At 48.2% G+C, this 288,358-nt stretch overlaps 4 protein-coding genes and 1 non-coding gene across 5 annotated transcripts; 2 read left to right on the forward strand and 3 right to left on the reverse strand.

Moving 5' to 3' along the window:
* The first annotated feature begins 24,630 nt into the window (after positions 1-24,630).
* Positions 24,631-32,657, forward strand: IGFBP3 (insulin like growth factor binding protein 3). The gene is made up of 5 exons (XM_057733687.1): positions 24,631-25,167; positions 28,144-28,370; positions 28,856-28,975; positions 30,021-30,160; positions 31,221-32,657. Exons 1-4 carry the CDS (start codon positions 24,759-24,761, stop codon positions 30,147-30,149), a joined length of 885 nt encoding a protein of 294 aa, XP_057589670.1. The 5' UTR covers positions 24,631-24,758; the 3' UTR covers positions 30,150-30,160; positions 31,221-32,657.
* Positions 32,658-39,959: 7,302 nt separating this feature from the next.
* IGFBP1 (insulin like growth factor binding protein 1) lies at positions 39,960-44,876 on the reverse strand. The gene is made up of 4 exons (XM_057732016.1): positions 44,531-44,876; positions 42,921-43,093; positions 41,601-41,729; positions 39,960-40,681 (listed from the first exon to the last, which is right to left on the reverse strand). The coding sequence occupies exons 1-4, from the start codon at positions 44,874-44,876 to the stop codon at positions 40,550-40,552; spliced, it is 780 nt and encodes a 259-aa protein (XP_057587999.1). The 3' UTR covers positions 39,960-40,549.
* An 8,875-nt stretch (positions 44,877-53,751) lies between these two features.
* Positions 53,752-62,800, forward strand: CCDC201 (coiled-coil domain containing 201). Its single transcript, XM_057732582.1, has 4 exons — positions 53,752-53,849; positions 57,289-57,295; positions 59,479-59,937; positions 62,714-62,800. The coding sequence occupies exons 1-4, from the start codon at positions 53,752-53,754 to the stop codon at positions 62,798-62,800; spliced, it is 651 nt and encodes a 216-aa protein (XP_057588565.1).
* Positions 62,801-80,891: 18,091 nt separating this feature from the next.
* On the reverse strand, positions 80,892-198,729 carry ADCY1 (adenylate cyclase 1). Its single transcript, XM_057732897.1, has 20 exons — positions 198,085-198,729; positions 174,087-174,236; positions 159,467-159,585; positions 152,732-152,843; positions 138,663-138,790; positions 134,051-134,209; positions 131,076-131,217; positions 129,488-129,643; positions 113,718-113,912; positions 113,471-113,568; positions 112,448-112,532; positions 107,144-107,233; positions 106,349-106,605; positions 105,935-106,061; positions 95,082-95,198; positions 94,127-94,273; positions 93,436-93,534; positions 87,498-87,612; positions 85,578-85,702; positions 80,892-81,230 (listed from the first exon to the last, which is right to left on the reverse strand). The coding sequence occupies exons 1-20, from the start codon at positions 198,727-198,729 to the stop codon at positions 80,892-80,894; spliced, it is 3,405 nt and encodes a 1,134-aa protein (XP_057588880.1).
* A 55,579-nt stretch (positions 198,730-254,308) lies between these two features.
* LOC130852878 (small nucleolar RNA SNORA11) lies at positions 254,309-254,438 on the reverse strand. Its single transcript, XR_009053580.1, has one exon. It is a non-coding gene; the product is annotated as a small nucleolar RNA SNORA11 (small nucleolar RNA).
* Between the last annotated feature and the right edge of the window lie 33,920 nt (positions 254,439-288,358).

Raw genomic sequence — 288,358 nt, forward strand, 5'->3', positions numbered from 1 at the left:
TGACCTGGGAGAGCAGCAGGCATGCTGGACGAGAGGCAGGCTGGGCCAGGTGCCCCTAGGGGAAGGGGCAGGGAGCTGCCTGACACCCTCTGTGGGGCAAGGAGAAAGGGGGTTCCTGGTAGGATCTCCCTTGTGTGCACTTGACGGGCCAGGTGACGGGGCGTGGAGTGGAGCCTGACTGGGGATGAAATCAGGCTGTGCTCCCAACCTCTGGGAATTGGCAGGCACTCAGAGGGGCCGACTCCTCTCCCCAATATTGTTTTCGATAGCAAACGAGGGCACATGGGGAGAAGCTGGTCCAGGCCAGAGAATCAAGAGCTGCCCCGCACAGTCCCCCAACGGCAGCCAAATATAAGCTCACAGGTGAGCCATGCCTCGGTCACATGAAACCTCTCACCTGTATTGAGGATTAGACTTGCGTGCAAGGCCACCTGGTCAAGTTCAAGTCAGAGCCAAGTGCCCACAGGTCCACGTTGGAGGTAGCAAGTCGGTGGTGGGTGCCAGGGTGGCTGGCTTTTCCTGGAGCAAACCTTCATTCATCCTGAGGGGAAAGCTGCAGCTCAGCCAGCTATCCTGCGGGGAGGGATGACTTTGCACTGGCCTTTGGGAAGCTGGAGAGTTCAGTGTTCTTATAGGAACAGTAAGACCACAGTCCTGCAGGCTAAAGGCTCCTTTTCCCCTAAAAAATATGAATTTGGCATCCCCCATGCCAGAGAACAAAGTTCTGTTCTCTTGGTCCAAGTCCTTTCTCACTGAGGAATCCAGACAAGACACTTTGGGAGATGTGCCAGGCCGGTCCCTCCACCCTAGGCTTTAGGGGAGGCTGCAGGGAGCGCTGGAAAGAGAGTACCTGTTGGAGGGAACACGAAGAGTAAGAAAGATGGAATTTGAAAAGTAAACTTGTGTTTTTCTGATGACCCACTTCCTCAAGTGTGAGGAATTAACTTGGCAAATACCTCCTCTCAACGGGCTCAATGGATCCTTGTGTAGTAAAGAACCATATTTCAGTTGAAATTAAAAAAAAAAAATAAGGATGCAGGCAGAAGGCTAAAAGGAAGTCCAAAGGTGTGTCCTCTTTGTCTGTTGAAAACCACAGTGCACCCTCTTTTGGGTCATGGGAACCCTGAGCTTGAACATTCCCTAGGTGCTTGGGCTGCCTGGCATAACCACAGCCTCCGTTCCTGCCAACAGGTGTGCACAGAAGTAATTCACGCAGAAGTGAAACTGTGGCCTGGGGGAAATTCCAATACACTGAAAAGAACAATCCTAAATGATGCCTAAACCACAAACCAGAGGACCTGCCTCGGATGTCCCAGGGCCATCCTCTCACCCTGGACCACCAGCTATATTGGCCTACTGACTCAGCCACTGTATTAAGTCTCTTCCTCAGCCTGCAATCTAACTAAAGCACGTTCATCCTTCTAAAAGCTTCTATAATAAGAGGAGTAGTTATAAGAGTAATAAGACATGCCTTTTAGGACTTAGAAGAATAGAGTTAACAAGACTGACATATGCGGGAATGGGCTTCCATTCCACAAAGGCAAGATATTTATCAGATATTCTAGTGAGCCCAAATCTGTTAATACCTGAGGAAATCTCTGATCCCAGGAGCCAATTACCTTCTGGAAATATCTACTTTGATATAAAATGATTATGTATAATTGTACTTATTACCTTTTCCTAAATTTTCCCTAAAGCATTTTCATTTCTTTGAGGTGAACCTACGTAACTACACAGCACTTGGTATTTCCAAATAACTGAGTTTCCACATCTGCAGCAGGATCACAGGAAGGTAGTTATTTTTAAAAAAGAGTAGAAAAAGCCTCATTCTGTTATTTCTGCTCCATGTTTAAGCCTGTCCCAGCATCTGTACAGTCCTTCACAATTTTCATTCATGCTTCATTTCAAACTGGCAGCCATCGATGAAGATGGACAAAGAACTCCATTCATTCATCCAAAATTTTCAGATCCTCAAGTCACAACCAAACGTTTAACCAGCTTAGTTGGCCAGGCTGCACCAAGCAGACTCTACTTAGGATATTTCTGTGGCTTCATGCTTCAAAGGAAGCTGAAAATCCCCTTACAGTGGATTTTCTGGTGGGTTTCCACCCAATGCTAATAGCATTCCTTGAAAATAGTTGCTGCAGAAGATAAAGTCGTAGCCACTCACTGGGAATTTAGTGGTCTTTGGTCTGTGAGCAGAACTGCCTGTTTCCAAGATCCACGTTCAAGAGCCCTGTACGGAATCTAATATACAAAGGAGTCAGGGGCCAAAAAGTGTATCTCCAACCTCGGGGCAGAAAGAATATGCCAGGTTCACAACATGTTCTAAAACTGGTATAATAAGCAGTTTTTTCATGGATTTGGTTAATACATTACCATATCGTGCTATTGTATTTTATTATAAAATATATATATTTGGTCTTTATCCCCTTTCTGGCACAGAGTTACTAAAGTCCTTGGAATTTCGTGTGATGCAGGCTATAAAGGTACAACATCTCTTATTATGTTAATGAGGTGATTTTGAAAAGCACCTATGGATAGAGTCTGGCTGCCAGGAGAACAAACCACATGATTAGAGGGTTGGAAGTTTCCATCCCTGACCTCCAGGAAGAGAGATGGGCTGGAGGTAGAACCAATCACCAGTGTCCAATGATTTAATGAAATGTTCCTATGTAATGAAGCCTACATAAAAACCCAAAGGACAGGGCTTCCCTGGTGGCACAGTGGTTGGGAATCCGCCTGCCAATGCAGGGGACACGGGTTGGATCCCGGGGCCGGGAAGATCCCACATGCCATGGAGCAACTAAGCCCGTGCACCACAACTACTGAGCCTCCGCTCTAGAGCCTGCGACCCACAACTACTGAAGCCTGCATGCCTAGAGCCCATACTCTGTAGCAAGAGAAGCCACCACAATGTGAAGCCCATGCACTGCAATGAGGAGTAGCCGTGCTCTCCGCAACTACAGAAAGCCCAAGCGCATCAACGAAGACCCAATGCAGCCAATAAATAAAGTATATGTATTTTAAAAAATGTAAAAAAACAAACAAACCCACAGGACCGAGTTCAGAGGCTTCCTGGTTGGTGAACACACGGAGATTTGGGAGAACGGTTCTCCTGGACAGGACATGGACGCTCCGCCCCCTTTCCACATACCTAGCCCTATGCATCTCTTCCATCTGGCTGTGAAAGGAAATTCTCATTTTATGGCAAGACAAGAAAAATTTTCACAGAAACATTTTCTCTGCCCTTTGGCTTCCCCTCTCCCCGCACTGTGCATTGTGTATCTGCATTATGCATGGACCTAACTTCCCCATCAGCATTTATACCTGCTCAACCATAAACAGCAACGTTCTCCTAGCACCAACAAGACAACTTCTTAAAATACAACCTGCCTTCTTGATCTTGTAAGGGGTCATGACAGGATAGAACCAAACTTGGGTCTTGCCCACGCACAGTAAAGCCAATCTAGTGATACCCAGTTGCAGTGAAGGAAAGTGCAGCACGTACTGTAAGGTGACGTAGGAGGAGGACAGGTGGCTCACGCTCAAAAGCCCTGAACCCCCCAAGGGTTTCAGCAAAGCATTTTTAAAGGCCAGGTCAGGGGCAGGGAGGGGGGCATCCCAGGGTAAGAAATCAGCTCGTGCACACTTCTCTGATTGGCTGATGATGAGGGATCAGGGCGGTGTCACAGGGCTTAACATTATCAGTCCTTAGGCTCCAGCAAGCCTGGGGGCTACACACTCGGGGTTATCAAGTAGTTAACATCTTCCACTTGGTGGGGGTTTTAGCATCTGTAAAACAAATCAGGAAATGTGCATCAGATACTATTATCTAGGTACTTCAGAGAGGAGCAAGAGCCGAGGACATGGAGGGAGGGGTCTGTCCCTGGAAGGACCCATAGGGCCCTGCGGGATTACAACAATGACCCACCGCTCTGTACTTGCAGATGCGGATCGCGTGAACTGTCGGTGATACGTCTTTAACACACAGCCCTCTGCCTCAAAAAAACTTACATACCTGTGCTTTGACTTCTAACAGGCTGAACAGTTCTCGGAGCTTTCTGAGATGCCCTTCCAGGGTTACAATCCTCAGTTTGGCTCGAATAAAGCTTTCCATTTCTTCTTCCATCAACAATGCCCTTTCCCCATACCTTGCCATATGAATCTCTTCCATCTGGCTATTTCTGGATTATATGCTTTTATAATAAACCAGTGATCGAGTAAGTAAGATGTTTCTCTGAGTCCTGAAAGCCACTCTAACAAGTTAATTGAACCCACAGAGGGGATCATTGGAACCTCCCATCTATAGGCAGTTGGTCAGAAGCACAGGTGACAACCTGGAACTTGTTACTGTCGTCTGAAGTTGGGGGGGGAAGGGGTACAGTCTTGTGGAATTGAGTCCTTTACCTGTGGGATCTAATGCTACCTGAGGGTAGATAGTCGGAATTGAGCAATTGAGTTGTCGGACATCCAGCTGGTGTCGGAGAATTGCCTTGGTGTGGGAAAAACTCCCAACATGGGAATTGGTGATCAGAAGCGTAGCTGATGTCAGGATAATACATATCGATTAAACTTAATTTGTATTACTATACTAATTAACACACTAATGACTTTTTTGACTAAAAGCATTTCAACAACATACGTTACTAATTATAGGATAACTTTTCCTTAGAGCATTAATTTCTTCAAACAGGTTGGCTGGATGAGTAACTGGTAGGGTCACCATTGTGTCTTTTATGACATGATAACATGAGCTTGAACAGGTAGGAATCCCAAGGTTGTGAGTACCCTGGCTGACAAGGGCTCCTACCATCGGGACAGATCAGGGATGAGGTCTGTTTGAAGGATCAGCCTGTGAGACTAAACTTTCTTTTACGGGTTGTACAGACCCTGATAAGAAAGGGAGCCAGCCCCAGGGAAACAATCTCTTCAGGACTAATGTCCTAAAGGCTAGTGCTGGTTCACGGCTCCAGGGAAAAGTCTTTCTCAGGAAAGAAGTCACACCAGATATGACAGCATGAAAATGTTTGCTTAAAAAAATGCACAACCTAAAAACCGAGAATTATGTTTTATTCAAGGACCTCACTGAGTACTACAGCCCAGGAGACAGCCTCTTGGATAGCACTGAGGAAACTCTTCTGAAGAGGTAAGGGAGGAGCTAGGATATACAAATGAATTTTTGCAGGAAAAAAAAATGTAGTCAAAACATCAAAAGATTACTGCTAATCATGAAAAATAAAAACCAGAAATCTAAAGTTAATGATTTTAGTGCCTGTTTATGTATGGGTAGATGCAAGAGTCTGGGCTCACTGAAATATTTCCTTTGATGTGCATCTTAATGATCTAGGGCCTGTATCCCGTTTTTCTCCACCCTGAATCCCCTCAGGGCACACTTCTGGGGTGGGGGCAGCTGCAGGGGCTGGTAGTTTGATGGCCAGCAATATTTGTTGTTTACTGAACTGTCAGGCAACATTTTTTGTTCACCGAAACAAACACATGGATGGTGTGACCTTTCTTCAGTGAGCTCTACATGTCCATGAATGCAGCCAAGTGGAGAAGGCCATCATACTTGAGGCTCACACAGAAGCTGTGTGAGCTCAGCCACCCCAGGGGTGGGATGGGATCCCTCCAGCCAACCAGAGGCCAGCCACACAGGGCTTCCCATGGGGCCCAGAAACCAGACCCTGTACAGGCAGCCAGGCACAAAGTCCTCATGGCCTCCCAGACTCTGACCTATGACCCTGGGCCCACCCAACCTCACCCTGAAGGAGCAAGGCAAGCTGCTCCCACCAAGAAGCCCCCAAAGACTCCTATAGAGCTCTCTTGGCAAAGGCAGTCCCCATTAAAATGGTCACACCATCGTCACACTTTGTCACAATTATCTGAGGGTTATTCTTATTTTGAATACCCCTTGGGGAGGTACAGTGATTAGGGCCCCAAACCTGTTAATGTGTCTGGGTTGGGGGACTGCATCCCAGCAGACAGAGCCCCGAAACCCCAGCAGGGAAGTTCTATAAGGGGCAATCCCCCACCCCCTCCCTCCCAGGAGAGGCCACACTTGGGGTCTAACACAGCCATTTATTTTCAAGCACAACTTTGGTCTTCAAAGCACAGAGATTTGGATTTGCTGAACTACCTTTCCTTCGTCATGGACAGTAGAATCCAAGATGCTCTCAAGTTTGGGATTTCGACAAGGTTTGGGGGCTTCTCCAAAGCCCTGTCACTTTACTCTGGCCAGGCAACATTCTGTAAATGTCACACAGGAAGTAGGCTGCCCTATTTGGGGGTTCACTTTTATCTGGCCTGCCTCTGTGGGGCTGGAAATTTGCTTATTTGTTTGCAGTTTGTTACAGAAGTTACTGGCTCTCACCCTTAATTTCTTTCATATATGTCAATGTGTTTCTTTGAGCGCTTAGAAGCTGATGAATTTGTGAAGCTTACCATGACGACGTTTTAAATAAATCTCATATTATAACAGGACTTGAGCAAAAAGTGGGGCAGGGAGGGCTAATCGGAAGTCTTTACACAGGTTTTTTTTTTTTTTTCAATTCCCTCAACCTAAAATTAATGAAAATTATTTACCACATTTCAACAGAATACAACCTATTTTGGCCATTAAAATTGTTTTCCACTTGATGCTTGTACTCTTGCCAATCTTGATAATTATTGCCTCATGGCATCAGCTAATACTTTGTTAAACTAAAAACAAGTGATAAAATCGGAAAATGTGGATCTGTATCCGCATCACACAGGCACAAACTCGCACAAACACACACACACACACTCACACAAACACACACACACACTCCCACTCCCACATACATCCACACGCTCACATGCGTGTGTGCACAAGCTCACATACACACACATATACAATCCTCAGGGAGGCTGTCTTACATGGAATGGGGAAAGTCTCTGAGATCAGAAACCTTTTCCATTGCCTCACTGAAAAATAGAATCTTGTCCAATGATGAATATTCCACCAGCTCTTTAAAAACAGCTTATGTGCCCATTTGACCAGGATGGCCTCCTCTTATTCTCCCAGGCTTTCTCTAAACTCCAGGTTCTGGGTTCAGCCCGGGACTTCACATGCAGGAGACAGTCTCCCCAGAACCCACTAGGGACTCCACCCTCCAACCACACATGGCTGCAACCCCCAATGCATTTGCCATGGCGCGTGTCGCTCTGCAGAAACTCTCTCATCATTCTGCATGTGTGCTTAGCTAAAAAGTACCTTCCAGATTAATACAAATTATTGAAATAATGATCAAGGTAAAACAAACGGATGACTTGCCACCGTGTCGGGCATTTGTACTTTTGCTATCACTGACCGACGGCTCCGAGGTCTGGAACTGCTGCATCTCAGCCACCCCTGTGCCCAGGCTGCAAGCAGGGACCGTAGGTGATTCCCACACAGAAAGTGCAGGCAAGGAGAGGCCTGCAGGGTGGCACACAGCGGTCTCAGGGGAGGACTCCTTCTCTTACTCAGGGTCAGCCTGGCAGCACAGGAGCCCCCATCTGCCCCGTCAGGGGCAGACTGTGCAATTAAGAAATATATCACTTTTTTGAAAGGGGGTACCAAAAGCAGAACATGCACCTTCCTAAATAATCCAGTGCAGTTGTACTGGTGGCATACCATGGCCTCAATCACTTGCCTTCTGAGACCTCACTGGGGTTCACCCTGGAAATAGCTGGCTTCTTTTTTTATCCTATGTCCTCAAACTCAAAAGGTAAGAGCAAATAGATAGTTAGTGGGACGTTGCTGTATAACAAAGGGAGATCAACTCAATGATGGGTGATGCCTTAGAGGGCCAGGACAGGGAGAACAGGAGGGAGTCAAGGGAGGGAGGGGATATCGGGATATATGTATAAATACAGCTGATTCACTTTGGTGTACCTCAAAAGCTGGTACACAAGTGTAAAGCAATTATATTCCAATAAAGAGTTTAAAAAAAAATCACACACAAAAAAGTAAGAGCACAGTTCATCTATTTGGTGACTAGCAGTGGCCTCTGCACTGAGAAGTCCTACTAGAAACTGCACTGGGAGTTTCGTAAATAAAGTCACAATCCTATGGCTGAGAATGGCACGCGCTTCAAGGTAGGAAAACAGAGGATGCACCCTCAGGGCACCACCACCCACTTTAATGGCCTCTTCGGAGGGGCTCCCTGGGTCTGATTCCTGGTCTGAAGAATTCTTACCAAATAATTGCTGCAGGGATTAAACATTCTAAACGGAGGTGCCTAGCACAGAGAATGCCACACGATCAGTGTCCAAGGAATGATTGGTCCTGCTTGTATTTCCCACATGTGCTCCCTCGCCCCATGATTCAGCTGCTTAGATGACCACAGTAGCAGTCCATCCTGATCCTGACCCCAAATCAAAGCCCCTGCCTCTCCTGTAGTTAGTTCAGCTTGTGACGTGAAGAGTAGGCCATTAAAAGGCACTGTGGCTCCTGCCTTGGCTGCTCTCTGTCTCCGATGACTTGATCTGGAGAAGCCAACTGCATGTCATGAGCAGCCTGATGACCCATGTGCTGAAGAACTGAAGCCTCTTCCCAACAGCCAGGTCACTAAGCCACCCCGGAAGTGGGCCCTCCATCCCCACGTGGCAGGTGAATGGGAAGCACCCAAAGCAGCATCACAAATGCTTTGAGAACTGAACTGATTTAGACCAGAGCCCACATCACAGAGTAACCCCTGTAGGACTCAGACCTGAGCAGACCCAAAGCAGCATCACACATCTTTAAAGCAGAACTGAGATTAGAAACACTGACCACAGACAGTGAAACAGAACTTGTGTTTGGACCTAACCAAGGTGATATCCTGCTAAGAACAAGAAACAAAGAAGCAAACCAAAGCATCAACATTCTCCATAAGATTGTAAGAGGACCCAGCACCTAGAATCTGAAGAGCACACATTCCTCGTGTGGGAGACACAGCGGAAAAGCCAGGGGCATATGAATAATTCTCAGGAGAAAAGACAGTCAAGAAGGCCAATCTCTAGACAGCCCAGCTGTAGAAATGATCAAAGACGCAAAGTAGCTACTAGAACCATGCTCCGTGAGGCCAAAGAAAACAAACTCCAAGTGAAAAAAAGATTGAAGTGTTCAACAGAGAAAGGAAATGTAAAAAATAACCCAATGAAAATTTTAGAAGAGAAAAATGTAGTATGTAAAATAAAAATTCACTGGATCAGCTCAGTAACAAAATGGAGATCATGAAGAAAACAGTTAATGAACTTGAAAATAGATTAATTGAAATTACCCAACCTAAATAATAGAAAAAAAGATCCCCCACAAAATGTGATGTGAACAGAGCACCAGAGATGTATACAACAATCTTAATGTAACACAGAAGACAATAGGAAAAGATTGGCACAGAAAAAAGAACTTGAAAAAATAATAGCTGAAAACTTCCCCAAATTGGTGAATAATGCAAATTTACAGATTCAAGAACTGAGAAAACTTAAAGAGGATAAACTCCAAAGAAATCCCACCCAAACACTTCATAATCAAACTGAGGAAAACAAAAGATAAAGAAAAAAATTAAAAGCCAGAGAATGTGACACATTACACAAAAGAGAACAGAGATGTTCTCTAAGGATTTTCCTTCAGAAGTAGGAAGCCATAAACAGGTAGGAAGATGCCACAGATTAAAAATTAAAGGGAGGTTTGTCAGGTAGCCAGGTGGTCGTGCAGATGTTCTCATGAAGACCTTCAGACCTGTAGACGGTCACTAATGGGGGAAAGTGGAATGTTAAGGTTCATCCTGCCCTGAATCTGAGCACGTGGACCTCGGATCGCCTCTGAAGTCTCCATCACAGCTGGGCAACAAGTGTCTAAACAGTGTTTGGAGAAGTTGCCATCTCCGCCTGATGACTCTGAATGGCCAGGGTAGGGATCTGCAGCCTAACGGATAACCACAGATAACCATGCCTGTCTTTTTCTCACGAGGCAGAGTCATTCCAGCAGAGCTTGTGCTCATATCACTTTGCACCTGCTTTCAAGAAAATCTGTTGAGTCTGTGGACAGCCCCAGTGAAGACAGTGAACTCTGTCTATAGTATAAATGTTTATACTGTGTTTCTAAGACATTCTTTGAGGCAAATTATTTGTATGTATGTAGGTTATCTTTTATAAAAATTCTTCAGCACAAATTGCATCATGTTATAAAATGGACACAAATATTCGTGACACTTTATCCTTCATACAGCACTGATAAATCTTTCGGTGAACACCTAGTGATGATTTTAAAAGTTTCATTGCTGATGGCAGAAAACTTCTTGAATGAATGAAGTATCTGGGATTAGTCCTTCAAAAACAGATATCCCCACACTTTTTAAAAAAGAATGACTTCATTGTCTAATTCTCAAATTCTTCTAAACAAAGAACTGTCTAATTCTTAAGTAAAGTGGGCCAATTAAAGACACAGAAGAATAGGAAAAGGTATAGCATGCAGACAATAATCAAAAGAAACTGGAGTGTCTAGATTAGCATCAAATAAGCAGATTTCAGAGGAAAGAACGTTAACAAGATGAGGGGAGGAACACTGCGTGATGATGAAGCATCAATTCACAGAAATTCTAAATGTCTATGCCGAACTCAAAACCTCAAAATGCACAAAGCCAAAGCTGATCAAATTGAAAGGAGAACTGATTTTTGAGCTTAAATTCTGTGGCCACTCATAGCCTGCCTGTCTCCATTCCTGGTCCGTCTCCCCTCAGCTCACCCTCCTGGGAAAACCACTCCCTGTTAAGTCCAACTGTCTGACAGCTCTTTGCACCTGTTGCTGAATAGAGCTGGAGAACAGGACACAGTCATGCTAATTAGTCTTATTTTAAATTCATGACATACCAGTAGGTCCTTAATGCTACCATTTTCCCAAGCCATTCCCCTTCCCGGGCTTTGAGGTCTCAATTTTCCCTCTTCTCCTCCCACCTGTGTTGGTTTTTCTTCTTTCCTCACTGATAACTCAGCCTTTTTTTTTTTCTTTTTTAGTTTCTCATGACCTCACTCACTACTTTGGTAATTTCATCCAATCTCATTGTTTCAAATACAGAATATATTCCTTTCTTAAGGCTGCCTAACAAATTACCACAAATGGGGTGGCTTAAAATGACAGAAATTTATTATCTCCGTGTTCTGGAGGCCAGAAGGTGCCAGCAGGGTCAGGCTTCCTCTAAGATGCTAGGTGGACTCCTTGCTCACCTCCCCTAGCATATGGTGGTGCAGGCAATCCTTGTGTTCCTTGGCTCATAGCTTCATCTCTCCAATTTCTGCCTCTCTTCACAAGGCATTCTCCCCTCCATCTGTGCCTGTGTCTCTCCTCTTACACGGACACCTGTCACCGGATTGAAGACCTAGTCTTATCCTGTATGAGTTCATCTTAACTAATTACAACTGCAAAGACATTTAAAAATAAGTTCACATTCCATGTGTATATGAATTTCAAGGTAGCACTATCCAACTCAGTATATTTTACCCTCTGCCCTCCAAAAATTGACATCTGTCCTGCGTACAAAATACATTCACCTCATCTTAGAATTATCCATTCCAGAGTTATCCAAAATCTCATCTAAATTGATCAATTCAAAAAGTTCCAAATCGCATCATCTGCTTACCTAAATGGCCCAGATGGGTGATACAGAGGGTATGACCCATCCTGGGGCAAAATTCCTCTCCATGTGTAGACCTTTTAAACTAGAAAACATGTTATCTGCTTCCGAAATGCAATGGTGGGACAGGCATAGGATAGGCATTCCCATTTTAAAAGGGAGAAATCAGAAAGAATAAAAGGCTCATGGGTCCCAAGAAAATCCAAAATCCAGCAGGGCAAATTCCACTAGGTTTCAAGACCTGACAATAAACCTCTGTTGTCTGATGCTCTACCCTCTGGGCCTGCAGAGAGAAAATCAAAACAAAACAAATCAAAAACTTCCTATAAAGAGAACTTCAGGCCCAGATAGTTTCACTGATAAATTCTACCAAATATATAAAGATGTAACATCAAGATTCTATACAAACTTTCCCAGAAATAAGATATTACAAGGAAAAAAACACAGATTAATATCCCTCATGAACACAGATGCAAAAATTCTAAAAAAAAATTTCAGCAAACCAAGTTCATCAATATATAAAATAATAATATATCATGAACAAGGGGCCAGGGGAAAAGGGGTGGGGGGAGTTCTATCCCAGGAATGCAAGGCTGCTTTAACATTTGAAAATAATTCTATGTAATTCACCAGATTAGTAACCTAAGAAGGAAAAGCTACATGATTCTTTTAATAGATTCAGTAAAGGCACTGGACAAAAGTCAACATCCATTCCTAATAAAATGCTCTCTATGCAAAATAGGAAGAGAGAGGAACTTAGTCATCCTGATCATTGTCACCAATGTAAAACCTACAGGTAATATCATACTTGATTATAGAAGTCTGAATGCTTTTCACCCAAGATCAAAAACAAAAAAGGATGTCCTCTTTTACCATTCCAATTAAGCATCATACCAGAAGTTCCAGCCAGTGAAACAAGGCAAGAAAAAGAAATTAAAAGGCATCCATATTTGAATAAAGAAGTAAAACTTCTTTATTCACAGGTGACATAATACACAGTAGAACTATTAGAACTACTAGAATTAATAAGTGAGTTTTGTATGTTTGCAGGATACAAAATCAACATACCAAAATCAGTAGAATACTTAGCCAAAAAAACCTTAAAAATTTAAACCTTAAAAATATACTATTTACAACAGCATCCAAAAATATGAAATATGTCTGACAAAACACATGCAAGACTTACATGCTGAAAATTACAAAGCATTGCTAAGATAAAATAAAAAATACCTAAATAAATGGTTATATACTCTGCGCTCATGAGTCCAAAGACCCAGTAATGTTGAGGTCAATTCTTCCCAAATTGATCTCTAGAATCAGAGAAGTCCTAGCAAAAATCCTGGTAGCCTTTCATATATATATATATTTTTTTTTATTTGGTTCAAAAATTCTGATTTAAAAGAGCCAAAACAATTTAAAAAAAAAAAAAGAACAAATTTGGAGGACTAGCACTACCTGACTTTAAGATTATTACAGAACTACAGTAATGAAAACAGTGTGAAACTGGCATAAAGATAGGTAAATATAGATGGCATAATACACAGATCAATGGAACAGAATAGAGAACCCCAAATATACCTGCATGTGTATAGACAATCGATTGTCAACAAAGACACAAAAATAATTTGGTAGAGGACAGTTTTCAGAAAATGATGCTGGACATAGGATGTCCATATAACTTCAATCCATACCTCACACCATATTTGAAAATTAACTCAAAATGGACCATAGGCCTAAACGGAAAAGCTAATATTATAAAACGTTTAGTAGAAAACAAAATAAACTCTCTGTGTGTGACCTTGGGTTGGACAAAGAGTTCTTAAATTCAAAACTAAAAGCATAACTTATAAAAGAAAAAAAAAAGATAAACTGCACTTAATCAAAATTTAAACCTTCACTCTCCAAAAGACCTTGTTAAAAACTTAAATGACCAGCCATAGATTGGGAGAAAACAGCTGCAAATTATATATCCAGTAAAGAAGGACTTGTATCCAAAATGTATAAAGAAATCTCAAAACTCAACAAGAAAACAAACAGTCCAAGTTTTTAAATGGGCAAAAATTTGAGCAGACACTTCGCAAGAGAAAAGATACACAGATGATAGATTAGCACAAGAAGAATGTTCAACATTCTTAGTCATTAAGGCAATGCAAATTAAAACCAAAATGAGATACCACTACTTAACTAACAGAATGGCTAAAATTCCAAAGACTGCCCATCCCAAATGTTTGGCAGCTGGGACTCTCATACATTGCTAGTGGGAATGTAAAATGATACAGCCAGTCTGGAAAACAGTTTGACAGTTTGTCCATTTCATTAAAAATCAAACACACACACACACACACTGTAAATTCTACAGCCAGAGCATGTGGATAATTTTTGACTCACCCTTGTGTGTGGTGTGTGTGTGTGTGTACACATATACATATATATGTGTAATCATATTCTACATATGAATATGCATATATATGAATGTCTGGACACACATGATATTGTATATACATATTAGATATAGATATATGACTATCACATAATCCAGACATTCCATGACTACTGAAAACTTGCATCCATACAAATATTTGTACATGAATGTTCACAGCAGTTTTGTGTTTAATTGCCAAAACATGAAAACAACTCAAATATACATCAACACACTAACAGAGTTAAAAAACCAGGGTTGTATCTACACAATGGGATTCAACTTAACAACAAAAAAAGTGAACTATTTATTCATCCCTGCCTCAACAGGGGTAAATCTTAAAATAATTATGCTGAGTAAAAGAAGCCAGATGAAAAAGAGTCCATACTGTATGATTCCATTCAGAAAAAATTCTAGAAAATGCAAACCAATCTAGAGTGACAGAAAGGAGATCACTGGTTGGGAGGTGACAGGATTGGTGTCGGTGCCAAACCAGCTGAATGGAAAATGCCCCCTAAATCTTCCTTACTCCGTACCTGCCAGGGAAAGACCCTATTATGCCCATGGCCAGTTTGACAGCTGCATACCACCCCCAAAGAGAGCAGCAACTGGAAGCGTGTTAACATTTGAACTAACAAGTCAGGCATCTAAGAAGTAGCAGGTACTCTGCGTTGGCATCCATTTGAGAATAAAATGTCTAACTTAAGGTTTGTTCAGGTGGCTCTGAGAATACAGGCGTAAACTGATTTCCCATATACTGGGCAATACATGTCCAAGAGCTAATCCTTCCATGGATGCCATGAGATACACAGCAGTGCCTTCCTGGTCCTGGAATCAAGGTTCAGAACCTGCTCCAGGTCAGAAGCTAGTAAGGGGAGGAGCAAGTCAACAGGTGGGCAAATGTCAGGTCTCCTGTGATCAAGGTCCCAATTTCCCTCTTTGTTCTGAAGTTCCAGCCTTGAACAAAAGCTGGATCTAAGACAGACTCAGGGGACTTCCCTGGTGGTGCAGTGGTTAAGAATCCGCCTGCCAATCATCAACAGAAAGACACTGGAACTCACCAAAAAAGACATCTGACATCCAGAGACAAAGGAGAAGCTGCAATGAGATGGTAGGAGGGGCACAATTGCATTAAAATCAAAACTCATAAATTTCACTTGGGTGACTCATAAGCTGGAGAACAGTTATACTGCAGAAGTCCACCCACTAAAGTGAGGGTTCTGAGCCCCATGTCAGGCTTCCCAACCTGGGGGTCCAGCAATGGGAGGAGGAATCCCCAGAGAATTAGACTTTGAAAGCCAGCAGGATTTGACTGCAGGACCTCCACAGGACTGGGGGAAACAGAGACTCCACTCTTGGAGGGCATACAAAAAAGTGTGCTCACCAGGACCCAGGGGGAAGGAGCAGTGACCCCATAGGAGACTGAACCAGACCTACCTGCTCATGTTGGAGGGTTGCCTGAAGAGCTGGGGGGCAGCTGTGGCTCACCAAGGAGACAGGGGCACTGGTGGCAGGGTTTCTGAGAAGCGCTCATTGGCGTGAGCCCTTCTAGAGTCCGCCATTAGCCCCACCAAAGAGCCTGTAAGCTCCAGTGCTGGGTAGCCTCAGGCCAAACAACCAACAAGGTGGGAACACAGCCCCACCCATTGGCAGACAAGCAGATTAAAGTTTTACTGAGCTCCGCCCACCCAGCCCAACCCACCATCAGTCCCTCCCATCAGAAAGGAGGCACAAGCCTCCTCAATAGCTTCCTCCACAAGAGGGCACACAGCAGTATCAAGCAGTATTGGCAGTATTTTGTCTTGTGGAACTGAAAACCACAGCCACAGAAAGATAGAGAAAATGAAAAGGCAAAAGACTTTGTACCAGATGAAGGGACGAGATAAAACCCCAGAAAAACAACTAAATGAAGAGGAGATAGGCACCCTTGCAGAAAAAGAATTCAGAATAATGATAGTGAAGATGACCCAGGACTTTGAAAAAAGACTGGATGCAAAGATCGAAAAGTTGCAAGAAAAGTTTACCAAAGACCTAAAAGAATTAAAGAACAAACAGAGATATGCAACACAATAACTGAAATGAAAGCTACACTAGAAGGAACCAATAGCAAATTAACTGAGGCAGAAGGGCAAATAAGTGACCTGCAAGACAGAATGGTGATAATCACCGATGCAGAAAAGAATAAAGAAAAAATAATGAAAAGAACTGAAGACAGCCTAAGAGACCTCTGGGACAATGTTAAATGAACCAACATTCACATTATAGGGGTCCCAGAAGGAGAAGAGAGAGAGAGAAAGGACCCAAGAAAATATTGGAAGAGATTATAGTCAAAAACTTCCCTAACATGGGAAAGGAAATAGCTACCCAAGTCCAGGAAGCGCAGAGAGTCCCAGGCAGGATAAACCCACAGAGAAACACACCAAGACACATAGTAGTCAAACTGACAAAAATTAAAGACAGAGAAAAGTTATTAAAAGCAACAAGGGAAAAACAACAAATAACATACAAGGGAACACCCATAAGGTTAACAGCTGATTTCTCAGCAGAAACTTTACAAGCCAGAAGGGACTGGAATGATATATTTAAAGTGATGAAAGGGAAGAACCTACAACCAAGAATACTCTACCCAGCAAGGATCTCATTCAGATTTGATGGAGAAATCACAAGCTTTACAGACAAGCAACAGCTAAGAGATTTCAACACCACCAAACCAGCCCTACAACAAATGCTAAAGGAACTTCTCTAAGTGGGAAACATAAGAGAAGAAAAGAACCTACAAAAACATAAACAAAACAATTAAGAAAATGGTAACAGGAACATACATATTGATAATTACCTTGAGTGTAAATGGACTAAATGCACCAACCAAAAGACACAGACTGGCTGAATGGATACAAAAACAAGACCCATATATATGCTGTCTACAAGAGACCCACTTCAGACCTAGGGACACATACAGACTGAAAGTGAGGGGATGGAAAAAGATATTCATGCAAATGGAAATCAAAAAAAAGCTGGAGCAGCGATACTCATATCAGATAAAATAGACTTTAAAATAAAAAATGTTACAAGAGACAAGAAAGGACACTACATTGATCGAGGGATCAATCCAAGAAGAAGAGATAACAATTATAAATATATATGCACCCAATATAGGAGCACCTCAATACAAAAGGCAAATGCTAACAATTATGAAAGAGGAAATCGACAGGAACACAACCATAGTGGGGGACTTTAACACCACACTGACACCAATGGACAGATCATCCACACAGAAAATTAATAAGGAAACAGAAGCTTTAAAAGACACAATAAATAAGCTTGATTTAATAGCTATCTATAGGACATTACATCCAAAAACAGCAGATTACACATTCTTCTCAAGTGCACATGGAACATTCTCCAGGATAGATCACATTTTGGGTCATAAATCAAGCCTTGGTAAATTCAAGAAAATTGAAATCGTATCAAGCATCTTTTCCAACCACAATGCTATGAGATTAGAAATCAATGACAGGAAAAAAACTGTAAAAAACACAAACATGTGGAGGCTAAACAATACACTACTAAATAACCAACAGATCACTGAAGAAATCAAAGAGGAAATCAAAAAATACCTAGAGACAAATGACAATGAAAACACAATGATCCAAAACCTATGGGATGCAGCAAAGGCAGTTCTAAGAGGGAAGTTTATAGCCATACAATCCTACCTCAAGAAACAAGAAAAATCCCAAATAAACAATCTAACCTTACACCTAAAGCAACTAGAGAAAGAAGGGCAAACAAAATTCAAAGAGAGTAGATGGAGAAAAATCATAAAGATCAGAGCAGAAATAAATGAAATAGAGACAAAGAAAACAATAGCAAAAATCAATAAAACTAAAAGCTGGTTCTTTGAGAAGATAAATAAAATTGATAAACCTCTAGCAAGACACATCAAGAAAAAGAGGGAGAGGACTCAAATCAATAAAATTAGAAATGAAACAGAAGTTACAACAGACACCGCAGAAATAAAAAGCACCATAAGAGACTACTACAAACAACTATATGCCAATAAAATGGACAACCAGGATGAAATGGACAGATTCTTAGAAAGGTATAACCTTCCAAGACTGAATCAGAAAGAAATAGAAAATGTGAACAGACCAATCACAAGGAATGAAATGGAAACTGTGATTAAAAATCTCCCAACAAACAAAAGTCCAGGACCAGATGGATTCACAGGTGAATTTTATCAAACATTTAGAGAAGAGCTAACAACCAGCCTTCTCAAACTCTTCCAAAAAATTACAGAGGAAGGAACACTCCCAAACTCATTCTATGAGGCCACTATCACCCTGATACTAGAACCAGACAAAGATACTACAAAAAAAGAAAATTACAGACCTATATCACTGATGAATTTAGATGCAAAAATCCTCAACAAAATACTAGCCAACAGAATCTAACAGCACATTAAAAGGATCATACACCATGAGCAAGTGGGGTTTATCTCTGGAATGCAAGGATTCTTCAATATACACAAATCAATCAATGTGATACACCATATTAACAAATTGAAGGATATAAAGCACATGATCACCTCAATAGATGCAGAAAAAGCTTTTGACAAAATTCAACACCCATTTATGATAAAAACTCTCCAGAAGGTGGGTATAGTGAGAACCTACCTCAACATAATAAAGGCCATATACAACAAACCCACAGCAAACATCCTTCTCAATGGTGAAAAACAGCAAGCATTCCCTCTAAGATCAGGAACAAGACAAGGATGTCCCCTCTCACCACTACTATTCAACATAGTTTTGGAAGTCCTTGCCACAGCAATCAGAGAAGAAAAAGAAACAAAAAGAATCCAAACTGGAAAAGAAGAAGTAAAACTGTCACTGTTTGCAGATGACATGATACTATACATAGAAAATCCTAAAGATGCCATCAGAAAACTACTCAAGCTAATCAATGAATTTGATAATGTTGCAGAATACAAAATTAACACAGAGAAATCTCTTGTATTTCTATACACTAACAATGAAAGATCAGAAAGAGAAATTAGGGAAACAATCCCATTCACCATTGCAACAAAAATAATAAAATACCTAGGAATAAACCTAACCAAGGAGGGAAAAGACCTGTACTCAGAAAACTATAAGACACTCATGAAAGGAATCAAAGACAACACAAACAGATGGAGGGACATACCATGTTCTTGGATTGGAAGAATCAACATTGTGAAAACGACTATACTACCCAAAGCAATTTACAGATTCAATGCAATCCGTATCAAATTACCAATGGCATTTTTCACAGAACTAGAACAAGAAATCTTATGATTTGTACAGAAATGCAAAAGACCCTGAATAGCCAAAGCAATCTTGAGAAGGAAAGACAAAGTTGGTGGAAGCAGGCTTCCTGACTTCAGGCTATACTACAAGGCTACAGTGATCAAGACAGTATGGTACTGGCACAAAAACAGAAATATAGATCAATGGAACAGGATAGAAAGCCCAGAGATAAACTATGGTCAACTAATCTATGACAAAGAAGGCGAGGATACACAATGGAGAAAAGGCAGCCTCTTCAATAAGTAGTGCTGGGAAAACTGGACAGTTACATGGAAAAGAATGAAATTAGAATACTCCTTAACACCATACACAACAATAAACTCAAAATGGATTAAAGACCTAAATGTAAGGCCAGACACTATAAAACTCCTAGAGGAAAACATAGGAAGAACACTCTTCGACATAAATCACAGCAAGATCTTTTTTGATCTACCCCCTAGAGTAATGGAAATAAAAAAAATAAATAAGTGGGACCTAATGAAACTTCAAAGCTTCTGCACAGCATAGGAAACTATAAGCAAGACAAAAAGGCAAGCCTCAGAATGGGAGAAAATATTTGCAAAACAATCAACAGGCAAAGGATTCATCTCCAAAATATATAAACAGTTTATCCAGCTCAATATCAAAAAAACAAACAAGCCAACCAAAAAATGGGCAGAAGACCTAAATAGGCATTTCTCCAGAGAAGACATACGGATGGCCAAGAGGCACATTAAAAGCTGCTCAACATCATTGATTATTAGAGAAGTGCAAATCAAAACTACAATGAGGTATCACCTCACATCGGTTAGAATTGGCATCATCAGAAAATCTACAAAGTGTAAGTGCTGGAGAGATTGTGGAGAAAAGGGAACGCTCTTGCACTGTTGGTGGGAATGTAAACTGATACAGCCACTATGGAGAACAGTATGGAAGTTCCTTGAAAAACTGAAAATAGAGTTACCATATGACCCAGCAATCCCACTGCTGGGCATATACCCAGAGAACACCATTATTCAAAAAGACACATGCACTCCAATGTTCATTGCAGCACTATTTACAATAGCCAGGACATGGAAGCAACCTAAATGTCCATCAACAGATGAATGGATAAAAAAGATGTGGTACATACATACAATGGAATATTCCTCAGCTGTAAAAAGTAATGAAACTGGGACATTTGTAGAGACATGGATGGACCCAGAGACTGTCATACAGAGTGAAGTGAGTCAGAAAGAGAAAAGCAAATATCGTATATTAACACATACATGCAGAATATAGAAAAATGGTACAAATCAACTGGTTTGCAAGGCAGAAATAGAGACACAGATGTAGAGAACAAACATATGGACACCAAGTGGGGAAAGCAGGGAGGGTTGGGGGGGAATGAATTGGGAGATTGGGATACCAAATAGTACACTCTAAATATATGCAATTTATTGTCTGTTAACTGTATCTCAATAAAAGTTCTTAAAAAAAAAGAATCCGCCTGTCAATGCAGGGGACACAGGTTCAATCCCCAGTCCGGGAAGATCCCACACACCGCAGAGCAACTAAGCTCATGCACCACAACTACTGATCCTGTGCTCTAGAGTCTGTGGTTCGCAACCAGAGAAGCCACTGCAATGAGAAGCCCACGCACCACAACAAAGAGTAGCCCCCGCTTGCTGCAACTAGAGAAAGTCCACACACAGCAATGAAGACCCAATGCAGGAAAGAAAGGGAGGGAGGGAGTATCAGGATCTGCCCCTGTGTAAATGACCAGAACAGAGAAATAGCCCTTGCCCTGTAAATGACTATGTGAGCACGGGTACTGGTGCCCATGGGGAGAGCAATGCTATTGTGAGAGAAGGCCATGGACAGGGAATCTCTGTGCTCAACAGAAACCTGCCTTTCCCCAGGTGGGGTCCCAGAAGGTTGTCTTCTGCTCAGAACATGCCCAAGCCCTTTCATCCATCTCCAGATTGTCAAAGTAAGCAGAATGGCACTAACTCTGAAGCCCCCAGCTCTAATGCCACAGGTGCCACCTTCCCAGTCCACTTTATCAAGCTTCCCTCTCTTCTCTTCCAAACCTCAGAATCCCACTTCCTCTGAAAGACACAGGCCAAAACACCCATGCTGTCCATGCCAAGGCCTCCCTCATCCCTCCAGGCACACAGAGCCACTGTCCTTGCATGTTCCTACCCCTCCTTCAGACTCAGCTGCAATGTCACCATCTCTCTGAAGCTCCTTCCGACCAAATGGGAGAGTCTTTACCCCCTCTCCTGGGTCACAAACACATTTGGTAAACTCTTCTGTTTTTCCCATGGTCTCACTGCCCACCACTGGTCTCCATCAGCCTCTCCAGACAGCCTGTGAGATCCTGGGGCCAGCACATGGAGGTGCTCAGTTTGTGGACAGATAAACTCTTAATGGTGTCATTTGTCGGTTATGGTCATTTCTAGTGTTTTTCTCAGCAGTAATGTCCTAATTCATTCCCAAACTCAGGAGGCTTACCTAGCAGGCCATCAGATGGAGGGGCAATTAGGCTCCCTTTCCCCACCCACACCTCCCCTAGTGGAAAATGATGATGCTTTAGGCAGAGTGGTACAGATCCCTGAAACTAGGTCCATAACATCACTCCCCTCTAGGAGTAAGGACATTTCTGTTCAGAGTCCACTGTGCTGGGTAAACCTGACAGCCACACCTCTGGGACATGGAAGAGAGGGCTTGCTGCTAGGGCAGGAGAAAGACCATAGGGTGGTATGTCCAGCTGGGGCAAAAGAGAAGCAAGAGAGGTGGATATCATATGGAGACAAGGTGCCTGTGAGCTGCAGCTGTGGGTTCCAAGAAATGAGCGGCTTCTGTCATGAGGTGAAGATAACCAGGATGACCTCAGCAATCACCAATCATAATCAGACCCAGGAGTCCCCAGCCCCCAGGCTGCAGACAGGTATTGGTCCCTGGCCTGTTAGGAACCGGGCTGCAGGCCGCACAGCAGAAGTTTTGCGCAGCAGGCAAGCAAGAGCGAAGCTTCATCTGCCACTCCCCATGGCTCCCCATCACTCCCCATGGCTCACATTACCACCTGAACCATCCTGCCCCCAACCCCAATGGACCCTGGAAAAACTGTCTTCCATGAAACTGATCTCTGGTGTCAAAAATGTTGGAGACTGCTGATCAGGCCAACTGAATTTTGTTAGTGAAAAGGGATCTATCCCATCCTGTCTCCTGTCCATTATGTCAATGGCTGTCTGCTACTTTATAATTATTCAGCAATTGTATGCCAAGTACCTTCACCAGGGGAAAAACCATCTTTCCTACTAACCACTCTAGTTTATGTTAATAACCACAAATGCCAGATTAATGGAAAGTTGGACAGAATTAACCAGTATGCCACAAAATTAAGTTTTATCCTACCCAAGTTCCCAAGTCTTCCCTGCAACAATTACATTCCATGGGGGGGGGGGGGGGGGGGGCGGGGAGGGGACTGTGGTTCCCTGCAGTTTTGTCAAGTAAAAATGACTAAAAATTGAAACACAATTCTCCCCACATCCCTGCCACAGATTTACTTCGCTGTTGCAAGATTTCACGAAAAAGGCCATGACAGTCTATAAAACGTTGCCGTGGAATGTTATTGAAAGTTAAATGTAACCTTTAGTTTTCTTGGTCTCTGGCTTGTTCAGGGACATCCTGGCGCTTAGGCGCCCCCTAGGGATTCCCGGCAGAACACTTGCCTTTTCTCCAACTTGCAAGGCCAGGGTGACTTAGACATTCTCCCTGGGCTTCTCTTGCCCACTACTCAGATAATAATGCTGGTAAAAAATGTCACACTGACCAAAGCCCAGCTCAGCCAGGGTATAACACTGTACTAAACAGAGGCGGACATGCCACCCCAAGAACCTTTTGATATAGAACCCGATGTTAACTTCATCCACGGCAGTGGTGAGCTCTGGCCAGGGTGGAGGAGGGAACGCAAGGAGGTCCTGATTTGCTCTTTCTGCTGCGAACTGCAAAAGGCTCCTCTTGGACACCTATCTTTCCTCCTAGGACAAGTATCCGTTTGCTGCAGCGTCCAGGAGAGACCGTTCCCGCGGTGGTCCCGCCAATTCCCGCTGCTGATCCACGCGCTTTGTAAGAGCCTTGAAAGTGTAATTCGCAATTCAATCCTGGACCACTGGCGTCCTCTGTTGGTCACCTAGGGAAGGGGCGCGCAGATACCGTTGAAAAGACCCGCACGGAGCTGGCCCACCGGATTCACGGAGACCTTGGGGCGCAATTGTGCCCTCGGACATCCCCCCTAGTATAAAGAGTTTAGATTGCACAGATGAGCGAGAACCCCAAAGTCTCCACATCAACGCACCGCTGGAAACAGTACAGGAATACAAAGTGGCCTGGAAAGATGATAGTGAAAATCACCAATTTTAAGGACTGTTCGGTTATTAACTACGCTTCAGCAGTGCTCGCTTTTTTATACTCTTTTGTTGGGAATGTAAGCTCTGTTTGAAAACATTATCAGGCAGAATACCTAAAACAAGAACAGGCGTGATGTCAAATCTCTGACAAGACCTGCTAAGGACCCATTCGCCGCCGGCCCACTTTGCTAACCAGGGACCTGCGGACAGACCGCAAGTGTGAGCCCTCACCGCGTTGGGAAATTTTACCTGGAAATGGCGAAGACCACGTATGCACCCGCATGTGCGCATTTGGCGAGGAGCGGGGGCGGGGTGGAGTGCTAATGATAAAACCTTGAGTGCTCGGCTCCTCGAGATCCCGATATGAATCGGGTATCCTCATTCAGAAACTCATCACCGGACCCGAGGAATTCAATTTTGCAAAGCTTTGCAAAGTACACAGGTGAGGAGCTGCGCTCACCAGTTTCCCTGACACCATATCACCGCGGAGCGACCTCAACCTGGAGCGCAAAGGGAGAAGGACGGCTGCAACTGGGTGGCCAAGGTCGGGGGCTCTGGGGTGGCCTGGGGCGCTGGAGATGCCGCGGCGGCAGAGGCTCCTGAGTGGCCGGGGTGGTGGGGCTGCCGGGTTCCCGGGGATCTGGGGTGGCGGGGGCGCCGGGCATGCGCGAGCGAAGCAGGTGCCCGGGCGGCTGCGCTCTACGAGCTCCCGCACTCCGCCAGGCCGCACAGGGCGAGGCGCGGGCTCGGGGAGCCGGGTCTGCGCCGGTCCGCCCCCGCCGCCCCCCTCCCCGCAGCCGGCGCGCCGTTCCGGGGCGTGTCCTCGGCCACCCGGCTTCTATATAGGGGCCAGCGCGCCGGGGCCTCCCAGATGCGAGCGCGGCAGCTCCGCGCTGAGGATTGGCCCTTGCCTTACCCCGCTCCCACAGCCTCGCGCCGCTCGCTGTCGCCCAGTCCCCGCATCCCCCCGCCGGCCGAGCATCGGGCCCCCACGGCGGGCGCCATGCTGCGGGCGCGCCCCGTGCTGTGGGCTGCGGCTCTGACCGCGCTGGCGTTGCTCCACGGGCCACCAGCGACAAGGGCCGTGGCGGGCGTGGTGGGCACCGGCCCCGTGGTGCGCTGCGAGCCGTGCGACGCGCGTGCCCTGGCCCAGTGCGCGCCGCCGCCCCCCGCGCCCCCGTGCGCCGAGCTGGTGCGCGAGCCGGGCTGTGGCTGCTGCCTGACGTGCGCGCTGCGCGAGGGTCAGCCTTGCGGCGTCTACACCGAGCGCTGCGGCTCCGGCCTCCGCTGCCAGCCGCCGCCCGGCGAGCCGCGCCCGCTACAGGCGCTGCTGGACGGCCGCGGGCTCTGCGCCAACGCCAGCGCCGCGGGCCGCCTGCGCGCCTACCTGCTGCCCGCGCCGCCCGCGCCAGGTGAGCTGCCCGCGCCAGGTGCGCCGCCGAAGCGCGCCCCTCGGCCAAGGCCAACGGTGGTTCCCCTGTGGAGACTTCGCTGCTCTTCCCGCCCCAAGGGTTGTACGTGCGAAAGCTGAAGCCTCGCAAGGCGAAGGCACTAGCCCGAGGGACCCTCTGCAAACTGGCACTCTACTCTCTCCGTTCTTTGAATGCAGAGTTCTAAATTGTAAAGCGTTGTCGGCAAAAATGGGTTATAGATTTCCTGGGGAGGGAGGGCGCGGATGCGGAGGTTCGCAGTCAATGGAGAGATCCTGAACAGAGGAGATTCTCCGGCGATTCAAGCAGGCGCCGCGCGGAAACGTGGGCGTGTACCTTGAGGCCCAATTCCGGAACGCGATTTCTGTTTCCCACGAGCTAAGAGCGATCGTGTCCATGCCGAGGATGCTTGCGCGGTCGGGGGCGCAGGGGATGGACCAGGGCGGATTTGGACGGGGAGGGTGGGCAGGCATGTTGTAGAAAATGGTACCTGGCTTTAAAAATACTGTGATTTGTGCAGACTTACGGTTTGCAAAGCAGTGTCACGTCCAGGGGTGTCCCAAAGCCAGCGAGGTGGGAACCGGTTATGGGTATCTTTTGCGGTCGGACAACCCGACGTTCAGAAAGAAGTGACTCTAGAGTTGGCAGGTGTTCCTCTAAATTTCAGGCAAGCTTAGCCAGCCTCACTCAGTTACGTTAGTGAAGTTCCCGCATCGCTGAAGGCTAGGAGATAAAAACCCCCACTTCCAACTACCAGCTGGACAGACCACAGTGGGTGGTCCCCATCTGAGGTTAGAAGGATCGAAGTCCCCTTATAATTTCCCTACCTGCAGATTTCCACTCCCAGGTGAGGCTATTTCCTTTCCAAGACTAATGGAAAGGTAAAATTACAACTGCATAAAACATATACTGGCTCTGGTAGACTGTTAGAATTTCTGGATGTATTTGTCTCTCAAGCCTTTTGGGCCATTTGCTGTGTGTGTACTTCATTGTTATCGTGCATTTTTGGATATTCAAAGAGTAATCTTAGAAGTTGTTATAGATATTGTTGTTTTGGGCTAGACTTTAGTGGGCATTATAATTACTGTCATAGTAGCTTCATAGTATAGGTTGATGTGATTTATTATAAAATTATAAAAAGATCTAAGTGACTTCTAAAATCCACTTGGGGGATAAATTTAAATAACAGTCAAAAGTTTAAGAAAATTATCTGTAGCTTAAATGGAACGGTTTTCTCTTCATGTTTGTCCTCAGACATTAGGAAGAAAACAAGGAAGTTTAAGAAATTACTCAGAGTTCTTGGAAAAGAAATGCAAATATATTTATTTGCATATTCTTAGCATCCCCTTTGCCCCAGTACCTGCCTGAAAAAGAGAAAATAAAAAACTAAGATTAAAGGAAATTGAAACCAAATTCTACAATTAAAAACTTATTCTGTCGGGTGCTGGGCTGGATGAATTTGTGCTTTCCCAAGCACCAGACCCCTTGGGAACTTTTCAACTTCTCAGGGAACTGTTTCTTTTTCTGGATGAAGAAATCGAAACCCAGAGAGAACGAGGACTTCCCCAAACACCACTGTGAGCGCACCTGCCCTAGGCTCCTCCAGGAGAGAGCAGGGATTCTGCAACAGAAGCAAAGTATTTTTCAGCCCTACTCAACCCTCCAGAAGTATTCGCCAAGATTGAGCTAGGCATTTGCTACTCAGAGCCTAGAGCCAGAAGCCTTGGCAGACTTACAGGTGGGCGGGCAAGGCTGCCACCTTGATGGGCGTGTTCTCGAGAGGGTAGAGAACAGGTCAGCTGGAGCAGTGCACTTGGCACCTCAAGTGTAGTAGATGTGGGATCAGATAATGAACTGAGCCCCACCGGAGAGGGAGGCATCAGGGTGCTGCTTGTCAGAGTGAAGCCATCCTATAACAGTTACCTGGCTGCGCAGACCCAGGCAAGAGGAAGGTGCTCCCCACTGGCCCTTCTTCCTTAGCTGACCCAAGTTCATCCAGGAAAAAGAACAGAGAGAGCATTGTGGCTCCACATCAGCTGCACATTTAGTCAGTGTGCTTAAAATCCCAGTGACATTGTGGACATTCCAATATCAGTAGCAAGTAGGTCTTCATGAGTTTGATTACAGTGAGGAATCTGCAGGAAGTGGCTTCCTTCTCAGAGGGAAGCTCTTTGGCACAAAGAATTGTAAGCCTTGAGAGGAGATGGTGATGTCCTCATCCCCTTTGCTCCTGTGCAAAGGAGGGAGGAAGGACTCACCCAGGACAATGCCCCCAGGACATGCAGAGTCTGTGCAGCTCTTGTGGGTGTTCCAGACCCTATGTGGACAGTGAGTGAGAGATGTGACAGCGAGATCTATAAAACACCACCAAACACGCCACATGAGTCCAGGGGACTGTAGCAAAGGAGCTTTGCAGAGAATTCAGTTTCCCCATCTGAGCCCCTTGCCTGGTGGCGCTTAGGTCAGGCTGGAATCACAATCCCGGGGGCTTGCTGACCCCCAGGTTGCTGCCATCACCCCAGCGCTTCTGATTCAGCAGGGCGGAGTGGGGCAGAGGATGTGCTTGTCCACAAGTCCTACCAGGAGCCGGCACTAGTACAGCCCTGCAGGATTTCTGAATGGGCCTCGGAGCCCTCCTTGGCTCAGGTCTGCCCCCTCCTGGTGGAGAATGAGAGGTACTTAAAAGCTGAGAGCCCGAAAAGCATTTTCTTCAGTTGCACTTTGTAAAAGCACAAGTCAGATAGCATTTTTAAAAGATGGCTTCTTGAGGCCAAGAGAGTACCACTCACCACTAGTATTATGGAAGAAGACTTTACCAAGGTGTTTTTCTAAACTTATTTGGAATTGTTGAATCACATTTCCATTTGGATCGGACTTAGTCAAAAGGGTGAGATTTTGAAAAGATTGCTGTTAAGTGCCAGTGACCCTCAAGTCTGTGTCTCCCTTGTGTCTTTCAAGGAAACAGTAGTGAGTCAGAGGAAGACCGCAGCGTGGGGAGCACGGAGAACCAGGCCCTGCCCAGCACACATCGGGTGCCCGACTCCAAATTCCACCCTGTCCACACCAAGATGGACGTCATCAAGAAAGGGCACGCCAAGGACAGCCAGCGCTACAAGGTCGACTACGAGTCTCAAAGCACGGACACCCAGAACTTCTCCTCCGAGTCCAAGCGCGAGACGGAATACGTGAGGGCTTTTCTCTTGCTGATGGAGGGTGGGGCTGCCCAGCCTGGGCATGTGGAGATCACAGGGTCACTCTTTACTCAAGAGCCCCAGCAGTCATTTTGGTGGTCCTGCTGATGCAGCCACGAGCCGCTCCTTCCAGAAGGGATATTGACCCTCCCCTACAGCAGAGAGCTCATGAGAGTCCGTGTAGTGCTCTCCAGGCCCCTGTGGGGCAGAGGGGTGTTCTCACAAAGCTGGCTTCTTTTTGTTCACTTGGCCTCTGAATGTCCTGGCCTGTGGGTCCCTGTCCCGGTTCTATGCCTTGCCCTGGGGAATCATGAGAGAGACAGGGAGCCGTGGTTGGCATCCACGTGGGAACGGAGACAACTAAACTGGGCAAAAGGTGTTCAAGGAGCACATGGCAGGTCCCACCCGTGCTGGTTCCCTGGGCATTATGGGGGTTTGTGAGACAGGTAGTTCCCGGGTAACCCGTGCCTCCTCCCTAGGGGCCCTGCCGCCGGGAAATGGAGGACACGCTGAACCACCTCAAGTTCCTCAACATGCTCAGCCCCAGGGGCATCCACATCCCCAACTGCGACAAGAAGGGCTTCTACAAGAAAAAGCAGGTGAGCCCTCTCTACGCAGCTCCTTTCTCTCCCACCATCCGCAGTTGCAGAGGAGAGACCAGCCTTCCACCCAAGTCCCCTGGCTGTAGCTGTAGCTCCCAGCCCCCACCCTGCCACACCTGAGACCTCTGAGGGGCTTCACCTACATCCTTACACCCTGGTGTCTTCCCACCATCCGCTTCTCTCTCCTGACCTGCAGAGTAATGCAAGGCCTCCCAGGAGCCCTTTACTAGCCATAAAGGGACCGAACACACAGCACTTCCGTTAGCACTGCACCCGTGGAAGGACGTTTTTATTAGCTATTGTAGAGAATTTCCAGAAAGCTTGACGTGAGGTCCTAGCAGAAAGCTTACTCTGAGGTCCCATGTTGGTCCCTGTCACACCCGTGCCTTCCTGATGGTGACCAGCTGTCAAGGATCAGACACATTGGAGATGTAGTTCTTTGAGGGCATAGTGAGTGCACCTCTGTAGCTTCCATTGTGGCAGCACCTCAGTCCACTTTCTAATTGAATGACTTCTACCATGGTATCTATAGAATTCGTCATAGAACAGCACAGTCATGTTCAAAGTGTTGGTGGTAGCAGCCTCAGTCAGAGGGCCCCGTCCTGTTTAGCAGCCACTGGTCTTTTTGGCCTTTCCTATATTTCTATCTGCCACTTACTCAGCAAACTCACCCTGAGAAGGTACCATATACATGGCTTGGGGTGTACCCTGAAAGACCCAGATGCGACAAGCACATGGCAGATGGGACATTATCATGCCCCCCACTCAGCAGACAGACCTGCAGGACCAGCAGGGTCCAGTGTCCACCCCAGCAAGACCCCGTAGAACACAAAACCACCAGGACCCCTGCTTTTCTGGGGCACTCACCCAACACACCCCCAGACACACGCTGTGCACACGAGGCCTTGATCAGTTGTGCTTTCTGAGCGGAGCAGAGGCCATGCTGGGAACCATCCTGGGTGCTGATCAGCTGCCTCTGTCGTCAGGACCCCCACGAAGGGGCCTCCCAGGGCTCACTGGGTCTTTTGTGCTCTGTCCACAGTGCCGCCCTTCCAAAGGCAGGAAGCGAGGCTTCTGCTGGTGTGTGGATAAGTACGGGCAGCCCCTCCCGGGCTTCGACATGAAGGGGAAAGGGGACGACGTGCACTGCTACAGCATGGAGAGCAAGTAGACAGCGACCATGTAAGCCCTGGGCGTGGGCGGGGCTCCGAGGGGGCCCAGGACCCCGGCTGGTGGGAGGAGGCATCTGTAGATCCCAGGGGCTGGGGACCGGGAAGCTGCCCTGGCCCTGAGGACAGACCCACACGTGAAACAGACCCCTCAACCCACCCAAACAGGAGCAAGAAAGAGAGTCTGTGGCCAGGTTGTCTTAGAGACACTTTGCCTCATTTTTTTTTAAACTTTTTATTTTATAGTGGAGTATAGTTGATGAACGTTGAGTTAATTTCAGTTGTACAACAAAGTGATTCAGTTATACGTGCACATGTATCTATGCTTTTTCAAATTCTTTTCCCAGTTAGGTCATTCCAGGATATTGAGCAGAGTTCCCTGTGCTGTACAGTAGGCCCTTGTTGGTTATCCATTTTAAATATAGCATCCCCTCATTTTAAAGAACTTCAAACCCTTAAACATTCATACACACACAATATAAGATTTCCAAAGTTAAGCTTTTCTCCCATGAGCCTGATGGTTTATCTTCACGTGTAAACTGTTTTCATCCAAAAGAACGTGTTGAAGGAGTGAGTTTCTGAAAGATGTGGGTGTTTTTTTTTCCCAGTAAAATACATTATGGCTGTTCTGAGAGTCTATGATGAATAGATATCATTTTACTAAAGTGTATTTAAATCTAATATGAAAATGAAATTTCAAACCATCCTGTGCAAGAATGAAATCATATTTAATATTCTTTTTTTTTTTTTTGTAAATGAGAGCCGTTGGGGTGAAAGAGATAAATATATTTCATCATCTCAAGGCACATTTAAGTAAACCGAAGAAAATGTCATTTGTAGTGATTAGTTCTGTTTCCTTGCACGTTGGAGAAAAAGAATTGTAATTTTAGGGTGACTACGTTCGTGAACACCATGGTCATCTCTTGGTGTTCTTTGCTTCTTTGAAAAGTGCAGGGTGAGCCCCCACCCTGCCCATTGCCTGGGTGTCATGGCCAATTATCCCAGGGTGGGCATTGAGCCCTTTTGATTTGGGGGGAGTTATTGCAAAACATTCCTTTTTCTTTCTGTTTTAGTTCATGTGGAGCTCAAATATGCCTTATTTTGCACAAAAGACTGCCAAGGACATGACCAGCAGCTGGCTACAGCCTCGATTTCTATTTCTTTTTGTGGTGAATTGAATTTTTTTTTTAAACCAAAGTTTAGAAAGAGATGTTTGAAATGCCTAGTTTTCTTCCACATGGTGAACTTGGCATCGTTCCACTTTCCAGTAGTCAGTGAAACGCAGTTTGATTCTTCTTGTTGCTTCCTATAAAAATACTTGTAAGCTCAAGCACGGCGCAGCCATAGTTCACGCCGCCCTGGAATCCTCTCCACATGTTCACCAACGCAGCCAACCCTCCACTTCATGCCTTAGCGACGGTGTTGCTTATGTAGATGCCCTGCTTCGTCCCCACTTGTAAGATGAGACCCAGCCTCATCAAGAAGAGAAACGCCCTGCCCTCTGATGCCTACACAGCAGGTCACACCCGTTGCACCTACCTGGAGCTACGTCTTTGAAGCCAGGGCTGGGGTCCCTGGACCGAGAAGATATTTTGTATCTTTAAGGGACCTGCACTGCTTGGAAATTCGTGGAGAGAAGAAGGTGGAATCTTGTTTAAAAAAAATACAAAAACAAACAAAAATGACCAAGAATGTTGTAGGGAACTCTGGGAACCTACAAAGGCGGGCATTTCTGTCAGACAGCTTCCTGAAGACACAGCCTTTGCTAAAGCCCCACGGGGCAGGGGGCAGGGTGGCAGCCAGAGGCATGACAGATAATAGCCTGGCTCTCCAGTGACTGCAGACAGTAGTGTTTTCCCACTCAACAATTCAAGAGCAAGTTTATTCTTGAGGATAAGCTCCTTAAAGGCAAAAGTGGTTATTTTCATCTCTCCCCTTTCGTCCTCCTTGGCACAATGTAAAAAGTAATAATTCTGTCTAACCTGGAAGATGAGTGGCTTGTTAGGGAGCCGGTCAAGGACACTGGGAGCACACAGAGAAATGCCCTTGCTTGCTGCACTTGGACTTCCTCCTTTTCTTTCTAAGTCACACTTACACGCAGAGAGAACACCCTCTTCATGCCTGTTCACAGTGTATACATCATCGTCCAAATATGATAGCACCTAGACTAGATAATCCTAGACGAATTGTAAGCAATGCTGTAGAATAGAAACACGGCCACGACCGAGGGAGGGGGCTCGTGCACCAGCACAGCTGCTCTCCCGGAGACCACCCTCCAGGTCCGGCAGGAGAGCGGGGAGGGGTCCCTGGCCACCCCACTGCGGCCTCTGGTTGGATGCACGCCGCACACAGCCCTCCTGGAGAACGCAAAGGGATCTCAAGATGTTCTGCCTACCTATTAGCTTTCCTTTATTTTTTTAATTAAGTTTTTGAGAAAAAAAAAAGGTATTTTTGAAAAGTTCGTCTTGCAGTGTATTTATAAATAGTAAATAAACTTTTTACCATAAAGACATCCCCTCCCCTTGTTAGTGACCAGTTCTGGGTTTCATGCTACTGACGAAATAAGCCAGAGGGCAATGATATTCTGACGAGAGTTGGAACTCTCCAACTTTCCCTGCTTTCATCTCTAGGAAAATAACCAAGGAGGAAGCCTGCAGCCTTGCTGGCACCCGTGGGGGTGCTGGGTCACGTCTGCAGTGAGCCTTCAGTTCTGGGAGGTCAGATTGTTGACCTTGGTGACCATCTGGCCTTTGTTGCCTTTAGGTTGTGTCCCCCGTTGCCCTGTCTGTCACCACTCAGGGCAGCCTTCACGGCTGAGTGGGACAAGGCACAGAACACTCTGGAGGTTGCAGCTGCATGTCCTTTCCTGCTGCCCTGTCAACACCCCCCCCCCCCCCGCCGCCCCCATGCTTTAGAGAAGGGAGTGGACCAGGCAGAAGGAGGAGGGAGACTCCAGGAGATACTGGGTGGAGTTCTGGGGTCTTCATCCCCTCTCTGCAGCCTTGGAGCAATTGGCCCATGTGAGAGCTGCTTCAGGCAAAGTTCTGAACCTGTGACTTCTGGGCATCAAAGGATGAATTGCACATCAAGGAACCTCCTGTTTAGAACAGGAGCTGACCCGTTAGTAAAACATCTAAGATTGGTCCCTTATCACAGAGCCATGTGGGCTAAGCAGAGCTCTATAGGTGTTCTGGGAACTGAGGGTGTGGGGGGTGATCCTGGGGACCCTGGGGAGCAGCCTGGCAGGCCCTTTGGAGCTGCTATGAGCCGTGAGCCACTCGTGATGCTGGCCCTGTAAGCCCACAGGGCTTGCCTTTCTGGAGGCCCCCAAATCCAATCCCATGTCCTTTCTTGTTCTCACTTTTCATTCACCTCCTTCCACACCTCTGGTCACCTTTTCCAAATGCTTTCCTGCCACGTCCAGTAAACACGTGAATTGCACTCATCTGGTTCTGCCCCGTACCTCCCCTTCCTCAGCCACCCAGCTACACCCTCAGAGCTCCTGCCCTCCCAGGCTTCAGCTTTCACCAGCCCTGAATACCATGAGTCCTCAGCCACCATCACCCAAGGGCACAAAGAAATGAGTGATCTGGGCTCTCCACTCACCAGGGCCAAGGCCCTGCTATTGCTATGGCAACCCCCTACCAAGGTTCAACTAGCAAATCAACACACTGGAAAATCATCAATCACTGATACTGATGAGGTGTCATGAAACAGGGCTTCTCTGGTGAGGCAATCTGTCCAGGGCCATTTTCGCATTCGGTCTAACTCCTTGAACCAAACATTCCTCTCTAGGAACATACGTGAAAGGCACAGTGGGGGATGTGCCCAGAGAGCATGAGGACATTAAACTGAAATACGTCCATAGAAAGGAATATTATGCTCCTATTAAAATGTTTCTGATATTAATAATACAGAAAAAATGCTCATGGTTGGATAAAGGAAGAGCAGAATGCAATTATGTTGTGTACACACACACACACACACACACACACAAAGCTAAATGGAAATACACCGAAACAGTAACCTGGTTACACTGCAAATGTAGATAATGTCCTTATTTTATTTCTATTTCATTACAATTTCAACAACTTCCGTGGTGAACGTGAATGCATTCCTTTTTATTTAGAAAAGTGTGCTGCTTGGGCGTGGCGGAGGGATGGCGTGCTGCCCAGGGAGGCACCTGCTTCCGAAATTGAGGTGGGGGGGGTCTGCTCCCATGGGCATCTCAGGCTCCCACTCCCACAGCCCATCTCCACAGCTCAGCCTTGACCCCAAACTTCGAGAATGGCCTGGCCTCCTCTACCAGCCCCACATTCCATCAGCTGTGTTGTCTACATTTTTGCTCCCAGGACAGTCTACACGCAGTGAACAAAACATGCAGGATCACTGCTCTTATACAGAAAGACAGTAAACGAGCAAGCAAGTGGGACATGTGGCCTGTAGAGGATGAGTGTGCAGGAAGACAAAGGGGGACGTGGGATGTCCAGTGGCGTCCTTGCTGCTGTTTTCCCGACCCTTTGTCACTGACCTGAGTCCTTGGACACTTTAATTAATAGAAATTGATAAGAGGCCAGATGGGAAATTCAGGCTGGAGCTCCTGCTGCAGCACGAGGGAGTGAGAACAAGTAACAGGTGCCCTCGCTCGCTCCCCAAGGCGCGGGTGAGCTGGCACCTTAAATGGGGTGAGGGTAGGGGCGGTGGCTGAGTCAGGCCGGAGGGGTGACTCAGGTGGTCTGCCCACCCCCTTGGAGGTGCTGCGTGCAGGGATCACAGGCAGTCCCCTGCTTTTGCTCCAGGCACCTCAGAAATGGCAGTTGGTTTGTGGCCTTTTTGTATCTTATTGTTCATAATTGACTCCACCTGCCCAGGTGTGCAGTTATTTTTAGCCCCTTACAATTTCTTTGTATTCTGTTGCTCAGTGAGACATTTGTCCAGGTGCAAGCACTCCAGTAAAGGGTCCTGGGTCCCAGGTCCAAGTCTGTCTCTCTTCTTTTTTAATGTACCTCAGAATTTTTTTAATGGACTCATGTCTATCTCAGGGTAGAATTTATCATAACCTGTTTACCATTTTCAGCATTGGACATACAGATTCTCCCTGTCCTCTTTTTAATATTTAAAAAGTCTACAGCATATGTTCTTCTGTTGTTATTGTTGTTTTGGGGGAGGCATATTTTTGGTTTCTTGTTTAATTTGGAAAAGCTGGTGAAGGAAGGCCTAGCTGAGAGGGGACTGGAGACAGTGAGGGAGCAGGCCCTCCAAGGTCTGAGCAGAGAGTCACCCAGCTTCTCTGTCAGAGGCAGGAGGAGGGGAGGGCGCCGGGGGTGTGGGGTGATAGAGCTGCAGCCAGAGACGGGGCAAGTTGGGACCCCAGGGCCCTGGCATTTATGCTGAGGAAATGTGGGGCTGGGAGGATGCAGGGGGAGAGACCTGATTAAGCTGTGACAGGCTGGTCCAGCGGCTCCATAGAAGCCAAGGCTGGCGCTGGGGGGCCTTGACCTGGAGACCGTGTGGATCAGAACAGCGCTGCCTGTGGGCGGCTGAGACGTGGCTGAGTCAGGGCGTATTTTGAAGATAAGGCGTGGGCTGGATGTGAGGGTGAGAAGATGGAGGCAGAATGTCAGGAAGGACAGCGAGTCTGAGCAACTAAAGCAGCATTTCCACTGAAGAAGCAAACAGGAGAAGGCAGTCTGGGAGGGACTCAGGCCCTCTGTACAAGTTCAGGTTGAGGCGCACATCAGAGGAGCCCCAGAGACACCACAAACACCTCCAGTAAGGTAGATGTGGATTCCTGAAGGAGAATTTCAAGGTCATTGGAAACAGCAAAGCCCCTGGGGAGACATATGGCAAGCGAAGATGATTTTAAGTAGGTGGGGCAGGAGGCAGCCAGCAGTGCTACAGCATGAACCCATAGGGATAGGCTACTGTGGCCCTGTCCCCAGTAGTGCCCTCGGTACCCGTCCTACACCTACACAGATACCTGGTCCAGGTGTCCTGAGGAGTGAAATCCAGGCAGGGCAGACACTGACAGATACCAGAGATAACCCACCAAGCTCAGATTATCCCTTCCAGGCCTCCCTCTCCACACTGGGAGGTGACTACCAGGAGTGTCCCCTCCCAGAGCTCCTCCCTGGCCAGGACTTCTGGTGCTGCATGCTGTCCACTTGGCTCACCCTTCGCCTGCACCCATGCTCTTGAACTTCGGATGTGGACACAGACCCCTACACATCGTCTGAGAGAGTGGCCAGTACCCTGGGGCATTATGAATTCACAAGTTATGAAACATGTGAAAAGCACAGTTGTAACAAAAAGTAAAAAAGTAGATTAGTTTCCTTGGAAAACAAAAATATAACAAGTAGATTTGAAGCGAAGAGGAAAGGTATTTTGTCACTTCAATAAAAGCACTGGCTGTTCTGGGACACTTGCGATTCGTTATGAATTTTAAAATCAGCTTGTCAGTTTCTACAAAGAAGTCACTGAGATTCTGAAAAGCGTTGTGCTTAATCTGTAGGTCAGTTTAGGGTGTATTGCCATGTTGACGATGTCAGTCTTCTGATGACATGAACACAGTATGTTTTCCATTTATTTAGATCTTCTTTAATTTCTTTGGAAAATATGTTTTAGTTTTCAGAATATAAATTTTGTATTTCTTTTGTTAAATATACTACTATTTTACTCTTGTTGACACTATTGTGAGTGAAATTTTCTTAATTTCATTTTTTTATTGTTTATTGCAAGCGTATAGAACTACAATTAATTTTTATATATTGACCTTGTATACTGCAATGTTGTTGTGCTCATTTATTAGTTCTAATAGTCTTTTATGGATTACTTAGAATTTTTTATGTATAAGATCATGTCATCTTCAAACAGATATCATTCTTCTTCTTCCTATATCTGAATGCCTTTTATTTCTTTTACTCGCTTAATTTCCCGGGCTAGCACCTCCAGTACAATGTCGAAGAGAAGTCATGAGAGCAGACATGCTTGTCTTGTTTATGATCTTAGGAGGAAAGCATATAGACTTTCAACATTAACTGTGATGTCAGCTGTGGTATTTTCCTAGATGCCTTTTGTCAGCTTGAAGAAGTTTCCATCTATTGCTAGTTTGTTGCATGTTTTTATCATGAAAGGGTGTTGGATATTATCAAACGCTTTTTCTGAGTCTATTGAGATGATTGTGTGATTATTGTTTTTCGATTAGTATGGTTTATTGCATTAATTGATTTTAGGGTGTTAAAACTACCTTGTATTCCTGAGATAAGTCCCACTTGGTTATGGTAAATGATTATTTAATATGTTACTGGACTTAGTTTGCTAGTATTTTGTTGAGGATTTTTGTGTCCACATTCTTAGGAGACTTTGGTATGTAGTTTTCTTGTGCTGTCTTTGGTATAGAATCAGGGTAAAACTTTTATGAATGTAGGTTCGTAAAATGAATTGGGAAGTGTTCTCTCATCTTCTAAATTTTGGAATAGTTTGTAAAGAATTGGTATTCTTTAACTATTTGGTAGAATTCATCAGTGAAGCCATCAGGGTCTGTGCTTTTATAAGTGCGTAGTTTTTTCTTTACTAATTCAATCATTTCACTTGTTATAGGTCTAATCAGATTGTCTAATTCTTCTTGTGTCAGTTTTGGCAGTTTGTGTGTTTCTAGAAATGTTTCCATTTCATCTCAGTAATCCAATTTGTTAGTGTACAATTGTTCATAGTATTCCTTTATAATCCTTTTTATTTCTGTAAAATCGATGGTAATGTCTCCTCTTTCATTTATGATTCTAGTTATTTGAGTCTTTTTTCTTGGTTAATATAGCTAAAGTTTTGTCAATTATGTTGATCTTTTCAAAGAACAAGCTTTTTGTTTTATTGTTTTTTCTCTATTGATTTTCTATTCTCTATTTCATGTATTTCCACTCTAGTCTTTATTATTTCCTCCCATCCACTTGATTTAGGTTTGGTTTGGCCTTCCTTTTCCAGTGTCATAAAGTTTTTTGAGATTTTTTTTTTCTTAATAAGGGCATTTACAGCTGTAAATTTCCCTTCTAAGCACTACTCTAGCTGCCTCAGATTTGAGAGTTTCCCAAGCTCAGAAGTAGGGAAGCACTGTCCCAATTTAGACCCACAGAGGCAAAAGCATGAAAATCAGGATGATTTTCATGGGAGGGGTTCCATTTTGAACCTTCTGCTTCTGCTTGCTGTCAGGACTAAGGGCAGCAACGCTCCGGGACTGACCCAACCACAGAAATCATCCTATTAATAATGCTATGGCCTGGTTCAGACGTGGAATAGATTCTAAACATGGCTGGAGCAAAGATCCTTTTGTCCCTCCAGGAGCTATCCCCAGAACCCATTTACTGCCAGACCTGTGTGTACTGATGAGACTTGCTGTTGTAACTACGTACTCGACATGTGGGTGCATGACTCTTACATGTGAACAGAAAGAGCTGTCCTGTCTATGAATAGAAGTGACCCAAGGGAGCTGCTGAGAAGTTGCTGGAGAATCAGGTGGACCCAAAAACAATAAAAGATGGGGGCACTAGAATCGTGAAGGACACTTGACTCAGATTGCCTCCCAAAAGCCCATCAACTCCTGATTCGTTTGAAAGAAACCAGAACTAGCAACATGAGACACTGTGGCCGGTCACGTCTGATCCATGAAAGCATGTCCATAAGCCCTGGAACTGGACGGGGCTGCCCCACCCCCACTCTAAGACCATATTGATAGTTGTGCAGTTTAATTGATACTTTAATGAACCACCCAGACATGCTTTGGTCAAGGTGCATAAAAGCCCCCAACTTTGATTGAGATAGGACCCTCTGTAGGTGCTGCTATGCTGATGCCTTCAAGTTTAGATTTGTGTCACTTTAATTTTGCCCAGAAGTCACCCCTGCACATCGTGGGGAGGGAAGTCCACCTGCCCCAGCTCCAGTCCTGGAGTGGCGTGCAGTCCAGACCCTCAGGCTGGGCCCTACATGGCCCTCGTGAGGGCTGAAGTGCTGAGAAACACTCCCATTGCCATCACAAGATAACGGTGACCGCGATGCTGTCCGTGCATCATTTTTAGCGGGGCGGGATGAGGCTGTGGTTGACCCACATCGGGGTTACTGATACATTTTAAACGACACATCTGAGGGCTGAGTTTGCAGTGAGTCCTGGGGGCTTGGCAGTGGAGGGATGGCAGCAGGGGTCGGAGGGTGAAGGGGGAGACCCAAGATAGGGAGCTGGAGCCCAGACCAGGGAGAGGTTGGGCTGGGATCTGCTGGGATGGATGAGATGCCCATCCAGGGGAGATGGGGAAGGAGCAGTCACCAGGGCAGGCAGGAATGGGGGTGGGGGCAGTGTCAGGAAAAGGGAGTGGGGAGCAGTTTTAAAAGAAGGAATCCATGGAGCAGAGGACACAGGCCATGGACTCAGGTCTAAGTCATGCAAACAGAGGGGAGGGCAGGGTGCTGCCCTGGAGGACACCCCTGGAGCCCTGAAGGAGACAGAGGCTGGGCAGAGTCAGAGAGGAGACTGTCCAGGGAGAAGTTAAGGAAGTGATTCTGTCTTGCATTTGAGATGGAAGAAACCCTGGCCTATTTACAAGAGGAAGGAGAGGAGCTAGTGGAGAGGTTAGGGCTCTCCGAGGGAGGGCCGCCCCAGGCAGTGGGAGCCCTGGGTGGGCAGGGCAGACCTGCCATCAGTAGGGACCAGGAGCCTGCAGACTCAAATCACCAGTGCTGTATGAGGAAGGGGAGGGTGACAGGACGGAGGGACTTCAGGAAGGAAGAAGACATTATGTTCAACAAATGTCCACAACAGTAACAATGTTCCAGTGTGAGATATTTATTCCAATGTGTTTACACTGTATTCCTGTTTGACAATCTCTCCAATGCATATTTTATCATTTAACACGTAGCAACATCACCACATGTAGCTTTGACTACATAATTAACATTTGTTTCCCTGCGAATTTATGAATTTATGCTAAACACAGATCGGTGAAATAAACAGAGTAAATCATTCTTAAGCACAGTTTAACCATCCTCCATCAAACTGCTTAAAAAAAATCACTGCTACACATTTGATTTTGCATTTTCTAGGTAGTATTTTCCTATGCTCTTTAAGACAAGCACGAACCTCTGAAGAGCTAAAATACAAGTATTTATATATAACATGATGGGAAGTGTTTCATGATATATAAATTAATATAACACAAGTTACTGTGTAGAAAAAAATAAACTTATGGTGAATAAATAAACTACAGCTTTATATATCAAGTAAGATGTGGAGTATAAAAAGTAATTCCTATATATATACATATACATCTATATATATAAAAGTGTGTGTGTATTCCAGAGTATAAATATACTATGTACTTAAATATTTCATGTGAAGGAATAGATCATATTGCATCTGTTTTCAGTTCTGTAAGTTAAAATACTGATGGCATTTGGGGTCCCCTCTGATTGCCACAGACCCCAGGATCTTCTTCCCATTCCAAGGGTAGACACACCAGCAGAGTCCAGGCTCTCCTTCCAGGGATGTCTCACACTGCAAAGAGAAGAAGCAAGGTCAAGAGCAGCCCCTGTGAAGCTGAGTGGGAGGGGGAACTCCATGCTGCCCAGCGCCACATGGAGGGCGTGGCAGCTGAGAGCCAGGCTGTGGGCGGCCCCAACCGGCCGTGACCATGACTGAGGGCAAATCCTACACCATCCTGGTTCTTCTCCTAAAATGGAAACTAAGGTCAAATGCCCAGTGCAATAAGGATGTCACGTGTGTGTTGAACTATACAGCATGTACACAACTGTCTGTTTCACAGCCCCTACAGAGCTGCTGAGCCTGGAGGGAACCCATCCATGCGTGGTTGACCTTGATGTTGATCTTAACGTCGACCTTGATGTCAGAAGCCCTGACAAATTCTTCGTCTGTTATAAAGCACTTCCTGGTCCTCATTTTCCCGTAGAAATAGCCATAGAACTTGGGCTTCAGTGAATCCTAAAGGGCTCCTCAAAATTAGGTCTTGGTTTGTTTAATCTCATTTATTAGCCAAAAAAAATGCTATCATATTTAATTATAAAGTTCATTTCCCTTTGTAGGGAGAAAACAAAGTAAGAGATGTTCAAACAGATACTCGCTTTCCTAAGTAGCGTTGTCCCCTTCCTCTCTACTACAGGTGAGAAACTGAGATCCAGAATGTGAGGGGCCTGTGAAGGTCCCCACCTGCTTAGACTTGCTAGGTGATGGAGTAACACTCAGCCCAGGGCCCCGAGTGCAATATTCCCCACTGGCCATGAGCATTGAGCTGGTCTTCAGGCTATGAGGAGGCTAGTGGCTCCTAGTCCCAGAGGGGTGGGTCTTACTTAATATGATCAGTTATGGGGCTTTACTTGGTGCTGGACACCCTGTTTGCTGAAAGGCCGGCTTGGCAGTGGTGTAGGTAGTAGGGGCTATCCCGCGAGGATGCACATACCTGCCTGCTGTGATAGAATCCATTCTTGTTGCAGTTTGGCAGATAAAATTTGTAAAGTTTGTCTCCTGCCTTCTGCTGCTCCTTGGCTAATCTATCCAGCACTTTGTAGAGTTCTCTCTGGCAGGGCTCCTGAAACAGTAATTTGACATTGGGGTAAATGACAAGAAACAGTGTATTATTAGCCTAAAGGGGAGTGTATTATTAGCCTAAAGGCGAAGTAGACATAAGAGCTTTTATGTGGGATCTGAAGACAGGCCTGGACCTGCCTTCCCTGGGCCTCACTCTCTCACCTGTAAAAGGAGGGTGGTGAGTCTCTGTCCTGAGTTGTTAAGATAAAGGATGGGAACCCCATGCCCTCCCTCAATGAACATTAATTAAACACCTACAGGAGAAAAGAGCATCACAACACCATGAGCTCTCTGACTCTCCTGCCCCGCCCCCCATGGGTAATTCTGGCACCAGTCATCTGGTTGAAAGAAGAATGGGCACAGCTCTGTGAATGGAGGACTTAGCAGCACAGATTTCTAAATTTTGAACAATGTTCCTCTGTAATCTACAAGGTTAGTTCACAAACCAAATTCATTGAGGATTACGGCATTCATCAATTTGAGATAAGGATGAACTTTTTTCTATTTGTCATCATTTCAAGATGAAATTCTGAAGTGTCTAGAAAATGGTTCGATCCTCCACTTTTCTGGGTATGCATGTTTGTAGAAGTGATTTTCTTTTTTTTTTCCACAAACGAACCAGTCACTCCAAGTTTGATTCTTTGTCGCCCTCAAGTGGTAGAACTAAAAACGGACATCAATTAGGATGCTACAGGGAGTTAAGTGTTTCGTGGGATAGAGTTTCAGTTTGGGAAGATGAGAAAGTTCTCAATATAGACGGCCGTGATAGTGGCAGAATAATGTGAATGTACTTAATGTCACTGAACTTTATACTTTAAAATGGTTAAAATGCTAACTTTTATGTTATGAATATTTTATCACAATCTCTTAAAAAGTAGGGGGAAGGTGTGACAGGGGAGGAGGATGTTAAGAATAGCTCAGTGTTCTTTAGACTCTGTCAGTCTGATACCCTTATTTTAGAGATGAGCTCAGAGATGTGAAGTAATGTATCTAAGGCTGCACAGCACAAACTGCATTTTCTTACCATCCAGAGGGCTCCTCTGCTGAAAGCGCTTGTGTTAAGAGCTCAGCAAAGCTAAGCCGAGAAATGTCTGTTAGGCTTTGGGAAGGAACGTCTTTATACCCAGGGCTCAGGATTGGACCTGCAGGGCCCAGTAGGTTCAAGCTAGAGGCTCCATCTGCTCCATCTCACCTTCCGCTTTTTCATATTGGTTGTCTCAAGGGTCCTCATGCTCTCGTAATTACTGATGGCATTCCAGAGGATGGGCAGGTCCTCACTGGACTCGGCCATCAGGTGGAAATTGTCCAGAAGCTGCTCCTGGGTCATCTCTGAGCTCTCAGGGGACATGTTCTCTGGGGAAGCATCTGAAGATGGAAAAACAAAAACCTATGGGCCCCCCACCGCCAAAGCATCTGCATCTGTGCTGCCCTGAAGATGCTTCCTTTCCCACAAAACCGGACTGGGACAGAAGAGTCATGCTGACCCAGGGTTTTGCCTACTCCCTCTTTAAATGAACTTCTGATGGTTTCTGGGTAGAGAGATGACCCAACAGCAATACCAATGGCAAGCGTGCCCAGTGTTTCTGCTTCTAAAGTAGCCAAATGCACATTTGTCAAAGCCCAGAAGAGCCCTGAGAAAGCCATGGATTTTACAATTCAATTCCTGACCCCATCCTCAGCTTTGCCATCCATAAAATGGGCATTTTAGTAATTCCCTATAAACAGGTAGTAGGGTTCATTTAGACGTGGGGTCTAGATTGCAACTCTACTCTCTTCTTTTCCAGGGGCTCTGCCTTCCCACAGACAAAGTGACTTCTTTGCAACCCTGGGAAGAGGAGGGAGGGTCACCAGATTTCTTGCAGATTTCCTAGGGTTTGGACTTGGTGCATGGACAGAATGATAGAGAACTGGCTCTCCTGAAGGACACCAGGGGGACTCCCTCTCCTTTGAGGAACACAGAGGTGACTCCATGTCATTGACTCTGAAGGCAGAGACCCAGAAGGAAAACTATGTCCCCTCCTTGGAAGGGTGACGCTCTCCAGCAGATCCCTATCAGGTCATAGAGCCACAAGACCCCTCCAAGAATCACAGAATCACTGGACACACAGCTGCCCGGACAGGGAGGTAGGGAGAGGGGGTAGAGGAGAGGGTATTTCCTCTGCTTCCCACTACAAATAAATCACTGCTACATTCAGGAAAGTTCTGATTGTCAAGTTCTGAGGAGGCAGCACACACATCAAACACTGTTTTTCTATGGCAATGAATCCACGTGACGCTTTCAGCCTAAACTTTCACATTATATTCTGTAAACATCTGGGAAGCACAGACTGTCTGCACAGGACGTATACTACAAAGGACATTCCAAACACTTCCCAGGAGGCCCACAGGACGGGCTCCCATTGCAGACCTTCGCGAAACTCAAGCACTAGCAGGGAGGAGAGCCAGGGGTGCCTGGGGTGGCACCGCACTGCCTGGGCACCCCCATCACCTCCCTCCTCTCTCATGTCTGTGTTTCTATAGATCAGTGGGCTTCGAGGTGGTCTGGGCTCCCTCCCTAAATCTCCCATCAAGTTGTGTGTGTCCTACATTATCCTGAGCTGCCCCTTCAGGACCACACAACGATGAGGTTTACCTGGGTGACTTAAAATTCTTTCCCCTTACAGGTTTTGGCTGCAAGCTCTGAGCCTGGCCACGTTCGCTCCCCACTGGCTGTGGACTTTGGTGAAGGCCCCGCCCCTGTCAGCCCCTGCCCCCCATCCCATCTGTCCCAGGGGAGGGACCCGGGTGGAGAGACGGTGGTACCTGTGGCCTCAGCGCTGGGCGCGAGCATGCAGGCGCCCTGGCCGCGGGTAAGGGCGTGCAGGGGCCTCGGTTCCCCGGGCAGGGCGCGGCAGCTGAGCCCCTGGGCGCAGCGCGCAGTGGCCACGCCGCATGCGGCGCCCAGAGGCAGGGCGCACGTCGGGCAGCAGCCGCAGCCTGCGGGCCGGGTGGGCTCTGGGCACGAGGCGGGCACTGGCGAGCAGAGCGCCAGCCTCTCGGCGGAGCAGGGCGCGCAGCGCCAGGGCTGGGGAGCGCCGGCGGCCGCACCGAGCTGCACGGCCAACGAGAGCAGAAGTGGCCAGGCGCGGATAGAGGGGACTTCGGGCATCGCTAGGCAGGGGTGGCGGACAGAGGCCGGTGCTCGCTGGACGGTGGTGGCGGCGGCGGCGCGGTGGCCGATGCTGGCTGAGTGTTTGCGGTGGCGGTGGCGCAGGAGCGGTGGCTGATGCTGCCCCGGCGCCGCGAGCGCCTTATGAAGGGCGCGGGCCGCGCCACCTGAACCAGCGGTTAATGATTGGCAGCTCCGCGTGCTCGCGGCAAGTGTTCAAAATAAGTTTGTTTTGCTTTTACGCGCACCGCCCTGCGCAAACCGTGGGTGGAAGGAGGGCAAACGGTCTAGGTTTCAGACTGTGTTTGCCCTGTTATTAGGGTTCAGACCTGGAGCCAAAGTGCAATTCCAGCCAGGAGCGCACAGCCAGGTGGAGGACGGCGCTTGCTTGTTTTGTTCAAGGGACATCTTCTGGCTGTTTGCCAGTGCTCCCCGGACGACCCAGGGAAAGCAGGAGAGATGAGCTGGGCAAGGCCAGCGCGCTGGCCAGTTTTCAAGTGGGGGAAATCAAGGTCTGGCAGGAAGAAGCAAGGATGGACTTAGAACTCAGGTCTTTGAAAGCCCTGGCATGTTCTCAGTGGTCAAGCCCAGAACTGCTTCTCCCTCTGCAGGACGAAGGCCAACAGGCTCCTTAACTGCTGTTTTGAGAGCCTTTCCCAGGAGGAAAGAAGGAAGGAAAGGGACAGTTCCTCCCAGAGCTGATGCCAAGCTTCCCAATCTCAGCACAGCCCCCAGAGACCCACCTTGTTACCTGAGCTTCCAGAGAGGAGAAGCTCTCAATGGCTCAGAGCCATTGAGAGAGCCAAGCCTGTGGAACCCCAGCCCAGACCCCAGCTTCCCCTGACTTTAAGCCTCAGACCAGAGCTTTATCGGAGTCGAAGACCAAAGCTTTCTCTTTAGTTAAAATTCCTGTTTCTGGATATCCTCTTGTGTGGAAAGAAAAATGTCATTGTACCTTCAATGACAGTGAGATACAGCCCTGCCTGTGCCCAGGTGCTACAGGCTCTCTCACTGGCCCTGGTCCCTGGAAACGATGCAGCTATTGTAAAGAACAAGGCAGCTCTATCCTTACTGAGAGAAAAGTCTCCAAGATTTGTAATGTTACGCAAGTTAAGGAAAGTTTCCAAGTGAACTGAAAATAAGGTGCAAAATATGCTATTGTTTGTGTATAAAAAAGAAATATGAACATGTATGTCACCGTGATTCTAAATGTATTCAATATTTTGAGAAGAATGTGTAAGAAACTGATACCACTGCCCCCCCTTGAAGGGGGAGGTATGAAATTAGGTGACTGGAGAAGAGGCTGGTTTTCCCTTCACAATCTTTTTTAATCTTTCTGGATTCACGTTATCTAGTAAATACTACATTTTTTTGTATTATCCAGTACTTACGTTATCAGTTATCTATCTCAAGAAGAAATTGAAATTAATTTACTAGCTTTTTTTTTCCTAGTTACTTCACTGGCTCTGTGGCCTTGGGAAAGTTACTTATGTTCTGCCACTATTATATCAACAAATTGTCACCCTCCCCCCCACCCCCCAGCATGTCCTCAGCAACAATCAAAATAAGGTTGGTGAAAACAGTTGCAGTTGGACATTCACGGTCATGTTGGTCATTATTTTTACAGAGCAAAGGTCAGTGTCTGTTTCAGAAGCTGACCAATGGCTTTGACTTTTTTAACATTCTTTTTGAGGTGAGTTCCTAAAGGATTTCATTTCCCCTAAAGAAATTGTGCTCTGAATTTTCTCTCTGATGTCCTCAATTTGGAATCAGTGTGCCCACTTGAAACATATTCTTCATAACACACATGAAAGAGAGAATCATCCGGTAAATATTTAGGACCTGCCTACTGTGTGCCAGGCACTTGCCAGCCCTGGACAGTTCACCCAGTTGTGCACTTGCCCGGTGAGGTCCCTCCCTCCCTCTCTGAGGTCTCACTCATCTGGCACATAGTGGAAATTCCTCTCCTGGCTGATCGATTTCCCAAATGTTTCCACGGCTTGCCTCATAGCAGCAGCAAACCAAGTGGCCACCAACCCAGAGAGAGCTATCCCTGCTTCCAACCCCATCAACACAAATGGACAGGGCCCTTCCTCAAGGCCTGTATGGGCCGTCCCGTGGTGGTGCGCTGCCCTCCCCCTGCAGGTCAAGAGGTAGCTGCTCCTATGCTCATTTCTGGGCGCATCCTGAATCCCAGGCCCCGCTGCCCACTGACCGGCCTCCACAGCCTGGTCTGGCCTTCTGTGCCCCCCATGGTCTGACCCCAAGCTCTGGCCACTATTAGCATGAGGGGGTGCTCCTGCTGGGGGCACTGAGCTGCAGGGTAGGCCGGAGAAGGAGCCCCTCCTTACATGTCATAACTCGGAGCCTCACCTGGCCCCTCCCCCAATCCCAGCCCTGCATACTCCCGCTCGTTTTCCTCCTCCCCAACTCCAAGAAAAAAAGTAAATCACTGTCATTCCTCTGTGACTTTCTTCTTGCTGTTCCCCATGATTGAATTTTCCTCAGTGTATCATCCGCCTCCCCCTGTCATCCGCATCTTCACGGCATTGGTCCTGCTCTTCCTGGCACCCAAAACTCCCTTCTGCCGCTTATCCATCCCTCAGGACCCACTTGAAGTTCCTCTCCCCTGAGAAGCCTTCCTGGCAGCTCCCAGGTAGAATGAGGTGCCCCCTCTGCGTTCCCAAAAAGAGTGACAGTGGGTTAGAGGCACACTGAAGAGCTACATAAACCCGCCTTTACCTGTGTGTCTCCTGACAGGCTGGGTGAGCAGCGGACAGGCTCACAGAGGCCCCTGCCCCATCCATGTCCGGAACACTATAAGGTGCTCCAACCCATCCTCCCAAGGACTGTAGAATCCAAGAGCCGGACACTCCTGGAGGCAGGGCATGGAGAGCAAGGGGTGGCAGGGGGATGGGGAGCCATGGTTTCCTACACGTGCACTGTATGTACCTGCCACCAGCTGTGCTCGCCAGAGTTGCCGGGGGGTCCTCCCCAGGAGCTCGAGAGGTAGGGCTTATCACACCAGCTGGGGGTGAAGCCCCCTTTACCGAAATCAAATCTGGTACTTTTCATGCCGAACCACATAGACACTTGATGTAAGGAAGGGCCGGTATCGTCTGTGCACACAAGGGCAATTGGGAGTATATTTGGGGGACAAGGGTGAAAAGTAGCTTTGGGGGTACACATGGGAAGTTTTCAGTGCAGCTACAGGCTCTGTATCTTATTAACTAGGCAAAACACAGAAGGTGCCTGGCACCACGCTTCCCCACCCCCCATTGTAAATTTTCTGCCTACAGAGGAAAGGAAATCACTGTTCCCATCGCAGAAAAACAGAGGAGCTGCATGTAATCCACACAGTCCCTCTGTGTGGCCCCACGAGACAAGACCTGAATGGGGCTGCACACAGCATCTTTGCCAATCATTTCATGACGCTTCACAGCACACCACCTCTGGTCACAGCTCCTAGAACTCAGCTCTGAGAGTTTCATCAGCCCCTAAAGGGCAGGCGTGGGAGCTCCCCAGAGAGACTGTCTGGGCTGGCACCTTGGATTCCCTGTCCTGCATATTATGTAACTTCTCTGGGCCTCAGTTTCCTTGTCTGTAAAATGGAAATAATGCAGAAGATGGCACCATCAGCCCTGAGTAAATGTGCAATGTCCCCGCCATCCCCAGCCACAGCGTGTGCTCACAGAGCAGAGGCTGGGTGCCCTCTGGGTGATGAAGCTGCGTGGGGCCTTCCATCACCCACTGTTTCCAGTTCTGTCTCCACACCACGTGCTCCTTACTCACTACCAGCCGGAAAATTGGGCAATCCCTGCTCTGAAAAACAATGCAAAGTTCAAGGGCAAAATCAGACTTTCAAAGGGAGAGAATGCTGCAATCCAGGGAACCCTCCAAGGGAAGCTGTTTTTAACCTGGGGGAGAAAACAAGAAGATGTTCTGCCGTGTTCCCTGATCGATGGACACAGCGAATGATGTAAATCTTGCAAAGGCCTGGTCTACTGCCCGGCTCCTGAGAGATGAAGGGCACCGCTCCACAAACTGAGGGCAAGTCTACTCCCCATGCTAATCAAAGTGGAAAAGTAAACCTCGTTTTTGTCACGTCAACACAGCCCAGATCCTAAACACAGGAGCTCAAACGGCGTTCCCCAGGCAGGGCCAGTGCCTGAGACCCCCGTGGAAAGACTAGGGTTTAATCTCTGCTTTGGCAGGCCACCCACCCTGCACTCCCATTTGGGGTGCCATTGGAGTTGGGATACAAGTGCCAGACACGTGGATGGTGCTCAAGGGTCATCACTCCCTTGCCCTCCTCCTGCACCAGGGGCCTCAGTCATGGTCTAGACCAGCCTCACATCACCTGGGCCTGGATAGAAATGCATATTCTCAGGTGTCACCCAGACCCTTGACTCAGAGCCTCTGTGGCGTGGGCTGGTCCTCTATTTTCACAAGCTCTCCAGAGGACCCTGATGCACTCTCAAGTTTGAGGGCACTGGTTTAGAAGACCCTCCCCAACCCATTCCCACTCAAAACCACCCCTTAAGAAGCTGGAGATGAAAAGCTCAGGGGAGGAGGCAATGGATAGAACGGTCATTGCTGCACTTGGGTGGGGTGGGCTGCATGGGGCGGTGGAGAGATCTCAGAAGGACCCAAGAGACCTGAGCCCTCCCGTGTCGATTCTGCTGCTCGCCGCAGACAAACTCTGTGCGTCATTTCCAGCAACACGTTGCTGCCCCATGTACGAAGAAAGAGTCTGCCCTGGGCCCCTGTGCGGGCTGTGGGAAATCAGGAGCCTCTCTGCTATGTCAGGCATAATGTTGTGTGGTTAAGCATTAATGATCATTTCTTGACCATGAGGTCTGTGGTTTCATAGATGGTTAAAAAGTGTCCATGACTTCGATGAGGAGAAAAGGCTGCTGCACCAGACTGGCTCTGTGACATCCCCCAGGAGGTCCACCTTCCTCAACTCTCTGTACAAAGACCTTAATATGTCTATGGGCACATCAGTCAACCTCAGACACCCAGAATCCCCCTCACCAAGCCCCATCCAACCCATCCACGGGCAGCAGGGTCTCTCCCACCCACAGAAATCGGCAACAATATAGTATTTTACTCATGCCCGCCAGGCATGGGGTTACACAACTCTGCTAATTCTCTGAGGTGGACAAAGGGCAGGGACCCTGGGCCGAAAAGTGCGGGACAGCCTCCTACATTACAACCTCTGGTCCATCACATAGGGTGCTGTCACCTACATCAAGTTGGCACATCATGGGGGGTGTCTCACCCACATCACAGTGTGAACACGCGTGGGTGCCATCACCAGGAGTGCACAGGTGTTCCTTTGGCTGCACAAACCCTTCATCGTCTGGTACTGTCAGTATTTGGATTTGGGTCATTCTAATAGTTGTGTGCTTGTCTCTGTTGTAATTTGCATTTTCCAGATGAAATATGAAGGGAAGCATTTTTTCGTGTGCGTTTTTCATGTTCCCATCCGTTTATCTTCTTTGGGGATGTGTCTCGTTAGGCCTTTGACCATTTATCAATCAAGTTGTTTATTTTCTTGCTTTTGAGCTTTGTGTTCTTTTCGCATTTTAGCTAACAGTCCTTTATCCAATTTGTCTTTTGCAAATATTTTCTCCTGGGCCATGGGTTTTCCTCTCATTCTCTTGACATTCTCCTTCACAGATCAGAAGGTTTTAATTTTATCGAAGTCTAGCTTATAAATTTTTGTTTTCACGTATCGTGTGTTTAGTGTTATATTTACCCAAGGTCATCTAGGTTTTCTCCTAGGTCATCTTCTGGGAATTTATGGTTTTGTTTTACATTTTGTTCTGTGGTCCATTCTGAGTTAATTTTTGTGAGGAATGTAAGTCTGTGTCTAGTTTTTTTTTTTTTTTTTTTTTTTTTTTGCTTATAGATGTGTAGTTATTCCAGCACCGTTTGCTGGAAAGACTACCTTACTGCATTGCATCACCCCATTCCTTTGTACAAGACCAGTTGACAATATTAATGGGGTTGTATTCTGGGGACTCCCTAAACTACTCCATTGCTCTGTCAATTAATTAATATCAGGCTCTATGCTATAGATTTATACATTTATATATTATAATCTATTTACTATAAATTTACAATAAATCTTGAAGTCAAGATTTATTGTGTTTACTGTAATGCCAGTCTTCCAACTTTGTTCAATATTGTGTTGGCTATTCTGGGTCTTTTCCCTCTCCATAGACAATTCAGAATCATTGTCGACATCAACGAAATAACTTAGTGATTTTGATTGGAATTGTCTTCAGTCCATAGTTTAAGTTGGGAAGAACTGACATCTTGACAATATTGAGTCTTCCTATCCATGATTAAATTCCATTATTAAACTTATTAAATTATTTATTAAATTCCACTTATTAAATTCTTTGATCTCTTTCATCTGAGTTTTGTAGTTTTCCTTATATAAATCTTGTACATATTTTTTTATATTGATGTTTATAAACAAGCATTTCATTTTGTGGGGGTGCTAATGTAAATGGTGCTGTGTTTTTAATTTCAAATTCCACTTAGTTATTGCTATTGTATTCAAAAGGGAATGCCTTTTGTATATTAACCTGTATCCTGCAACCTTGCTATAATGACTGATTGGCTCCAGGATTCCTTTTGTTGATTCTTCCAGATTCTTTCCCCTAGACTTCCATGTCATCTGCAAATAAACAGTTTTAATTCTTCCTTCCCAATCTGTATATTTTTATTACCTTTTCTTGTCTTGTTGCATTACCTAGGACTTCCAGTACAAAGCTGAAATGTAATGGTGAAAGAGGTCATCCTTGCCTTGTTCCTGATCCTATTGGGAAAGCTCGGAACTTCTCACCGCTGAGTGTGACTTAGCTATAGGTTTCTTGTGGATATTCTTTAACAGTTGACGAAGTTCCCTCTGTTTTTAGTCTACTGAGTTTTTATCATGAATGGGTGTTGGCTTTTGTCAAATGTTTTTTCTGTATCTATTGATATTGTAGTATGGTATTTCTTTAGCCTATGAGGTGATAGCTTAATTTACTTTTCAGTGTTGATCCAGCCTGTATACCTGGGGTAAATCCCATTTGGTCAAGGCATATGATTCTTTTTATACACTGTTGGATTCAATTTGCTAATATTTTGCTGAGGATTTTTGCTTCTATATTAATGAGAGATATTGATTGGTAGTTTTCTTTTCTTGTAATGTCTTCATCCAGTTTTGGTATTATGGTAATGCTGGTCTCATAGAATGGACTAGGAATTATTTCCTCCACTTCTATATTCTGGAAGAATATAGAGAATTAATTTCTTCCTTAAACGTTCAGTAGGATTCTATGTGGACCTGGTGCTTTCTGTTTTGTAGAGTATTTTGGCATTTTCTCTTTGCAAATTTGAATAATTTTAAAGCAGTACTTGTACTATGACATTTGCACTTATTTATTAATGAACTTTACAGATATTTTGCTCCTCAGTGGTGCTTTACAAAGGGTACCAACAATTAGCCTCTTGCTTATAACCTGGGGTCAAAAGCAACCTTGAGCATATTGGTTGTATAGAAACTGTGTTAAGAATTTGTGTGTTGTGTATGGGATTGTAAATTTGATGGGCCACAGGAGTAGATCTGAATAAGCCTTAGAAACAAAACATATATTTCATTCCCAGGTCCTGGACACAGGCAGCACAGCGTGCCATACAGGGCCACAGCAGGAGCACCAGAGTGGTCAGGAGGTACAGAACAGGAGCAAGAGGAGAGCCAAGGCCATGGGCTTTACTGGGGTCTCCTTGGGAAAGGCAGGGCAGGGCAAGGTGAACAGCTTAGGACTGGCTAGTTTGAATAATGCTGGTGGCTCTAAGCAATAGGGGTGGTGTCTGGTTGCCTGGTACCTGGTCCTGGGGTGATTAAGGCAGAAGCACAGCCCAGACAGAATAGGCCTGGCTCTAGACTGGTTGGTTCCCATATCAAAGACATGCTCTGGGATGAGCCCTGTTCTACCCAGGGAGGGCCAGTATCTCCCCACCCAGAAAGGTTTTTAAGATGCCCAAATATCATTCTATACAGAAAATAAAAATATATACAATATAGAAGCAACACATAATTCATTGCGCTGGAGTTCAGAAGAGGCACCAGTGTGGGGTGGAAATGGAAACCACTGGTGCAGGGTGACAGCTCTGACAGCGTGGGCAGCAGGTGTGCCGACAGAAGATGCTGCCAGGTGCTGAGCATTTACCATGTGCCAAGCATTGTACTGAGGATTTCCTTCACATGAGCAGAACACACAGTGGGATGACTCCCATTGTCCTGGGCCCACACCTTCAAAATGACCAGAGCCAGGCTCTGAACCAGCCCTTTTTACGCCAAGAGCATTATTTGTACCCGAAATGCAGGTTTCAGTGTAGCAGACTAGCAGGCATAAACATGTCTGCAACTTGGACTTGAATCACACTTGACTTCAGCCTCTCCAGGTCGTCGCCTGCACAGTGAGGGGAATTCGGGCTTCTGTACTGCTGAACCTCTGATGGTCAACACAAGGAATGTACCGGGCTCTGGGCAAAGATCAGGAGCTTGGAGGGTGTGGATCAGCTCCTGCCACGAGCCAAGCCTGGAGCCCCCAGAGGGCCCCTGAGCATGACCAGACCCCCACACGTCTCCCCAGAGGGCTGCCCAATGTCGTAGTGAAGGGCACTGCTGACAGGTGATGCTGTGTCAGACTAATGTGACTCGACACAAACTGCAGATTGCACAATGTTTTTATTCACAAACACAAACAGAAGAGGCTTACGTTACGCTCAAAACAGTGTGCCTAAGTGCCATGAGGTCAGCGGGACCCTGGGGGTGTATAGGTGCAGCAAGAAAACACTGGACAGTGGGATGGCGTCCAGGCAGCCCCCACCTTATTCACTCCAGGACTTTGAGCAAACTCCTCTCCTCTTCAGCCCTCAGTTTCCCCATATGGAAAATGATAGACTGTACCAGATGAGCTTTATTTTTTAATTATTATTTGTTAATTACATGTTCTTTTTAGAAAGATGTAAAATGGATTTAAGTGATGTTAAAATTTACCAATCATATTGCCAACTAGATATTACCAATGTTCCCATTTCCATGAATCTCTTTGTGGATGTGGATGTGCGTGTGTGTGTGTGTGTGTGTGTGTGTGTGTGTGAGAGAGAGAGATATGTATATGTGTATTTTTAAAAATGGGATCACTATACTGTCTGTTCTACAGCAATTTTTAATTTCATGTATTATGAACATTTTGTCTACAGTGTGTATTTACACACACAAGCATGCACGTGTTTACATACGTGCACGTGTACACACACATGTTGACACACAGATTATTGGCTGCAGAGCATTCCTGTCCTTAGATGTGTGTGCACTTCCATCTGGGCTCTTAAAGATAACATTCCACAGATGTAACAGGAAACAAGTGCCTACTTGGTCTGATTGTCTCCTGGTGCTCCTAGAAGTGGAACCGCCCCTTCAAATGTCCTGCATGCTCTCAAGCCTTGCACCTAACGCTGACCTGCGCTCCAGAAGGCTGTGCCCACCAAGAGCCCTAGCAATAGGGTGACAAGGGGTCCCTTCTACCGCCCACAAAGCACCTGAGCCCGGAGAGCTTCCCCAGTGTGATGGTCTGTGTATCGCCCTCAACACTCTTCTGCGTCTCCAGGATTCAGGGCTCTCCAAGCATTAGGATATCGAGTCAGATATTGCCTCAATTTACAGAGAAAGGAGAGAACGGTGACAAAATCCATCCACCCAAAATCACACCGCGACTTAGTGGCAAAGTTCAGATGGATAATACTTTTTTAAAATACCAGAAGAGTAGCGAGGGCAAGGAGTGCTGATTTTGGAGTCAGACAGTCCAGGGTTCTCATCTTTTTTTCATTTTAAAGTATTATTACTCACACCTGGGAGTGAATGAGTTCATCAGATCTTTGCTGAGAACAGGTTTCTCAGAGAAAGTTTAATGGTTCTGCCAGGCACCCCCAAATGACCTTGAGCAGCTCCTCACCTCTCTGGGCTCGTTGGTAATGAACATGCTGCCCTGGGTTCTGGCGAGGCGGAGGTCATGTCTCGGAACAAACACTCACCAGTGGCAGGTTCAGGTCCGCAACTGTCACGCGTCTCCGTTGCATCCTCCCTTTATCCCCACTCCCCCCAGATGCTTCAGGTGAGGTGGGAGGTTAGTGGGTTAAGTGACCAGTCCTCTGTGGTGGTGTTACCGTTCATTCACCCAGCATCACCTGGGAGTCGTTAGAAGTGCCACTTATGGGTCCCCATGCAGACCTACTCGCCACTGGACCCAGCTGGGGGCTCCAACAGGCCTGGAGTGGCTCCAATCAGCTCAAGTTTATGAAAGGCTGAATGAGGCTGGTATGGAGTTCTCACAGCAGAAGGAACTTCGGAGTCCGAATGCTGTGATCACCCTCGGCTATCCTACCTTCTGACCCCGCACCCTAATCGGGACAGAGCATGTCCCTCGTCTCAGATGCCTTGGGGACTAAGCTGGGCTGATGACCTCCACTCCTTTAGGATGTGGTGGGGATGTTGGCAAACTACCTGGCACACAGTGAGAGCCTCACGCCTGGCTCATTGTTGGGGGGTCCGCAGGCCCCCGTGGGCCCTGACTTCCGGACACTCAACCCAGGTGCACAGAGGAAGCGAGTCAGGTGGAGACCCTCAAGGCTTGGGGCCCTGCCTGGGGCCCCGCCCGGACGCAGCTCTGCGCCTGTGCCTGCGCCTGTGCCTGTGGGGTCATCAAAGGGAGATTGCGCACAGGTGGGCTCCTGCACACCTGCGTGGGCCTATCAGTGCGGACACCGCGGGTACTTCAGGGCCCAGGAGCTCGCTGTGCACTGCAGCTCACCAAGGCGTCTGGTCCCCGCTGGGAAGCAGGATGGAGCCCCGGGCACAGGTAGGCTAGGGCAGGATGGGGGACAGGATAGGGGGCAGGAAGGGGGAGGGGGAGGGCAAGTTGGCCGGGAGGGTGGCGGTGGGGCGGTGGAGAGGGAGGCTTCTGGGCGTGCCCAGGGCGCAGGTAGGCCAAGGCAGGATGCGGCTGGGGTTGGGGGTTGGGGGTTGGCAGGGCGCTGGGGACGCAGGTAGGAGGAGAGGGGCAGTCCCGGCGGCCGAGATAGGGGAGCCCTGACTCTTGCCGCCTCCGAGGCAGCAGCCTGATCCGCCTGAGCTCCAGGGTTGGTCAGACAGGCCCCCGAGCTGCATCGGGGGCATCCCGGTCCTCGCCCCGAGTCATTGCAGGACTCCCCTCGTCCTGAGCCCCAGGCCCACTTTTCTCCCCCTGCCTGTGACCTGTGCTCAGAGGCCCCGCCTGCCCGGGTGCCACATCCAATGTGCCGTCCCAGAGACATCAGAGGGGATTCCCGTGTTCTGCTGCCCCCCCCCCACTCCCCGCCCCTGCTCCCCACCCCACCCTTATCAAGGGAGGTCTCTGTCCTGGGTCTCGGCCTCTCTGGGGAACGCCCCGAGGCCAAGGGGAGCAGTGGGCGGCAGAGGGGAACCCACGCAAAGCCTTGCTCCAGAGGCGAAATGGAAAGCGCGGCTACAGAATTAGATAACAGGCCCCAGGTGAAGTTCAAAACCTGACCTTCATAACCCTGTATTTTGGCTCCAGTGGCATCAGCTGACTTGGGACCCCTCAACCACTTCCCCTGCAACAAGGGGATTGGAGGGGGAGGATTTCTGAGTCTTGGTTGCCTAGGTCCCTTCACCGGGCAAGTAGGGCTTTCTTTTTACTTTTTCATTTGTAAATAGGTAATACATGCCCAGGGTTTCAAAATAAGAAAGCATAAACAGGTACACAGTGACCCCGGCCACCCTCTGTCCAGCCTGCACCCTAAGTAAACATCAAGTTTTTAGCCTCTTCTAGAACTTTCTTTAGCTACTTTTTTTTCAGTTTGTACAAAAGGCCTCTAGCTAAAACAAAGATCTTTCCTTAAAAATCATTGTATATAAAACACTGTTAAGGGTCCTTGCACATTTATCCATTAGGTTGTCAGTTTTCTCCTAGATATGAGAAAATTAACCCCTTATTTATCTTTTCTAGAACCTGTGGTTTATCTTTTTTCATTTAGTGTATCATCTTTTTAAAAAAATTATATTTAGTTTAACCTATTCTTTTATGGCTTCTGTATTATGAGTTTTCATTAGAAAGCCTTACTTCTGACAATTTACAGAGGAATTCACCACTGTTATCTTCCAATGCTTATGTAGCTTTTTTGTTTTACATTTAAATACCAATTTGGAATTTATCATGGTGAATGATGTGACTAAGAATCCAACTTTGTTTTAGATTTTTAAAAACTATTCTGCTTTTTCCTAGTAAGCTATGAATTTTTAAAGAGTATAATATTCAGTCCCTTGTAATTTATTTTATGTAAGGTATGAGGTAGGAACATGATTTTACTATTGTTTTGTTTTTTGCCAAATGACCAGCCAGTCAGAACAACACGCAAAGAGAAAGAGAAAAACAAACTTTCCAACCTACTCCTTTGAAAGCCTATTTTTTCCCATGTGATATTCCCATATATATGTCAAGACCATCTTTTTGTAAAACAACACTAATTTTTTATCTCTAAGCTTTGTATATATATTTGCAAGACAAATCATTTTTTCTGTAAGCTTTCAATATATTACAATATCATTTTACTAAAAAACATATCAAATTTCCAAAATTGAATTATTGGTTCTTTCTTCACTTTCATAAATGGGTTAGTCAAAAATAGCTCCAGTTAATAAGAATATCTTCCCTTGAAGTTTCTTTTTTGTAAAAGCCCCAGCCTTCCCCCTTCATCCCACGTCTTTATTCTGAGATCTTGGTCTCTGTTTGAAATAGGGAGACTTAGTCTCCTTTGACAAGTGCTGATTATCTTCCAAGGGGTTTCGACCATTTCTTTTTCTGCTTGATCTACCAAGGGCTTAAAAAAAACAAGTGAAATATCCTTACTACTTTATTTCTGTTTCTCATTTCTCTTTGGATTTTGCTCTATGAATGTTGATGCTATACTACCTGGTGCAAAGATAATTATAACAGAAAAGCATTTGGGCTTTTATTTTTTATTACACTGTACTTTTGTCTTGTGGTCTTAATGCATCTTGCCATGAATTCAGCCTTTTCCAATATAAATAGTGAAATTCTTGCATTTTTTCACTTGTACTTCTCTGATTGTCTTTGCCGTCATGCTACTTCAAAACTTTCTGAGTACCTAGTCTTCAGTGCACCCTGCTGTACACAATGTGGAGTTGGATTTGCTTTCTAATCCAATCTGAGAGTCTTTTAATAGGTGAGTTTATTCTGTTTGCATTTGATGTGGCAGCTGTTTGAACTTTACTTCACCAAACAAGATAAATAGATGGTAAATAAATGAAAAGATGTTCAGTGTCATTAGACATTACAGAAATTCAAATGAAAACTACTATGCAAATAAGATACACTACTCACCTATTAGAAAAATGAAATTTAAAAGAAGTTAAAAGCCGACAATATCACATGCTGGTGAGGATGTGGAGGACCCAGGACTCTTCCATGCTCCTGGTGGGATGGAAGAACGGCACAGCCGCTTTGGAAGACAGTTTGGCAGTTTCTGATGCCAACTCATTCTCTGGAGTAAATCCTATCTTTCGGGTTTATTTAGAATTACATTAATCCATTTCTAAGGGTTTTGTGCGAAAGGAAACAATGTTCAAAAGGACCCCAAGGGCTACACAGAAGATGCTGTGTAAATGACGTTGATCAGCTTATCCTCCTAGGAGGAGGGGGCACTTCCTCCCTGTTTTCTGGCCCAACTTGAGGCATCTTGGTGCCTGAAACCAGACCTCCCCGGATGTGGGCTTCACCAGCTCTGGTCCACAGCTCATCCATGCTGCTTACCTGCTTCTGGTTACTCACCCCACCTGGGCTTGACTTTCCCCTCAGTTCCTGGCTGAGGATCACACCCACCTCATAAGAATACTGTGAGAAATCCAGGAGAACAGATTTTGAACATTGTAGCACACGCCATGGAATGAATGTTTCCATGGGAAACCCTCCCTAGACTGTATTTTCAGCACCTGTGATGGTTTAATCAAGGATGTATTTTGGAAGAAGAAAAAAGGCAGCCATGATGGAATCACTGCCATTCATCATCGGGTTTGGGGTTGGAATATTATCAAGCTTTTCAAAAACATCACATTCCACCCCACCCTCAGCACCCCCACTTGCTCAACACCATTCCACTTTGACATTTCAAACTATTTTTTCTCAAAAAATATTACCTAAAAGTCATCTGTTTTTCAATCTTATCCTTAAAAAAAAAAAAAAAAAAAAAAAAAAAAACTTTTTGATTGATGCTTAAGATTTTAACCCAAAATAAAAAAACAAAACTAGTGAAAAGACCGGCACAGCATGAGTGTGGTCTTGTCCTGTGCTGGGTTTCATCTTGGTGCTGGAGGCTTCCCTCGATGGGGCAGAACTGGAGGGTCCACCTCATGATGGTCTACCTCAGGAATGTGCCCAGGGGGCTGGGGGCTGGGCCCAAGGCTCCACCTGCTGTGACTTTCTGGGATGCTGACCTCGGTGCTTTGCTTTGACAGATTCCTGGGTTGAGCTCCCCTGAAGATGAGAGCCTTTCTTCCATGACCAAAAGGAGAAGGGTCCTAAATCACAGCACCTTACAGGGAGTCGCCATCAGCTGGCACTCGGGCGATGACCCCTCCCGCCAGGAAGAGTGCCCTGTAGGCGGGTCCCCGCTGCCTGCGCGCTCCCCCCGGGACCTCCCATCGTCCCCAGGAGGGCTCAGCCCCACAGCCCCCCTCAGAAAAAGGCGGCTTTCCACCATCCGGGCCTCTGAGGTGTCCAGTGGGCAGCTAGGATCCAATTCAGACCCCTTTGCTTTTGATGAACGTCCGCCCGTGCCAGCCCCGGTCACCCAGCAGCAGCAGCAGCAGGGCGAGTCCCCCCACGCACGGAGACCACCACCAAACTTGGGATTGCCCGGGATCCCAGACGCAGCCAGGAGGAGGCCTCGGGACCTGAAGAGGCTGGCTGCTGCGGTAGGACCTGACCCTGATCCATCCCCCAGAGCACTGGGTCCCTGCCCAAGGTCCCCTGGGAGACAGTCTGGTGACAATTGAGAGAGCAAATGCTGCCCTTTCCTCAGTGATGGGCGCTTGGCCTGGGCATCATGAGGTCACCAGGACTGGAGGAGATTGTCCAGCTCAGGGCCCTGCCTGTACCCCACTCTTGCCCGTGGCTCCGCAAGAAGGACCCTTGCTTGTGCCATGAAATGCATGCCTCCCAGAGTTCCCAAGTACTCCCCAAACTGCTTAGCCTAGTCTGTCCACCTTCCCGGTGCTCTAGAGATGCGGCAGCACAGGGCGGGGTTCCCCAGAAAGCTATTTGCTCTGTCCTCAACCCAGCTCCGAGCCCCTATGGCCTCGCCCCAGCTCCCCTGTTCTGGCTGACCTCTGGGTTCCAATGGGTGGAGGGTCTCCTGGCCCCTTCCTGCTGTGAGCTCTGCTTCCCCGCCCTTCAGCTGGTCCTTCTGGTGACCTCATGTTCTAGGAACTTCTTGGGAAGGGGCACTACTGTGGAAGCTGCCCATTTTTTAACTGGGTTGTTTGCTTTGGGGTTATTGAATTATATAGATTCCTTATTTTGGATATTAACCCCTTATCAGGTATGATATGACTTACAAATATTTTATTCCATTTCATAGATTGCTTTTTATTTTGTTGATGGTTTGCTTTGCTGAGCAGAAGCTTTTTAGTTTGGTATAGTCCCACTTTTGTTTGTTTTTACTTTTGTTGCCTTTGCTTTGGTGTCAAGTAAAAAAATCACTGCCAAGACCATTGTCAAGGAGCTTACTCCCATGTTTTCTTCTAGGAGTTTTATGGTTTTAGCTCTTACATTCAAGTCTTTAGTCCATTTTGAGTTGGTTTTTGTGTATGGTGTAAGATAGTGTCCCAGTTTCATTGTTTTCACATGTGGCTGTCCAGTTTTCCCAACACCATTTATTGAAGGACTGTCCTTTCCTCATTATGTATTCTTGGCTCTTTTGTCATAAATTGACCATATATACATGGGTTTATTTCTAGGCTCTCTATTCTGTTCATTTGGTCTATGTGTCTGTTTTTATGCCAATATGATACTGTATTACTACAGCTTTGTAACATAGTTTGAAATCAGGAAGCATGATACCTCCAGCTTTGTTCTTTCTCAAGATTGTTTTGGCTATTTGGGGTCTTTTGTGGTTCCATATGAATTTTAAGATTGTAATTTTAGGATCTATTTTTTTAATGCCATTGGAATTTTGATAGGGATTGCACTGAATCTGTAGATGGCTTTGGATAACATGGACATTTTAACAGTGTTAATTCTTCTAGCCCACGAGTGCAGAGTATCTTTTCACTTATTTGTGTCATCTTCATTGCCTAGTGGTTTCTTTTCTCTCTCCTGTCTTACTCTTTCACCATACTTCTTCGGAGCATCATGCGGTCCTACCTTCCAAAATTATCTAGCACAAGACAACTTGACTTTCCAGGAACTCCTTCCTTCCCATAAGTTCCTCTCATTGGTCTTTGCCCCCTCTGCTTGGCTTCACTAGCCTTTCTGGGGCGGTTGCTCGTAGAGTGGGTTTTTCTGAGGCCACCCTCCATACCTTGCTGAGTCCCAGGACCATGCCTGGTTGTAGTTAGGAGCAAGGATTTGCCAGCAGATCAGAAGCTCCGTGTGCATTTCTGGGTGGGACCTGTCCGCCGGAGGCTGCCCAGGGCCTTGGCTGCCTCTGCATTGCAGGACAGCTGCTTCCCCTCACTGGTCAGTTTCCCCACAAGCTAATGTTCCCACCTGCTGCCAGAAGAGGCATGAGCCTGGCTGGAACATTCTGGAGCTGAAGAAGAGAAGGGGCCTGCAGGGCTCACTGTTTTGGGTGAGCGGAGATTGCCACAAACCCTAGAAGCAGTGCAGCCCTTCCATACAGGCAGAAACCATCTTCCTCAGTCACTGGGACAGACACTGAATCCTCCACAGCGCCAGGCTCTACCATTCCTCTACCATTCCTCATTTTACCCCCGGGGGCTTGCTTCTGTTTTTACACTTTCAGGGTATTTGGAGGACACTGGCCCACAGCGGGCCTGCCATCAGTGGCAGGCAGACCCCAGCCTTCTCTCCTTCCACATCCACGCTTGTCCTCTGAGATCCAGCCCCCACACCACGCACCACCGGATCTGGCTAAGCCACCTGAGCCTTGCCCAACTCCAGTTTCTGCGTGCCTCTGCTTGTTCAGCAGCCCGAGTCATCCCATCCCCATCTTCCCCGCGCTGTCCTGGGGACCCTCCCTCCCCCACCTGCCCTGAGCAGCCCTGAAAGAGTCCCTTGAACACACAGCAGGAAAATGGCCTGTCCAGACAGCCTCACACAGACACTCATCGGCAGGTGCCTTGCCCCACCCTTCACGTTCCGGCCCACGCCTGGCCGCTCCCTCCTTGTTCCTGTCCCCTCCCCGGCGCCCTCTCTGTGCCCTTATCAGACCCAGATCCTGGGGTCCCAGCCCCATTTGCTCACATACCTGCCTGTCCCCACACTGGGATTTGGTCCTCTGGGTGGTTGCTGGCTCCATCGTGGGGTCACGGTGCCCGGCATGTAGAGGCAGAGCCATGGAGGCCGGCCAGGCTTGCTATCACTTGTGAGTCCTGGATAGTGCCCAAGAGTAGACCCGTGGGAGGGTCTGCAGCCCTGAGTAGGCACCTGCTTTTCCTATACAGCTTGTCTCTAGCGAAGGTTAGTGCTGCTGCAAGGTAGACCTGAGAGATGCCTTTCTTTTAACAGATAGAGCGAGTGAGGCAGTGGGAAATCCGTCTGCTTCAGAGCATCGAGGAAGCCACCCAGCACGAACTCACCATCGACTGCGAGTGAGCGCTCAGCCCTGGGACCAGGACGCAGCTGTGCTCAGGAGCTCCTACTGCAGCCTGACTCACTTGTCTCTCCTTCTGACCATCTGTCTGTCTGTCTGTCTGTCTATAAACCCAACACTTTCCTCAGGACTTGCTCTGAGTCTGACTTTGACCTCCATTGTGCTTCTGGTGGGTTGGGAGGAACTGGCTGATGATCTGGTTACTCAGATTCCAGACGTGGCTCTCAGAGGTGCCAACTGAGATGAGAGGATGGAGGGAGCAGGTGCAGACAAGTGGTGGATGCCCCAGGGCCACCCTGGGGGTAGCTGGAGACAAGATATAACCCCACGCACCCTGCCTTCTTCCCCAGAACAGTCAGGTGAGCCTGAGATGCTGGGATGACACAATGTAGGGAACAGGACCATGTTTTGCAGGTAAATACCAAGGAGCTAGGCAGCCCACCCAACTGGAGAGGAGGGGGTCTTAGAATGCCACTCCAGGAAAGGCCAAAACAGCAGCTCTCAACTGGAGGGCGTTCTGAGAATTTGTGGGTGCTGGTTTGTTTAGTATATTGGTAAAGGGGGGGTGAGGAATTTAGCCCCCTGCAGTAGCACGGGGTTGTCACCTGTCCCGTCCTTCTCTAGAGTTGAGCTCCCCACTTCACTGCTTAGGATAAGGATCCTACCAAAGGGCTGGAGGTATCCATGACCCTCATACAGTAAGAAAAAAAATGGGTGCCCGGGGCCCTTCAGTCCGCACAGCCCAGGATCAAGCTCCCAGGTCCAGACATCTCTGAGACACATCTGTTAGTGGACATGTGATTACAAATACAGAGCTAGATTTTTACCCTTGTAAATGTTTTCACCCCCCCACCACCACTTTAAAAGTGTTTATTTTTTTCCTTCTAAAAAATCAAAGAATGCTTACGTTTCTACTGCCATCCTATGCCGCCTCCACAGCTTCTCCTCCAGGGCAGCCATCAGTGACCTGGCTCTGCTCAGGGACTCAGATAAAGCCTATTGCCAGAGCAGACTCCAACAGGGCACCCTCAACAGAGCCTCAGGCTGGCCTGAAATGACAGGAGGTGGCAGATTCCAAGGGCAGGCAAGGTCAAGGGTGGTCTAAGAGAGAGGGGAGGGTCTTACTCTGGAGCTGCTGGGTGGGCAGAGGGCATTCCAGATCAGAATGGTGCTCCCTGGAAGATCCTGCATTTGTGTGGAGGTTTCGAATAAAGAAGGAATGATGGGATTCCTCACAAGGGATTAGATGCAGGCTAGGGGCTGCAATTATTTGGATAGTTGCTTCAGATTTCCTTTGTTGATGTTCTTATATATGTGGTAAGAACTTACTGTGTAGTGTGTTTAAATGTTTAAGTTTTATGACTTAGTTCCTCCTTTAGATGCTGACTATTCAACTTGTTCCTTTTTTATAACAATTATCAGATTATAAAAATAAGTTTATACTTTTGTGATTTATTTGAAAAATTAAGAAGCAGAAAAACTGCCTGTAATTGCATAACATGGAGATAAATACTTCAGTGTGATTCCTTCCCATCTTGTTATTAAAAATAAACCATTTTCACAAGAACCATTTCCAAAGTCTGTGTCTGATGCAGAGTGATTCAGATGTGTAACCAAGTGACTTCTATCTCTGTTTTCATCCTTTAAAAAATGAATCCAGGGAGGAAGAAAAATAATGTAGGGACTTTGGAAAAGCTTGTTCTTGAAAGGCTGGGAATTACAGGTACTCATGAGAAAATTTTACCCATGAGATAATTCCCTAGATATTTATGTTGAGTTTTCTCTTGTTGACTGAAAAAAAAAATGCACAACCTAAAAGTTGAGAATTGTTTTATTCAGCAGACTTACTGAGGATTTAGCCTCTTGGATAGCTCTGAGGGACTATTCTGAAGAGGTAAGGGAGGAGCCAGAATATATCAGAGTTTTTGAGGGAAAAAAAGGTAGTTGAACATCAGAAGATTACTGCTAATTAAAGAAACGGACATCTCAAATTAAAGTTTTTAGTGCTTTTCTACGTGGGAAGATGCAAGAGTCTGGGCTCATTGAAATTATTCCTTTTGCTGTGCACCTTAACTCTCCAGGGCCCGTATCCAGTTTTCCTCCCTCCTGAACCCCCTCAGGGTGCACCACTGGGGCAGCGGCAGTGGCTGAAGGCCTGATGGCGGGCCACATTCCCATTGTTTACCAGACTGGCAAGTGACATTCTTTGTTCACACTCTCGTGTGTATTAACAAAACAGATTCTTGTATTCATACAATTGGAGTATATGTAAGCATCCTAGGCCCTCTAAAGTGTTTCAAGTGCAATTTTCTGTGAATATTTCACAAATAAAACACAGAATGTGAGCACGTTCCATTCACAAGAGGATGCTGGCGGGAAGCAGACTGAGGAAGGAACAAGCCTGTGCAGGCCAGTCTGCTGCCCGGGGGTGGGAACCCGGGCCAGAGTGGAGTTCGTTTTACCCCCAGCAGCCACCTGTGTCCTCTGAGACCGACAGGCTGGGGAGAAGCTGGGAATGAACAGAAGGGTGTATTCTCAAGACCAGGTCAACGGGTGCTGCCCGCTCAAGTGGGACAGACAATGAGAAACTGCAAGATTTCCAAATGAATGGTTGTCTTTGGGCAAAACGACACATCTCTAAGGATAGCCCTTGGGAGTTACACTAACGATACTCATTTAGGGACCAGCATGGGTGTGACTTGTACCGCTATTTGGAACGAAAAGGATTTCCTTAACTCTTGTTACAAATGCAAACCTGTATGTTTTGCAGAAAATGCAGTTTTAAAACACATGAGGAAAGGAAATGCGTTTTCCTGGTGCAGTTTCTTTTGATATTTAACTTAAAATAAGTTACCTCAAATCTTTAAATAATAAATTTTCCCTAAAATACCATATTTATACACAATGTGTGTATTTTATGTCCACACAATGAGCATTCCCCCTTGTAACTAAGTGTGGTTCAGAAAACTGTTCTGCAGAGACTGCGTTTGTTACATGGACACCCTCACCTTGTGTGCTCCAGTTTGCCCCTTGCCAGACGTTTGGTTTCTGTGTTAGTATATCTTCATCTCTGTTGTGTTTTAGTTTCTATGGCTGCAGAGCAAATGACCACAAACATCGCGGCTCAAAGCAAGCCACCTGTTATCTCAGTTCTAGTGGCTCAGCTGGGTCTCTGTCTGGGATCTCTCCACGTGAGATCAAGGCAGGCTCTCACCTGAAGCACCCGGCCAGAATGGAAGAACCCAGTTCCCTGTGGCCATGGGACTCAGGGCCCTCTTTCCTCACTGGCTGTGGGTCAGGTGCTGCTGTCAGATCCCAAAGGCCACCCACAGTTATGTGGCTTCCTCCATCTTCAGCCAGCAACTGTGCAACGGGACCTGTTCATGCTTCAACTCCCTCTGCCTTTCTTTTCTGCCACCAGCTGGAGAAAGTTCCCTGCTTTTAAAAGCTTTTGTGAGGTCCAGTGTGCCAGGTAACATAACCAATCCCACAACTGGGGGTGGGGGTGATATCTCCTCCCTTTACAGGTTTGGAGATTTGGAGGTATGGACTCATTATGGGGACAGCTCTGTCTGCCAGTGTGTTCCTAAATTTTCATCATTATAAATAATGCTTTGTAACCATGTCTACCAATTTTGTTAGGTAGACTCCTAGGAGTTATGTTACTGAATTTAAGGATATTAAGTGAGATAGCTTCTCATTTTAAGTTAAATAGAAACTGCACCAGGAAAAAGTGCACTTCTTGTGGTCCTGTTTTGTGTTACCACATGAGGTACAAATTCCCAAGGGCAGTGCCCAAGTGGGAGCTCACTGTGGCTTTGCTAGTGTTAAAAAATCTTTTAAAATATTTACCAAATTGAAAGCTGATATGAAAATTTTTTAAATTTGCATTTCCTTCACTGATAGTTCCGTTGAACATATGTCCATACGTTTTCTAGTTAGTTGTATTTTTTCTCTGAGAATCCTGTAAATGCCCCCTTTTTCTTTCTTTTGGGATATTGTGCTTTTCATAATGATTTTCAAAATCTCTTTCCTAGGAGTTGATTTTATTTGAAGTTAAAGACTCTATCAGGTAAAAACTATGCATCACAAGTGATGGTTAATTTTATGTGTCAGCTTCCTGGGCTATGGCACCCAGTTGTTTAGTCAAACATCAATCTAGATGTCACTGCAAAGGTATCTTTTAGACAAAATTAATATTTAAATCAGTGGATTCTGAGTAAAGCAGATGACCCCCCATAATGTGGGTGGGCCTCATCCAATCAGTTGAAGGCCTTAAGAGAAAAGACTGGGGTCCCATGAGGAAGAAGGAATTCTGCCTCCAGACATCCTTCAGACTCAAGATGCAGCCTCAGCTCTTCCCTGGGTTTCCAGCCTGCTGACCTGCTCTGCAGAGTTTGGGCTTGTCAGCCTCTACATTTGTGTGAACCAGTTCCTCAAAATAAATCTCTCTTCATCTCTCCCTTTCCCCCTCTCTCCCCCTCCCTCTCTCTTCCTTTCCTTCTCCCCCTCCCCTCCCCTCCCTCCCTCCCTCCCTCTCTCTCTCTCTCTCTCTCACACACACACACACACACACATCTGTTAGTTCCATTTCTCTGGGAACCCTAAGACAACACACCAAGAAAAAACAATTTGATTGATGAAGATTTATTAACAGCAGTGATGGAAGGCATCCCTCACACCATCAACTAAACTTGGATGGGATAATATTTCAAATTTTTCAGGGAAAAAACTGTCAACCGATAGTTGTGTACACACTTTTTTATCTTTTAAGAAGGGAGATGAAATGAAGAGATTGACAGATGAAAGTAAAGTTAACTTATTGCTGAGTCTTGAGCCCAAGGATCTCCTAAAAGATGGAGTGAGAACAATTATTCCAGCAGGATAGTCTGAGATGCAAGAAAGACTGGGTGAAAATGAAATGGGGAGTATAAATTAATTTTTAAACTATTGAAATAAAATACAGGCGGGCATACCTCATTTGATTATTTTTCACTTTGTTTCACAGATAATGTGTTTTTTAGAAACTGAAGACTTGTGGCAATCCTGCATTAAAAGTCTATCAGTGGCATTTTCGCAATATTTGCTGATTTCATTTTGGTAATTCTCACAATATATCAAAACTTTTCATCATTATATTTGTTCTCGTGATCGATCTGTGATCGGTGATCTTTGTTACTGCTACAGCTCACTGAAGGCTCAGATGATGGTTAGCATTTCTTAGCAATGAAGTATTTTTTAATTAAGGTGTATACATTGTTTTTTAAACATGCTTTTGCACACTTAATAGGCTATAGTATAAACATAACTCTTATATGCACTGGGAAACCTAAACATTCATGTGACTTTACTGCAATATTCGCTCAACTGTGGTGGTCTGGAATGAAATCTGAATATCTCCAAGGTATGCCTATGTTAATACCTTTTTGTGAGCTTTTAAAAAGCACAGGACTAGTGGGGGGGACTCGAGGGTGGGGGGAGTCAAGGAAGGGAGGGAATACGGGGATATGTGTATAAAAACAGATGATTGAACTTGGTGTACCCCAAAAAAATAATAAAAAAAAAAGAAAAAAAGAAAAAAGAAATATTATTGGAGAATGAATAAAGATAAAATAAAAACTTAAAAAAAAAAGCACAGGACTAAAATAATGGATAAGAATAGCATGTAATCAGGGTAGGACAATGATAGCAGTTCAAGTGTTATTTATTATGAGTGGAGTATAATATAGTAATTAATGCTGTGAATAACGAAATTTTCTTTCCCCTCTGACTGTCTTAATATTCACAATAAAGTGAATCAATAAAAGTGCAAGAAAATGAATTAATAAAAGGGAAAAAACAGAAAAACAAGACAAAAAAATTAAAAAGCAAGATGGTTCAAGTTCAAATTTAGCATAACCAAAATAAATGGGTTAAATTCCTTGGTTAGAAGAGAGATTCTCACATTGTACTTTTTAACCTAGTTACGTAATATTTTTAAGATCGTTATGACCCTTGAGGAGGGTGGGAATACTCATGGGGGGTGTGTGAGGAGCTTTGAAGGTCTAGAATGTTCTAATTGTTGACGTGCGTGGTGGGTACAGGGTGATTTATGTACTGGACACTGAGAGTTTAGGTGTCTCCCTACAGTTTATGGCTGCAGCCAGGCCCACAGCCCCAGGAGGAGATGGGGCACCTCCCCAAAGAGAGATGTCGAGGCACACCTTTAACAGCCCACCCACATATGCAGAGTTTTTAGATGACAACACATGTTCAAATGAGAGAGAGAGAAAAAAATACACAAAAATACAGGAAACAGGTTATGAAGGTAGAAGAAAACATCAGAGAACCTGTAGTGTGTCTTCAGGGAATAATGATGAAATAGTAGGATGCCATACAAAGACAAACCAGGCAAATAAAAGATGCCTCAGAAATTTAAAATCTAACAGAAATAATTCCATAGCAGCATTGGACGATAAAACTAAGGAACTCTCCAATACAGAGTGCAAAAAGACAAACGGGGAAAAATAAGATTGAAGGAGCAATGTCACCCATCCAACATCCAAATGCTAGGAGGTTAGGAAAGTGAGGACAGAGAAACAGAAAGGAGTTTTACTTATCAATAAACTCATTCAAGAGTATTTCCCAGAATGGGAGGATGTGCATTTCCATATTAAAAGGCACGTGCTGCAGCACACAGTGTGTGAGCCTGACCCACCTGGGTGGCACAGGAAATTTTCAGCACACGGGACAGAGACTCGACCCAAGAAACCTCCCGAGAGAAAACTCTCCTACAGTTTTCTGCCGAGGGTCCTATGGGTCCTATTTCTCCAGGGCTTGCTGGGAACCAAAAGACAGCGACCCCTGTCCTCAGAATTCTCAGGAAACCAATGTCCAGTCTAGAATTCCAGCCCCCAGACCCAGAAGGAGGGCTGTTTTCTGCACAGACATCACCCAAATCTCTGATCTGGACCTACCAGATAAGTGAAAGGGGAACATGTGGTTTGGTTTTTTGAGTTCTGATTCATGTCGGTTTGCCTGTGCTTCTCTTGGGCTGTTTCTTTTCTGACCCATTTGTCTTTGCTCTTTCTGGGCTAGTGTTAGGACATGACGCTGTGTCTGTTGGGGCATAAATACTTTGGTTTTGTTGGTGGTGTTTTTCCAGAGTCTCCCTGGATCCTTTGCCTAACCCTCAGGTCCCTTTGTTCCTGCCCCTTGGTAACCCTCGGTCATGTCTCTTCCCCTGCTTCCCACTTGCCCCCAAATTCCTTCCCATTTCTCCCATACCCTCCCCTCCTCAGCTTATCTGACAGTTACACCAGCAGGGAATAGCACCGGCTGGGAGAGGTTAACTGCTGGAATCTGTGAACACCTGTAGGACATTCCTCCATCTCAGAGCCCAAGGGATTCTGGGCAGGGGTGTGTCAGCCCAGGGAAACAGGAGCTGCTCAGGGAAAAAACAACTCACTTGTATGTCCCTAAAGAGCACTGCCTCTTCAAAGGCATAAGGCATGCCCACATCAGAGCCTGTACTGTACATGGGTGCTCAGAGCTCTTCTCCTTCTCCTTCTCTCCTTCTTCTTCTGCTGGTGCTCCTCCTCCTCCACCTTCTCCTCCTCCTCCACCACCACCATCATCATCATCATCATCATCAATCACTGTCAGCATCACCATCATCATTCATGGGCCACTCAAGTTCTCTCTGCTCTGATCCTCATTCAACCCTAATGACCTCCCTAAAGACCTCATTTCCAAGCACAGCCACACTGGGAGTGAGGCTTCCACATATAAATTTGGGGGAGACAAAAATCAGTCCATAGCAGACCTTATTTGGAATAAGCATCTTTGCAGATATAATTAAGGTAAGGATCTGGAGATGAGATGATCTGCACTAAGGTGGGCCCTCAATCCAGTGACAGACAGTAAAGAAGACACGGACACAGAGGGAGAAGACCAGTGGCAGAGATTAGAGTGATGTGACCACAAGCCCAGGACACCTGGGGCCACCAGAAGCTGGAAGAGGTATGGGACAGAGTCTCCCTCAAGTCCCAGAAGGAACCAACCCTGTGACACCTTGATCTTAGACTTCCAGAGTCCAGAGCTATAAGAGAATAAATTTCTATTGTTATAAATGCCCCCTAGTTTTTGGTAATTTGTCACAGACTAATATGGCCACCTAAGTGGTCACCCTATTTATTCATTGATTCACTTGATACATTTCTATTGAGTAGATGAGTAAAAAGGACAGAATCCCTGCTCTCAGGAGTTTACCTTCCAACAAAGAGTCAGGAAGCAGCACAGACAAAACCTGCTCATTGTAGGCATATCCACAGGTGATGACAGTCAGGAGAAAGCAAAGTGGGGCAAGGGGTAGGGAGGCTAGTTTTAACCACAGAAATGAAGGGGCCCCTTAGGGAAGCTGACATCTGAGCAAAGACTTGGAGGAACAAGGGATCTGGTGGGGTCCAGGGAAGTGTGTCCTGCAGAGGGAGCCCTTTATCCCAGGGGGAGCACGTCTGGAGCATCTGTGGGCAGCCAGGAGCCCTATGGATGGAGGGGCCTCAAGGAGGGCCTCTTAGCTCCTGGGCAGACCCCCGCTCATTTATGTGAACTGGGGCCCCCGCAGTGTTTGAGTCGAGGAATCATGATCTGATTGGCATTTTAAGAGAACCACTGTGGCTGGCCTTTGAATACACATTGGGGGCAGATTCAGTGATCAGAATGCTTAGTGAGCTCTGCTGTAACTCAGGAAAGGGGGGACGGGCTGGACAGGATGGGACCAGTGAGGAGATGAAGCGAGATGCAGATGATCAATCAGGAAGACAGAGCCGACAGATTTCCTAACTGATTAGATTCCAAAAGCCGGGGCATCTCCAGTTTTCATCCTGACCACTCTGATCAGGCTCTTCTTCTCTGTTAGGCCCTGACCTTGACCTAACTTTGGCCTGCCAAGAGCCCAGTTTTAGCAAAGAATCCTGCTAAGTGCCTTGTGCAGGATCACCCACCCCTGATGTCCAAGTCCTTAGCTTCCCCTACAGCAAGAATCCCGGTCCTGGATATCTGACCAAGCTCCTCTTAGTAATTCTCTATCCACCGAGCCCCTCACTCTGCCTAGTGGCCAAGAATCCTCAGCTGTCTTTGCTGTATCCAGAGTGGAGTCCAATCTCTCTCCCCGTTCGTACTGGCCTTGAATAAACTCTTCCCTGCCATTTTAACAAGTGTCCAGTAAATAATTTCTCTTCACAGCAGCACCATGGAACTCCCAGCGTGGCCATTACAGCTCAAGCGTATCCAGGCTCATAGCCTCCATTACTAGGTGCCCCCACACACACCCGCATGACACAGAACCTGTCAGATGAACGGGTGCTTCTAGAGCCCCAAACCTGCACACCTCACCTCTCCTCCTGTCCCTTCTCCTGTGCCCATATCTGCCCACGGTTTCCCGGTGGTTCAGGCTCCTCATCAGGAGATTGCAGCTCTCCATGGTGACCATGCTCCTCTCTCGGCTGCTCTTCACACTGCCCCACAGGCTCGTCCAGCAGGAAGCTTTGGAAGGTCCAGAGCAGAGATACAACTTAACCTGCTCTCAAGGAGGGCCAGGGTATGGGCAGGGGTGTCCACTGACATTCTCTGAGGATGCCTAAGATTTAGAATCTGCTCCAATTAGGAACCACACTCCACTCAGGGCTGGGATGAATTTTTTTCCCTAAATCACGTGATGTCACTCACTCCACTAAATGCTGTCCCCAGCAGCCCTGGGCTGTGCTGTTTCACTGTAGCTTCTGCCCAGAAGTGGCCATTCCCACCCGCTCAAATGGCCCAGGACCCCAGAGCCCCTCCACTCACGAGGTCTGCAGGCATGCACAGCAGGTCAATAGCGAGACTGAACCCCAATTTTCGTATTTCATTTGAGGCAGGCAAGATTTTCCCCTTTCCCTCTCTGAGACAAGATTTTCCCCTTTCCCTCCCTGAGGCAAGATTATAATCTTTTATAAAAGATTAAAATATCAGGAGGACATTCGTTAGTCAGAAAGAGACTAGTCACAGGAAATGGCAAATAATACAAATGATCTTACCTGGATTCTCATGTTGAGGTGCAAAAATCAGAAAGAGCTGAAGTGTGGCCATCCACTGCTCCCACTTGCAGAATGTGCACCACGGTCTTTAAAACACCCACACAGCCGTTTCTCAGTTAAAGTGGCCACAGAGTTTAGTCAAGCAATTTTTTTCCTTTATTTTTGTTAAATAAGATTCCAGAAAGTATAGTGCAAACACTCAGTAGAAAAGTTGCAATTAAGAAATGTACATTCACATTTAGCATTTCAGTCCATTCACTGTTTTTCTTTATTAAATAAAAATAGGACAAATTATTCAATTACTTGTCTCAATTTAACAATCTTGGAAAAGACTGGAAGGTACTCTACAGTGTTCAGTGGACGTAAAAATAGACCCGTATTGATTATACAAATCTATCATGAGAAGTTACCCAGTGATATTGAGTTGTTGTCCATCTGGTACAGACATCTCATTTCCGTGTCTAAAGAAGCATCCTCTGTGAGCTCTACAGGTGGGAGAAAGTGTCACCCCGGCCCACTCTGCGCTCCCTGGAGGGACACAGGAGGGGCAAGGGGTTCACAAAATGCTTCTCAGTGAGTAAAAATCCAAGAGTGGGCTTTGGGTTTACCTTAAATGAGAGTGGAATCTGCTGCTAAGAGATGGTTGTAATCGGTACATTAGCTCTGCTTGTGCAAGGTGGGGTGCAATCAGTGTGAACGAGAGACAGGGGAGAGCATCTGGGCCGAGGGGAGACACTGCAGAAAGGGTGCGAGAGCTGCACAGGCTCAGGGTCCAGGATCCGCTGCGGCGGGACGCTCTGCGGCCAGCCGGCAGACGACCCATGGTGGCCTGGGCCTGTCCCTTTGCACATGCTGTGTGTTTTGGAATCCAAACTAAGTTTCGCAGGATGAGGAACGTCACGGCATGCGATGCTGAGTGCAAACGGCTCGCGCGGCCACAGTTTCAACAGGGATCAAGGCAAAAACCGCGTGCCTCTCTGGGGCTGATGTCCCGGGGAGGGCCAGCGCCCCTGGCCTGTACGAGAGGCCAAGGGGGCTTCCTCAGGGTTCCCGGAATGTGCAAACGGTCCCCTGAGACGTGTGCTTCGTGCTCGGGCCCGGGGTTGTGTGGGGGCTGCTGGTGGGAGGCAAGAAACAAGTTCTGGCTGCTGGTGGGCCCGCTGCCCACTGTGCGCGCCACGGGGAACCAGAGCCCCAGACACCACTCTCTGGATGGCTATTCCTGCAAGTGTTTATGAAGCCCAAGAGGTGGACGGATCTCTCAGGGTTAGTCTAGCAATTCCTCTCTGCTAACATATCAGTTCTCAATAAGCGACTGCCAGCTGTTGCGGAATCCAACTCATCTGAAGAAGAGCTGCCAGGAACCACGGGAGTCCGCGCCTGCGGAGGCGGGGATGCCTGTGCTCCAGTGGCTACAAAACTCTCACCATCCGTTGGGGTCCCTGTCTCACCTTCCGCACATTCTCAATAAAACCTGCTCTTGGATGTCCTCTAATCTCCAGGAAGGAACACTGACCACCTATACCGTGTCATAGCGTGACAAGGACACTGGAGGACTCTGACCAGGAGCTGGGGGCTGTGTTGGTGGCTCCTTGTAAGTGGAGACGCGTGTGCAGTTTGGGGACATCCGGGGGCCCCAATTATCCCCCTGGCCAATGTCAGAGAAGCCTTACAGAAAGAGACAGGACAACTGTCCTCCTCGCGGAGGGAGAGTCTGTGTTTTCTAAGACACGATGACAGGTGGTGCTGTAGGACATAGTTTTAGGATAGAAAGGACGTCTACACAAGGCAGGGATTCTTCAGGACCAACACTGTAAATCTTTGCTGGGGGTCAGCTGTTAAAGCAGAGGCAGGGCTTAGCGGAGAGGACAAGCATTTTTTTTTACTCTCCCAATGTGAGGCCCAGGTGAGGACGACTGTGTCCAGGTGAGGATGACACATCCAAGGCATGGGCTGTGGGGCAAACCCACTGCCTGGGGACCCTCCTGATTGTTCAGGACCAACCTGTCAGGCACCCCCACCAACTTGTGTGTGCACGAGCTAAGGGCTCCATCAAAACCAACACAACTTTGCCAGTTACACTGTTAGTTAAGAGGTGCTGAATAGAACAGAAAACCAGGGGCTTGGAATGGACGGGAACAGGATGAATCCTGGCCCTGCCACTCAGCACTGTGTGACTTTGTCCAAGTCTGTAACCTCTCTGAGCTCAGATTCCTCATCGACATTGTGGAGAGTGTAACCACGCCTCCCTCTGCAGACCATTTGGAGGTGAGGGGGCGGGAGAAGCACAGGAAAGGTGCTCTCTCAGCTGCTGAGCTAGATGTGGGTCTCAGTCCTGATTGTTTCCTTAGTTTGTGGTCACATGAAAAGTCCACCAGAGACGTAGTTTAACTACACAGGAGAGTGACCTGGCCTTTCCCTGGGGTTATCAGTGTAGAACATACTGAACATAGGGAAGTGCAGAAATTTCACAAAGGAAAGAAGAATTATATCTACAAGGACAGTCACCATCAAGGGCTGAAGAAACCGAGCTTGCTGTAATCATGGGAGACCAGGGGGCTGCCACTGGAGTTGGTTTTCTGATTCCCAAGGTGTTTTTCCAGCCCACTGTGACCCACACCCCAGAAGACCACCTGTCTGTTGTTTCCTCTTCCCACTGCACAGCCCAGAGACTGAAGCTGGGCCTCCAAGTGGCTCCCCAGGTAACTGGCTGGGGTGCCGCCAGCCCTTCCCTCCAGAATTCCTGCACCGACACCCACCCATGGCTCTCCCTGCAGCCTCCGTGTACACCAAAACCCCAAGGACGACAAAAGTAAAACCGCCGCACGTACTACAGGAAATGGGACCAGTTCAGTGCCTTGATGACCCTGGACTTCATACTGATACTATAGCGAGATTCTTTAAAAAAGTAAGAAGGAGAGAAAGAGAGGAAGGAAGGGTGGGAGGGAGGAACACTTTCTTACTCTCTAGTAGTTCTCTAGTAGTTGTTGGAGACGATGCCCAGGCACCATGTCGACCCCAGTGGGGGTCAAGGCTGCCTCTGTGTCTGGCCAGGAAGCTGCTGCCCCTGCCCTGCCTCCTCCTCTCAGGGTCAAGATTTCTAGAGGAAATAAAGTCGGGGCACTCAGGGACGGTTTCACCCAATGCCCTGGGGGGCAGTCATCTGTCTGTATTCCTAGTTAATTTGTCCCTTATATGAGTCACAGGAACAAATAATTGATTTTAATTTTGCTTATGCCATGCAAACACACACACACACACACACACACACACACACACACAGAGAGATTTGGATTAAATGTAGCCTCTAGCAGAAAAATTATTTTTTATCTTAGTGAACACATGTGTTATACTTTCAGGGAAATTAAGGAATATGAATGTCTGAGTCGTTACCATGAAGTCAGGCTGTTTAGGGAGGTCTAGCTCCAAATGGAGCTGAAATTGGGTTTGTTAATTTTATGAAATGGACGATGGAGAAGACAAATTTCCTCATGTCATCACAGGACCTGCCTCTAGTACGTGTGTGTGCAGATGGGAGCAAAGGAAAACTCCCCAAATCCTTCCCACAGCTGCCTGTGGCTTCTGGGAGGTGAGGGGGCCCCAGGAGCTCGCTCCGTGTGCCCGCTGTCTGGGATGCACCCGCATGGCTCCTGACCCAGGAGGGAAATCTAGGTCGGGTCCTAGCCGCTGGGGCTGGGCCCACGGTCCATGGCTGGTTTGACTGGCCACCCTGCTGGCCACGCCTGCCCTAGCCCCAGCCACTCGGGTGCCCCGTGCATCCTACTCTCCCGCCCACACTGTCTCCCCAGCACGGGGCCTGCCTGCGGCTCCTGGTGGTCAGTCTGCACAGAAGGATGCCTTCCCTGCTTTGGGGGACCAGGGGTGGGAAGACAATAGCCTAGTAGCACTCCTGGGGCAGCCACTCACGCAGGCCTTGGACAAGACCAGCCCCAAGCTCCTGAATCCATCCTGGAAAAAGTCACAACTCCACTCTCCCCATGGCCCACGTGGCCAACCCTTGGGCACCTGGCCTGGCCTTTGCTCACGACACACGTCATGGGACAATGGGTACTGTGTTAGTGGCGCTCCTTGGGTAAAACTATCTCTTTGTTGTCTCTCAAACTCAATGTGGAGGCCAAAGCCACCACGACTCTCCTCCCAACAGCCTCTGGTCCCACCTGCTGACCTCTGGGCCTGGCAGTGCAGCCCCCAAAAGACCCACCCCCAGACTAAGGTCCTGTGAAAGCAGATGCAAACCCAGGACGCTGTATGAAGAAACATCATGTCTTTCATCACCCACTACGGAACTGGGAGTATTGAATGAAAACGAGGAACGGCGAGTGCACACTTTCAACTTTCAAAGCAAACTGCAGCTGGGGGAGGGGGGCAGTGTCCGGCCCAGCTGACAGTCGCCCACAGCTCACCCCTCCTTTATTTCGCCAAAGCAAATATTTTGAAACCAATTGCCTCTATGGAATTTGGATTTTGGGGTTTTGTTTTGTTGTGTTCTTTTTGATTGAAATTACAAAACCAGAGGCAAGTCAGCTTCTGTGGGGCAAGTTATACACAACCAAAGAGGCTGCACACTTCAGAATGACAAGTGTGACCACAAGTCTATGACCCCCCCGTAGGAGAACTGCTCGATGCAGGGCACACATGTGAACCTGCACTTCCCGCGAGGCTGACACACACTTGGGCAATGCTTGCCTTACAAGTTGTGCATGTGTGTCCTGGGCAGGGCCTGCCACGTGGGGAGAGACCAGGAGGATCCCGAGACTCAGGGGATCATAGAACACACCATGCAGAAGGGTGGGCGCACCCTGGAAATGCGACGGATCCACCTGCCCAGGAGGAAACCTAGACATGGCCAACAGGCCAACCCAGCCCTTCCTTTGTGAGCAGCCTAGGTTAAAGCAAGGATTCAAATATTACATGTAGGTCATACTGGGACAGTGGTGCAGTGCTCCTATCAGGTGGACACAAAGCAAGGTGTCTCAGAAGGCTGGCCGCATCCTGTCCAAGCCAGCACATCGGCCAGGGCTTGGGGGTGTCAGCCCCCAACAGTGTCCTTCAATCTGGGGAAACGTACACATGACTGTCTCTGAATCACCAACCTGCTTTGGACCAGACCTGTCTCTACAGTTTAGAGTTAGAGTTATTGCTTCAGGTGACAGAAGGTATCGGAAGCCCTGGTGAAACTGGAGTCTGATAAGCACGGCGGCAGGCTTGGGGTGGCCGGGTCTGGTTGGGGGGTTGGCGCCCACCCTGCAGGACACAGACCCCAGAGTGCACCGGCCCAGGGTCGGGGGGCCGTGGAAGCTATTTGAAGTTCGGGGCTGCGTTCTAATCTACTGAGGTTGGGCACAAGAGGCATGCGAGGGTCTCGGAGGGACACACGGACGGGGTCATTCCAAAGGGCAGCAGCCTGGAGATGCATTAGAAACCTCGCGCATTGGCTGAGGGGTGCTGTTCACGTGGGGTGTCAGGCTTGCCTTCATTTCGGTCAGGAGGGAACAGGCAGCACCTATAACCGGTGCGCTATTTACAGAGCATCTTAAAAGAAATAATTTAGAAAGAATCCTACTCGGAAGGCTCTAACATGTGTACATGAATATTGTACAAGGTTAAAAATAAATAAGGCAATATCATACAGTCTTACCACAAATAAAAAGGAAGTCGTTGACCAAACCCCAAGAAACGCGATGGCTGAAGACGGCCCCTGTGCCCTCAGGAAGCAGGTAGGGTTTGGAACTGCTGATGGTGAAGGAGGTTCTGCTCATCGAGGGGGAGACCTCGCCGTTTCAGAACAGCCGAGGCCCCGATGGCGTCCCTCGGCTGCGGTGACAGCTGGCCACGTGTTCCGTGGCTTTGCCAGCGCACGTGGGGGGTCCCGCGGCTCTGTGGACCCGAGGTCCCGGCACGGCAAGGCTGGGCTCTCACCCCGGGGGCTCGGGGTCCATCTCGCTCAGGTCGATGTGAACTCTGCACCCGTGGCTGCGGGAGCGACGCCCACCTCCTCACTGGCTGACGGCGGGGGCGTCCTCACCTTCAACCAGCTGCACCCCCTCATTTTTAAACAGAAACCTTGTGCTCTGAATCTTCCCGACTACCTTGCTTGCCTCGTCCATTTCTAAGGGGCCGCGTGGTCACACCGAGCCAACACAGGTGGCCCAGGATCCACTTTCCAGCTTCTGCCCTGAGCCCTGACTTCCCTCTGCAAAGCCCCCTTGGCCAGGTGACAGAGCATACCTGCAGGGTCATGATCCATGATGCTGTCCACCCCCTCCCGCCCTGCCCCGGGGTGGAAGCTCGGCCGTGACGAGCAGGTGGACGGCAGGGCCCTGGCCAGGGTCTCAGCCCCGCAGCCGGGCACAGACGTGCACACCTGCACGGGCCACGTGCTCCCTGGGCTCCGGAGGTGACTCGGTCCATGCCCTGTCTGTAAGGAGGAAGGTGAGGAAATTCAGCCACTCATCCAGGGCGTATCTGAGGAAAGACTGTCCACCTGCCCTCCTCTGTCACTGGCCTGTCCACACACGGCTAAGTGGCCGACCCTGCTGGCTACCCCCACACAGCAACAAGTCACACGCCCACAACAGGGACAGCCCGGGGGACACCACGAGCCACTCCCATGGGGCTCAGTCCAGAGTGAGCCCCTGTTCCCATTCTGAAAAGTCAGGACCCCCAGGGAGGGGGTAGAGCCCTTTAAGAGCAGTGAGGAGTGGGACCCCCAGGCCTGCTGACTCTACATACCCGGACTCCCCTGCAACCCACAGAACCGTCCTGGCTGCTATCGGAGCTCTGGGTCTCCGGACGGCCATCCCCCTACTGACTCGCCTGCCCAGAATCTTCCCTCCAGTTTAAAGCTGCCCTCCTCCCTGCGCTCTAGAGTCAAGGTCTCCAAGTCCAGCTATTTCTGGCCAGTCCCTTCTCACTGGCCCTACCAGACCCCTGCTCCCTCGCCCCCAACAGCCCATGCCATGGCTGCATTCTTCATCTCCATGGCAACCACAGAGATGCATTGGTAGGAGATTCCCAGACTCGCACAGAATCACTTGCAGTCATTTCCCCTGCAAATTGGAGCAGGGACATCTTTACTGACAGCCAGAAGCGAACTCCAAAACTCCACGTCCAGGAGACTGGTTCTGCCAGAGAAATGTCTTCCAGCCAGGAAGCTTCCTCACGGTTGTGAGGTTCACTTGTTTTCAAAATCAATGAAGCCTCGCACTGTTGTTCAGCGTACAGGAACCCAAGACGCCACAGCAGAGAGGTAAGAAATGACACCGACCACCTTCTCTCCTTTGAACAAACACAGTGACGTGGGCAGAAAAGGGAATGTCCAGGTTTTACAGGAGCCAATACGCTCAGCGGGGCAGGTGGAGAACGCACAGGCGGAAAAGGAACTATGCTGGTCAGAGAGATGTGGCTGCAGGGCTCCCAAGAATTCCAGAAGACCTGCCTCTGGCTCTTAGCAAAAACCCAATCTTGAAGAAAGCCAGTGGCCACCACCATCCACGCAGTGGGAGAGGAGCTTCTCAATTCTTCCCAAACTGTCCGCCTAAGGCCCGTCCAGCTCTGGCCCTGCCTAGAGAGTCCTGACTCCCACTCCAGGCTCCGCAGGCCCCTGTCTGGGGCTAGTGCCGCCACCACGGGACCCACACAGCTGGGCTGGGGCCGATCCATCTCAGGGCGCACTCGAGCTGGGCACCCCGGTTGATCTGCTGGCTGGACCTCCAGGGCTCTCACTGTAGCCTGCGGTTGAAGGTCCCGACGCCTGAAGCTGACCCAGCCAACCTCCCTTGGCTACCGAGAAGAGGATGGAGCAAACACAGATGCCGCTAAAGCCTCGTGCAGTCAGAGTTCTCCCCTCACTCCAGTCACTACCCGAAGGTCATGCCTGAACAGTGCCCCTTCCCCAGCCTGGCCACTGGCTCCTGGCCCTGCTCTGCTGGCCAGGCTTGTCCCTGTGGGAGCCCCCAAGGCCCCTAGCGCCCCAAACATTTGTGCCCTGTGCCCCCAGCGGCCCGTGTGGGCTCCGCTAAGCCTCCTTCCCAGCTGCGCTGGGGGGCAGGTGTTTGCCTGTGGGGCCGGGGGTGAGCTCCGAGCTCTGCAGGGCCCCTGGCCCGGCTCTGACTGGGAGGCTGGCCGCAGGGGGCACCGGGGGATGGCCCATGGCCAGTCTGGTCTGAAGGCCAGCTCTCCCGTAAGGACACATTTTCCGCTCTGAGTTCATGGACCTGGTTTGGGAGCCATTTCCATCGGTCCTGCCTTCCAGGAAGTATGTCAGCATCTCGCCCTTGCCCTTGACACTGACTTTGCCTCGGCACACGAAGCGGTAGGAGCCCCGCCGCAGCAGCCGGTGAACCTCCTCCGTGACCTGCAGCGGAGAAAGGCAGGGGGTCATTCCTGCTCAGTGGGGAAGCCACAGGAGGACCCCTCCTCCACCTGCACTGCCCGCCCCGATCACCCGGCCTCTGGCCTCCCCAGCTCGGCCTGGAAGCTGGGTCCTCTGGCCCTCCTGTGGTCACTGTGGTTACTCTGTGAGAAGGATGTGATCCTGCAATGAGAGCAGGGGACTTGACTCAGCGGTGCCTTAACAGGGCCCTGGACAAGCAGAAGAGGACAGTGTCCACCATGAGGGGTGCCCAGAGTGGACAGGTGGGCTGGACAGGGCCCACATGGACCCAGCCCCAGGGGCTGGGGTGTGAGCTCCGTGGTCACCCCAAGCCCTAGCCAGCGGCCTGGACACCGCGCTCCAGCTGTGCACCAGCTCTCTGAGCCAGGGCCCTCGGCACCTGCAGTAACCCCAGATGTCTTCAAGGGTCCAAGACCGGCAGGCAGCAGCTCAGCTGGAAGGGGACAGCACCAGTCCCCAACCCCGCGGCTGGCACAGAACCCTCAGGGCCCAGGTGGGCGCACCCCTGCCAGGGACCCATGGGGCCTCCGTGGGCCTCGACATGGGGGCCACCAGCACAAGAGGGCAGAGGGCACGTTCCCCCAGTGACACCAGGGACGTGACTTAACTCCCGGCCAAGAGTTTAGCTGGAAGAATTCCTGCCTCACAAAGTTATAAAAAAGGTAAAGGATGAGAAAGCACTTTCTAATAAGGTTCTGTAAACAGAAGAGGACCCGATTGTTTGGTTTCTCCTCATTTACCCTGAAGGGGGAGACAACCTCCCTCCCCGTCTCCCAGCTGCTGGTCTGAAAAGCCCCCCACCCCTCCCTCATGTAGTCGCGCACCTCTGGCATCTTTATTTAAAACAACTCAGCCCACCGCAAGCCCAGGGTCTCACATCGCCAGGGTGTCAGTCCCCGGAAGAGCTGGGCAGAGGGACAGCTCTCTCCCCTGCTGGCTGCGCTGGAATCTCGCCTTTTCCCTGTCATGGCTCTCTCCCTCACCAACCTTCAGCCTGCTTCTTGCGTGAGAGCCATCGAAGTCCCTCTCTGGATAGTAAGTGACCCCACAAGGGCCTGGTCTGTCTGGCCACATCTTATCAGGGCTCCTGGTATTCATAAGTGCTCACTGAATGAAAGAATAAAGGAACCCATGGAAGGAAGGAAGCGAGGGAGGGAACCAAGGCCTGCCAGAGACCTGCCTAGGGAAGCTCAGAAAACCAAAATGACCACAGAGCATCAGAACCTGCACAGCTTCCGGGACAGTGAAATCCGCTGATGGATCTGGCAGTGCAGGGAAGGGGCCCCTCAGCTCCCCTCATGGGAAAAACAAACAAAACTGGCTGATCCAGTGTAGACAGGAGGGCATGGAACCGAGTATCCTCGACCCACAGAAAGAGGCCAAGGATGTTTCATTCCCCTTAATTAACTCCGCCAATTTCTGTGGCTGTTATCAGCAAGGCACCGGCTGGTGCTCGCACAGGGAGGCCAGGCTGCTTGGCGTTTCAAAGAAAGTTCTGCGGCTCCTTGCCAGGGCTGCCCCCGCCCACCCACCTGGATGGAGAAGGGCAGGCGGGTGCCTGGGGCCTGGACCCTTGCCAGGTCAGCTCCATCTCTCGGCCGTGGGAGCAGGTCAGGTGGTCCCTGCCAGACCGTATAAATGAGAATGCTGTCCACTTACAAGAAGAGCACCTTGGTCAGGTTGGTGACTATTATATTCACAAAGACTCGGATGGTCAAGAAAAAGCAGGGAGCGGTAAAACGCCCTAGGGTGTCTCCAAAGAGGCGAGCTGGGAATTCACCCTAGAGTGCTCTGCGACGCCGGGCCAGCACTGGGGGCCAGGGGGTGGGGGGAGGGTGACAGTGGAGGGGGACCCACCTTGGCAGCCACATCGTCAACCTCACTCTGCCTGAGAGAGAGTGCTGGGCCTCCACGGAGGCATTTCCCGAGAAGCACCTGCTTGGTCCCCAAGCGGATGGCCGAGGTGGAATCTGGGTATCTCACAGTCAACCTTCCCTTGACCGTGTTACTCCTTTAGTCTGCCCAGAACCCTCTTGTCTGCCTCTCTTGGGGCAGGAGGCATGAGGAGGAGGGGCTTCTTTTTTAGGAATTTTGACACAGAAGAAAGAAGGCTCCCAGCAGGGGACTGAGGAATGAGAATTCGGGCAGGCAATATCTGATTAGATATTATCCTCAGGAAAAAGACACCTCAATGCAAAGCTTTATTATTAATATCTGAGTCTCTTGTTCACTTCTTCAAAAGAACCAAAGGTTTACTCTGGGCTGGCAAAGGGAAGAGATGTCTCCTGGGCTGTGGCCAAGGACCCCTAAAAGAACTGTACACCAGTGGAGCATAAGTGTTTCTCCCTTTAAAGAGGGAAGAGGAGCACGATAGGCTGGAGGGGAAGAGCCTTCAGCCAAGGGGGTGGTCACACGGCCAGGCCAGGTCACATGGGCTGCCCGATGGAGGGACTGCTGGTCTCACCCAGACTGACAAATGTTCGCAGAGCCCTGCTTTTGTCCTGCCCTGTCCCAAGTGCCTGGGGTTCTGACATCCCAGCCAAATGGAGAGAAGCAAGGGGCCTGGTCTGCTAAGACCTCCCGTGATGCCGATCCTCCTGGAGGTCCGTGGTGGGGGACTCTGCCCTGTGGGGAGTCCAGACACAGACATCGCCGGGCAGCCCAACAGCCGGGAGAGGCTGGACGGCGTGAGGGAGTCTGGCCATGGCAAAGGGCCCTCACAGGAGGCCGGAGGGAACGGGGACAGTTCCGAGCAGAGGAGCGGCAGACTCAGATCTGATTTCAGAAACTTAGCAATGGGATACTGGCACTGAACAGTAGCCAGGCTAAAAACTGGAGGGGGCTCCTGCCAGGTCTCCCCTGGGGCATGACCAGCTCCTGGGGGAGGCTGATAGAAACATGGGTGAAAGATCCCATCAGAAAAGAAACATAGTGTCCTGGGATGCACAGGCAGTACAACAACATGAATACACTTACCCCTGAGCTGTGCACTTAAAAACAGCCAAGATGGGGACTTCCCTGGTAGCGCAGTGGTTAAAAATCCACCTGCCAATGCAGGGGACACAGGTTCGATCCCTGGCCCAGGAGGATCCCACATGCTGCAGAGCAACTAAGCCCGAGAGTCACAACTACTGAGCCCATGTGCTGCAGCTACTGAAGCCCGTGCACCTAGAGCCTGTGCTCCACAACACGAGAAGCCCACGCACTGCAACAAAGAGTAGCCCCTGCTCTCCACAACTAGAGAAACGAAAACCCAAAACAGCCAAACAAAACAAAACAAAACAAAAAACAGCCAAGATGGGCCACTTTACATTATGTATATTTTACCACCATAAGAGCAGTTTAAGCAAAAGAATGCTGAGGTGCAGAGATGCTGCATGGAGATCCCATCTGTGTCCTGAGCACGAGAGCTCCAGGAAGATTTTGGTGCCTGTCTTTTGAGCTGATAGATCTAAGGGACGCACCAAGCTACCTGCCCAAGGGTTAGTGCCCAATTAATGCAGGCGGGGCCGCGAGAACGAACTGAACAGGCAGGATGCAGGAGAGCCCCAGGCGAGCCACCTTCTCAACAGAACCACGTCCTGCAGGGGCCACATCCCAGTGCCTCTCTCAAAGCCTGGGTGAATACATGGGTTTCACAGAGGACCGAATGAGACTTTGTGATCAAGTTAAAGGACCAGCGCTAACTGCTGCAAGGTGGCGGCCACGAGGTGCACAGTCCTCAGACCAGGCCACAGCAGGAGGGCCGTGGCCCTACTCACCAGCACTGCCTTCTCCGTCCCAACCATCCAGGGCCCCAGAGGCCAGCCACAGCCACACACGGGGCACAGGCTCCTTCCCTCCATGTGACCCACACTTGCATGTTTGTTCCAAGGGAAATCTCAAGAGCAGAACCACACGCCCACATACCACAAAAAGCAGGGGCTTCTGTCTTCTAACCCGTCAGTGCCAACGGGTTCCACGGCACCGGGTTCTCATCCCAAGTGACCTGCCCCCAGTTTCCCAGGTCAGGTGGCCCCACAGCACCTGTGCTTCAAATGGCGAGAAAGCCCCTTCCCTTCTGGGGAGCCATCACTCACGGCGCCCAACCACCAACTCTGCGCCTGGCCACATAGCGGCCAACCCCCAAGGCCGCAGACATCCTGAGCCACACGGCTCGGTGTCCCCACTCAGCAGAGGCAGAGGGGGTCGGGAGGACGCAGGCTGCAGGTATGGGTGGCCGCCCCCACCTGACCCTTGCCACTTCCGCCTCAGTCTCTCGCCGGCACGATGGGCCCCTGGGCCTTGGGGACTGCTGAGTGAACTGACCTGGATTCTGCCCTGGACCCCGGTACTGTCCATCCGACTGGCCACGTTGACTGTGTTTCCCCAAATGTCGTACTGCGGCCTGCGAGCCCCGATCACTCCAGCCACCACGGGGCCAACGTTGATGCCTAGAAAACAGCCGCAGCATGGCGTCAGTGGGGAGGCTTCCGAGGGGGGAGTGGCCCCTTGTAAGGTCATGGATTCCTGGCGTCACCCAGCGCAACGCCCCTCCCCAAAGCAGGGACCCCACGGCATCACCACGTGGTAGCTCCCAGCCTCTGCTTACACACCACACCACCAGGAAGTGGTCCCGATCCCGGGAAAAAGGCCCATTTCCTGGAACGGCGATCCCATGCTGAGTCCTGCTGCGAAGAAGACTGACCTTCAGTCTGTAGGACCACAGTGTGTCCCCCAGCCCAGCTCCCTCTTCCAGAAAGGACAGTGACTCGACTCTTTCCCTGAATGGCTCTTGTGGGTGTGAGGCCCAGAACTGAGTATTTCAGGACACTCTGAAGGAGAATGGAGGTGCCCTTCTCTTTACATGGCTCAGGGTCCAACTGGCCTGGACAGTGACACAGGCCCGGGTGCCCCAAATCACCCCTGCAGCCGGGTCTGGGCTGACCCCACATCGTACCTTCCGACTCTGTACCCTGCATCGATTTTTCTGAGCTTACCATGCGTGTTAATGACATTTCAGACACTGGCCTAGTCAGTCCCTCAAAGCCTGGGCAGGGGCTGCAGGCATCTGCAGGAGGAGGTAGAGTGGGGGTGGGGAGTGGAACTGGATGGGGTGAACTGGGAGCCGCAGGCTAGGTGAATGTGGGGACCCAGGGAGGAGCAGCCCCAAAGAGGCCACTTCCAGACGGCTGGTGGGACCTGGGGAACCCCCCTCCACCACCCTAGATGCCCCAGTCCATGTGGACGTGACGGAGCCAGGACCCAGCCTCCTGTGTGACCAGCTATCTGGGCACAGAGGCGTGACTGGCCTATGCAGTCCTCAGTAGGAGCCTGAGAAACAGAGTTTCCCTGATGGACCCTTAGATCTGTGCCCTGTCACGTCAGTACCTCTATTGATCTGAGCCCACGGCCCCGGAGGGGAACTGAACGCTAGGGGTGAGGCGTGCAGGGCGCCCTGCCCCGCCTCCAGCAGGTCCCTTGGGCCAGGCACCAGGGCGACGTCAGCGCTTGTGTTTAAGCACGGCAGCACTCCACCCGCTCTGGTGGACACCGGCTACCACCCCTCACGCTCAAACCCCGCTCTAAGTTCTGTTCTTAAGGCCTTTGAATTGTAAAATAACCATAAATGTCCAGTTTAACTACACTGTGGACTAGCAGGGGGGAGAGAGGACAGGAGGAACAAAGAAGAAAGAAAGAAATCTCTAGTTTTACTACATCCAAGACTAATACACATTTTTCTGGTAAACCTATCTTCCCAGAAAAAAAGTGAATTTAAGACGAAAAAGAAGAAACCCTACAGTTCGATAAGAGCTGGAGAGGAGCTCAGACCCCAGATGGTTCCCCTCCTCATGCACAGTCGAGGGAAGGGAGCCCGGGAGGACAAAGGACCCCGCCTGAGCCTGCACCCTGGGCTTGTGCGCAGCCTCAGACCCAGTGTTTCGGGCCTGCTGATGAGACATGGGGCATCTTCCTCTAGCTAAGTGTGGACTCGGAGGTGTATCTGAGAGTCTCTAAGACAATCAAGATTTCTTCTGCATTTCCTAAGCTGCACAATGACTCTTCCAGGTCCTGAGTCACTGATACCCAGCTTTGCGGCCAACCCAGCTACTCCTGCCTCCTGTGAACTCCTGTGGGTGAGGAAAGGGAGCCTGGGCCAATGACCCCTGCTCCTGGGGGAGGGCTCAAGCCACCAGCTCCCAGAGCAGGTGCAAGAAGGGTCAGCTGGCCCAAGTGATGGCCACGTACCAACACGGAGCACGAACTCATTGTAAGACTGGTAGTTGATCTCATCCAGGACGTCAAACATCTCAATGGCAAAATCTGCCAACGTGCTGAGGTGGGTGGAGATGCACTTCTTAGCCTGGATGTGAGCAGACACAGGTTATTACGTTTGAGGGGTGCAAGGGCAGAGGGGGCAGGGACACTCAGCCAATGACCTGCGGGGGTGGGGTGACAGCCTGTATCCCTGATGGGATCAGGGACTTGATTCCCATGTCAACAATGCAGCAGCCCCACTGGCTGGGGCTGGGGGCTGGCTGGGTGGATTTCATCAGGGATTGGGTAGTACCCAACAGCTGCCCTAGGGTGCATTTATCATCCTGTTCTGCAGGTAGGAGACTGAAACAGAGGAGGAATATTATTGCCCAAGGTTCGCAGCTCCTGAGGGCAGAGACTGAGGCCATCTGAGCCTAGGCAGAGCCCTTCCTCAGGAACGGACCAGGAGGGGAGGGTGACCCTGCGGTGGGAGACCAGATGTCCCACTGCTCAGACAATCCTGCCACTGGCCCATTGTAAACAAGCAAAGCAAGGTGAGCACAGTGAATGAGTCAGTGCTGCCAAAGCAGAGAGCAATTCCAACCCTCCTTCCTCACGTTGAGACCATCTTTCATTGTGTTGTGGTGTTAAAAGATCCTCTCTTTTGTGAAAAAACAACTGCAAATTTTTTTCTTTTTTTAATGATATCAAGGTTTCTCACTTTTCTTTTTTGAGGTATATTTTCATAGTCCTCCAAGTTGGGGAGCTAATGCTTTAAAAAAAAATTAGCTGACAATTTTTTTAGAACGGTTTTAGGTTTATAGGTAAATTGAGCAGATAAGTATAGAGTTCCTATATACAACCCCCCTACCCCTCCAAACACACATATAGAGTTTCCCCTGTTATTAATTAACATTTTGCTTTAGGGTATGCTACATTTACCACTGATGAACCTACTTTAATTCATTATTATTAACTAAAGTCCACAGTTTACATTAGGCTTCAATCTATGTGCTGTATATTCTACGGATTTTAACAAATGCAGAATTTCATGTATCCGTAACTGCAGGAGAATACAGAATAGTTTCACTGTCCTCCAAATCTCCCACCTACTCCCTCAAACCCTGGAAACCATTATTTACTGTCTCCATAGTTTTGCCTTCTCCAGAATATCATACAGTTGGAATCACATAGTACGTAGCCTTTTCATATTGACTTCCTTCACTTAGTACTATGCACTTAAAGTTCCTCCATGTCTTTTCATGACTTGATAGCTCATTTCTTTTTAGAGCTGAGTAATATTCCATTGTCTGGATGTATTACAGTTTATTTTTTCATTCACCTGTTGAAGAACACCCTGGTTGCTTTCAAGTTTTGCAATTTGAAGTATGTGTGCTACAAACATGCTTGTGCAGATTTTTGTGTAAACATGAGTTTTCAACTCTTTTGGGAGCTGAAACAAGAAGAGTGATTGTTGCATCATATAGTAAGAGCATATATAGTTTTGTAAGAACTTAAAATGTCTTCCAAAGTGGCTGCACCATTTTGCAGTCCCTCCAGCAATGAGTGAGAGTTCCTGTGGCCCCACATCCTCAGTGTGTAGTGGTGTCCGTGTGCTAGGTTTTGGTAGTTCTAATAGGTGTGAAATGGTATCTCGATGTTTGAATTTGCATTTCCCTGATACATATGATATGCAGCATCTTGTCACAGGCTTATTTGCCACCTGTACATCCTCTTTGGTAAAGAGTCTGCTCAGATCATTTGACTGAACACTTTTTGATTTGGTTGTCTTCTTAATTTTAAGAATTCTTTGTATATTTTGGATACAAAGAATTCTTTATCAGATAGGTGGTTTGCAAAGATTTTCTCCAAATCTATGGGTTGTCTTTTCGTTACAGTATTTTCCACAGAGTAGAATTTTAACATTTTAATTAAGTCCAATCTAACGGTGTTTGCTTTCACGGATCATGCTTTTAGTACTGTATCTAAAAACTCATCTCCAAACCCAAGGTTACCTAGATTTTCTCCTGTGTTATCTTCTAGATGGTTTATAGTGCTGCATTTTACATTTAGGCCTATGATCCATTTTGAGTTAATTTTTGTGACGAGTATAAGTCTGTGTCTAGATTCATTAAAAGAATATAAATAAATAGATATCCAATTTTTCTAGCACCATTTGTTGAAGACTTTGCTCCATTTGCTAAAGATCAGTTGACTATACTTGTCTGGATCTATTTCCAGGCTCTCTATTCTGTTCCCCTGGTTTACTTCACTACCCTTTTGCCAAAACCATACTGTATTAATTATTGCCGCTCTACAGCAAGTCTTGATGTCTGGTAATGTCAGTCCTCTAACTTTGTCCTGCTTCTGCTCCGCTGTGTTGACTACCCTCAGTCTTTTGTCTTTCCATGTAAACTTAGGATCAGCTGGTCAATATCACAAAATAACCTGCTGCACTTTTGACCAAGATTGCATTAAATCTACAGATCAAGTGGGAATAACTGACATCTTAATGATATTGAGTCTTCCTAGGCAGAAACATTGACTATCTCTCGACTTACATATATCTTTGATTTCTTTCATCAGACCTTACAGTTTTCTTCATAGAGATACTGTACATATTTTTTAAAATTTCTACCTTATATTTAATTTGGGGGGTGGGTGCTAATATAAATGAGATTGTGTTTTTTATTTTAAATTCCACTTGTTCACTGCTGGTATATAAGAAAGCTATTGACTTTTGTATACTACAACCTTGTATCCTGCAACCTTGCTGTAATTGCTTATTGTAGTTATTCTGTTGATTCTTTTTTATTTTCTACATAAACAATAACGTTATTTATGAACAAAGACAGTTTTATTTCTTTCTTCCCTGTCTATATACTTTTTACTTCCAGTCCTTTTGTTACTGCGTTAGCGAGGACTTCCAGTATGAATGCCAAGTAGGAGTGGTGAGATGGGCATACTTGCCATGCTCTTCATCTTAAGGGGAAGACATTTATTTCTTATCATTAAGTATGGTGTTAAGCTACAGGGTTTTTGCAGATATTCTTTACCAAGTTGAGGAAGCTTCCTTCTATTCTGTTTGCTGAGAGTTTTTTTCCTTTTTTTTAAATGGGTGTTGGATGCTGTCAAATAATTTTTCTGCATCAACTGATATGATCATATGATTTCTCTTCTTTATCCTGTTGATATGGTAAATTTTACTAATTCATTTTGAAATGTTGAACAAACTTTGTATGTCTAGAATAAATCCAACAACTTGTTTGTGGCGTATAGTTCTTTTCATACATTGTTGGGTTCAATTGGTGAAAATTTGTTGAGGACTTTTGCATCTAAATTCATGAGAAATACAGGCCCATAATTTTCTTTTCTTGTAATTCTTTATCTGGTTTTGATATTATGGTAATATCAAATGAGTCAGGAAGTATATCCTCTACTTCTATATTATGGAAGAGATTTTAGGAAATTGGTATGATTTCTTCCCAAATATTTACTAGAATTCACCAGTAAACCCATCTGGGCCCAGTGTTTTCTGTTTTGGAAGGTTATTAATTACTGATTCATTTTTTTTAAATAGATATAGACCTACCAGATTACCTATTTTTCTTATGTGAATTTTAGCAGATTGTGTCTTTCAAAGAATTGGTCCATTTCACCTAAGTTATCAGATTTGTGGGCCTATAGTTATATTTTTACACTAGTTGGAAATAGTAACTTTTAAAATGTTTGATTTTCTAATTGTCTGTACTTAAGATACAGAGATAAAATAGAAATTTCTGTGTTGATTTTATATCTAGTGAGTTTGGTAAAGTCACTTAAAAATTCTATCAGTTTATATACAAACATTTTAGCACTGTATATTCTAATTTGCAAGCAATTTGAGAATGATGGTCTTGTTCCTACTTTTGCAATTCATAAATCTTCTATTTACTTTTCTTCCCTTATTGGACTGGCCAGGACCTCCAGTGTAGTATCATAGAGTTGTCCACAATATACTTCAGCATCTTTTAAATGTCCATTGGTTCAGTGGAAATGGCCCCTCTTTCATTTCTAATATTAGTAATTTGTGTCTTGTCCCTTTTCCTTCATTAGCATGGCTAGAGATTATCAATTTTATTGATGTTTTCAAAGAGCCAACTTTTGGTTTCATTGATTTTTTTTTTCTTGCCTTTGATTTCATTGATTTGTTCTCTGATTTTTATTACTTCTTTTCTTCTGTTGCTTTAAGTTTATATCGCTCTTCTTTCTCTACTTTTCTAAAGTGGAAGCTTATATTATTGATTTTGGATTGGTCTTCTTTTCCAATGTACGAATTCAATGACATAAATTTCTCTCTAAGCACTGCTTTTTCTGCATCCCACAAATTTTGGTAAGTTATATTTTCATTCTCATTTAGTACAAAATATTTCCCAACTTCTCATGAGATTTCTTATTTGTCCTTTGTGTCATTTAGAAATGTATTGCTTCATCTCCAAATATTCTGGAATTTTCTGATTATCTCCTAGCAATAGATTTCTACTTTAATTCCATTCTAGCCTGAGAATATAGTTTATATTGTTTCAATTCTTTTAAATTTGTTAAGCTGTGTTTCATGGCCCAGAATGTGGTCTATCTTGGTAAATGTCCCATGTGAGCTTCAAAAGAAGTATATCCTGCTGTTGTTGGAGGAAGTAGTCTATAGATGTCAATTACATCCAGGTGATTGATGATGCTGTGCAGTTAAGCTCCCTTTACAGATTTCCAGCCAACTGGATCTGCCAATTACTGACAGCGGGGTACTGACATCTCCAATTATAATAGTGGATTCATCTATTTCTCCTTGCAGTTCCATCAGTTTTTGCCTCTTGCTGTTAAGTGCATAAACATCAAAGATTATATATTCTTGAAGAATTAACTCCTTTATCACTTTGTAATGTACCTCTTCATCCCTGATAACTTTCCTTGATCTCAAATTTGGTTTATCTGAAATTAAGATAGCTACTTGAGCTTTTTAACAGTGCTAGCATGGTATGTCTTTCTACATCCTTTTATTTTTGATGTATCTGTGACTTTATATTTAAAGTGTGTTTCTTGCAGAAAACCTAGCTGGGTCTTGTTTTTTAGCCACTCTGTTAGTTTCTGGGTTGTTGGGGTTTTTTTTAATAAATTTATTTATTTATTTATTGGCTGCATTGGGTCTTTATTTCTGCGTGCGGCCTTTCTCTAGTTGCAGCAAGTGGGGGCTACTCTTCGTTGTGGTGTGATGGCTTCTCCGTGCGGTGGCTTCTCTTGCTGTGGAGCATGGGCTCTAGGCTCTCGGGCTTCAGTAGTTGCAGCACGTGGGCTCAGTAGCTGTGGCACATGGGCTTAGTTGCTCTGTGGCATGTGGGATCTTCCCCAACAAGGGATCAAACCCATGTTCCCTGCATTAGCAGGCAGATTCTTAACTACTACACCACCAGGGAAGTCCCAGTTTCTGTTTTTAAATTGATGTATTTAGACCATTCACATTTAATGTGATTACTGATATAGTTAGATTAGCATCTACCATATGTATACCTGCTTTCTATTCATGGCACTTTTTTTTTTTACATCTTCTCTTTTTCTGCATTTTTTATAGGGGCAACCTGAGGACTTTATTTACAACCCTGAATTGGGAAAGGGGAACACTCAATGGTGCCAGGCTGCCAGGATGGGGCCAGAGTGGTGGGGAGGGGGCAGAGCTGGAGGAAGTTCCTGTGCCTGGCCTCCCGTGTTGACTTTCCACAGAAGGTTGTGATTGTAGAGAACTGGCCACTGACAAGACAGACTGCTGGCTGCTGCCCTAATCCAATGCAGAGGGCAAACTGAGGCCCACAGCAGGGAGTCTGTCCACAGTCCCCAGGCAGCTGGGGGCAGAGCCGGGACCCAGTCCCTGAGCAGGGCACACATGTCAGCCCACACTCACCTTGGTCCCGGCTGTGGGCGCCAGCCCCACAGCAGCCATGTAGGTGCTCCCGATGGTCTTAATCTTCTCCAGGTCCTTGTAAAAGTCTTTTTCCATGAGCTTTGTTTGAAACACAAGACTGTTAAACGTTACATAACATCTTAGACAAGTCACGGCAGTGTACGGCCGCCGGGAGCAATCTCAGGCACATTCTAGAGAGCAATGTGTCTTCTTCATGTGGGCACGAGACAAGTTCTGGGGCTGAACTGAGAAATGCAGGCCTCAGGGCCTCCAGCAGAGGCATTTAAAAGAGGTGCCAAGGAGGGACCATGCAGAACGCAGTCCCATCCTGCAGCAGCTGAGCTCACAACCACCCAGGAGGCAGAGAGAAGCAGGACTTGCACAGAGAGGAGGCCAAGCTGTGGGGGGTGCAGAGATGCCTGCCTGCCCATCCTGCAGGCGAGGTCGCCACCTGAGCCCGGCATTCACAAGGCCGGGTGCCAGCATCAACCCTCTCCATCCTGAGGCCAAGCCCCTTCCTCAACTGTCACGGTCGGTTGGGATTCCCACGGAGACAAAATGTATGTGCTCCCTCCCCACGCGGTCAGCAGAGCACATGCTACATTGGTGGACACAATTCAGGACTCCGTTGGAGGAGGGGCACCAGGATGCCCCAGGCCCCAGGGGGTCAGGACTGTGGGGCGGTCCTTACCTCGTCAAAGTCAGCGATGATCTCATTCAGGAGACGCAGACACTCCACCCCCATGTTATTGCCGTCCAGCTCAATGTAGAAGTCGTTGAAGTTGGGGATGGAGGCGAACATGACCCCAACCTGCGAGTACGACTGGTAGTACAGGTCCTGGGGGGCAAAGGTTGGGTCAAGCACCGAAGAGGCAGCCAGAGAAGCATTCAGGGCTGATGCTGGGGCAGGCCCCATGGACCAGTCCTGAGGCGTGGCTGCCAGGACACACTGGGACCCCATGCCACACGAGCAGGGGGCTTGGAGGATCTAGGATGATGTGTGGTCATTCAGCTCACAGGTGGGTGAAGAGCCCCCTGCAAGGGGAGCAGGAGGCACCAGGGAAGGACGTGCTGTTCTGGGGAAATGAATGGCCCTGGACGCACCCAGGCCCAGCAGGATGAAAAAATGAGCCCCGGGGCTATCTCAGGCCAAAGCTAGTCAAGCTGAGCCTGGGCATTTGTGCCTTTAGGACCTAAAAACCCAGCCTGAGCCTCTTTTTTTTTTTTTTGAGTCAGCTTTTGTAAGCCCTGCTCTGTGCTGTCTGGGTGGTTCCAGAGCTTTACTGCAGCAGGTCGTGGCTATTAGGATGTTCTGACCAGCCCAGACAGCGATAAGCACAGAGAAAAGAGTGAACCACCACCCTGCGGGCAGGCCAGGCAGTGTCTGAGGGTGTGCAGCGGGACTCAGCCAGCAGGGGGCCACCGGGGATGTGCAGGCCTTGAAATAGCACTTTCCAACCAAGCTCCGGTGAGGTTTGCCGAAGCCTACTTTCCTTCCTTGTGGGGACAGTGGGTGCTATGCGCTCTCTCAGGATCAAAGGGGAAGACATGCTAATTCTGGGCACCTCTCACCCCCACATCCCAGGAGCCTCACATGGCCCAGCCCTTGGGGGTGGGCAGGGGGGCCGCTCCACCTCGGTGCTCACCATGTTGCGGGGGTTGGACATGAGGAAGTGCTGGGCGACGTGGGCCGGCAGGAGGTTGAAGAGAATCCTCTTGTTGTCCAGCTTCACCCTCTCCATGTCGTCCCGCTCTTCCTCTGCCTGGGGAGGGAGGGGTCTTCTGTTAGTCACTCGCCCCGGCATTCGTGCTTCCCTGCTCACTCGACAACCACCACGTGATAAGACTCTCTCCTGGACCAGGCTCTGAACCCTCTGCCCCACTGGGCCCTGATATTGGAGCATCCACGTTCATCTCTGCATTGTCCAGTTTTAGCAAGAACTCTGCTTAGTCGGTTAACCAGACACCCCATCCTTGACATCCGATCACCCCAGATATTGGATCGGGTTCCTCATCTCCAACTCTGCCCAGGTGATGTCGGATCACCTTGCCCTCCTCTAAGCATGAATCCTGTTAGGTAGGTCAGTTCAGCCAGAACCCCCCTTCACCCCGATGTCTCCTTTGGTAATTTTCCAACCGTCCCCCCACCCTGCTCCTTGGCTATACCCCCCCACTTGCCCACGGTGTATTTGGGGTTGAGCCTCATCTCTCTCCCCCACTGCAGTGGTCCCTACACCCAATGCAATGCTCCTGAATAACATCTGCCTTACCCTCTTTTAATGAGAGTTCTGAATCATTATGGCTTTAATACATGCTTCTTTCTAATCATCCAAGCTAAACACCAAGTGTGCCGAAGGTCTACCCCAGGCTCATCTCCACACTACCTCCCACCCCCTCCCCCAGGCAGTGACTAGATCAACGTTAGGGGCCCAGAGGAGCCATGAAATTCTGGACTCATCACCACCCGGATCAGCTGGAACTTTCAAAGGACAGACAATGAGAGGCCTAGCTCCCACTTCCCGGGTCTACCCCCAGCCACATTCTGGGGACCGGAGGCCCGAAGCAGCCCTTTGCGGGGCACAGGCCCACTCCCAGGGCACTCTGGCCGCCGGCAGCTTCCAGTGTGCCTCCAGTGCACTGCTGGGCTCACGCGGAATGCCCAAAGCCAGGCGGCAGACCCTCCCTAAACGCCTATGTTCTCTAGAATCTCTCCGCCTCCAGCAGGACTCACATCTCTGTGGGCACTGAGACAGGCTGAAAGCTGTGGAACCGTGGAGCGGGCAGGCCCAGTGCCAAAGGGGCTCAGCCAGGCGCTGACTGCCTGGAACAGAGGGTGGAAGCCAGCAGGTCCAACCAGGGGGACGCGGCAGAGCAGACGGCAGATGCAGCCCGCGTCCCAGCTGGCTGGCCTCTTAGCTCCAGGGCCTTGAGAGACTAATGCAACCAGCGGCGACGGCCCCACTCACTGGCCACTGTGAGGGCTCAAGAGGCGATGCTGGCAAAGTTTCGAGGGCAGCCTGAAGCCAGGTGCCAGCCATCAGAAAGGGAAGCCACCGGGATCACCATTGGTCACTGTCACCGACTTCCACATATAGCACCTGGCCTGAGCCGGGAAAGGAGCTCAGCTAAGAGGACATTCCTAAAGTTGCACCAGCATGACGGGGCCAACAAGCTCTTGAATGCAGTGACAATGTCACAGTGATGCCGTGTGGGGATGGCCTGCGGCCCTGCCATCAAAACCCGCACTGTGGAGGCCAGCCAGCACAGCCTGGTTCAAGTGGCTGGGTACCGAGCTCCAATTACTTTGTCATAAAATGGTATAAATACCCATAAAATACCCATTCATAGAGGCACCATCCCTACTTATCACGGGGTTAGGAGGGCACATGCTACCTCATAAGCCTTGAAGAGGGCCACCTATTTTTGGTGTTGTTATTACAACAACAGTTGAGGTGGTCAGCTACATGCTGGATTTCATGCTGTGATTCCACCAGTTAAGAGTGAGCATGTGACGGGACTTCCCTGGTGGTGCAGTGGTTAAGAATCTGCCTGCCAATGCAGGGGACACGGGTTCGATCCCTGGTCCAGGAAGATCCCATATGCCACAGAGCAACTAAGCCCGTGTACCACAACTTCTAAGCCTGCACGCTAGAGCCTGTGAGCCACAACTATTGAAGCCTGGGCGCCTAGAACCCGTGCTCCACAGCAAGAGAATCCACCACAGTAAGAAGCCCATGAACCGCAAGAAAGAGTAGCCCCCGCTCGCCTCAACTAGAGAAAGCCCACGTGCAGCAACAAAGATCCAACGCAGCCAATAAATAAATTAATTAATTAAAAAAAAAAAGAGTAAGCACGTGAGATCCCCAAAGGTGGACGTGAGGAGGCCTCAGGACACAGCCTCCAGGAGGAGAGGGCCCAACCAGGAACCCCGGGCCTCCTCCAGGGTGTTTTCTAGGAAAACAAGATGTGTAGTCCACGGAGCCGTTAGTTATCAAGGAAGCTGATGTACAATTGGTGTCATCCTGTTCCTTAAAGCGGGTAGAAAGGCTGCAGGTAAGGAAAGGAGAAGGTGCCCAGGAGCCACAGGATCCAGCTCAGATGAGTGCGGGCCCTGCAGATGGGGACGCAGCTGTGGACGGGGTCTGAGATTGGTATCAGCAGACACAGCCGTGTGGGGAAGAAAAGCCTCACATGGGAACTGGGAACCTCTCCTAAGACCCAATTAATTTCCTGTTAATACGTGTGCACTGACACACAAAAGAAAGTTTTTTGAAAGATGAGATAAAGTAAATAACATTATACCCAAAGAAAACCATAATCCCAAAAGAAACTTGTACCATCATGTTTATTGCAGCACTCTTTACAATAGCCAGGACATGGAAGCAACCTAAATGCCCATCAACAAATGAATGGATACAGAAGATGTGGCATATATATACAATGGAATATTACTCAGCTATAAAAAGGGATGAGATGGAGCTATATGTAATGAGGTGGATAGAACTACAATCTGTCATACATAGTGAAGTAAGTCAGAAAGAGAAGGACAAATATTGTATGCTAACTCACAAATACGGAATCTAAAAATGGTACTGATGAACTCAGGGACAAGAACAAGGAAGCAGATACAGAGAATGGACTGGAGAACTCGAGGTATGGGAGGGGGCGGGGGGTGAAGGGGAAACTGAGAAGAAGCGAGAGAGTAGCACAGACATATATATACTACCAACTGTAAAATAGTCAGTGGGAAGTTGTTGTATAACAAAGGGAGTCCAACTCGAGGATGGAAGATGCCTTAGAGGACTGGGGCAGGGAGGGTGGGGGGGACTCGAGGGGGGGGCGTCAAGGAAGGGAAGGAATATGGGGATATGTGTATAAAAACAGTTGATTGAACCTGGTGTACCCCCAAAAAAATAAAAAAAAAAAAAAAAAAAAAAAAGTAAATAACATTTTTTAAATAACAGGTTTTGAAAAACTTATTACCGGCACGAAAAAATTTGCTTTCTCCAAAATATTATTGTATTTTAATGAATGTAGTGTAAATGAATATATTTCAACTTTTTTAAAACATTTTTGTTGATCTCTTTGTGTGTTGAAAAGCTTCCATTCTAAGTTCAGTTTATTTCGATTTATTTGCAACTTATAAATTAACTTAGATTTATGGCCTGTCAGATTAGCTCTCTTTCTAAATAATCAACTATTTTTTAACCCACCCAAGGATGCAAAGGTTTTTGTTGAAATTTGACTGATAAATGTCTATCTTCTTACAAACTAAGCAGAAAAAGCTGGATTATTATATTTTTCACAAATAAGATGAAAATCCACTAAAGTTCTCCTTTTATAAGACTTTCCAACCAGCCAGGAAGTTATTGGTAAGAAAGGGCTCTGGGTGACGTGCACTATTCCCGTCAACAAAATCACACGACAGACACATCCAACATCCATTTTCAAAATGTTCTCTCTATGGCATAGTTTCCTTACTTATTAAAGGGGAAGGGGAGGAGGGATAAATTAGGAGTTTGGGATTAATATACACACACTACTATATATAAAATAGATAACCAACAAGGACCTACTGTATAGCACAGGGAACTCTACTCAATATTTTGTAATAACCTACAAGAGAGAAGAATCTGAAAAAGAATATATATACATATATATACATACACGTGTGTGTATTATAACTGAATCACTTTGCTGTAAACCTGAAACTAACACAACATTGTAAAGCAACTATACTTCAATAAGAAATTAAAAATTAAAAGACAAAATTAAAAAAAAAGCATTTCCCTTCTCATGTGTCAAAAACCTGACCTCTGACGCTAAGGGACAGTTTATGGAAACTTACCTTTCAGAAATTATTTACCGGGGCACATCTTACACACAATTACATGGCATCTCAGAAGGACTCCCAGCCCGGGAACACTGTCTTTTGGTAAACAGAACAGAGCAAAACAAAAAATAGTACAACCTGACAACTTCCTGCTATGCTGATGCAGATGACCCATGAGTGTTGTGCCTGTGACTCTAGCCGTGACCCCTACAAGGTGCTGCGAACCAGCCAAACCAGCCCACCCCGACCCAGCGGCTGGAGTCAAGGACAGCTCACTTAAAAATGAACAATTAAATGAGGGTGGCACCAGCCTCACTCTGCCTGGGCAGGGATGCCTCTGTCCTAGAAGTGACTTCTGGCCAGAGTCAGATCTCCCCAGCCAGCTTATTCTTCAATGAGGAAAGAGCGTTTCTTAATTTTCAGATTTGCTCGCTATAAACAGACTTTCTGATGTTGTTACAGTGTTCCCCAGAGAAACAGAACCAACAGGGCCGATAGAGACATATAGAAAGAGATTTATGATGAGGCAGTGGCTCACATGACTACACATGCTGAGAAGTCCCACCCTCTGCCGTCTACAAGCTGGAGGCCCAAGAGACCTGGTGGTGTAACTCCTGAAGGCCTGAGAACCAGGGGCACTGCGGGCGGAGATGATGTCCCAGGTCGTGCAGTTAGGTGGGAGGGGCCCCAATTCTCTCTTCCTCCACCTTTCTGTTCTATTCAGGCCTCCCACAATGGATTGGATGAGGCCCACCCACATTAGGAGGGGGAATCTGTTCCACTGAGTCCAGATTCAAATGCTAATCTTATCTAGAAATATCCTCCCAGACATGCCCAGAATAACACTTGGCCAAATAACTAGGCACCTTGTCATCCAGCCAAGTTGACACATAAACTAACCATCATGATGTCTTCTTCCAAAACCCCATTGTGCTGTCTCACTTGCCTTCTGGGGTGCACACCCCTCTTTGAGGCACCCAGGCTTTGAGAACCACCTCCTCTTGGGAAAGCACAGAGAGGGAAAGGACTTTTCCAAAGCACACAGAGCAGCAGAGACAGAGAGTCATCAGCCCCCAGGTGAGAAGAACTTCATCTCTAACTCTAGGACTGAATCATTCCTCGTTGCCTCCCTTTTAAAATTGTTTCATTTGAGGGCAAGGCCCTCTGCGAGACATCTGCATTGACATGCATCAGCTGGGCAGGTGATCAGTGATGGTGCCTGTCTCCACAGAGAGCATCTGCCCTGCAGAGGGGACAAGTGTGGAGATTCAGGGTGGACCAGGCTGGTCAGGCCACAATGGACATAGGTGTCCAGAGGAGCCCCCACCCCACTTTCAAGAGGGTGAAACGTGAGGAGCAGTGGGGTCAGAGAAAAGAGATAAAGATGACAGCAGACATCGTTAAAAGCAATGCCAGATAAAAGATGGTGGAACAACCTCTTTACCCTCCTGAAAATAAAAAAAGATCATCAACTCAGAATCCTATAGTCAGCAAAAGTATCTTTCAACCATGAAGGCAAAATGAAGAGTTTTTCAGACACACAAGAGCTGAAAGAATTCATCACCAACGGACTTGCAAGAAACATTAAAGCAGGTCCTTCAGGCAGAAAGAAGATAACACCAGACAGAAGCCTGGATCTGCAGAGAGGAATGAAAAGCACCAGAAATCACAACTATGTGCATAAAAAAAATACTCTTTCTCATTATAACATACCTTTAAAGTAGACTTTAATGTTTATGATGGAAATAATAACATATTTGGGGGCTTATAATATATGTACAAATAAAAGCTATGGTGATGTCAATGGCACAATCCCTAAGATGGAAGAAACCAATGTACAAAGGTTGTTAAGGTTCTTATACATTATGTGAGGTAGAATAATACCAGTTGAAGACAGACTATGATATGTATCCATTAAAATAATATAGCAAAGATTTAGAGCTAGTAAGAAAAAGATCAAGTAGAATAATAAAAATATTTAATTAACCTAAAATAGGCAGAAAAAGAGGAAAATAAAAACAAAGAACAGATGGGACAAATAGGAAACAGCATCATGGAAGATTAAAGGTAAAAGACTAAAATCCAACCACATCAATAATCACATTAATTGTAAATAGTGTGAACAGCTCAATTAAAAGGCAGAGATTCAGGAATTAGATTAAAAGTAAAATGATGGAAAAAGATATAACAAGAAAGCTGGATTACCTATATTAATATCAAAGCAGACTGCAGAGCCAAGCATATTACCAGGGAAAAGGAAGGTCTTTTTAAAAGCTATGTATTTAGAGGGTTTTTTTAATTTTAGCCCAAGAGTATATAAGAGGGTCTTTCTTTTTTTTTTTAATGAGAAGGGCAAAGGTTTCAATTTATCAAGAGGACATAATCCTAAACATTTATGCACCTAATAACAGATCATCAAAATACACAAAACAACAATTTATAGAACTGCAAGAAGTTCTATCCACAGCTGTAGCTGGAGATTCCAACACCATTCTCTCAAAATTTGATAGAATGACTAGAGAGAAAATCAGTAAGGATACAGAAGACCTGAAGAACACTATCAGCCAACCTGACTTAACTGATATTTATAAGACACCATCCAATAGCGACAGAACCTCTCCCTGGCTAACTCCTCCAAAATCTCCAAGACTCCATCAGGTGTTCTCTTTAGAGGCTGATGTTACCGACTCGGAGGCTAGGTCAGGCTGTGGACTGTTTTACAGTGGCACTTCTGTCACTGTTCTGGAATCATCTGGGACTGACACATTTACTTCTTTAACAACCTCTGGGCACTCAAGGCAGGGTGATACCCCACATGGGTGTCCCCACACAGGGCCTGGTGTAGACCAGGTGCTCAACAACCATCTGCTGAATGGAGCCAGGCAGGACACCAGGTGTGCAGGTGCAGAGAGATGACCACCCCAGGCTGCGCATGCACTTCCCAATAGGGTGAAAGGTCTGGTTTCCCTTGAGTGGGGGACATTCCTGGACGGGGGGCCCAAGATTCAGTACCAATGTTTGTTTCTGTGGGCATTTCCCTGGCACTGTGCTGCAGAACACAGCCGTGACAGACCCGGAACACTGTCCCCCCAGTGAGGGATGTTTGTAGAGATGCTCTCACCCCGTGTCCCAGAGGTGACACCAGGAGCCAGAATGGAGAACAGGATGGACAACACGCATGGCATTTTGGATGTGAAATCAGGGTCATGGACCGTGTGGCATGAACTTCCTACAACCCCAAGGACCATGTCGCTGTCACATGTGTGGAGAAAGGAGGCTTGGCAAGGGAGGTGACCGGAGGAGGAGATGCAGCAGGCCTCAGCTCAGCCCAACCACCAGGAACTTCACGTCTGAGCCCGCCCACTCTGAGTGCTGAGAACAGCAGTTACACAAACGGGAATTACTGTTGGAATAGGCATTCATTGTTTTATGATAATCAAAATTATGTGTCATCATGATTATCTAGAGTTAAAAAAAAAAATCACTGGAGCAAGAGCCTTCCAATAGCTACAGATTAAGAGGCTGAGGAAGCCATCAGGAAGGAAAAGCCCATCTGTTTATTCAGGTTTATAGAACCAGCAGGGTCTCAATAAATAATTAACCCACCGAGTCTTTGGTCTGGCAATTTTGCAACAGTTTGAGGCACTCTGATGCCTGCATGACATGCTTAAATATCCAGAGGGCAAACGGGCAAAGTCTAGAAATTTCCTTGTTTTGCTGTGTTTACAGGAAAGCCAGGCGTTTCTTGTTACTCATCCTTAGAAAAATATGTCAGTGTGTGCCACGTAGGCAACCCTTCCCCCACCACACAGAGGTTCTCTCTTGCAGCAACCTCCCTGGAAAGCTCTCTTTACCGTGGGGCCGGGTATGCAAGGGGTATTGCTGGTGGGGGACCCTAGAACAGGGTCAACCACTGGACTTAACATTTAAAGGGACACCAATGCCAATTCCACTGTCTGAGCAGGAGATACAGAGTGGGCACCTAGTCAACAAATGGGAAACCCTGTCTCCCACACCCCCAGGCCAGTCCAGCTCTTCCCAGCTCATCCTAAGTCAGTTTTTCTCTAGCTACTCATAACTGAAAGATCTTAAACCAGAGGGGCCAACTGACAGCAGGGTAGACACATCTCGGGGACTAGCCAGCCTGGTCACCCTGGACAGTCAGCCAGAGTAGGACAAGACCAAGTTCAGCAGCACAGCCCACCACAGAGAGGCTGGCCTCTGTTACCTGGCACGGCTTTGGCAAACTGCAGTGGCCAGATCGTCTTCCCAGGAACGGTGTGTGCTGGTCTCTTCCCCTGGCATCTGCGCTGACCCTGGCCCACCTGGAGGACTCTACCTACAGGCCCCCTCGCTGCCGGCTTCTGGTTGGCCTTGGCTGGTGGGAGCACCAGCAGGGGCTGGGACGGAGGGAGGAGAGCACGGCCGGGTGCCTCCCAGCGCGGTCACTGCGGGCTGGCCGTGTCCCTTGGCCAAAGGTTGTGAATCTTATCTGGTGGCCCGCCTTGTCCCAGGTTCTGGGGACCCCTTCCACTGTGGTCTAGGATGGGGACCCTCTACTGTGGTGCCCTGGGCACTGCACCAGCCTGAGGTTGTCCTACCCCTGTCTCACCTTCCCGATGGTCCAAGTGCCACCAGCTCTCTTGACCTCATTGGTCAGAACCATGCCCTCTCTCCACTGCCCAGACATGCCTGAGACCACTCCCACTTCTCACGGGGTCTGCCCCTACTGTGCGCCAGGCCCCCAGCCAAGCCCACTGGGAGGAGAGTTGTCATTACACCTCGCTGCAATGGCTAATGGTATGCGTCAAGTTGACTGGCCATGGGGCGCCCAGAGGGCTGGTGAGCATCCCTTCTGGGTGTGTCTGAAGGAGAGGTTAGTTCTCAGTGGCTGGACTGTAGGAAGAGGTCGCCCACTCCAATGTGGGTGGGTGGCATCCAATTCACTGGGGCCTCAGCAGAAGGAAAGGCAGACGAGGGACGACTGCACTCTCAGCCTGAGCTGGGGTGTCCATCCCTCTTCCCCGGACATCAGCGCTCCTGGTTTCTGACCTTTGGACTCAGACTGGACTACATACACCCCAGCACTTCTGTTCTCTCATGGCAGATGGTGGGACTTCTCGGCCTCCGTAACCTCACAGGCCAATCCCTGGAATAAACCTCTTCGATCTCTCTATATCTGACTGGCTGTGTCTCTGCAGAACTCAACAAACACACTCCCACATGGGATCAGGGTCCTCACCTCCCATTTTACTGCGGACCAGGGACCTTAAGTGGAATTGTGGGATTCAGGATGAAGACCACCTAACTCCCGGCCATCCCCCACCCACCCGACTCAATTGACCAGGGCCTCGGTCACTGCCCACCCACCTACTGCCTATTCCACTGCAGGACACGGACAAGCATCATCCACCTTCCTGAAGCAAGGATGAGGGCAGGCAGCACAGGAGGAGCCCGGGCCCCCCAGCAGGCGTGTCTGAGCCTGTCCCGCTGCAGGGAGAGTGCAGTGCACCCAGCCACCTGGCTCAGAGCCACACGGCTATGGGCTGGGCCCCTGGCTGCACATGGGGTCCCTGGTATGAGAATGCTCCCACCCACCTAGGACCTGCTGGGACCCCCCAGTCATTCCAGTCCTGGCCTTGGGCATGTTACACCCATGCCTGATCCCCACGTGTAGTCCCACCTCCTGGGCAAGGCTGCTGAGAGGACTGAACACAAGGAACTCCCTCAAGACAGCCAGAGGATGCTTCTTCGTGTGTCCAAGTGAGAAGCCTCTTCTGCAGCCTCTGTTCTACTGCTCACCCGCCTCCCCATTTTTAGATGAGAAAACCAAGGAGAAGCAATTTGTCCAGAGCCAAGAAGCGTGCAGGTTGCACTGATGGAGTTTGAACCCTGGACCAGAAAGCCAGAAGGCCTCAGTTCCCAGAGCCAGGGACACAGAGCGGGTGACAAGGGGACACAGAGCAGGTGATAAGAGGACATGGAATCAAGAGAAGCAGGTGAAAAGGGAACATGGAGCAGGTGACAAGCAGACAGAGTGGGTGACAAGGGGACAAGGAACAGGTGATGAGGGGGCTCAGAGATACACCACACCACGCGTGACCTGGCCTGGGCCCAGAAGTGGCCCTGGGTATGCCCTACAAGCCTGTGCTCTGGCTCCCAGGCAGGCGAGCAGGATGAACTCTGGGGGTCGTCGCCTGACATCGGGGCTCTGGGCCCAGGACAGCGCACAGGTCTGCTATTCTTCCATCTCCCTCAGGCCTCTCATGTCAGCGTGCACATAAAAAACATCAGTTCCTGGCCCCCAACCACAGTCCTAAATCTGGAGTAGGCCGTGCAAGATTCGGCATCGTCAAGAGTTTCCCAGGACCCCGATGAGACCTGCTGTCATGTCCAGCCAGCGGAGGCTGAGCCCCTGTGCACCGTCCCCTCTCTGCCAGATGTCTCTGCTCACTGCTGGCAAAGCAGCCAAACTCTGACGGTCACACAGCGTTCGGCCAGATTGCCCCCCTCCTGCCTTCCTGCTCCTCGGCCCCAGCACAGCTTCCTCCACCCCGACAGCACCACCCCCAGTGCTGATGGCATCCTGCCGGGAATCCCCACCTGACACCCCTCCCAAAGGGCTCCCTGACCACCCCCCCAAGGAAGCAGAGGGGCTCCTCTTGCCTGTGCGGCCCACAGGTAGTCCAGCCGCAGCTTGACGTCCACCTGCCGGGCGTGCAGGGCCAGCGTGCACGAGAACAGCAGGATGGCCATGATTGGCTCAAAGCTGCAGCCCGAGACACCGGCGCCCCTCGGGGAAGAGAAGGAAGGAAACCCACGTCAGTACCCAGAACGCGAGACCCGTCCCCAGGGGCCCCTCAGAGACAACACCCCCAGGAGCGCCCGGGATGGACCCAGGCTGAGCGTCACGTCCATGGGGAAACCCGAGGACTGGCTGCAATGTGGGCCTAGGAGAAGAAAGGGAGAAGCCCTGGCACCAACGAGCTTCTATTTAGCAAATCGGAACACAGGGCCCCATGCGTGGACACTGGCAACACCCCACCGTTGCATCGGCTCTGGCGGGAGCAGTGTACCTACCCCACGGCCTTTGTGTACCCACTGAGCTCCAGGACCAGGATGTAGGAGGCGGTGAGCACAGCAAGCAGGATCATTTTTGGCAAGGAGGAGACCCGCAGGAATATGGCCAGAGGGAGGGTGCCCACGAGGCCGCACAGCAGGGCGTGGGGCGCAGACTCGCAGGGCAGGGCAGGCAGCACGGGGTCCTGGCCCCCGGACGACAGGACCACCAGGGACCCATTGGGACTGGAGCTCCAGGCCCAAGGCAGGCAGCCCACCTGGAGGGGGATGGAGGGACCAGGAGTGTGGGCAGGGCGCCACTCAGGACACGTGCCAGCCCTCTTCCCAGCCCGCTATGGCCTCCCACTCCCACCCACTCCCCAAGTGCCACCAGCCGGGCCTCAGACACTCCTGCCTACTCATGGCCTTTCAAGGCTCCTTGCTACCCGAGAAGGAGCAGAAGCCCCAGGGCCTGGGCTGGGGGGCACGAGACCCCTACCATCCTCCCAAACCACCCAACTCCATCCTGTTCCAACCCCCACCATCTCCTTCCTCTTTCTCTGCCCCGGCTTCATCCCCTGCACACTACGAAGGGCAGGGTCTCTGTTACCAGGAAGAGATCACACTTCCTCCACCGGGTGATGTCCCCTTTCCCCCCGCTTCCTTGGGTACCCCCAGACTGGTCTGTGAGCACCCCCTTGTTTCTCTCCCCACTCCAGGGCCAGGCCCTCCAGGGTGGCCCCCGCAGAGGCTCCCACATCCTTGCACCTCTCGGCTCCTGCCATGCCCAGCCCTGCGACCGGCAGAGATGCTCACCACACAGCCTTGGGCCACGGAGTAGATTAAGACCACGATGAAGATACACAAGACGGTGCGGATCTGAATCGTCAGGCACCCTGGAAAACACTGAGCAGCCAAATACTATTTTAATAACTGCCTCTTATCACAAGGTGGATCATGTCCACAGTAAATAAGTCCCAATACAGAATGTCCGGAGCCATCTGAACACAGCTAGATTCTCACCCACGATTCATCCTCCACACACATTTCTTGGCTGTTTTCATATAATGAATCTCCCAGGTGAAAAAGTTGCCAAAACTGAAAAAACGAAAACTGTAGCGTTTCAATTAAAAAGATGCTATGACACTGACTGGCACTGAAAATCACTGACTAGATTAACTTGAGGTTGTCATAATATTGCATCTTCCTATCTCAGAAATGGTAAGCCTTTCCATTTATTTGTGTCTTCTTTTATAAGCTTTAACTAAGTTTTAGCATTTTCTTTACATGGGCTTTATAAAATTTTTGTCAAGTTTTAAGTCTATTTAAACACATTTTGCAATATTCAACAAATGATTTCACGGATAAAAGAAGTTCTTCTTCAGACTCACACTTCTGAAATTAGAAACAAAAACAAACATAGAGACCACAAGGAAATTATAGACCGACCGGCCGGGAAGCCCAGGGCCACCTGCATGGTTGTCCCTCTAATCCTCTCCACCATGAAGTCAGGATCATTAGCGACCCTGCTTGTCCAGGTGGGGAAATGCATCCCAGACTCACTCACTCTACAGCCCAGGACACAATGGGCTGCTCCAGCTCACACAGTGGTGAGTATGGATCTCAGTCCCAGTTCTAGGCTCCAATACTGTTGTATTTTCCTTGAAACACACGTCTCCTTTGAGCTCCTCCGAAAGAAGAGCTATTTAGCAGTGGTGCCAGGCCCCGCTGTCTTAGTAACCTGTGTCCCTCCCCTCTGGTCTTCTCTCCCACGGAGCCCTGGGCAAAACCCCGGATGCGCCGGGGACTCGCGCCCCCAGCCCGATGGAGCTCAAGCCGCTCACTTTCACTCAGCAGACCCTGGAGATGCTCCTTCTGGCCAGGTGGGCTTCAGGAGCCCCCAGGGCACCACTGGGAAGGGGGCCTGGCCCCTGGTGCTGCAGGAGAGGCGGAAACAGGACAAAAGTCTCTTGGGAGGTGATGAGTGGAGGGCCACTGGCCAAGGCCGGGCAAACCCTGCCCATGGTGTGTCCCCACTCGGGCCTGGTGGGTGGACGTGGACCTACAGCTGGGCCACTGATGCCTCTGGGCCACCCCGAGGAAGGGCAGCCTTGCGCTGAGCCGGCCCACAGGGGCGGTGAGAAGACCCAGAGGGAAACTGGTCTCGGGTAGCAGAGTGGAGTCACTGGATGAAACCAGCTCTGGGCCCACCCTCCTCCCCTCCTCCCCTCCTCCCCTCCCTCCCTCCCTTTCTCCCTCTCTCCCTCTGGAATTTCTGAATATGAGGGCCAGTAACGTCCCTTTATCATTTAAGACCATGTGAGCTGGCTATTCTGTTACCTGCAAAATAGCATTGTGTAAGGCCGCCCCTGGATTGCACAGTGGTGAGAAGCTGTGACTGCCAGCCTTGGGGTACTGAGACCCTCTCCACTCCATGCTAAATGCCCAGTCTTACAAATGTGTTTGATTAAATACACAAGAGTTAAAATACCTTTCTGGAAATAAATAATGACGATCACAAGGACCCACGTGGACTCGGGGCTTGTTTGCTGGAAGCAACTAGAGGGGCAGGATCACATGCAAGATAAGAAGGGCTGTCTGTTCAAGACTGATGGCCTCCTTTTTTACAGTTAATTTGGGTCAACTTATCAGTTCTTGAGCCAAAAAACAAATATACAGACAGTATCTCCACAGACAAAAAACAGCATGAAAAATAGTTTGTGATAATACAGGATAAAGGTAGCTGATCTGACATGAACAATGGAAACTTCCCCCAGAATGTGACCCACAATTAGTCAAACCACAGACGGCCCAGTGGGTTGTCTGTTGTTGGAACATCCTCAAAGCACGCTGTCACTGTCTCAGAAAGCGACTCAGCAGCAATGGCCAGGCTGAGCGCCTGGGACCCCACAGCCACAGGGGTATTCACAGCCAGAGCCAGACTTCACAAAGGCCCCCAACAGTGTGACAAGGCCACGAGGCAAGGGGGTGCAGAGCAAGACCCTGTGCTCTGCAGAGAAGAGAAGCCGTGGAGTGTGCTGTGACCAGGGCACGACACACGGAGGAAACAGCAGACACACCAGGTGGCCAGCGGGAGGAGGGGTGACCGCCTGGCACTGTGGATGGTCAGTCTCAATGCAGGTGACACTCTGTCGATGACCCCACTGTGCCTGAGTCGTGTGGCTGCAGAGACTAAACGACCTATGCAAATTCAACAACTACACAAGCACAGCCTTCTCCACTCAGCCCTCCCACCACGATCCTGGCTTCGTCTCTGCCCGATGTGTGTTAAGAGCCAGGAGAAGCACAGGGCCAGTGTAGCCTGGGTCCAGGGACCATGTGCTCCCCTGGAGGGGAGAGCGGGCGCTTCAGAGGCTTCTGACCAGCTGTCAAATTAAGAACCACGTTTCTACACTACAGTGCACAGGGACCAAAACTGAAACGAACTTCTTGGAAACCCTGACTAGGACTGATGCAGGATGACGTTTTCATTCATTCCTGTTCCGTTCCTTTTGCTCACACCTCACAAAAAATACAAAAAACAAAACAACAACAAAAAACTATTTCACAGTCCCCCAGGAAGTTGCAATTTGAAGTTTAAAAGCTATGACTTTCCATATGCTAAATAAATGAACTCAGACAGACGCACTGCGGGAGCCCCTGGGGCTGAGGTAGAAAATGATGGGTCACGGGGACCAGGACTGGGTGGGAAGCAGGCAGGGACAGTGGAGCACTTACAGGGGCTAATGAAACCCTCAAATTCGTCCCCAGAGGGTTGCTGTCCTCTGCTGAGGCTCCCTCTCCCTCCCCAAGGAGGGAAAATCTACAGGTTTTCGAACTTCCCAATTGCTGTGCATTCATCAAGGACGTCCAGTTTAAGCACAAACCTCATCACTGCTGCAAACGTCCTCCCTGACGTCACCCCACCCCCTTGCAGGCGGCTCGTGGGGCCTAGGGTGGACCGGGCAGGTGGCGGGGGGCACTCGTCCCCACCGGGAGGCCAGCCCTGCCAGAGCAGCAGGGAAGGGAAGACGTCGAAGGCAGGACCCCCACCCCCTGAGCGGTCCCCTCTGCCTTTGCTCAGGGGACCACGAAGGGGTAACTGGGACAGTGGATGGAAAAACAAGACTGAGATATGACCATCCGCACCACGCCTGGGCGGGAAGGACAAGGGGGGCCTGTCCAAGGCACACACGGGCCACCCTCCAGGCCACATCGCACAACCCTGGGAACCAGAGAGCCCTAGGCCTGGAGCCGGAGAGCCCACCGCACTCCAAGCTGCAGGGTGCACCTCTGCAGCCCCTCCTGACCACCCTTCCTCCCACCCAGACGGGCCAGCCTGCCCCCACGGGGTCCCATCCACGGCAAGTAATGCTGCAGGAACGCACTCAGCCGGCGGCCCAGCCTCAGCTGGGTCCTCACATCCCATCGGGCCAGTCCTCACCAGGGACTCCAGCCGCCAACTCCTCCACCCTCCACCCACAGCCCCACAGAGCTCGTCCTCAGGGTCCCGGCCTCATGGCCTCCAGAACCGACAAGATTGATCCCAGGCCTTTGCCTCACCAGCTTCTCCTCTTGTTTTAAGAATGTTCAGTTGAGCCTATTGTGTGCCAGGCCCTGCTCCCAGTATGTCATGAATATCAGCTCTGATCCCCATCCTCTTCACGGATGGATACACTGAGGCCTTAGCGTTGGCAGCCCCCAGCGATGGGGGAGCCAACTGGGTAGGTGAAAGGTCCCAGATGGTATCAGAGTTGCCACACCAGCCAGATGCCCTGGCTGTGGTCACGTCTATGTCACAGAGGAAGGCACTCTGCCTGGTTGACTCCCAGGCTTTCTCAGGGATGCCCAGATGCAATGGACCATCCCACCTGCGTGCACCGCACTCGCGTCTCCCCATCTCGGCACGTGCCGGCCTCTGTGGGACGACCCTGCCCCGCTGCCTGTTCCACCCTCCCCAGCCAGAGCCTGCCATCTGGCCCCTCCCATCTCCTGGCCCATAGTCTTCTGAGCAAGCCCCGTGGTGGACTCAGAGCCCAGCGCAGGGCCTGCGGAGGGGAGTGTGCGAGTGGTGTGGGCTGGCCCCTGAACGGGCGCCCGCTGGCCAGGTGACCTGCGGCTGCCTGCTCCCAGGACCACGCGCTGCTTCCTGACCATCACCCTGAGAGAACCCACGGCAGCGCTGGGTCGAAATCACACACACAGAAAAAATGCTCAGGCCCATGGGGGAGGGCAAGGAAAGGGGCTGGTGGAGCCAGGGCCACCTCTGCCAGGAGGACTGTTTGTCCATCAGGCACCCAGGTTCCCAACAGTGGGGAAGAATGAGACATGCTTAGAAATTAGCATCCACTTGCCATGCTTTCACTTGAAATTAGGTGAATAAAACAATCTTATTTGAAGTGGAAAATTTCAGTTTACCGAACCAGACACCACTCCACCTGTGAAATCAAAGAGCTGGGAATATGGTTTGAATAAACAGCATTTTTCTTAACTCAAGAAGTTACCTATGAATAACAAAGAATTTAAATAAATAAAGCTAGAGTCAATCTTCTCAAGAAGTAGCTGTTTCCAACAACTGTGCAAAAATGACCCTGGGTCTGTCAGACGTGACAATGGGAGTCTAGTGGGAACAGAGGACATTTGAAAATGGATGTGAGAAAGGTGTGCGGGACCAGGACAGAGCCCTCTCCCAGGAGCAACGGGCGACACAGGCCCACGAGCTCCAAAGCCAGGAAAGCATCCTGGAGAGTGCGGATGCCCCAGCTGAGGACAGGAACACACAGCAAACCACAGGACTCTGCATCCGCAAAGAACAGCGTCACACCTTGTGTTCATTTATTCAGTCACCATCAACTACCCACCCTCCCGGGCACCCTCCCGGAACTCAAAACAGCGCCCAGCACATGACAGGCTTAATGAGCTCCTGCTACATGAACAACTCTTTTCACCTGCCAGGAAGGCGAGCAGATGAACTGCCTCCACCTCCCCACCTGTCCTGCCAAGGGGGCAGGCAGAGGCCATGCACCTACCTGCCCAGGTGGCGTGCAGGTACAAGACATACATACACGGGTACCTGGACCAGGTAACGTGCGGGTACAGGACACACACGCACACATATACCTGGACTCGGGTGATGTGTAGGTACAGGACACAGGCCACCAGGAAGCAGATGCAGAACACCAGCAGGAGCAGGACGGCCACACTCCTAGGAGAGAAAACACATGGCCCCTGCAGGCTGGGCCAAGCAAGGTGTGCCCAAGTGATGCCTGGGAACCCACCCTTCCTCCCCTGCCCCACCCAGTCCCTGGCCCCCAGGAAGAAGCAGTGGTCTCTAGGAACTTGCTCATGCTGGTCCTCTCCTAGGGGAGGGCCCCAGGGTCTCTCTAGTCCTGGGAGTGCCTGGGAGATGCTTTCCTTGTGTAGGAAGGGCTAGGGTTGCATAGACTCGGCTGCTGGGCACTGCCCTCTTATTGGGCTTCATCTGGGAAGGGTTTTCTAGAAAAAGCTGGACGCCCAGATAGGGCCATCCAGGTGGCTACTGTGTGTCCACAGTGTCTTGGGGTGGGGGGTGGCTTCCATGTGTTTTCTGGAAACTGACAAGAGAATTGCTCTACTCAGGAGGTTTATTAAGAAAGTATGTCTGGAAGAAAAGTGGAGATTTTCTGGGGTCTTTCCTGCCGGAAAACAAAAACTGTCAAACTCACTTTGACTTATTATGATTAAAGAATATTAAAGTTAATACGTTTCTGTTCCTTTCCAGAGCCTACTTTTCCTCATTTTAATGTTTCTGAAAATGACAAGCACCTAGACACCAGGATGCCTACTGGATGCCCTGTTTGTTTCCTCCAGACGCTGTCATCAAGTCACTGGCGCATGTGATGCGGACAGAGACACTGAAAATACACGGTGTCTGAGAGTTAAGCACATTTCACATTAAAAACTGAGAGTGAGCAGTCCCACACATTTGCCACCAGGCGTGCTCAGCTAGTTCCTCCAGTAAATGGAGAACTGGTGTGCGGCTCAGGCCATCCCCAAAGGCTGGGGCACCACGGGAGAGTGGCCTCGCAAGTTGAACCTGAACTTGAAAAAAAAGGACTCCTGGTGACCTTCTCCTCTAACTGACGGACCCAAAGCAGCACTTACTGCGGGATTATTAGAAGGTAGACAAGGCCAAATAAGGCGGCCAGGATGAGGGCCAGAACGACGGCGCTGGTGAAATACTCGTCCTGAATCTGGTGGTACTAGAAGACACAGAAGTTGACCGTCAGCAGCCCAGCTGCCCAGAGACACCAAGGTCTTCCCAAGGGCATCACGGATGCCTAGAACCACCGCAGTGAGAAGGGCTACCCACGTTCACTCCCAGCCACCTCCCCAGCCCCCCAGCACTCACCTTTCTCTCTCGCTCAGCCTGCTTGTACTTCAGGGTGAAGAAGTTCAGGTCTGCCATCTCCAGCTCCATCTGGCGGGCTTCCAGGAGGCGGCCGATGTATCTGTTGACACGCGTCCCGGGGTTGGTGTGGACAACGTTCGTAGAGAAAGACGAGCGGTTTCTGAGTTTCTCGGAGGCTGTTCTCAACGCCCTCCGCTGCCCATTACAGAAAGAAACGACGGGATAGTGTCAATTTCTCCACTTACTGAAGAAAAGAGCTCTTACGCTCCCTTCTCCTGGGTCCTCACCCACTGCAGAGTCTGGGGGGCCTGGTTTGGGGATCCGAGGTGTAATCATGGCTCAACCACCTGCTGGCGGTGGGATCCCAGGTGAGTTCTCCCATCCTTGGTGTTGGGGGTCCCCTTGTCTGTAGGTGAGGTTACCTGGCACCTGTGCGGTAGCACCGTGTGGAGGGTACAGGACCCCATGAACGTGCAGTGGCCACTGCCCAGCACAGAGCAGTGGAACTGTCCTTTGAAAATACCAATAAAATCAACAGATCTCTAGCAGGCATGACAAAGAAAAAGAGAGAAATATACTGACAAATTCAGGGAAGAAATATAATTTTACTACAGACCATGTAGACATCAAGAGGATATTAAGGAAATACTGTGAACAATAGTTCACATATAACTTTGACAACTTAGATCAATTACCTACTCCTTGAAACACACAATCTATCACAACTCACCCAACAGGAAAGATAATTGGAAAAGCCCTACAATGGCTAAAGAAATTTAATTCATAATTTTAAAATTCATGAAAAAGTAATCTCCAGGCTTGAGATGGTTTCATCATGAATTCTACCAAACATTTAAATAAGAATTAACACCAATTCTATACAATCTCTTCCAGAAAATGGAAGTCAACACTTCCTAACTCACTTTATAAAGTCAGCATTATCCTGATACCAAAACCAGACTAAGACAGTATTAAAAAAAGGAAAACCACTTTTGAGGTCATAAATATTGATGTAAAAATCCTTAGCAAAAAGGATTCAGCAATATATAAATATAGGCCTACACCATGACCTTTTCTAGACATGTGAGGCTATTTATTAATATTTGAACAACCATGCAATCCATCATATTGACACCATATTAACCACCACATGGAAAACCTCATGGTCAAGTCAACTGACACAGAAAAATCCTTTGACAAACTTCAATATCCACTCAGGATAAAAATGATCAGAAAACTGGGAATGGAGGGGAACTTCCCCAACTTGATGAAGCACATCTATACAATACCTACATCTAACATCACACCCGCTGGTAAAAGATGGAATGCTTTCCCTCTACAATCTGCAGAAATGCAGAGATGTCCGCCTCACCCTCCTACTCAGTACAGCGCCCCCAACCGGCACAATAAGGCAAGAGAGGGAACCAGAAGGCAAATAGATCGGAAAGAAAGAAATGAAACGGTCACTATCTGCAGAGGACACGATAGTCTACATAGAAAATCCCAACAGGAGAAAAAACATCCTAGAACAAATAAATGCATTCCACAAGGTCACAGGATACAAGATAATCACAAAAAAGTCAATCATATTTCTTTATACTACCTATGAGCACGTGAAGACCAAAAATAAAATAGTGTACCGTTTATAATCACCGAGAAAACGAAACACTAGGTGTAAATCTAACAAAACGTACAAAGCTTGTATGCTGAAAACTATGCAATGCCAATGGAAGAAATCAAAGATCTCAACAAATGGACAGACATATCATGCTCGTGGAACAGAAAACTCTACATAGTGAAGATGTCGATTCCCCCCACGTTGAAATACACGTTTAAAATGATTCCTGTCAAATCCTAGCAGGACTTCTTTTTGTAGGTAGACAATCCTATTCTAAACATTACATTGGAATAGCAAAGGGATTAGAATAGCTCATTTTTCTTAAAAAGAATAAAGTGAAAGGAATCACTCTACTGATTTTAAGACTCACTGTATATAACTATATCAACCAAGACAACATGGTGCTGGCAGGGGGGCAGACACATAGATCAATGGAACAGAATAGACAGCCCAGAAATAGCCTCACACAAGTATGGTCAACTGATTTTTGACAAAAGTGCAAAAGCAATTCAAAGGAAGAAGCACAGCTTTTCAACAAATGGTGCTGAAGCCACTGGAGATCCATTAGCAAAAAAATGAATCTTGACTCAAGCCTCACACTTAATAAAAAGAATTAACTCAAAATGGATCATAGATTTAACCACAAAACATGAAAATATAAAATCCAATTAGAAAAGCAGACAATATGGGACTTCCCTGGTGGTGCAGTGGTTAAGAATCCGCCTGCCAATGCAGGGGACACGGGTTCAAACCCTGGTCTGGGAAGATCCCACATACCATGGAGCAACTAAGCCCGTGCACCACAATTACTGAAGTCCACGCGCCACAACTACTGAAGCCTACATGCCACAACTACTGAGCCCACATGTTGCAACTAGTAAGCCTAGAGCCCACAAGCCACAGCTACTGAGCCCGTGAGCCACAACTGCTAAAGCCCGCACGCCTAGAGCCCGTGCTCCACCAGCAAAAGAAGCCACCTCACTGAGAAGCCCTCACACCGCAACAAAGAGTAGCCCTGCTCGTCACAACTAGAGAAAGCCTGTGTGCAGCAGTGAAGACCCAACGCAGCCAAAAAGAGATTGAAAGAAAAGGAAGGAAGGAAGGAAAGAAGGGAGGGAGGGAGAGAGGAAGGGAAGGAGGAAGAGAGGGAGAAAGCAAGCAAGCAGACAACAGACACAAGGAGCATTTCACCAAAGAAGAGAACATATGAGGAGTTGCCTGGTGGCCTCATGGTTAGGATTCTGGGCTTTCATCGGGGAACTGAGATCCTGCAAGCTGGATGGTGCGGCCAAAAAAACACATGGATAGAAAATAGGCACTTGAAAAGATGTCTGGCATCATCAGCCATCAGGGAAAAACAAGGTAAAATCACAAGGAGATTATCACTGCACACTTATTATAACAGTAATATTGGAAAAACAAAAAAGCTGATGGGAATGTGAAATGGTGCAGTCATTCTGGAAAACAGTTTGGCCGTTTCTTAAAAAACAAAAAAACATAACCCATCAATGGCACACCTGGGCATTGATCCAAAAAAATGAAAATTTATGTCTACATCAAAATCTGTACCTGAATGTTTATAGTAGTTTTATTTGTAATAGTCAAAATTGGAAATGACCAAAATGTCCTTCAACAGGTTAAACAAAGATGGTCCACCCCAGCCCGCATACCAGCCAGCCACGGGAAGGAAGGAGCTATTGATCCCAACAACAACCTGGAAAGACGCAAGCAGAGCTGAGCATAAAAAACACCAAGTTCAAAGGCTCGCACACTGTGTGATTCCATTTATACAACCTTCTCAAGTGACAGTTAGAGAGATGGAGAACAGATTAGTGGGATCCAGGGTTAAGGATGGCTGCCAGGAGGGAGGAGGTGTGACCACGAGCAGGGAGAGCCCTCAGTGGTGATGGAGGTTGTGTATCACAGTGTGCAGATAGTTACACTAATCTACCACATGATGAAATGGCACAGAACTACATACACACACACACACACACACGGTGCTCCGATGCCCACTTCCTAGTTTGGGTATCATACTGTAGTTACCCATAATGAAACTGGGTGAGGAGGACCAGAACCTCCCTGTACAGGCTGCTTGATTCCACAGCTCACGTGTGTGCAATGGGTAGTATGTTAATTCTACCTCCAGAAAGCTGTAAAAATATTAAGTAAATAAACAAAACCCAAGTCACTCACAGCCTCTGCTTGGAAATAACTCTTTTGCAGTACATCCCTCTAACTTTTTGCCTAAGCAGATACCAGTCTGTGAAGGTGTGTTTTCCAATCAGAGGGTCACATTTCCAATCCAGCAGGCATGCCTGTCTCCCCGGGGCCTGAAACCAAGTGCAGGAAGGGCTGCAAACAGGAGTGAGAAGGAGCTGTGAGGTCTGCCTTGAGTTAATGTGAGAGTCTCCTCTGCTTCTGTGAATTCTTTCTCCCTCTGGGACCTGACACTTTTGTGAATGTAAAAAAAAAAAAAAAAAAAAAAAACCAGTTGATGTGTTGTGAGCCTGACAGCCGGCTCTCCTGCCACGAGGGCCCAGGAGGCTGTGTTGCTGGGGGCACATGCGGGCAGCTAATATCCTAGTCACTGGATTTCAGAGTTTTGTGCTTATTCTGTTTGGGCAGGACTAGCTTCTTGGGGGCTAATGTCGTCCTCAGCCCTCAGGGCGGCCGGACAGTGGGACAGGGAGAGGTGCTCCCTCACCAGGTGCTACGGGGCGCCTGGATGCAAAGACCACCTGCACTCAGTTCCCTCCCTGGAACATTTTTCTGATTATTAAACCACAGCTGCATCAATGGTACAGAATGTTAACTGTGGCCACCTCTTGGCAGCGGAATTACACATTTTTCCTTCTTGTTGTGCTTTCCTCTTCTTTCCCACAACAATCATAAGTGTCCTTTAAAAAAAAATCAAAATCAAGTTAAAGGAAAACATTGCTCATTTTGAAGTGGAAATTGGCTCTCTGAGCCTCTTTCTTCACCTGCCAAAGGGAAAGATAATGGCTTAAGTGCAGGGACTTGAGAAGCAGGGCTGTACACCCTTGAGTGGGCCGCTTAACCTCTCTGTGCCCCACTTCCTGGTCTGTAAAATGGGAGCAATAGTGGCCACCTCATTAGTTCTCATGAGATTCCAGAATGTTCATACTCCAAGGAAGGATGCCTGGCCCAGAGCGAGTCCTTGAGCTGGCCCTTACTGCCCTCAGTGGTGGCCTCGGGGGAGGCCGTGGAGTCAGAGGCAGCAGGAAAGGCCACAGGGAGCACAGTCTTCTGCCTCCAGAGCCCCAGTCCAGCACGGAGGCCCCAGTGAGGCAGACACTTCAGGAACTTCAGGCTCCTCATGGGAAACGGGGTGGGGCTACCGAGGGGGCTCCTGGGAAAATCTCAGCAGACGTCAGCTGTCAGCTCTGCCCGGCCTCTGGCAGGAGAGGTGACTACCGTTCTCGTTGCTGGTAGTGCTGAGCATGGGGATGTGGAGAAGCGGGGCTTGGAGCCTGACCCAGAGGCAGCGGGCATGGAGGGCGTGGGAGATGCAGTCTCTGCTTCTCCTCCCCCGACACTCTTCTTTCTCAGGCGCATCTTGCACCCCTGAGGTCGGGGTGTTCCAGACCCCTCTCCTCTCTGGGGGCCAGTCCTCTGAGCTGGAGTCCTTCATAGCTGCGGGTCTCCAGGGTGGTCTCCAGACACTGGGAACTGGTTTGGCGGGCACTCTGCTGCCACAGGCCCTCCAGGGTCCCTGATGCGGGTCTGAGATTAAGACGCACTGCTTTACTACTTTCCTGTTTTTAACAAACCAGGTAGGTCTCATCTACGAAGGCTGACTTAGGAGTTGAATTATACCTGCCACTGAGAAAGTCACTTGCTCTCAATCCACACCAGGACATTTCCCATGGATGCACCGATGCCAGAGTCTCAGGTGCAAGTTTGTGCCAGAGACTGCTGGCAGTCTCCCCAACATTCACACACCCTTGGTCATAGAACCTGAGTTCTATAAAGGCAGTGGTCTCAGCCAATGCCTGCCTTTCTCTCCATTCCCTTCAGCTAGATGCAGCCGTGTGCCTGAATTCTGGCCAATAAGCTATATGCAGAAGTGCTGCTAGGGAGCATCATTAAGAGGAGGGAGATATGCCTTTTGCCAGCTCTGCCTTCTTTCTGCTGGCTGGAATGCAGATGCAATGACTGGAGCCACAGCATTTATCTTGGGCCATGAAGTGGCACATCAGGCAAACCAGAATAACGAAATAGAAAGGGTCTGATCAAGATGCTTGTGAAGCCACCACATTAGCCTTGAACTGACTGCTCTGTGGACTTACTTTATTCATGAGAAAGCTAACCTCTATTTTGTTCAAGCCACCACAATTGGGGTTTTCTTCATATGCCATGAAACCCACTCCTGATTAGCACTACCCTTGAGAAGACACACCTCTGAAGTGGCTTTCCTGGATGCTACAGCCACTCTGCTCCTCGGGTCCCAAGCTGTCCTCTACCTGCCATGGGTGGTTATTATAAGAACGTGGGGCGGCAAACTGAGAGGCAGGGAAGATGGGGCATTCCTGCAGCATGGAGCTGAAACCCTGGCCTGCGGTAAACTAGGCAAGCAGGTACTTCCTGAGGCTGAGCTTGGGCACCCAACTTCCTGAAGTGGATGAGCAGCCGAGATCAGTAAAAGTGTCCCCAAGCCTGCAAAGCACAGAGCCGCATCTCGGGTCTCCTTTCATGCCTGACACCCCAGCAAGGCCGTGTTCTGAGAAACAGCCTCTGCCCAGCATTGGCTGCTCCACCCCAGGTCTTGCCCAGTCCCCCTCACGTATGCAGCTCCCCAAAGGGCCCACTGCTCAGCCCTGCCATCCACCCTCACCTGCTGAAAGGACAGGGACACCCAGGGGCTTGAGGGACACCCCAGGGCCTTGATGCTTTCACTTCACAGACTTTCTAGGAATGACTCATCAGCCTAAGAACTGGTGGCTTCTCTCCACCCTTTTCCACAAAGAAGCCCTTGTTTGAACCTCTCCTGGAGTGGAGGCGGGAGCCAGGTTCATGCCTCCCAAGGGGCGCCCTCGTCAGGGGGTATCCACCGCCTGTGCAAAGCAGCTGCAAAGTTCTCTCAATCCTCTTCTCTGCAAGAGCCTGTATATGAGGGGGCACTATTCCTCCTCCAGTGACCAGGGAACCCACCACCACCAGAGCCATTTGGGCTGGGAATTTCCTCCTGGGAAGCAATTTAGTAAGACTCAAGTTCCTAACAGACAAAGGAGTATTCACATTTCCACTTCTGCCTGGGTCTTTTTGCTCTTTTGAGTTTTACCAGAAACTTGTCCATTGCATCTAAACTGTGAAGTAGGCTGTAAATTGCACTCTCACCTTCAACTATGAATGTCTGGGACTTCCCTGGTGGCACAGTGGTTAAGAATCTGCCTGCCAATGCAGGGGACACGGGTTTGATCCCTGGTCCAGGAAGATCCCACATGCCGCGAAGCAACTAAGCCCATGAGCTGCAATTACTGAGCCTGTGCTCTAGATCCCATGAGCTACAACTATCGAGCCTGTGCACAACAACTGCTGAAGCCCATGTGCCTAGAGCCCGTGCTCCACAACAAGAGAAGCCACCACAATAAAAAGCCTGTGCACTGCAACAAAGAGTAGCCCCCACTCTCTGTAACTAGAGAAAGTCGGCATGCAGCAATGAAGACCCAATGCAGCCAATAAATTAATTAATTAATTAAAAAACAAAACAAAACGATGAACATCTTAGGATCTACACGATGTCCCCTTGTTCCCCCGGGAACAACGGTAACGGTGTGTTAGTCGAATTGTCCTGGCTGACAGCTCTGGATTTAATCCACTTCGAGGGCATGGGCTGTCGGGGAGCGAGGAGGCGCAGAATCTCTTACTGAAACACACTGGTGTCTGGCCAGACAAGGGTCAGCATGCGGGCTGAGCCAAAAACTGATCCGGAAGGGAGGGAGCAGCTGAGGCACAGCGCCCTGGAGCAGGGCCGTGAGGGACGGCTCAGTCCAGTGATCTCAGGTGGGAAACACGATGCACCCCTGGAAACGGTCCCGCAGCACAAAGTCCTTCCTGGGGCCTGAGATATGAGGATATCACACCCAGACCCAGCCCAGCAAGAATCTGCTCCGACCAGCAGCTTTCTGGAAGCCAGTGCAGGCTGTCCCCAGGTGGGCAGACCTGGCCTGGGTCTCGACTATGGTAAGGGAGCCTTCAGCTCAGAAGGTAAGTGGCCAATAGCAACTGTGCCCTGGTCTGGCTTGTCTGGGGCTGATGGATACAGCCTGTCATCTCAGGGGTCGCAGAGTCTCCTACGACAACTAAAAGCCAGTGACAAAAGAGTGGCACACACATCGCTGTGGTGACAGAAAGGGGAGCCATCACTGTCCCCTGCAGTGGTTATATCTGGGGCATCCTGACTCAGCAGGGACAGAAAGCAAGTAAAAAGCTACTAGAGGTCAAAGAAACCTTGGAGGAGCCTGTAATACCATTTACCCTGTAAGAGCCAGAGGAGAAAAACCACCAGATTCATCATTTCAATAGACACTGAATAGCATTTTCTAAAATTCAGTATCTACTTCTCATTTTTAAAAGTACAAACACTCACTCACATGGGCTACTCTCTTGAGACCATTAGGTACCTATTACAACTTCTTACCAAAAGCATCACAATTAACAAGAAAACTCTATTTGTTTTAACTAATTAAAGCTAGAATGAAAAAAGAATGCCATTCTTCATTATAATTTAATAAAGGATATAAAAGAAAAACAAAAATTATCACTATTTAAAAGTGATGCCACTGTACGTCAAGAAAACCCAAGGAAAGTAAGAAGTTATTATAATCAGTTTCAATACTCATGGACCCAACATAAGATGGAATTTTATTTTCATCAAATTCAAATAGAAATGGTGGAAACTATATTTTTAAAAAATTCCTAGTCATGTTTAAATCAAAGAGCCGGAAGAGCAGGGGAGGAGCTGCTGGCTATTCCTCCACCCACTTGGCCCTGGGAAGCCTGCTGAGCTCCTGGGAGGGTCCTCCACCTTCCAAGGGCCCCTCCCTCAGAATGGGAGAAAATATTCGTAAATGAAGCAACAGAAAAAGGATTAATCTCCAAAATGCACAAGCAGCTCATGCAGTTGAGTATCAAAAAAACAAACAACCCAATCCAAAAATGGGCGGAAGACCTAAATAGATATTTCTCCAAGGAAGACATACAGATTTGCCAACAAACACATGAAAAGATGCTCAACATCACTAATCATTAGAGAAATGCAAGTCAAAACCACAGTGAGGTATCACCTCACAATGGTCAGAACTGCCATCATCAAAAAGTCTAGAAACATCAAATGCTGGAGATGTGGAGAAAAGGGAAGCCTCCTGCACTGTTGGTGGGAATGTAAATTGACATAGCCACCATGGAGAACAGTACAGAGGTTCCTTAAAAAACTAAAAATAGGACTTCCTAGGTGGTGCAGTGGTTAAGAACTCGCCTGCCAATGCAGGAGACATGGGTTCAAGCTCTGCTCTGGGAAGATCCCACATGCCACAGAGCAACTAGGCCCGTGCGCCACAACTACCGAGCCTGTGCTCTAGAGCCCGTGAGCCACAGCTATTGAGCCCATGTGCCGCAACTACTGAAGCCCACGTGCCTAGAGCCTGTGCTCCACAACAAGAGAAGCCACTACAATGAGAAGCCTGTGCACCACAATGGAGAGTAGCCCCTGCTCGCAGCAACTAGAGAAAGCCCATGTGCAGCAACGAAGACCCAATGCAGCCAATAAATAAATTTATTAAAAAAAAAACAAAACTAAAAACTAAAAATAGAGTTACCATATGACCCAGCAATCCCACTACTAGGTATATACCCTGAGAAAACCATATTTCAAAAGGATAACATGTACCTCAATGTTCATTGCAGCACTATTTACAACAGCCAGGACATGGAAGCAACCTGAATGTCCATCAACAGATGAATGGATGAAGACGATGTGGCACATATATACAATAGGATATTACTCAGCCATAAAAAGGAACAAAATTGAGTTATTTGTAGTGAGGTGGATGGACCTAGAGTCTGTCATACAGAGTGAAGTAAATCAGAAGGAGAAAAACAAATACCGTATGCTAAAGCATACATATGGAATCCAGAAAAATGGTACTGATGAACCTAGTGGCAGGGCAGGAATGGAGAGGCAGATGTAGAGAATAGACTTGAGTACATAGGGCAGGGGAGGGGAAGCTGAGACATAGTGAGAGAGTGGCATTGACATATACACACTACCAAATGTAAAATAGATGGCTAGTGGGAAGCTGCTACCGAGCACAGGGAGATCAGCTTGATGCTTTGTGAAGACCTATAGGGGTGGGATAGGGAGGCTGGGAGGGAGGCTCAAGGGGGGGGGGGATATGGGGATATAGGTATACATATAATATAGCTGATTCACTTTGTTGTACAGCAGGAAACGAACACAATACTGTAAAGCAATTATACACCAACAAAGATGAAAAAAAATTTTTTTAAATAAACAAATTAAAAAATAAATAAATAAAAATAAATCAAAAAGCAGGAGACAGGGCAGGAAAGGCCCTCTGTGGACCTGAAACAGATTGAGAGAGAAGACACAGCATGGAGCAATGGACAATACTTAAAACTGTGCTGAGGCCAGGCTGGAGGCCAGCACTCAGGGAAGCCGCCACAGGACTAAGCGGGAAAACATGGAGAGAACAATTTGGCAACAGTGATCCAAAATTAAAATACATACACCATGTAACGCAGTGATTTCGCTACAAAGAAGTTACCCCAGGCTATCCTTGTAAAGTTCACTAAGAAGTATTTAAAAGGATGTTCTTGGGACTTCCCTGGTGACACAGTGGTTAAGAATCCGCCTGCCAATGCAAGGGACACGGGTCTGAGCTCTGCTCCAGGAAGATCCTACATGCCACGGAGCAACTAAACCTGTGCACCACAACTATAAAAAAATAAAATAAATAAAAAGGATGTTCTCTCACTATGTCCCAGCTTCCCCTCCCCCCAGTGTCCTCAAATCCGTTCTCTACATCTGTATCTCTATTCCTACCCTGCCACTAGGTTCATCAGTACCATTTTTCTAAATTTGTATATATGTAGCATCGACATATACACACTACCAAATGTAAAATAGATGGCTAGTGGGAAGCTACTACAGAGCACAGGGAGATCAGCTTGATGCTCTGTGAGGACCTAAAGGGGTGGGATAGGGAGGCTGGGAGGGAGGCTCAAGGGGGGGGGATATGGGGATATATGTATACATGTGGCTCTTTCACTTTGTTGTGCAGCAGAAACTGACACAATACTGTAAAGCAATTATACTCCAATAAAGATTAAAAAAAAATATTACCAATAAAATATTACCTAAACTGAAAAAAAAAAAAGAAAAAAAAAAGGATGTTCTCAGCACCAGTGGCCAGGAGAATAAATCTGGAAGTCACACTCCCCCGCACCAGCAAGGCACCGGGAACCAAGTCTGTGTCTGTAGGTGGGGGTACGGGCCTCTAGGATCTCCAAGGTCTATCACCGAGTGAAAAGACAGGGTGCTGGGGCAGTTAAGTTGGCAGTTAAGTAGGTGAAGTCCTATTTGCCTTAACCTTCTGGCACACAGCCAGATTTTTCTGGGGGAAAAAAACACAAAATGGTCAGCAGTTTGGGAGATTTGATTTTTTTGTATCATAGGTACGTTACCTTTATATTTTAAAATAAATATGCTTAGGTATTTTTAAATGTGAAAAGAAGGACAGAAGCAGCGTTTTTTAAAGGGAGAGAGAAATGGGAGACTCCTGGTGTACATTCTAGAAGGGGCAAATCTACTTGGCAGTATTAAAGGACTCGATAAAGCGTGTGTACCCACGCTGGCCAAGGCTGGGGAGACTCACCTCCCACCTGCTGCTACAGGCAAGGCTGCTGTTACAATCTCTAACCAGCTACACACCCACTCTCGCAGATGCTCAACTCAGAGAAATCCAGTTTACAAAATGATCAGAGATGCAAATGCACTTTCATGAGCAAAAATGCTGTGAATTATTTACCTTGATTTAATATACAAAAAAAAAAGCAGAAATGACCTAAATAACAGTGGACGTTGCATATGTAAATGGTCTCTCCTTAGGCTGGAGATCTACACAATGATTAAAGAATCGTATTTTTGAGGAATATTCGACAATATTAGGAAATTCTACAATACACTGACAATTGAAAACAAGTAGCAAAGTGATCATATATCCTCCCATCAATTTTATTAAAAAATTTATAAATATACACACACCTAAGAAGCTAGAAGGGCCAAAATGTTAATGATAGGTTGGTTGTGGGTAGTCAGACTATAGGTGAATGCTTTTCATTTTCTTCTTTGTGCATTTTTGTATTTTTCTATGTTTTCCACACTAAATTACTTTTACAATCAGAAAGGAATACTGAAGGAAGAAATAGAACAAGTGTGAGCACGTGGAGGTCAGGTTTCATTGCAGGTGCCTGTCCCTATGTATTAAGGGGAGCAGCCCCTTGGGCGTGGCCTGAAACTGGGGTGCAGTCAGGCCATGCTGGAATCTGAAACCAAACCCAGAAGCCGAGGCCGCCTGGCGGTGCCTGCACAGTATCGCCACCTAGCGGCCGGCCCACCATGGGCTCCCACACCTCTGACCCAGGAGAGGCCAGGAACACAGGAACCCAAGGCGAGCTGCGGTCTGAGGCTGACCACATACATCTGAGTCACTTCCCAGAACTTGGGATACGATTCTCACAAATGCAGCGCAAAGGCACAGACAGTGTGGAACCCACTGCCCTGATCCCGCCGGCTTCCCCGTCTCCATCTCCAAGGCCAGCTTGATCAGGTTGTTAGGCCTGGAGGTACGGATAAAGTAAATGGAAGACAGAAACAGCAACGATGAGGCAGACCTCATCCCAAAACAGATTTGGATCTGGGACCCGCAGGGGAGAATGACTGCAGGGTAGGGGCTGCTCTGCACGGGGTCACTTGAGGGGTCACTCAAGTTGTCCTCCCCAAATGCCACCACTAGTGGCCGGCCCCACCCGTGTGTGGCCTCTCCACCCCATCCTTCCAGGACCACCATGGACCCCCCACAGGCCACCTGCCTGTCACTGCCCTGTCTTCAGCCTCCGACACCTCTCCCACGGTGCCGACACTGCTACCCTCCCCATCCTGGACTCGTCTTCACCAAAGCAGGAGCGATGAAGGGGCACAGAGAAGAGCACCAGAGGTCCGGGCTGCCCGCGCGGCCCCCAGCCCGTGGCGCCTGCCCATGGTGGCTGCGCTGTCTCTCTGCCTCCTCAGCAGGGGAGCTGCCTGGGCCCAAGGAGGCGGCCCGTGGGGCAACGAGGCCAGAATCAGGGCGCCCTGGGGGTTAGGGGTCAGAGTCTGGAGGAGGTGGCGTGATGGAGAGAAAAGCAGGCGGGGAGCAGGAGGGTGCCTGAGAGCAGAGCACAGGCCTGGGCTGCGGGCTTCTCAGTCGGGCCAGCCAGGTAGTGGCTGAGCACCTGAGATGTCCGGGGTGTTGGAGTGGGGGCCTGGGGACCCTGAGCACACAGGGGAGGCCCGTGGGGACAGGGGGCCAAGGATGAAACCTGAGACACCAGCACCCATGCTCCCAGGGGAGGCGGGAGGGCTGCAAAGCCAGGGATGTGCCAGGCTTGGAGGATGAGGAGTCCAGGAATCTGAACGTGACTCCTGACGCTGGCATGAAAGGAGGGAGGGTAGGAGCCCTGCGCACAGCAGGTCTGCCTGGTGGGATGGGAGCGATGGAGCTGCAGGGCTTCCGTGGGTTCCTGGGCCTCCGGACCAGGAGAGGGGGCTGCAGACAGCGGCCAGAGAAAGTGGCCAGCGAGCCCAGTGCGATTCCTCCCCAACCTAAGGAGCCATGGTTGGGGGCGGGGGGGGGGTGTTGCTGGGACTCTGAGGCCTGAGTGGGGACAACGAGGGCGCTGCTTGGCCCCATTGAAAGAGCGACTGATGCTAACTGTGTGGGTTCATCAGACACAGTCTGAACCCAGGGGTCACAGTCTCCTTTCACAGATCAGCAGGCTCTGCCCAGGAAAAGCCTGGACCCCTCGACCTTATTAACCCCACCCCACAGGGCAATCACACAGGAATGATTCACTCCCGCCCCTCTCTTCACCCCAACTCCTCTGAGGAGTCCTGGGGACCCCTGGCCTCGGGATCCAGGACGAGGGTTCCACACTGCCCTGGCTTCATGTAAAATCTGATTTTTCATTCATTGTGGATTCTTTTGGATTACATTTGATTTTTTAAAATATTGCACTACCCCTCATCCTGATGCTGAGTTTTGGACACATAAATTGTGCACCTCAGTCCCCTTCCCCAGTCCCATCCCTGGAGGGTCAAGTTGAGTCAAGGGGGTTGGGGGCAGGGGCACTGCAGGAAGAAGACAGTGATTAAATCGGTGTTTCTACTCTGGCAACCTGGCAAACAGGAGACCCTGAAAGTGCTCCTGTTACAAATTCTGGGTGAATATATTAACACATACATACTTTGAAATGCGCAACTGAGCTGGCGAGAAAGTAAGGAAAATGACCTGAGGCCAGAAACCTCAGGGCAGCAGGGATCCAGGCCAGGGAATGGTGACCCCATGCTTTCACGGGGCTCACAGAAAACCTGGGGCCCGAGCAAGGCGGGCATCAAGGTCAAGGCTGAACCCCAGACCCCCAGAGGCTCCATTAGCAAATACTGACCAGGAGAGACCATGAAGCGTGGTCCGTGAAGAAGCTGGCATGTCTTAGACCCGGCTCTACACCGAGGGAGTGGCCATGCACACGCCTCGCCTCCTGGGGCCAGCATTCACAGCCTGGGACATCTAGAAACCACAAGCCAGGCATTCAGTTTAAAGCCTCCCTCGTTGGCCGACAGAGGAAAGGCCAATCTTCTTGAGGGAATTCACCATCAACAGAGCTCTTAAGGGAATTCCAGATAAAGTTTTTCCAAATAGGAGCTCATAATCAAAATCGCAAAAAATTCCCTCTTGAATGAGGCGCCACGAGTGAGAGCCAGCAGGATTTTGCTTCTCCCTGAAAAGCCACTAAAACTGAGGCGAGGGAATTCCTTTTCAAGGCACAAAGCCCAGAAGGCACAGAAAACGAGAGTGCAGAAGGCCACAACGCAATCTCAGGAAACAGGCAATGGGCCACTGACATGCAGACCCAAGAACATGGGCGACGGTGGAAGTGAGAACATTCAGAAGGCACAGCCGGCGGTGCAAGGGCGGGGGCTGGAGGGCCGGTGACGGGAGGCCGTGGGAAGGATGCTCAAGGCTGTTGACGAAAAGGTGGAGCACAGGCTTCACCCCAGGCTCCCGGGAAACGGTGCTCCTGCCCCAGGGGGCCGGGGTCTTCCCTGCAGGGGAAGGGATCAGGTCTCTGGCCCAGGGTTACAGACATGAGGCCCACGTAGTTGAAGCAGACACTGAGGACCACCCCCTACCCCAGCCACAGTGCTGCCCCCACTCACTCCAGGTTTTCAACCAGGCCCTGCCCCGCACAGAAGACTAAAGACAGTCAACCGGAAGGTGACTCTGACCAACCCAAGAAGAAAGATGGAAAATCCTGCACCCAGGTCACCCTGCAGGAAGCCTACAAAAGGAAACTCCGTCATGTGCTGGAGGCCACGTACCATCAACTAGAGGGACTTAACCCAGGAAGGTGGGGCCGCTGATATAAGAGCCAGAGAGGGAGGGAGGGGACGGCCAGGGATGCTCCCCACGGCTGTGAAGGGCAAGGCTGGGGTGCCACCACATTGAGGCTCTCGAGTGCAGATGCAGGAGGTCGGGGGCTCCAGAACCAGCGATAGAACATCTGACACGTGAATACCCTAAGGGCAGATTTAAATAACGGCTGGGGGATCTTCACTTGAATTTACTGATAAATCCATGGAATGCCAAGTTGCAAAAAAAAAAAAAAGACAAGATAATAAAAAGATTTTTTCAGGAAAGCAAAAGCAGCTGAGCTCTTACCAGCATTTGCAAGACTGTGAAAGGTGAAGGTCAAGGGCTGATGGAGCAGACTGCAGCAGGACTGCACTGGGAGGACAGATGGACAGGGACGGAGAGTGGGGCTGGCATGTGGCACGCGGGCCGCCTACCTTGTCATCATCCTCGCAGGTCATGACATTGGAGAAAGGGATCTCGGCCTTGAACATCTTCCGGCAGTGCATGAGCTGCACCAGCAGGTAGCACACGGTCTTGAACTTCATCCTTTTGGCTGGTTTTATGTCCGAGAGAATCAGCCCTGGAAATATCTGTGCAGATGTACAGCAAAGAGAAACACTGTGAGTAGACATACATGACCTGCTTCTCGGGCAGGGAGCACGAATTTGATGGGGCAGAGAGGTCACAGACCACTTGCTCAAGGCTTACTGCTCACCAGACACAGCAAGGAACAGAACCGGCAACCCAGTCCCAAAACACACAGCTCTCAACTATACCCAATGCCTCTGAAATCAGAGCGATGCCCAAATCCTGGGGCGGATGCGTGGACATCACCCAGCTGGGTCAGCACCATGCTGATAAGTGTCACCCACTGGCCCCTGGGGTTCCTCCTGCAGACCTCCCTTTCTGCCTTTCACCTTTTTCTCTCTCCTCCTCATCCCAAACTTCTCCAAAGGGGCTGCTCATTGTACAGACCTCATTATCCCGCAAACCCTCAAAACGCAGCCATGCCTGACGCTGTTATTTAATTCTGCATGACAGGTGGGGTGGCATCCACGCAGGGCACCAAGGCTCCCTCCTCTGACTCACAACCTCCCACATCCTGGCAGCAGCTCGCAGGCCTCCCTCCTCGGCCCCCGCCCTCGGCTCCCATGTTCCCAGGTTGACTCCAGCTGGTCACCCAAACCTCTCACACCTGCCCTTCTCCCGCACACTCACTCCCCTTCTCCAGGAGTCAGCTCACCCTGCCCTGCCTGTCCTGCCCTGAGCCTCATTTCTCTCCCCTGGCCAGTGCCACTCCCATCCATGGTCCCCATGTCACATGGGTGCCACTGCATCCCGGCCTGGAGAGCGCTGGCCCATGGATGCGCCAGGACAGCAAAACCCAAAGCTCTCCCTCGTATCCGACCTGCTCATGTCCTTTAGGAGTACTGCAGCCACCTGTGTCCTGCGCCCCTCACCTGAGCCCTGTGCCCCTCACCTGAGCCCTGAGCCCTGTGCCCCTCACCTGAGCCCTGTGGCCCTCACCTGAGCCCTGTGCCCCTCACCTGAGCCCTGAGCCCTGAGCCCCTCACCTGAGCCCTGGAAGTGGCTCAGTCACCCTGTCTTGTCTGGATCACTTTCCCAGGGTAGAGTGACCTTTGGCGCCCACACAGGATGTTCACAAGCCTTCCTGTGTGCACAGCACCCCTCAATGCAGAGTGCACCCCATCCCGGAGCTCCTGCAGAGAGTTCTCCAACCTGATCTGCAGGAGAGGCAGCAAAGGCCCAGGGGAGTGCAGGAGGACTCAGGATGGCCCAGCCCTTGAGGACCCCAGGGCCCCGACTCGAAGTTTGGTCCCCTCCCCTCCCCCACGGCCCTCCCCACACGTGCCACAGGCCAGGCCCAGGACACAAGGTCAGTAGGGACACCCTCCCGTGTGTGCAGAGCTCAAAGCCCGAGAAGCAGTGATCTGAGGAGAAGGAAGGCGCCGTCAGTCGTTGAGAAGGCTCCACACCTCCAGGACCCCTCTTGGAGCCTACCTTCCGTCGATGCGAGGGCACGATAAAAAAGGTCTCAATATTGTGAGCTTTCAGAAAACTGTTCCTCTCGTGTCCGTGTCCCGGCTCCACCTCATAGTCACCATTCAGGCACGCCAGGGTGGTCTTTGTGATGTGAACTTTCCTAGAGAAAAGGAGGCGGAGATTTGGACAGAGCCTCCACGGATGCCTCTGCTCAGAGTCAAGGCGGGGCCTCCCCCACGGGGCCACAGCTGGTTCTGGTCCGCATCCGGGAGATGCTCCGCGGGGTCCTGGCAGAGGTGTCCCCTCCCCATGGGCAAGCTCTGGCAGGATCGCTCAGGTTCCCGGGGGCATGCGCACAGGGGCACTGGCAGGTGGGACGGGGCAGGGAGGGACCCCAGGAGAGAGGGGGAAGCGTGCACAGGAGGAGGGCAGGCAGCGCTGCAGGTAGAGGGGATAAGGGCCAGAGGGAGACAAGGGGCACCGAAGGGGAGAAAGGAAGCAGGTGTCAGAGGACACAGAAGGGATGACGAGGGACGGAGAGGGCAGAGAGGTGAGGCGAGAAGCGAGGCCCACCCCCCAGGCTGCGGTGGGTCCCTGAAACTCCCAGGGCGGGAGGACCCTGGCCCGACGTCGGGCCCACGCTGCCTGCACACAAAGCAGGGCGGGCGGGAACAGAGCCGTGTGGGCGGCATTCACACCCACCCCAGTGAGTCTGCTGGTGAGAGAAGGAGGAATCCTCACGGTTAGTAGAGCCTGAGCGGAAACTGGCCCCCCGGAACCTGGACACACGGCTCGCGCTTCCGCCCCTGAGCAAGGCCCGAGCACTCGGGCCTAGGGAGAAAAGCCAGCCCCCCAGCGCAAGTGAAAAGCCACTCCCCACGAGAACGGAGTCCTCACGTCACCAAACAATCTCCTGAATTCCTTGTGGGAGGGGGAGACACACGGGGCGCGCGCGCAGGAGTGAGCATCCCCCGCTGCCGGCCCTCAGGGCCCCCGGACGCTGTCGCCCCGTCAGCCTGGCCCTGAACTGCGGACGGCATCCACAGTCTCTAGAAATCCAGGCATATCAGCTCATGCATTCACTGGTCCTTCCTTCCTCCCTCCTCCTTCCTCCCCTCTCTTCTTCCCTCCCGCCCTCCCCTCCCTCTTTCCTTCCTCGATTCCTTCCACAACAGAGAGGAACAGGCTGTGACCCCCCCGACCCCTGCCTGGCCCCTAACTGACCTCCGTGCCCGGGAGACCCAGACGGACAGGTGATAAAGCCCCCCCAGCCCCATGTCGTGCTCCCTCTTTTGCATTCCCCAGAGGGCTTCCTCTGGCCCCCCAAGAACGTGAACCCCACCAGGGCTCTGTCTTCACTGCCGACACCCCCCTCCTGGAATTTCCAGGTACCCTGAAGACACTATGCTCCTGGCGGGTGATCTTTTTTTGGTGGTGGGGGAGGGGTGTCTCACAAAGCAGGGGTGGAGGAGGGGGGCAAGAAAGAAGCAAAGTAGAGGGCGGGACAGGGAGGACGCGGCCCCTCCCTCGGGACCGGCCAGGGGACGGGGCCTGTGGAGGGCATCCCTAACAGCGGGCAGTCCCTGTGCTCGCCCTAAGCGTGGAGCTGCAGGGCCAGCGGAACACGTAGGACCTCGGGGGCAGAGGACGAGGGAGGTGGGTGGCGCCCGTCACCACGTGGCCGGCTGAGGGTCTGGACAGCGGGGCTGCGGCAGGGCTGTCCGCAGGGCTCACCCTGGCTGCCAGAGCGGGAAGGGCAGACACAGGGAGAAGGTGTTTCCAGCCACCCCCTGAGGCCCTGCTCTGAAGGATGGAGAACAGAAGCAGGAGTGGAGAAGGCTGCAAGGACGGGGTGTGGCAGGGAGGGGTCAGTGGCTGCGAGGGTCCCCCAGGGGGACGTTCAGAGGCAGCCACCATGCGGTGGTTTTTGAGTCCACTTAGAAATTCCGTGGCCACTCCCGTGGCAGGCTCAGTATGGCTCTGAGGAAGATTTTGAGCCCCCACCTCCCGTTTTTTGCTGTTGGATTCTAACCTCCAGGCTCGTTGCTTCCTCGAGTCCCTTAGGCCTTCCTTTCCCGAGACTTCAAAGCTGCTCTCCAGATCAAGCGGCTTCGGAGGCCGCTGTCCCTCGGCCAAGCTCAGGGCCTCAGCACACGGAAAGGTGCCGCCTGTTTCCACCACCTCCCCCGAGGTCAGGCCGGGAGGGGGGGGAAAGGTGTGGCCCAGAGGACGCCAGGCCTCTAGGGTGAGAACAGGACGCCCGGGGACAGGCAGCCAGGGTCAGAGGGGCCGGAGCGGAGGGCACAGAGCTTTGAGCTGAGGTTCACAGGACCGAGGCAGACATGCATGTGCGGGCGTCTAACACAGCTCCAGCTCCTGGGAACCACAGCCGGGCACGCAGCAGCTGCAAGCACGGCCTGCGAACCCCTCTAAGAGGAGGAAATCAGGAAGGTGGGACCACGAGAGTGTGCCTTAGAGCCCTCTTTCCTGCAATCATGTCATCCCCCTGCCGCCCACGGTTCATGGAGGGCGGGCAGTCCCCATTCAGTTCCCGGGTTAATGTTTTTATAGTACAGGATGCCTTGGCTCTGTGGAATGGTTTGAAGAAAATGAGACCAAAGGAGGCGACTGTAATTAGAAAGCATTAGAAGCACATGGACCAATGAGAACTGCATCCTCATTCTAGAAGATTATCTGTCACTTCCCTAGTGGGGCTCTAAAGTCACAGCACTTCCCCCTGCACGTCTGAGAAGAAAGCAAAATGAGAAGCTACGGTCAGCACTCGGGACAGCTCCGAGCCAGGAGGACCAGGGGGGAGGCATTCAGTCTCCCCGTCCAGGGCCGGCTCTCTTTGGGGGCCAGGAGGCTGAGCCAGCACAGCGAAGGCCGCTTCCATGTCGGTGGGGGGCTGGGACAGGCCGGGCTTCCCCGGGTCCCCAAGCAGAAGGCTGAATTAGAACCCTCCACCCCTGACCTCAGGGTCCCCGACTTACCCGGGCAGCCCAGCGGCTTCCATGACGTTGGCCAGAGTCACATCGTTGGACCACACATCGTACTGCCACTTGCGCAGGCCCAGGACCCCACAGAGGACCCTGCCAGTGTGCAGCCCCACACGCATGTTCAGGTCCACCTCAGTGGCCTCGGCCACCGACCTGCGGCAAACACAGACAGGACGTGGGGCTGGGGCCCTGGGGTCTGCTCCCTCAGGGCCACAAGCACAGGGGAGCAGGAGCGTGGGGGCCTCCTGACCTAGTCAGCATGACCCCCAAGAGCTGTGACCCCTGGTGGGCAGGGGTCGCTCCAGGCTGGCTCCCCCCTGCTCCTTGGCCATTGGCCATCTCACAAGGCATCCCACCTCCCCACCCCCTCCCCACCCAGGGCAGCCCCAGGAGGGAAATGAGCCCAGGACCCCAGTCCCAGGACCCCGATCCTGCTCTGTGTACCATGGACCTGGTCGGGGTGCTCGGGCCTGCTTGCTAGCCAGGGGCCAGCGTGAGCGCCACGGGGAACATCTAACAGGGTCCTAGGAGCCCTGGGAGCCGTCAAGGTTTGACCCCCAGTTCCCTGCCTGAGAGGGTGGGCCTCAGACCCAGCCTGTGGGGAGGCCCAAGGCTCCACAAACCTGCCCCAAATAACAGGAGGACCTTGTGGGATGTCAGCTCGTGGGAGGAAACAAGACAAAATGTGCGGACGCTGAAAGCAGCCTGCAGGGCCGGTGCGCACTCCACCTCCCCAAGTGCTGACTGGCCGACTGTGGGCAAGTCGCTCACGTCTCTGGGCTCCAGCCCCCGGCTAAGGAAAAAGATGGCGTGAAGCCCTGGGGCCCCAGGAGAGACCACCCCGGGGCGGGGGGCAGTGTCACAGGACACAGGAAACAGGAGGTGGTGTTCAAAGCTCCTGCTCTCACGGCAGTCATGTAGGTGGCTCGTGTTTAGAAGTCCCTGTGGGGGCCACGAGGCCGCTGCACTGTTTCCCTAGCCCCACGACGCCAAGGGCGAAGTGAGATGCAGCAGGCACACGACGTGCCTGTGACGGCACAGTCAGAGCGCAGGGGGTGCACGGGCGCCACCGGGAGGCCCTCGCATGCCACTTTCTGTAGTTTCCACTTTTCCCCAAAAGGCAGATTTTTTATTTTTTAAAAGTCTAAAAGCATGTTATTGAGGAAGCAATATGAGGCCTGGCCGGTGTGTTCCAAGGGACAGAACTGCAAGGAAGCCGTGAGGGCGGGGAGGGGCTCAGCCACAGCGCCCCCAGCCCTCCCCACCCTGGGTGAAGGTGGCCCTGAATAGTAGGTGTGTCAGGTGGGGCTCTGCGGCCACGGGAGATGTTCCGTAGCAAGAAGGGCAGGGAGGCCGAGCTGAGGCTCGGGGACACGGCGGCCCCATGATTAGGACATCGGCTGTGAGCGGGAAGGGAGACGAGGAGGCCGGGGCACACAGGGCCACACTGCCACCGCCCTCGGGCAGCCCGACACAGACCACCCGCCCTCTGTCCCCTCCCAACAGCAGGTGCCCCACAGGTCTGCCCTCCAAAGAAAAACTTGATTTAAAAGACTAAAGAAAGACGGGGGGCTTCATATGATGGTGAAATAGAGACTGGGAATCTTCCATCCGGAACAAAATGAATGTGACCAGGACGTAACTTAAGTCCACAACATCACAAGGAGAGCGACAAAGAAGAAAGGTCCTGAAGCCTTGCCTCGCGAGCCTTTGACAGCAAAAGGGGCCAGTTCTGTGCCGTGGAAGAGAGGACAGAGCTGGGCCACCCGCAGGAAGGCCAGGCCGAAACAGCCTAAAATCCGCAAAGACTCTGAAACTACCCCGTGATCTCTCCATAGCGGGTTACTGTGCATGGTGCCCTTACCAACCATCCACGATTTAGTCACCATCCTACCAGGAGGAGCAGCGCTAAAGAAGCCACCTTACACCCAGAGTGCCCCTCGGACCCGGACCCCAGAGCTCCACCCCACCAGCTGCGGGGGAAGAGGGAGGGACCGTCCGGCATGGCGACAGACCACGTCGACCTCTGTCCTCTCCCAGCCTCGGTTTCCCTGTGTGTAATCCAGGGTGGGGCTGCATGAGCTCCAACAGGCTCTGAAAGCGTTCAGACCCCACCCCAGTGCCCTCAACGCCCACATCCTGCTACTTCTACTCCACTAACAGAGGCTCCACAGGGAGCTCGGACAGGAGGGGACGATGATGGCAACCCTGCTCAGCCTCGAGCGGCTGTCGTCGCCCCACATCCCTCCGGGAGGCCCGTCATGGGAGCCCGAACGCCGCATTTGCCAGTAAGAGCACAAGATGCGTGAATCTTGCTGGACCCAGCCCACCTGCCAAGGCAGTCCCCGCCCCACAAGCCCTGCCCTGACTTCCACTGCACACCGCTTGCTCACCCACTGCCTGGCAGGGCTTCCTGCTGGCCAGGCCACAAAGCCCCCACCTTCCATGGCCCCCCCACCTCGAGCGGCCTCCACACAGACCTTCCCCCGCAGCCCCCGTGCAGGCCTGTCTTCTAACCAGGAGCAGCTGTGCCCATAACTGCTCACTTCATCCACCGAGGGCCTCTCCCCCAAAACCATGACACACAAGGGCCCCACAGGCATGCCAAAACGTTGCCTTCCCTGCTGGCCCTGGAGCCCGGCCTCACCATCCTCCACATTCAGGAGACCAGACTGTAGGGTCAGATACATCTACGCAGCGTCCCGGGCACCCAGGTGTTTTTTAAAGAGTATATTGCACACCTTAATGAGGTCCACAAGTTTGAGAGGAGGATCTGGTCTGGGTGTTGAGCGCAGACAGGGGCCAGATTCCCCAGAGCCAGCTGCAGGAGCCCAGGACGCCGCAGGACACCAGCAGCGGGCACTGCCACTCCCCTAGGAGGGGTGAGAGCCCCGGGACTCCAGCTTCAAGGCAGCGTTCTTTGCTTTGTCTTTAACATGGAGCATGGAAAATCTTCCCATCTCTTTTCCACACAGAAATGAACTTTCTACCAAGTGGAAAACAAGATCACTCCTCACTTGCTGGCCAAGGAGAAGACCCTCGACCCCTCTGGTCTCACACACGGTCAGAGCCAGTCTGGCTACATGTCTGCCCATTCCTGTCCTTGCAGAGATTCCTTTCCTCAGTTTTCACGGATTCCTTATTCAGCTCCTCTCCATCGGCGGCAGCAAGTGCTAGAACCACACAAGTCGGTCCTGAGCTCATAATTGGAATGGATGGCCCTGTCTTCAGAAGCAAGCGACCCTAGTGGATGTGCTGCCAGCAAAGCACCAGCCTGAAGAGGGAGCTGATGACGGTGGTCCAACTGCCCCACAGCGGAAGGCGCGCATCCCCAACCCTGAGCATCTGCTTCGCCACGCACAGGGTCTGCATGAGATGCTTCAGGAATATCACAACCATGCAAACCATCCCTCCTGCCTTTGGCTTTCCTCTGCCCACTCAGAGGTCCCCAGGCCTGCAACAGACTTCTCCAAGGCCCCAGCAAGGGACGTCTTGGCACCCCAGCCTCTTTTGCCTCCTGTTCACCCACAGCATGATGCCCGCCACCCAGGGCAATCTCTGACCTCCTGAAAGAGCAGGCTGGTCAACAACCAGCCTCTTCTCCAGTTCAGCTTTTCTCCAGAGCAGGGGCTACATGTCGAAACCCCCAGGGAAGGGGGGCTTTTCTACTGTCAATCCTAGACCACAGCCCCGACCAGCTGCCACGGGCTCTCTGGGAAGAGCAGGCCTCAGGGATTCACCCAGGCAACGGCGACAGGCACCTTCTCTCTCCTTAGAAGAGGGGTACCAGGCTGAACACGCTGGTGAGGTGCTGAACGCCCTGCTTCTGCACACTGTGTGCCCGTGTGTGGACCCCACAGTCCACCTCACAAGGCCGGCGCAGTGAGCCTGCTGTTCATCCCCTTCTCATTCCATTCTTATGCTATTACTTCTCTGCTCCCAAGTGTGAAACCACAGCAGGCCCTGGGACCCCATCTCACTGAGCCAAAGCCATCTCTCCAGGCTGTTGAGAAGCTGGCATGTGGAGCTGCACTGCACACACCAGCTCAACCTCCCAGTTCCACACCCTCCTTCACCAAACAGAAGGCTCCCTACCTCCTCATCCCAGGCCCTGACGAGGACTGTGAGGAGACGAGGGTGGCTAAGAAACCAGCAGGCCAGGCCCCAGTGTTCCAGAAATACTCACCTGCTCCATCCAACCCTCTCCCCACAGAGAGCACCTGACACCGGGTCACCTGCCCACCTGGACGAGCATACATGATTCCTTCTCAACTGGAACTCAGCTGGATTTGAGGCAACCCTTTCCCACAATCAATTCCTTGAATATCTTATCTGGCTAAGCTCGAAGCGTCGTTTCTTTCAGCCTGACGAACACATAGCTGATGATACCTGGGATCACCATGGACAAAGACATGCAGGCCCGACAAAATGCAAAGCAGGGAATCACAGAGGCAGAGCTGCACAGAGCAGGCAGGATGCCTCCACCCAGCACCTCGCTGCGTGGTGCTGGTCCTCTGCAGCCGCAGCACAGGAGACCCACCTCGGACACACCGGCCAGGACAAGGCAGGCCTGCGCGGCGGGGTGGCGTCCCCGAGGGACACTCACGTGATGGTGTCGATCATGTCCAGGCCCATCTCCACGCAGCAGTGGGCATGGTCGGTCTTGGGCTGGGTGAGGCCGGACACGCAGTAGTAGCAGTCCCCCAAGATCTTGATGCGGCGGCAGTGGTTCTCCTTCGGGCGAGAGGGCGAAGGGCACGTTAGCGACAGACCTGGGGCCGCCCAAGCACCTGCACCTCTGCCACCACCAGGGGCGCTGACCGCCGAGCTCGAGGCATGACGGAGACCAGGGCCCAGGCGACACCCACCTCCCCTCTCCGACAGCGCTGTGATTAGGGTCACCTCGGGGCACCCCACACCGCCCCCACCCCAGCACTCAGCCCCTTCCACCCTGGGAGCTGCCCCCTGACCCTTCAGTTCACTGGGCCAACCCCACAGACCCTTCGAGGAGGGGAGGCCACCCCACACGCAGGTCCTGTCTCCAAGGAGGGGCCCCTCCCTAAGAGGGGCTAGTACAGTCCCCGTCCTGACCACCAACTTCAATCACCAAGTGATGGCCCTTTTGGAACAAGCTAGACTCCTCCCCCAGCCCAGGAAGGGCAGGCCACACGCATCTGGGTGTCCCTGTGGCTTAACCTAGAGTCGAGGTCCACAGGCCAGTGAGCAGCTCTCCCCAAAGCATCACCAGCCTAGGCCTGAGCCCCAACCTCGCCACACAGGGGACACCTCGGGAAGGCGTCCGCCACTGCAGAAGGTCTACGCTCACATGAACACGACGGTAAGCATGGCAGCACCCACCGTGCCCTCACGTTGAGGACGGAGAGAGAAACGTCAGAGGCTTACCACCACCTGTCCTGCACTAATCCAGCGGGGTCAGCCATGATTATGCCAGTTGACTATCCATTTTATTTCAAGGAGAGCATTAAAATGGCAGTTTAGAACATTTTGTTTTCAACACCCCTTTACCCCCTCCTAAATAACTGAGGACCTCACAGAAAGTATTCATGTAAGTAGGTTATAGCTATGGATATTACCACATAAGAAGCTAAGACTGAGAGATTTTTTTAATGTATTAATGCATTTTAAAAAGCAATAGCAAATCCATTACATATTAACATAAGCAATACACTTTATGAAAAAATTATGACATTTCCCAAAACAAAAACAATCATTGGAAGAAGCAAAGCACTGCTCTCTCCTTTGCAAGTCTCCAGTATCTGTCTTCATAGGAGACAGCTAGATTCTTTGTTCTGCCATTCATGACATCATGCCTCCTGAGCTTGTGGACATCTGTGAGGGAGACTGGCTTCACGCAGCCTGTCCGCGGATGAGATGGACCTCACAGCCCCTAGGATGGACAGCACCCCGGATGGTCCTGTAAAGCCCAGAGCTCTGCCGACTCCACTCTGAGAACACATTCTAGGACTTATATTTAATTCTGCTCTTTGGTTTCTTACAAATGAGCCACCTTCTGCAGGTTTTCTCGAATGTTGTGAATTCACACAGCGCCCTGGGATGAGAACTCTCAGCCCTCACCACCCACAGGCTCACACACACCCCACACTTCTGCAGGACACTGTCCACCGGGGCAGAGGGCGGGGGAGGAGCCAAGGCCAGCAATCTGCAGCTCTCCTGAGAGGTGGCCCAGGCCACCGGCCCGCATCAGAGGAGGGGATGTCCCCGTGTGGATGGCTGGGTGCCCAGCTCCTCCCAGCCCTGGACCGCCCTTAATGTAGGGACACTCCAATGGGAGAAGGAGAGTCCATCTGCCGGGTGCACTCTGGGAAAACCCAGTGACTGGGTCTGCCCCATCCTAAGCCCTGAAGCCTCCCCCTGCGGACAGGGAGCGGCCTCAGGGAGGTCCAGGGTCTGGGCACTCAGCCTTTGAGTGACCAGGGGCAGCCACTTAACCATTAGGACGCCAGCCTCCTGGTCTGCAGAAGGGGTTTCCCAGCATCCCGCAGGCAAGCCATGCCAGGGCTGACTTGTCCTGTGATGGAGTCTGGGAGCCCAGGACCAGACAGTCAGGTGCAGACATTCACACCATGGAGCCGTGGGCACGGCCCCTGGAGGGCAGCCGGCCAGGCTTCTCCAGGCCAAGAGGCAGTACTGGGCTCTCTCCTGACACCTCTAGAGTGTCCCCACCTGTCCCCAGCATCACTGCCAGGACACACCGCGCAAGCCAGAGAGGGACAGCTCCCCCCCCATCTGATCCCCATCTTCACACGAGGCCTGCCTTCACTAGACCCAGGGGCCCAGAGATGAGATGAGGGTCCATTGCCGGGGGCTTGATCCTCCCCAGCACAGAGACCCTCAGTGGAAAGCTCACGAGGCCCCCAATTCATCCAGCCTCCTCCCAGCTGTTCATCTGGGGATCTAGACCCTTGCCTCTGGGGAGCCCGCAGAAGTGACAGCACCTACTCCACACAGGCAGCCTTCTTGCAGAAGATTTACCAAGGTCACCAAGCCCCAATTCTGGGGACCTCGAGGATGACAGGTGTCCCCACCCATCAGCATCCCCTTGGGGATGTGGGTGTGGGCCACTGGGGACATCCCTACATCCCCCAGCTTGGCCCCGCAGTGTTCCCGGCCATCTCCAGGCTCTGTGACCCTGGCCTTCTGTTCATCTCTGCATGTCCCCAACAAGCCTGTCCTTGGGACTAGAAGGTGCTCGGTACAAGGCTGCTGAGTGGGCAGGAGTGTGTGTGTGTGTGTGTGTGTGTGTGTGTGTGTGTGGATGGGCCATAAATCCGACGTGCAGGTCATAAGTGGCAATAGTGGCATCAGATTCAAAGGCAAATCAGAGGTTGTGGGTGGGGCTGCCCCTAACAGCCACCCTATGAACCCAACTGTCATATGTGACACAGAGACTCGGAGTGGCCGCCACAGAAAAGGGAGTCTCTGTGGGGCTGGGTGGGATCTCCGACGGCCGACAGGAGGCGTTGGAAGAACAAGGTGTAAACTGTGATGAAGGCAAGTGGTGTCCCTGGCGAGCCTCAGGATTGACCCCTACTGCCCGGCATGGCTGCTCTCCGAGTCAGGACGAGGGCATCTAGCAGGCGACATCCAGGCCACGGGCTCACAGGTAGGCAAGGTCCACTGCGTTCTGGGGAGAGCTTCCTAAAAAGCAGCCATCCTCCGCTGGACCCGCCAACACACACAGCAGCATACTTACAGCCCGTCAGCGAGGTGTATCGTCGGCCAGCATCCTGAGACGGTCCCTCCTGGGCCCAGAACAGACTGGGGAAGTGAAATGCTAACCCATCGCCTTGCTTTTAGTCTCAACTGTCCTGACTTTTGTTAACAAGCTTAAGAGACCAAAAAAGGGTGTCTTCCATTGCTTTTGGTGTTTTAGATTACAACTTCCCTGTAAATACTGCAAGCCAACGCCTGGAGTTCCCCGCGGGGAGCGTTTGTGACACCTGAACAGCTGTTTCCCAGCCAAAGCAAAGAAAGAAAATGGAGGAGGAGGGCCGGTGGGGCTCACTTGGAAGGGACAGGAGTGACAGGACATGACGGACTGAGGGCCCTCAGAGCAGCACAGGGGCTACGGGAAGATCCAAGCAGGAGGGTCTCCTTTGCTACCCAGGTGTGGTCTGCAGGCTCGCAGGTAAACTCTGGACCTGCCTGGCCCTCCCCGAGAGGACGGCAGAGACTCTCAGGCTCAAGGTCTCTGTGACCCCACCCACCTGGCCCCGGGCCCAGGAAGATGCAGAGAATTCACTGGGATCAGGAAGACCCACTGCAATTTCAGAGCCCAAAGATGCCCAAACCCCTCTGAGGCCAACTCCGAAACAGTGGAGTGCAGAGAGGTCGGAGATCAACACATGGTCCCCACACTGTACCTGGCTTCTGAGAAGGTAGGAGAGCTCTGGGACCTGGTGGCATCCCCGGGCGTGAAGAGGTACAGGGGGAGAGCTCAAAATGACCCAGTGATTGCACTGATCCCCAGGTGACAGCATCCAGAACCCAACTGGCAGAGTCACACTAACTTTGCACGCTGCTGGGCCATCAACGGGAAAACGAAATGAGATTTCAGAAAATGTTATTTCTAGGGGGTTGTCTCATGTTTAACCTGGCTGTGTCCACCCAAAGCTGAAAAGAAATGCACCAAAATATAAACCACAGCTATCGCTGGAAGGCAGGAAACATAATCATTTCAACTTCAATTTTCATAAATCATTCCTGCAGTTCCTTTTCCTGAGCCCCACACATGCCACCCGCCGTGACAAGAACCAGGAATACAAGTAAAGGGAAGAGCCTGGGGGCAGGGGGGGAAGGGTGAATTGGGAGACTGGGATTGCCATATATACACTACTAATAAGAAAAAAATATCAAATTGTACACTTTAAATATATGCAGTTTATTGTATATCAATTGTATCAATAAAATTTCTTAAAGAAAAAAAAGGAAATCCTAATTTAAAAAAAAGTAAAGGGAAGAGATGAGGACGCTGTGCTCGCAGGGCTTCCTGCCCACAGGGAGGGACCACATAGGAGCAGCAGAGCTGGAACCCAAGAACCCAAAGACATCTGTCCCACAGCAGAGAACAGCCGAATCAACTCAGGACCGGAAGTCTCTCCAGCATCAGTCATACCTAAGAGACATCGATGGGTCCCATTGAGGCACACTCTCCAGTAACAAACAGACACACATAGCATCTGCTCCTGGTCTTTAAAAAAACAATGAAGGAGCAACCCCAGAAGGAGCACAGATGTCTAATTGCATGGGGTGGGGGGTGATGTGGGGTGGGGCAGCCCTCTCTCCCCATGTATCTTGCCTCGGGGTATGTACTGTGTGATGGAGCCGTGCAAATATTAATATTTTATGTACTTAAAAAGAAAAACTAAATTAGAAACAGCAATGCCTAAAAACCAAACCCAAAATGAAATAAAGCTAACTGTGACCACATTGGTAGCACAATCACACAGCAGAGAACTATTCCAAGTGACTGGAAAAGACATATTTGACTGTATATCTAGTGGGATGTAATCCAAGGACAAGATAACCAAAGACATCACTAAAGAAACCTTAGATTGTATTCATTAGTCTTATCATGGGTAATAATATTGGTAATGCCATTCTGAATCATCTGTACATAAAAGGATGAAACAAAAAATTCTGTTACTGTCATTAGGATTTCCAGCATCAAAGGAAGAGACACAAATATAAAAATCAAAGGAGTGAAGTTAAGTGAATTTGAAATATCCATACGAACTCAGAATTTGTTTTTCTTTTTCTAAACAATATCTTTCATCTCTGTCTCCTGTAAAGTCCCAGGACCAGTGATAACCCAGATTACAGGCAGCAAAAACCATTTCCTGATGAAAGAAGCCGGGGCTTCTGGAAAATGCCGTGTGTGTGTGTGTGTGTGTGTGTGTGTGTGTGTGTGTGTGTGTGTGTATGTGAGAGAGAGAGAGAGAGAGAGACAGGAACGTGCTTGGCGGGGATGGGTCGTGTCATGAGGAAGCAGGAGGCAACCTCACACTCACCCCTTTGGAGGGTTCTAGTCCTGAAACTTGATGAAGAAATGAAAAGAATCAAGCATTCATTGAGAATAAACCAAAGAGGTGATGAGTAAATGTTCTTCGTTTTTAAAGAACCACAAGCTGATAAATAAATGCAGAGGAAACAACAGGATCAGAAAACTACCACTGTGTCAACCCAAGTGAATACTGATCAGCTGAGCCGTGGAGGCAGCTGCTGTGACCCACTGGTGTGATGTCTTGGGAGACAGGTAACAACACGGGAACCTCAGATCCACGCGCTCTGGTGGGAGGAGGCCAGCGGAGGGGCGGGGAGAACACTGCATTGAGTCGTCACAAAGGGTAGGAGCATTAACAAAGAAAAACCAAAACCAAGAAACACAGGCACATCCACTGAATACGATGGGTGTGTTCACCCAGTTTTTTGTGTTCTGTATCCTATGAAGGTCTGACATCTCGGGAGCCTTGCTGGCAGGGAAGGATGCCCGACCCCCCGGCCCCACCAGGGCTGGCTAATTCCTGGAGACAGTAAACAGCTTATTCCATTCCACTGGCAGATCAGAGCCCGCACCTCCTCTGTGGGCTCCCACACTCCGGCCACTAACCCCGCCCTAATCACCAGGGCAGGGACCAGACCGCAGGAAACATCGACAGCCCGGAGCCCTCACTATCCACACTGTCCAGCCCTACATCTGCTCATCCCTTCCTCCCGTGGAAACGCCAATCAAGCCCTGCCTTGCTCTTCCAGCCCCCTCTGCCTCCTGGGCATCCGGTGGTCCCCTGCAGCCCTGGACGACGGCCTGGCGTGTCCCCTCCTCTTGGGGACCATGAGTGACAGAGTATCCTTCTATGGCATTAATCTCCGTGTCATCACTGACACCTCCATAAGCTAGAACCCAGTCCGCGGGTACAATCCAGACACGTGTGCACCTCACGTGAACCCTGACTGGAACAAACCAGCTCTGATGAAGAGACATGTTGGAGACGAGCAGGGGGACCAAACCCAGAGCAGGACTCGGGAATCTGTAACTGCGGTCAGTGTGTTGGGTCCGACAGGGGCATCAGGGTGGTAGCAGGCAAAACATGCTCGATGGAAGAGCTACTCACCAAGGATGCAAGGATTCAGTGCGGTGGTGGGTAGGATCCGCGGGGAGGGTGCAGACCAAATAAGACTGGCCGGACGTTACTTACTGTCGAGGGTGGAGTGTGGGTGTCTGGTGGGAGGTGGTTATATTATTGTCTCTACCTCTGTGCATGTGTGAATTTTCTAAAATCTTCAAGGGCAGGGTTTACACCCGACTTATTCATGCCGCATCCCCGTCACCTAGGACAAATCTGGAACACAGTAGGGACCTGGCAGCTGCTTTCTGAACCCAGTCATGAACACGTGCCTCCTCAGTGACACGTGGAGGAGCCACATCTTCCTCCTCTCACGACACTCAAGGCCCCCCATCCAGGCCACCCTGCCTCTCCCTCCACCGCTGCTCCCCACACCCGCTGCCTACAGCGCATCTCCCCACGAGGGGACCTGAGCCACCACAGCTGCTGAATAAAGGTTTCCTCCCCGCAGACGAGGTGGTGAGTTTCTACAGGTGGCCTGAAGAAATGACAGACTCATTCAAGTCCCAAACATGTACTGGCTTCTCAAGAAACAATATTTATTCCCTGCTAATCAAAGGATAATTAAAGACATCCAGGTTCATTATCAAGGATGCAATACGTTCAGAAAATTAAAAACCATAACTCACAACTCGGCAATAACCATGGTTATTCTGGAATATTTCATTCCAGCCTTTTCTCTCTGGCACTCACACAAGTGCGCGCGCACACAGTGTGAAAATTGGGATTCTACTCTATATGTTATTTTACATTCTACTTTGATCACTTAAAATAGTACCCTTGGGTCAGTTTTCCAAGCTGAGCTCAGGTGACAGCCCACTGCCAGGCTGTGCTCACGAGGTCTGTTTACATCCTGACCACACCCTAGCAAACGTCTCGTTCGGCAAATTCTGGTTTCGCGAAATTGGCTCAAGGTCTCCCCTCCCGGGCTGTAAGTTCCCGGCTGAGGCCCTCTGACTCCATCTTTGTGCTCCAGCCGCGCTCCCTCCACCCGACAGCAGGCGCACGGGTGGCTTTGCTGAAAGAACACCATCCAGCAGAGCCACAACTGACCCGCGGGCATGGCAGGCCTGACTGCGGCCAGCTCCGCACGGTACAGGACCAGGGTGTCGGAGCAGGAAGGCTTAACCCTCTGGAATGAGCCCGAGGAGGGTCTCCCGAGGAGGAGGAAGGACGGGGGACAGGAAGGATGGATGTGAACACACACCCGAGTGAGCTCAGAACTGGGTGGGGAGCTCTGCCCTCAGACCAGCTTCCATGGGTCCCTTTCAGAAACACCCAGGGTAACACAAATAACTGAAAAATAATGCCCTCACTAACACAGGTCATGATCGTCACCCTTCAGGAGCTGCGCCCCCTACACTCTTGTCTGAGCGTCCCTTAGTGTCATGTCCTCATGGGCCGGAAAGACTCCCAAATCCTCCAAATTCAGGGACAGTGCAGGCTGGCCAAGCCCAAGGGCTGGCGTCCCCAGGGAGAGCTCCTCTGCAGACTCCACGGGCCCCCAGGGATGCTTGGACTGGAGCGGGGAATACCTCTGCACTTGGCCAAGCTCGCTAACCACCCATGACACGTGCGGGTCAGCCGCCTGGCCCCGGGCACTGCCGACACTGTCCTAAATTCAATGCATCCCCAACCTGTGCCAGGCAACCACCACCTCGGGGATGGGAACTGACAACAGTGCGACAAGTCTCACTAGGAAACAGTCCCTGAAGGATTCCTGGGGTCATGCCCAGAGCTAAGGGCTGTGTTGTCATCCACCTGCCACCCCTGAGGAGGTGGCCGTGACCAGCCCAGATGGCCTTGCTGATAAGAGGCCAACTCGTCTCCACAGCCGGTACACCAAGGACCCTCCATGCTGCCCCACGCCTCCTGGAACTACCCAGAGGGAGGTCTGTTTCATCCGGCCACTTCACTTTCCCTCAGAGAAAACTGACATCCAGAGACAGGCCCCGCCCCTGACAGGTGGTGGTGAAGCAGGGCTGAGCCCGGGACAGGCGTTTCTCCATAAATCCAAAGGGTGTGGCCAGTTTCCCAAATACACACAGACATCAGAGCAAACACACATCTAAAATGGATCCAATAAATAGGGGAAAGGTCAAAAACATAGTGCACATCTGTGGTCACCAGCTGTGGATCGGGGTAAATAAACCATCAGCTCCTGTGGAGACTAAGATAAACAGGCTCTGTGTTTGTCTAACTGCCCGGCAGAGACCTTCGTAAAGGAGAATGCATTTGAATTACTGGGGTCACCACACCCTTCACACTGGGCACTTGGACACAAAACAAGCACACACACGAGGAAAACACATCCAGGTGCCCCTCAGAGCAGGACAAAAGCAGATCAGAGTGAAAATATATCTTAAACACGCAACGTCAGTGCACAAAAGAACGGAGAAGAAAAGCAATAAATTAGAAGGGAATGAGGCCATTGTAATTTTGAGCTTCCTCACAGCCATCTTAACAAGAAGGAAAAAAGATATGAATTGAACTTCTAGAGAAGAAACTATAAGGTCTGAGCTGGAAGCTGCACTGGGGTATGTGGCAGGTGAGATGCTGTAGATGCAAAGCGAACCTGAAGGCGCAGCAGTAGAAACTGTCCCAAATGAAACAGACAGAAAAAGAACCCCCACCCCCATAAAGATTATCATCCTGACGCAGGCAGAACTGGTGTCGCTGAAGGAAGGGGGAAGGGGCATAAAAAAGTATGTGTAAAAGGGTGACTGAGGGTTTTTTCCCCAAATATTATGAAACCTACAGAGGCAAGAAGCTCAATAAACCGCAAGCACGTGAAGAAAACCACAACGAGGCGCATGAACATCAAACTGCTGGAAACCAGCAACGGAGAGAAAACCTTAAAAGCAGGCAGAGAAAAAAGACTTACTTCATACAGAGGAGCAAAGAGTTGACAGAAAACTTCTTGTTGAAAACAGTAGAAGAAATGGCAATAGAGCAGCATATTTAAAGTTCCAGGGGAGGCACTTCCCTGGTGGTGCAGTGGTTAAGAATCCACCTGCCAACACAGGAGACGCGGGTTCAAGCCCTGGTCTGGGAAGATCCCACATGCCTCGGAGCAGCTAAGCCCGTGCACCACAACTACTGAGCCTGCGCTCTAGAGCCCGCAAGCCATAACTACTGAGCCCACGTGCCATAGAGAAAACCCTCATGCAGCAACGGTGACCCAATGCAGGCAAAAATTAAATAAATAAATAAATAGTTATTTTAAAAAAAGTTCCAGGGGAAAGACCTTTGCACCTAGACTTCTACACCCAGCAAAAAGAAATTCAAAAAAAATGACTGCAAAATAAAGCGTTCTTTCAGAAATACAAAAGCTGAAAGGAGTTGTCACCAGCAGGCTAACTCTGCAAGAAATGTTAGAGGAAATTAGATAGGAAAAAAAAAATGCGAAAATATGCCACATGTAAACCACACAAATGAATGAAGCCCATATTCTGGCCTATAAATTTAAGAGGATTCAAATTTTAAAAGCATGTTATCCAACCACAATAAAATTAAATTTGAAGTCAAAAACAGAAAGATCTTTGCAAACTCCCTCAAAAAAACAATAGTCTCAATAATCAGGGTCTAAGAAAAATTAAAAGGAAAATTACAAAGTATTTTGAACTGAATAAAAATAGAAACACAACATAGAAATCTGCTAAAGCAATACTTCAGAGGAAGTTCACAGCATTAAACACATATCGGAAGAGGAAAAAAAATCTAAAATCAATGGCTTCTGCTTCTCCCTTAAGAAACTACAAAAAGAAGAGCAAATGAAAATCAAAATAAGCAGAAGAAACAAAATAATAAAAAATCATAAAGGAAATTAATAAAATAGAAATAGAGATATATGAAACCAAAAGCAAAGTCTTTTTAAAAAATTAGTAAGATTGATAAATCTGTAGCTAGAATGATGAGAAGAAAAAGAAGACACAAACTATCAAAATCGAGAATGGAACAGGTGCCACTACCACAGATTCTACAAATGTTAAAAGAATAACAAGGAAATAGTGTAAACAACTTTATTCTAATAATTTTGACAATTTAGATTAAATGTGCAGACTCTTTGAAAGATTAAAAAACACCAAGCGCATTCAAGAAAAAAATAAATGACCTGACTAGCCCTACTGAAAGTACTTGAATTTATAGTTACAGACTTCCACAAAGGAAACTCCATTTATCATGTGGTAAATTCTACCACACATTTAAGGAAGAAATAATACCAATTCTACACAAACTCTTCCAAAACACTGAACTGGAGGAAATACTCCCCAACTCTTCTATGAGATCAGCATCACTCTGATACCACATAAAAACAACATAAGAAAAGAAAGCCACACATTAATATCCTTCAGGAACATAAATGGAAAAAAATCTAAACAAAAACTTAGTACACATGTACACATGTACACCTACACACTCACATACATGTTAACCCATGTACATACATGCACAAATATATTAGTACACAGCCGCATGCACGCACATGCACACTCCTGTGTATACAGTGCACTCACATGTACACACACACTCACATACACACACACACACACACACACACACACCCCTGACACATCTCTTACTCTAGTCAACCCACTACGAGGCTCTAGTGTGTGCAGCACCCGTTCTCTGGAGGGTGTTCACTTCTGTTGATAAAAGTATCTAATCCAACATCTCAAACACTAGTAAGTGTCCTGGTGAAAGAGGACATTTAGTAGTGAATAAAAGGGAAAATCACTTATCCACTAACAAATTGGACAACCTAGATGGATAGATAAATGGATAGATAAATGGATAAATTCCTAGAAATATACACTCTACCAAGATTGAATCATGACGGACTTCCCTGGTGGTGCAGTGGTTAAGAATCCACTTGCCAATGCAGGGGACATGGGTTCAAGCCCTGGTCCAGGAAGATCACATATGCTGCGGAGCAACTGAGCCTGTCTGCCACAACAACTGAAGCCCATGCACCTAGAGCCCGTGCTCCACAACAGGAGAAGCCACCGCACTGAGAAGCCTGCTCATCACAACGAAGAGAAAGCCCACATGCAGCAACGAAGACCCAATGCAGCCAATAAATAAATAAATAAATTTATTTTTTAAAAAGATTTAATCATGAAAAAATATAAAATCTGAACAGATTGAATCAGTCATCAAAAACCTCACAATACAGAAAAGCCCTGGACCAGACAGTTTCACTGGTGAATTCTACCAAACATTCAAAGAAGAATAAATACCAGTCCTTCTCAAACTCTCAAAAAAATAGAAGAGGAGGGAATACCTCCAAACTCATTTTACGAGGCTAACATTATCCTGACAAGGATGCCACAAAAAAAAAGAAAATTATCCAATATCCTTGATGAACATAGATGCAAAAATCCTCAAAAAAAATATCAGCAAATAGGATTTAACAATACATTAAAAGGATCACACACCACGATCAAGTGGGATTTATCCCAGGGATGCAAGGATGGTTCAACATACACAAATCAGTCAATGTGATATACGTTAATAAAACGAATAAAAATCACACGGCAGTCTCAATAGATGCAAAAAAAGTATTTGATAAAATTCAACATCCTTTCACGATAAAAACTCTCAACAAAGTGGGTATAGAGAGAACATACCTCAACAAAGTAAAGGCCATGTATGACAAGCCCATAGCTAACATACTCACTGGTGAAAAGCTGAAAGCTTTTCCTCTAAGATCAGGAACAAAACAAGGATGCCCACTCTCACCACTTTTATTCAACATAATGTTGAAGTCCTAGCCAGAACAAGAATTAGGCAAGAAAAAGAAATAAAAGGCATCCAAACTGGAAAAGAAGTGAAACTCTCTCTATTTGCAAATGACATGATATTATATATAAAAAACTCTAAAGACTCCATCAAAAACCTGTTAGAACTATAATAATAAACGATTTCAGTGAATTTGCAGGATACAAAATCAATATACAGAAATCTTTCCCATTTCTATATATTAATAGCAAACTATCAAAGTAAAATTAAGGAAACAATCCTATTTATAATTGCATCAAAAAGAATAAAATACCTAAGAATAAATTTAGCAAGAAAAAAAAGGCAAATCTTAACAATTTGAAGAAACACATGGAACACTGGGACATTCTGAAGGATCATGTGATGTCCCGGAAGGCACAGTGGACCCCTGCCACATGCACCCTGGGTGGTGGTGCCGACAGAAAGGGGCAGTGGATGTCACAGCTGGGACATGGGCCCAAGAGGTACCCCCAGGGCCAGGGTGAGGACACAGGCCTGGAACTCGAGGTGACACTCACCCCAGCAGCTGCTTTAAAATGCAAGAAACTGGCATGGAGACATGGAGTTGTGTTTGCACCAACCTCAGCCTTGCCCCCGGGAACAGGCTCAGCGGCTGCCTGCACAAAGGCTGTCAGGGCCTCAAGGACAGGCAGCTCTGTGCCCAGCAAAACAGCATTACAGCCAGTGTGACCCACTGGTCGCTCTGCCTGCAGGTCAAGAGCACAGGCTGGGGCCTGGTGTTCTGTGTCCTGCCCAGAGGCCAGCCCAAGTCTGCGGCCCACGTGGTACCCACCACCCAGCCCCTCACACACACCGGATGTCCCTCATGACTCCTGGCCGCTGTGTAAGCCAGGCCCAGCCAAAGGTCCTCTCCTCACCCTGTTCTTGGAGGGGGCATCTACTCTTCCTTCCAAGACCTTTAACTGCCACCTCCTCCGAGAAGGAGTCTGACCTCGACAGAATGTGCCACCCCCTCTGTCCCTCCTTCCCTCTCACAACTACCCACTCAGAGGCCCTCTGCGTCCACCTCGAGTGAGGCTGGAGGGAAAGGTAAACTTGCCCATGTCCTTGTGTCCCACCACCCACCCCGTCCTTACTGGGCAGGGAAGGCGGGTGGTGGAGTCCCAGGAAACCCAGGCCGTCAGTGGCCTGCATGTTGCAAGTAAGGCTATTAGCCTGGCCTTGCCTTGACCTCTAAAGGCCGTAGATGTGACCTGTCCCAGGAAGGCCTCTAAACCCTGGCGCTCAGCCCACAGTGGGCAAGGGGGCCGGGCATCCTGAGACGTCACCAACTGACCCCCAGCAGACAAGTTTCAAGTCCAGCAGCAGGCCCAGAGAAGGGCAGCGCAGGCCTGCTCCAAAGAAGCCTCCGCCAGGGCCAGCCAGGGGACCTCTGCCATGGGACAGAAGGTGGAGGGCGGCCCGCAGGCAGATCCACACCCGCGCGCAGCCCCCAGACACAGCCGGCGCCTCCTCCTGTCGGGGCCCTTCACCGGCGGCAGTGGATGTGCTAGTGCAGCGGCTTCCTGTCTGCAAAGGCAGCACTCAGGTCCCAGGGAAGGAACCAGTGAACAGTGAGGCTGAGACAACGGGTGACTTATAGCTATGATGGTGAGCACCGCGTCCCAACCAGCCTAGATCACATCTCCAACCTGGGGATCCACCTGGCACACCGTCACCCCAGGAGCAGCTCAAATTACACCCGAACAAAGGGAGCCGCTGCGCTTACCGTGGCCAGTTCGTCAAACTTGCCGAAGAGCTCGTTGAGGAGTTTCACCAGCTCCTGGGCCGTGCACTGCGACGCCAAGCCCGTGAAGCCCACGATGTCTGCAAAGAGGATGCTGCAAGACAAAGGGGTGCCAGCTGCCCGCCTCTACTGATGGACGGACAGGCTCCTGCCACTCATGTCACCTGAAACGAGAGCCCCCTGCTGACTCCTCAAAGCAGCGGGAAAGGAAGGCTCTGCTGTTCTCATTTCACAGGTGAGAAGACAGGCTGGGAGAAGCTGGGGGACTCTTTGGTCACAGAGGGAGGAAGTGCTGGAGTCACTCACAGCTCCTCCCAGGACACGGGGGAGCAGCAGTGACCGCCACGTGTCGTCTATATACTCGGTGTCCTCCAGACACAGGGAAGCAGCTCAACATCCACTAGGCCTTCCCCCTTCCCGGGGTGGCCCTGTGACGGGGTCATGGCTGGTGACAGGTGAACAGAAGTGATGTGCTCCTAAGGAAAGAGCAGCCCTCCTCGCCCTCTTCCCATTCCCCCTACAGCTAATGCAGGCGACTGAGGCCCGGGCCCTGCAGAGCCTCACAGGGGGTCCTGTGCTGTGTGCAGGGCCACCCCTCACTTGGCTACGAGGGCAGGGGCAACGCCTCTCATATGCTGTGCTCCATTTACTCCAGTACCCGGGTCGGTCTAAACAACTCAGTGTCCACTCACAGCACACAGCCAGCATCCTGGATGCTACAAAGACTTTAAAAGTCTTAAGTAATGAGGACCAAGACAGGACGGAGAACTTGTAGGACAACGGAGAACCTTCCAAGCCATACGTTTGGAAGAGGCTGGGGTTCCTGACGAGTCCCCCAAGCACCCTGACGAGGGAGATGTGTCCGGGGGCCTATCTCAGGACCAGGTGCTCCACGGAACCCGCTTGGGAGAGGCCACGGGGCCTGATCACGGGACTTCTGGACCAAAGCCAGGTGCCACCTTCAGACCTCTCGCCCCATGGGGAGAGCAAGCCTCCTGCTCTTGAAGACACTGCGTGGCCAACTTCTGTCACCTGCAGCCAAAAGCACCCTCAGCTGCAGGACTTGGGAGATCACACACACGGGTACCCTGGAGGGGTTCGCGAGCCTTAAACATGCATCTCCAGCTTAAATGAAGAAAGTGATGTGGAATTACGGTAATTTCCTTTTTTGACACAATTGTGCTCATACCTTAATTTCTGATGCCAGGTCTCAACTCAGTTCTGCACTTTCAATAATACCTCATGCCAGAAAGGGGGGGCCCTCGTCATAGGCAGTAAGTGGGGACCTGCACCATATGCAGAAAGTGGGGACCCACATCGTAGGCAGGAAGCAGGAGCCCATGTCATAAGCAGTAAGTGGGAGGACTCCATGTCATAAGTCAGAAAGTGGGGGCCCATGTCACAGGCAGAGACCGGGAACCCACATGTCAGAGAGGCTTCTCCCTTGAGGCTTCACCCCACCACGTCAACCACGCCCTGCCCAAGTGCGGAGAGCTGCAGCATCTGCCCCACGACACGTCTCACAACCTATTATAACCCTCTAACTGCAGGACAGCTTCCCTCTCCGAGACTGTGAGGAGCTGAAGGCTGCAGCTCGCCGCACCGAACACAGAGCAGGGGGGATAAGTACTTGTGCTAGGAATGAATGAACGGACGGACGAATGGCTAAAAACGGGGTGTCTAGAACATAGACGTGTCACTGATACTGAGAAGCTGAGAAAAGGGACGGCAAGAGCGGGCAGAGATAGACAACAGTTTTTCTCCCCTCTGTTTTGTTATAAAATGTAGGCTTATTTATATCTCTGCGGAGCCCCATGTTTTCTTCCTTCTCTATAACCAGCCATGCATTCACATGCCTTCCTCTATCCACTGGCTTCTCAGCCTCCGCCCAGTCATTCAGCTTCACGAAAACTAACTGAGCATTGCCCACCCCCCCGCCGGGAAAGCCCCCAGTGTTTACCCTGTCTGTCCTCCTCAGCTACCTGCGGGAAACCTCACCCCGAAGCAACCTACATCCCTCGCGCACACAGGCACGCGTGCGTGGAGGACCTCTTACAGCCCAGGTCCCTGTCCTCGGGAGCTCAACATCTGGGGAAGACGGCTCGGAGCAGGGAGAGACAGAGCACAGGGAAGCAATGATAGGAGGAGCCTGGAATTCCGCAGGAAGACACAACAAACACCCACTTCGCGAATGCAGCCAGGCTGGAGCAGGGTCTAGAGCCTCCTCAGGGATTATCCAGACAAACAAGGAAGGGAGGGGGGAGGGAGGGTGGAAGGAAGGAAGAGAGGAGGAGGGGATTGATTCAGAAGTGCCAATAGCATGTGGAAACGAAGATGAGTGAGAAACCACATAATGACTTATCAAAAGCTGAGGGACTCGGACTGGTCGGAACATGGGTACAAGTAGTGAGCACACGTCTCCAACACGAGAGGCTCCAGAGTGTCAGCCCAGGACCGGCAGGAGGGGGAGCAGTGGTCAGAGCCTGGACTCCAGCAGGACTGCCCCGCTCCACCATTTACAGCAAAGGGACCCAGGCACCTTATCCAACACTTTCATATGTCAGTCCTTCCATCTTTAAAATGGGAATAAGACTAGAGTCCAAATTATAGGTTATACGGGTTAAAAGGATTAACAAAGTACTTAGAATAATAGCTTGCACCCAATAAGACCACAACAATCGCTTGGTTATAGTAATCTGTAAGGGTTATAATACAACAAAAACTTATTGAAGGACCTATGTGTTTGGCAATGTTCTAGATGCTTGGGATGCAGCGGTGAGCAAAAGATTCGAACGTCACTGCCCTCCAGAAGCTTCCATTCCAGTTGGAGGAGGTGTCAAAGGTGACAAGTGTAACTATGGAGAAAAATGAAAGAGGGAAGATAGGTGTGGAGCTCTGAGCAGGTCAGGTAACACTTGAGTCCTGAAGGGAAGAGAGGTGGAGCCATGAAAACACGGGGAGAAGGTTCCAGACAGAGGGAACAGCAGGTACTACAGCTGTGATTTTTGCTGGATACAGAATTCTTGTCTTTTTAGTTCAGCTTTTGAGTATGCCATCCCACTGCCCGTGGCCTCCCTGGTTTCTGATGAGAAATCTGCTAAAAACTTTAGGTGCTCCTCTCTTCCTGCTTTCAAGGCTCTCTCCCTGTCTTTGGCTTTTGACAATTTGATTGTTTTGTGTCTGGGTGTGGTTCTCTTTCAGTTTATCCTAATTGAGCTTCTCTGATGTGTAGGTTAGTGTTTTTCATCAAAGTTGGGACATTTGGGGCCATTGTTTTTATCAAATATTTTTTCTGCTTGTTTTTCTCTTTCCTCTTTTCTGGAACTCTCATTATGAGTGTTTTGCTATGTTTGATAGTATCCCTCAGGTCTCTGAGGCTCTGTTCACTTTTCTTCTTCCTATTTTCATTCTGTTCTTAAGACTGGATAAACTCAATTGACCTATCTTGAAATTCACTGATTCTTTCTTCAGTCTGCTCAAATCTGCTGTTAAGCCCGCATGAATTTTTCATTTTAGTTATTTTTCAAATTTGGAATTTCTATTTGGTTGTTTTTTATCATTTCTATCTCTTTATTGGTATTCTTTATTTGATGAAAATCACGCTCATAATTTCCTTTACTTACTTAGACATGACTTGTTCCTTGAACATACCTAAAATAGCTGATTTTAAAGGTATTGTCAAATAAGTTCAATGTCTGGCTTCCTCTGGGATAGTTTTTATTGATTGCTTTTTTAATTCCTGTGTAAGCCATGCAATCTTGTTTTTTGCACGTTTCATATATTTTTTATTGAAACCTGGGTAATGTAATATGGCAACTATGAAAAATACACCCCCCCCTCAGGGTTTGTTGTTGCTGTTTGTTTATGCCGTTGTTTATTTAGTGACTTTTCTGAACTGATTCTGTAAAGTCTGTATCCTTTGTTATGTGAAGCCTCTACATTCTTTGCTTTGTTAACTTACTATAGTTCTCAGCCAATGACTAGACAGAAATTTCCTTAGGTGGCTGGAGCCAGTAAGTCCCTCAGTGTTTGATGATGGGGTTTGTGTGCATGTTGGGGCATGCTTTCAGCACTCAGCCAGGCAGATTACAACTCTGCCTAGGCCTTCCCTTCCTCTTTGCACAGAGCCTCAAGATCAGCCAGAGCTGACAGCATAGGGCCTTCTCAGGTCTTTTCTGAGCATGCATACAGCCCAATACTTGTACATGCTCTTCTGATTCCTAGAAATATTCCCTTTCAAAGTCCCTGATGGACATCTCACTCCTCAGCTTTTCTTTTAAGTTTTTTGATTACCTTGCTATGTGCCTCATTTGCTATCTCTGCCTAAGGCAGCTATGATGTTAAACAGTTGCCACTGATTATTTTCAACAAATGTCCTAGGCAAAGGCTGTTCACACTGAATGAAGTCAGGTCAAATAAAAATAAGCCCAATTTCCAAACAGTCAAATAATGGTAATTCTCTGAGAATGGGGCTTTGAAAGAGTACCAACCCAGTTCTGTCCCCTCCAGCAGCTGCCAGGCTGCAAGCTTTCATCATGACTGCAGCCATTGGTTTTCAAAGCTATTGTGGACCTGAGAGATAGGAGCATGGAAGAGAGCAAATTAAAACTGCACAGAGCTCACTGTTCTTACCAAGATTTAGCTACTTTTCTTAAATAAACATTCCGGGGTTCTTTTAAGACCTTGGTTAATTCCAAGTGTTCTGACAATGTTGATTCTAACCACCTTCTTCAGTGCTGTCAATGCTTCTATGGAGGAGAAGATTTTCACAGTACTGCACCATTCCCAATGGCATGGCATACTGAGCTTGGACATACCAAGAATGGTAGAGAGGGCAATGAGATGTTCATATCTGGGCTGTAGAAAGATGCCTCTGAATCCTGAGGGAGGGTGGCCAGAAGGGCTAGGGTGCAGCTCATGCCATCTGTGACAGGGAGCCTCAGCTTCTTCTCCTATCTCAGGGCTGTCCTGCTTGCACCTAGCACATTGGCCCACCAGGAGACGTGGGTGGAGATTTTTCAGCAGCAAACGGAAGTAGTAACTCGCCACATCTGTACTTACTGTTATAGTAGAGGAGAGGAAGGGACAGGCACTTGGGTGCCCATACACTGTGCCCACCTCCACCTGCAGCCCCAGAAGACCCTTGACATCTGATGCCGTCCCTACTGTGTGCAGATGCTCTGCCCTGGCAAGGTGTACATGGTCCCTGGATTGTTCTGGTAGTCTGGTCTTCTCAGCAGGGGGCTTAGTCACTAAATTGTGTCCTTACACAGTAATGAGAGGCAAACGCTGGCATCAGCCAATCCTGGATCCAGCCCCAGTCCCATCATTCACTGGCCAGGGAGTCCTGCACACTCACCTCACTTTGCTGGACCTCGATTTCCTCATCTATAAAGTGGAGGTGACAGATATCAAGGGTGTCATGACATTAAACAGAACCAAGTGACCTCTCCTTACTGGGCTTGAATGTTGGCCCCACACATTAGGCCTTAACCCCATTTGGCTTCAGCATCCTCTGTAGAAGGACAAAACTGGTCCTCATCAAGAGAAACAACAGTGGAAGTGAGTGCACTCAGCAGACAGCTGTTAGCCATGCTGGCCCACACAAAGGGGCAGCTCGGATCCTGATGGGGAGGGGCTGGCAGCAGTAGGCCTTGGCTCACTTCAAATGAACAAGCACCAGCTCATGAGGACCCAGTCTGTAGCACTCGACACAGACAGAACAGGATTTTCTTATCCTTTTGTGTCTGCAGGGGTCCGGTGGGTAGGGAGCCCTGATGCCAACATCCAAGAAAGCCAGCAAAGAACAGCAAGAAGAGAGAGCACTTGGGTCCTTCAAACCACCATCTCCTACCTGAGCAACACTTATACAAAGTGTTACTCCCAGACAGGCAACACTGCTATCTATTCTAGCTACTTTAAAAGGGAATGTATGACTTATACAATTAATTACCTGTTAACAGACTCTAAAAACAAGCAAGCAAACCTCAGAGTGTCCAGGGAAAGTTGATTCACTCCAAGGGCTCAGTTTCTTCATCTATAAAATAGGAATAACAATCCCTATCTCCTGGGGCTGCCAAGAGATGAAAAGAGTGAGAAGAACACATACCCCAGAGCCTGGCACCAATGAGAACAACGCTCAGCTATTAGCCTGATGCAGCCAAATTCCCAGTCCAATGGCCACTGCCCAAATCTGGCTTAGGGACAGAGTTCCCACCCTCTCTAGCCAATACAGATAATAGAAGGTGAAGAAATGAGAAAACGGAAAAGAGGAGCTGTGAAATGCATCACCTGAGAAGCCAACACACCCCCCTTGTGGGAGCTGCTTCCCTGCTGGGCAAGCGCTCGCCTGGGCTCCTGACCCATACCTGCTCCCTCCTTCCCTCAAATTAGGGCCCTCTGCCTATCTCTGCCATCACCTCCTCCTCCTCCATCACCTCCACCTCCACCATCACCTCCCACCTACAACATCACCTCCACCTCCATAATTACCTCCCACCTACAACATCACCTCCACCTCCATAATCACCTCCCACCTCCACCATCACCTAACACCTACAACATCACCTCCAACTACAACATCACCTCCCGCCTCCACCATCACCTCCCACTTCTCCATCATCTCCCAACTCCTCAGTCACTCCCCACCCTCCATCACCTCCCACCTCAGACCCCAAGGCCCATCACAGGGCCGGGCCAGGCCAGTGCCAGCCCTACCTCACGTTGTCATGCCGCTGGATGTAAATCTTGTGGAAAATCCTCTCAGGGGGCTTCAGGAAGTCCTCCTTCATCTCCATGGCGACGTTCCGAGGCAGGAGGCTCATGAGCAGCCGCTCCTGGACAGGAGAGATGGGCCCATGTGACACAGCAGCTCCTCCCTGTGGTTCCTGGACTCGCCCACCCCAGTGACCTTGGTGCTCAGGAGCTGCCAACCATGAGGGGCCTCGGACCCTCCCCACACATGCCTGGCATGTGGTCCAGTTCCACGGTAGGTCGTGTCCAGGCCTGGACTGTCACTGCACAGGTAACTTGCTCCTAGAGCGCTTGGCAAGCACCAGCATCACCTCTGGAACACCCAGCCTGCCCGTGCTCCCCAGCTTCAGTGAGCAGTCGGTCACAGGGAGGAAACGCTGCTGCCTCCAACCAGGCCTGTCCAGCCTCTCTCCCCACACCACTGCCCAACACGGCCTCAAGAGGGACCTCGAGGAGGGCTACGAAAGCATCTGTGCCCTGACAGACAGAGGCCCACGTTCTCACATTGGACACAATGTGGCATTGTTTCCTGGTCTTGTCTTCTGATTCCTCCTTGATCTGCAGGAGTCAAACATTTTCCTCCCCTGCCCCCCACGAGAGGATGGACCAAATGTCAGCTTATCCGCAGGAGCCATGCCGCCCTGGGGACTCTGTCACCCTTTCTGGACCTCAGTTTCCTCCTCTGGTTTCTGCCTCTGCTCCTTAGTAGACCCGTCCCTGGCCTCAGCCCCACTGGCCCTGGACCAACTGACCACATCATGTCTGAGAAACCATGTTCTAGAAAATTAGGGTGAAGTCCCACTCCTCTCTCAGTCCATTCCACAGCCCCCTCCCTCCCACTCTGCTTTGGAAAGAAAACAAAAGATCCTGCTTGGAATCAAGTAGGACATCCTACTTACAAGGGTGAACATGGGGCAGGGAGGGGGCAAAAGAAGCCCCTCCCTCCCTCCCTCCCTCCAGCATCCCCCAGGCTGGGCCCACAGCCCCTCAGCCTCAGCTTGTCCAGTCAATGGAGGAGGCTCAGATGGGGCCATGTAAATGGCTGGCATCTCCCACCCAGAGCAGGGTCTGGGTGCAGCCACCAGGTCCTGAGACCCTCTTAGACTGCAGGTCCACCCTGCAGTGTGAGACCACATCCCTGACTGGGAGCAGCCGCTCCCCCACATGACATCCTCTGGAGGGCGATCAGCGTAGCAGCAGTGACAACCGTCACAGACCCTAAAAACCCAGCCCGCCTGCGGGAAATGGCACAGGAGCCTGGGGTGGGGGTATGAGGGCTTCACCCCCTTGGCTCCAGATGACAAATTCATTTTAAGATGGGAGAATGTACCTGATGCACTGGAAGAGTCTCCCCCGGTGACGCATCCCCACACACACTTCTGAGGAGGGAGACCTGGCCCGGCCCCGCCAGATGCCAGGTGGAGCCGAGTGTGTTTGCCCAGGTGAGCCAGGCTGTGGCTGGGCCCTCTGCCCTGAGAGAGGCCAGGGTCTATGCTGGGGGCCCACCCACTGTGGCCCCCATGTGGCTCTACGCTGGACAGACCCCTACACTCAGGAGGGACATCATGAGAGCACAGGGGTCCGTGACACTGTATGACCAGCCACACGGGGAGAGCACCCTCTGAGACAGAAGTGCCAGTCCGAGCATGTGTGCAGGGACAGTTTCAGTCCGGGACAGGAAGCCCCGCTACCCAGGGCATGGAGCTGGGGTGTGACTTGAGCCTGGATAGGAGGCCGTCGGCCCTTCCTTAGCAGAAGACCTTGGGGCACGAGCCCCAGCACAGCCCCTGCAGAGGAGCCGTTGTAGGTGGTCAGCTGTCCTGAGGTCAAGGGACCTCGGCAGGAGGCTCCCTCGGGCCACCATCAAAGGAACACCTGGAAGCTTCCAGAGATAGTCATCACCCTGAGGTGCAAGGTGGGAAAACAGAAGCAGCTGGACGACAGGGCAGGCTGCCATGGAAGGGCCGTGAGGACACACAGTGCAGCGGTGCCTTCTCCGCAGCCCCAGTGTCGCGGCGTCTACAACCCTGGGCCCCTCAGGTCACTTGCCAGTCTAGGGGCTCCAGGAGGGGCCCCCTCACCCCAGAGCCCCACACGGAGGCCTCAGGGGAAAAGGAGAGTCCTAGGGCCTGCAGGACAGCAGCCTGGCCTCACATTCTGGCTCTGCCTCTTGGGGTAGTTAGTTAAGCTCCGTCGAAATCCCATCCCATCTATCAAGGCAATAATCACATTAACTTCCACAGCGGGAAGTTCTGAGAAGGGGACAAACAGCTCAGGCCCTTGCTGACCCGCAGGGGTCCCTGCTCAGTACCATGCCTCCAGCACCTCCAGTGACAGGCTTCAGGGCTTCACTCTCGTCTCCTGCATCTTTCAAATCTGTCACCTGCATCGGGAAAAACAGTTGGGTGCCCCCCAAGCCAAATCAAACGAGTGAAACTGTCCTTCCCCGGTGCCTGTCTCGCACCTTCCTTCACCAGCAGTGATCTGCAAACGCCCCATCTCGCAGCCCTGGAACCACTCTCCCTGAGCGAGCTGCAGCCTCCCCTGCAGGGGCCCCTGCTGAGGGGAGCCCTCCCCATTCTTGGTCTCTCCATCACCTAGGCTTCCCAGCATGATTTGGAGTTAGAACAGGGACACTGAGTCAGCCACCAGGAGGGAAGGAAGGACTGAAAAGGCAGAAGGACACTGACCAGCCCCAGACTCAAGAGGTGATGGGTGGGCCCGCAGGTGCCCATTCCAAAGGACCAGGGGAGAAGGCTGCTGGTGGCACAGCTGTGCACACCCAGTGCAGCGTGGGGTGCCGAGTCAGATGGCTGTGGCAGTCAGCACTGTCCCTGGATCCTTTCTCCACCACTAGCACCACAATCTCATCAGGGGACTTGGAGACCTGGAATGAAGACCACATTGTCCAGCCCCCCATGCAGCTAGATGTGGCCATGGAGATAGGAGTTGAAGGGTCATGTGGAAGCTTCTGGAATATTCCCTAAAGACAGCTTGTTCTTCTCTCCTCCTCCCTGCTGTTTATGCTGGGGATACAGTCGTGATGGCTGGATCTTTACCGACCATCATAGTTCAGGAGGATGAAGGCCATACACTAGTGATGGCAGACCATTTAACTAGAGGGAGACTGGGTTGTGAGGGGCGCTTGGATCAGATCTGCCACATCTGCCATAAAGTGCCTGCCCTGGAATATGTACGTAAGAGAAAAAGAGTCATCTCACTTGGATAAGCCCTTGTCACATGAAGTTCCTAATAGCGGGTTATATTTCTGACCAAGGGCTCAACACTACCTCCATCCACGAGATTAGTGATGGTGCCTAAAGCCAACACACATTAATAACCAAGACTAAAAGGACACAACCTCTCCCACAGGGAGCAAAGCAGCCATCTGAAAACACCAAGCACCCATCCCTCGTCATGATTAAAAACAGAAAAACAGCAAACAACCTAAGACAAAGTAGCTCACTGACATCATAAAGATAATATCTGAGATCCACAGCCAATTCCAAACCCAGCCCTACAGCCTCAGGCAGCAATAAACATTACACTGGGAGCAGACGGCTACATTAATGAGTTCTAACCAGTGAAATAAGTTACAAAGCCAGAAATCAAAGGAACAAATTTATGAATGTGGATCACATAAAATACCCCAGCATCCTATGAAGGCTATAGAAAAACCTCAACATTTATCTTGATCATCAAAATGTGACAACGCATTATCCTTAATAAACATTAGATATTTACACAACGATCATGAGGACTCTGCTTCCAAAAGATGGAGAAGTACTTTTCCCTAGTCGCCCCACTAAGTACACCAAAAGTCTTGTATGTTACATATGAAACAGTCATCTGAAGGCTGTGAAAGGCAGAAGGAAGGAGGCAGAAACCTCAGGACCAGGGATGGCATGGAGGTAATAAGGCCTTGGACTTTCTTTCTTTCTTTCTTTCTTTTTTTGCAGCCATTTTGTATTCCTCATTTTATTTATTTATTTATTTATTTAAGAACTTTTATTGAGATATAATTGACATACAATAAACTGCATATATTTGATGTGTACAATTTGATTTTTCTTTTCTTATTAGTAATGTATATATGGCAATCCCAATCTCCCAAAGGGCCTTGGACTTTCTTTTTCCTAATGTATCCCAGGCTGAGCGCTGGAGATGTGGGTGGCCCAGAAATGCAGACAGGCATGGCAGCAAGCTCCAACAAAAGTCGGTTCTCTCTGACCAAAGGATCAGGACAGGGACAGCCTTGTGAGAAGAAAACTACACAATAACCCCCACTCCAGGCAAACCACCAAAAAACTCTGCAAACCACCACCCTCCCCAGGCTGTGAGGAAGCACCAACCCCAGGCTGGGAGGTCAGAGAGGCCATGCAGAGACCCCTCCCTTTGATCTCCACCACGTGATAACACACGACTCCCCCCGTACCCAGCTCCACATAGTCAGTGAAGACCAAGGGCTTTCCTACTCCTTCTCTCCCCCAGTCAAAAGCCAGCACTCTCTCCTGCACAGCAGTAAGGAGGCACCCCCACCCCAGTGAGCCCCAACAGAGGCCCAGTGTGCAGCCTGGACTTGTACCCCCACTAGGAAGTATTGAGGTGGTGGTCCCCACTTTCCCCTGCCAAGTGAAGGCACAGAAAGCCGGCCAAAAGAAAAAGTTCCAATAAGACACACATAACAGCCCAGTTGTCCAGGTTCCAATCAGAAACCACTCATCATACAAAGAACCAGAACAATCCCAACAAACAAAGATAATCAACAGACACCAACACCAAACGACAGAATAATTAGAATAACTAACGAGATTTTAAAGCAGTCATCCTATGATTCAATGAACAATTACAGATATGCTTGAAAAAGTGAAAAAACAGAAACTCTCAGCAAAGAAATATAAGATCAAAACAAAAAAAGAATCAAATGGAAATTTTAGAACTGAAAAAAAAAATGAAATGAGCTCAATAGACACGAACATCAGAATGGAAAGGACAGAGGAAAGCTTTGTGACCTTGAAGACAGAATCATAGAAACTGACCAAACTGAAAACCAGAGGAAATAGACTGGAAAAATAACAGAAGAGTAGAAACAACCCAGACGTCCACCAATGGATGAATGGATAAAGAGTGCGGTCCGTCCACAGAGTGGAATACTACTCAACCATAACAAGGACTGAAGCATTGACCCATGCTCCAACATGGACACACCTTGAGAACAGTATGCAAAGTGAAAGCAGCCAGACACAAAAGGCCACATACTGTGTGACTCCATTTACTGGCATATGAAACGTCCTGAGCAGGCAAACCCATAGAGACAGAACATAGATTAGTGGTGTCTAGGTCTGGGAGGAGGGGATGGGGAGTGACTGCTAACAGGTACAGTTTTCTTTTTGGGGTGACGAAAAATATTCAAAAGTTAGATTATTGTGATGGTTACACACTCAAAATATCAGAGAAACTATTTAGTTGTTTTGAACTTTAAATTGAACTTAATAATACTGATATATAAACTATAGATCAATAGGCTTTTTTAAATTGAAAATAAATAATAACTACAGTGGTTTTGAAAGGTGCTGGGAATGAGTCAGACACCTTTAAAAGTCCATCCAGGGAATTCTCAGATGGTGCAGTGGTTAAGAATCTGCCTGCCAATGCAGGGGACACGGGTTCGGTCCCTGGTCTGGGAAAATCCCACATGCTGCAGAGCAACTAAGCCCGTGCACCACAACTACTGAGCCTGAGCTCTAGAGCCCACAAGCCACAACTACTGAGCCCATGTGCCACAACTACTGAAGCCTGCAAGCCTAGAGCCTGTGCTCTGCAACTGCAGAGAAGCCACTGCAATAAGCCCACGCACCACAACAAAGAGTAGCCCCCACTCTTCACAACTAGAGAAAGCCCACGCACCAATGAAGACCCAACACAGCCAAAATAAATAAATTTATTTTTAAAAACATATAATTTATTTTATAAAATAAATACATTTATTTTAAAAAATCCATACCAGGAAACAGATGATTGAACCTGGTGTACCCCCCAAAAAAAAAATTAAAAAATTAAAAAAAAAAAATCCATACCATATCACTTAAAAGGAAATTTGCTTCCTCTTGATAAATTTCCCTCACACAATGGGAAATCAAAATTGTCCCATTTATGTTGTTAGGATGACAACTGAATATGTGCTTTATAAATAGCTGTATGTAATTTTGGAATTATGACTTAATAATGGTATGTGAGGAATATCAGGGCCTTTGGAGCAGCAGCTTCTGCAGTCAGGGCAAGGACGCTATTCTCGGGGGTAGGACCTTGCAAGCCCAGGCTTCCTGGCTGGGCTGTGGGGAGCAGCAGGAAAGGAGGGCCCCAAGGAGCTAAGGGTGACCTTCAGAGGCCATGCACCCCCGTCTCTATTCTCACCAGCTCTGACAGGCTCAGACCTAAGGGTTAGACCCCAGTGGGGAGTTGTGATCACCTGAGGTGCCCAGGTGGTCTCTGCCCCCCAGTGAAGCATCCCTTGCAGCTCTATCCCAACCCTCTCCAAGCTGAAGGAAGACAGAGCTGCAGCTTACCAACCTGCCTTCCCTGACTGGAAGACAATACCTGTGCACCCCACTCCCCATTTGCTAAGTGAATGCCACCTACTGCTCCCCATCTCCCAGGCTCTACCTGGCAAACTCCTACACTTCCTTCAAAGCCCCAACCAAATACTCTTCCAATGCACTCCCACCCCACATAGCATGCCCCTCAGACACCCCCATCCTCCAGTTGGGCCTCCCCATAGACGCCAACTGCTGCTCTCTGTCTCCCATCCAGTTACACAACATCCTGCTGAGACCAGGTTCTCTCTGTTCCAGGGTCTCTGGAGCCATGGGCCAAGCATTCAGAAGTGCCGAGTCGTGAATGACCACCCCCTACAGGAATTCCAGCTGGGCCTCTCCCAACCCACTCGGGCACCAAAAGGCAAAGAGCCTCGGAGCTGACACACACTCATGAACACAGGACGGGGGGACAAGGGCTGCTCCCCTGCATGTCTGTCTTACCTGCATTGCTGAGATTCTAGAATCCTAGCTCTGTCCTCCATAATCATGAGAAAGGTCATCCTGCCCTCACAGAGGAGTTTCTGTCCTGTGGATGATCAGCTTGGAAAGAGGTTTTCCTTAGAAGTTTGTATGACTCAGCTCTCACATCACTGGGACTTGGTGATGACTTTTTCGGCAAGCTTTTCACTACTGAGTCAATCGTTTTAATGATCATAGGATATTTCAGGCTTTCTTTTTCTTCTAAAATCAGTTTTAGTAACTAATACCTTTCTGGGAATGTGTCCATTTTGTCTAAGTTTTCAAATATTCTGGCAAAAAACAAACAAACAAAAAAATACTCCGTATTCCTCTCTCATCTATCTTTAACCTGGCTTTATCCCTGAGGCGTGTGCTTTCCCATCCCTAGTCATCTTGGGTCTGCTCTTTCTTCTCGGTCAGCCTCTCTAAAGTTTTTCTATTTCAAAGAACCAACTTTTTGACACTTTTGTCTGAAACTGAAAGAGTCCTGTTAAAAGACCCCTCACGGCCCTTTGGAATATTTTAACCCAGATATAGCTTCTTTTACGGCTGAGGAGACATGAGGCTGTAAAAGAAGAAAGTGGGCCACAGCTGGTTTGGGGCGGATTCTGGGCTTTGGCCTCTGCTGTCCTCACTCCATCACCAAATACTCTGACATTCATTCGCCTTATTATCCTCCCCACATCATTTAAATTCTCCGGGCCAGCCCCAGTTCTCAGATTTACCAAACAGAACAAAGTTCTTACACGCTTAACTACGATGCAGAGGCCTGAAATTAGTTCTGAAGATCTAAGAACCCAGAGGAGAGCACGCCTTCAGATCAATCACATTCATCCTTCTGCCAAGACCCCACAGAACAGGACAGAGTCCGGCACCCTTGCATAGGGGCCGTCCCTGTCTGTTCTGACTTGGTGGGAGGAGGGCTCACTTCAGCACATCCAAGCCCCTCTCAAAGGAGTCAGTCTCAGGGACATTGACAACTCAGGTAGCTTTTTCAAAGTACAGCAGAGACCTTCCAGAAGTAGAGTGTGTCTAAGGAAGCAGACAGGCCCCCTGCCCATCCTCTCCAGCCCCTTTGGTTCTGCGGGCTTCCCTGAGGAGGACAGAACGCTTGTAATCTTCCCACTTGTGAAAATGTTGAAGGAGGCCTTGCTCTTAGAGACTGGTCTGAGGAGAACATGCCTGTCCACGTCTGCAGGGAGCAGGGCAGGAGATAAATAAAAACCCAGATTTTGTAGCCAAAGCAGTTGGACTTTCTTTTAAAATAGCAACTGCAGGGCTATTCGTTCTAAACAATATAGGAGGGGAGGGGATGCTCCTGATTTCTGGCGCAATTATCACCTTCTTCTCAGGGTTGCCACAAAAATCAGTGATTATAGGCATGGAACGCCCACGGGTTCTTCCTGGATTGCGAGTGGGCGAGCGGTGAGAGTTCCCAGTGGCATCCTTTCCTACAACAGTCAGAGACTCTCCCCAAGGTCTGAGGTGCCCTAAAATCTGCACAACCAAATCACTTTGCTGTACACCTGAAACTAACACAGTATTGTAAACCAACTATACTTCAATAAAAAAAGAAGGAATGGATCAACCTGGGTGAGAACGATGACAGTATCAGATCTGTAAAGCGTGGGGAAGGGCCTGTGAGTCCCACATCCTGTCTACGTTACTGCCTGGGATTCTGCAGCGGGACCCACACTTCTCAACAGTTTCCATCTGCTGATTCCTGTCCCGAAACAAAAGGGTCCAGCAGTGAGGGTCAGGCAAGGGACAGGCGAGGGTGCTAAGGACGCATGCCTGCATTTCAGAGCGCGTGCCTTGCTCTTCCCTCCCGCAAACCCTGACCAGCCAGTGGTGGCCACACAAGCGCAGGCCTGTCCTGGAGGCACATCCCAGGGAGAAGATATCTCCTGGGACTCAGGCGAAACACCTGCTTTGGGCCATGAAGCTCATTCTTCTCCTGCCTGCCAAAGCCTCCTCACCACCCCTGGGTGGATACTCATCCAGGGAGAGAGGAAAGAACAACCCACCAAACTTCTAGCGCACCTGCACCCCACCCTCACCTACCTCCAAGTCCTGTCTCCGCACTCACCCCTCAAACCTGTGTCTGACCAGCTCTCTCTCCTGCTCGAACACATTAGAGGCCCCATCACACGGTCACGTGCACAACCTTCCACAGAGCGTAAAGCCCTGCCTCCCTCTCACCTTCACCCATTTCCTTCCAGCTGAGGCCACCATAAGCTACATGCCTCCCCTGGACCACCGAGCACATTCCCAGCCCCACCTCTCAGCTCCTGCTCCCCCCCAACTCAGCCTTGCTCAAGGACCCCATTCCCAGCCCCTGCAGCCCCAGCTTGGCATCTCCCTGCCTCCTGCAGAAGTCAATGGGGCACACCTGCCGCCACACAGTGGTCATTCTGGAGCTGGACGCCCCAGCAGCCCCTCCCAGACCTGGGCCACATGCCCAGCATCCTCTCCCAGAACAAGGATGCATCACCCAGAACCCCCTCCCAGAACCAGGGTGCATCCTCAGCAACCCCCCCCCCCCCCCGCCACAAAACTGGGCTGTGGACTTCCCTGGTGGTCCAGTGGTTACAATTCCATGCTTCCAATGCAGGGGGCGTGCGTTTGATCCCTGGCCAGGGAACTAAGATCCCATATGCTACATAGTGCAGCCAAATAAGTAAATAAATAAATAACAAAAAAATAAATAAATAAAAAGAATTTTTTAAAAAACTGGGCTGCATCCACCAATAGCCCCTCACATCACCTAGGGTGCCACCTTACTGGGTCAGGGCCTGGAGAAGACTCTAGAAGCAGCTACGGAATTGGACTGCTCTGTTACTTGAGTTGAAGCATGAAAACACAGATGATGGCAAGCCCATATGGTCAGGGCATCCCTCACCTGCAACTCAGGGGGCTGTGGTTTTCACACTGACAACAGAGGTGTGAGCTGGGCAGAGGTGGCTAGCCACCTGCAGGCTCCCCCGGCCTGGCCAGGCAGTCCCCAGGCAGGCTTTGATGTACCACATGCCTACTGGTGCCTGAGAGCCCTGAAGAGGTGGCTGAGCCCCATTTGAGCCCAAGAGCTTCCCTTTTGCCACCCAAAGAGACAGGGCTCCCTGAGCTAAAATCAGTTGTCCCAGCCAGAGGCAGGGAGTAACCTGAGTGCCAGGGACAAGGCCTCCCAGGCATAGAGTTGTCCTGTGATACAACCTGTGGGTTCCAACTGAAAAAGTACAGCAAGTCAGGACACTGCCTCGCCCCTCCCAGGATCAGGCAGGGGAACTCATGGGGGCCACCTGTCCTCACTTCCATAGTCCATGTGCCTGGCTTTGCAGAAACAGATGAAACCACCGAGGAAAATGATTGATACGTTGGAATATACAAAAGATTGAGTTTTACACAAAGAAAAGCAGAGTGAGAGGAACAGACTTGGGGAACATGGGGATCCCTTCTGATCAGGCGTCAGCCCTTCTCTAGTGAACGGCTCGTTCAAACCCACAGGAAAGTCAGAGCATGAAAGGGCAGAGGATCAGAACACGTGTTCCACAGAGAAATACAAACAGTAAACATGCTCGGAAAAGTGGCCACTGCATCTGAATAAGTGGGGAGTACCAAGTCCTAACAGGTAGAGGGGAGGGGAGGAGGGACGGAGGGAGAGAGAAAGTGGGTCGTGTGCAACACTGGGGATACACACCAGAACCCCAAACGCTGGGCCCACCCAGCTTTCCCAGCCAGGGGACTGGACAGGGAATCTGCATTTCCAGCAGGCTCCCTGTGAGGCCCACCCTGTTGGCCCCAGGACCCCACTCAACCACTGCTACCCAGAGCCGAGTGTAACTAAGTATTACTTATAAGATCCTGTTGGCCCCAGGACCCAACTCAACCACTGCTACCCAGAGCCCAGTGTAACTAAGTATTACTTATAAAGATAAAATGAAGCACAGAGTGAAGTCAAAAAGAGAAAAACAAATATGGTATCTTAACGCACATATGTGGAATCTAGAAAAATGGTGCAGATGAACCTATTTCCAGGGCAGGAATGGAGACGCAGACATGGAGAACGGACGTGTGGACACGGCGGGAAGGGGAAGGTGGGTGAACTGGGAGATTAGGATTGACGTATACACACTACCATGTGTAAAACAGATAGCTAGTGGGAACCTGTGGTATAGCACAGGGAACTCAGCTCGGTGTTCTGTGGTGACCTAGATGGGTGGAATGGGTGGGAGGGGGTGTAGGCGTGAGGTCTAAGAGGGAGAGGATATATGTATAGGCATAGCTGATTCACTTCGTTGTACAGAAGAAACTCACACAACATTGTAAAGCAACTATACAATTAAAAATTTTTTAAATGCAAAGTAAATTAAAAATTTTTAATTTAAATATTAAAAAAAAAATTTAGCACAACATATTTTGGAAAATACCCAGGGCCGAGGGAGAGAAATGACATTATAGTTGTACTCCTGAGAATGTAACCAAAGATACTTCAAGTCTACATGAATAAAGATGCTTATGAGAAAGAAACCCTTGCAAAAACATGGTGTCTAAATGTCAGATGCGGAGACATGCCTGCAGGCGAGGCAGCAGCGGCTGTCTTCAGCTACCTTTAAAGCATCGATGGATACACCGGTGGGAAATAAGTCAAAATGCAGGAAATAAAATTATGTACACACCAAAACGACAACAATGCGGGGAGAGAATATGCATAAGGACAGAGATTCAGCTGGGCTGATGAGATTGGGTAACATGTACCATTTCGCAGATTTCCTGCTTAAGAACATCAGGTCTGCGGTTAGAATTCAGGCACGTCTCTGGACCTCCTTGAGTCTGGGCTTCCTCAGCTGTGGGACTGAGAAGCTCTGTGCTCTCGGAGCTGCAGAGAAGTGACACAAGTACAGCAGCAAAGGCTGGGCTCGCAGCTACTCCGTGAGAGCAGGAGTGCTTGCTCGGCCGCTGTGCTCCCAGGGCGGGAGCATGGGCGACAGGGGAGAGACGCGCGCTTGCAGACCCCACACATGCAGGCAGCAAGAGTGGCCACGCCACAGCCAGCATCCACGCCATCCACAGGTGGGACCCACTGGAGGGACAGAAGGAGCACTCAGCATTCGAAATGTTATAAGGGTACGTGCTAGGTCGTCTATAAGAAAGGCAGCAAGAGTAAGAAAGGGAATGAAAGACAAAATCAGAGAAAGCGGATTCACAGAAAGCCATAATTTGAAAAGATACATGCACCCCAATGTTCACAGCAGCCCTATTCACAGCAGCCAAGACACGGAAACAACCTAAATGTCCACTGAGGAACAGATAGAGAAGATGTGGTACATATATATAATGGACTATTACTCAGCCATAAAAAAGAATGAAACATCTCTAGACGGACCTAGAGATACTAAGCGAAGTAAGCCAGACAGAGTAAGACAAATATCATATGATATTGCTTATATGTGGAGTCTAAAAAAATGATACAAATGAACTTATTTACAAAACAGAAAGAGGGAATTCCCAGGTATCCAGTGGTTAGGACTCCATACTTCCACTGTAGGGACCGGGCTCAATCCTTGGTCCGGGAACTAAGATCTCGCAAGTCTCGTGGTGCGACCAACAAAACAAAACAACAGTAACAAAAACAACAACAAAAAGAGGAATATACTCACAGACATAGAAAACAAACTTATGGTGACCAAAGGGGAAAGGGGGGGAGGGATACATTAGGAATTTGGGATTAACATATATAAACTACTATATGTAAAATAGATAAATGACAAGGACCTACTGTATAGCACAGGGAACTATACTCAATATTCTGTAATAACCTATATGGGAAAAGAATCTGAAAAAAATAGATACATATGTAAATATAACTGAATCACTTTGCTGTACACCTGAAACTAACACAACATTGTAAATCGACCATACTTCAATAAAGATAAATAAACTTTTTTTAAAAATCAGAGAAAGTGGGAAAGGAGGATATTTGAAAGATGGAGAGGAGAGAAAAATAGAGTGAAAGCCAAGGAAGATTCAGAAACACACAAGAACGGCCCCCCCACATCGATTTTTCCAGCACGTCAGGCAATGTATTTAAGGGGAGAGGACTCCGAAGAGTCACTTCTGGAATCTCGTGGAGATGATGAAGGTAAGCACACCAAGCTCAAGGGCCTCTTAGCACCGAACACTCCCCAGTGGTGCTGAGGACGCGGGTCTGGGGAGACCCAGGAGACGCGTTCTCTATGCTCCTATACACAGCCGTCCACATGTGCACAAATGCACACGTCCCCGGCATACACACACGCACACGTGTACAGACATACAGGCACACACGCACCGTCCGCCTGAGGCAAATCCACACACACATATACACCTACACACAGACGTGCACGCACACACACACACATTTATCCGCACACACGCCCACGTGTCCACACACACGCTCACATGTCCACACACACACACACGTGTGCAGAAGACACACACACGTGCACACATACACACTGCACACCACATGTGTGCATATCCTCACAGACACACATGCACACGCCACCCACAGACACAGCCACCACTGACCCACTCACACAACCCAAATATACACACGCCACCTCTTTCTGAGTGATATCCAACTTTTACTGTAAATACTAGGTATCGTTGTAACAGCTATAACTGGAAATGCGACCCAATGCAGCCAATAAATAAATAAATAAATAAATAACTGAAAATGCGTGTGTGCATTTTTAAATGTATAGTCGGTACTTAACGCCTTGCATTTACAATAATAAGAGCATCTCATTTATAAACCCATCCCATCCAGCCCACCCCAGGAAAACAAGCCTCCGCCATCAGCACTTCAGAAAAGCACAGGCGTCCAGGTGCTCCCAGCTAAAGGCCCCTCCCAGGGCTCTCAGAGCATCCTCATGGCCCCAGGACAGCAGCAGAGGAAACGCCGCCGCCAAGAAGGGTGAGCCCGGGACACGTGGCTGACGGTGGCTGGCGCAGGGGGAACCCGCCTGGCTCCCTCCAAGCCTTCAGATGGCAGGGGACAGTGCTGCTGCCCCAGCAGGCCTGCCAGGAGCCGGGCAGGGTGCTCTGTGGCCTCAGGCCAAGCTGAGGGTGTGAGGCTGCCGTGGCAACTGTCACTTCCTAGCAGCTCAGCCCCTTCCAGCAGCACCAAGCCCAGCTCTCCTGTGCCTCCCCCTGAGGCCTGCAAAGCCTCCTGGGTGTGTCCTCCACAGCCCCGCACCTCGTGTCACCAACAGGTAAACCGAGGCCCAGGGATGACCAAGGGTGGCAGTTCTTCTGCCTCTGCTCCCAGGGATCCCCCCCACCCCGAAGCTGTCCCCCTCTCCTCCAACTGGTCAAGGGGGCTGAGCCACAGAGGCAGAGGGGCCGGCAGGAGCCTAAGGCCTCAAGTGGACTCCCAGGCGGGCCAGGCTGGACCCCACTCCCAGAGGCCTGGGTGGGATGGCTGTGCGGCTCCACGCCCCCTGCCCCGGGCCCCCCACACCTCTCTGGGCGAGACCCTGGGCGCTGACCTGCTTCTCGTTCTCATCCTCCAGCCGCAGCCGGTCCTCGATGCAGTTCCGGGCCTGCAGGAAGGCCTTCCTCTGGGAGCGCTCGGCCAGGATCCTCACGAAGAACCCGTACATGTTCACACCGAGGAAGAGGAGAGCGTTGGCACCGAGCTGGAGGGGAGAGAACAACGCAGAGGGCTGCACGCAGGGGCCCGGCCTGGCAGAGGCTCCTCCACGTCCTCCAACCACCAGCCCAGGGAAGGACCACGCCAGCCAGACCGACAGTGCCAAGCCAGTCTCACGCAGCCACAGGCCAGGCCTCAGCCCTCAGCCTGTGCCAGGGCCACCGTGCTGTAAGCTTGTCGCGTAATGAAATAGCAGGCCAGGAGGCAGGGTGCGCCCCTGAAATTCACGTGGAGTTCCTGACCCCCAACACCCCAGAGTGGGCCTGCATTTAGAGACAGGGTCTTCCAGGAGGTAAATCAAGTTAAAATGAGGCCATTAGGGAGTCCCTAATCCAACATGACTGGTGTGCTTATAAGAGGAGATCAGGACACAGACACGCACAGGGGGAAGACCGTGTGAGGACACAGGGAGAAGACGGCCGTCGACACACCAAGGAGAGAGGCCTCGGGAGAAACCAGCCTCCAGAACTGTGAGAAGTAATGCCTGTTGTTTAAGCTGCCCAGTCTAGGCACTGTTACAACAGCCTGAGGAAACCTTTACACCTAGAAGTTTTGAACGTGAAGACAGAGTGGTTATTCCCACAAGGCAACATGGAAAGCTCTGGGGAGAAGCAGTGAAGGAGAGTTCATTAAAAACAAAAAGAAGAAAGAATGGCATTTGGGTATGAAGTGAATACCTGTGATGTATGTATGACGATGGAGAAAACGCAGCGTCCAGACCCTCCAACACACCCGGCTTCTCACTGCACGTCAACAGACAAGAAGCAAAAGAGGGGCCTGGACGAGAAGGACGCCTCCAGGGCGTTTTCACCTGCCTGAGCTCCTGTCCAGTCCAGACCACCCAAGACTGAGCTTGGGGGCTCCACAGGAACCCACGATGGACAAAGGCCACACAGCACAGAGTGGCAGACGTGGGGGAGGATCAGACCCCACAGCCCCCACTCGAGCTCCTCGGCTGGTCTGTCCCTGCCTCTCATGGCCACTGGGCCCAGGGCCAGACAGGAGTGCCTCTCATGGGCCAACAGGACCCCAGCACATCTCCCTGGGGCCCCCTCTCTTGCTAAGAGAGAGAGAGGACGCCCACCCACCTCCCTGTGGGGCTGTGATGCTTACAGGCCTTATACAAACTGCTGCCCCCCAGTTGCTGCAAAAATGGATGATTTTGTGTCTGATTAAACTCCAGCATTTCCTGCAAGTTCTGCTCCTCATGGATTAACCAGAAATACACCCCGCCCAGGACGGACTGCCACACACCATCACACAAGACAAACAGACACACTGGCCGTGGCACAGTAGTCTGTGGTCAGAGGGCTCCTGCCAGAGTCCAGGCAGTGACGGACAAGGCAGCCTGAATAGGGTGAGCTGAGGGACAAAGACAGGGAGGCCCGAGAGGTCATGGTCGGCGGTGACATCCAGCTATAGGCATGAGAGCTGCTCACAGGAGGGGACAGGGTGACAGGCCAAGGGACTGGAGTCTGCAGGATCCCAGCACACAATGGCCATCTCCCTAAACCCCCCAGGAGGGGAGTGAGCTCCCAGCAAGCTCAACAGGGACGGCCCGCCTCACATACACCTGATGGACATGATGGACACACGCTCACACCTCACACAGATCGTGTACAGAACACTCTCCTGCAAATCAGCTCCTGGATCCTACCTCTGCCGCCCAGACAGAGGGACAGCCATGCTGAGGGAGGTCTAGGAGAGTGGCCAGAAGGCCTATAAAAATGGTGCCTGCTCTCACCCAGAACATCTCATTGTGACCTGAACATCTCCATGTACCCTGAATATCTCCACGTGACCTCATCATCTTCATGTGACCCCGAGTATTTCCATGTGACCCTGGTCACCTTCACTGTGACCCTGAACACCTCCCAATCTGAGCATCCCCCAGATAGAGCGTCCACGCTTTAACGAGTGCAGGGCTGGAACCCAAATGCAGCTTCAGCCCCTGTGGCAGTCTCTCACAGGCACAGTGGCCTGCACTGGCTGCACCTAGGGGCGCTGTGCCGGGCCCCGTAGCGGGTGTTTTCTGTGTCTAAAGGACCATCTGCTGGATGTTGGGATCAGCTCATGCCAATTTGTTGATGAAGGCCCTTTTCTGGTGGCAACAGGAAGATCGGCGCATATGAAATAATAAATCGTCGTTTGGCGAGGTCAACATTTAAATGTGTACTGAGTGTGTTTAGAACACCCACAGGCACAGTAGTGGACACGTTTCTAAAAATTCAAACAATACTGAGTCTTTGCACAAACCTCACTTCTCTCCCAGTAGACCCTTCACCATCTGTGGCTCCTGCACGCCCCTCCCAGCCTCAACGTAAAGTTTGAACACACAGAACACATAACACACAGGACACCTCTCCCAAGATGCCCTCCAGCTGGCACCCCCACAGCTTCCTCGACCCCTGCAGCTGTCACTGTCGGGTGAAGGACAAGGGGTCCAACTGAGGGGCCAGGCACCTGGCGTCAGCTCAGCACAGGGTGCAGGACGCCACAGGTCACACTCGGGCCTGGTAGACACGGCTTTTCCAGAAAGCAAGGCCTCAGTGGCCTGCGGCAGCAACAGGGAAACGTGGAGGTCCCCACTGAGGTCTGGGCAGAGGGGTCACACACGGGCTGGAGGGCAGAAGGGCCAGCAGAGGCTACGCAGTTTGGCCAAGGGAAAGATCAGCAGCAGAGTGGGGGCAGGCGGGGTCACCAGGACACCAAGGGACACCCCCAGGGACACGGAGGCCTGGCTGGGTGGTCACTGAATACCTGGGTGCCCTGTCGCACCGTATGAGCTACCCACACGGAGAACAGCCCCATGGCCCGCCCCACAGCCGGAGTAGGCGGGCAGGGCGAGGCGGGGGCAGAGACCTGGGGGGGGCGGGGAGGGGGTCTCTCCTGCCCGGTACCCTGCGTTCACCCTCAAACACCCAGAGGGCCTCCTTGAACCCCACCAATCTTCCCCCAGGAAAGCAGAAGAGGAGGCCGCCCGCAAGATGGCAAAGCTGCCGGCACACCTGCCCCACCCTTCATTCCCACACACCCCCATGATCAGCAGCTATGGTGACAGGCACATAGCAGTGACAAGAGGTGCCGCCCTTGCCTCACGGGGCACAGAGAGGTTTCAAGACTGGCCACCTCGTCCGTGATCGGGGATAACGGTGACAAGGGAGAGAGATGGGCCCAGAGGTCACCTGTGGGCAGGTGTGGCCTGGAGAGGGCGCTGGTTCACGCTGGGAGCAGAAGGAGTGGTGACGGGGGGGGGGGAAACAGGCTGAGAGGGTTCTGAGATGGGGCAAGGGTGCATGCTAGGCTGGAGGCTGAGTACCACACAGCCCAGAGCACGTGACCACAGGACCACAGGGCTTCCTGAGAGTGAGAAGTCCTCCCTACCCCCACCGGCATCCTCATTCTAGAGACAGAGGGGCCCTGAGCAAGGGCAGCGCCCCCAGCTTACACAGGGTGCCGTATGCCCAGAAGCCCCGAACACCTGGCCTTCCGGTACCTGCCCTGCACTCCAGGCCTCAGGGCACCTCCCACACACACCGGGCCTCAGCATCCAGGCCCCCAAGGACCTCCCTGTGGCCCACAGGGCCCTGGGTGACTGCGCCCTCACAGGACCCCAGTCCTGCATCTTTCCCACTCCTGGAAGGCTTGCCCTTCGAGCTCTCTTCCTCTCCAGCGGAAACTCCCATGACCCAACAGGGCAGTTCCCCGTCCCCCTCACACACTGAAAACGCTGTGTTGGTCAAAGCCAGCTCCACGCACCTGCTGGTGGAGGAGACACCTGGGCCCTACTCGGTTGTCTCCTAGGGCGCACAGCCCCGTACCCGGAGTGCTCCGCCAGCCACAAGGGCATCCTTGTCTGTCCCTCCTCCCCGGGGCCTCCCCCTGCCCGGCCCAGCCAGTCGCACGCCCGCGGGGCCCCCTCTCCCCTCCAGCTGGGACCTGCCACTTCCCACCGTCATCCTTAGGCCCCTTCCTCTCCCAGGCGTGCCCATTTTTCTCCCCTTTCCAGCAAAACTCTTGAAAAGGCCTCACCCCACCCCCCACCTGGGCCACACCCCAGCCTGCCTTCCCTTCCCCGGCTGCCTGGGTGGTTTGGGACCAGCTCAGGGCCACCTTCACATCCTGAGGTCCAGCCCACCTTGCTCAGGGCCATCAGCACCCCTTCTCTAGCCCCGCCCCTAGCCTCCCCTGGTCCACGCCTCACACCTGGACCCCTCTCTACCCCAAACTCCACCCCAAACTCAACTTGGGAGCCCATGCCTGTGCTAAAAACCCCAAACCGACACCTTCGGCTTGGCCCAGCCAGCCGCGCCCCTCCCCACGCGTGTCTCCAGCTGGGTGTCGGATCAACCCTGCACGGAACAGGCCCTGAAGGGACCCCTGGTCACCCCCAGAACTCACCCTGGCAGCCGCTCCGCCTCAGCTGACCCAGGCCCCTGGAAACCCCTCAGGCCAAGGCCCATCCCCACCACCAGCAAGTCCTCCCGGCCCCGCCTCCAACAGATGGGGCGCTGACACCCCCACTGCCGGCCGCTGCTTGGCTGCCGGGCTGTGTCCTAACCCACCCTGTGCTCCTCCTGGCCCGCCAGGCTCCCCAGGTGGTCCTCTGTCCTGAACCCCTGGCCCAGAGTCTCCCTGGGCCCGAAGTCCTCCGTGGCTCAGACCTGCTGCCCCTACACCCTGCCCTCCTCGTGTCCCCCGGCCTGGGCTGCTTTGCTCAGGGCCTCTGTCCTGCACCCCTGAGCGGGAGCCCCCTCCCCACACAGGGCCTGGCTCACCCCCAACCTCCAGGGGCTCCACTCAAATGTCACCTTCTCAAAACAGCTTACCCGACCCCCGTGTCTACAAGTGCACACACTCCCACCTGGGCTTTTTTTTTTTTTTTTTTTTTTTTTTCATTTTTAAAAAAAAATCACTGAAAGGAAAATTTTGCTTTATTGGTTATTTTAAAGTAAATATTAGCATTCGTTTTTAAATCACTTAACTTTTTTTTTTTTTTTTTTTATTATTTTATTTTATTTTTTTTTGGGGGTACACCAGGTGCACCTGGGCTTTAAGACTCTTCAGCCAGCCGGTTCTATTTCTTTCCTTCTTTCTTTCCTTCTGTTGGTTTTAACAGTTACCGTCTTCCAATACATTATATCACTAACTCACTTGTCATCTTCCTTACCTGCTGTCTGCCCCTCGAGGGGCCTCAGTCTGTCAGGTCCGTGACGGACCCGGGAGTTTGGAATAGAGCCTCTCATAACACAGCAGGCACCTGGTGTTTGTTGAATGAATAACTGAGGGCACACGGGTTGTGAGGTGGCCTGGCCTGGTCACACTGCTGAAAAGGGGTGGAGGAAGGACTGACACACCGACACCTCGCTGCTACCTGCACTGCCCCACCTCTCTCCAGGTTGCCTCAGACCTGATAAGACCATGTCCCAACTCTCACATCTGTTATCAGATGGGCAGTGGGGAGGGACCCCAGCTTTTCCACGATGGAGAGAAGCACATAAGAGGCCAGGCATCGATGTGTCCTGGTGTCTGAAGGGACGTGGCTTCTGGGGCAGGCTGAGCTGGTGGCAGCCACGTGTGGCGTGGGGACACAGCACACAGACACGTGCACATATGGACCATGTCACGCAGCCCTGGGAACAGCAGTGGGGGGCGCAGGGGAGCACCCCCCTCCCAAGCCTTTGCCCTGCAGGCCAGGAAGACAGAGGAGAAGTTAAACTCCACCCACACCACCACCTCATAGCACACCTGGGGAGAACCCTGGGCCTGCGCTGGCACTGCAGGGGTCAATGGAACCCGGAGGTCTCTTCTGGTTCCTGGAACACCCAGCAGCCCGAGGCCCTTCCTCACAGGGAGGAGCAGGGTTAGCGTGAGTGTATCCCGGAGGTTTCCCTGGCCCCAGGCCCACAGGTCACAGGTTGGAGGAAATGAGGTGCAACCACCCGTTCCCGTCTCTGTGCTCAGCGCTGTGCCCACGGCCGCACCAAATGCACCACAACCCCACCGGGTCCCCTCTACGGAGGCAAACCTGAGCCTCGGGCCCAGAGCACGGCGGGCTTTCGTGGGCTGGTGAACAAACACATGCTCTGTTCCCTCTGGCCAGGGCTCAGACCCTTCACTCTGTGCTACAGCCGGTCCCAGCTAGCAAGTGACCACTGGGCAACCATAGGCCCTGAAGTCAGAGGCCCGGGTTCACACCCAGCTCTGCTCACTGCACAGAAGTACAAGCAAATGGAGCATCTTCCACGGAAATGCACTAACGTCAGATAACATCCCCACTCCTTCTTCCCTGCCGTTTTCTGGTGAATGAAGAAAACACAACAAAGAGTTTAATAATATGATGTCCTTCAATGATAAGGATTTCCCCAAAAGAATGAAGTTTGTAGAAATACACCTTCTCTTATCCAAATCATCTGTCCACCCACCCAACCATCCAAGCATCCACCCATTCACCCATCCATCCAACCGTCGTCCACACATAGCTGGGCTTCGGGCCTGCGTCCACCCCAGGCTGGGCTAACAGAGCCTCTTGGCCTAGGACAAGTCAGCTGGCTCTACGAGTCCCAGGGACCTCATAGGGCAACGAGGGTGACAGTTACACACCTATGTCATGGGGCTTCTGGGAGGTGCAAACGTGGGTGAGAGCTCCAGCTCGGTGGCACACGTGGCCCACGCTGCTCTGCCCAGTCACGCCCGTCTGCCACCAATGAACCCTTTCACAGATGCAAACAGAAGCGAGGGTCGGGGTGTGATCTATCCAAGGTTACACATGAATTACCTGTGTGGACACCACACTGACACTCCTTAGAAGCACCCAGGACACACTGAAAGCAGTCATGGCCGTGCGACGTGGGGAAGGGCCAGCCATCTCTGCTCAGGAAATGGGCCTCCCCATGACTGACCAAACCTCTTAAAGCCGTCATACCAAGGACCATGCCAGCCACAGAAAGGCGGCCTGCGGCATCTCACAGTAATTTCCAGCCTCATCCAACCTGAGCTTCAAAAAGCAGAAACCACAGGACAGGAAATGTGTGGCCTCTGCTCAGTACGCTGACCTGTGGAACGCCCTGCTCCCCTCCCATGAGCTCCACGGAGCGCTGACTCGGAGGAGATGCAGACCTCATACTATCTGCAGGGCACGCGGGTGTGGGTGGCAGCTGGGTGGCACCCACAGCCAACACGGGGGTGGGGGAGCGCCTCCTGTGCTGAGGGGCGGCAATGGTACAAAGCAGAGCCCCCCCCCCACCCCCATAACTGCCCTGTGACGTGAGCAGCCAACCAGCAGAGGAAGCACTGCGGGAAAAAGGATGAGATCACCTGGAGACAGGTGTGCATGGCCACAGCAGCTCATCAGCCTCTGCCCACAGGGCAGGCAGCCAACCACGTCCCACAGTGGGCACCTGGGGTCCCTCAGCTCCTCGGGAAGACCAGTGTAGAGGAGGGAGATGCTGGCACCAGGCAGCGGGCAGGCGCCTGGGACCCTGGTCACTGGTCAGCATGAACTGTCCAGATGTCCACTGTGGTGGGGCCCCCCTGCCCCGGCCGCTCCAGATTCCAGAGGGCCAGGCGAGCCTTGCCAGGACTCGGAGAAGATGAGTTTTGACCGGGGTCTGAGGCTGAATTGAAAAAAAACAGGCCTAGCCTGGCACGTGGAAAAGAGGCCTTTTCCCAGTCCACAGTGACCACGAAGCTACAGACCCAACAGGAGGTTAAGGCCACCACCTGGAGGGCAAATGGGGACGAGAGGGGCTAATTATTGCAAAACATAAAACCATCTTCTGTGTCCCCTCCCCCAAGTGGCCCCGCTGGGGGCTTCCCAGGCACCCATTGTGTCGGTCAGACGTGTTCAGAATCACTGATTCCTTGACCACGGGACCCCACAATGAACGTCATCTTTCCCTTAACCATGACCTTTCAATGGTATCCTTAGCGCTTCCCAAAACTGTGTTATTCTTGTGACACAGGGCAAAGACTTGGAGGAAAATCCCTCATCAATCCCTACCTCCCGCAGTCGGCCTGCACTCAGGAAGGCATGAGACTGCTTTCCAGCACTTGCTGGTCCATCTCCCTGCTCCCTCCCTGGCCCGCCACCCAGAGCTTATTCCACTCTGGCGCCCAGGCCCCCCTGCACTGCTCTCAGCTCTCCCTCTGCCGCTGCTTCCCCTCCTCACATCAGCTTCACTTCCTGCACAACCAACAGGGCTCATCTGCCAGGGTCCTGGGTCACACACACACACACATCTGCCATGTGTGTGGTCAGTGCCCCCCCCAAGTACAGTGGCTACGCCAAGGGCTGCTGGTCTCCCTCACTGCCACACAGGGAAGACACTCCCCATGCCCCCCCTCCGCCCCCAGCCTCTGCATCCCTCGCTGGGCTCCACATCCCTCACTGGGCTTGCACTAGAGCCCACTCAAGGGGAGGCAGCCATTCTTCCTCTCCCCGCCATAACTCATCTCCCCATTGATATCAGCTGCTAATCTGTCCTGTTAGGAGGGACCATGACTGACCACCGCTAGGAAATCTGAGTGCATCCTTACAGATGAAGCCCGTACTCCACTCCACTTCAGACCACCTGCGGGCCCTTCATCCAGCAGAAAACCACCCCGTGACAGCGAGCTGGAAGTTGCTCCCCTCCCCAGGAGAACCCGTCAAAGGATTTCTTGAGACAGGATCATTGCAGGGGAAGGGAAGCTTCAGGGAGACTGGATGGGGGCATCTGCCAACCACCTGTCACCCTACCCTGGGAGCCCCCAGAGCTCTCCCACCTGAAGCCCCCCAGTGTTAACCACTGGGACTGGGCATCCCCTCACATCTTCCCAGACGGGAGCTTCCTCACACACGCAACGCATCTATCGATCCAAATCAGCCACCCCTGAGGTTTCCCCAGGGTTCAGGAGATTCAACTCTCCCCATGAAACGCTCTGAACTTGGGCCTGGCTGGAGGTGCACGGAACATGGTGGCCAAGTGGCTTAGCACCTGCTGTGCAGAAACCACTAGGGAGACAGGGCTGGGGTCACCATGAGCTTCTCAGAGATGAAGGCGACCACAGGCTGCAGGATCGGGAGTCGGGGGAGGAGGCATCACCCGCCAGGCCTAGAGCAGTGATCCGATCCTGGGCCCAGTCCAGGCCGACCACACTCCAGGTGGGCCCAAGGGGCACTGACGTCACTCACGGCTCAGCACAGGAAGCACACAGCGGCAGGTCACCCCACAGGCTCTCTAGGACGGCCCCAGGACAGCACCTGGGCCAGGGCAGTTAGCATCCAGTTCAGGAAGAATCGTCCAGCCCAGGGGAGCCCGAGCCTTCTTGCCATGGACGGCAGTTGGCAGCACTGGAACTGTGCCCGGGCACCTCAGTGGATCGCCTCCCGGTTGGGGATCTCCAAGGGCCCCCCACTCCTTGAGGATCCTCTGGCACAAGACACCGGCCAAATAGATGCCAAATAGGTCTCTTGTGTGTGGCAAGACAGCCATCCAAAAGAAATCCCTCTTCCAGAGGCCAACCACCGGCTCCTGGGTTCCGAGGCCAGGCCAAGGCTACCACACAGGTGACCAGCAGGACCACACCCGGCCTGGGGCTGCTTTCTCCAGGGAAATGCCACCAGGACCACTGAGGCTCTTGTGGCCCCAGCTAAGGGGCTGCTCAGGGCCTGGTCCCCACGTGGACCCAGGAGTGCGGGCTGCACTGCACCTCTTCATTAAGGGAGACCCCAGGCTGGTGCCAATTCCACGGGGCCCCAGGTGGGTGGGGCATAATCCCACCTGACCAAAAGTCCTCCACCCGGCATGGTGACCACACCCAGTGTAGACACAGGGCCCAGCCTCCCCCCGGGACTCCTGCCCCATAAACTCCCCATCTCAGAAGGGGCCATCTCAGAACGGAGGGCTGAGCTGAAAGATGGAGCAAAGCACCCCTGGGGGTGCTAAAGCACGTGTGAGCTGAGTTTCAGACATTCACGCCCCCGACCCTCTGTCCCCCAGTGGAATTCCTCCTCTGCAGAGCGCTTGGTCGGCCCCAAGTGTATAAAGACAAAAGAAGCCAAACAGGGAAAGAACAAAGCGCCTGCGTCAGACCTGGGCCACCTAGTGGGCCCCACCCCACCCCCAAAGGGCCTCAGGAAGTAAGGGCCAACACAAGATTTACAAGGTGGGCAGTTAGGAAAAGAAGCTGCCTGATGTGTGTTCTCCCAGAGAGTCCCTGGTGTCCTCAGAGGGACCCTTCATAAGGGCAAATAACACACACACCCCAAAGGAAAAAACAAAAATTAAAAAAGGATTCATGAATCAAACCTCGGCAAATTCAAGAAAATTGAAATCATATCAAGCATCTTCTCAGACCACAACGCCATGAGACTAGATATCAGTTACAGGAAAAAAACTGCAAAAAATACAAACACATGGAGGCTAAACAATTGACTCTTAAACAACCAAGGAATCACTAAAGAAATCAAAGAGGAAATCAAAAAATATCTAGAAACAAATGACAATGAAAACACAACAACCCAAAACCTATGGGACGCAGCAAAAGCAGTTCTAAGAGGGAAGTTTATAGCAATACAGTCCTACCTTAAGAAACAAGAAAATGATTGAATAAACAACCTAACCTTACACCTAAAACAACTAGAGAAAGAAGAACAAAGAAACCCCAAAGTGAGCAGAAGGAAAGAAATCATAAAGATCAGAGCAGAAATAAATGAAAAAGAAAGGAAAGAAACCATAGCAAAAATAAATAAAACTAAAAGCTGGTTCTTTGAGAAGATTAACAAAATTGATAAACCATTAGCCAGACTCATCAAGAAAAAAAGGGAGAAGATGCAAATCAACAGAATTAGAAATGAAAAAGGAGAAGTCACAACGGACACCTCAAACATACAAAACATCATGAGAGACTACTACAAGCAACTATATGCCAATAAATTGGATATCCTGCAAGAAATGGATACATTCTTAGAAAAATACAATCTTCCAAGAATGAACCAGGAAGAAATAGAAACCATGAACAGACCAATCACAAGTACGGAAATTGAGGCAGTGATTAAAAATCTCCCAACACACAAAAGCCCAGGACCAGATGGGTTCACGGGCGAATTCTATCAAACATTTAGAGAAGAGCTAACACCTAGCCTTCTCAAACTCTTCCAAAATATTGCAGAAGGAGGAACACTCCCAAACTCATTCTACGAGGCTACCATCACCCTGATACCAAAACCAGGCAAAGATGTCACAAAAAAAGAAAACTACAGACCAATATCACTGATGAATATAGATGCAAAAATCCTCAACAAAATACTAGCTAACAGACTCCAACAGCACATTAAAAAAATCATACACCATGATCAAGTGGGGTTTATCCCTGGGATGCAAGGATTCTTCAATATACGCAAATCAATCAACGTGATACATCATATCAACAAATTGAAGGATAAAAACCATATGATCATTTCAATAGATGCAGAAAAAGCTTTTGACAAAGTTCAACATCCATTTATGATAAAAGCTCTCCAGAAAATGGGCATAGAAGGAAATTACCTCAACATAATAAAAGTCATATATGAAAAACCAAAAGCCAACATCATTCTCAATAGGGAAAAACTGGAAGAATTCCCTCGAAGAACAGGAACAAGACAAGGGTGTCCACTCTCACCACTATTATTCAACATAGTTTTGGAAGTTTTAGCCACAGCAATCAGAGAAGAAAAAGAAATCAAAGGAGTCCAAATTGGAAAAGAAGTAAAATTGTCACTCTTTGCAGATGACATGATATTATATATAGAAAACCCTAAAGACTCTACCAGAAAACTGCTAGCACTCATTGATGAGTTTAGTAAAGTAGCAGGATACAAAATTAATGCACAGAAATCTCTTGCATTGCTATACACGAACAACGGAAGAGCAGAAAGAGAAATTAAGGAAACTCTCCCATTCACCATTGCAACAAAAAGAATAAAATACCTAGGAATAAACCTGCCTAAGGAGGCAAAAGATCTGTATGCAGAAAACTTTAAGACATTGATGAAAGAAATCAAAGATGACACAAACAGATGGAGGGACATACCATGTTCCTGGATTGGAAGAATCAACATCGTGAAAATGACTGTACTACCCAAAGCTATTTACAGATTCAATGCAATCCCAATCAAATTACCAATGGCATTTTTCACAGAACTAGAGCAAGAAATCTTACGATTTGTATGGAAACGCAAAAGACCCCGAATAGCCAATGCAATCTTGAGAAGGAAAAATGGAGTTGGTGGAATCAGGCTTCCTGACTTCAAACTATACTACAAGGCCATAGTGACCAAGACAGTATGGTACTGGCACAAAAATAGAAAGGAAGATCAGTGGAATAGAATAGAGAACTCAGAAGTAAGCCCAAACACATCAGGGCACCTTATCTTTGACAAAGGAGGCACAAGTATACAATGGAAAAAAGACAGCCTCTTCAATAAGTGGTGCTCGGAAAATTGGACAGCAACATGTAAAAGAATGAACTTAGAACACTTCCTAACACCATACACAAAAATAAACTCCAAATGGATTAAAGACCTACATGTAAGGCCAGACACTATCAAACTCCTAGAGGAAAACATAGGCAGAACACTCTATGACATACATCAAAGCAAGATCCTTTTTGACCCACCTCCTAGAATCATGGAAATAAAATCAAGAATAAACAAATGGGACCTCATGAAACTTAGAAGCTTTTGCACAGCGAAAGAAACCATAAACAAGACTAAAAGGCAACCCTCAGAATGGGAAAAAATAATTGCCTATGAAACAACAGACAAAGGATTAACCTCCAAAATATACAAGCAGCTTGTGAAGCTTAATACCAAAAAAGCAAATAACCCAATCCACAAATGGGCAGAAGACCTAAATAGACATTTCTCCAAAGAAGACATACAGATGGCCAATAAACACATGAAAAGATGCTCAACATCACGAATCATCAGAGAAATGCAAGTCAAAGCCACAATGAGGTATCACCTCACACCAATCAGAATGGCCATCATCACAAAATCTGGAAACCACAAATGTTGGAGAGGGTGTGGAGAAAAGGGAACACTCCTGCACTGTTGGTGGGACTGTAAGTTGGTACAGCCACTATGGAAAACAATTTGGAGGTTCCTTTAAAAACTACAAATAGAACTACCATATGATCCAGTCATCCCACTCCTGGGCATATACCCAAAGAAAACCATAATCCCAAAAGAAACTTGTACCATCATGTTTATTGCAGCACTATTTACAATAGCCAGGACATGGAAGCAACCTAAATGCCCATCAACAAATGAATGGATAAAGAAGATGTGGCATATATACACAATGGAATATTACTCAGCTATAAAAAGGGATGAGATGGAGCTATATGTCATGAGGTGGATAGAACTACAATCTGTCATACAGAGTGAAGTAAGTCAGAAAGAGAAGGACAAATATTGTATGCTAACTCACATATACGGAATCTAAAAATGGTACTGATGAACTCAGTGACAAGACCAAGGACGCAGATACAGAGAATGGACTGGAGAACTCGAGGTATGGGAGGGGGCGGGGGGTGAAGGGGAAACTGAGTCGAAGCGAGAGAGTAGCACAGACATATATATACTACCAACTGTAAAATAGATAGTCAGTGGGAAGTTGTTGTATAACAAAGGGAGTCCAACTCGGGGATGGAAGATGCCTTAGAGGACTGGGGCGGGGAGGGTGGGGGGGACTCGAGGTGGGGGGAGTCAAGGAAGGGAGGGAATACGGCGATATGTATATAAAAACAGATGATTGAACTTGGTGTACCCCCAAAAAAATAAAAAAAAAAAAAAAGGTTCATGGCAGTTAGGAAAACAGTTCAAATATTAGCAGAAGATGGGAGCAGTATCCTTCCTGGTCACTACACCCACAGCCTCAATCACTGCTTGCACGTCCCTGACCACGGCTCTCACACCACCAGGGTCACTGCATCCGCCTTCCTGTGCTCAGTGCACCCACATTCCCGGCCACTGCTCTCAAACTCCCATGGTCGCCAGGACAACGTCCCACCTCCACAGCAGGCCTGAGACCCGTGGAGCCCTGTGCTCTGCCCACTTCCCCAGACTGGCCTCTCACCTGCCATCTTCCCCCACTCCGTGTGCATGCGTGTTGCACAGGGGCGTGCATGCAGTGCCCCCACTGCACAGGCAACGTGCAGCTCTGGGGAGACCACACTCTCCCCTCAGTGCTGCTCCCGCCCACTGAGGCCTCTGCCTGAAAGGGTTTCCCTGCTTTCACCCGGCAGCCTCCTGACCCCCAATCCTGAGGCACCCCAAGATCACCCCTATTTAGTATTCAAACTTCTCCACTGAACTTGATCCATTTTCAGCCTGCCGCCACCCACAGGGCCCCCAGCACAGAACTCAGAGCCTGTCCTCCAGAGGAGCCAGGTGTGTGGACGTGAAGGTCTGGTCCAAGGACGTCCGTCTCACAGTCACAGAGGGCAGTGTGGCCACAAGACAAGGAGGCAGCCGCTGCTCACGCACAGCGGCCCCTGCACCTCCCTGGGCATGTCCCATTTGGTCCATCAACGCACCACTCACCCCCCACTCCCCGAACCCCCCTACCCCGCACACACTCCCACCCCTCACCCTCCACACCTCCACCCCACCTTGCAAAGTTGCTGTGTGTTTGGTCTGTGGGCCGGGCCCTAAGACCCCTGGGCCCCTCTCACCTCCTTTCCAGCGCTCAGAGGGTGAACCCATTCATTCCCACCTCTGCTCAGTCACCGCAAGCTGGGTGGTGCTCTTGTCATTTTTTAAAGCATGGCTGGCTTTTCAACATCACTCGCAAGTGTGCTGTTAAATTAATGTAATTGCTTCTTAGCTATTTTCGAATTAATAGAAGTGTTTTAGAGCCGCCATCTTTCGAAAGAAGAAGGGCAGAAGGTCGGTAACTGTTGGAGCTGAGGGCTTCTACCCAAGAAATCACCATGCTGGTCCCTCTACTCTTGTGTATGATTGAAGTTTCCGTAATAAAAATAAAATAAAGTAAAAGCAAGTTATTAGAAAAACGTTTCTGATGGGCTCTTAGGAGCTCCTGCCATTGGGTTTCTAAGCCCTGAGGCTGAGGCCCCCGGGCTGTGGTCGCCATACCTAGGTAGGGGCGGGGGACCTAGGCGCAGTGCTGTGTAACCCTCGGTATCTTCACCTAGGGCACCTCCTGGTGTTGGGGCCCCGGCTCACCCCACATGCTGGGGCACAGCCCCTCCAGGCGAGCCGGGCCACAGAACCGTGTGCCTCCCAGTCCCCACCCACTGGTCCACAGCACCTGCAGTATTTCACCACCTCTGTTCACCTTTAGACACCTGAATGCCGACTCTAGACACAAAGAGGCTCTCACCTCACTGCCCATTTCTGACCCCTGAACAAACTGGACTTCGGAAATGGGTCCCACCGCAGGAAATGGGTTCTCCAGGGACACAGTGAGTGCCTAGGAGCCACTTGTGATTCCTGCAGGTAAAGATCTGCTTTAAAATAAAGTATCAGAGATATTTCCATATCCTTAGGCTAAACCAGCAATGCCCCAAATGTGCTCACCGAGCTTCTCAACCATGCAGCAGGGCACGTGTGTTTGGGAAAGCAGGCATCTTGCAAAACAAGTGCAATTTCAGATCCCTTTGGCCATGGCTGATTCAGAACGCAACGCCTTCTCTTAACAAGAGAGTGTTTCTCCCATAAGGAAACTAGGCAAAGGCACCAAGAAAAGTGCACTAATGATTTCAGAGAAGGTCATCACTCCAGCACATCACTCCAGCATGAGGCTCCCCGTACCCCCCAAAATGCTCGCGACCAAGTTCTGCCAGCAGCAGGGAGCACAGTGTCCCAGGGCAGACACTCACTCAGACGCTCACGAGGCTGCCAGAGCGGATGCGGGAGGCACCCTTGGAAGAACGCAGTCTCACTCGGGCTCCCCAAGCAACTGCCGAGAAGGGTGCTAAGAGGGTGGTGCACAGGATGGGAGGCCAGGAAGGAGGGCCGGCCAGGGGGCCAGGGTCCCAGACACAGCCCGGGTTCGAGCGGGCAGGCCCTGCTGCGGTCGGCCATTCTCCGCATCCAGAGTGTGGCATCTGACATGCCCCCACCTGGGCACATGGTGCCTTGGGCCCCACACGAGCCGCTGCACGACCACAAGGCCCATCCGTCCATTGGAGGCAGCTGTGCTCCTGGAAAGCCAGGGTCTGCTTCAGCAAAGGAAAAGCTGGACCTGACAGAGTTACTCTGGACTTCAGAATCAAAACAGAAAGCTGCCTGCAGATTGGGAATGTGCCCACGGGCGAGGACTTTCCCCTCTTCAGGGCGTGGACAGCAGGAGGGAGAGCCCAGCAGGTCCAGTGATTCTGACACAACACGGGTGGGAGTCCTATCCTCGGAGTCCCTCTCCTGGGCATCCTGTCCCCCTGCACCCAGGTCACTCACCTGGGCAGGCAACCTGTTCTCCTGTACCCCAGTCCTTTGCTAGGCATCCTGTCCCCCTGCATCTGGATCCCTTACCTGGGCATCCCCTCCATCCGCACGAGGAGCCCTCCCCTGGGATCCCTCAGGAGCACAGCCAGAACACCCTGGTTCTGGGCCTGCAGCAGCACCACTGCCCACAGGCTCGCCATGGGCTGCAACCGCCTGACCAGGCCCCCTTCCAAGCTGCACCGCGCACCTCGGCAAGTGCCCCTACCTCTAGACCTAGACACACAACAGCCCCGTTCACTGCCCCAGTGCCCAGGCTGTGGGCCTTCCAATCACAGACCCTGTACCAAGCCTGGTACTGGATTCTGAAAGGAGAGTGGGTGGCCTCAAACCCAGAGACCCAGACTCTGCAGGTCTGGAGTGGGACTCAGGCCTCCTGATGCTGCCACCAGGTGCACATACACACATGCACACACATGCGTGTACACAGGCACCTACGTGCTCACAGAGATGCACAGACATTACACATGTGTGTTCACTTGTGCACACACGCACCCACATTCACATGCATGAGCACGAATACATTCACGCCCAGGTGCACACGCAGAGGCCCCACCCCCAGAGCTGCGTCCATGCTCTGCACAGCCCTGCCCAGAGAACAGGAGGGAGGAAGCCCTTCTGTCATCACCTCAGCCCTCGGCTGGAGGCAGAGTGAACACCCGCAGCTCAGGCATCAAAGCAAATCCGCCACCCTCCAATCCAGGAAGACAGCGTCCGGAGTTGAAGGGGACAGGGCAGGATCCAGGGAGGAGGGCCACAGACGTGGGAGTGAGGGGCAGCCTGCAGTGGGTGGGGAAGGCAGTGTCGGGCCCAGTGACGTGAGCCCGAGGAAGCCCAGCCTATCCTGCCCAGACTCACGCAAAGCAGACAGAGGGGAGAGGGACACAGCCGGGCGGGGGGCCTAGCCCTTGTCGCTCATCCCCAAGGCTCTCAGTCCTGCGTGCCCAGGCCTCCTCGCCCGACCATCCCATCTGGGCACACCCTGGGGCCTGGGCTCACTTCATGGGCTGCCTCTGAGGTCGTGCAGCTGGAGGGCTCCAGGCCCCATTTCCCCGGGGGGAGACACGTCCACCAGGGAAACGGTAAAAACAGTCAGAGTGTGTCGTGTGAGCGCGTGTGAACGTGTGCCTGCATGGGAGCATGTGTGCGGGTGTGTTCCTGTGTGAGCATGCAAGGATGTGTGTTTATGTGTGCCTGCAGGTGCGCGTGTGAGTGTGAGAGCGCAAGTGGGAATGTGCGTGAGTGTGCAAGGGCGAGTGTGCTTGTACGTGCACTGTGTGTGTGTGAGTGTGTTTGAATGTGAGCATAAGTGTGCGTGTGAGAGAGACAAGGGGACACGTGTGACTCGCATCGCCAAACGCGGCGGAACCCAGCGCTTGGGGTCAGGAAGGTCTCTTCCACCTGCCAGGATCAGCCCCTCGGCGCAACAAGGCGCCCGCAGTCTCGGGAGCAGGTCTCATCTGGGGGGTGGCCCAGGCCTCCTGGCTGCCGTGAGGCCCTTCCCACCCCAGCCCCAGCCCCTGCCCAGCCTGGCGCCCGGACAAGCCAAGCCCTGGGCCCGAGGAGGCCTCCGCGCAGACACGGGCCTCTGGCTGCTCTGCCGGGGACCCGGGCTGGGCTGTGCTACCAGGGCTCCCAACAGCACAGCCGGCCGGAAGCGATGGAAACACCCAGAGGACACAGCCCGGACAGACAGCCGGCCACCAGCACCCTGGGCATCTCTTTCAGCATTTGACCAAGACCAGACAAGGGGTCCCCCAGGCAGAGAAAATTCATAGGTCACAGGCTACAGTCAATCCGTGATGACAGGAGGCAAGGCCCACATCACGGAGCGCTGGCCCCACACTCCGTCCGCACCTGCACAGCCACGGCGTGTACGTCCCCGGGGGAAACCAAGGCACAGGGTCAGTCTCCTGCTCCCAGTGCCACAGCTCAGAGCAGAGCCCCTGCGGTGCCGCGAACTCCCTGCAAGCCCACCACCGCATCTGAGTCAGGAAAAGGTCCGAGGACATTTCTGGGCTCCAAGCCTGCAGGAACACTGCACAGCTGGCCCGTCAACCCAGAAGCGGGGCCCTGACCCTCTGGACCTCAGAGATGTGAGGGGAGACGGGCATCGCTCCAGAACCACAGTGAGCTCCTGGAAACAGCAGCAGGTGGGACATTTCCCCACAGGACCCGCTTGAGGGAGGTCTCCAAATGTTCCTTGTGGCCCGAGACCCAGGGCCTAGCAGCCCTTTGGCCTCATCCGTCCAGGACCTTGGCTGGAGCATGCTGTCCTCAGGAGGCCGCCCTGAGCCCTCTGTCTGCCCTGTCCCCTTCACATGCCTCCGAAGGTCACACACAGGTCCCCCAGCACAGACTGCAACCCCAGTTGTTGACCGGGGTCCCCAAAGACTAAATTCCTAGCGGGCAGGCAGTCTTGTCCCCACTGAGTCCCCAGCCCCTAGCCCGGGGCCTGGCACCCAAACGTGAATCACAGAACTGTCCAGAGAAGGCACTGCAGCCCAAGCAGCTGCAGGGGCTTCACGACCCCTCCACCAGGCCCACCTGGGGGGCCAGACTCCAGCATACAGACAGTATGCGGGTCCTGCGGCCACAGAGGAAAGCATGGAGCCCACAGGACTGCCCGGAGGTGGAACAGGTGGGAGCCTTTGCCCCACTGCCAGGACAGTTCCCCCTCACCAGGGCCCTACTTCCCTAAATCCTGCTGCCCTGGAGTGGGCGAGTCTGGGAGCGTCTTACAGTTAGAGCTGGCTTCCCTGGGAGGAGGATGACACAGCTGTGATGGAAACAGACCAGGTTTAGGGAGGGGACCGCCCATCAGACAAGGAAGCTGGGGGCACAGGTCCTAAGGAATCAAGAGTGCCTTGTGGGATGCCCACTGGGCGTGAACCTGGAGACCTGGAGGAGGCCCTGGGCAGCGTCCAAGGTTCGGGGAGCAGCCGGGCTATACGTGCAGGGGATGGGAAGCCGGGGCAGTAAGAGCAAGAGCCGTGGGGCTGAGCCCTGCCAAGTGACCGGAGGCCTGGGGGAAGAGCGTCCAGCTAAGGACAAGCCTGCGCCAGGAGGAGCCACCTCCTCCCTCCCTGCTTCAGCCTCGGCCAGGGCAGCACTGGGTCAGCCAAGGCAGGTGAGCAAACAGGTGACAGGACCCAGTCAGGGTGGGGGAGGGAGAGGGAGGTACCAGTAGCGGGTGGGGCAGTCAGGAGGCTGGGGGATGGGGAGAGTGCAGCGAGAGGGGCCCCACCTGGGACAGAGCCCAGCCAGAGGAGAGGAGCCCTGTCGGGGTGAGGGGCCAGCTGTGGGGCAGGGCCGCAGAGGTGGGCTGGTCAGGAGAAGGTCCCCGGGGGCGGGCGGGCGGGAGGTGCAAAGGACCAGAGCGGAAAAGGGCCAGTCAGTGGGGCAGAGGGCCTTGGGGGGAGGGCCCTGCCCGAGGAGGGGCTGGGCTGACGGAGGGACACAGGTCCTGATGGATGCCCCGGAGGCCCGCCTGGAAGGAGGGGTGGGAGACACATCGGGGCAGGAGGCAGGGGTTGCCAAAGCCTGTGTGGCAGCCAGCGCAGCCAGCACACATGGTGATTCTGAGAGCTGTCACCCGCCAGCACGCGGAGCTCAGACCTCACTGGAGGGGCGGGGGGAGTTCTGGCCAGCTTCCGCCTCGCCGGGACAGCCGTGATGTGATTTCTGTTACTCTTTCTGTGGTTTAGGCACTAAACATACTTCTTTTACATTGGTAGGCAACCAAAGTGCATTGCAAGTTGCACCCTGCAGAGGACCCTCACTCTCCCCCAATACGAAAAAATACAGCAACCCTGAGCCACTGGCCCAAAAAGCGGGCATCTGGGAGCTGTGAGGAGAGGGGCAGCACAAGAAGGAAGCTGGGGTTTTGTCCCCTGCACCCGTCATAGGCAAGGCACCCGAGGGGGCAGGGCACGCACCCCTGAGCCAGCAACCCTTCTCCAAAGACACCCTGCCTCCCCCACCATCACTCCTGCGCAATGACCTTCAGCACTGACCTTCACAAGCACTCCCCTGACTCTACTTCCCCACCACTCCCCTGCCCTGTCCCTAAGCCCTGTCCCCTTCTCCCCAAGCCTCGCCCTTTGCCCTTCCGCCTTCGCCCTAGAAGGGACAAGTCTGCCACCTCACACTCCCCCCCTTGCCTCACCCTCAAAGCCCCACAACCGCCAGGCTCTTGTGCTGGCCCTCCAGCCTGCCCACCGCTGCTGGCCCGGAGCACACCTCTGGTGCTCTTGAACGTGATGCCTTCAGTTCTGACACATTGCCCAGGTAAACAAAAGGAGCAACTGTGTTTAGGTACAACCAGTGGGCCCTGAAAGCAAGAGGCTGGGAGAGGGAGGGGACCCAGTCTGGTCCATACTTATGGGGCTCAACCTTGGTGCTGGAGCAGGTGGGAATAAGGCCATCTCCCCCAAACTCTTTCTGCTCTAGCAGAAAGCAGCAGGCACAGGCACACCCTCTTGGGGAGGGGTGGAGATCCCCAAATTTCAGCAGTGCAGTCACGTGGCCGGCTTTCTGCATGCCGTCCTCTGCCTCCCAGCATCTGGGCTGGCCTGGGCTCTACAGAGCCCAAAGCACAAGGCTGCTGCATCCCCAGAGCCCCAGACACTAGGGCGGCAGAGGACTGCTGCAGGAAAGCCCTAGAGCCTCCCTGCGGAGGGCCAGAGGCTCTGGGAGCCCACACTTGAACCCTGGTCTCAGTGCCCAGAGCAGGCTTTCTCCAGTGGGCATAGGACACACTGCGTATATGCAACAACGGCAGCACCCTACAGCCCACCTCATTCATCCAGCCCTTCTTCCACCTCTTTTTTGGCCTCTACCCCGTGTTGTGCAGGGCTTCTGCCTGCCCCGAATTCCATCCTGCGGGAGCAGCGCTGTCAGCAGGTGAGCGCACTGCAAGATGGCCGGGAGGCGGTGAAGCATGGTTAGCAGCGGACATGCTTCGGAAATGTGGGTGCCATCTTCTTCACTGGTCTCGAATACCAAGTTGCAGAGCTCACTAAGGACAGATTTCACAGACTCCCAGGTTTTTCTCATTGGAAGGGAGGATCCCTGGGGCACCATACAGTTGGATCACCGCATGTTTCTCTGCGGCTGTCCCCATGTATCTGTCAATATCACCACCACCTGTACCAACGCATGAACTTGAATACAAACATTGAAAAGAAGCCAAAAACAACTTAGAAGTGGCACAAGATTTCAAACATGTGCTATTCCAGTATGAACGTCTCACTTTCATCACAGTCCTACAGGGGAACTGCGATGCCCTTTAGACAGGTGGGGGAACTGAGGCTCAGGAGAGGAAGGAAGGGTCTGCACTGTCCAGGGAGCCACAGCCAGTAGCAGTGAACCCCAGATGTCTGCTCCGCAGGAGGGGCTCCCTTCCTCCCTAGAACACAGGGGGGGCATCTTATCCTGGGGGGGGGGGGGGTGGGTACAGAGATCTGAGTGCCGGGGGCACTTTTACAGACTCTCTCCCTTCTCTCTCTCTCTCTTTCTTTCCCTCTCTCTTTTTTAATCTTTTAATTCTCTAAAAGGAATGACTACAGGCTACATAGAACATTGGTTATTAAAAGAGGAGAAGACAATAATACAGCCTTTCACCGAAGCAGCTAACTGAAGCCCTGGGTGCACCAGGACTCAGCCGGGCCCCAGCCCAGGCCCGTCCACGTAGCCCAGGCCCTCTCCCCGCCTGGAGTGGACCTGGCCTCTGAGCCTCCCTCCTGGTTCTGGTAGGGAGGCTGTCCTTGCTGGGGGAGCCTGGCTGGAGGGACGAAACACACAACACATGGGAGGGCTGCGGGGGGAGAGATACAGGAGTGCCCCCTGAGAAGGTCAAACAAGTCCCACTCAAAGCCCATAGGATGCAAGGCAGGAGGCCTGCTGGAGAAGTGAACCCTCCAGTCTCCCCTCCCCTTTCTCCCTTCCCCCTCCTCTCCTCTCCTCCCCTCCCTGGGGACACGCAACCCTCTGGCCCTTTTCCCTTTTTTCTGCCTTTATCTCTGCCTCCTCTCTGTCTCTGGCCTTCACCCCTACTTCTCTTCCTCTCTTCCCCCCACACCCCCCTCTCCCCGCCCCTCTCCACATACTCCTCCTCCCCTCCCAGCCCCCAGCATACACTGGCCTCTCTGGGCCCTGAAATGTAGGTCCAGCACTGTCACTCTGGTGTGTCCCATGGCCCCTCTCACCCTGTGCATCCCACGAATCACCATCTGGGGGCACCCCCCTTGGTCCTTGGGTAGTGGGCCCTTGGTGGGGCTCCGGTCCCAGCTATCCAACTCCCATCACTCCCCCCACCTTGGCAGTTCTTCCCAAAGCCAGCTGTGTCCAGCCTCCCCTCCCCACCCGATCTCCCCATCTCCCCCATCTCCCCTTTTCTCTCCCTAAATGGTCTCCCCCTCCCCATTGGACTCCCACCACCCTCCTGCCAAAATGCAGCCAGAGGCAGAAACAAAAACCCTCCCTCAGGGCCCTCCAAGCCCAGGCGGGATGGGCTGAGCTTGCACGGAAAAGCTCCAAAAGCACCACACTGCTGCAAGACATTTGCCTCAGGCCCCTGGGGTCCTTGGCCTGAGAAGGAGCACGCTGGAAGCAGCCAGCATTGGGGTCCTCTCCATTGTCTTGCCCGCCCCCCAAAAGACAGTGACAAAGTTCAGGCGCTGCAAGCCTGGGTCCCGCCTGCGGCAGAGCAGGTCGAGGGGAACCAGAGCCCTGTGCGACCTTGGCAAACCCTGTCCTTCTGGACCCCAAACGGGTCCACAACTGGGCACCAGGGCGGCTGGAGGGAACCAAAGTCCTTGCCCCCTTCCCATCCCCATGGCGGCACGGTTGGGAGGGGGAGCTCTACGAGCACGCGCTCCAGGTTCCCGGCTCCAGGCGCAAGGGAGAGGAGCCCAGGGCTATGCGTGCAGCCCGAAGGAACCGTGACTGCCCTGGCCCTCTCCGCGTGCCTACTTTTCGTCCCTCCTGCTGGGATGGGTGCAGACAGAGAGCATCGGACCCGAGCTCTGGCTCCACTCGGCCGCTCACCAGCTGCCTGACCTTGGGCCAATCCTTGCCCTCTCCATGCTCGTCTACCATCTCCACACTCCACACCCAGAAGCGCTTTGTGGACTGTAACTCAGAAAAGAGTCCGGCCCCAGGGTTCCAGCCCCCACTGTGTCCCCAATTCTCTGAGTGACCTTGAACGTCTCCCCTCCAATTCGGGGCCTCAGTTTCCCCACCTGCCCAACCGGGAAATGAGCGCCCTTCTCCCCTCGTTCCCAGTCCCTCCCGGGCAGGTGTGTCCCAGACCGGATCGGGGGCGTGCGGCGGCACTCACCGTCCTCCAGAGACGTGGGCGCTTGGCGGGGACCAAGGTAGCCGTGACCAGCAAGTGCGAGGCGGCCACCACGAGCCCGAAACCGATGGCCAGCAGGCTGCGCACGGGCAGCAGGGCATAGGACACGAAGGTGACCAAAAGGAGCTGCCAGACGCCGTGGTCGGCAGCCGCGGGCACCGCTGCCACCCCGGCGCGGGCCCCGGCGGGGCCGCCAAGAGCGAAGGGACAGCAGAGCAGCGCGAAGGTGAGGCTGAAAAGCAGCGCGAGCTGGCCGACCTGCTGCAGCTGGGGCACCTGCAGCGAGCGGACGTTGGTGACCACGAGCAGCGCCAGGAAGAGCACGCAGTGCACGGGGTGCGAGCCCTTGGCCAGGCCGGGCGCGGGCCCCGGCGCGCCCAGCAGCTCGGCCAGGGCCAGCGCGCCCGCCAGCAGGCTGAGCACGGCCAGCGCCTTCAGCGTGGCCGCCTGCTCCAGCCGCAGCGTGTAGCCGCGGAACAGCGCCTCCAGCTCGGGGCACGCGAACTCCTCGCCGCACGCCCGCAGCCCGCGCCGGCCGCCCGGCCCCGCCGCCCGCTCGGCGCCCCCAGACTCGCCCGCGCCGCCTCCGCCTCCGCCGCCGCCTCGGCCGCGCGGCGCCCCCGCCATCCCAGCGCCATGCAGCGGGCGCGCCCCTCGCCGGCCGGGGCGCCGGGCGGGCGGGCGGGCGGCGAGGCGCCGGGGCGCGGCGGGCCGAGTTGGGGCGCCGGCTGCCCCGCGCGCGCGCCCCGAGCGCGTCCCCTCCCGCCCGCCGCGCCTGCGCACTGGCGCCGCCCGCGCCCCGGCCGCGGTGCTCCGGCGACCGCGCTGCGACAGCCGAGCTCGGAGCCACGGGCCTGGGCACGCGACGCCCACGCGCGCGCCCCGGCCCGCACCCCAACACTGCAGCCCGCGCCCCCCGCAGCCGGAGGGGCCGCGTGACCTCCGGCGCCCAGCTTGCCCCTCCCGGCCTCAGTTTCCCCACGGGTGTGCAGTGTCACCCACTGTGCTGTCTCTTGGGGCGTTAAAACTGCTGAAATTTTGCGCTTTTCCCCTGGGGGTGGGGGCTTACCTTGTCAAATGTTTGCGCCCCAAATAAAAGCAGCTCCCTCTATTCTAGAAGAACCCAAAGCGGGGCCCACGCTTGACTGCGGACCCCATAGCCAGGACCCTTCGAGGTGAAGCGATGGCCAAGGACCAGGAGGCGGGGAAGCAGGTGATCTCCTGAGCATCTCCCTCTCCCTAGCCCCTCTCCCTAGGACCCTCCACAGGACGGGCTGTGGGCAAGTCTTGCCCTGGTTCCTGCAGTCCCTGTGAGCAGGTGGTCAGGTAAGACAAGAAGAGCCCCTAGCCGGAGTTCAGGCCGAGGCGTGTGTGGCCAGTGCCAGCTGGGTGGGAAAGAGCCATGTTAGAGTCCTAGGGGTGAAGCATCTAGGGAAGGAGGTGCAGGGATGGGATGGGACACTAAAGGAGAAGGGATGCTGCCGTTTGCCTTAAGAGGAAACTGGAAACCCAAGTGATGGGGAGATGTTTTCCTCCAGCAGGACGAATGTAGGGATTGTTGCCATGGCGCATGTGTGGAACCCAAGGCTTATACTCATTCACTCTAAGGGAAGGGGCTTTGTGCTAGCCTTCACCTGCATTATGATCTCAGTGGCTCCATGGGGTCCAGGGCCTTTACACATGAGGATCCCAGAGTAAGCAGCTGGCTGCAGGAGGCGTGGAGAGGTGTCAGGACTCACAGCAGAACCCCTGTCCCCTCTGACATCCCTGTGATGCTTCTCATGAGTGGACCCCCATATGTACGGACCAGGAATTGGAGGTCACAGGAAGTCGCAGAGACCTGGAGGCTAACCCCCTGCAGAAGGTCCTCCCAAGGCCCACTTCCAGACAAACTGGTTTAATTAATGCAGCCCAGGCATGGGTCTGTCTTAGAGGTACTCCTTGGGGTCCAGGGGCTATAAGAACCACTGCACCATGTATTGTTATATGGGCACAAGAATTAGAATTTGAGGTGTGTTTCACATCTTTCTGGAATTGTATTAAGTTGAGCCACATGAAGTTGCCATTTTTGTAAAAGTCCAAAAGTAATCCCTTGTAAGATCTGATAGTTTTAAAGACAGCACCTCACAGACTCTGCCTAGGCCAGGAGCACTTCCACTTCATGCCCCCAGCAGTTCACATCAGCAAATTTTCGGTGGCCCTCAAGTCCCTCCTCCTGGAATGGCCTCCCCACACAGGGCACCTCCTCTGTGAAGCCTTCCCAACTCCCCCTGCCCCAGCTAACTGCTTCCTCACCCCAATTCCTACTCCCTCTAATACCCACCACTCTATCCGGTCATCAGTTCATTTGTCTCCAGCCCCTCACGGAACTGACAGCCCTGGGAGGGCAGCGTCTAAACCAGGAAGATCAGCTGCCTCCCCCTCATTTGGCAAAGTGTCTCTCTTCCATCACCTAATTTTCTCTCTGCCCCCAAATGGTAGCAAAGTCTGCAGGATTTTTCTTTTCAAGTTCTGAGTATCAAGAGTAGATTCTCTTATTAAAAGCTGTAGTATATAAGGATGCGGATGCAGAGAAAGGACCGGAGGACACGAGGTTGGGGGGGGGGGGCGGGGGGTGAAGGGGAAGCTGGGACGAAGTGAGAGAGTAGCATAGACATATATATACTACCAACTGTAAAATAGATAGCCAGTGGGAAGTTGCTGTATAACAAAGGGAGATCACCTCAATGATGGATGATGCCTTGGAGGGCCGGAACGGAGAGGGTGGGGGGGAGTCAAGGGAGGGAGGGAATTTGGGGATATGTGTATAAATACAGCTGATTGACTTTGGTGTACCTCAAAAACTGGTACAAGAGTGTAAAGCAATTATATTCCAATAAAAAAAAGCGGTAGTATATTTTTTTAATTTATTTTTATTTTTGGCCGTGTTGGCTCTTCTTTGCTGTGCGCAGGCTTTCTCTAGTTGCAGTGAGTGGGGGCTACTCCTCGTTGCAGTGCGAGGGCTTCTCATTGGGATGGCTTCTCTTGTTGCAGAGCACGAGCTCTAAGCGCATGGGCTTCAGTAGTTGTGATGCATGGGCTAAGCAGCTCCATGGCACGTGGGATCTTCCCGGACCAGAGATCAAATCTGTGTCCCCTGCACTGGCAGGCGAATTCTTAACCACTGTGACACCAGGGAAGTCCCTGTAGTATATTTTTTATCCTAATGATTTTATGAAAGGAAAGCTGAATGATATCCAATATCAAAGAGTAAAAGAACTATGATAAATTGACATGGGTGCAAAGTTCACAAATCAGTAGCACGTGCTTCCCTTGCCCAACAAATTTAATAGGCAAAATCAGCATCAACTCCTTTTCTCAAGAGCTTGTGTATAGCAGGGTTGGTGGAAAGAGATTCAGGCATGGGCGACATGCCCTTTGCTTGCTGCCACACACGATCCTCCTGACAAAGCACCCATGGCCATGGGGTAGGGTTCACGGTCCTTTTCACATCCATCATCCTGGAGAAAAGATTTATCACCCTTGTTTTGTTGATCAAGAGCAGAGACCTGGAGATGCTTGTGCAGTGCCGGAGACAGGAATGCACCAGAGCTTTGTGGGAGTTAACAGGGGCTCCGGCTTCCTAACTCCAGCTGGTAGGAGAGGTAGTTACTGTCACAGTGTGGACATAGGTTCATCTTGTCTCATCTCATCTTCTGGGTGGAAAGGGGAAGGCAGTTTGCACATGGGCAGTTTGCAGCCAGGGCCAACAGGGAAGTTATCTGAGAGACAGTCAAGTGCACACACCCTGCACTCTCGCTGGGTATCATGATTTGAACTGTGTCCCTCCCAAGTTCATATGCTGAAGTCCTAACCCCCAGTACCTCTGAACATGACCTTATTTAGAAATGAGGTTGTTGCAGATGTCATTCAGATGAGGCCATTTTGGAGTAGGATGCGTCCTAATCCAATATGACCAGTGTCCTTATACAAAGGGGTCGTTTGGAGACAGATAGACTCACACACGCAGGGAGAACAGTGGAGTGATGCGGCCACAAGCCAAGGCAGTACCAGAAGTCAGGAGAGAGGCAGGGAACAGATCCTCTCCCCACCGCCTCCAAGGGGAGCATGGCCCTCCCCATGCACCTTGATCTTGTGCTTCTGGCCTCCCACTTCCATAAGAGAATACATTTCTGTTGTTTAAGCCCCCAGTGTGCAGTCTTTTATTACAGGGGCCCTAGTAAACTAATACATCTAGCATGTGGTCTATCTTGGATAATGTTCCATGTTACACAGAGTTAATATTGACCAACAGCAAAGAGGTTGCAAAGATCACAAGGAGAAATTCTGCTCTTCTGAGGAGCACATCCTCCCCAGCAGAGGTGAGCAGATGGAGGGCACCGTTGTGGGCCATGTTGTGTCCTGCTGATCTGGGAGGACTGGCATTCAGTTACCTCCTGGTCACCAAACAAAAGCTGTCCTCTCCTCTGGGGGGGTTGGGGGCTTGTAGTCCTCTCCCCACTTTCATAAGGAGGGCTAGCGCCTCACTTGAGACAAGCAGGCAGTGCTTTCGCAGGAGTGATACCAATGAGCCTCCCTCTCACTTGTCGTCATTTACAATTCTCATGTGTATCTTTGCATTTGAGCCTCACAACTGCCGAGGGCCCTGGCCATCACAGAAACTAATCCAGTTTCACTGTGTTGCGCATGTGCGTGGTTCAGTACGGGCCCAGCCTAGAGCCAGGTCCAGCATCACGGACACCACAGGGGTGGGGCACCCTGAGTCACATAGCTGGGCTGCTATTCCAGCACCACCCTTCTCAGCTGTGTGACTTTGGGCAGCTTACTCAACCTCTCTGTGCCTCATGTCCTCCTTAGATTGAGTAGGTAACAGCCCCTGGCTCACAGGGTTATGGTGGGAAGAGAGGCCCAAGTGCACACAGAGCCCGCACTTGGTAAACCCAAAGTGCACAGTTTTTGCCTCTGATGAGCCAGTGTTCTGTGCACATAGGAACAGGGCAAGTGTCATTCAAACTCTTTGAGCTAAATGTGTGAGTTTCAGGCATTCTGAACAGAGACAGTGATACCAGGAAAGTCGCTCTAAGCCAGCTCGTTGAGTTCCTCTGACTTTGGCCAGAGACTGGGCTTCCAATCGAGTATTACTTATTCCATCCCCGACTCTGTATTTGGGGCAAAGCGCCCTCTGCGGGTATTTGGAAAAGAGACCCACCTCTAGTGGATTGACTCTGAGCCACTGTCAAAATGCAGGTTGGTCAGGAAAGAAGTGGGAAAATTTAATAGGGAACTACATTCAGCAAAGTTAATTTTGTCAGAGCCATTGCTAGGTAATCAAATGAGCCACGCGACAGGTTCAACAGACCTTTTAAAGTGGACAAACCCTGCAGCTGGGTGACCTGGGGGGCTCAGCCTCCAGGGCGGCTGGGATGCGTATTCCTCTGACACCCTCCCCCCCCCACCCCCCCACCCCCGCAGGCACGCTTCCCAGGCCTTTCTCAGACCTCTCTTGGTGGACTTGCTGTTTGGGGTGTGAGGGCCCATGATTTGTGGACAGTGATTAGAAAAGATCGCTGCATCTCCTCCAGTCAAAAGGGGGCAGAGAACTCCAACCCCAACTACCTTAATCGGAAAAATAGGAGGCCACTTTGCTCTCCCAACTGAAAGCCTGGACAGCTGACCCAGGACCACAACTCAGAGGCCTGGGGAGGCCCCGGGGGTAGGTGCTTCACTCCTGGAACTGAGGGCAAGGGAGTCCTTGAGCTCAAGCAGGGGCTGCAGCTGGACAAGAGGATGGATGACCAGTGGGCAGTCTAATTCGGTCCCTTCACACATCACTGTACCCTGCAGTGCTGGCAGGAAGAAGACTAACTGGGGCTTTGGAGCCGACTCCCACTTGCCTCTCTGGGATGGTGGGCTCACGGGTCCTGGGGGACTCAGAGTCCTCCCTTCTGTGCCAGGGTCTCCAGCCGGCCTAGGGGCAAAGGCATCAGATAGCATCTGACTGTCTGCAGCTTTTGCAGGGAGAGCCGGCTGGCAGGCGGAGGTTGGTGTGATGGGCACTTTCGCCGATTGCCCTTGTCACTTAGGATTTGGCATCAAGCAGAGCAAGACTCCCGGCTGGTGGGAGAGGCCGGCGCCAGCCCAGCCGTCACACAGATAAAATATATGATCACAACGGGTGCGAGTTCTGCCTAAGAAAGCAGCCTCAGGGCATGTCCTCAGGCGAGCCCTGTGGTGGGGGCAGTGGGGTCCGGTCCCGTTGGGCTCTGTGGATGGCACCTCATCACCCAGAAGAGTGGGCTACTGGTGGCAGCAGGGAGACCTAGTGTCCCGAGCTCTTGATGCCCAGAGCATACTGTGGGGCCCAGACAATTAATCCAGACCTGGGGGTCAGCAGTGGGGGGGACTGACCTCTTCTACTGCACAGTCCCTTCTACTGAGGGACCTCATGAGGAGTGGACATCAGCCATGGATAGGATGGAAGGGTCCAGGTGACCCCAGGAGAGTGGACACCAGCCACGGGTAGGACAGAATGGTCCAGATGACCCTGGGAGGGAGGCCACAGTGGACACTCTCTGCTCATTCAAGCCCCCACGCCCACTTGGATGTTCTAAGGGAAAGCTGTCTTCCCTGATGTAACACACCTCCCTCAACAAGCCAGAGCAAGTGTATCTCCTTCCTGTTTTCTCTAAATGGCATTTTTTTTCTACTAAGTTCAAAAGAAATTTGATTCCGGGCAGGTATGCGTGGGTATTTTCCAAGAAGGAGGGGAGCTCTCCATTTAGCTGGTGAGCATGCAGAGGCCGAGTGCTCTGTGCAGGAACGTGGTTCTCTCCAGCGGGGAGAATGGAGGGGACACACTCAGTCACCTTTGCTGTTAGAGAGGACGGGGTGATCAGCGCAGACAAGGGCCACCCACCCTAGCGGCAGTGCCCGGTGTGCACCTTGAAACCCAGTGGGGTCCACCAACTGATGAGGACAAGGACGGGCTTCTCTATGTGTTCCCCAGGGATGTTCAGGGTCCTTCCAGTTCATGAAATAATGCTGTTAGTACCCACTCTCCTGGTGGACTGTCCACCACGGGGACAGAAGGTGACAGGAGAGGTGCTTGCTCGGCACTGCCCCAAAGCCGGCCGCTGACAGTTATTTGTAGTGACCCGGGGGACCTAAGCTGACCGGCACTAAGTGGATTTGTATAAACCATCCCCGGGGGGGGGGGGGTCAGGCTGAAAATAGGGGGGAGGCAGGAGAGCGGAGCTACAGGCGCACCCTGAAACGTGCCAGGGGGGACTAAGCTCTGCGTGGAGGAGAGTCGGCTCTGACAGCTGCGCCCGAAAGGCAGGGAAGCTTCAGCCTGAGGATTTGCACTAAAAATAGAATCGCTGGCTTGTGGGTAGAGAATTTGACCCAATTAGAGATTACCAGTTTCAGGAATTACTGGAAAATAAATCTTATTAAATAGGTTAAATATAGGAGCCAGAGGCTGAAAAGGCCATCTGGGACTAAAAGGAAAACCAAAACTCCAGAAGGATTTTTAAATGCATTTTGCATCTCCTGAAAAGGGTAGGGACTTAGAGTGCTGTAAATGTGGCCCAAGGCACCTGTGCGATGAGCTCCCAGCCATGCATTTTGCATTTTGCGGAAGGTGGAAGCTGGTGCAAAGCCACACTGCCCGCCAGCCCTGTGCTCACCGCTGTTGGGTCTGGCTAAGCTGGCCCTTCCCTGGGCTGAAGAGCTGCAGCTCTGGGTCACATTCAGTGTTGGTGACAGCACTCAGGTCAGCCCACAGGAAATGTGAGTGGGATCACACCCTAGCCCACTCCGGATTCCCTGCGTCTCCAGACACTTCCTTACCCCCAGTCAGGAGCCCGGCAGCCTCCCTCCACTCCTCCCTTCCTCACCCCACGTCGAATCTGCCTCCAAGTCCTATGAATCCGGCCCCTGAAATAGCTTCTTCCTGTGCGTCTCCACTCATGCCCGCTGCAGATGCCTTCATCTGGGTCTTCACCACTTCCTGCCAGGACCACTGGAACCGCCCTCCCTCCCATCACTCAGTCGCTGGCACATTTTCCCTAAAATGTAGAAAGTGTCTTATCCATTCCATGCTCTAAAAAAAGATGCTTCTTATTGCCTCAGAGCATCCCCAAACGTGTTTTTATAGCACATGCGTCCTGAGGAAAACCCTAAGAAACGCCATGTCTGAAAGCTTTCAAGAGATGCTGCAGGCAGGAACCCCACTTACCTAGGTTGAACGCTGTCTTTCAACTAACTGGACCACAGAACACCTAGGGGCACTGTGCAGCATGAGTGGGCTCTGGGCAGGGTGGGGCAGGCCAGCACCCAGCCGGCCCCCTCCCCTGCACACCCGAGTGCTGATTGCCCCCAGCTCAGACTGGTGATTCTTTACCTGTTCCCTGCGTGGCCAGGTCCTCTCTAAACCTCTCCTTTGCCTTGTAGTTGCACCCCCTGCATCAGCCAGAAACCTTCCAGCTCAACCAAAAGGAGCAGAAACCAGAGGAGCACGTCGGTTCACGCACGTCTTTGATGGGTCCTGAGGCCCAAATCGTGTTTTCCAGACACCAGTGAGAGCAACACCAGGAAGGGCAGGTGCCTCTTGTACCTTGGGTCATTCCAGGTCAGCTCTGTCCTCCATGTGCCAGCAAAGGCAGCCCGGCAGCCCCCTTGTGCTCACTGCTAGGACCGTCACTGTGCCAGGAGCCCGAGGTCTCTGATAGCCAACCCCAGAGTCTGGGTTCTGTATCCTCCCTAGTCTACGGCCATACCACCCTGAACGCGCCCGATCTCGTCTGTATCCTCCCTAGGCAAAGGGGCATCACACAGCTTGGTACCCTCCTGGAGCCATGTCAACTGGGGAAGCTTGGGATGCTGGTAAGATAAAACACATCACATCCCCACGTAAGGGCCAACTCAGCTCCCTCTTCGTTAAAGGAGCCCCATCATTGCCCCACATCAATTCCCTCCATGCTCCCCTGCCTTTCCACACTCATCAATATCTGTCTCTGTAGTGGATTGAACAGAGTCCCCCCAGAATTCATGTCCACCTGGATCCTCAGATTGTGACTTTATTTGGAAATAAGGTCTTTGCAGGTGCAGTTAGTTAAGATCTCGAGATGCCATCATCCTGCATTTAGGTGTCCTTATAAGAGGAGAAAACGTGGAAGGATGAAGGTCATGTGAGGACAGAGGCAGAGCTTGAAGTGATGCTGCCACAAGCCAAGGACACAATGAGAAGCCTGCGCACTGCAACAAAGAGTAGCCACCAAGCTCCACAATTAGAGAAAGCCTGCATACAGCAACAAAGACCCAATGCAGCCAATAAATAAATAAATATATATATATTTATTTTAAAAAATTTTATGACAAATTTTTCTAATAGAAAAGACAATTATTTAGTTACCTCCATCTCCCTCCCTGGTGAACCCCTGGAGCACATGGCCACTTCTTATTCATTTTTGTTCCCATTTCTCCATCCCCAGGGCTTAGCTCCCATTGGTGGGCACACAGCAAATGCCCCTGGATTAAGGTTCATTGAGTCTCACAGCACTAAGGATCCCACTGAGGATCCTGTGTTTCAGAGCAGTGATGCAGTGATGGCCACTGAGTCAGGACGAGCCACTCAATCAGTCGTGGTTCCTGGTATGCCCAGCACTGGGGCTCTGATCCTCAGGCTGCCCTCGCTGACCTGTGGTGAAGCACCTGGAATAGCAAAACTACATGAAGCCAGAGGTAAACATACCTCTTGTGGGTGAGAATATACTCACCCTATACTTACTTCCTGTACATGTTTCTGTGCATAATTTTTCACAAAATTTTTATGACAGGGGACTTCCCTGGTGGCACAGTGGTTAAGAATCCACCTGCCAAAAAAAAAAAAAAAGAATCCGCCTGCCAATGTAGGCGACACTGGTTCGAGCCCTGGTCCGGGAAAATCCCATGTGCCGTGGAGCAACTAAGCCCATGAGCCACAACTACTGAGCCCACGTGTCCCAACTACTGAAGCCCACATGCCTAGAGCCCGTGCTCCACAACAAGAATATGATGGGGTCTGACTGAAATCTAACACATTACCGATTTGCTGTCAGAACTAATGAATAAATCAGAATAGATAGGGAAGGATTTCGGCCATTGTAAATAAAGCATAGGCAAAATATACCTTATTAATGTAATAATTTTATTTTGCAGGTCAAGATGAATTGTAATCAATGAGAGAAAAGTAAGCCAGTTTATACACATTTTCAGTTCACAATTATTGTTTCTGTTCTTGGCCTGCTAGGGAGGATACAGAGCCTGCCTCCAGGGCCTCGCCAGAAATGATGGCAAACCAGGCCCCATGCTGCCCTGATAAAGTCTGGTCAGTGCAATTTTTCTCCGGTCAGATGTTCTTTAAAAAGAGAGAGCTGGTACATTGCAGGCGGGCTTTCCTTCTCCCCACAGACAGTTGCAAGCAGAGAGTAAAAGCCCAGGAAGAAACAGAGAGAGTTAGAATGCTAAAAAGTCATGGAAGAGAGAACCCAAACTCCAAGGAGGTGCCACTGCACCCCAGGGGGATGGGCACATCAGGATGCTGGTGAGGCTGCTGCAGTGTCTGAGCCTACTGCTCAAGGCTTGCAGGGCACAAAGCGGTGTGGCCCGCATCCCCGCATGTAGCGGGGTGCAGCCCCCAGCCCCAAGCATACCTGTGTGCACCCATGAGCACAGCGGGCACGCTGGGGGCTCCTGGGCACTGCACCTGGATTTGGGCAGGAGTTACTGGGCTGGGGGGCATAGTTCACTTTGCAAAAACACTCAGAGCTCGGCTCCAGCCTTGCACAGCCGCAGGTTTGTTGCTGCCGTTGACCTTTTTCCAGAGCGAACCCTCCACCTGTCCAGGTGAGACCTCCACCGGCCTCCCTTCTCTCAACCTTGACATTTTCATCTGTTAGAACGAGGGTGACTCTGATGACCCTCCCTGCTGTGAGAATGGGGTGATCTGCCCATGGTGAAAGCGCTAGGGAGAGCCCCCCGACAAATGCCATGAGAGATTGTGGGGAGGGGGAGCCAGGTCACCTCACTGTGGAGGAGAGGGTCAGTCCCACGGGGATGGTGATTGAGGTGGGAGGGAGGAAAGCGGGGGATCAGGGGCTGGGGGTCAGGCTGTCTTCCTCTTCTTCCTTCCTTCCTGATGGCAGGGAGAAAGGGACCACCCGGAGCAGTCACCTTGGGCACGGGCTGGAGTTCATTGGTGTGCGTGGTACAGCCAGTCCTGGACTCCCAATTGGGAAATTGTATGTGAGGGGAAAAAGCTTTTCTTTTATATAAAAAAAGGTAGGGGAACTGTTCTAGAATAAAAGAGACATCATAACCGATAACACGTGAAACTTGATTGAATCCTAGTTGTTGATTTTTTTTTTTATTGAACTGCAGTTGACTTACAATATTTTGTTAGTTTCAGGTGTAGAGGAGAGGGTGAGTCAAAAATTATCCGCACTCTGGTTATATTAAAACTTCTGTTGGCCGCACTGTCTTATCAGCACTTTCCGTTCAAGGCCACTGTCTCCCCAGTCACTGCTGTGCAGGTGTGAACATGTTACATTGGTTCATTTGTAACTGCAGTGTGAGCAAAAATGGATGTCCCACTTGTGATCTGCACGAAAGAAGAGCAGTGTGCAGTGATTTGTTTTTTTGTGGTCTGAGGGTGTACCTGGTGCCGTTATTTATCGAAGACTTTGTGCGCAGTATGGAGAGAGTGTTCTGTTGTGAAGAAGTGTGCATGAATGGATAGAGAAGCTCAAGGAAGGTCACACAAGTGTTAGCCATCAAGGAGATCAACTCAATGATGAGTGATGACTTAGAGGGCTGAGATAGGGAGGGTGGGAGAGAGGGAGGGGATATGGGGATATATGTATAAATACAGCTGATTCACTTTGGTGTACAGCAAAAACTGGCACAACGGTGTAAAGCAATTATATGCCAACAAAAAGCTTTAAAAAATAAATAAATAAATAAATAAATAAATAAATAAATAAATAAAAATAAAATAAAATAAAATAAAATTTAAAAAATAAAAGGAGCCGGATGCCCATCCACATCAACAGCTGATGACAACATTGATGAAGACATGAAGACAGCAGTGCATTCGTGGCTCACAGCTCAGCCTAAAACATTTTTTAATGAGGGAATATGAAAGTTTGTTGACAGATGGACAAAGTGTACTGAAAAGCAAGGAGATTATGTCGAAAAATGATATATTTGTCTGTCCTAAAAGTAAATGGAAATAAATTCTACAGCCAGAGTGTGGATAATTTTTGACTCACCCTCATATATCTAATCTTTTTCACATTCTTTTCCATTATAGGTTATTACAAGATAACAAACATAGCTCCCTGTGCTGTACAGTAAATCCTTTTTTCTCTGTTTTATATAAGGTGGTATCTGTTAATCCCACCCTCCTAATTTATCTCTCACACCCATTTTACCCTTTGGTAACCAAAGTTTCGTTTTCTATGTCTGTGAGTCTCTTTCTGTTTAGTAAATAAGTTCATTTGTAATATTTTTTTGATGACATGTATGAGTGGTATCATATAATATTTGTCTTTCTCTGACTTACCTCACTTCGTATGGTAATCTCTAGAATCTAGTTTTTAATCCATAAAAGCCTTTGGGGATAGTGAGGGAAACCTGAAAATGGCCTGGGTCTGAGGTGATTTGGGGGAATTACTAAGCGGCCAGCTGACTTGATTCTCTTAAGCATGATGATGATGTTGTGGTGACCAGCTGGACTGTTTTCATTCTTAGGACATGGATGCTGAGATATTCAGGGATGAAGTTTCACAATGTCTATAACTTTCATTGAATTGGTTCAATTAAAGAAAACTCTCTTTCCACTTTCCCTTATGTTTGAAAATTTTTATATTGAAAGTTAGAAAAGGGAAGAGGGAGGGAAGGAAGAAGGGAATCTGCAGGGAATTCAGCCCAGAAGTGCCCCTTGGCTACCAACAGCATCACAAGTGCTGCCAGTTGGAAAGCACCTTGGTTTGGGCATCTGGTTCTCCTCAGACTAAGATAAACTGAACCTGAGTTCATACTCAAAGATCATCAAAGATATAAGGAAGCAAATGACTAAGAGCGACAGTCAACAGAAAAAACAAACCATAGATTAAGACCCTCAAAGACCTGAGATATTATAATGATCATATATATCGTAATGACCATATGCATATACAGAGTATCAACTAACAATGAATACATTTTTTAAGGAATTAAATGTGTAGTTACAGAAGTGAGCAAGCAACAGACTGTAGTAAACAGTGCCTTAAAAGCAGCCAGAAGGAAAAGATCTGCCACCTACAAAAGAACAACAGGTGGCCTGAGAACAGACTTCTCAAACAGCAACAAAGAGAAGCCCTCAAAACAGGGAAATTACAATTTTTAAGGACTGAGAAAGAATACCTCTCAACTGAGAATAGTGCAATTTGCAGAAAGAAACTTTCATGAATGAGGATGAAATACATTTCCAGAAAATCAAAGACCAAGAGAACTGCACCAATATACCGACAATAATGAAATTTCTAAAGGAGTGCTCCAGGAGGAAAAGAAAATGAACCCAGAAAAATGATCTGAACTGTGTGGTGAGTGAAAAGACAAATATTGGGCATATGAACAAAATTAAGTAATTTCTTGATTATAAGAGCTCATAGGTAACAACACCCAAAAATGGAAAATCAAGAAACAGGAAAGAAATGCAAACACTGAGCAAAAGATGGCTGGGTAACAAGACTAGCACCAGGCAGGATAGGCTTTAATACAGAAAGTGTTCTAAGGACAGAGAAAATCACATCATATCAACAGCTTCATCAGGAAAATACAGGTTGTGGTCAGCTCAGCCTGCTGTAACAAAACACCATGATAACAGGTATTTTTTTGTCACAGCTCTGGAGGCTGGAAGTCCGAGGTCAAGATGCCAGCATGGTCAAGTTCTGATGAGAACTCACTTCCAGGTTGCAAACAGCTGATTTCTCCTCTCTTCCTGCGGTGGAAATAGGTCAAACTATCTCTCTAGGGCCTCTTCTTATTTTTTTTATTTTTTTGGCCATATAGTTTATGGGATCTCAGTTCCCCAACCAAGGACTGGACCCCAACCACAGCAGTGAAAGCCCAGAATCCTAACCACTAGGCAACCAGGGAACTCCCTAAGGCCTCTTCTTAGAAGGGCACTAATCCCATTCATGGGGGCTCCACCCTCATGAGCTAATCACCTCCCAAAAGACACACCTTCTAATACCATTGCCCTGGGGACTGGATTTCAAAATATGAATTTTTTGGGAGGGACACAAACATTCAACTCATACAGTATAATAATTCTAAATTTGCATGCAGAAAGTCGATTCCAAATATGGAAATTAAGAATTAGTAGAACTACAAGGAGAAATTGATGAACATATTATCAGAGTGGTTGATTTTAATCCACCTCTTTCAATTATTAATAATTCAGGCTGAGAAAAAATGAATGAAGTTAAACGAGATTTGAACAACACTATTAACAAACGTGGTTTATTCAATAACACACTCTTCCAGGCACATATGCAACACTTACAAAAATTTAACACTAGGTCACAAAGCAAACCTCAAAAATGTCAAAGACAGATTCATACAAGCCAGCCAGCCAGCCACAGTAAAAGTAAAATATATGTAAATATTAAAGGATTGCTACAATGTTCCCATATGTCTAAATAACTCATGACTCAAAGTGAAATAATGCCAGAAAAATTCAAAATACTTAAAACTGAACAATAAAAGATACCACATAGCAAAACTTGAGATACAATGAACACAGTATTTAATGGGAAATTTATAGCCTCAAATACTTAAATAAGGAAGAAGAGAGGCCAAAAATAAACTAAGAACCAAACCTAAGACACTGGATAAAGAACTACAGAATACATGTGAAGACAGTGTTAGTAAAGAAAACTCAAAAATTAAAAAGAAAACAAGTATTCAATCTTAAGAATAAATAAAGCCAAATGGATTCTTTAAAATTATGAGAAAATTGACAATTCTTTGTAGAAGTTGATTGTTTTAAATGAGAGAAAGTATAGGAAAGTATGAGCAATGTAAAAGAGGACTTTACAGAAAACTGCAGTTTAAAGAAATTAAGATACCATTAATAAATTTGTGGCAACATACTTGAATGCATATATAAACTGATCTTGGAAAAATATAACTTATACATAACCTCTCAAGAGGAAAATAAACATTTTGGTAGTGGTATAATCATTAAAAGAATTCGGTCAGTAATTAACAGCAGCCCTGGGAGATTTTAGTGGTCAGCTCTACCAAACTTTTGAGGAATCCATCTCTCCAGAATCACAGACAATTCAAGGGAATAGAAAAAGAGGGTATACTCCACTTTCTTTTATGAGCTATTATGCTTTGTTAACATTAGAAAAAAATCTGTAAATATCATTCTCCAAATTAACAGATTAACGAAGGAGAAACTATATGATCATCTTAATTGATTCAATAAAAGCATTTGATAAAATTCATCACACATTCATCATCAATCTAATTAAATTCAAATGGAAGGAGCCTACTTGATTAAACTCTTCAAAAACATTATTCTTTAGGATAAAATCTTAGAATCATTTTCTTTAAAAATCAGGAATAAAACAAGGAATCCCATTCTCATAAATTATAGTCACAATTTACTCAAAGTCCTGGCAAAGTATAATAAACAATACTAAATAAATATAAATAGTATTAAAGAGTTTCTAAAAATCTAAAAGCTTTACACATTGGAAAATCATAAGGAACTAAACTATTATTATTTAAATATTACCTGATGTTTGTCAACAACAAATTGGCACTTGTCATTGGCACTTTCCGTCTACCTCTACAAGGATTAAATCATGAGCTGCTGCTGATTTTCAACACCCCGCCTGAAAGGAGTTCAGGGTAGAGAGCTGCAATGAGGCACTCTGTGCTCTGGGAAAAACTGGCAGAACAGGCCTTCAGATAGATATTTTCAGGAGCCAATTTTATGAGTCCAACTTTTGTATCTCCTCATATCTAGAAAAGCGCTAAAATTCTTCATGGTGATGACTGCTCCTCATGACTAGCAGAAACCTTCTGCAAAAAAATATGTTCTCGATTGCATGTACTCCCCCTTTACCGAAATGTGTACTGACCTTCCCCCCATCTCTTTGGAGCAGTTTCTCAGAGCTATCTGGGATGCTGTATCCCAGGCAGTCCTCATTTTGCCCCAAATAAAACTTAACTTGCAACTCTCACCTTGTGCATTTTAAGTCAAAATATTTTACATCAAAAATTCAAAAAAATCCATACTCAAATTATCAGAAGTGATATGTATTTAACAATATGACTGGCTATAAGATCAACATCAAAAAGTAAGAATGTATTTATACCTCTGAAACAGAGACAAAATTTTACAAAAGATCCCATATATAATGATAGCCAAAATTGTAAGGAACCTAAGAATAAATGTAACAAAAGAGGTGCAAGTCCTATAGCGATAAAATTATGAAACTTTATGGAAACTTTAGGGAAGCACACACATTTTTTTTAAGCCTGTTTTACAAGATCAGAGCAAAAAACTGAGCTGCAGGGACATTCAAGCTGTCTGTCATTCAGACAGAACCTGCTCACTGCTAGCTCACTGTTTTTTTCTGTGAAAGTCAGAGAGAGCCTTAAACTGTTTTTTTGTTTTTGTTTGTTTGTTTGTTTGTTTTGGCTGTGTTGGGTCTTTGTTGCAGGTGGGCTTTCTCTAGTTGTGGAGAGCAGGCACTACTCTTCATTGCAATGTGCAGGCTTCTCACTGTGGTGGCTTCTCTTGTGGTGGAGCACAGGCTCTGGGCGCATGGTCTTCAGTAGTTGTAGCATGCAGTTTCAGTAGTTGTGGCTCACAGGCTTAGTTGCTCCTCGGCATGTGGGATCTTCCTGGACCAGGGATCAAACCCATGTCCCCTGCCACTGGCCCGCAGATTCTTAACCACTGCACCACCAGGGAAGTCCCCCTTAAACTGTTTGTGTATGTGTGTATGTATGCATGTGTGTGTGTCTGTGTATGCATGTGTGTGTGTCTGTATATACATGTGTGTGTGTATTTTGCTGAATTATACAATCGGGGATATTATCCCAAATTCCATGCTGTAAATCAGTGGTTCTCAAACTTGAGTCTGCATCAGTATCCCCTGGAGAGCTGCCCTCCCCTCTCCCAGTTTCCAGCTTAGTAGGTCTGGGCTGGGGCTACAGAATGAGGGTTTTAAACCATTTCCCAGGTGATGTGATGCCGCTGGTCAAGACACCCTGCTATATTTGCTACCAAGTACTACCGATAAACATTTCTTTCTGCCTAAAGAGCCTATGCTACTCTATTTCCTCTATCAGTTTATAAGATAAAAGCACTAAAATCTGATTGGAAAATTGGGAAAATGTTTTTAAATTGTTAAAATTTGCATTTCCCATTATCTGAACAGGAATAGAAATGAACAATTTTATTTGACAGACATAATCTGTTCTATGTATAAGTACATAATTACAGAAGCAGTGACTCTTCCCATTACATTTGCAAGGTGGTCACTGTGTTGTCTCTTACTCTGGCATGGGGCAGGCAGGCAAAGCACACCGAGAATGCTTCACCATTCTCACCCCATCCAAGTCCACGGACAGGAAACAGCTAGGTGACAGAACTCTAATTTACATCACTAAACCCAACACAGCAGGATTAGAAAGCTAAAGAAAGAATTTTCACATTCACCTAAATGTTTTCTATCACTTTAAAGATTCTTGTTGATTTCAGTGAGTTTTATTTTGACTAGATCCAGCCTGAGTACTTTCAGTGGGAAAGCACTGGGTCTCCCCACAGTTTCTGGTTCATGTATTCACACAAATAAAAATGGAAAACTCTGAGTGCATCTAGAGTCCTAAAATTATTAATGACACAATGGGCTTTCATGAACTCATGCTGAATGGAAAAAGTAAATGTCAACATTATACATTCATATGATTCCAAGCAGGTTAAAACGTTCAATGTACAGAAGATTCGGTTTCCTATATGCATTTTCATATTTTCCACAGTGTGTATAAATACCAGGGGCTAGTAGTTGGAGCCCAGGGTCCTTGCTCTCAATCCTGCACGGCCTCTTTTTAAATTTAGGGAACTGGAAAGAAGTGATGAATTGAATATTTATAAATGGAATGGAATATTTATAAATGGAATATTTCCGGCCATATCAATAAACAAAGGATGTCACAGTCATCAGTGATTGCAGCCCTCCAGCGTGAGCTGGTGAGCCCTGAGGAAACTCAAGGCTGAAAAGAATGCCTACCATCTAGCAGCCATCAGACTGCAGCCACTCCCTGAGGTGAGTCCTGAGAAAACTCGGGATGTGAAAATACAGACCCCCAGATAGCTGAGATGCATATCAAAGGAATGATTTCAGTGAGCCCAGACTCCTGCATCTTCCCGTACATAAAAAAGCACTAAATGCCTTAACGTGAGATATCTGGTTTTCTTTATTTAACAATGATCTTTGACATTCCCAATTACCTGCTCTTTGTTGCAAAACTCCTATATATCCTGGCTCCTCCCCTTGCCTCAGTTAACTGTCTCCCAGGCTGCAGTCCTCATTTTGACCCCAAGTGAAACTTAACTCACAGCTCTCACATTGTGTGTATATTTTTTAAGTCAACAGAAGCAAGTAAAGTGTGAGAAGCCTCCAGCACTGGAGGCAGTGAGCTAGGCTCCAGGGTGAGGGCTGGGGGGCCACTCATTGGTGCCTGTGGTCTGGACACAACAAGAGGGCCCTTCCCTGGGGCAGATGACAGAGAGCTAGGGAGGGGCCCCTGGGCCACTTGGCCTAGGACAAGGGTCCTTCACACAGGAAGAGCACTTTGCACGTGGTTCCTGCCCCAAGAGACCCACACTCAGTCATCTCAGGATGGAGGACTGTTAGCTCCACTTTGGGGTCTGAAAGTTGTACATGTGTGTACAACCTTTTGTGTTCACTCATACTTTCAATTCTCTTGGGTGTATACCTAAGGGTAGAATTGCTGAGTCCTCTGGTTTGACTTTTAGAGGAGCTGCCAAAATGTTTTCCAAAGTGGCTATACCATTTTGCATGCCCACCAACAATGAATGAGTTTTTCCATTATCTTCATCAGCACCTGCTAATATCTATTTTCTTTTATTCTAGCCATGCTGCTGAGTATGAACTTGTATCTTAGTATGGTTTTGACTTGCATTTCCCTAATGACCAACAGTGCTGAGCATAGTTTCACGTGCTTATTGGCCATTTATATAAGTATTTTTTGGAGAAATGCCTATTCAAATCTTTTTAGTTGGGGTCTTTAATGTTTTTTTACAGTTGAGTTGTAAGAAGAGTTTTTTAAATATTCCGTACTCTAGACACTTATCAGATAAGTGATTTCTCCCACTCTTTGGGCTTTCTTTTTACTTTATTAATAATGTCCTTTTATATATAAAAGTTTTAATTTTGATGTAGTCAAAATGACCTATTTTTTTCTTTGGTTGCTTATGCTTTAGGTATCATGAATAAGAAACTGTTGTTTAAGTCAAGGTCACAAAGACTTATTTCTATGCTTTCTTCTAAAAGATCTGTAGTTTTAGCCCTTACATTTAAGTATTTGATCCATTTTGCGTGTAGTGTGAGGTCAGGCTCCAAATTCATTCTTTTGCATGTGGAGATCTAATTATTCCAGCATCATTTGTTGAAAAGACTATTCTTTCCCTTTTGAATTGCCTTGACACCCTTGTTGCAATCAGCTGACCACAGATGTTGGGTCTATTTCTGGACCCTCCATTCTATTTAATTGATCTGTATGCCTATCCTTGTGTCAGTCCCACACTATTGTGATTACTTTAGCTTTGCTGTAAGTTTTTGAAATTGAAATGTAAGCCCACCAACTTCGCAAATTTGTTCCTCTTTTTCAAGATTCTTTGGATATTTGGGGCCCTTGCATTTCCATATGGGTTTTCAAATAAGTTTTTGTCAATTTGGAGGGGGGAAAGGCCATTGAAATTTTATGAGGGATAACATTGGATCTTTGAAAAATTTAGACAGTATTGACATCTTAATATTATGACTTTCAATCCATGAATATGGGATATCTCCCCATATATTTAAACTGATTTGTGTACACTGATATTGTATCCTACAAACTGCTTCAACTTATTAGTTCTATTGGTTTAATTTTATGAATTCCTTCCTTAGGATTGTCTATGTATAAGATCATGTCATTTACAAATAGATAGATTTACATCTTCCTTTCCAATCTGGGTGCCTTTTATGTCTTTTTCTTGCCTAATTGTCCTGGCTAGAACCTGAAGTACAATGTTAAATAGAAGTGGTGAAAACATACCTCCTTGTTTTATTCCTGATCTTAAAGGGAAAACATTCACCCTTTCACCATTAAGTATGATGTTACTTGTGAGTTTTTCATAGCTGCCCTTTAACATATTGAGGAAGTTTCCTTCTAGTCTTAGTTTGTTGAGTGTTTTTATTGTGAAAGGGTGTTGGATTTTGTCAAATGCTTTTCCTGTGTCCATTGAAATGATTTTTTCTCCTTTTTTCTATTAATGTTGTATATTCTTTATTAGTGTCCTCAAGTTGCCATAACAAAGTACCACAGGCCAGGCAGCTTAAACAGCAAACTTTTATTCTCCTAAAGAGTCTGGGAGTCCAAGATCAAGGTGTTAGGAGGGCTGTTTCTTTCTGGGGTCATGTGGGAGGGTCTGTTCCAGGCCTCTCCAGCTGCTAGTGGTTCCTTGGCTTGTGGCAGCATAATCTAAACTTCAACATGGCACTCTGTGTGTGTATGTGTGTGTGTGTGTGTGTGTTCAAATGTTCCCTTTTAATTTGGAGACAGTCATATTGGATTAAGGGCCCACCCTATTCCAGGATAACCTCATCTTAACTAACTACATCTGCAATGACCCTGCTTACAAATTAGGTCTCGTTATGAGGTTCTGAAGATTCAGACTTCAATGTGTAAATTTTGGGAGGACACAATTCTGCCCATAACAGCTTATATACAATAAAATGTACAGATGTTAAAAATACAGATTAAAATTGACTTATCTATAAACCCATAGAATCACCATGCAAATCAAGATATTAAACACCCCAACAGGGTCCCTTAACCCCCACCCAGATAGTAGTTTCCCTAAAAGCAATGACTATTTTAGCAAGACTTTATTTTGAAACCAAAGATCTGTTGTTATTTTCCAATATCTGTTTGAAGTTCCATTATCTCAGTAGGGCCCTGATATCCTTCCCTCTCCGGGTTCTGACCTTTTCTAAGCAAAAGGTCCACTCCAAGCCTGTCTGTTCTGTGGCTAAAACCAGAGGTGACATCTGCTAACTGCTTCAAATCAATCGGAGGGGATCCTGTCTGGTTTCACTCCTGGCACTGACACAATGTTCAATCAACGCTGTTCATCTGGTGAGTGTCCAGGTTGATAAAGGAGCTGGGTTAACTCATCCTGTCTTCCAGGGCTAAGATCCCTGTTAGATTCCCCTGCACATCCTAGACCAGCTCCGTGCTGTAAAATGATAGACGGTGGCAGCTACTTACACGCTATCTACCATGGGCCTCTGAGTGGTCAGATAATGATGTGAGAGCATTTACTCCCACTTATCCTGAAGGCTTACATACTGGACTTGCAGTGTCACTTTTGTCACTTTTGTCTGTTCATTCTTGTGTTTCTCTTATAGATCCTCATAGCCGGATCCCAGAAGCACAGAACAAAATTCACCAGCTGTGATGAGGATTTACTATCAGTCTGCTCTTGTAGAAGCCTCTGCCCTGCCCCATGCCCACCAAGGCCTCTCTAAAGACCTTTCATCTGCTTATTGCAAAACCATCTCATGCTCAGTCTGTGAAAAACTGAAATCCCCACCCATGTTTCTCCTTAAAATCATACTGCTTTGCCCTTGTTAGGTTTTTTGTGTTTTTTTTGTTTTTTGGTTTTTTTTTTTGGTTTTTTTTTGCTCTTGTCATTATCATTTTGTTTTGGTCTTTGGTTTATTTTTGTTCTTAGTTTAGTAAATTGCTGCTCCATCTATTCAGTCATCCAAGAAAAACTCCTGGGGATGATGCTAAGTGCCTCTATTTTCCTGTATCCAATCATAAACCTATCTCTCAGACATCTGGGTACCTCTGCATCTCTCTCTCCCTCCTCATCCCTGCTGCCTGAGAGGCAACTGTTTTCCCACCACAGTAGCCTCTCCCCTCTCTTACCCGCCCCAACCCACCCAGTGTCATCAAGTTGAATTTTCTAAATGGAAATATGAGTGTGGCTCTTCGCGCCTGACACTGCCCAGAGCCCCCTAATAACCTCTGGTTCAGACTGTAAAGGTCGCACGTGCTCTGGGCTCCACCTGCCTTTCTGTCTGATCTCCCCAGAGCCCCCACACCCCAGTTCCCAACTTGAGGGGCTTGTAGTTCCTAGAAATTGCCCAGCTCACTGTGGCCTCCTTGCCCAGTTTGCCTCCCTGCCTTTGCCCACCTTCTCCACATGGAAACCCTTGCTCAGCCTTCCTTCTTCAGCTCACAAACTTCCACCTCTGGAGTCCTACCCCCATGAACTTCCTCTCCCGATGAAGTGAGCCCCGTCCTCTGCACCCCAACTTGCAGGCACCCAAACTCTGTTCCCAGATTTGTGGTAACTTCAGTGGTCAAGAGTGCCACCTGGGTTCAAGGCCCTTTTCCAACACTTCTGGCCAAATGACCTTGAGCAAGTTGGTTGACCTCTCTGGGCCTTGACTTCCATCTGTAAAATGGGAGTCATAATAGCCTACATCCAAGGCTGTTACAAGAATTATGTTTTACTATTGCTACCCGGGAAATGGTCAGTGGTCAGTAAGTATTCCTTGTTAATTTCCCCTTTTGCATCTTTCTATTAAACTATTCCCATAGGGGAGCAATATCTGAATTCCCACAAGGCTGTGAGCTCCCCAAGAGGGAGAACTACTGTTGACCATCCCTCCAGGCTCAGGTGTAGCTCAGTGACCCATGCACAGATGACAGATGAAGTCACAGAAAAGATCTCCACTGTGTTTATTCCATTACTTCCCTAGGATAATCAAGGGGCCACTCCCTAGCTTCCATCACGTGCATTGCAGATGCTATGAAATACAGCGCTTATGTGTGTCCTTGGCCTCATCCACCTTTCCTCAGGACACCTCCTCGGAGATGACCATCCAGTCACACTTCTGTACTGAATGACTTTGAATTGGTTGATTCCATGGGGTCTCAGGCCCCTGGCTGCACAAGGGAATCAGATGGAAGTCATCTGGAGTTCAAGAATTGCCGCTTTGAGCTGACAAAATGCAAACTCCAGGGATGATATTTGTCTAAAACTCTTGGTTAGAACCCAGATGCCAATTCTGCTCATGGCCAGGGAAGCCAGGCTATCACACTGAGTTCCAGGGACACTGACTGGGTGTGACTAGGACCCTTCATATCTCTTCTCCCTCAGCTAGAAAATGGGGAAATAATTAAACCAGCCTCACTGAGACAGGGCTTTGTAAATATCATGTAAATATAATACAGAATGAAAATTCTTACTCATACCAAGGGAAAACTGCGTAAGCACAAAATGTGATCCTGAGCAAGTCGGCCCGTGAAATATTCTCTGGAGGTTACAATGAAGAGGGATTTTGTCCCTAAAGTTGGTCCCAAATATTCTGGGAAGAGCTGTCAAGGTTTCCAAGAAGAATTTGAAAAGAGCAGCCTCATGGAGCACAGCCTCCTGGTGAGTCGAGCCCCTGCAGCCTCCCTGCAGACTGCCTTCCCTGGGCTGCAGTAGCTCAGAGCCCCCAGCCCTGAGGCCACCAGTCTCTGCACCTTGTCGTCAGGAGGCTCCCCCGGACAGAACTCACCTGTAACAAAGACCTGCTTCCTGGAGGAGGTGGCCTGACAGTAGGAGGACTGCATCCCCTCAGGGGCCCGAGTCTGCCCTCTCTTTCAGACACAAGGGTTGAGCACGTCTGCTCTCCAGGCTGGCCTTCCTCTGATGGGTGTGTCCCCTTTGGTGGTACCCTCTCACAGAGTGCCCTGATGACCAAGCCTTAGCCCTGAGCACGGCATCTTGACCTTATCTTGACCAGCCACAGAGCCCAGTATGGCACTGGGGGCTCTGGCCCCAGCTGGGCCACATTCCAGTTTGCAATCAGATGTGTGTCTGCTCACTCTTCCATTCAGTACAAAAGTAGTGACTGTCTACTTCCATCAAGAACTTGGGACCCACCTCTCCTAGAGGAGCTTGGAGTCTAAATGTGGGTAAAGACAAGTGGCCAGTCCCTATGTGATGCTGCTTAATAGAGGGCTGCAAAAAAGGACCAGCTGAGTCAGGCTTTCTGGAGGAGGTGATGTTTGATTTGGGTTTTGAACAAGAAGTAGAGTGAACTCTTGCCAGTTCATTTTATGAGACCAGAATGGCCCTGATACCAATATCAGACCAACACTGTACAAAAACCAAACTATAAATCATATCCCTCATGAGTATAGATGCACAAATCCTTGACAAAATATTAACAAACCAATTCATTGATGTATGTATTTTTTTAAAGTATATATCATGATCAAGTGGGGTCTAATACAGGTTTCCAAGGATGGTTCAATATTCAAGAAATCAATCAATGTAATCATCATATTCATAAACTAGTGAAGAGAAATCACAAGATTATATCAATTGATGCAGAAAAAGCATTTGACAATATTCAACATTCCCAATAACTCAAAAAACTCAAAAAAGAAAAAAACCACAAAACTAGGAATAGAGGGGAACGTCTTCAACTTGAAACAAAAAGAAAAGGCTTACAAAAAAACCTACAACTAACATTATACTTCACAGTGAAGTAATGAATGCTTTTCCTCTAAGGCTGAAACCAAGTCAGGAAGTCAGTTTTCACCACCTGTGTTTGGCAAAGTGCTGGGAGTTCTACGCAGTGCAATAGAGTAAGAAAAGGAAGCAAAAGGCATAGAAATTGGAAAGGAAAAAATAAAAGTGATGCTCTTTGTAGATGACATGATTGTCCAAGTAGAAAATCCCAAGGAATTTATCAAAAAAATTCCTAGAACCAGTAAGTGAGTTCAACATGGACTTGGGAGAAGATTAACATGCAAAATTAATTATGTTTCTCTCTACCAGCAATGAACACATGGAAACAGAAATTAAAAATACAATGCTATTTATAATTGCTCAAAAAATGAAATACTTATGTATAAGTATAATAAAATGTGTACGGAACTTATATGTTGAAAACTACAAAATGCTGCTGAAAGGAATGAAAGGTGATATAAGTGAATGGTGAGACATATAGCGTTTGTATTGAAAACCTCAGTATATTAAAGATGTTATTTTTCCCCAAATTGCTATACGTTTTGGGGGGTTTTTTGTTTTGTTTGTTCATTTGTTTGGGGCTGTGTTGGGTCTTCATTGCTGCACACAGGCTTTCTCTAATTGCCGCAAGCAGGGGCTACTCTTCGTTGAGGTACGCAGGCTTCTCATTGCAGTGGCTTCTCTTGTTTTGGAGCACTGGCTCTAGGCACGCAGGCTTCAGTAGTCATGATTCACGGGCTCTAGAGCATAGGCTTAGTAGTTGTGGCACACGGGCTTAGTTGCTCTGAGGCATGCGGGATCTTCCTGGACCAGGGATCAAACCCATGTCCCCTGCATTGGCAGGCAGATTTCTTAACCACTGTGCCACCAAGGAAGTCCTGCTATACATATTTAATGTAATTCTATCAAAATCCCAGCAGGAATTTTTGAAAATGTGGACTGGATTATTCTAAAACTTAGAGAGAAAGGCAAAGGGACTAGAACAGATCAAACTTTAATAAAGAAGAATAAAGTGCAAGGAGTCACTCTTTAAGACTTCATGCAGCTACAGTAATAAAGAGTGTGGTATCAGCAAAAAGACATTGAAATAAGTGGAATAGAAGAGAGAGCCCAAACATAGATCTACAGGCAAGCAATTTTTGAGAAAGATGTGAAAGCATGTCAATGGAAGGAAGAGAGTGTTTTCAACAAATGCTGCTGGAGTGTTTGTACATCCAATACACAGAAAAACGAACCTTAACTTCAGTTTCACGCCTCACACCTTATAAAAATTAATTCAACAAAGATCACAGACAAATGTAAAGCATAAAACTATAACACTTTTAGAAGGAAACATAGTAGAAAATCCTCAGGATCTAGAGTGTGTTGCAGAGTTCTTAGAGTTAACATCAAAAACACAGTTCATCACAGAAAGAAACTGATAAACTGAACTTAATCAAAAGTAAAAACCTTGGCTCTGCAAAAGACTCATCAAAGGATTAAAAAACAAGCTACAAACTGGGGGAAAAAAAATATTTGCAAACACATATCTGACAAACACTAGTGTCCAGAATATATAAAGAGCTCTCAAAACTCAACAGTAAAACACCAGATATTCCAATCAGAAAATGGGCAAAAGATGATGATATATGAAATCATGGAAAGGGATATTCAAAGGCCAAATAAGCACATGGGAAGATGTTTAATATCTGTGGCCATTAGAAGGAAGGCAAATAAAAGCCATGATGGGATACCACTCCTCACCTATTAGTATAGCTAAAATAAAAATAGCAATAGTACCAAATGCTGGCAAGGATGCAGAGAAGTTGGGTCGCTAATGTTGCTGATGGGAATGCTAAATGGTACAGACACTCTGAAAAATAGTGTGATAGTTTCTCAAAAAAACATACGCTGATAATACAACCCAACAATCTCACTCCTGGGTATTCATCCCAGAGAAATGAAAACTTACATTCACACAAAAACCTGTACATAAGTATCAGCTTCTTTGCAAAAACCAAAAACTGAAACAACCAAAATGTCCTTTAGCAGATGAATGGTGAAACTGCAGTTCTCCTGTTGAGGCTCAGAGCAGGCCAAGATAAGCCTCAGCGGCATATTTGATAATTTTGAATTAAATTGAGAAATAGCCAGTGGAAAAAAATTATATAAAAGCCACTTTGACCCCTCTCTTTCCCTCTGAAAGCAGGAAATAAATCTCCCAAGTGAACGTATCTTCCAGGTACCGGAAGGACAGAAAGGATCCGTATCACCAGAGTCAGTAAATATAAGGCTAAAAAAGCCGTATAAATAAACTTCACTTCTTCATTCATCTGCTACTTCAAGCACAAGCCCCTTTGTTTTGTTAAATCTTCACAAATAATTGTTTCTTTGTCTAAAAATGATGTATAAACAGCCTGCTTTGGTCACTTTTGGGGGTCCCATCTCTATGAGACCTCTGTGCATACAAATTAATTTTTTTTTCTCCTGTTAACCTGTTTGTGTCAATTTAATTATTAGACCAGCCAAAAGAACTCACGACGGGTGGGAGGGGACCTTTCCCCCTTCCCAACCATCCAAACCATGGAATACTACTCAATAATGAAAAGGAAAGAGGTATTGATATATGCAGAGCTTGACAAGATCTCAAAGGCATTGCGTCAGGTGAAAAAAGGCAATCCCATCCTGCACTATTCCAGTTATAAAATCTATAATTACAGTATATAATTAACATTCTTGAAATAACAAAATCATAGGGGTGGGGCAGAGGCTGGTGGTTACCATGGGTCAGGGATAGTAGTGGGAGGACAAAGGTGGGGGTGACTGCAAGCAGATAGGGTAGGGGGTCCCCAGAGAAAGAGAACCGGGTACGGCTTTCTTGACAGAAGAGAAGCCATTTTGGCCTAAGCCATTTTGTGATCTAAGCCTGGCCACAGTGCTTGCCCTTGAACAGGTCTCAGTAATTAATCATCTTAAGGGAACAAAAGAAGGCACAAATAAACAACTGTTATCAGGCAAGAGAAGTAATAATAACAAAGATAATATATCAGTTGTAAAGACTCCCAGTTCTATTTCAACGGTAAAGATCAGCCTGAAGCTCAATCACCAGGTCAGCTAGAACCTACGGGAGATGATGTTGCCCTTTTCTGACCCTCGTGACTTCAGTCCACTATAGCTTGGACTCTGTCCACCACCCAAGCCCCTTCATGAGTGCATGTATACCCTTAGCTTAAAACTTCCCCAATTTTGCTGTTCAGGGAGACACTGCTTCGGGAAAGATCCCCGGTTTTCTCCTCACTTGCTACAAGGAATCAATCCTTCCTTCTCCAGATCTTTGGCTTCGCTGCGTCTTTTGGCTCAACACCCACCAAGAGGCGGACAGGACTACAAACGGGCAGCACGGGGAGGTCTCTGCCATGATGGAGTAGTTCTATAATCTGATTGCAGTGGTGTTTATGGGCATCAACACGTGTGATAAATGACAGAACTATAACCATATGCACAGTGTACCCATGTCAGCTTCCTGGTGTGGGTAGTCTTCCAGAGTTAGGCTGTAACCAGGGAAATCAGCTGCAGGGGACAGGAAACCTCTCTATTTTTGCTACTTCTTATCAGTCTACGATTATTTCAAAGTAAAAAGTTTTTAAAGACCAAGGCTGAGCACCTTTAAAAAGACTAAACCTCTGTTACCTGCAACACCTGGATGAATCTCAGAGGGTTATGAAGCCAGGCCCAGAGTGCCTGCTGTATGCTTTCATTTCTGTGAAGTACAAGAATGACCACACTAATGAATTTGCCTTCAATCAGACAGCAGCTACCTTGATTTTGGAGAGACAGACTGGAAAGAACATGACAGACGAGATGTACAAGGCATTGAGAATGTTCTATAGCTCTTCGTTCAGAGAGTATAAGGGGTACACAGGTTTAAAATAAAGCAGTAAGCTCTGCACTTAAGAAAAGTGTGTATGTTTATTATATTTAAATAAAAAGAAAGGAAAAATCCTTGTCTAATCTTGTTTTACGAATTTCTGAACTGCCAGAAGGGTCAGTGGAACAGCGATTTCCTCGGTTCCAGCCCTTCACAAGGGAAAAAATTCAGTCGAGGGGCACAGAGCAATTTTAAGTAGCAAGACTTTTATTAAACAGAGTGAAAGTCATTCCCGAGAAAGGATGAGAGAGTGCTGTCAGGAAACAAGAAGCAGCCCTGCAGTGGGGTGGGGTGGGGTTTTTCAGAGTGATGGAAAGTCCCCCGTGTCCTGCGTCATTTGACTGACAAGTTGATTGACAGCTTTAGGTTATATAAGTTTTCTCCTAGGGAGCAGGCGCTTACCCATAAGCACCCAAGCGAAACTCACCAGGGTAGGCGGCAAAAACTGCAAGTCTAACTTATAAATACAGCATAATGAACCCCGGTTACCTTGAGTCACCTTTTAGGTCTTGGTGTGCCTGTGCCAACCTGTGGTCCTGATATGGCTGGAAGCCTAGCCGTGGTCCTTGACCACAAGAGGAAGAATCTCTGGACATGCTCTGACCACCAGTGCCCAGGATGGGGCGGGACCGCTCATGTCTGACTGGCTACTTAACCGAAGCCAGCCCGACCTCAGGGCAGCTCATGCTGACGCCCACTCTGGGGTCTCCTCCCATTTCCACTTTCCTCTACAGTAAGTTCTCAATCTCAGGCCAGGGACAGGGCAGAGGAATCTCCTTCTTCTCTGTTTCCTCCTAGAATGTCCCCTGCTCCAGCCTGCATTTCTGTGCCAATCATGTGTAATGCTATACAGCAGATCCTGAACAACCTAGGTTTGAAATGCACGGGTCCACTTAGATTTGGAGTAAATACTGTAGTTTGACATGATCCAATCAGTGGTTGGTTGAATCCAAGGTTGCGGAACCACGGATACGGAGGAAACCTAGATACGGAAGAACCGTGGATAAGGAGGACTGACTATAACTAAGATTTTACTGCATAGACAGTTGGCACTCCTAACCCCCGAGTTGTTCAAGGGTCAACTGCATTTGAATGGGAAGCTTCATCATATTTGTCTGGAGCAGTGCATCTCAAATGTGGTCCCCAGGCCAGCAGCATCAGTATCATCAGGAAACTTACTAGAAATGCAAATTCTGGGGCCCCACCGGACCTACTAAATCAGAAGTTCAGAGGCGAGACCCAGCAACACGCCCTCTGGGTCATTCTGTGATGCATCTGGGGACCTCTGATCTAGAATTGTTGATTCTTGGGATGCCTGTGGGGCTGGGGAGGACCACTCAACCCAGAACAAACATCTCTTTCCAAGATCACTGTCTAGCTGCTGTGGTCTCTCCCTGCCTCCTCTCTACACCCAGCAGAGAAAATCAGATTTTACTTTTGTTGGTGAACATCCATAGTCCAATCAAGTGCAGCCAGACTTGGGGTCAGGAAGCAAAGTCTCAGGGGACAACCTTGGAGAAAGATAAGGCAATCCTTAGAGAAGAGGGCTGGGCAGACCACCCAACAGTTACTGCAATATCCTGTAAAGATGTTTGTAAACGTGCCTTGAAAGCTCTATGGCTCTCAAGTGCAATGTTTTATCCTCATTAGAAATGATAGAATCAATTTTCTTCACTGGCTTTCTGTGATGCCTAATTTATTTTGAAAGGAGAAAGAAAATTATTTAATTTTCGGGGGTTTCAGTGTGAAGGGTAAATTAAATAATGACATGGAGCATGACAGCTGCAGTTTCTCCTTCACCCCACTCCCAGAAACCACATTTTCTTTCCCAGTCACTACAGATTACTTTAAATTATTTTGAAAAGAAAAATCCCTCTCTAACAACTATAAATGGCTTATATTGTAGCTCTCAACCTTTTAAAAGATGTTCTATTTTGCAAAAATTAAATTGCATCAAACTCAGAATCTCTGGAAACGGAGCAGGCAGACTCCTCCAATTAAGCCTCCCTCCAGCATCTGCTGCAATATTTTGCCAATAAGCCATTCCAATCCAAATATAGTTCTGATGCTCGCAGCACTTTCTGGAGCAATTAAGTGTGTAGTTTTTAACATCTCCACATTGCATTTGGCACTCATTTTCCCAAGGCCTCCAGATCTGTGACCACCTGCAGTCTAATTCTGGCCTCTTCTGCACACTCAACCTCTCCTGCCTCAATTTCACAAATCCCTGGTGAACAAAGGAACCCAGTGGCTGCTTTCTTTGCAACCTGGGAGGTGAAGCCAGCTGACCCATAGCTCTCTCGGCTTCAGTTAATGAGGAGGGCATCTCTCCCTCACTCTGTGGCCCCACCCTAACTATCCCACTTGCCTCCCCTGGAGCTCTGTCTGCAAGATGACATCCCCTGGTTAGTTCCCACCTGCCAGGGGCAAATTGTATCCCACTAAAGCCTCTCTTTAGTTCTCAGGACCTCTCTAGGAGGTGTTATGATCTCCAGGCCCTGTTGCAGGCTGACTGGTCCTGGAGGCTGTCTCTGAGATGGGGACAAGTGTCCAGGAGGTTTGCTGGGTGTGCCCTCAGGATGAGAATCTGTGGGAGGTGGTGGCAGGCCTGGGCAGTGAACATGCAGAGCTCAGCCCCGCCATAGGGAGGGGGACACCTACAGGGTGTCCCTTTCTCTAGGAAAGGGAGCAGGTCCTCATGCTCCCAGGTCAGCACAGCGTGGGGGCTACCACTGCCACCCACAGGTAACAGGGAGATGGGCCGGTGCAGGGAGTCACCTGTCTGAGTAAGCATCTGAGTGGAGAAGAGTGACTCACACCTAGCACGGACTCCAAGTGCAGCTCCTCACACAGGTACAGGAGAGCTATAGTTATTTAGTTTCAGGTGTACAGCAAAGTGATTCAGTTATGTGTATATTTTTCAGATTCGTTTCCACTGCAGTTTATTACAAGATATTGAATATAGTTGCCTGTGCTGTACAGTAATCCTTGTTGTTTATCTATTTATATATAGTGGTGGGTATCTGTTAATCTCATACTCCTAATTTTATCCCTCCCCCTGTTCCTCTTTTGGTGACCATAAGTTTGTTTTCTATATCTTGTGAGTCTGTTTCTGTTTTGTAAGTAAATTCATTTGTGTTATTTTTTTAGATTCCACGTGTAAGTGAAAACATACAGTATTTGTCTTTCTCTGACTTATTTCACTAAGGATAATATTCCCTAGGTCCATTCATGTTGCTGCAAAAGGCACTATTTCATTCTTTTTTATGGCTGAGTAATATTCCATTGTATGTACGTACCACATCTTCTTTATCCATTCCTCTGTTGATGAGCACTTAGGTTGCTCCCATGTCTTGGCTATTGTAAATAGTCCATTGCCTTCATTTCTTGTTCTACTGTCACTGTCTTATGCTGCACACTCATCAGCTCTTGTCCAGACTGAGTCAATCCCCTCTGGGGGGCTGGCACTGCTTCCAGGTCCTCCTGTCCTTCCTGCTGCTAACATGACAGTGACCATGGACCACAGCTCCATTAGGCTTCTTCTCAGAAAGATCTGGTTGTTTCCCATGCCTGGATGAATGAGTCTAACCCCCCAACCTGCTAGCCTGCTTCAAGGCTGTCAGTGCTCCAGCTCACCCTTCATCGACACATCCCTGAGCCCTGGATGGTGGCCACATGGCCACATGGACTTGGCTTACCCACCCCATGCTGGACCCTGCAGAGCTCCCCTCCCTCCTGGTGCCTAAGATGGACTCCACTTACTTCTTCCCAAGAATATCACTCAGAGGCAACAAAACCAGGGGAAGAAGCCCATGGCAGTGACAGTTCAGGCCTTGGAAAATATTGCAGTACTTCCTGGAGTTGCTAAAATAGGAAAAAGAAAGACTGCTGAGGAAAACAGTAGAGAAGATATTCAAAAGCAAGAAGAGAGAAGCACTCTAACACTGATATGTGAATCCAAGATCTTAACATTTCTTGCCTTGCTATACTCATCCCACTAGCAGCTAAATGGGTTAGGAGCCTAAGCACAAATGTTCAAGATTCTTCTCCATGGAGCAGGTCGGATAATGGTCCCCTGAATTCATGTCTACCCAAAGCCTCTGAACAGGACTCTTTTTGGAAATAGGGTCTTTGCAGATGTAATTAGTTAAGGATCTCAAGATGGCATCATTCTGGATTTGGGGTGAGCCCAAAGTCCAAGGACGGGTGTCCTTAGAAGAAGAGGAGAGGACACACAGCCATACACAGAGCAGAGGCCACGTGAAGACAGAGGCGAGACTGGAGTGATGTGGCCACAAGCCCAGGAACATGGGGAATCGTCAGAAGCTGGAAGAGACAGGGAGGATCCTCCCCTACAGCCTCTGCAGGGAGCACAGCCCTGCCCACGCCTTGACTTCTGGCCTCCGGATCTGTGAGAGAATAAGTTTCTATTGTAAAAGAATATTCCTATACACCAAGAATTGCCATAAAGGGACTTCCCTGGTGGTCCAGTGGCTAAGACAGCACACTGCCACTGCAGGGGGCGCTGGTTCGATCCCTGATCAGGGAACTAAGATCCTGCATGCCATGCCACATGGCACGCCCCCCCGCACCATCCCCCCCGCCAAAAAAATGAATTGTCATAAAACAAACCACTCATGTCCACATGGCATGACCATTGACTCAGAATCAGCTGGGCCCAAGTCTGGATTTGACAAAACACCTCACAAGTCACCATACAACCCCCACGCTGGACGTCATAGCTGTAAATGAGGCCTGGAAGACATAGAGAGGCCAGGGCTCAACAAGCAGTGGTGAGTGACAAGAGCTCGGAGCCTCTAGGGCAAGTGTTCAGGCTCCTCTAGCACTCTGGGCTCAGCCAGTGCAAGACGTAGACAGAAGTGGGTGTCAGCCACACTCTGAGTTCCTTGTGGACTTAATTCTGACTGGCACCATGTTATGGGCAAAATTCATATGTTAAACACTAACGCCCCATGTGATGGTTTAGGAGGTGGGGAATTTGGGAAGCAATTAGAGTTAGAAAAGGGTGCTAGGGTGGGGCCTCCGGAAGGGATTAGTGTCCTTACAAGAAGAGGAAGAGACATCAGAGCTCTCTCTCCCTCTCCCTCTCTCTTTCTCTGTCTCTCTCTCTGTCATGTGAGGACACAGTGAGAAGGCTGCCATCTGCAAGCCAGGAAGCCAATTGGCTGGCATCTCAATCTTGAACTTCCAGCCTCCAGAGTGTAAGAAATAAATGCCGGTTGCTTAAGCCCCCCAGTCTGTGGTGTCTTGTTATGGCCACCAGAGCTGACTAAGACACACCATGTCCCCCTTGAGGTCCTGGCCAAGTGGCCACAACTCATGGATCAGGCTGTCCCTAGGAGCAGTGTGACAGGTACGCCTGGTCCATGTGATTCAGTACTCTGCCACATTTATCTAAGCCTCTGCATTAGGGACAACAGAGTGGCAGGAAAGTAGATGCAGGCACCCCTGGTCTGGAGCAGGGTTCGTACCAGCAGTAAGTCTTTCCTGGCACCATATACTTAACTTCCTACAGTTATTTTATTCTTTTCTGATTATTTTTTGAAATATGCCTAACTTGTTTGTATCTGCCTTAAAAATTGTTAACAAAGAAATAACTTGAGATGATAGCTAGTATTATTTATAACCTATTAAAACTATAAAAACATAATCTATAATCTATAGATTATGCAATTGCAATCGTTTTTTTAAAATATTTATTTATTTATTTACTTGTTTATTTATTTAGGCCATGTCAGGTCTTAGTTGCAGCATGTGGGATCTTCGTTGAGGCATGTGGGGTCTTTAGTTGCAGCGTACAGAATTCTTTGTTGTGGCATTCATGCGGGAACTAGTTCCCGGATCAGGGCTTATGAACCCAGGCCTCCTGCATTGGGAGCTCAGAGTCTTATCCACTGGGCCACCAGGGAAGTCCTGCAATAGTTTTTATGAATGGATTTTCAATTACCTTCTCCACAGATTTTCATATAAATTGTTCTTTTGGTTTCAAAATTCCTTTAAAGGAAATTGTACATTTCTTATATATTTCATATATTCTCTTAGCAACAAATGGACTTTACCAAGCTTCCCTACAAAGTTTACCATAATGATCTTTTAAAAATTCATTACTGAAAATATAATAATCCCTACTCTATTCCCATCCACATTTCATTTCTCATTTCCTCGGCACCCCCCCCAAGATAAAAAACAAAATCACTTTATCTTTTGAAGATGAAGGCTACTGGAATTGTGTCCCATTTACCTGTGTCCATTCAAAATAAATAATACACAAATAAAATTAAATTAAACACCCATTCTTAATTTTAAAACATTTTATTGAACTAGTAATAGAAGAAAAACATTGCTTAACATAATAAAGAATACTTCATTTCAAATGGTCCTCTATCATTTTACTTTATGGTGAAACAATGGAGGCATTTCTATTAGTATCTGGAATAAGATGAGAATATTTGCTATCACCAATAAATTTTGGGTTTTTTCCTGGGCGTTCTAACCAATGCAATATGAAAAGAGGAAAAAAAGTACACAAGTACAAACATTGTAAAGGAAAAATCAAAGTTTTTGCCAATGACATAAATATCTATTTAGAACATGTTTTCTTTGGTTTTATTTTGCTCTTTTTCCTTCTAGTTTCCTAATGTGAAAACTCAGATTACTGATTCAAGACATTCCTCTCTCTTTTATTTAATATGAGCATTTAATGGTATAAATTTCCTTCCAAATACTGGTTTAGCTGCATCCTACAAATTCTGGTATAAATTCAATTTTGTTCAGTGTAAAACATTTTCCTATTTCTTTTGAGAATTTCCCTTTGACTCATAGATGATTTTAAAATATGCTGCTTTGTTTCCTAGTGTTTGGATATGTTCCTCTTTTCTTTCTGTTTTTTATTTCTAGTTTAATTCCATTATATAGAGAAAATCTGCTTCAGATGATTTCAATTCTTTTACATTTGTTAAGGTTTAATTATGACCCAGGGGTGGTTGCTTGTGATGGATGGTCCATGTTCACTTGAAAAATTGTACATTCTGTTTGTGGTGGAGTGTTTTATACAAGTCAATTAGATCTGGTTGGTTTATTGCATTGTTCAATTCTTCTATATTCTTGCTGATTTTCCGTCTACTTGTTTTACAAATTACAGAGATAAGAGTGTTGAAATCTCCAACTGTAATCGTGGATCTACTTCTCCTTTCAGTTCTGTTGTCTTTTGATTTCACTCTCCATATTGAACAGGAAAAGCTTAATATGAAGAATGATTAGCTATAACAAGTGGTAAGAGTTTTGCTCCATGTATTTTTAATCTTTATTTTAGGTGCATGCACATTTAGGATTGCTGTGTCTTCTCGGTAAACCGACACTTTTTTATCATTAAGAATACCACTCTTTTCCCTGGTAATATTTTTTGCTCTGAAGTCTGCTTTGAAAATAAGGTAGCTATCTCATCTTTCCTGTTCAGAGCCTGCATGCTATATCCTTTTCCAGCCCTCACCTTTAACCTAACTATATCATGATATTTGAAGTAAGTTTCTCCCAGGTATCATAGAGTTGGGTCACATTTTTCATCCATTCTGACATTCTTTGTCTTTTAACTGGTGTGCTTAGGCCACTTACATGTATTGCAATTGTTGCTACTTTTAGTCTACCATCTTATTACTTGTTTTCTGTCTGTTTCCTCTACTTTTTATCCTTCTGCTTCTCCTTTCCTCCTTATATTGATTATTTGAACATTTTTAATAATCCACTTTAATGTATCTGTTGTGATTTTGACTATGTATATGTATATCTCTCTTTATCTACTTGGTGTATTGATTGCCCTTAGGATTACAGTACACACACTTAACTCTTCCCAGTCCACTTAGAATCCATATTTTACCACTTCCAGGACAATATAGAATTTTAACCACCATAGACAATCCTTTATCCTTCCCCTCAATACCATTTTCTATAAATTACATCTATATAAATTGACAGCCCTTTCAACCAATGTTATATTTTTTGCTTTCAATTGTTACACATTTTAATGAATTCAAGAGAAGAACTGAATTTCTTTTTCTGTTCCTCTCCCTTCATTCCTGATGTTCCATACTCTTCTAGTAACTTCCCTTCTGTCTGAGTAACTTTCTTTAGCAATTCTTTTGGGAGAAGTTGGCTGGTATTCAGGACTCTTAGTTTCCTTTCATTTGAGAATGTCTTTATTTCACTTTCCTTCCTAAAGGATATTCTCTGCATGGACTTAGAACTATGAATTGACAGTTCTTCTCTTTCAAAACTGTATTTCCACTTCTTTCTGGTCTCCATGGTTTTAACGAGAATCCAAAATCATTTGGATCATTGTTCTCTTACAGGTAGGTACTGCATCATTTGTCAGTGACTGCTTTCAAGATTTTTTCTTTGCTTTAGTGTCTTTATGATATGTCTTCATTGTGTTTCTATGAGTTTATCCTTCTCAAAGTTTGCTTCGCTTCTTAAATTTGTAGGTTCAGGTCTTTCGGCAAATTTAGGAAGTTTTCAGCCATTATGTCTTCAGATATATTTTCTGCATCACACTCCTTCTCCTCCTCCCTGAAAATCCCAGGACACAAATATTAGACCTTCCAGCAGTGCCCAAGTCACTAAAGCTCAGGCACTGCTTTCTTTTTTCATTATTTTTCTTCTGCGGTGTTAAAGTCTGACTACTCTCTTTTCTCCATTCTGCAAATTTTTTAGTTTTGGTTATTGTATTTTTCAGGTTTACACTTTCCATTTAGTTCTCCTTCCTGTTTTTCATTACTTTTTTGAGACTGTCTATCCTTCTGTTTGTTTAAAAATTGTTTGCTATTACCTCTTAAAGTACTTCCATAGTAACAGGTTTAAAGTCTTTGATAATTTGATTAGCTCTGTCATCTTGGCACTGACTTTTGTTGATTGTTTTTTCCTATGCAAACTGATATTTTTCTGGTTCTTTGTATGCTGAGAAATTTTGGGGTGTATCCTGAACTTGTGGGATTAGGTCAGGTTCAGGCCACAAGTTCAACCTACCTTCTGTCTGTTGTGGTCTCAGGGCCCATTCTCTTGTCAAAGGCTCTATACCACTATCCAGATCTGTCCACCCATGCACTACCACAGCCAGCCTGCAACCTTGGGGTGGTGTATGCCCTGGCTCAGGTCTCAAATTCCCTGGTGTGTTGTTTGGAGTCAGGAGTTCATAAAGCTCACAAGCAACCACATGGCTTCCTCCCTCTTTCCCAAGATCTCTTTGGTACTTTCTGATCCCTGTGGGTCTCCTTATTGGTCCTGGTGCTACAGTTACCCTGCTCCACCCTGCACGTCCCATGACAGCATCTACATTCTGGGCCAAGTGATGGGAGGCCAAGGAGAGAACAGAAGCAGGAAGAACTCACCCTGCCCCCTTGGAACAATAGTTCCTCTGATTGGAAGTTTCCTTTCTCTAGCACCTTGAGCACCTGGGGACCTTGTGGCTGCTGCTGCTGCCTCTCCCACCACCTCTGCTGGTGGGGGGGCTGCCTGGAGTCTGGAGAGTGGACAAACCGAAGAAAAGGGGGAAAGGAGGAATATTTCACCCCGTCTGTCTTTTTTCCGCTCTCTGAGCCCCCTGAGGCTCTGGCCACAGCAGTGCCCACCCTTGATTGGGCAGCCTGAGTCCAGCCCAGGAGACACCGAGGAAGAAAAGAGACAAGGAACCAAGTACTGGTCTAATGGTACTTCAAAACCTTGTCTACCTCCCTGATCTGTCCACCATTATTTACTTGTCAGGGTCTCATGCCCCTGCTCCAGGCACTGTGTCCATGATCCATAACTTCATCCCGTGGGAGAGATACACAGAGTGTCCTAGCTCCATCTTATCCAGAACCAGAACTCCACCCACTTTTTGGTTTTATTTTTTGCATTTGAATCTTTATCCTTATAAAATGTGTTTTGATGTCATGAGAAGACATAGATTCCAGCTTTATAATGTGGCTAGCCAGTTGTCCCAACATAACGGAATGTGCAGTCCACCTTTTCTGCAGGCTGTTCTTTGGATGTGTTTCATTTGAAAGTCCAATGAATTTTCAAAGAAAATTATGTTGAGGTAATTTTTCTTAAGCTGTTGGTAATGTCATCTGAAAGTTTATTTGTAAAAATAGGTAACTGAAATGCCCAAAGAAATTTCTTAGGAAGAAGAGTAGAATGTGTGGACTGGACTAATTTTCAGGATTACATAAAGATATAATCATTTAATCAATAAACTGATGATTTCTGGTGTAATACCAGATCAATGAATGAGGTAGAGAAAATAGAAAGGAGAGGATGTAAATGTATACCAACCTTCCTAAACATAAGAAAGAAAGGTAGCACGTGTGGGGGCATGGGAAGGGCGGGTGGCACTGGGAAGATTTTATTGATATTTTTGGCAAGGAAGTTCTGAGAATAACAAGAGAAATTACCTACATAGCCAAATAGGCTGGTAAACACTCAGGATTAAAACTCATTGTTATGGAGACACATGATTAATAATCGGCAAGTCATAGAATTGGGCTAGAAAAGAAAGAAATCGGGGCAGGGCCAGGTCTCCTGAAAGATTGCTGCTAGTCTGGTCACTTTCTGCTAAAGTCGCCAAGTTGTCCTCCAGCCCCAAAACCTCTGCCGGAGGTTGAGGGTAGACTGAGTATGGCCCTGCTTGGAGAAGAGGAAATTTAAGGTAAAATTGATAACCAGAGACAGGAGCCTGGTTTCCCCATCAAATTGTTAAGAGGGGGTTGGGCATGTTTAATCGTCACGTGTAAAAGCACAAAATGAACAAACTAGTTAATCACTAAGCAAAAATCAAAACACAAAATCCTCGCTGATATCAGCTTTTCATGGAGATCTCCATTTAGATTTGACTCCAGCGATAATTACCTCCAAAAAAACCACCAGCTGCATTCCAGTGCTTTAATCACATTAAAATGTAATCTCATATCTTCTTCCTTAGGGACTGTAAAAAGAGAGGAAGAGGCCAGAGAACAAAGGAAAACTTTGAACATGGAGAATTGAAGATAAGCCCTTTAGTGTTTATCGAATTCAGGTGGTTTTTTGGATGTCAGGAAAACTTTCTACGTATAATATGGAACCGTAAGAAACTCAAGGATATAATGAGATAACAAACATAAGTGGAAAACATAGAGAGATGTAACAGATACTCAACATTATACAACCTCCGAGTGATGTGAGCTGCTGTGAACCACATGTCCCAGTCCACTTGGAGCAAAGGGACGTCTGTGAACTTCGTCTCATTGGAGCTCAGATGAGGATGAAGACACTGGACGCCGGGCCCCTCCCTATAGCCTGCTGGCCGGATGGTCACCAAAATTTCCTGAATTCTCTGTCCTGGGGAAATACCACCTCATCAGGGGCCATTCTGCCATAGTGCCGCTCTATTTATTAGAAAGCATTAGCGCTCCTGCAGTTGGACCAAAATTTGCTTCCCTGTGGCTTCCGCCCTCTGATCCCACTGGAAGCGGCTGAAAGGTCTCTGTTTCCGTTTCTGGTGTAGAGCCTGATGTCTGAGGAGTCTCCGGGGGCAGTGTTCCTAGTTCCTCCCACAATTCCTCATGTGACAGGCTTACCAACCAGTTGGGATCTCAGTGGCGCTGTGATGGTCAATGTGTCTCTTGAAGAAGGGCACATGGTGCTGTCAGCAGCAGAGTGATGGCCATACATGCCACGTGCTGAGAGCAAACCCTGTTCTGCGCAGCTCACACTGTTGCATTCAGGCCCCAGAGTCTATGAGCGGGTTAATCTGCTCGTGTGGTGAACCCCACTGCAGTTGGGGTCGAGCACATAGATGAGTCGGGAGGGCAGTGCCCTCTGGCCCCACAGGACAGAGAGTCCTGCACTCGGGACCCTCCCAGACGTCACTCTCTGGCCCTCTACCTCTGGCCATTCCTTTGTGTCCTTCAGAATAAATCAGTAATCTCCAAGTACAGTGCCTTCCTGAGTTCTGTGTGTTGTGTCAGCAAATCATCCAACCTGAAGGGGCTTGTGACCACTGAATCAGTAGTTGCCAGGGCAGAGGTGGGGACCCCACTGGTGGCTGGCGTGTGAAGTGGGGCAGTCTCATTGGGGATCTCACCCCTAACCTGAGGGGTCTGCTCTAACTCCAGAGAGTTGCTGTCAGGTTTAAATTGAAGCCTGGGACACGCAGCAGGGTTCAGAGAATTGTGTCGGAACACTGAAGCCTCACTTGCTTTTTTGCAAAGAGACATCTCTGCATTTGCTCAGGGAACAGAATTTCTCTCCCAATCACTGTTAGGAAGAACCAAAGCCAGACAGTAATTAAAGAGGTAAAAACAGATTTTACCCAGGAACTGTTGCAGTAGGGAAAGGAGACCTCAGTACAGAACTGTGCTCAACCCCAAATACAGCACCGGCAAGTGAGAGTATACAGCCAAGGAGTGGGCTGGTCAGTGGACAGAAAATCACTAAGAGGAGACATCAGGGGTAAAGGTGGGGAGAGGATTCTAGCTAATCAGTCCCCCAGGATTCTTGCTGAGGGCACGCCAGGATGATCAGACATCACCTGGGGAGAGCGGGGAATGCAGAATTTGATCAGATGTCAAGATGGGGGCCCCTCTCTACAACAGGCTTAGCAGAGTTCTTGCTATAAACAGCTCTGCCAGGAAGAACACGAAGCCCAAGATGGATCCTTGGTGGAGAAGAGGCTCAGAGGAGCCTGGTCAAGCTCAATCAGGGAGAGAGTCTGTCCAAGCAGGCATTTCTCGGATGTACCGTGGTGTCGGGAACATTAAATGATGCAGGACAGCATATTGCCAATGCCTCTGTCTGTGCAGATAATCTCTGTATATCTCAGTGGACCACACATTTGTGAAAATGTGTAAAATCCGTGGCCTGAGTGAGTGAGCCTCTGGAGGCCCCTCCAGGGCTAGGACTCTCTGAAGCGTTTATTTAAAGGAACGGGAGGCACAAGGCAGGACTGTGGGTGCCACAGCTGGCGGTGCCTTCACAGGGAAAGACCCAGGCCCATGGCCCAGGCTTCGTGCACCTGCCTGCCAAGTGCCTGCTCTCCCGGGGGGTGGGGGGGCAAAAAGAGCCGCCAAGGGTTCCCTCCCCAAATAGACGGGGTAAGTTGCATAGATTAGAAGGAGCACTTCCAAGAATATCTTGACGAGACAGACCCTCAGCTGGCTTTCACATTTATGCACCTTAGGAAACAAAACACTCACTAAAAATAGTTCTGTCCTAGGACCCCAGAGGCAGAGGAGCTTTGGAGACAGGGTTTCTGGGCGATTCAGTTAATTACTGCTAAGCTCAGCCCAGCCTGATGAAATTTTGCTGTGTTTCCCGCTTGGAGCAGAGCACTCTGCAAGGCCATGGGGAGGTGGGGAGGGGACCCTGTGAAGGCCTCTTTGCAAGAAGGTCCCAGGTGATGGGGAGGGGGATGCATGGAACTGGGGCTTCCTGAAGGAGGGGAGCATCCGAGCACAGACCTCCGCCCAGGGAAGGGGGTTGGCCACCATCAGCAGGACCGTCCCTCCCCTTCCTGTCAGGGGCTTAACTACCCTTGCCTCAGGCCGATGCCTGACATAGGGGTTTTTTCCACTTTGCTTAAATAGGGCGCATCATCCTCCAGGCCTCCCTGGACAGAGGTGGATGGGCCTGCCTCACTTGTATGCACGAACCTTGAAGAAGCACAGGGTGGTGAGCATTTAAAAGAGTCAAAGTCCGATGTTCCTGTGGAGGACTCCTTCCACTAACCCTTGAAGGGCATCACAGGACGCTGTTTTCGTGTTGAAGCATCCACTCGCCACATCCAACAACGCTTGCTTCCCACCCCCAGCCCCACCACGCCTGTACCCAGCCAGGTTTCCAATCCCTACCTGACCCAGCGGATTTTCCTTAAAGAATAAGAAGCGATGATGTCTCTTCCTGCTGCAAAGCCGCTGGCGGTTTCCCATCCCCCTTCAATGAAACATCTCAGTCTGGAACTAAAGCCACCCCATTGTTGGCCACACCCTCTCCCCCAGCTTGTACAGGGTCCAATGAGTCCCTTCTCCTGGGCTCTGGAGTCATGGTCCCCTCAGAAGCCCCAGGTTTCCTACAGGCAGCCTCTCCCTGTTGGAGGGGAGACCCCTGAGAGCTGGAGCAGTCAGTCCGGATCAGAGCCGTGGGCCCAGTGCTGAGAACACAGCCCCACTCTGGCCATGGGAGGGCTGGGTGACTGCTGCCTGTTCTCCTGAAGTTTGGCAAATGCAGTTCAGCCTGTTCTCATACAACCCAACAGCAGAACGCTGGGGCGTTTCTGTCACTCTCGCAAGAGAACTCAGATTCTGGGGCCCCTGCAGGTCCTACAACAGGCGCATAAACCCTAGTGGCGGTGACTCTCCCCAGCCGGGTGGGCTGCCAGAGGTCCTGCCTGGCTGGCTTGTCTTTCTGTGGTCCCCGCCCCAACCTGAGGGCATCGAAGGTGCAGCTCCTGGGAAAGGGTCAGGCATATAGGTGACTTGTTACCCTCAGGATACGTACATTCTCATGGAGGGGGGAGGGGATGTGTGCCGAGATAGGATTGAACATTGTTATTACAGAGCATGTGAGCTTGAAGGACACACCGAAACAGCCTGACCCAGGTGAGGGCCTCCTGGCTGTGCCCTTGGGGGGGCCCAGTATCAGGTGGCCCTGCGGCTGGGACGTGGGCTCCAGCTCTGCCTGCCATCAGCCTGACTGCACATCCTGCCAGGAGACGACCAGGCGCTCAGAGCAGATGCCGCTTCTGGGAGTTTATCCCTAGGAACTCACTGGCATGTCATCTACACCAGGAAAATGCTAGAGTCTGCATCTGTGGTCCACATTGGGGTGGAGAGGGGCTGACCACTGAGCATGCCATTTATTGAATCACTCACTCATTTGTTCATTCATCCAAATATCCCCCCCTTCCTTGTCTACACCAGCACAGATAAGCACCGTCTTCACAGAGCTTAGTTTTCTGAGGGAAATCATAAGTTGATGCAGGCTCCGTGTGTGGGACGAACGGCTGCGTCGTGGGTGGCTACGGATGACCCTGCCTGTGCACAAGGGCACGTACTTTCTGCTTCTTAAAACGACCCCTTTAAGATCGACAATATGTGTTTGCAGCTGACAGAGCTGGGCGAAGGAAAGAGAAAAACATTGAGAAGGATGAGAACAAGAGCCGTGGTCACAGCAGCAACTGCACAGTTGACACCTGCGAACGAGACCAGCCCCCAGGCTCCCCACCTTCCACTCGGTCTGGATTGCATCTGCTTCAGAGATGAAGCCGGTCCCCACCTTCCAGAGGAGTTGGCAGAAAGCCAGGAAGCCGGGAAAGGGGGACGGTGACCCCTTCCCCAGGGCTGGGCTGGCTCACCGACCACCTGGCAGGACCCAGGAAAGGGCCGCAGCGCCACTCTCTTGGCTGAGGTCAGAGCTCCCAGCCCTTCTGCAAACCCCAGGAGGTGCGCAGGGGCCTGGCCTGCTCAGCTTTCCCTTGAACTCCGGAAAAGGAGCTGGGTGGCGCCTGATGAGGCAGAAACATGGACAAGCAGATGTGCTGGCTGGATGTTTCCCAGGTGCTGCAGAATCTGCCTCGTGGTCAGCACTCCGGGCCCGTTGAGCCTGCCCCGGCATCACTGTATTCTTGAGGAGTCGCTCAGCAATCAGGAGGGGCCTGGTCGCCCGACCCTGGGAAACGTGGGTGCTCCTGAGGGCCACCTGTCACAGGTGGGCGTGGCTGTGGGTGCAGGCGGGGACAGAGGATGCCCTGGAGCAGCAAGGGGGCCTGGACGAATAAATGTCAGTTATCTGTTTCCCCATAGTCCTTCTTTTTACCTTTCGTTCCTGCTGTTGTCTCAAAAGTCTTTGTTTATTATCCCTTTTTTATCTCATTGCCCTTAATTTCCTTAAAAACACTGAGCGCAAAATGCTGTTTCCCTCTCACAAAGATGCTGCATTTTTGCTCTTACAAGCTATGCTCGCCGCAGTCCTTTATTTGAAAGTCTTCTTTTAATAGACTCCACATTACTTTCTCAGCCGTCCAGGCAGCCGCGTCCTCTACCAAATGCTATACAGCAGAGCAGCCCTGTTCCCGTGGCCCAGCTGGGCCCCCAACCCCCCACCCCCAGTGACAGGCTGCCATCAGACCCTCCATCAGGCACTTCCCAGCCCTTGGGACACAGGCCTCCCATCCCTTGATCTGGTCCCATTCGTGGCACATGTAGCAGAAATTACACGCAGCAGGTGACACATGACACTTCGCTCTAGATTGGGGGCTGCAAAGGTTCCCTGGCTTTGGTTTTCCTCGGGTCATTTGTAAGGCTTCAGGGAGGGGGATCCAGGAGCTGGTCTGAAGTCTCCCCCTGGGATGTCACCACAGTGGAAGCAAGTGCTTTCAGGCACTGAACCCTGGCGCTTACATTTTCAGTGCTGACGGATTGGTAAGAAATAGTTCAGACAACAGAAGGCTGAGTTCTGGGTCATAACCAACTGCCACCTGGGCTCTGGAAATCTGGTCCCACCAGCCTTGCTCACATTTCATGAGGCCTGGAAGCTTGTGAGTCAATGAGCCTCAGAAATTTGGGCTTGGCTTTCAACGCTGCCGAACTGACTGAGACTTCTAACTGTGCAAAATTAGCATTAAAATCTTCAGAGAGCCAAGTTTCTTTGTAAGATCAGCAATTCTTTCAGCTTCTTCAGAAAAGAACCCCAAAATATCTCTGCTCTTCACATTCATTGCACTTCCCCTTTTCAGCACACCTGGGCACACAGAGGCTTATGCCAGTGGAAAAATAGACAAGAAGACGCTCTCCAGTTGTCCGGTCGGGTCCAGGCTGGGAGGACGGGGGACGCTCTGGTTCCTCAAATCCCCCTCGAAGGCTGAGGTCAGCACAGTCAGAACATTTCCTGTCACTGCAGAACTCAGCCAGGCACCTTTTCTACCTGGTTCTTCTTTCTTTAATTCCCTACCAGGGTGGAAGGGACAGGAACACAGGAGCCCTGAGCATAGACTGAGCTTCTGGATTTTACATACAGTATTTAATTCTCACGACAACCCTCAATGCTCCTCACTTTACTGACCAGGCGTCAGGAGGATTTGGTCACAGATGAGGTCTCTCGCCTGTGCTCAGCACAGTGCTGCTACGGTCCCCTCCACACCACTGCTCGCCACCGCGGAAATGGGACTGCAAACAAAAGCTTCTCCCAATCCAGGAAACCTCTTCAGAGAGGGAGCAGAGAAAACAGTTGTATTATTGAGGAAGCAATAAAACAGAATGTGACGTGTATCCCAGGCAACCTGCTAAGAGATGGCAGAGACAGGAAGATACCTCTTGCTTCAGACACTAAGCAGATACAACCCACTCCCCATGTGTTTTCAAGATAAACATAACTAGTTCTCAGGTAAGAGACCTGACAGCACCATTTGTCACATGTAGTTCATCCTAGATTCACCTGGTAATTGGGGTGGCCACCTGGGTTTGCTGATTGATTTTAGACAAAAGAAAAACAAACATCTCCTCTCCTTATGGCAGGAGCAGTTTTGCAGCCTGGGGCCAGGCACCCACTTAGGTTAGTGGGACACTAACACCCCCATGGACACTGGGAGACAGGGCACCATCCCTCTGGGACGTTGTCTTTCCAAAGAGGTGGCTCCAGAGCCTTGAGAAAGACACTCCTGGGTGTAAAGCTGGAGGCCAGCTTATTTTGCTTGTAAACAGATTTCCAAATATTTGCAGGGGCAGAGAAGGAATTTACAACTGCAAGTTTCCTAAAGTAGATACTCTAAGTATCTACTCTAAGTAGATACCCCTTATTTTTACCAAGAGAATTAAGCTTCTTTGTTAAATTAGCACTTGCCTTTGCGTCCAGACCTGCAGGGTCAGGAAGACACATTCTTGTGCCCAAAGCACGACCCTATCCTTGGGGCTCTCTGTGTCAGGCTGTGGATGCTCTGGCCTTTGCTTGTGCTGGTTCATTTGAAGGGACAATGAACACAGCAGTCTAGGTGTCTTCTATGCAAGCGTTGAGTATGTACCTGTTTCATTCTTTACACTTCTTTAAAAATTTTGAACTGGCTTGAAAGAATCAAAGATGCTTTAATTTGGAAATTAAGAAATCCTAAAGGAGTCAATTTATCAGACGATTGTCTACTATTTATATCTTTCTTTTCTAAATACATGAAGGAGAGAGAATTTGAAAAGAAGGATAAATAGGGAAAGGACAATTTTGTCTATTCAAATCCATTCCCGACCTATCTACGGGGTTATCGTTTCTCTTATAAAACTGTCAGTGAGGGCTTTATGCATCACAGACACTCTGTGTGTATGTAGTAACAGGGAGAGTTACCGTTTTTAGCATCTATATGCCAGATGCTCTACATCCATTATCAGTGCTCATTTCCTCCACGGTTCTAAGAAAGCAGGATTATTATTCCTCTGAGAGGAACAGAGAAACTCAGCCTCAGAAAATTCCCTGGAGAGAGATTCTAAACCAACCATGTCTGACCCAAGCTCCCGGCTCTCTCTGCTCTGGGAAAATCAGCATGCTGCAGATATTTTCAACATTGGCTTCCGTCCCTTTGACTTTCGGGGTTTTTTTTACGATATCATAATTTAACATTTTTTATGTTAAGAATCTAACTTTTCCTCTGTGACTTCTCCCAGGGCTTCAAAACTGAAAAAATTGTCTTCCATGATAATATAATTTTATGTTTTCTGCTAGTTTTGCAACTCATTTTTTCCATGAAATGCTTTAATTTAGCTGAATTTAATTTTAACCCAGGATGGAAGTTGCGGATCCAACATGCACCCCCTTGAGATAACTATCTACTTGGCCTAAGGACATTCATTAAGAAACTCTTCCTTCTAACCCTTCCTTAGAAATGAACCCTATCTTGCAAGTTCCAGGCACTGGTGCATTTTCATTCTCCTTTGATCTGCGTGTCTATACTTTTGCTTATATATTCTCTTACGGATTTTAGCTTAGCAGCACTATCTTAAACAGCTTGAATTCCTGATCATTTTTGTTTTGTTTCAGAAGCTTTGATAATCTTGCACGTATGTTTTCCCTTTATCTTTAGGATTTTTTTTCTCGAATGTTTCATTCATTCTCAAATCCTTTAAGACGTTTAAAGGGTTGGATTTGCATTAAATCCACAGATTAATTCAGGGAGAACAATCACATTTTGAAATATTCTGCCTGCTTGTCCGAGAACATGTGACACATCCCCTCCACATGGCTTTCTTTCCTTCTGACACCTTCCGGGAGGTCCCTAGTAGCTGGTACAGCTCTCATTAATCTCATTCTTCTGTGCATTGTATGCTTTTTGTTTCTATTCCCAAGTGAATGCCTTTCTCATCACACTCTGACAGATCTTCCTGGAGACGTGAACACTTTTTATTTAGTGTATTTGCTATGAAGTGATTCTCTGCACCAAATGCTTTTACAGAGTCTGATTGTCATTGCAGAATTTCTGGGGAACACCTGCCCATCACCACCTGCCACAAAACATCCTCTGACTGAGACTCCCCAGGCACTGACAAGAGTCCAGAGGGGCTTTGGTGACCCTGATCAGCCTGGGGGTGTGACTGAGACCTGGTGGCATGTGGCTGACGAAAGGAGCCCTCAGGCCAGGCTTTTTGGCCTCATTCCTTTCCCCCACTTCACCTGGTTCAACAAAGGCCCCATCATGTAGTCAGTGACACGGAGCCCTCCCATCAGGTCTGACAAGGGGTCAAGGATCTGAAGGAGAGCCTGCCTCACTGTCAAATCTCACCTTTATCTTAAAATAGTGAGGGAGGGGAAAAAACACTGTGACCCACTTTCTCTCCAGAGAATCTTAAATTAGGGTAGCCAGGCATCCTGTGTCTACAAGATATGACCTGTATTTCATGGTTTTCTCTGCATCCTGTACTACCTTTGTCAGGATGCCCTAAATGGTCCATATTCGGCTTTTATCAATAAATCACTAAAATAATTGGTAGTTAGAGCTAATTTGCCACCACAGTAATTGAGGCCAGAATCAGGTATGTGGCCCCAGGAGCAGAAAGCCACACCACCACAGATGAAGGTCTGGGGATCCCTGGGGGCCTCTCCTGCAGGTGGAGTGGGGTTGGGGGAAGGGCAGTGCTGAGAATGGAAAGCATTTATTTTTCACACAAGTCAGTGATGTCAGAGCCTCTGAGATGCAGCCAGGATGCCCTGACAGTCAGCCCACCCATCAGCACCAGCCCCCATCCTGGGGCCAGTCCTGAGCACGGGGACTTCTCAAGGCCCCCAAAACATTCAGTCAGGTCAGCTGAGCTTTGGTAGGGGAGCCTGAGCCCTAGAAATATAGCTCTCTTGGAAGCCAAACAGGAAGTTCCGTTTCTTTGCAATGGGTTCAATTTATTTCCAGTTCACAAGCTCATAATCAATTTCATTGGTTCTACCCACCGCTTATGGTCAGTTGTGAGTTTGGACTTGGGAGGGACAGATGTGTCCCGGCAGCTGTGAGACTATAATTCAGTCTTTTCAATTCTTGCCATGGTTCCTATTATTTATACTCTGCGTATTTGAGCCCCAAATGCCAAAATCCACGTGCAAATTTCCTGATGAGCTTTTTGAACAATGAACATTTCCTAAGCAGAAAAAAGTTCTTTCGAAGCTCTTTGTTCAGGACACAAGTCAGACATAAACCAGCAGAGGCTAGCAGTTAAGTATAGAGATATACGGTTCTCCTCAACAAGCACCAAAGAATGTAATACAACATTTTTTTTTGCTTAACAGAAATTCATATGAAGAAGCTCAAATGATGGCAGCAGAAGCCATAATGACTCCCACTCTGCACACAGCCATCAGTCCTTCAGCTTAGATGACTGTCTCACCATCCTGCTGCCAGAAGTATTTTCTGATTCCAACATTGAAGCAAATTCTCAAGTGCCAGCACAAAATCTCTTGCAGTAACAAAAAATGTAACCACTCCATTGACATTACATACATACATGCACCATCAAAGATCTCAGTGCTTCACGTTTTTACAGCATAGCCACAGACACAAGTCATCACAATGAAGAAAAAAAATTTCCTTTTGCTTGTGCAATATTTTTCTCCTGAAAAAAGGCTTGCTTCTAAGGCTATTATTGTGTGTAATAACTCTTCCAGCGGAGCATTGAGTAACAATGGCGAATTTGTGCAGACCTTCTCTTATTGAGTTAGGAGTTAATGGAAAAAAATTGCACTGCTTTTAGTGGAGATGATACACAAACACATTTGGGGGATATTTGCATAAAGATGCAATGTTTAGGGGACTTCCCTGGTGGTGCAAGGGTTAAGAATGTGCCTGCCATTGCAGGTGTTATGGGTTTGATCTCTGGTTCGAGAAGATTGCGCACACCATGGAGCAACTAAGCCCACGAGCCACAACTACTGAGCCCACATGCTGGAACTACTGAAGGCCTTGCATCTAGAGCCTGTGCTCCGTAACAAGAGAAGCTACCGAAATGAGAAGCCTGCGCACCACAACAAAGAGTAGCCCCCACTCACCACAACTAGGGAAAGACCGCACGCAGCAACCAAGACCTAATGCAGCCAAAAAAAAAGAAAAAAAGAAAAAGAAAGAAAAAAAGAAATTTTCCTGCAATGTTTATTCAAAGGCAGGAACAATTCCATGGGAGGTGCGGGCTGTCCTTCCCAGATTCTGCATAATGCTACTCAAACAGCATCTGGGGTCCTTTCTATGTACGTCAGAGCCATTGATATGAAACGGTTCTCTAACTTCAGCATTTATACTGCTCAAACTGAGCAATTGAAGGACTTGGGTGATTTTGTGGCTAGTAAGTTGTGTTCCATTCTCTCACATTCAAAAATGGTTTGTTCTCTCTGATGAATCCAGTGACAGGGCAAGAATAAAGATGCAGATGCAGAGAATGGACTTGAGGACACAGGGTTGCGGGGCAGGGAGGTGGCGGACAAAGGGGAAGCTGGGACGAAGTGAGAGAGTAGCATAGACATATATGCACTACCAACTGTAAAATAGATAGCTAGTGGGAAGCTGCTGCATAACACAGGGAGATCAACTCGTTGATGGGTGATGACTTAGCGGGCTGGGATAGGGAGGGTGGGAAGGAGTCTCAGGAGGGAGGGGATATGGGGATATATGTTTAAATTCAGCTGATACACTTTGGTGTACCTCAAAAACTGGTACAAAAGTGTAAAGCAATTATATTCCAATAAAGAGCTTAAAAAAAAAGACAAAAATCGTTGGTTCTCTTTAGCAGATGCAGTTGAGAGAATCCTCAGTTTATCTGAAGTGCTGAAATCATACTTCAATTCTGAAGAGAGGCCCCAAAATTCATGTAATTTTAGAAACAATTTACTGAGTGAAGTCTTCTTAATTTCTGTTCAGTTTTCAACATCCCTTTAGCAACGGGATTATGCAAATTGACAGAGGAGCCTGAAGTGCTATCAAAGCACTCCTTTAACAAGAAACCTGTTGAATCTGTTAAAACAAATTGAAGAACTATTTATTCCTTTGAGCCTCAATGCTGTTCTTCAAAGGGACATTAATTATGAGCAGAAAAGGAAATTCTTAAAATAGATCATTATTCTGGCACTTGCCATGACCACGTTTGAAATGGATTTCACCCCTTTGAGCATTCTCTTTTATGTGGATGTTATCAAATACCCTCCCCACATGGGGAGAAGTGGGGCATCACGGTTGTCCCAAAGAGGAAGGGAACAAAAATGAACTGTAATGCTCGTGTGTGTACGTGTGCGTGTGTGTGTGTGTGTGTGTGTGTGTGTGTGTGTGAGAGAGAGAGAACAACATTTTAAAAAGTCATTGATCAAGAGATGCTGTGGAATCCCAAAGAATGGAAAAGCAACTTCTACCAGAGAAGGTGGTATGATGCGTCTACAGAACTGAAATTCACTACGTAGTTTTCAGAGCTGCTGACCTTCTGCCAGTACATTCTCGATAGACCATCTCATAGTGCTGACACTGAGCACGTCTTCTCGCTAATAAATAGTCAAGGGACAAAGGCATGAAATAAAGGGCCTGTGGCTGCTGTAGAAGGTGCATCTCGATGGGAGTGGAAAATGGCGATAACTGCAAGGAATTTTATAAGCAAATTCTGCAAAACAATTAACTGATAAGGACAGCCAAATCATGAGGGAAATAGAATTAATTAAAGAGGCATATAACTTAGAGACTTATAATTTATTTCAGATAAACAATGAATAATTTTAGTATGAGATGTCCCATGTAATATTTTTCCTTGATCTCGATGATCCTATGCATGGGTAATCAGACATGACTTAAATGGACACTGGTACTCCCCTGTGCTGCTCCGGTACCAGCCCTCCCCCACCACGGACTGTGCCATTCCCAGAGCAACCGTGGCCCCAGCCTCAAGTCTGTGAAAGGACAGAGCTGCAGGCAGCCTATTGGGCAATGGGCTTGAGAATCCTGTCTGGGGTCTTCCTAGAAAGCTGCACGAGGGGACACCATCCAGGCTGGGCGAGGTCCAACAGCAGGCACCGTGGCCAAGGCAGAGGGCAGGATTGAAGTCTCCTCTCTTTAAACTGCAGAGAGAGCACAGCTTCCTGCACCTGTGCCCGTGGGTGCCCGTGAATGTCCGAGCAGGGGATGGGGCAGAGTAGGGCACCATGGGCCTCAGAATCAGGCCTGGCTATGTTTCTTACTCTTCCTTTCTTTTTTAATTTTAATTTTATTGTGGCAAGAACATTTAAAATGAGCTCTGCGCTCTGTTCAGCTGACACTTTATACCCCCTGATGAGTAACTCCCCATCCCCTGCCCCAGCCCCCAGCAATCTCTAATCTACTTCTTGTCTCCATGAGTTTGACTCTGAGCACCTCACATAAGTGGCATCGTGCCGTACTGTCCTGAGTCTGGCTTATTTCATGTAGTGTAATATCCTCAAGGTTCACAGCATGTGTTAGAATTGCCTTCCTTTTTAAGGCTTGAGTAATGTTCCACAGTGTGGATGGACCACATTGCCTAGTGCACAGGTGTGGCCTTGGGCACGTACCTGGCCTGTGTGAGCTGAGGTTCCTGTTCCTACGGCGGCGTCCTGACCCTGATCTGAAGGGGGTGCTGCCACTTGATATACACAAGGCCGTTATTAAGTGACATCTTCACGGTCTATTACTTCCCAGATTAGACTCAAAAAATGGTTAATCCTGGGATTTACGTATTATCCAGGAACCCGGCTTCACTGAAGGCTTAAAGATGTGTGCAAGGAAGGGCGGAACCTACCAGGCCTTTCCTCCCAGGTTAGTGATTATCTGCTACAGGCCCTTTACCTGGAGGCCCCTGGGTACAGGCTGCTGTGTTTGCTCTAGCCCGCTTTCACCTCTCCCCTGGTGCTACCTTTCCTGGAGATGAGGATGGCCTTGATATCAGAAAGAGTAGTAGCCCAAATCTGTTCATAGGCATGACTGGTAAACAAATATTTTTACCAACTTCCCAAAGTGTGAGCAGAAGTTATTCTTAAGGTCTGCAATTTAGAAAAAATTAATAAAAAAAATCTGACAGTCTGTTCCCCAAGATTTATATGCAGAGGATTTTCCTTGTCCCTTTGCTTCCTTTAGAACATTTCAAACGAGTTTTGAAAATACTTTATGTGTGTGTGTATATATATATATTTTTTTTTTCAAAAGAATTGAAAAGTTGAATGGTTCAGCTGCCTTTTCCTAACCCCTTCCCACTGAAAGGATCACTTGACAGTCTGGAGAGCACTAAGAAGTGAGCAGAGTTAGCTGTGTATTCCTGCCTGGAAGGTGATGTGATGGCTAGAGCTGCAGTGGCCACACTGTGGTGTGAGGAACAGGCCAGGACAATTGTTAAAATCTGACACTTTTGAGCCGATGAGCCAAGCTCTGACTTGTTGTTTTATCTGAGCCACTGACGCTTCTCTTCTGTTACTTACAGCTGAAAACATTCCAGAGTTTAACAATAGGTCATGGATGTTGCAGCTACAGAAAACAACAGTGCCTGGCAAATGGCATGTCCTGTGTAGGGACATAGACAAGGGTGTGACATAAGTGGCCAGAGAGTGAAGACCCTAGAGAACTCAGGCTAAATTCTGCAAGGTACTGGAATCCTGGAAAACACACACCCTTTTTATTTTAAAAAGCATATTCAGTCTTAAAGGGAAACTAACTCCATATTTTAAAATATACTTGAAAGCATACTGTGTTCAATTTTCAAAGTCTTAAACTGACATTATACTGAATTAAAGAATAAAAACTAAATGAAAGCTGTATCTGGAAAGGCAAATATGGAGGATGTGTTCCAGGCTACACTTCAGAACACAAATATTTTGATGCTCATAAATGCAGCCCATAGGTCAATGTGTGTTTTCCCCTCTCAATTCCCTGAAATTAATGGGCATATTTTGGCACATCAAGCAAAATAACAAACTGCCTAATTCTCTTTGTGAGAGCCATTCAGACTGTTAACAGGGAAAATGCTGTTTTACAACCTGTAATTAGAGGAACTGCTCCCAGCCTGCACCAGAAGTATGGGGACCAATCACTCTCAGTCCTTCGTAATAAGAAGAAAGAATCCTCGTGAACCCCCCCAAACATGCTGCAAATAAACACTGAGTCATCAGCCAAGGATGTGCTTCAGAATCCCTGCAGGTGGGTGGGGGGCAGTTGGCTGATCACAGTTTCTTGTGAAATTACTGGGCGTGTGAGCTATTAGATGACAGTGTGAGCTGATAGACTTCTACATCAATGCATTAGGGTTTAACTGGCAGAAATCCTGTTTTCCTTTGGTGACAGTCCTGAGAAGGAAGTGACTGCAGAGTGTATCCTGCGTGCCGTCTTCCTGCCAGTCCCGTCTAGAACTGAGCTGGCTCTGGCTGGGTGGGGGCCACCTCAGACTGTGGGAGCCACAGAGCAAGCCTCTGACTTCAACACTCTACTACCTGCTTCGTGCTTCAGTTTCCTCCCTTGTAAGTCAAGGGTTACATAAGGTAACCCCTGAAGAGAACTCAGTGCCTCCTGCCGTGTGCTATGTGTCAGTTTCTCAACAGTCCCAGAGCTGTTCTCTGTACCTGCAGAGTCCGTTGTCTCCTTTGTTATTTCTGCTTCTATGCTGGGCATCATCTCACGGAATCACAGCAACTCCTGCACTTCTCACCAGAGGGTAGTTCTCAGATGTGAGGGGTCATCCAGGCCTTGTCACTAAATGGCCTGGCCAGAGGCAGGCCCTTCTACCAGCTGGTCTTTTGGGAACTCACAGGCCACACATCTAACCTGCTGGCTCCCCAGGGAACACTGGAGTGATTCTCATGTGATAATAGGGCTAAGTAATTTCATTGGTTTGGATGCACCCTCAGTCCCCTCACTGTAGCTTGTCCTCTGGTCAGGTGGTAAATCCTCCAGGCCCTCAGGGAAATCTCATAGTGCTCATGAGGCTGAAGGCAAATCGTGCCATTGAACTTGTGATGCAAAATTTGGACAAACCTGTATGTATTTTCTTGTCCTCATGGAATTACCTTCAAATAGTTTATCAAGTTCACAGATGCTATTAGCTGGATTGGTATGGGGTTGGGGCCCTGATGGCCTGGGAAGATGGGCACCAGCCCTGGACCTAAAAAATAACTTAACGTTATTTTTTGAGGTTAATTTTTGCTTTTATTTGCCAGTAAAATTTAACTAAAGTGGGCTGCAAACTTTTTTGATCTAAAAAATACATTTTACATCATAATCCAACAAACACATATATAATATGTATACATATGTAAAAGTGACACAAAAGTTTTGGCAAAAACTTATGCCTTGGGTGTTAATTTTTCAGACACTCTTTTTTCTAAAGCAGTTTTAGGTTTACAACAAAATTGACAGGAAAGTACAGAAATTCCCCACCTATCCCCTCCCCTCACATGCATAGCCATTATCAACAGTGGTACCTTTTTTTTTTTCAAAGCCAGTGATGAACTGCATTGACACATAATCAGCAAAGACCACAGTTCACCTTAGGGTTCACGTTAATAAAGTGAATACTGTTGCTCATTCCATGGGTTTGGACAAAAGTATGATGACATATATCCATCATTATAATGTCATTCAAAGTATTTTCATTGCTTATAAAAACTTCTGTACTCTGTGTATTCATCTCCTCTCTCGCCCCAAACTCCTAGCAACCACTGATCTTTTTATTGTCTCCACAGTTTTCCTATTTCCAGAATGGCATATAGAATCTATTTTTCTTTTTCTATTTTTTTCCTTGAAAACAGAGGTTCAAAGCCTTTATGTCTGTAAAACCACTCACGGCCCATCCATGCATGGACCGGACAGGCTCTAGGTGTCAGACTCCCCCACTAAATCCTGTAGCTTTTCTTCCAATATTGAGCCCTGTCCCACTGGTCTGGCCCAGCAGCCACATGGAGGTACAGGGGACACATGTTGGGTATTTGTTCACAGGAAGACCACAAGTTTTGTGCCCCTTGTCACAATGCACCCAAATTTCTGTTGGGTGTAGTGTAAACAGAGGAGCCATTTCTTCAGGCCCTCTGCTCTAAGTACACCCAGCCTTAACAGTCTTGAACAAGGTATTGTGTCTAATTGGAATAAAGGCGAGTCTTGAAACTTGCTCTCCAAAAGTGCTCAACAAGGCAAATCCTAAATGAGGAGAAAGGATGCCACAGCAGCTTAACAGGGCTCTCACTGACAAAAGTGGAGACAAGTAAAGCATGGGAAAGAATAATGACTATGGTTGACAGAAATGCATTCAATCTATAAAAATGCATGAGCTCATAGTAATCCTCAAAGACAGCAAAAAAACAAAAACCCTGCCCTAATTTGCCTCTCTTAGAACCAGGAGTTCTACCAACCATTTCCTCTGAAAATTCAGTTAGGCAGGGGGAAGAATGAAGGCCTCATGCACCTTTCCTGCAGAATCCATATTTGGGATTACTAAATAGACCCAGCTGATAAGAAAAAAAAAATCTTCTTTGTGGAATTAGGCCAGACAATAACCAGAGGTGACAGGAGGAGAAAATCCCCTTTCACAGCCCCTGATGAAATAACTCAGGACACGGAGGTAGACAGGGCTAGATACTCTTAGGGTTCCAGATGCGCACCCCAGCAGTTTTCAATAGCTTTCAGCTCCTAAACCCAGAGAGCTATCTGAGCATCAGGAATAGCCAGGCAGCCTGTGGAACCCCAATGTGGCTTCCCACTTAAATTATTCAGCCAGAACCACCTCAGGGCTTCTGGACCTCCTCTCCAGGAGACAGGAGATAGGGAGACATTAAACACTGCAGGACAGTCAGACCCACGAGAGGGCAGATGCTCTGCAAGACCACTGACCTGGCCACTTCAACAATATAATGAAAAAGGGAGGTGAGGGAGGGGTCAATTTAGCTTAAAAGTGATACAAGAAATCAAAAATTCTTTCCTTGATCTGCATGAATCATTTTAAAGATATCTTGGATGGGACTTCCCTGGTGGTGCAGTGGTTAAGAATCCACCTGCCAATGCAGGGGACATGGGTTTGAGCCCTGTTCTGGGAAGATCCTACATGCCACGGAGCAACTAAGCCTGTGTGCCACAACTACTGAAGCCTGCGTGCATAGAGCCCGTGCTCCACAAAAGAAGCCACCGCAATGAGAAGCCCGTGCGCCACAATGAAAAGTAGCCCCCACTTGCCACTAGAGAAAGCCTGCTCGCAGCAATGAAGACAATGCAGCCAAAAATTTAAAAATAAATGAAATAATAAATAAATCTTTAAAAAAAAAAGATATCTTGGAAACAATTGGAGACACTTGGCTTTCCCATAGGTATGAGATAATGACAAGGAATGATCGTTAATTTTCTTAGGTGTGGAAAATAGGGTTGGTATTATACAGGAAAAGGTCCTTAATTTTCAGAGGCAAACATTAAAGTAATTCAGGATAAATGCCACAATGTGTGTTATTTACTTTAAAATACTTCCACTGAAACTAGCAGCTGTAGCAATATAACAAAATGTTAATAATGAAATCTAGGCAGTGTATGTGTGGATATTCATTTTAATATCCGCTGTATGTTTGAAATTTCAAAATGAAAGAAAGAGAAAAAGATACATGCTTAACAGTAGCTCCTTAAGCAAAAATGCGGTGGTTCTGTGAGAGCTGATGTATCATTAGCAAGGCAGCAGCCACCCCTAGGCACATCCCTGGAAACAGGGTGTGCAGACCTAGGACAGTGGTCATCCTGCAGGTGAAGCACTGGAAGGGATATTTGGGGAAGGTACTTGGAACCATGCCCTAGAGGAGAAGTGACAATTAGATCTTGGGTGGTGGCCGCCATGCTAAGCATCTTCCTAGAACACCCTTCAGGTCAACAGGAAGAGTGCTCTGAGCAATGGGTGATGGACCATCCTTTTGCCTTTCTGAAATCCTGACCTCTATGGACCCACAACATCTGTGAGGGGAGACGTTAGAGAGGCAAAGATCTACACCAAGTGAGTTTAAAAAGAAAGATTTGGATTTGACATGCAAAATAGCGTTAGCGACATGCAAATGACCCGAGAGGAGGTGCCCAGGTTGTTCAAGAACCTCGTGCACACCAAGGGCTCAGCCTGGAGGACACAGCCGTCTACCCCATTCCTGGAGGACAGAGAATACCCTTGCCCATCTAAGCAGAACCTCTCCGTGGTGGGAGGGGACATGCCAGAAGAAATAGAGGAACTCAGCCCATTCTTGGAGAGAAGGCTAGAACAGGATGTTCAGGCACACGTGTGTGTGTGTGTGTGTGTGTGTGTGTGTGTGTGTGTCTTCCTATCACTTTTGTGTTTTTATTTCTTTGATTTCTGCTCGTATTTTTATCTCCTTCCTTCTGCTTGCTTTGTGTTTTTTCTGCACTTCTTTTTCTAGGTTCTTGAGGTGGTAGCTCAGATTATTGATCTGAGACTTCTCTTCTAATGCAGGTAAGAGGCTTCTAAGGCAGCCTCCAACAGCTAACTATCAAAATGAAAAAATTTGATAATTTTTATTTTCATTTAGTTCAAAGTATTCTGGAGTTTCTCTGGATTTTAATTCATGGATTATTTAGAAGTGTGTTCTTTATTCTCTATCTATCTGGGGATTTTTCACTCCTCTTTCTGTTATTTACTTCTAGTTTAATTCCTCTGTTGTCTGAGAACATACTTTGTGTGATTTTTATTCTTTTAAATTGGTTAAGATGTGTTTTAAGGCTAAGAACGTGGTCTGTCTTTGTGAATGCTCCAGGTGAGCTTGAGAGAAGCATGTATTCTGCTGTTGGATGGAAAACTCTCTAAATTTCAATTAGGTCAAGTTGATTGATAGTGTTTAACAGATCATTTAATTTCCTGCCTACTTAATCATTTACCGACAGAAAGATGTAGTCTCGACTACAAAAATGGATTTGTACACTTCTCCTTTCAGTTCTCTTAGCTTTGCTTTACATATTTTTTATTTGACATATTTTAATGTATTCTTAGATGCATGCATATTTAGTGCTGCTATAGCTTCTTAGAGAACCTATCATTATGTTATTCTTCATTCCTGATAAACTTTCCTGTTCTGAAATCTATATTGTCTGAAATTAATACAGTTCCTCAAGCTTCTGTTTGATTAGTGTTCTTTTGATTAGTAGCATGGTACGTCTCTCTCTGTTTCTTTCTTTAGGGAGATTTTCTATCTAAATATTTACATATAAGGTGGGTTTCTCTTTTTTTGGAGAAAAAATCAAAACATCTTTATTTTCTTTCAACCTGATCATGAGAAAAAGAGCTCTGTACAGGCATAAGCTTCCTAAAACCAAAACGTTCCATTTCTTTTCTATGTTGACAACTTTTAGAAAGCTTAATCTAAAAATGTTCAAGATCCAAAAGATTATTTAAAAATACATGGCATAAAAATGTAGCACAGGTTTTGGATGTGTTAGGATGACTATAAGGTGAGACATAGACAACATAATTGGGCTTTGGTTTTTTTGTCCACTCTGCACATCTGTCTTTTAATTGGTATACTTGGACAACTCATATTTTTCAGTGATTATTAATTTAGTTGGATTGGTATCTACTATCTTTATGACTGTTTTATTTGTTTTATTTGCTCTTTTTTTCCCTATTGGTGCATTTTGTGGGTTTAATTGAGCATTTTATGTGATTGCATTTTCATATTTTCTTAGCATATCATTTATACTTATAAAAATTTTTAGTTTTTGCCCTAGAGAGTACCCTACACATGTTTAACTAACCTTAGTCCACCTTCAAAACAACACTCTACAGCTCCACATGGTACAGGTACTGGCTATTCCCACATTTTCCCTCCTGGTTCTCCTGTCATTGCTATCATTCATCTCACTTAGTCACCCGATACATTATTATTATTACTGGTTTTAAAAAAAAAACTACTTTTAGATCAATTAAGAACAAGAAAAATAAAATATTTTATTTTACCTCCACCTATTTCTCCTCCAGCAATATTCCCTTCTTTGTGCAAATACAAGTATCCAATCTCTGTAGTTTCTTTTCTACCTGAGGAACTTTTGACATTTCTGTGTGGCAGGTCTTGTGGCAATGAGCTCCTTCAGTTTTGCTTTAGAAATTACTTACTTCTCATTCATTTTTAAAGAATAATTTCTCTAGATACAGAATTCTAGTTTTCTTTTTCTCTGACACTTTAAGGATGTCAGTTGACTCTCATCCTTTTTGCATAGTTCCTGGCAGGAAGGTCTCTCTAATTCTTACACTTGTTCCTCCAGAGTTAAGGTGGTTCTGTCACCCTCTATTCTGTTTGGAGTTCTCTGAGCTTCCTGGATCTGTGGTTTGGTATCTGTCATTAATTTGGGGCCATTCTCAGCCATTATTACTTCAAACATTTCTTCTACCTCCCTCTCTATTCTAGTATTCCAATTTTATATATATACATATATATGCTACACATTTTTATATTGTTCTGTAGTTCTTGCACGGTCTATTCTGCTCGTTTTGTTTTTTTTTTTCTTGGTATTTCAGTTTGGGAAGTTTTTATTGACTGTCTTCAAGTTCAGTGATTTTTTCTTGTTGAATTACTCAGTGTTCTCCAGAGAAAGAAAACTAATAGCATGCAGGGGTAGAAAGAGATGTTAATGAATTGGCTCATGTGATTGTGGGGCAACTGTGAAACCTGCAGCATAGGTCAGCGGGCTGGAAGCTCAGGCAGGGTTTCTATGTTGCAGTCTTGAGGCAGAGTTGCCTCTTCTTCAGGAAACCTCAGTCTTTGCTCTTAAAGCCTTCAACTGACTGGATGAGCCCACTCACATTGCAGTGCATTAGTCGCCTTACTCCATGTCTGAGTAGAATCTGAGCAACTGATTTAAATATAATTGCATCTGAAATCACCGCCACATTTAGACTACTGTTTGACCAATAACCTGGGCGCCGTAGCCCAGACAGTTTGACAAAGTTAACCACCACAGTCCACCCTTGCCAATTTGGCACCCTTACCATCTCCTTAAACCATACTTACTGCTATAAGCAAATGACACAGACTGGGTGGCTTATAAACAGAAATGTATTTCTCACAATTCTGGAGGCCAGAAGCCCAAGATTAAGGCACCAGCACAGTCATGTTCTCATGAAGATCCTCTTCTGTCTCATAGCCAGCTCCTTCTCGCTGTGTGCTCTTGTGGTGGAAGGGGCAGGACCCTTCTGGGGTCTCTTTTATAAGGGCACTAATTCCATTCATGAGGACTCCTGTTGCAGAAATCGATCCCACAAGAAACCAAGCACCACACTTGGAGGGTTGGAGAACTCAGGTTTATTGAGCCGGTGGACCCAGACGAGCTAACGCTCCAAAAATTCTGGGCCCCGTTCCAGGTGAATTCTCTCCTCATATAGGTTAAAACACATAGCTACAATTGGCATTAATTGATTGGCTACTCAATTTCCATTGGTTACAGCTGATTACAGAGTGCGGGAGTTGCTAGGGGTTACATGCAAAGGGTTTTCAAACAAAGGCGAGTAGGCATAAAGCTATGAACTCCAAATTTTTCCTCATGACTCCATCCTCAGGACCAAATCACCTCGCAAAGGACCCAACTCCAAGTACCATCATGTTAGGATTTCAACATGTGAATTTTGAGGGGATGCAAACATTCAGTCCATAGTAGATAAATACCAGGAAGTGTGATTGCTGGCTTGTACGGTAATTGTATGTTTAATTTTAAAACAAGCCAAAAACCGTGCCAAATGAATTTCCAGAGTGGCTGTACAATTTACATTCCCACCGATGGTGTGTGAGACATCCAGTTTCTCTGAATCCTCGCCAGCATTTGGTATTGTTATTGTTATTGTTATTTTTTTTATCTGTTCTGTTGTGTGTAGTAAACCATCTCATCATGGTTTTAATTTGCGTTGCCCTATTGGCTAATAAAGTTGAATATATTTTCATGTGCATTTTTGTCATCTGAGTATTCTCTTTGGTGAAATGATTGCCCATTTCTTTTACTGTTTCATTTTGAAAGTTATTTGTATATATTTTTTAATAAATTTATTTTATTTATTTATTTATTATTTATTGGCTGTGTTGGGTCTTTATTGCTGTGCACAGGCTTTCTCTAGTTGTGGAAAGTGGGGGCTACTCTTCATTGAGGTGGGTGGACTTCTCATTGTGGTGGCTTCTCTTGTTGCAGAGCACAGGCTCTAGGTGCACAGGCTTTAGTAGTTGTGGCACTTGGGCTCTGTAGTTGTGGCTCACGGGCTCTAGAGTGCAGGCTCAGTAGTTATGTCACATGGGCTTATTTGCTCCGCAGCATGTGGAATCTTCCCAGACCAGGGCTCAAATCCATGTCCCTTGCATTGGCAGGCAGATTCTTAACCACTGCACCACTAGGGAAGTCCTGTTCATTGTATATTCTTGATAGAAGTCCATTTTCAAATATTTGGTTTATAGTTATTTTCTCCAAATTTGTAGCTTGTCTTTATCCTCTTAACAGGGTATTTTGCAGAGCAAGAGTTTAATTTTGATGAAATCCAGTTCATTGATTGTTTCTCTTTCATGGATCCTGCTTTTGATGTCAAGCAAAAAATCTCTTTGCTTTCTCCTGATCCTAGGTCACCATGTTTCTCCTATTTTGGCTTAAGCTATTTGAATTCATTTGTATGAGATTTAGGTGATTTTTTTTCAATTTTATTTTATATCCTGCTACCTTGCTGTATTCTTTTATTATCATCATTATATAGGTTTTTCCCATTAAATTAACATTTGCAAATATAGGTTTATTTCTTCATTTCCAATTCTTATGCCTCTAATTGTATTTTTTATCCAAGTATATTGGCTAATACCTCCAGAAGTGTTAGAAAGTGTGGAGAAATTGGTCTCCCTTGCATTGATCCTGACCTTAGTGGGGATGTCTCTAATTGTCTTTGCAAGTAAAATAATAGCTTTGGGATTGAAGTTTATGTTTTACTATATTAAGGAAGTATTCATGCATTTCTGTTTTTCAAGAGATTTTTATTATCATAAGGTCCTTGTAAAATATGTCAAATTATGTTATTCTTCTGTCTAAAGCCCTCCAATGTACTCCATTTTACTCATGAAAACCCAAAGTTCTTAAAATGATTGCTTCTGTACCTCTCACAAGTCCTTGCTCAAGTATCACTTTCTTAATAAGGCCTAGCATGACCCCATATACTGGTGAGGATGTGGAGAAAAAGGAACCCTCGTGCACTGTTGGTGGAAGTATAAATTAGTGCCGCCACTAAGGAAAACCGTATGGAGTTTCCTCAAAAAAATTAAAATTAGAATTACCTTATGATCCAGCAATCCTACTTTTGGGTATATAGGCAAAGGAGATATTGTCTATGCCTTTTAAATATTTATTTGATTGTGGGGTTATATAACAATTTTTAATAATGCCTGTGTTGAACCAGGGGTTCACAAAAAGCCTGAAAATCTAGCTGTTGGCTCTCATGAGTGAGCACCAGACAGACCCACACCATTGCCCTGCTCTATACTCTATAGTATGTTGCCTTGATAAGAGACATAAGGATTTCTCATTTGTGGGTTGAGTAGGCAGATTCCTAAAACTAAGCTCCAGTTTCTCAAGAAAAGTATTCCCTCCCTACCAAATAAAATTGGAAAAGCAGTCAAGTCATTTATTTGAAAGGAGTTTCCCCAGTGATTTCAAAGTTTTGACCCCTTAGTCACCTGCCAAACTCCTAATAGGAAGGAAACACAGGTGAACTCCCTGTTGTGAACCCAGGGCATCATCCCCTCTCCCCACTTATACCTGATGGGATGGTACATGCATGCAGGTGGGATTAAGAGACAAGGAAGATCAGGGTCCATCAAGACACTCACTCAGCAGGAGGTCCTTTCTCCTGAGATAGGAAATCCAAGAGCCCTTAGAGGCCAACATCCCCTTTTCCCAGATGGCAATACCAAGTCTTACGCTGGGAAGGAAACTTGCCTAAGGTCATACAGGAAATCGGTGGAAGAATCAACAGCAGAATTCATTCTTGATCTCTGCCATGTATAGATTCTCATTTGGGCCAATTCAGCAAGAATTTCCCATGATGAAGACAGACAAAATGTGTAGGACTCTGGGAACGGAAGTGATGAGCTGGGGAAGTCAGGATGCCACACTTCTGTCTACATTTTTCTGGATGTGCTCATTCAGTCGACATTTGTGGATCACCTTCTATCTCAAGTATAGTCCCACCACCGAAGAGCTTTCCATCCTGTGAATTTTAAAGGCCCTCTGGCTATAAAATTTCACAAGTTGATATCTTCTTCTGTGGTCACCAGCCTGCTGCTGTTTTAGGGAAGACTGGGGATTTCTGCTTCAAAGACACCATAGCTGTCATGATGGTTAGTCATTAACCAATGTTTATGCCAAGCGTCACATGGGGGAAATCATGTCCCCAAACACCACAGGTGTGGGTCCTCTGCAGTGACTGAAATGAGACAGTCACCATTGCTCCGGGGGATGCGAGGAGCTAGTTCTTGAGAGGGGGACCTGGATAATCTGTGTCCCTCACATCATCCCTTCTAGGGAGACTGTCTAAATACCTGCAGACATTTAGGGTGCACATATAGCACACCAATCTCATTAGGCATTTACACAAGTGTTATGGGCTGAATTGTGTCTTCTCAAAATTCCTATGTTGGAATTCTCACCCCCAGGACCTCGGAATGTGATCATATTGGGAGACAGGGTCTTTAAAGAGGTAATTAAGGTAAAATGAGGTCATATGGCCCTAATCCAATATGACTGATGTTCTTATCAGAAAAAGAGATTAGGACACAGACACGCACAGACGGGAAGACCATATGAGGACACAGGGAGAAGACAGCCACCTACATACCATGGAGAGAGGCCTCGGGAGGAATTAGCCCTGCCAACACCTTAACCTGAGACTTCCAACCTCCAGGACTGTGAGAAGATAAATCTCTGTTTTTCTGCCACTATTTCACAGTGGCCTAAGCAGACTAATGCAGAGCCTGCCTCTTCAAATCCACACTGGTGCTTGGGGTGGACCCTTAGGGCAGAAAGCCAGGCCATCGTGATGTGGTCACCTCTTGAATATTCTAGGCAGTTTGCTTTCTGGGCCTAATTCTGTTTGCGTGCGGGGAACAATTGAAAGAGAGCAGCTTTCGAAGCACAATTTGGAACGCAAATAGCTGATTTATGTAATTAGCCCACGTGCAATTACGTGGCACGCCATCAAGTGGCTTCTTCATGAACCAGATTGGCACCACCTGATTCTATAAACATAAATAGATCAAGTCGTTAACTAACAAGTAATTGCAGAGAGCACATGATATTCTCCCTGGGCAAGTCAGACGACCCACGTTTAATCTGGCTTCTGCACTGCTCGGTGAAATCAGAAAGAGGTGGAGGAAGGCTACCAGAATGATGGGCTGAGTTGTTCGGGTTAAATTCCAGGGGACCTGTGAACAGCTTTGTGATCTAGTTAAAATGCAAATACAGCAGTGAATGATAAGAACACATTTTTCACCATGGTTTTATTCTCCTTCAGAGGAACCCATTATTCTTAAATTACACACTGGAAACTATTTGCAGCAGATATTATAATAAGCGTGAACAACTTTTTATATATAAAAAGCTCATGCAAAATTAAGAAAAATATGAAGACCCAAATATTTAAGTTGTCAAAGGATGTGAAGAGTCATGTCCCAAGGGAAATACAAATGACGGATGCATATGTGACAAAAATTAAATTTCACTAGTAAGCAAAAGAATGGAAAATAAAGCCATGAAGCAATGCTGTTTCGTCACCCAGATTGGTAGCGATAATTTAAATGTTGATACTGCATTTGCTTTTATCCGTCTGGAAACCCCACTGGATGGCCTCACAGAAGCACAGAAAATACATGCAATGAGAGCAAAGGAGGAAGGAGAGTTGTTCTGTCTATGGATGACTTGAGACAGGCATGGGGACAGGCATTTGTAGATGGGTGAACAGAGCGAGGAAGGTCATAGCCGGCAACATCCCAGAAGTCTGCCCTGACGCCCTGAGCTCAAGGTCATTGGGAATAGTGGAGGCCAGAAGTGGGAGTGACACAGACACCCAGCACTGATGGGAGGTCTGTGTCTGGAGCAGCTGCAGCTCTGGCCCCTGGACGTTTCCCACACCCTGTTCAAACAGCAGACACCTGTGCAAGCCGCCCACCCAATGGCAAAACCAGAAGTTTCTTCCCTGAAGAAATGGAGTTTTCTGGGGAGTCCCAGGGTTTTCAGAGGGGTGCTGGTACCCAGAATCAGCCCCACCCCTTCTGGAATGTGGGCCCACGACATGACCTGCCTGCTGGCCTGCTCCCACACCATCGCAGTGTGGTCAGGGAGGGGGCCCTGCCAAAGGAGCTGAACGTGGCCACTCCAGGCCCCATGGTGAGGGGGCAGGGGGAGAGCACAGGAGGAATGTCACAGCAGGGAGGATGAAGAGAAGGGAGAATCCACAGGAAAACTGACCCGGAAGAGTGGAAATTTCTGCAGCAGAAAAGCTCCTTTGTAAAGGATTTGTGTTTGTATTTTCAGAGTTATTCAGGAAGATGTAATAAAAATAGGATACTGTGACAAAGGAATACTCAGAGAACAAGAAGACCTTTTAGAAATGAAATCAATTGTTTCAATAAAACATGGAGCTAAAAGACAAGACAGAAAATATGAAAGAAAAGGTTAAAAAGAGACAGAAGATCAATGCAGGATGGCCATAATTTGACTAAAGGGAGGGTCTGCTTGATCCATGAAACAATACAAAGTCTTCAGTTTCAGAGGCCACCCAGAGTTCACAGTGATTGAAATAGACCACCTATTCAGCCTCTTTAAAAAAAAAAAAAAGACTGAGAATATCAAGGATAAAGAGAAGATTCTAGGAGCTTCCATAGAAAAAAGCAGATCACCTGCAAAGGACCCAGAGCCAAAGGCCATCAGAATGTTCACCAATCATTCCAGATTCCAAGTGAGTTGCAACCTGGAACTCTGTAGCCACACCATTAATAAAGTCTGAGGATTCACTGCAGGGCTTCCAGGCATGCAGAAGCTTCAAAAATGCATTTGTTTTTACACCTTTTCTTGGGAATTTGCTTGAAAATGTGCTGCAGCCATAGAAGAAAAGCCCAGAGGAAGAAAACAAGAAATCCAGGGATCTCGGTTGTTCCTGGCTATGTCCCCAAGTCCGTAAGAGAAGTGGGGTCCAGGGAAGAATGGCACTGATACCTGGGGAGGGTAATGCAGGAGAAGCAAGCTGAGTGTGACATATGTGACCAGCTATGGGAAAGCACACTACTCCTTTTCCAGTTTGTAAAAAAAATCTTCAGGGGGGAAAAATGCCAGACTGCATTAGTTTACTAGGGCTGCTGTAACAAAGAACCACAGGCTGGGCAGCCTAGACTGAAGTTTATTCTCTCACAGTCCTGGAGGCTGGAAGTCTGAGATCAAGGTGTCAGCAAGGCTGATTTCTCCAGAGGCCACTCTCCTTGGCGAGCCAATGGCCATCTTCTCTCTGTGTCCTCACGTGGTTGTCCGGCCGTGTGTGTCTGTGTTCTAATCTCCTCTTCTTATAAGTACACCAGCCATATGGGATTAGGGCCCAGCCATTTGGCCTCATTTTACCTTAATCACCTCTTTAAAGACGCTCTCTCCAAATACAATCATATTCTGAGGTCCTGGGGGTTAGGACTTCAACATACAGATTTGGAGGGATGCAATGTAGCCCATAACATGTACTGAAATGTTATTACCAGAAAGAACAGAAAATACAAAGCAAATTGCAACTTGGCCTGACTTTGCAGGGCAGATGGAGTGTTAGAAATGAGAACCCATTTGGCCAGTGAACACCTGGACATCTGTATTTTACAGCACATACCCGCCATGTTTGCAAGCTCCGACCCTTCACAGGGTTTGGAATTTGGGTTTGCAGGCTCAGGTGGTGAAGGAGGGGTCTTGTTTCTCCTGTGAATACCAACCCCCGGCTGGTGTTCCCAAGGTGGCTGGAAGAGGGAGGTTGTGACACTTGGAATTCCTACCACAGTTGGTGGGTGAGGAATTTAATGAGGAAGCACCTAAGGCTCTCACTGCCTCAAGCAGCCAGGTTTTCCCACCACAATGTGGCAAGAAGATTCTAGAACGTAAGCTCTGTGAGGGCAGAGATCTTTGTTCAATTCACCAATATATGCGCATAGAATGGGCCAGTGCCTGGCACACAGTAGGTAGTCAGTAAATGTTTGTTGAATGATTCAACAAACCACCTCCTGGAATGAAACTATTGTCAGTAGGTTCCTTTCGGTAACATGTAAAAGAGTCTTGGAAGGGGTGAGTCCCGGAGCAGGCTGGGAGTAATTCTAAATTTCAGAGGAATTAACTGCATCTGGCCTATAAGTTTTGGCTCATCTGCTGTCTTCTCAGTGAAATTCGATTTCCCATGATTTTGTGAGCTTCCACTTGAGGTGTGGATGGCTCGGTGGTCTAAAAAGCAGCTCATTTGTAGCACAAATCTCTGAGTTTGGATGTTTGCCCTGAGAACTGCCCCCGCCCACCCCACACCCCTCTGAGAACCCAAGTTTTCCCAGGAGGAAAGATTTGAGCTCCTCCCAGCCTCCTCTTCCCCCTGGGATGGAGGGAGAGCACCAGCAGGAGGAAGAAAAGAGAGGGAAGAGCCAGAGCGCTGGCTGAGGGGAGAGGCCAGCTGGCGGGCCTGACCTCTGGGCATCACAAAATGTTGGAAAAGTGCCTTTGCTTCACTGCATCCTGGCCAGCTCCCCATGACAGCTTGTTTTGTGTTTCCAGTATGATGGGTTGTTTGAGTCAACTCACTGGCTTGGGAGCTCAAAGATGTGGTGAATTTTATGTCCGGGTCAATATGACCAGCACAAGGATGCCCAGGACAGGGGCCAGGAGGAGTGGGAAGCTGAGAGATAGTCTTTCTAGGGCCCTGCCCAGGCTGCCACTGGGGGCTTCCCCCCACATCCTCCATGCTCTCCCAAGAGTCCAAGAGACCTGCTTGCACAGAGCCATCAGATGCCCCCACCAGACCAGGCATGCAGATCCAGTCATTTGATACAAATTCGATTTTTACTCTTGCCTAAGCCCACATGGAAAGCCCAGGCCCGACCTGGGGAGGAAGCTCAGGGCTTCCACAGGCCATGGAATTAGTGAGTTTGTCAAATCAAAAGCAAATCTTGATTTGATAAGGGGGGACCTTATTCCAAAGTTATCACAATAGGAGAGATACTCTGGCCACAAGATCTGCAACATCTCCAGGGTTGAGCAGAAAGGATTTCTTGTCCAGAAAGAGGGAAACAGGCTTTGAAGAATGGGGGCATGATGGGAGAGTAGTCAGAAGATATTTTCCTGAGACCACCCTAATCCAGGAAGGTGGGTCCGGGTGCCAGGGCCCTGAAGGAGAGATGTTTACGCCAAGTTCGATTATGACTGATCAGTGGGGACAGCCACGCAGGCAGCCATTTACCCAATGAAGAATGGGGGCCCCGGCCTGTGTCTGGTGTCATCCAGGTGAGCAGGGCCCTCCCGGGGTCTCATCTAGGGCATGTAGAGACGGGGTTCTCCACAGTGAGGATTTCTTCACTCCTCACTGCTTCCAGGAGCACAGGGCTCGGGGGAGATCTGACACAGTCAGGCTGAGTGTTAGTATAACAGACTTCTCAGGTGTGCCGTGGCAGCCCCTATGGGCTCGTGGGTTACACATGCGCGTATGTTTTTGTCATTTATTAATTTGTTCTTCTGAATTTAAGGAATACCTACTTGGATCATTTTTCTTTTAATTAAGGAAATTCCTCTTAAAATGAGTCCAACTTTGTAGGTGGATGTGTGGTAACCTTCCTGCAGCCTCCACCGTGCTAGCAAGTTCTTCGAAGGATTAGGTGGGAGTTGCAAGCTCGCTGCTGGTTTTGGCTCATTAGCAATTTCTATACATTCTTTTCATGTGAACAAAGTCCCAGATAAAAAATAATGCAGCGGTGGCTTTGGAGCCTGCCATTGCTGGGGGCACAACAGCGCCATGGGCTCCTGCCAGCGCTTCCTGTTGATTGCATGCCTAACGGGGAGCCGTATCTCCAGCCCCCCTGGAAAGAATGCCACCTGGAGCCAGGGATAGTCCTGTTGCTCTCCCCATGCGTCAGAGTGAGTTCAAAAGGGAGGAGGCCCCAGCCCCCCGAGAGCTCTGCAGGGTCCCTGTCAGTGCACATTCGCAGACGTTGTAACGCCTTCACTTCCAAAAGTTCACCCAGATATATTTCCTTTTTGATCATGGAGCAAATGAACAATCTCATTCATATTCTCTCAGAAGATACAGGTTCCATTTGTTTCTTTCCACCTCTCCTCACCCCCTCTCCAGGCCACTAATGTCAGAAATAGGACCCCTCACCACGCCTCCTCATGTGAGTGTTCGCCCTCCTGGTGAGTCTCAGCACCAGTTGCCCCCTACATGATGCCATAACGTGGTCCATGAGGACATTTCCTTCTGCAACAGGGTCCCTGTTAGCATCCTCACCTTCACTCCAGTCAGGCAGTTAGGAGCTGGCAGATAGGCCTCAGGAGTAAATGAAGGATCCTCGAAATTAAGAAAGAACCATCGTCCAGTCTAGACAGGCTCTATAGCTGGGCAGCCAGGAGGCCCTGGGTTAAGTCTTATTTGAGCGGGAGCTCTGGGTCCCATCTGTCAAGTGCATGACTAATCAACATCTGGATATCTCACCAGAGATTTGTGAAAGTCATGTGTCTGTTAATGCTGTAGTTCAAGTGCTAAGATTTGACTTTTGTATGATTGAATTACTTCACTCGGCTTCTCTTAGAGCAATGAAGGTGATAATGAATCTGAATTTTCAAAATCTGATTTTTGTATTACCTCTCTTTCTTACAAAGATACAAGACAGAATATTTATTGCCAATAATACGTTATAGGAAAACCTTAGGTATATGCACAATATTGATTGTCTAATTCTGTTGTATATTGTGATGTTTATTGTCACTTATATTTTATCAGCTAGATGACGGAGGCAATTTTTTTCTCATTTCTGAGACAATTTTCTTCACATTTTTATTATTCAGAATTACAACACAGAAATTGGAATGTTTATTTTGAATGAGATGCAATTTCTTCTCCCAGAATTTCTTTAGAATGTTTCATAACACATTTTAAACTCTAATTTGAAAAGAAATTTCTAAGTCAGCAACCACCCTGCAGAGACACCCAAATTGGTATGGACAGAAAAAGAAAACACAGATATAACTTTATCAGTTAGAAAAAATGGGAATGATAAAATTGTCGTTCTTTTTCAGAAAACAACACATGTAAATTTTTTAAAAATAAAAGTAGTCATACTTATGTGATGAATCTTGAACAAAGATGAAGGAAAATAAGTTACCTCACATCCTACTAGCCAGAGAGAACCATTCTTAACATATTGGTATATTTCTTTCCAGTCTTTCTTCTATGAGATAAACCAGTAATATTAGCTGTACAATATTGCTACAGGTGATTGTGTCATAGCTTAGTAACTTCCCCCCAGAGTTGAAAATTTAGGCTGTTTCAAATATTTTGCTATTAAAAGATGACACACCTTCTGGTGGGTATGCAGGGGGATGACACTGTGATTTTAATTTGAATTTCCCAGATGTCTAGTGAAATGGATACGTGTATATATTGGACATTTTGATGTCCTCATTTGTAAAGTGTCTGCTCAAATCACTTCCTATTTTTCTATTGTTGTTTGTCTTATTAGTTGAATAGTAAGAGCTCTTTACATCACTGTCCCTTGGCATCCACAGGGGATTGATTCCAGAACCCCCCACAGGTACCAAAATCCACAGATGCTCAAGTCCCTTATATAAAATGGTGTGGTATTTGCATACAACCTACGCGTACCCTCCCATATACTTTTTTTTAAATTTATTTATTTATTTGCTGCATTGGGTCTTCGTTGCTGCGCATGGGCTTTCTCTAGTTGAGGAGAGTGGGGGCTGCTCTTCATTGTGGTGCGCAGGCTCCTCATTGCCGTGGCTTCTCTTGTTGCAGAGCACAGGCTCTAGGCACATGGGCTTCAGTAATTGCAGCACACAGACTCAGTAGTTGTGGCTCACGGGCTTAGTTGCTCCAAGGCACGTGGGATCCTCCTGGAGCAGGGCTCGAACCCGTGTCCCCTGTATTGGCAGGTGGATTCTCAACCACTGCGCCACCTAGGAAGTCACCTCCCATATACTTTAAATCACCTCTAGATTACTTATAATACCTAATACAATATGCTATGCAAACAGCTACAAATACAACTTAAATGTTATGTACATGATTGCTGGTGCATGGCAAATTCAATTTTTGCTTTTTGAAAATTTCTGGAATTTTTTAAAAATATTTTTGATCCAAGGTTGGTTGAATCCTCAGGGATATGAAACCCACAGATATGAAGGGCCAACTCTATATTCTGGATTCAAGCCCTTTGTCAGTTACAGTAGATTCTCAATATTCAAGGTAGTTATGTCCTATAAAGTTGTCAAGAATATTGAGTTATTGAACCCTGAACCATTGCTCCTAGGGAAATCCAGGGTTAGGTCCCTGCAAGCCTCTGGTCACAACATGTTCATCAACCAAAATGCTATTTGCATTTTCTAGATTAATTTGCCAATGTTCTGGTAAAGCTAGGACAGTCTCATCAGCTTTTTTTTTTTTTTAATTAATTTATTTATTTTATTGGCTGTGTTGGGTCTTTTTTTTTTTTTTTTGCTGTGCACGGGCTTTCTTTAGTTGCAGTGAGTGGGAGCTACTCTTCGTTGTGGTGGGCGGGCTCCTCATTGCCATGGCTTCTCTTGTTGTGGAACACGGGTTCTAGGTGCATGAGCTTCAGTAGTTGCAGTCACATGCGCTCAACAGTTGTGGCTCACAGGCTCTAAAACACAGGCTCAATAGTTGTGGCGCACGGGCTTAGTTGCTCCGCAGCATGTGGGATCTTCTTGGAGCAGGGATCGAACCTGTTTCCCTTGCATTGGCAGGCAGATTCTCAACCACTGCACCACCTAGGAAGCCCTCATCAGTTTTTAAAAGCTACTCTTCCCATAGCCTTTTCCCTCTATAACACATATTAAATATCTTAGACACTCTTCCTCAGGTTCCTGAGCTGCAGAACCTCCTGGTGCAGGTTTGACATTTTCATGCCTTGTCGCCTTTTGAAGCCTGCCCACACTAGCCAAGAAGGGTTTAACATTTTCCAGACCCTGGGCAACATAAAGTTCTCTGGCTCTCAGCCTCCCCACCACACCATCCTTTGCACTTTTTTTTTTAAATCAATCATCATTTCATGAGTCTACAAATTTAACCATTTTCCCATCTTTCCTACTGCTTGGTCGCACACAGCAGATGTTACTTTAGCACTTTCCTGTGACCTTACATACAGATGGATGAATTTCCTCTTCCTTTTCCTGGATGTAGCATAGTGCACTGTTGATTCATTCTCAGTGAACTCCCAGCTGCAGCACCATGACTTGGGCCTGGATGACTCATTACCAAGTCCAAGCTCACTCTACTCCCCGTAGGACAGGCCCATAAATCAGAGACGAGGTGTTGAGGCAAGGAATATGACTTTATTCAGAAAGCCAGCAGACCGAGAAGAGGGCAGATTAGTGTCTCTGAAAAACCATCTCTCGGGGTTTGGATACCAGTTTCTTTTATAACACAGAGATGGGGAGGAGATGAGGAAGTAAAGTAAAAAGGTCATAAGTTTGGCAAATATCCCCTGGAATGGCCAGCCTTGGGGAGGGGATGTGTTAATTTCTTCTATTTTGCAGCCATCCACAGGTGGACAGGATCCAGATGTTTCCCTGAACAAAGGCACTTTGGTTTAACATTTAGGCAGAGGGGCAGTGTTTCCCGAGGCAGGCCACTATGTATAGACAGTATCCTTTTAGTGAACAAAAGCAACGGGAAGCAAATGTTAAAGTAAAAGAAACAGATCCAACATGGAGTCAGAGTTGGCTCTCTCTGTTACAGGCTCACCTAACACACGTGTTTCCTGCATAAGGCACATCACGCCTTCTTGCTCCGGACACTAGACAGCACTTCAGCATGACACTTCAGGGCCATTTTAAACAGTGATATCACCAACAAAAAGCACAAATATGTACTAAAACATGGTACTAAACAGACCACACAAAGAACACTTGTGTACAGAATGAGCAGAAATAAGGCAGACTGTCACCAGGTTGGAACCTCAGCCGGGCATGTGCCCACGGGGTGACTCACACTTGCCACCTCTCTGAGCACAATTGCAAATGCCCATTGCACTGACTTGGGGTTACCTATAAATTTTTGTAAGCAGGCAAATTCACAGATGTGGAATCTGTGAAAAATGAGGATCCAATGTATTTGTATTGTGACTGTCTTCTCCCACTATGGGTTACGTTTTTTACTCTCTTAATGGTGTCATTTACCAAGCGTAAGTTCTAAATTTTAATATAGTTAAATTTATTGTTTGTTAACAGCCAGAGTTTTTCATTGCCTAATCCAAGGTCACGACTTTGTTCCTCGCTCTCTGTTTTCCTTTAAAGGTTTTCTTGTTACCCTTCGCAGTTAAATCTGCACTCCATCTGGAACTGATTTTTGCATATAATGTGAGGTGGATATCCATGTGGATATTTTATTGCATCTACATAATTTATTGAAAATAATATCGTTTTTCTTTATGGCCCATTTTTTCATAGATCAAGTAACCCATAAAGGTGGGTCTATGTTTAGACTATTTTTATTCTATTTACCCTTGTACCAATACCAACTACTTTAATATAGTTTTCAATAGTTCTTGACATGTTGGTGTAAGTCCTCCAACTTAGCTGTTTCTAGGGTATCTTCGTCATTTTTGAACCTTTGAATTTCCTTATAAAATTTAGAATCACCTTTTTTCCCATAAAAAATAACTGCTGGTGTTTTGATTTAGATTGCAGCGAATCAATAGGTTCATTTGGAGGGTACTGACTAAAAAACATCATTGACCTCAATTCATGAACATGGAATACCCCTTGATTATTTATTTCTTCTTTAATTTATCTCATTAATGCATGTCGTGTTTTATGTAGAGTTCTCATACATCTTTCATTGGGTTTATTTCCTCTTTGTCCCTAGTAATTTTCTTTGCTCTGATATCTATTTTGTCTCATTTATGTAACAACTCCTGCTTTTGTTTATGAGTGACATTAGCATGATATATCTTTTCCCATTTTTCACTTTAAAGTACCCGCGTTGTTGTGTTTGAAGGGAGTTTCTTGTAGACAGCACATAGTGGGGTCATGTTTTTTAATCCACTCTGCCAATCTGTATATTTTTTAAATTTATTTTGGCTGCAGCAGGTCTTACTTGTGGCATGCGGACTCTTAGTTGCAGCATGCATGCAGGATCTAGTTCCCCGACCAGAGATCGCACTCTGGTCCCTTGCATTGGGAGCGCTGAGTCTTACCAATGGACCACCAGGGAAATCCCAATCCATCTTTTAATTGGGATGTTGAGACCAAGTAATTCTTGACATGTTAGGACTTAAGTCTGCCATTTTTTAACTTATCTTCTGTTTTTTTCCTCTGTTTTTCATTCCACTTTTTTCTTGTTTTCTGTCTACTTGAACATTTTATAAGCTTCCATCATGTCTTATTTTATAGTATTTCTGAGTACATTGCTTTGTATATTTTTCATGGTAGTTTCTCTGGACATTATATCATGCATATGTAACTTATCATAACATACCGTCATTGATAACGTACCAATTCAAACGAAGTCTTGAAAACATCTCTATGTAGGTCCCTTTCCCATCTCTATTATAAAAATGTAATTGTCTCAAGTATTTCCTCTATGTACATTGAGTACCACAACAGATATTACAATTTTGCTTCAATTATTATGTATTATTTAAGGAAATCGTGAGGAAGAGAATAGCTATTGTATTCTCAGTGATTTTTCCTATCCAGCTGTTCTTTCCTCTCTGAAGTTCCAAGTCATCTTTTTTTAAATTGGTGTAAAGTATACATAACACAAAATTTACCATCATAACAACTTTTAATTGTACAACACAACAGCGTTAACTGTATGTCATTGTTGTAAAATAGATTCCCAGAACTTTTTCATCTTGTAAAACTAAAACTCTATACCCACCCAACAAATCTCTTTTCCCTCAACCCCACCAGCATCTGGCAACTGCCATTCTACTCTCTGTTTCTATGAGTGTGACTATTTTAGATTCTGCATATAAGTGACATCATGCAGTATTTGTCTTTCTGTGTTTGGCTTATTTCACTCAACGTAATGTCCTCAAGGTTCATCCATGGTGCAGCGTGTGTCAGAATTTCCTTCTTTATAAAGGCTGAATAACATTCCATTGTACATATACATCATATTTTTCTAATCCATTTATTGATCAATGGACATTTAGGTTGCTTCCACATCTTGGCTATTGTGAATAATGCCAAAAAGAGCATGGGTGTACAAATATCTCTTCCAGATCCTGCTTTAAATTCTTTGCAGTATACCCAAAATTGGAATTATTGCATCATATGGTAATTCTATTTTAATTTTTGTGAGGAATCTTTATACTCTTTTCTATAGATGTTGTATCATTTTACCTTCCCACCAACAGTGGTCTAAGTGTAATTCAAATCCAATATTTCCTTATTGATTTTCTGTCTGGATGATCTATAAATCGTTGACAGTGGTGTATTGAAGTCCCCCACTGTTGCTGTCTATTTCTGTCTTCAGATCTGTTAATATTTGCTTAATAAATTTAGCTGCTCTGATATTGGATACATATATATATGTATATATGTGTGTGTGTATATAAAAAATACATATAACTTACAATTACAAAGAACAATTTACAGTTGTTATATTTTCTTGATGACTTTATCCCTTCATTATTATATAGTGACCCTTTTTGTCTCTTGTTATAGTTTTTGAGTTAAATTCTACTTTGTCTGTTATAAGTATAGCTGATATAAATACAGCTACCCCTGGCCTCTTTTAGTTTCCATTTCCATGAAAATCTTTTTCCTTCCCTTCACTTTGAATCTATGTATGTCCTTGAAACTGAAGTGAATCCCTTGCAGGCAGCATATATTTGGGTCTTGTTTTTTAATCCATTCAACCACTCACTGTCTTTTGATTGGAGAATGTAATCTATTTACATTTAAAGTACTTATTGTTAAGGAAAGACTTACTATTCCCATCTTTTCATTGCTTTCTAGCTTATTTGCTGTTCCTTTCTTCCTTTCTTCCTCTCTTGCTGTCCTTTGTGAATTGATAATTTTCTATGATGGTATGCTTTGATCACTTTCTCTATATCTTTTATGCATCTACTACAAGTTTTTGCTTTGTGGTCACCACAAGGCTTACATAAAACATCTTATAGTTTTTCACAATCAATTTTAAATGAATAACAACTTAGACAACAGTGCATACAAAAACTCTACACTTTTATCTCTCCTACTTGACATTTTGTATTTTTTGGCCAAATTTACAGCTTTTTATATCGTGTATCCATTAACAAATTATTGTAGCTATGGTTATTTTTAATAGTTTTGTCTTTTAACCTTTATATAAGACTTAAGTGACTTACATACCACCTTTACAGTGTTAGAGTATTCTGAATTTTACTATATACTTACCTGTATCAGTAAGTTTTATACTTTCATGTGTTTTTATGTTACGAATTAGCATCCTTTCATTTCAACTGGAGGAACTCCTTTTGGTAATTCTTGTAAGGCAGGTCTAGTAGTAATGAATTCCATCAGCTTTTTTTGGGAAAATCTTTGTCTCCCCATTTCTGAAGGAGAGCTTTTCCAGGTAAAGTATTCTTCGTTGTAAGTTGTTTTTTTATTTTGTTTTGTTTTGTGTTTTTCTTTTAGCACTTTGAATATAACATCCCACTCTCTCCTGGACTGCAAAGTTTCTTCTGAGAATTTTGCTGATAGGCTTATGCGGGTTTCCCCATATGAGATGAGTTCTTCTTGTGCTGCTCTCAAAATTCTTTGTCCTTGATTTTTGGCAGTTTTATTATAATGTGTCTAAGTTAAGTATGAGTTAAATTTGTATGGGAATCTATGAATTTCATGAAACTGAATGTCCATATCTCTCCCAGATTTGGAGTTCTTGGATATTATTTCTTTAAATAAGCTTTCTGCCCCTTTCTCTCTTCTTCCTCTCCTGGGACTTCCGTAAAGTGAATATTGTTTCACTTGATGGTGTCCCATAATTCACATAGGCTTTCTTCACTCTTCTTCATTTTTTTTCTTTTTCTTTTCCTTCTGACTGAATGATTTCAAGTGACTTATGTTTAAGTTCACAGATTCTTTCTTCTCTTTCATTAGCTCTGATGCTGATGTTCTAGACTGCATTTTTCATTTCATTCATTGTATTCTTCAGTGCCAGAATTTCTCTTTAGTTCTTTTTTTATTATTTCCATCTCCCTATCAAACTTCTCATTTTGTTTATGTATTGCTTTCTTGATTTCATTGAATTGCCTATGTGTGTTCTCTTGTAGCCCACTGAGCTTCCTTAAGACAATTATTTTGAATTATTTTCCCAGGAATTCATAGATCTCTATTTCTTTGGGATCAGTTACTGAAAAATTATTGTATTCCTTCATTGGTGTCATGCTTCCTTGATTTTTTCGTGTTTCTTGTGTTCTTGTATTGATGTCTGAGTATTTGATGGCACAGTCATCCCTTCTAGATTTTATGGACTAGTTTTGGTGAGGAAAGATCTTCACATATGGGTAGGTGTGAGGGCACTGGCTGGGTAGGCTGTGGTGGTTCCAGCTCTAGGAAGGGCCCAGCAGTGTCATCTCTGCAACTGTCAGCTGAGGTCAGTGTCAGTGAGGACTACAGTGATCCTCAATAGTCAAGCCTACAGGTGTTTGCAGTAGCAGCAAGGCTGTTGAGGTCTTTGGTAACAAAGGTTGATCTCTTTTTCTCCCATAGGGCATGTTGTCACTAGCCCACAGTGGCAATGATGTTTGAGGCATGGATGCCCATGGAGCAGCCACAGAGCTGGGGACTAGAGCTCAGGTGGTCACAGAGCAACAGCAGCTCTGGGGTCCAGGATATTCACAGGGTTGGAGGGTGGCAGCCCAACCCCATGATGGCACAACAGCAGCTCCTTCTGGGCAGAGGGATGCAGCAGTGTCTCCCTTCCCAAGGAATCTGCAGTGAAAATGGCTACTGGTTACCTCAGCAGCGAAGAGACCGTGTCTTCCACAGAACAAGGCACTGGGGACCAAGATAGCACCTACCACATGGCTCATACTATTCTTTGATCCTAGCCATCTTCCTTGTTCCTAGCCATCTCCAACATCTCAGCTAAGCCAGTCTCTCCAGTGATCTCTTCTGTGCAGTTATTCTCCTTTTTTTTGTTCCGCTGTTTTGCAGTAGGTTCTTAATTAGACTCTTGAGCCCTACCCCCAAGACTCTTTTCACTTGTAGATAGTTGTCTAATTGTTGTTGGGGGAGGAGGGTCAAAGGCTGCTATCGCCTACTCTGACATCATGCTGATGTCACTCCTCTGTAATTGAGTCTTGAAGTATTGGCAGCTTTAAATCACTCTCAGTTAATTTTAACAACTTTTAACAATTTTAACAACTCATTCAAATTTATATTGCTATCAGTTGATATCTTTTCTCACTCAAGTTGTGATTTTTCTGGCTCTTGTTCTGATGAGTGGTTTTGTTTGTTTGTTTGTTTTATTGTATCCTGGACATTTTGGAGATTATATTTAAAATCTCAAAAAAAAAAAAAAAAAAAAAAAAAGCTCTTGGTCCTACATAAATCATCTATTTTTGCAGGCAGTCATCCTGTTCAGGTTTAGTGTGTAGGCTCTGACCTACTTGTGTGGGCTTTAGTTTCTGAGCCCTTTTCCATGCTATTAAGGACTCCTTTGTTCTTCTGATTCTGCTTGAGCTCCTGCTGGCTCCCTGATAATGCTGCCCACTTGGGTTGGAGGTGCTTCCTTGGACCACTCATGTCCTTGGGTATAGGTGGGATGTTGGACCTGTGGGATGAAGAGTTTCTACTGGCCTGTTCTCTAGTCATCCAGTTTTAATAGGCTTGTAATTCTATCTCTGCCAGTGGCACTGGGTGAAGGAAGCATTTACCTGGACCACCTTCTTTCATAGGATAAGGTTCAGGAGATCCTAGGTCTGGCTCACTTTCTGCCACTGGATGGAGGCCCTAGAGGAGCCTGGATCTTCTGTTGCCAGACAGAGGGCCAGAAGCCACTGGATCTAGGTGGATAATAGGAAGACACTAGGCCTGTTGGCATCACAGTACCAGCAAAGGGGACAGACTGCTGCAGTCAGACCCGCCCAGGTCCTGGAGCTGCCACTGCTGTAAGTAGACCAGGCCACAGCTCTCAGCTGTTGGAGCTGGTGCTGGGGGAAGATCTGACAACCTGCCACCAGTTATGAGTCGCCCCATTATATCCCTGCTGGGCTACCTCTTTCCCATTTTTGTTTTAGGGGGGTTTTTGGCCTGAGAGGACAGGCTTTTCTCTCTCTCTCTCTCTCCCTCCTTTCCATGCCTGTTGGCAGTTCTGGTTGCAGGTATCTCCAGCTCTCAGTCCAGGGTATCTGAGAGATAAAAAGACAAACCAGGGCTTCCCTGGTGGCGGAGTGGTTAAGAATCCACCTTCCAATACAGGGGACACAGGTTCAAGCCCTGGTCCAGGAAGATTCCACATGCTGTGGAGCAACAAAGCCCATGCGCCACAACTACTGAGCCTGAGCTCTAGAGCCCATGCTCTGCAAAAAGAGAAGCCACTGTAGTGAGAAGCCCACACACCACAACGAAGAGTAGCCCCCACTCGCCACAACTAGAGAAAGCCCACAAACAGCAGCCAATTAATAATTAATTAATTAATTAATTTTTTAAAAAAGACAAACCAATGAACTGTGTGTCCTCCTTCACGTTCTGATGTCCCTAGCCAGTTCACCATCTTTCCACTTTTCGGAGCCCTTTATGGTTGTTGAATTATTTTCAGGGTATTTAGTTATTTTTAGAGGGGAGGAAGAGAGAAAAATGAGCACATGCCATCTTGTCCTAAAACTAGAACTAAGAGTTTTATTTCAATCATACATAAATGTTGATTCATAATATTTATCAAAAACTTTTTACCATCTATTAAGACAATCCTATGACATGTCTTATTCAATATATTAATTTGGTGAATTACAGTGGTTGCTGTCAAATGTTAAACCATCCATGAGTTATGAGGTAAATTCAACATTTTGTTTATTCTCTGCTTGTCACCTCACCAGACTCATTCTCTACCCTTTCCTCTCTGTGCTACTTCAACCAGGCTCCTTGCCCTCTAAGTTGGGATCAACTGAATTTAAATAATGGAAGGTGTAGCCAAAAGTTTAGAGGGTGGGTATGCAGAAGGGAGTCAGGGAATCATCTCCTCCCTCTAACTGCTTGCTGTAGGGAGATAGATACTGAAAAATAAACATAAATAAGTGAGAAAAGTATATTATACCTAGAAAGCAGGAAGTGCTCAGCAAAAAGTAAAAGCACCACAAAGTAGGGGAATTGAGAGGGGGTAGATTGCGATTTTAAGTCAGATGGAGTCATGCTGGTCTTTATTAAGAAGGTGATATTTGAGCAAGGAATTGTTAGAAGTACAGAAGCAACCATTTTAAGGATTTTGGATTTTCTTGAGTAAAATGGAGTACATTGGAGGGCATTAGACAGAATAATAACACACTCTGACTTATATTTTACAAGGACCTTTTGGGAATAAAAATCTCTTGAAAAACAGAAATGCATGGATCCTTCCTTAAAATGATAAAATGTAAACTTCAATCCTGAAGCTATTATTTTACTTGCAAGGACAATTAGAGACATCTCTGTTAAGGTCAGGATCAATGCAAATGTGACAAATTTTCCTACACTTTCTAACACTGTTCTGGACATATTAGCCAATGCAATTGGACAAGAAAATACAATTAGAGGCATAAGAATTGGAAATGAAGAAATAAAACTATATTTGCAAATGTTATATTAGTATGGGAACATCCTATATGATCAATGATAATAAAAGAAGTCAGCAAGGTAGCAGGATATAAAATGAAATTGAAAAAAATAGAAAAATGGCACAAATCAACTGGTTTGCAAGGCAGAAATAGAGACACAGAGGTAGAGAACAAACATATGGACACCAAGTGGGGAAAGTGGGGGGTGGGGGGGGCAGCGGGGGAGGTTGGGTTGGGATGAATTGGGAGATTGGGATTGCCATGTATACATTACTAGTAAGAAAAAAAATCAAATTGTACACTTTAAATATATGCAGTTTACTGTATGTCAATTGTATCTCAATAAAAGTTCTTAAAAAAATCACCTAAACCTCATATAAATTAATTCAAATAGATTAAGTCAAAATAGATTATAGAATTAAATGTAGGCTGTAACACTGTAAAACTTATATAAGAAAATATAGGAGGAACATGCTGACCTAGGATCAGAAGAAAGTGAAGAGGTTTTTTAAATGACATCAAAATCAGGATCCATAAAAGAAAAACAATCAATGAAATGGATTTCATCAAAATGTAAACCCCTTGCTCTGCAAAATACCCTGGTCAAGAGGATAAAGAGAAGCAACAGATGTGGAGAAAATAACCATACACCACATATCTGAAAATGGAGTTCTATCAAGAATATACAAAGAACAGGACTTCCGTAGTGGCGCAGTGATTAAGAATCCACCTGTCAATGCAGGATACATGGGTTCAAGCCCTGGTCTGGGAAGATTCCACAATGCTGTGGAGCAACTAAGCCTGTGTACCACAACTACAGAGCCCAAGTGCCACAGCTACTGAAGCCTGAGCACCTATAGCCTGTGCTCCACAACAAAAGAAGCCACTGCAATAAGAAGCCTGCACACCTCAATGAAGAGTATCCCCCACTTGCTACAACTACAGAAAGCCCACAGGCGCAGCAATGAAGACCCAATGAAACCAATAAATAAAATAAATAAATAAAATAAGTTTATCTTTAAGAAAAAGAGTATACAAAGATCTTTCAAAATGAAACAGTAAAAGAAATGGGCAAACATTTCACCAAAGAGGATATGCAGATGTCAAAAATATGCATGAAAATATATTCAACATCATTAGCCAATAGGGTAGGGCCAATTAAAACCATGATGAGATATCACTCCACACCTATTAGAACAGCTAAAATTTAAAAAAAAATAATAATAACAATACCAAATGCTGGCAAGGAGGCAGAGAAACTGGATGTCTCACATACCATTGGTGGGAATGTAAATCGTATAGTGACTCTGGAAATTCACTTGGCAGGGTTTTTGGCTTGTTTTAAAATTTAACATACAATTACCATACAAGCCAGCAATCACATTTCTGGGTATTTACCTGCTATGGACTGAATGTTTGCATCCCCCACCAAAATTCATATGCTGAAATCCTAATCCCCAAGGTGATAATACTTGGAGTTGAGTCCTTTTGGAGGTGATTAGGTCATGAGGATGGAGTCCTCATGAATGGAATTAGCACCCTTATAAAAGAGACCCCAGAAGGATCCTGCCCTTTCCACCACAAGAGGACACAGCAAGAAGGTGCTGTTATGAGCCAGAAGAGGACCTTCATGAGAACATGACTGTGCTGGTGACTTAATCTTGTACTTCCAACCTCCAGAATTGTGAGAAATATGTTTCTGTTGTTTATAAGCCACCCAGTCTGTGGTTTTTGGTTATAGCAGCCTGAACAGACTGAGACATTATCCCAAAGAAATGAAAACATGTCCACACAAAATTCTGTACACAGATGTTCATAGCAGCTCTTTTTGTAATATCCGAAATGGGAAACAACCCAAATGTCTTTCAAAGGATGAATGGTTAAACAAACTATGATACATCTATATTACAGAATATTCCTTAACAGTGTAGCCAGTGAAGTAGCCATAAGTCCAGCAGCTTGTATGGATCTCAAGGGAATATGCTGAATTGGGAAAAGCCAATCTCAAAAAGTCACATATGGTATGATTCCATTTATGTAACAGTCTTTAAAGGACAAAAGCATGGAGATTAGTGGTTTCTAGGGAAGTGGGGTGGTGACAGGGAGATGGGTGTTACTATAAAAGGTATCACAAGGAATCTTTGTGCTAATGGAAGAATTCTGTATCTTGATTGTGATAGTGGTTACACAAATCTACATGTGACAAAATTGCATAGATCTATACATGCACACATACACACACACGATGAGTGCACGTGAGACTAAAATCTAAATAATGTCTATAGATTGTACCAGTGTCACTTGCCTGGTTTTGATATCATGCTATACTTAGGTAAGATGTGACCACTGGGCAAAAAATTCAAAATTCTTACATGTCCACATTCTTCAACTCAGTATTTCCTTGGAACATATCTCAAGAAAATTATTAGAAAGGTAAGCAAATCTTTACAAACATGAATACTCATTACTGTTTTCTTTTCATATGTATGTATTATATAACAATATAATTTGTATGCCAATCCAGGAAACCCTTAAGGATGAGGGGAAGGTGCTAACCTAATTAAGATTATATAATTTCCTGAAATATTTCCTTTTTGACTGACAAATTGGTCTACCATGATTTAACATGGACTTAATAAAAGAATTCTAGTCACAAAACACTGTAAAAGGACAAATTAGATAGACATTCTAGCTATATTTCTTTGATTATGTTTTAGGAGTTACTTTACAGAATATAATATACATCCACAACTTATCATAATATACCTTGAATTACTAGTACACCACTTCATGTATAATGTAAAAAAATCTTACAATAGCATAATCCTACTTAAAAACTTTCTGTCCTCTCTGTTTCTGGGAGCATATACTTTACTTTAAAATGTTATAATCCCTAAACACATTATTATTAGTTTTTCCTTAAATATTAAATTGACTTTAAATGAATTTTTTAAATGGAAGAAAAAAAGTCTTTCATATTTATCAACCTATTTACCATTTTCAGCTATCTTCCTTCCTGTTGATCTGATTTTCCATCCTGTATTTGTTCCTTTCAGCCTGAAATTCTTTTATCATCTCTTGTAATGCAAGTCTGATGATGGACAATTCGCTCGGCTTTGGTATACTGAAAATAATTTCATTTTGTTTTCCTTTCTGAAAACCTCTGCATATAGCATTCTGGGTTGTCATTTTTTCTTTCAGCCCTTTAAAGATGTTCCATTTTCTTCTTGCTGCTGTATTTCTGATGAGAAGCGAGTTGTTCTTATCATTAGTCCCCCAGTATGTAATGTGTCTTTTTCCTCTGGCTGTTTTTAAGATTTGTTTGTTTAACTTTAGTTTTCAGGAGTTTGTATTTGGTGTGCTTTGATGTGAATTTGACAGTGGTGGGGGGAGGAAAATTTTTATACTACTTGAGGTTTGTAGTGATTCTTGAATGAGTGTGTTGATGAACTTATCAAATTTGCTAAATTTTGTCAAATATATGCATATTTTATTGAATACATAGACTCCATTTCTCCCTCTTCTTCTACCTCTGAGACACCACTTCTATGTATGTCAGACCCCTGGGCACTGTCCAACATGTCACTGAAACTCCATTCATTTTGCAGTCTTTATCTACATGCTTCAGTTTTCTTCAAGATCAGTGATTCTTTCTTCGGTTATATCCAATCTTCTGTTAAGCCTATCCAGTAAACTTTTGACCTGAGATATAGTATTTTTCAATTCTAGAATTTCTGTTGGGTTCTTTTCTAGTTTTCAAATCTCTCCTGAAATCCCACTCTTCACTCATTTGTCCCATGGTCTTTGTAAACAGTTACTGTAGGCATTTCAAATCCTTGATGCTGATCCCAGCATCAGCATCCCTTGTGATTCTACATCTAATGACTTACTTTTCTTCACTGTGAGTCACATTTTCCTGTTTTTTCACATATTTAGTAAGTATACTCCTCTGTCATGATTTCTCAATTTAGTGATAACATTGGTTTCCTATTACTGGTACTCCACTAAACACGTATTCATATTAGTGCCACCAAAACTTTATCTTCAATATCAACCTTTAAACTAAATTTACAATAGCATGCACAATTGTGTCAGATGTTACATATTCTATGAAGTAAACTTTTGAGATTTGCATCGATTCTGTGAATTGCATGAAAAAAATTATACAATTCATGTTAACTAATTTTCTATTTAAAGGATGTAATGACTACAATAAAAACTGACATTATTTAACTGACTTTAAAATTCTTTTTCTGAAAATGGAGGCCATATAGTAACAGATATGGCTTTACTTTCGACGCATTCAAAAAAATCCAGAAATAGAAGTGAAAAAAATAATTTAGAATGACAGCCATTTTATCTAAAAAAGGCATGCTTCTCAAGTGATATCTAAGTTCAGCTTCTGTCATTGTACATCTTAATTGTTCACCTTTGAGCACTATGTTCTTAAAATAACTACTAACTTTTGAAGCAAAAGCTGATGCTTTCTCAACAGATTTTTTTTTTCTTCTGGAGACTGGTGATCTGGTGCCTTTTTGTGTCAGAGGCCGTGCCATGCTACTTGCCTTTCAGATTTAATCAGGAGTGAAAGTCAGAGATCTGTTCACCGCACATTCATCTCACAGTGGCATCTACTGGAGGTACACAGTGGTGGTCTACCAGAGTCATCTATTTTAATGTTATTTATAATAAAACAATTAAAAATGAAAAACACAAGATAAACAATAAGCGATATGGGACTCCAGGACAATAGGATTGTCTTGGGAAATTGGGAACATATAGTCACTCGGTTTATACATACACTTTGCAGTTCTTTTGGAGATGTGGCTGGTACTTCTGCTCATGACAATTCTATTCCTGTACCATTCGCTGGTATCTGCCATTCCATCCCTGTTTAAGGTTCAAGCCTTGAGAAAGGACATGCTGAGTGCCTACAGTCAAGGAACTAGCTGTTCTTTTCTGCAGCACTAACTAGATTGAGAGGACATCTTCACATAGGTTTCTCCAGGTTTGTGGGGCAGTTTCAGCATTAACAGGAGTCAAATGGCCCTTTCTGTGATTCTCAAGGTGCACTTCATTTGCTCACGACTCCCTCTTCTGTCACAGTGGATCACGTCCACGGAACTAGAGTTGTTCCATAATTGATTGTGTTCACTGCTGTTCATAACAGGACACAAGCTTGTCATCTGGCATTAGTGCCGGCAGGGCTGGGGCAGCCCCTGCATGTGAGTCAGGCATCACGCATGCATGCGCACGCTGAACAGAACTCATCCCACCCTGGCGGCAGATGTCACCTCGCTCAGCGGGAACCTCCATCTCTAAGAGGTTGTTAAAAGTAGATATACATCTTTAATGGGGACATTAATACTTCAGGAGCTTGTTACACTGCTGGAGAGCAGGGTCTTAGTCACTTTCCAGGACCCATTAAAACTGATGTGCAAATTATTGCGGGGAGATTTTTTAGCGCATAATACATGAGTAACTAGTGAAACAGCTGTTTCACATGTGCGTGGTGGAGGGAAAGTGCTGCATCATCAATCAGACCTAATATTTATCATACTGCTTGGGTTTTAGGTTTTGGGGGTAGTTTATAATTATTACAAAGTTGATAAATTTTGGAACCAGCATATTTGTTGTACAGGAAGTACAGTCATAACCAATAAATGGTTCTCTGACTTAGGAGGGTTCAGGCTGATGCTTTTAAGAAGCATCAAAGCCCATTTTGACAGCTGAGTGTTATGGGAAGAGGCTTCTATTGACAGGTGCTTTCGGAATTCACATCCTCTTAACAGACTGCATGAAATCCAGCCCTGCCTAAAGGTGCTAGTCTGAGTAGAAATGTCACAATTATCTACGCTTGTCACAGGAGCAATAATTCAAATTCAACTAAACTAAACAAACATATTGGGCATTTACCGTGACAGACCCAGTGCTGGCACTGGGGATTCATGGGAATCAGGTATGGTCCTGGCCCTGAAGAAGCTCACAGTCTTGTAGGATCCAAGGAAGTGAAAGGTTACACCATAGTGGTGTGTGTGTGAGGAGGAGGTGAGGAAGGCATGAGCAAGGGAAGCTTCTAGAAAATGGCAGGTGCACCACAAATGGAGGAACAAAGAGGAGGCCTACAGGCACACAAGTGGGCGGGCATCCCAGACAGTGAGAGCAGTATTTACACACTCAGCGATCTCAAACCTGTCTTAAACAGGTAGGTCCTGTTACCTGAAAGCTGGGTTCACCTCTTGGGTGTTGAGCCAAAAGACACAGCCAAACTAAAGATAGGGAGAAGGAAGGATTGATTACTTGCAGTAAGTAAGGAGAACACAAGGGATCTTTCCCAAAACAGTCTCTCCCTAAACAGCAAAATTGGGGAAGTTTTAAACTAAGGGTACATGCATCTTCATGAAGGGGCTTGAGCAGAGGAGAATTCAGCATAGAATTGGGGCAAAGGTCAATAGAGTTCAAGCTTTGGTTGACTGAAGTCACAAGGGTCAGAAAAGGTCAACATCATCACTCCCTACCAGTATGGGGTCTAGGCCTATAGTTACCATCCTCTACCTCAGGCGGTTCTTCATTCCTGCAGAGCTCAAAATATGTATCAGATTGTCAGTTATACCCCTTGAGGAGTTTAACTGACAATCTGTTTTATCACTGAACTATTCTTCCCTTTTTTTAAAAAAAATATTTATTTATTTATGTATCTGGCTGCATCGGGTCTTAGTTGTAGCACACAGGATCTTCGTTGTGGCACTTGGGCTTCTCTCTGATTGTGGGGCAAGGGCTCTAGAGCATGCAGGCTTAGTTGCCCCAAGGCATGTGGGATCTTAGTTCCCCCACCAGGGATCAAACCCACACCCCCTGCATTGAAAGGCAGATTCTTAACCACTGGACCACTGGGGAAGTCCCCATCACTGAACTATTGCTTCTTGACTGCTTTTCCCTTGCTCCTGCATTCCCTCACTGCCCTTAAGATCATTGATTACTGAGACCTGTTCAAGAGCAAGCGCTGTGGCCAGGCTTGGAGCACAAAATGGCTAAGGCCAAAATGGCTTCTCTTCCGTCAAGAAAGCTGTGCCCAGTTCTCTTTCTCCGGGGACCCCCTACCCTATCTGCTTACAGCCCCAGATGGGTGTGGGAAGGGATGAGGAGGTCATAAACACAGCATGACCTGATGAAAGAAAGATAGGCTATGGGGAAGCGAATGGAGGGTGGTCCTTCTCAGGTCATTCTCGGGCATTTGGGCTTCCGTTTGAGAGAAAGAGGTGAGCAGTCAGCTGGAATGACATTTTCAGTGAAGGCTCTTCTTATAGACCACCCCACCCCACCTGGCTGTCTGTATGCCAGTAAACGTTCTTTTCCCGGTGTTAAAAATTATCCGAAACTTGGAGCTAGGCAAGAGCTATTACGGGCGTCTTTTCAGTGTCGTTCTGGGCGTTGTCTATCAAGCTTGCCACTGCTGGAGATTTTCTGATTTTTCTAGACGTGTGTCCCTTTGTCTGACTGCCTACCTTCTTTTGTTTAGGAGAGTTTACAGCTCTGTAAGGGTAGAGTTACATTGCAGAGAACTGATGGAATGCAAATGATCCTTGTCCAATGGCAGAGCAAACCATTTTCACCTAGAAGGAAAGGTAACTCCTGGTGCAGTTTATTGCCTTGTAGGATATTAACTAGTTGTGCCTCTTGGGAAATCCATTTCAGCATTTATGTGGCTGACAACTATAAGTGTCTTCTTCAAATTCTCTTTTGCATCAGTATTAACATCTCATGAGTTCTTTCATCATTCAGTGGCTTAAAGAAAATTTTTGACTCAGGTTCATTTTGTATTCGTGTGAGAATCATGGGTTTGGGTTTTTTAATTAAGCTTGTACACTGTCTTCTTGAAACCAAAGAGGGGAAACATTAAGTTCCTTATTTATTACTAAATTCCTGTTCTCATACACACCTGCTGTGTTTAGCAATTGCCACCTCTATTCAGTGGTGTTCCTTAGCAT

Source organism: Hippopotamus amphibius, chromosome 4 (genome assembly GCF_030028045.1).
Source record: "Hippopotamus amphibius kiboko isolate mHipAmp2 chromosome 4, mHipAmp2.hap2, whole genome shotgun sequence".
In the NCBI taxonomy this organism is placed as follows: domain Eukaryota; kingdom Metazoa; phylum Chordata; class Mammalia; order Artiodactyla; family Hippopotamidae; genus Hippopotamus; species Hippopotamus amphibius.

Excerpts from the sequence above, each read along its gene's own strand:
- IGFBP3 (XM_057733687.1), top strand. The coding sequence starts at position 24,759 with ATGCTGCGGGCGCGCCCCGTGCTGTGGGCTGCGGCTCTGACCGCGCTG. Across the intron at positions 25,168-28,143 it reads GCCCGCGCCGCCCGCGCCAG|GAAACAGTAGTGAGTCAGAG; the intron begins GTGAGCTGCCCG and ends GTGTCTTTCAAG. Across the intron at positions 28,371-28,855 it reads CCAAGCGCGAGACGGAATAC|GGGCCCTGCCGCCGGGAAAT; the intron begins GTGAGGGCTTTT and ends CCTCCTCCCTAG.
- IGFBP1 (XM_057732016.1), bottom strand. The coding sequence starts at position 44,876 with ATGCCCGAAGTCCCCTCTATCCGCGCCTGGCCACTTCTGCTCTCGTTG. Across the intron at positions 43,094-44,530 it reads GCCCAGCGCTGAGGCCACAG|ATGCTTCCCCAGAGAACATG; the intron begins GTACCACCGTCT and ends TTCCATCTTCAG. Across the intron at positions 40,682-41,600 it reads GATTCTATCACAGCAGGCAG|TGTGAGACATCCCTGGAAGG; the intron begins GTATGTGCATCC and ends TTCTCTTTGCAG.
- CCDC201 (XM_057732582.1), top strand. The coding sequence starts at position 53,752 with ATGGCGTCCAGGCAGCCCCCACCTTATTCACTCCAGGACTTTGAGCAA. Across the intron at positions 59,938-62,713 it reads TGAAGAGGCTGGCTGCTGCG|ATAGAGCGAGTGAGGCAGTG; the intron begins GTAGGACCTGAC and ends TTCTTTTAACAG.
- ADCY1 (XM_057732897.1), bottom strand. The coding sequence starts at position 198,729 with ATGGCGGGGGCGCCGCGCGGCCGAGGCGGCGGCGGAGGCGGAGGCGGC. Across the intron at positions 129,644-131,075 it reads TGCCCTCGCATCGACGGAAG|ATATTTCCAGGGCTGATTCT; the intron begins GTAGGCTCCAAG and ends ACATCTGCACAG. Across the intron at positions 112,533-113,470 it reads TACCTTCTAATAATCCCGCA|GAGTGTGGCCGTCCTGCTCC; the intron begins GTAAGTGCTGCT and ends TTTCTCTCCTAG.